The sequence below is a fragment of the Heloderma suspectum genome, chromosome 4 (genome assembly GCF_057233095.1).
Source record: "Heloderma suspectum isolate Gila_16-S chromosome 4, 16-S_ref, whole genome shotgun sequence".
NCBI lineage: Eukaryota > Metazoa > Chordata > Lepidosauria > Squamata > Helodermatidae > Heloderma > Heloderma suspectum.
Window position 1 is genome coordinate 269,807,513 of NC_139461.1, and position 288,358 is coordinate 270,095,870.

At 44.8% G+C, this 288,358-nt stretch overlaps 4 protein-coding genes across 13 annotated transcripts in view; 2 read left to right on the plus strand and 2 right to left on the minus strand.

Annotated features, from left to right (window-relative positions):
* The window catches only part of LOC146348701 (peroxisomal membrane protein 4-like), a 16,591-nt gene extending 1,758 nt beyond the window's left edge, over positions 1-14,833 (minus strand). For 2 of the 4 annotated variants that reach the window (XR_014790698.1, XR_014790699.1), the window contains exons 1-5: positions 14,667-14,833; positions 9,511-9,573; positions 6,930-7,128; positions 5,308-5,498; positions 635-774 (exon numbers count right to left, since the gene is read on the minus strand). Coding sequence is in view for 2 of the 4 variants with exons in the window: in XM_084853834.1 (XP_084709960.1) it covers positions 635-774; positions 5,297-5,498; positions 6,930-7,128; positions 9,511-9,573; positions 14,667-14,779 (717 nt within the window). In the remaining 2 variants the exon portion in view is untranslated. Of the gene's footprint in view, positions 1-411; positions 5,499-6,929; positions 7,129-9,510; positions 9,574-14,666 lie in introns of those variants that run through there. The other 2 variants (XM_084853834.1, XM_084853835.1) reach the window with 2 other exon arrangements.
* Positions 14,834-26,359: 11,526 nt separating this feature from the next.
* Positions 26,360-34,460, minus strand: LOC146348702 (peroxisomal membrane protein 4-like). Its single transcript, XM_084853848.1, has 4 exons — positions 34,295-34,460; positions 32,022-32,084; positions 31,352-31,550; positions 26,360-29,040 (listed from the first exon to the last, which is right to left on the minus strand). The coding sequence occupies exons 1-4, from the start codon at positions 34,435-34,437 to the stop codon at positions 28,777-28,779; spliced, it is 669 nt and encodes a 222-aa protein (XP_084709974.1). The 5' UTR covers positions 34,438-34,460; the 3' UTR covers positions 26,360-28,776.
* A 7,575-nt stretch (positions 34,461-42,035) lies between these two features.
* Positions 42,036-90,515, plus strand: ZNF341 (zinc finger protein 341). 4 transcript variants are annotated; one of them, XM_084853849.1, is made up of 17 exons: positions 42,120-42,207; positions 56,780-56,979; positions 57,660-57,850; positions 61,759-61,869; positions 62,968-63,155; positions 64,613-64,762; positions 67,326-67,556; positions 70,018-70,213; positions 71,856-71,940; positions 77,512-77,702; positions 80,513-80,706; positions 81,701-81,909; positions 83,059-83,155; positions 83,705-83,837; positions 84,897-85,008; positions 86,592-86,662; positions 87,590-90,515. In XM_084853849.1, the coding sequence occupies exons 4-17, from the start codon at positions 61,761-61,763 to the stop codon at positions 88,111-88,113; spliced, it is 2,490 nt and encodes an 829-aa protein (XP_084709975.1). In that variant the 5' UTR covers positions 42,120-42,207; positions 56,780-56,979; positions 57,660-57,850; positions 61,759-61,760; the 3' UTR covers positions 88,114-90,515. The 4 variants fall into 4 exon arrangements, with proteins under 4 accessions (XP_084709976.1, XP_084709977.1, XP_084709975.1 ...); XM_084853850.1 differs by lacking the exons at positions 56,780-56,979; positions 57,660-57,850 and having other exon boundaries at positions 42,036-42,207; XM_084853851.1 differs by lacking the exons at positions 56,780-56,979; positions 57,660-57,850; positions 70,018-70,213; positions 71,856-71,940; positions 77,512-77,702 and having other exon boundaries at positions 42,091-42,207; positions 67,331-67,556.
* A 22,522-nt stretch (positions 90,516-113,037) lies between these two features.
* On the plus strand, positions 113,038-156,862 carry CHMP4B (charged multivesicular body protein 4B). 4 transcript variants are annotated; one of them, XM_084853857.1, is made up of 6 exons: positions 113,038-113,310; positions 113,374-113,505; positions 145,258-145,435; positions 148,728-148,842; positions 149,204-149,330; positions 155,652-156,540. In XM_084853857.1, exons 2-6 carry the CDS (start codon positions 113,442-113,444, stop codon positions 155,717-155,719), a joined length of 552 nt encoding a protein of 183 aa, XP_084709983.1. In that variant the 5' UTR covers positions 113,038-113,310; positions 113,374-113,441; the 3' UTR covers positions 155,720-156,540. The 4 variants fall into 4 exon arrangements, with proteins under 4 accessions (XP_084709983.1, XP_084709982.1, XP_084709980.1 ...); XM_084853856.1 differs by having other exon boundaries at positions 113,038-113,505; XM_084853854.1 differs by lacking the exons at positions 113,038-113,310; positions 113,374-113,505 and adding an exon at positions 119,079-120,363.
* Positions 156,863-288,358: the final 131,496 nt, after the last annotated feature.

Here is a 288,358-nt window from a genome sequence, read left to right on the forward strand (position 1 = left end):
AAACAAAGTCCTTAAAGTGCCCCATGGAACTAAGGTAGCCAACAGTACCAAACAGCAAGATACCTGGATTGTGTGGTGTAACTAGTACTCATGACTCTCTATTTTATATGGTAAGATAAGATACCAAATGACAGCAGCATTAAGGGTGCAATCCTATGCATGTTTAGACAGAAAAAAGTCATACAACTCCTATGCTGGCTGGGGAATGCTGGGAGTTGTAGGACCTTTTTCTGTCCAAACATGGATAGGGTTGTACCCTAAATTACTTGTTGATTATTTATCTTTCCAATGCTGACAGAAACATATATGTAATTAAGCATCAGTTTAATTAACAGTATCAATAATTTACAGCAGAGGTAGGCAACTTGATCAGTGCAGAAGGCCACAATGGCAAACACATACACTGGACAGTTGTAGCTAATATGCATATTTAATTGCTCAGCATAATTTGCATATCATTTTAATGAAGATGGCAGATGCCAAATCACAGTTGACAGACATATTACAGTTGTACAAGATCCTTATTCTGCTGTTATTCTTTTAGTGTGAAAAGCATAAGTCAACTTCATAAAATATTGATTTCCAAACTAAGACATCTAGAAAAATAACAAATTTAGGCTTCTTTTTAAATCACCTTTTGTGCCCAATCCTTTAGTGCTTTCCACATTTGCAAACCTATCCTTACAGTTGTAAGAGGCAGAAACATATATTCAAAATGAAAGCTGGTATTCTCAGGACTCTTACAAGAATCTACAAGCTGCATGTTGTCCATCCCTATAAAATAAGTTAAAATGAAGAAAAAAAGCTCGCACATTATACAGAAAGAGCACCTTAAAGCACATATTGTACATTTAATTTGTTTCTGCTACTCCAGTATCAAACAAATGGTGTACTCTAGCTGTTTTGGCAGCTAGGCCTTACTAACCAGCAATTTAAATTTTCTACTACATTGTGTTACAAGCACATGCAACATCCTATTAAACAATCTGACCAGAGTCATTAACTACTATTTTAACTGTATGTTCTAATATATCCAGTATTGCCACAAAAATCAGCCTGTTACAGATATCAATTCTATTTATCTTCTGGAAAATTCCACCTCTCCACTCTCAAATTCTCAACAGTCTCTTTTGTGTCAAAAAACATACATTTCCCAATAACAGGGTTCAAACTTTAAGCTAACTATCAAGATGAGCTTAATTTTATAAATTCAGCAAGCCAAATCTAATGCTATTACTTGCCCATTTTTGACTGTAGGACCCATGAGAATTACTGGCCATGTGAATAGCATAACTGTCCCAAGAATAACTGGTATGATCTCTAAGAGCCTTAGGGATAGGTGTCTTTTGATCTTATACCCGCTATAAAAGAAAAAGAGTACACATAGAACAGCATAGGGCCATTTCACTATAAGGAAGGCAAAGAATTACTGTGTGGCACCATGAATAGCTCCCACACCTAAGGAAGATGGCCTGTGCCTGTGTTTCCATTTATAATTCAGGCAATTAAAGCAACTGGTATTTCTAGCTGCAAAAGTGGAAAAGTGCAGTTAAGTCTCCAGCACGTCGTTGAAAAGAAAACCCTGTATTCATGTTGTTGAAATAGCCAGTTTTTCATAGCATATCATTTCATTTAAAAGCCTCAGCTCACATTCTTAGGGTAACTTCACACATGACATATTGCCTACGTGACTGCAGGGGAATAGCACACATAGATTTATTCATAAAGATTGCATATGTCAGGAAGGTGTGCTTGGCAGTATGTTCCCAGTACATATACAGCATAAGTATACATTTTCCCCCTAACATCTGTGTAGGGACAGTAACGTGTAAAGTGCCCCTTTAATGTTTGCCAATCTGAAAGATTTAGGAAACAGCAATAAGGCATAAGGAAAATGTTTGCCCACATTAATGTGCATATATTATAAGAAAGGCACTTATATGCTCTTGGCATCATTCTATTTAATTAGTTAATCTTACATATAATACTACAGTTGTCTACCAATTAAGAGTTTCAAATATATGTTAGGAAGCTTAGTCTAAAAAGCCTTCACAGAAAAAATAAAATGTTCTGATTGCAGGAGAAAAAGGACCTTACTATGATCCAGCTTGTAATTAGACGTTGTAGAATATCTGAATTAAGAATAAATACAAGTCCATAAAGATTTGAGGCTTTGAACTTCTTGCAATTTAAGTTCAATATAATTATATTTTCCTAAGCATGTGAATGGGTGGAACTATTTGCTTATTTAATTTCTCTTTCCCCCTGCTCCCTACCTTGAAATAAATATTTTAAGTAGTCTGCATGGCATTTCTAGATGCTCCTTGCACTGTTTCACCACTGTGCGGAAACAATGTTATTCAAACACAACAGTGTCATGGCAAATCAGATAGGGATAGATAGTTCCCCATCACTGGGAACAAAGGACAAAACACGAAAGAGCTGAGCCCTCAATAAGAAGTCACCGTTGAGTTTTGCAAGTACAGTTCATATACATGTCTGTTTTGATCTTCAGAGTGGAGTTGGTTGGGTCTTACTTAATTTTGATGTGATGGGCTGCTTGGGAGGTGGATTGCCAAACGGTCTCCTTATTTCTATTTCTTATTAGCATGAAAACCAAACAGAACACTTAGCTTGCCAAACAATATGATCTGGAAGAGTGCGGAATGTAACCTACGTCTCCAAGAGTCTTCAGACAGGCCCATTACTTCTAGTTCACTTCCCCAGTACACACTGGCATTGTTCAGTCACATTAGTGGCAGAAGGGATTTGACCTTGCCTATCAGGCTATAGGAACAGTGGTGGATGTTAAATGCTGTTGAAAATTATTCCAGCTACCTCCCTGGGAAATTGACTGACTTTGTAGCATAGCATTCTACCCTTACACAGCAGGAAAGCAATCTTTAAAAAACACAGTTAATTGCCACAGACAGATATGTAAAGTGTGCTGCTGTGGTGGGATCAGAGTTTGATTTGTTTTGTGCTCTGTGAATTGCAGACAGTTAAGAGTCTCAGACAGTTTGCTAGAAAAGGTTGGTATTACTGGGAATAGGCACTTGGGGATAGCAGGACAGCACATATATGGAAATTAAGAAAATATATTGCAGGCCCCGTTCAGACTATGCTAAAATTTCTAGCTGGCAACAACTACTGTCTATTGTTTAGGGAGTGCATAGAAGATTGTGCCATTGTATGGAATTAATCATGAAATGCCCAAGATGACAGCTACTACCTAAAATATCAATGTTCTGAATGTATGGTATGATGTGACAGTGAGTTTGGAGGTAGGAATGGTGGTTTGCAGAAGATTTTACATGGGGTTGTTAAGATGCAGAAGAACAGAAGACGGCAGTCCACAGATAATCTGATCAGGTCAGATGCTCAAAAATACAAGATAATACATGGGTACCAGCAAGCAAACTGAAAAGGGAATATGACAAAAGAATAACAAATGCAGGTAAATGTTATGGCCCTATAGGTTAAAAACTTCATTGGCTCCCAGGGATAAATAATAAACCAGCACAAGCAGGTTAACAAGTAATGATAAATAAAAACATCAGTGACAACACCACAACCAGTAAACCAAACTAAACTAAATCAAAACAGTGTTTTATAATCCATCGCATTTTTCATACTCTTTAGTCAGCATTTCCCCATTACTCCTGTATATTCCACTAACAATCCATGGCTAAGCAACACACATGGAAGGACATTTGTTTCTCTCAAATAAAAAGGGCTGGTTCAAATTCCTATATGATGCACTTTCTCCACAGTAGACCTATTGAACTCAAGATGATTATTCTTGATTAATAAAATTAGGATTGCAGTCAGACAGCTTAATTCATAAAGCAGACCTCTTCAGTTCTGTTGTGTGTATGTCCACAAATGAGGTCACATACTAGCATACTACTAATGATGCAGAGAGGTAAAGTAACAAGGAGAGAAACTGGCATTTTGGGGAGCTAAGGGCTTCCCATGCAAAGGAACTTTTGCAAGATCCTCCCTTCCCTTTTCTAGCCCTTTTTCCTGCTTTTAAAAAAATAATCCAGTGCTTTTCTTCCTACCCTGTACAAGAATAGTGCAGCAAGACCTGCTGTACTTAGTCCAGATGATTGGGCTGCACTTTCCTGAAATTATTTGGTTTGCAGTCATCTCCTATCTTGCTCTACATTTAAAAATTTATGATAAGGCACTGTGCTAACCATTCCCCTTGGCGCTTTTGCTTCTAAAACAGCAAAATTAATCGACTGCATTTTAATTAAAGATCTACCTATCTTTTTATTTGTATTATCAGACTTTGCCAACTGCAGCAACAGTTGCGGTTATATATGGTTCAATCTTTAGTTCAAGGTGGCAGAGGCTGGGCCAAATAAAACTATTCAGGTATTTAAATACCCCCCCCCCCCCAATAAGAGACATCAAAACAAGAGCAAATTATCTATTTGCCACCATTCCTATATTTCATCCTTCCAGTCTCCCTTTGTCTCATGAACCTGGGGGAAGAGACCTCAATTTAATCCTTGCGTTATACTCAATAAACTTAGGTATTTCTATAAGATGGCGATTACAGTATTAAAAAGGACCTATCACAGTGCTGAATGCATATCATGTCCTTAGTAAACTGTCACTCAGTTACCTTTTAAGAATATCAACATATTATTTCTAAATGCTTCTTCACTGATTTTATGTTGTTAATATAGGAAAGGGCAATAGATAAAAAAAGTAGTAAAGTTTCCCAGTTCCATATTGCACACAAAAATCCTAAACTTGAGCCTTGTGTAGAATTTTCTACCATGGAGAAAATTAACCTATTTCTTCTATTGCTAATCAAGGAAGTAGTGAAAGACTTCTCGCATATAGGGAGGCAGAGAGTTACTTACGCCATCTGGTATTTCAACATTATATTCACTGTAATTTTTCAAGTTTTTTTAGACCAGTGCATTTATAGCTTCTTTTCCCACCCCCAAAGCAATTCCACAGCTGTTAGTGTAGAAAAGGAAATGAGGTCTCTTGCAGAGAAGAGGGACACTTTACAAAACATTTTGCTTGCAAGATGGCCCCTTTTCAAGCTCTAACCAACAGAAAGCAGCAGCTCTACAAAGTACATTGTGGCCAGACACAAGTAGAGATTCACACCCAATGTTAACAATAGCAACTTTTCAGTAACATGTGTTCAGATAAAAACATTTAAGCTGTGCTGCTGGAATGTGCTACCATCTAAATATTTTCCAAGACTATTTGGTAGGAGGTCTTTTGTTATATACAAGGAAGTCAGAAACATCATGCCAGACATTACTGTCATCATACAGGTAGGTCATAGATGATTGCAGTGATGGTTGTAGAGTGTGCCGGTGATATTCAAAGAGCCAGAGAACAATCCCCCAAACCAGAGCAGCAAAGAGTGGGAAAGGATCTTGTTTTGGCTCTGGGATGTAACCCTTCTCCACTGCCAGTCGAGACAAGCCAAACAGGGTACGAGACAACAGGTACATGTTTATCTGTATGGAAGGGAAATCTGAATGAGTATCTGGCAAGTCCATAAAGTGTGATTATTTGAAAGAACCCTCAGCTTAGGAGATCACCATGTTGGTTATTACTCTTAACAGAGTTGAACAGCTTAGATCTGTTACAAAATAGAGTGGTTTGAAAAATTAGCTTTGTGTGCTCAGTTGCAAGTTGACTGTTTTCACAGCAGATGAACCTGCATGCCAAGTGCACCTCCCAAAATGAAGCCAAGTTATCCCTGGATTTCCCTAGTTTAACCTCTTCCTTCTGTGGAGAAAAGTCATTGTGAACAGGTGCACTTCCTGTCATAATATTCTAATTCTGTCAAATATCACTACCTGCAACCTTTCAAAACTCTTGTCCAGGAACAAGCAGTATGCTGAAGTAGATTAGTCATCGGTCTACCCATTAGAGCAGGAGTTCCCAAACTTTTTGAGCATGTGGGCACCTTTGGGAGTTTGAGAAATTGCTGCGGGCACCACCACAAAATGCCGAAGCAGTGGATCGCCACTTTGTGGCATCTACCTGTTGCATCTATGGATCTTAGGTTGCATCTTATTCAGCAAAAAACTTTTTCTCGTGTCTATTGGACACTGCAATGTCTCTTTAATAAGGGATTGTCTACTTTGTGGTGGTGCAACATAGCTAATGCGTCTTTTAAACATATCTTTTGGCAACGTCCAGTAGTTGCTTCTTTTTGCTTATTACACAGATAAATTTTAGTGCTGGAACAGTCTTTAATATTCACTGATGTACACACTCGTTTAAATTATATACCTGCTTCATGGAAATTAACAAATGGCCAGCGTAAATGGATTCTCCACACCTTTTGGACAGCTAAAAGACTGATGTTATAACACTGGAAGGATAAACACTCACCTCCTATAATGCAATGTACTGAGGATCTTGCAACGCTTTAAATATTTGAACGGAAGGCATATAGACACCACCTTCAAATGGATACTTATTTGGATATTTGGTCCACTTTTGCTGAAGCCTGTGTATAATTGCTAGTAAGTTGTATGCATTCATATGTATTCATTGCTATTGATATATACAAATCCATGTACGTATATTAAAAAATGGAAAAAATAAAAAAAATATTTTTTGCGGTTGCATTAGAGCAATACTTTTTGTTAAATGCCTGATCAAAACAGACAGTTCAAGAATGCATAGGGTGGTAGCAAGACAGAATTACTAACGTGCTCATTGCCATTCTCTCTAGAGTACCTCAGCGAGTGGAAGTAACACTGTGGTATGGCTAATTTTATGGTCCCTAAGAGTTTTAGCTGGAAGCGCATACACAGAAATTAAAAAACAGATGAGTACTACAGAGCAACATGGATCACTAACATCACTTGATTTTCATTTTGCATTTGATGGGCAGAAACATAAATCCAACAGAACACAATACAGCTGCTTACCTGGCTGTTAATATTATTGTTTTCCCCAAACACTAACCATCCCCCAATACATGCTGCAAGGAAAGACTGAACTGGAATCTTCTTTCCCTGCATTCGTGACTGTAGAGCCATCAGACCCTTGTATGTGAATACAAAGTATGCCAGGTTTCTGGAATGGGTGTAGGTGGCTCGAGCAATTGCTTTCAATTTCTCCTTTAAGCTGAAAAGAAATGAAAAACTGTTACTCTATATAATACTTCCCCCACCCCCCAAATGTGTTACTTCAGTCAAATACTAAGTCATTGCCTTTGATCTGTTTCAAGAAGTAACAGTGATAGTTTATTCCAAGTTCAAAAAGCAATAGAAAGCGAAAGTTAGACAATCAAATTGACTGATAATTAAGTTAATGTGGGTATGAATATGTTCTCTCATGAATCTACAGACTTGAGACACAATCCTATGGGGATAGTTGGCCGCCTCTGAACTCGGAGGCGACCAACTATCCAATGCCGGGCAGGTGGACTGTAGAGGGGATCTTCTCCTCTGCACTCCGCCTGCCCTGCATTTACAGCTAGACTGCCGATTTCAGCTGTCTATCCGGACGGGGTGGGGGAGAAGCTGGACAGCACATAGGAAGCGTCATAATGGCGCTTCCACCGTCCCTTCGTCACCCCTGAGAACGCTCCCTTTTCCCCCGCGCTGCTCTTCCGAGTGCAGAGCTGGGGATGAACCATGCCTCCTATGAGGCAGCAGAGGAGGGGGGCGAGGAGGCGGTTTTCTGGGAAACGACCTTGGAGTGCTGGCTCTGAGGTCAGTTCCTGAAAACCGAAAAATCCTATGGCTGTCTAGCCACTGCCTAGCAACCATAGGATTGGGTTCTTAGTCTTAACCTTAGATAGATGTCCACAGTTTTGAACTTTAGATGCCTGCTTAAGACCTATCTCTTTAGGCAGGCTTTCCTGGAAGTGTGACCCAGCCAATATAGGCTATATTGTTTATTGTTTAGCACTGATAATTGAATTGTATTGTTATTATTTATTTATTTTATTTAGTACATTTCTAATCTGCCTAATAACTAATGTTCTCTGGGCAGACTGCAATCTTGTAGTATTGTTATTATGTTAATCATTTTGATAGTTTTATTGGAAAGCAGCATACAAATTTAAGAAATTCTTGTAGTTAATACAATAAAGAGTCTTGTGGCACTTTAAAGACTAACAAATTTATAGCATAACCCAGGGGTGGGGAGCCTCAGGCCCAGAGGCCAAAGCCAGTGCTCCAAGGTTCCCCAGATGGCTATGCCCTTCCCCTGGACCACCACATTTCCCACAACCACTACTCATTTGGTGGTTTCCTGGCTTTTCTGCAGTTTTTCCCCGATGCAAAAAGGTTGAAATGGCTCTCTTAAGGCTTAGGTACTGGCACTAAGTACTTTAAGTATGCTGGTATTTCTTGTCCTCCCCTGCCTACCACTGGAATGAGGCCTCCAAGAGCTGCTTTGAAACTGAATTCAGCCCTTGGGCTGAAATAGGATCCCCATTCCTGGCATAAGCCTTCATGAACTAGAATCCATTCTTCAGATGCATGAAATATTATCCTTAAGTTAGCAGGTATATGTAAACATGGTTGACGCAAGGGGAGGATTATAAACTGCGAAGTTAGAGAGAAATGAAATGCAAAAAGTACAGACTGTAATAATTATGTTAGAGCTTAAATGTGTGTAAAATTATTACAGTGACCGTTCACAAAGCAGTGTTGATGATAACTCAAACATCCTGGCAGTGGTAAGCTACTTAACACATGTAGTAGGATAAAAATATATTATCTTGATTCAGGCCACAGGTGATAGCATCAAATTTCTTAATAAGTTGTAATTCAGTGGTTTCATGCTCACTGGTTTCTGAATACTGCAATTTCTCATATCAGAGAAAGTGATAGAAAGTGCCCTTTTGTACTATGTAGAATGAAGAAAGTGATTCTAGTGATGTCTAATAGCCCAGTCCTGTGCATGTTTACTCAACAAAACACACACACACCCCGCCCCTTGAAGTAATGGAACTATGCTGCAATTCTATATACACTTATCTAGGAGTGTCCCATTGAATTCAATGAGACTATTTACTTTTGAGTAGATATGCATAGGATTGCACTGCTATTTCCAGGTTAAGTCGGAATAGGACTTCCCAAACCCCACTGGATGCAGTGGGGCTTACTCAGACATATGTTTACATCTAAGTAATCGTACATAGGATTATGCTGCTAGGCTGCCTAGTACCCATGTACTAGGAAGTAAGTCCCAGTGAACTTAGTGAAGTTTTCTATGAGTAAATATCCATACTATAGCAGTAAAAATGTCCTTGGTAGCTTTGTTTAATTAAAAATAAAAATAGAGATCTACTCAGTTAGTCTATCCAAAAGACACACACGCAGAGAAAGAGAGAAAGAGAGAGAGAGAAGCATGTGGAAAACATGTCTGAACAGATTCAATATGCCCAGAAGGCATTAATTTTTAACATTTGCAAGGGATGAATTTATGAAATTGCATATGCTCATAAATAAATAGTTACATAGATTTGATAAGGAGAGGGACTGATAAGTGTACCTTCCACTCCTAAAGAGAAATGTCATCACCAAAGCATGGGGGGCACGGATCTTCGCTCCATAACTGTTAAAAGGAAAGAAAGAGATTAATGAAATACACACATGTGCTTATACTTAAGAGGATAAAATCCAACATAAGTCCTACTTAGAGTATACCCATTGAAATGATTAGGTATACTCTAAGTAGGACTTGTCATAACTAACAAGTTCCACTCATTTCAATGGGTCTGCTCTAAGTAGGACTTTGGTTGATTTTTCCCAGAATGTTTCAATATTATTTTGTTCTTTGAATCCAGTTATTGGGTCACATATCTCAGCCATAAGGTAGCAGACTTTGGGGATGCAACTCTTAGATTGCAAAGCAATAGAGAGTATGATTTCTCAACTCTTAAATCATATGCATAGGCACAGAGGTTACACAACTCAGCTCTATATGCAACCTGCTGCATTGAGGGAATGTAAATGAACTTTGGCACAATAAACTAAAAATGACTGTGTAACACTGTGTACAAATTTGAAAAAGCTCAGCTTTACAATCTCCCTCAATATTCTTATTGCTTTGTACCTTTAGCTCACTGTGCAGCCAAAAATGTTCTACACACTTAAAAATATATAAAGTGCCCGACATCTGACTAGCACTTTGCAGATAAGAAAAAAGGCTCCCTGCCCCAAAGGGATTCATAATATAAGACAAGGGAAGTATCAAAACTTTAAAGCACAAATACATATATCTACATTTCACTTACAATAATGAGAGCTACTGAAAGACTAGAAGTAATACACCCATATCCTTCAGAATAGAGTGGGCTATGAAAAAACCAGATGGAAAATACAGGTTTTGAGCACAGACTTAAGGACAGAAATGGAAGTACACTGCAGACATGGTCCAGTGGAAATTTTAAAGGGCATGGATTATAAAACAGGTTGAAATGAGGGAAGCAGAAACAAGACTAAGATAAGCTTTAGATATGAGGGAAAGAGGTCAAATGCAAAATGAAACAAAATCAAAGGAGCCAAGCAGTGGTTGAACACAACAGCATAATCACATATTGTTAGCAGCAGAGGGGATCACGATGGGGCAAAAAGGCTAGCAAAAAAACCTGCAGTAGCTGAGGTAAGAAACAATAATAATAGAGGAAATAGTAAGAAATGGATGGATGGATTTTAAAGATACCATATAAAAAGGCAAAAGGATTCAGCAGCAAATCAAGTTCGAGGAATTAAAAATGAAATCCAGGTTGTTAGCCTGAACATTAAAGGGTATTAGCTACAGCCAGATTGTAGAAATGGCTTTGGATGAGTATGTGCTAGTCAAATGCTTTTGTAGGATTCAGCTTAGCCCCCCCCCCCCCCAATACCACTGCTTCTTTATTAGGGCATCTTTGAAAACAACCATAAATACGGTGTTTGGTTCCAGGCTTATACATATTTTGAATACATCCACTGAAATCAATGGCACTTAAGTTATTATTTATTTTATTTATTACCGTTATTTATATCCCACCTTTCAAGATATAAATCCTTCCAAGACTGCTCCAAGTAACATCAAAATACTTCACACACACACACACACACACAATATCCACATGTAACAAGTCATCAGGACTTCCCACAGGGCAGTTGGTGGCAGAGGGGCCAATCTCGCTAGAGCAGGATCTGAGGTGGTCTTTGCCTGCCTGCCTCTCTCTCTTGGAATTCTTCCCACAGGGCAGTTGGTAGTAGATCGTGTTAGAGCACATGGAATCAGTGAACTAAAATGGACAGGCATGGGCGAATTTAATTCAGGTGACCATCATATCTACTACTGTGGGCAAGAATCCTTTAGAAGAAATGGAGTAGCACTCATAGTCAACAAAAGGGTGGGAAAAGCAGTACTGGGGTACAATCTCAAAAACGATAGAATGATCTCAGTACGAATCCAAGGCAAACCATTCAACAACACAGTAATTCAAGTCTATGCCCCAACCACTGATGCCGAAGAAGCTGAGGTTGATCAGTTCTATGAAGACCTACAACACCTTCTAGAACTAACACCCAAAAAAGATGTCCTCTTCATCATAGGGGATTGGAATGCTAAAGTAGGAAGTCAAGAAATCACCGGGATAACAGGCAAGCATGGCCTTGGTGTACAAAATGAAGCAGGACAAAAGCTAATAGAGTTTTGCCAAGAGAACATGCTGATCATAGCAAACACTCTTTTCCAACAGCACAAGAGGCGACTCTACACATGGACATCACCAGATGGTCAATATCGAAATCCGATTGATTATGTCCTTTGCAGCCAAAGATGAAGAAGCTCTATACAGTCAGTCAAAACAAGACCTGGAGCTGACTGTGGCTCAGATCATGAGCTTCTTCTTGCAAAATTTCGGCTTAAATTGAAGAACGTAGGGAAAACCACTAAACCATTCAGGTATGACCTAAATCATATCCCTTATGAATATACAGTGGAGGTGAGGAATAGATTTCAGGGATTAGACCTGATAGACAGAGTGCCTGAGGAACTATGGACGGGGGTCTGTAACATTGTTCAGGAGGCAGCAACTCAATCCATCCCAAAGAAAAAGAAATGCAAGAAAGCCAAGTGGCTGTCTGATGAGGCTTGACAAGTAGCTGAGGAAAGAAGGGAAGCAAAAAGCAAGGGAGAAAGGGGAAGATATATCCAACTGAATGCAGAGTTCCAGAGAATAGCAAGGAGAGACAAGAAGGCCTTCTTAAATGAACAATGCAAAGAAATCGAGGAAAACAATAGAATGGGAAAGACTAGAGATCTCTTCAAGAAAATTGGAGATATCAAGGGAATGTTTTGTGCAAAGATGGGCATGATAAAGGACAAAGAAGGCAGGGACCTAACAGAAGCAGATGAGATTAAGAAGAGGTGGAAAGAATACACAGAAGAACTATACAGGAAAGATCTGAATGTCCCTGATAGCCATGATAGTGCGGTCACTGAACTTGAGCCGGACATCCTCGAGAGTGAAGTCAAGTGGGCCTTAGGAAGCATTAGTAACAACAAAGCTAGCGGAGATGACAGTATTCCAGCTGAGCTATTTAAAATCCTAAAAGATGATGCTGTTAAAGTGCTGCACTCAATATGCCAACAAATTTGGAACACTCAACAGCGGCCGCAAGACTGGAAAAGATCAGTTTACATTCCAATTCCAAAGAAAGGCAACGCCAAAGAGTGTTCAAACTACCGCACAATTGCGCTCATTTCACATGCCAGCAGGGTGATGCTCAAAATCCTACAAGCTAGGCTTCAGCAGTATGCGAACCGAGAACTACCGGAAGTCCAAGCTGGGTTTCGAAGAGGCAGAGGAACTAGAGATCAAATCGCCAACGCTCGCTGGATCATGGAGAAAGCAAGAGAATTCCAGAAAAACGTCTATTTCTGCTTCATTGACTACGCTAAAGCCTTTGATTGTGTGGATCACAACAAACTGTGGCAAATTCTTAAAGTGATGGGAATACCAGACCACCTTACCTGTCTCCTGAGAAACCTGTACCAGGGTCAAGAAGCAACAGTAACAACCAGACATGGAACAACCGATTGGTTCAAACTTGGGAAAGGAGTACGACAAGGCTGCATATTGTCACCCTGCTTATTTAACTTATATGCAGAGTACATCATGAGAAACGCTGGGTTGGATGAATCACAGGTCGGAATTAAGATTGCCGGGAGAATTATCAACAACCTCCGCTATGCAGACGATACCACCCTAATGGCAGAAAGTGAAGAGGATCTCAAGAGCCTCTTGTTGAGGGTGAAAGAGGAGAGTGCAAAAGCTGGTTTGAAACTCAACATTAAAAAAACGAAGATCATGGCATCTGGCCCCATCACTTCCTGGTGCATAGACGGGGAAGAAATGGAAGCTGTGACAGATTTTATTTTCTTGGGCTCCAAGATCACCGCAGACGGTGACTGTAGCCATGAAATTAAAAGACGCTTGCTCCTTGGGAGGAAAGCTATGGCAAACCTAGACAGCATAGTAAGAAGCAGAGACATCACCTTGCCGACAAAGGTCCGTCTAATCAAAGCTATGGTTTTCCCAGTAGTAATGTATGGCTGTGAGAGCTGGACTATAAGGAAGGCTGAGCGCCGAAGAATTGATGCTTTCGAACTGTGGTGCTGGAGAAGACTCTTATGAGTCCCCTGGACTGCAAGGAGGTCAAATCAGTCAATCCTAAAGGAAATCAACCCTGAGTGCTCATTGGAAGGACAGATACTGAAGCTGAAGCTCAAATATTTTGGCCACCTAATGCGAAGAGAAACTCTCTGGAAAAGAACCTGATGCTCGGAAAGACTGAAGGCAAAAGGAGAAGGGGATGGCAGAGGATGAGATGGCTAGATAGCATCACCGATGCAATGAATATGAACTTGAGCAGGCTCCGGGAGAGAGCGCAGGACAGGAAGGCCTGGCGTGCTCTGGTCCATGGGGTCACGAAGAGTCGGACACGACTGAACGACTGAACAACAACAACAATTAATGGCTTAAGATTTCAATGTGGGTTTACATACAAACTGGTGTATTTAGTTTGTGCTCACCCCATATCTAGCATTCAAGTCATAGGGTAGCACAATATTTTACATCACACCAAAATATAACATGTTATGACTAACTGAAGCCCCATTAATTTTAATGGGCTAGGGTCTGTATCGAACCCATAAAACCTTAGAGAAATTGAAGCTGAATGTCCCACCCACAGCTCAAATAAGAGTTATCTGTAACTTGGAACAAAACGCTGGGGCGGGGAGAGACTTCCACTAGATTTTGAGCCACGTCATTGCAAATTCAAAGGGAACTGGCCCTGTACCAGAACAAGCCGATCCTTCACAGCCCGGCAGGAGGAATGGCTCCTACAATTCTCTCCCCTCCCCAATGAAATCGTTTTCCTTCGCACTGATGGAGAAGACACCTGCCAGCATCCCCAGGAAAATCCTGAGCCCCCAGGAATCTTTGGGCAACAAACTTATGGAGCCTCGCCTAGGGCCTCCAGCCCTAGGGCTGATTCATCCCCCAGAGCTGTGGGTTAGAGGGATGCCCGCCCAACCTCATGATTTGACAAGGGAGCCCTTCGGCGTCGCTCCCGCGCTGCTTGGGATGGGGTGGGCTGCAGAGAGGCGGTCCTGCTGCAACCCGCTCCGCCCTGGCTTACACTGCTCCGTTGCGGAAGCCCTTGACGACGGCCAGCGCCGCATGGTATCTGCGCTGCTGCAGCAAGGAATTGACGGTATACAGCAAGGTCCTGAACATCGCCTCCGCACCCATGGTGGCCGCAAAATCGCACTCTCCGAGCTCAGCAGTTTCTCACCCTCGGGAGACGGTTTACCAAGAGCACAGAATGCATGGGAATAGAGTTCGGAGAAACAGCGTCCGTGCGGAAAGCCAACTCATGAACTGTGGTTCCGCTGTTGTTTGGCGAGAACGCAACAACAAGGAGAATCGTAGAAGCATAGAATAGAATCATAGAATAGTAGGGTTGGAAGGAGGCTACAAGGCCATCGAGTCCAACCCCCTGCTCAATGCAGGAATATGCAGGCCACAGAGATAGAAAATAATTTATGGTCATATAGCTCTTCCACCACCACCACCTGTTCCTATTTTATTCTGAATGTTTATTTTACACGGTTCGAGCGTGAAAAGTTTCTGCACGCACGCACACGGAACACGACGCGTCTACATTCAATTGAGCGCCAGTGTTGGGTTTGGATGGCTTTCGAGGGGCGATAAATGTGGTAATCTAACTGGATTTTCCTTTCTGTATTTTCTGTACGTTTTCTCTTGCCGTACTGTTGGTTTTCAACAGGACTGTGTAATGACGTAAGATGATTCATGGACGTTGCTGAAATGACTTCACTTGAAATATCTGTAGTGGTTGCTTCTTTTACGGTCTGCACCTGATCACATGTGTGTATTTCCGTGTGTAGTACTGCAGGGATGGCCTGTATCTGTATTTCAGAAATTATGAGCAAGAATAAGACCGTGATAATTGCTGGAACGACATTCACGTCTCATACGTGAACGGTGGTCGTTTCCCACCACATACTGCAACATGAGATGGTAACACTAAACTACATTGCATTGTCAGAAGCCACTCTCACAATTATCGCCCTGTAATGTGGGGAAGGTACACTAATCTACACTGCAAAGTTATCATAAACTACTCTCAGTCTAAGAGCTCCGCCATCCTTTCAATATGGGAATAACTATGGACTATGTTTTCATATTTTCGTTTGCAGCCCCGTTTTTTTATTTGTTTGTGCACACACAATAAGACCTGAGTTTGAAAGATCACATCTTCGTGTCTTCTGCATTTTTATTTTATTGTTGTAAAGAGGGGAATATGCTGCTGCCCAATCAGAACTACAACGTCCTGGATTTTTCTATTATCTCCTATGAGCACCTGACGCTTTCCACCTTCTAACGAGAAAAAAACATGGCGTCAAAACTACCTAGGAAGTCTTGTCTGCAGCCAAAGTAGATTGTCCCTCAGTATAATACTTTTTGTACTTGTGATGCATGGTCCTATACTTCTGACGCCACCTAGGTGGCTGCACCTGTTCATCTACCTTCCTCTATTATAAGAAAATGTATTTGCCACTCTACCCTTAAAGACAGTAATTAAGTTAATTATGTTTTCTGGAAAAGAAATGGCAATGCTGCCAATCAGATATGATTCTGGCAAAGAACTAATAGAGAGCAATTTGATGTTCCTTTGCAAAAGATTTTCAAGGAAAAGGTCTGGAAAAATTGGCACTGGAAAGTGTTTTTCTCTTACTTCCCAGCCAGGTTTAGAGTGCCCCCCAGTGGATTAACTGCTATTATTTTACCAAATTACCAGAATTTGCAGAATGTCTGAGTGCTTCCAGATAGGCTTTTATTCTGCAATCACACTTTCTCATTCACAGAATTTTACAGGGGTCCAAGTCTTCAATTTGTAGTCCTCCTGTGTTTCCCCACCAATTCTTCCATCTTTTTTCTTAGCAGAAAAAAAATCCGTTAAGGGGAGGAAAAGAAACTGAATAAGCTGCACAATGCCTTTTGATGGTAGTACAAGGCGCCCCAAGTTTGGAAGTGCCTGAAAAAAATTGCAGGGCTGGCTCAAGACATTTTGCTGCCTGAGGCAAAGGACAAGATGGTGTCACCACCCATTCCGGATACAAAAGCCAATCGGACTGAAATAGAATCTCACTGGTGACAAGATAGCATTTTCTTCTACACCTAAGGGCAGCAGGCTACCTTAGGGAACACAGGGCAGTCCATGTAGCACACACAGCTCTGTCCTCCAGCACCTCACTGCCACCCTCCACCCCTCACGGTTGGCCACCTGAGGTGGCTGTCTCACTGTGTCTAAGGTAGAACCCGCCCTGGATAACCAAGGAAGAATCCAAGCCTATACTTCTTGGAACCAAGGCAAAAAATGGAGCATGCTTTTTTCAGGTTGGTCCCAAGGTTTTACCAACTTTATGTGGACAATTATGCCTAGGTGCCTAGTGTGTGTGTGTGTGTGTGTGTGTGTGTTTCAAACTATGGAGCTGTAATAGTTGTGATATTAAATTCCATGGAATCTATATGTTACCTGAAATCCAGGATGTCCCTGATGTTTCATAGAGTTGTATAATACTGAAACATGAGATTATCCTACATTAACAAATATACATGTTTTCAGGGCAGCTGACTATGAGGTGTGACAGTGAGAGCTTATTAAGGAGTGAGCCACTTCTGTAGTGTTTGGAGAGGTACCCTGCCAATCATTTTTGGAAATGTTATCTTCATGCATCCATTATCCTATAATCCAGTGAACAGTGGAGGCTGGTGGCTCTGATTTCAGTGGGGCGGCAAATGCACTCTGGATTTCAGCCAGAATTCTAATGGTGCTATCCAAGGTGCTGCACCAATTTGGGGGATAGGGTTCAGCACCTTGGATAGCTCCTTTAGAGTTCTGGCTGGTTCTGACTAAAACCCAGAATGGAATCACAACTCCACCAAAATTGGAGCCACCAACCTCCACTGTCAGTGACTCATTTTCAAATTTAAATGCCATAATTTGCATTTTTAATACAATATCCAATCCCTAAATAATAAGAATTTCAAATATTAAAACTCAATTCACACTAACAATGTTATCTGATACAAAATTGTGGAGAGTGTTAGGAGCCACAGAAATGCAAGTTATACATAAAATCCAATATTAGGTACACTTTCACTACAAACCAGCAACTGGCACATACAGTGAGAAAAGAGGCACATGTGACTTATTCATTTGAAGGAAGTCCGGCTGAAATCAATCAAACTTACTTTGGCCTAAGTATAATTCAGACCGGGTGCAGTTCTGTTAAGTGATACAGATGGAGGGTGTCAGTTACATTTTATATGGAAATTCATCCATATCTCATTTTTATTCTTGGTCCATCAACCAATTTTATCTTTTGCTATTGCAAAGGTTTGTCTTCACTTGTTTCTGAATAGGCACAACCTGGTTACTAAAAGGACTCTGTTCATGATCACCACTATACAAATATAGCAGTACTTGGAGGACTTATTCTGAATCTCCAGTTGTAGACATCAGAGGGACAACCAGTGAGAGAATGGGGAGCTAGGATGAAGCATGCAGAATGGAAGAGTACCTAGGTAGTGCAATCATTTGTGAAGTACTAACTCACCAGACGCTAAGGAGGAACCAGTCACAGCAGCTACCTGTTGCAGCTGCCCCCACATATTTCTCCACAGCCATTAAAGCCATGCAGAGGCAGGGATGTTCACCATCTCTGTGTCATGCAGATCACAAGGAAGAACTACAGCAGTGATCAGTGCACACAGCTGTCCTTGGGGGGCACCTCTTTGTTTCTGCAAAGGTGCCCTGCCTTCCAGAGTGCATGATAAACTCTGTAATATCTAATAATATTATAGATGTAATATCTATAAATGTAATAGATGTAATATCTATAATATTATAGATAATAGATGTAATATCTATAATATTATAGATATTACATCTATAATAGATGTAATATAACCCTGCATGGAGATGCAGCAAAATGGAGGGGGGGAGCTGCTCCTGTTGTTTCCTCACCTGCCGCACACCTTTCTGAGGCACAGAACATCTGCAGCAACAAAAAGGTTGGCTATCCTGTCCTCCATGTTGCTTTCAGATCATTTTCTGTCATGGATGCTGTTCAATAAAAGCTTTGTCTGTTTCACCTATATCTGTGTCATCACTGAGGTTAGCAGGAATGGACCTTCCCTTGCAATGGGGTCACTACCTTATTTAATTAGGCCTGAGAATATGCTTCCCAAACTACCTCTGGTGTGGTGATAAACTAGTTGGGCAGCTTGAAAAGAGGGATGGATAACAAGGTGGGAAAATAACCAGCAGAAACTTGCAGCCAACCAAATGACCATGGGGGAGATGTGAACAAACAGGATAAAGGGGGCTGGTCAAAATGAAAGGAACATATTTATTCTGAGTAGCTATAGCAGTACACTATCTAAGATGTGTGGATGTTTCTTTTCACAAGGTCAAACAAAACTGGAGAACACCCAGGACACCGAATGGAATAAAGAATGACCTACAAAATAACCTACCAAAGGAGTGCCCTATTTCTTGTTTCTAATATTTCACAGATGTTCATCTATCCATAATTTAAGGGCCCTGGACGTCTTGCCACCAGAGAGTTCATTACAGGGGCATTGGGTGGCATAAATTGCACTGCTTTGTAGAAAGAAAGAAAAAAACACTCTGCAAAAGATACTAGGTTTGGGGCTTTGCAAACACTTTCTAGAACTGAGGATAGCATCTTATTAAAAAAAGAGAACTTGAATGGATTCTAAGGTTGAAAACACTGACCTCTGGAGGCCTTAATGAAGAATTGGAGTTTCAGTCTCTTTTGTAAAATCCTATAATTTTGAGATACTCCTTGAAAATAAAAATTTGCTGCGTGTAGAAGTGGGAGACATAAGAAGAGCCCTGCTGGATCAGACCAAGGTCCATCTAGTCCAGCATTCTGTTCACACAGTGGCCGACCAGCTGTCGACCGGAAACCCGCAAGCAGGGCATGAGCGCAACAGCACCCTCCCACCCACGTTCCCCAGCAACTGGTGTACATAGGCTCACTGCCTTGGGTACCGGAGGTAGCACATAGCCATCAAAACTAGCAGCCGTTGATAGCCTTTTCCTCCAGTTATTTGTCCAACCCCCTTTTAAAGCCATCCAAATTGATCACTACATGCTATGGTAGCGAATTCCATAGTTTAACGATGCAGTGTGTGAAGAAGTCCTTCCTTTTAACTGTCCTGAACCTCCCACCAATCAACTTCATAGGATGACCTCAGGTTCTAGTATTTTGAGGGGGGGGGGAAATGTCTCCCTAACCACATTCTCCACCCCATGGATAATTTTGTAGACCTATGATATACAGGGCAACACCTCCCCCAGTACACCCTTCCCTGTCCTTCCTATAGAGTTTATATCCTGAAATTACTGTATCCCACCGGTTCTCTCCGCTCTACCAGGTTTCTGTAATGCCCACTATATCCAGGTTTCCTTTAAAATCAAGCACTCAATCTCTCCCATTTTGACTCAGAGGCTTCTAGCATTTGCATAAAAACACCTATACATGGCATTCCTCCCCAGATGCCTCTGGCATGTGCATCTTTTGCTAGGGGACGTTCATCCCTTTGATTGGTTATTATTCTCTACCATTTACTCCTGGCTTATTTCCTCCTCTTCTACATTTGGGCAATCAAAAACATTTGCATTTTCGTCCCTTTGGGATGATTTACCCAGAACTGGATACTTCCCAGCTCCTGCCAGCTTTCCCCCGGGGTTTAGTTTAAAAGCTGCTCTGCCACCCTTTTTACATTTAGCACCAGCAGTCTGGTTCCATTTTGGTTCAAGTGGAATCTGTCTCTCTTGTACAGGCCCAGCTTGTCCCAATCCATTCCCCAGTGCCTAACAAATCTGAACCCCTCCTCCCTGCACCACCATCTCATCCACACATTGAGACTCCTCAGCTTCGCCTGTCTAGCTGGCCCTGTGGGTGGAACAGGTAGCATTTCAGAGAAAGCCACCTTGATGGCCCTGGATTTCAAACTCCTACCTAGCAACTTAAATTTGGCTTCCAGTACCTCACAACTACATTTCCCCACATCGTTGGCACCAACATGGACCACAACCACTGACTCCACCCCAGCACTATCTACTATGCTGTGATATCCACAACCTTCGCACCAGGCAGGCAAGTCACCATGCAGTCTACATGCCCATCACAAACCTAGCTGTCTATGTGTCTAATGATCGAATCTCCCACTACCACAAGCCCCCCTCCCCTTAGAGGCATATCCTTGGCACAAGAGGATATTTTTTGTCTTAGGGTCCCTCCTAAGGGATCATTTCCCTCTTTCTCGGAATGATGCCCTCCTTACCCGAGAGCCACATTCTCCATGACAGTAGAGGAGCTATCACCCTGGGAGTGCGACATAGCTAATAGGTCCCTGAAGGTCTCATCCACCAACCTCTCTGCCTCTCTCAGCTTCTCCAAGTCAGCAGCCTTGTCCTCAGGGGAATGAACTTGTTCCCTGAGAGCCAGGAGCTCATTACACCAAGCACACACCCACGACTTCCATACAGCAGGTAGATAGTCATACAAGTGGCAATGGATAGCACCCACCGCCCTGCTGGCTTTCTACCTTCATAACTTGTTCGTTTGGTTTTGGCTGTGCTTTCCCTGGAAAACTTAGTTGTTTACTACAAGAAGGTGGAGAAATTATTTATAGTTATTTATTTACAGTTACTTACTGTGAATATGGAATAGGGATGAAAGAGTTAACTGCCCTGGCTTCCATCTAAGGAGGGCCTTAGATGTTGAGTGTAGTCTACGGGTAGGTTCATGTCGGGAGAGGTGCTCCGTCAGGTATTGTGGTCCCAAGCCATGTAAGGCTTTATAGGTTAAAACCAGCACCTTGAATCGGGCTCGGGCCTGTATGTGGCAGCCAGTGCAAGCAGGCCAGAGTCAGTCTTATATGTTCGGACCTTGTAGTCCCTGTTATCAATCTGGCCGCTGCATTTTGCACGAGCTGCAGTTTCTGAACTGTCTTCAAAGGCAGCCCCACATAGAGTGCATTGCAGTAATCTAACTTGGAGATTACCAGAGTATAGACAACTGAAGCCAGGTTATCCCTGTCCAGATAGGTGTGTAGCTGGGCCACCAACCGAAGTTGACAGAAGGCACTCCGTGCCACTGAGGCCACCTGAGCCTCAAGTGACAAAGATGGCTCAAGGAGAACCCCCAAGCTATGAACTTGCTCCTTCAGAGGGAGTGCAATCCCACCCAGAACACGTTGAGCACCCTCCATCCGCTCAGAAGAACCACCCACCAACAGCATCTCATTGAGTTGACTGCAATGAGTTTCAGTTTATTAGCCCTCATCTAGTCCATTGTCGCAGCCAGGCACCAATTTAGCACATCCACGGCCTCAACTGTAGAAGATGAAAAGGACAAATAGAGCTGCATGTCATCAGCATACTGATGACAACACACCCCAAAACTCTGGATGACCACACTCAACCGTTTTATGTAGATGTTAAATAGCATGGGGGCAGAACCCCATACTGGAGAATCCATGGGGCTGAGCAATATTTCCCCTTCTGGAGCTGACCATCCAAGTAGGAGCGAAACCACTGCAATACAGTGCCTCCCACTTCCAGACAATCGTCCCAGAAGGATACCATGGTCGATGCTATCAAAAGCAGCAGAGAGATCAAGGAGAATCAACAAGGTCACACTCCCCCGTCTCTCTCCCAACATAGGTCATCATACAGGGTGACCAAGGCTGTTTCCATGCCAAAACCCCGACTAAAATGGATCAAGATAATTGCTCTCATCCAAGTGTCTGGAGCTGGCTGGCAACCACCTGCTCATGAACCTTGCCCAGGAAAGGAACATTTGCCACTGGCCTAAAATTACTAAGATTTTCCAGGTCCAGGGAGGTTTTTTTTAGGAGTGGTCTCACTACTGCCTCTTTGAAGTGGCCCGGGACCCCTTCCTCTCACAAGGAGGCATTAATCACCTCCCTGGCCCAGCCAGCTGTTCCTTCCCTTACAGTTTTTATCAGCCAAGAGGGGCAAGGATCCAGTATGGAAGTGGTCGCACAAACCTGTCCAAACACCTTGTCAATGTCCTCGAGCTGCACCAACTGAAACTCATCCAGGAGAAAAGGACAAGGCTACGCTCTGGATACCTCACCAGATTCACCTGCTATAACACTGGAGTCTAAGCCCCAGCGGATGCAAGAGATCTTATCCTGGAAGTGCCTAGCAAATGCATTACAGGGGGCCTCAGAGGGATCTACAGTGGCCTTAGGGACAGCATGTAATAGCCCCCAGATGACTCTGAAAAGCTCCACTCGGCAGCAGATAGAAGATTCAGTAGAGGCAGCAAGACGATGTTTTTTTTGCCTCCCTCACTGCCCCGGAATATGCTTTACCATAGGCACATACCAGCATTCGATTGCATCCACTAGGAGTTCTTCTCCATCTGTACTCAAGCCATCTCCTATTTTGTTTCACCGCTCACAGCTCTGGGGAATACCAGAGCAGTTTGAGCTCTACCCAGGAGAGGTGCTCAGGAGCAATCATGACCACCACCCAGGGCAGTTCTGCATTCCACAGATCAACCAAGGTTTCAACAGGAGAACCTGCTATATCAGCTGGAAACTGCCCCAAAGTCCTCTGGAAACCATCCAGATCCATTAGCCTCTGGGGGTGGGCCATCTTAATAGGTCCCCCACCCTTGCAGAGGGGAAAACCTGCTGTAAGTCTAAACCTCAGCAGGTAATGATCTGACCATGACAAGGGGACTGATGCAAAGTCCTCCACCTGCAGACCACCATCTCCATGTCCAGTTGAGAAAACCAAGACTAGAATATGCCCTGCTGCATGCGTCAGGCCAATTACATGTTAGGACAGTCCCTCTGGGATTTAGCTGTGCCCTTGTTTTGGCTTCAGCTGCTATTTATCAATTTAAAATTGTTACCTGAGGTACTTTAATAGATAATTAAGTAGTTTCATTTACCTTTCCCTCGCACAGTTGCTTAACTCCCTTGTTTACTGACACTTGGTCACTGGGGCTGGCTCCCTCGCAAGCGTGCCTCCGTAGACAGACAGACCTTGAGGCTAGTCAGTAACCACACTGATACGGCTGAAATATTTCAGGATGCATGTATATAAACTAATGTATATCAGACATGTCACCAATTGCATGATTCATCTTGGAGTCTATATTTTTCAAAGATCTCTGCAGGCACTTTTAGAAATACAGAGCAAGTCATCACAGGCATCACTGCAGTGTGTTGATCATTATTACTATGCTTTTAAAATGAATGTTTTATTCTAAAAGATTTAGAATATTTTATATTCTAAATATATAGTATATTTAGTATATTATATATTATATAGTATATTTAGGTGTTAGAGATGCTGGAGAAATCTGCGGCAGACTCCAATGAGGCTGGATTCCCAAGAATCCGACTTGCGGAGTCTACAGCGGACCATCCCCTCCCCCCATCTGCGTATCCTCCAGATTTCACGCAGGGTGGCTCTCTGGCTTCAAAGAAGTCAAGATACATGAATGGTAGCTGCCATTAGCCTATCGTGGGAAAATTACACCCATAATTTGCATATTTTATGCCATTTGCGACCACAATTTACATAGACGTTAGCACTTTATGGCCTCAATTTATGTAGAAGTAAGAGCTTTATGAAAAAAAAAATTGAGGCCATAAAGTGCTAACGTCTATGTAAATTGTGGTCGCAAATGGCATAAAATATGGAAATTATGCATATTTTATGCCATAAAATAGGCTAATGGCAGCTGCCATTCATGTATCTTGACTTCTTTAAAGCCAGAGAGCCACCAGAAGTTAGCACTTTATGGCCTCAATTTATGTAGAAGTAAGAGCTTTATGAGGGCCGCGGTGGCTTAAGGGCCGCGGTGGCTTAGTGGTTAAGATGCTGAACTGCAGACCGGAAGGTCGGCGGCAGGACAGCAGTTCGAGACCCGAGTGCCGCGTGACGGAGTGAGCTCCCGTCTTCAGTCCCAGCTCCTGCCAACCTAGCAGTTCGAAAGCAAGAAATTGCAAGTAGATAAATAGGTACCGCCTTGGCGGGAAAGGTAACAGCGTTCCGTGCACCTCGGTGTTCAGTCATGCTGGCCACATGACCACGGAAGCGTCTTCGGACAGTGCTGGCTCTTCGGCTTAGAAACGGGGATGAGCACCGCACCCTAGAGTCGGACACGACTGGTTGGGGACACCTTTACCTTTTAAGAGCTTTATGGCTGCAAATGGCATAAAATGCAGAAATTACGGTCGTAATTTTCCCACGATAGGCTAATGATAGTCGCCATTAGTGTATCTTGCCATTTTTAAAGCTGGAAAGATGCCCTGCCAAATCCACCAAGGCTCCGGGGAAATCCGGTAAGTTCCAAGCAGCCTGGATTTCTCCACGGTGGATCCCCCCCCTTGCCCCCGCTGGACTGGATGTTGGGGGTTTCGCCCATCTCTGGGTGTTGTCTTTTTCTTCCATCTTTGATCAAGCCCCTGAAGAAGGTCCATATATATTACTCAGAGCTGAAATGCATAGGGCTACTCCATGGAATAAAACTACGTATTTTTTCACCTCCTTGGGATTTTGCCTCTTTATTCCATTGTCTCGGTTCACAGCCTTTTCTCTCAGAAGTCCATGGCCAAGGCTTGGATCTGGGGCTTCTTGTCTGCTAAGTCGCTTGGCTCCATTTGCCTGTTGGTACCAGGTTATAAGGCTGAGATCATCCCACGCATGGGACTAAAGTTAGGAGAGATGGATGTGGCCCCTGAGAGACTATAAAGGCACCATCAAGCATTTTCCTTCTCTTCCATCTGGTCCTGTAGCTGTGTGGTTACAGCACTGCTCTGTGGAGTACCCTTTCTGATCTAAAATTAATGCTGTCAGCCACACCCACAGAATGGAGGTTTTTCCTCATGGCGGCTGCATTTCCATCTCCCTGAGGAGGGAAACAGCTTTCCCTCTTCTGATTCCCATTGAATGTTATTCAATGTTATTTGAATGTCAAATAACATTGAATGTTCAATGTTATTTCCCAATCGGCCACCAGACAATTCATTGTGTTGCCTCCTCTAGCTTGCTGTTGTCGTTTCCATTCTTCCTTGGCCAAAGCTGCATCCAGATGAGGCTTTTGCTCTGCAATCACCCTGCCTCATTCATGGAATTTTACAGGGGGTCAAGACATCACTGTCTTCCGCTTTTAACGCCCCTGTGTTTTCCCACCACTTCCATATTTTTTTTCTTACTGCAAAAATCCCATTAAGGAGAAAAAGACAGAATGCCTTCTGAGTGGTAGTGCTAGGAGCTCTCTGTCTGGACACACCCCAAATGGCTCCCTTACTTCTTCTTTTCAAAGCTTGTTCCCTTGTCACAGGGCTTTTCTACATGAGGCTGTTAATCCACTACATCTACTTTCAATTTCATCACAGAACTGAGATCCAAGCAGTACATAAGGAGCATTTCTTTTCCTGCTTTTCCACTACATAACCTCTAGTTGGCACTGTGGTATAGCAAAAAAAGTGCAAATACACAAGTTGAAATCCCGCTTTCTTTCACCATCAGAAATAGTACCCCATTTTCCCTGCTTTTAAAAAACTTGCTAAAAGTGCTGTTTACAAACAGAAGTGAAATTGGAGGGTCAGAATTTCATCTAAAGAACCCATAAACAACCCTAAGTAGGGAATGATGAGCACACAACAAATACCTCATGTAGAAACACTCATAGACACAGTACAGACACATTGCGTACAGTATTATTTGTATTGTTTGTGTGGGACTCTTCTCCTGGGGGGTGGAGGGGGGCGGAGAATGGGACTGTTACCCATGGGTTCTACATCTGAATTCCTCCACAGTATTACACTATTTAGCTGACTGTCATGAATAATTAGAATGGCAGTCCTTCTTTCTCTATGTGTCCCTGGCAGTTTCCCTGGCAAAGGATTGTTCTGTTGCTGTCTGTGTTTAGGGTGTCAGGTGACTTAAATATCTATCTCAGGGAAACACTGAAGTTTAAAAGATGCTTGCTCCTTGGGAGGAAAGCTATGGCAAACCTAGTCAGCATAATAAGAAGCAGAGACATCACCTTGTTGACAAAGGTCCGTATAATCAAAGCTATGGTTTTCCCAGTAGTAATGTATGGCTGTGAGAGCTGGACTATAAGGAAGGCTGAGCACCGAAAAATTGATGCTTTCGAACTGTGGTGCTGGAGAAGACTCTTACGAGTCCCCTGGACTGCAAGGAGGTCAAATCAGTCCATCCTAAAGGAAATCAACCCTGACCGCTCATTGGAAGGACAGATACTGAAGCTCAAATATTTTGGCCACCTAATGCGAAGAGAAAAGTCACTGGAAAAGACCCTGATGCTGGGAAAGATTGAAGGCAAAAGGAGAAGGGGACGGCAGAGGATGAGATGGCTAGATAGCATCACTGATGCAATTAATATGAACTTGAGCACGCTCTAGGAGAGAGTGGAGGACAGGAAGGCCTGGCATGCTATGGTCCATGGGGTCACGAAGAGTCAGACACGACTTAACGACTGAACAACAACAACAACAACAAATGTCTGAGCTATGGCATGAGTGTAAGGATTGGGCCCAGCACTCCTGCAGAAGCATCTCAAGAGGGTGTGGGAACAGACTCAGAGTCTGATGAGGAAGAGGTTGAAACGGTGGGGGAGTTACCAAGGTTTCAGGAGATAGAGCAGGGAGACAGTGGAAGAGAAGAATCTTTCCAGATGCCAATTAATCAATTGATTCAAAGCCAAACAGAAACTTCTCCATACGTGGAAATACAAGATCTTACAGGGAGGGAAGAGTTGAGATTGATGGACACCAGACATCAGTCAAGAGGGAGGAGCAACTTCGGGAAGTTAGGCATTCTACAAGGTTGGCCCATGAACAGGTCCCTAGAGGAAGAACTTCCCTGAGGGCAGGACTAGAAAAGCCACTCAAGTTTCCTACTGCTGGCTGGTGCCAGTTGCAGTTTTCCTAGCAATAGTGCATCCATCAAGGGGATCTTCAGGTAGTCTTTGTAGTATTGTAAAAGCTATTTAATGATCTTAGCTCTAAATTGCTAGAGTCCTAGAAAGTTTGCAACCTGAAATGCTATTGAACTAGCTGATTCACATGATAAAAGCTATGTACTAAGAAATTGACTTTTTTATTTGACTACAAATACACCTGGCAGTTTGGTACTCAACAATTATCCATGTTGGTGCTGCGGGCTTTTCCTGGCAGGATCTTTGTGCATTCTGTGTAGGAAAGGGTGTGGAATGGATTACGTAGTATCATCATGGGGGCTGGGCTTGATGGTCCTTCCAACCCTACTATACTATTCTATGATCATGATATTAGTACTGCTGTTACGATGTATTGATTGTAAATAGCTGATGGGGAAATAGGAAGGGAGAGAAGGTAAGCCACAGGATACAATGAAGAAATTATCCAGAAAGGCTTGCAAGTACCTTATTAGCAGGCAAGGATCCTAAATTTGCATGTACATGTTCCGTGTATGTACATGTTTTTTGCATGTACATACAAACTGTATGTATATACTAAATTTGCATGTACATTACCTATCACAGAGAAAATTAACCCATTCCTTTCTAAAGCAAATAGAGCAGGTGGTGAAGAAATGATCACAAAGCACTGAGAGTGTTTTATCTATGCTATGTGGTATTTCTGCATTATGTAAAACATATTGTCATTTTCTTTTATGTTAACATTTTAGATCAGTGCACTGATAGCTTGTTTTCCCACCCCAGAGCAATTCCACAGCTCTTACTATAGAAAAGGGAAAGGGGGCACCTTACAAAAGAACAGAACAGAACCCTACAAACTGTTTTGCTTGGAGTGTGGCCCTCTGCCCTAACCACCTGAAATCAGCAGCATACACGGAACATTCTGGCAGGCACAAGCAGAGATTCACATCTAATGTTTATTACAGTAACATTATAGTAAAGTGTGTTCAGATTAAAAAAAAACATTTAGGGCAAAATCCTATGCATGTTCAGGCAGAAAAACGTCCTACAATTCCCAGCATTCTCCAGTCCATGCTGGCCAGGGAATGTTGGGAGTTATAGCATTTTTCTCTCTCTAAACATGCATAGGATTGTGCCTTTAAGCTCTGTTGCTGGAATGTGCCGTTATCCACATATCTTTTGAGACTATTTACTCACAGGTGTTTTGTTATATATAAGGAAATCAGAAACATCATGCCAGACATTGCTGTCATCATACAGGTAGGTCATGGATGATTGCAATGATGGTTGTAGAGTGTGCCTGTGATATTCAAAGAGCCAGAGAGTAATCCCAGAAGTCAGAGCAGCAAGGAGTGGGAAAGGGTCTTGTTTTGGCTCTGGGATGTAACCTTTCTCCACTGCCAGTCGGGACAAGGCAAACAGGGCACGAGACAACAGGTACATGTTTATCTGTAGAAGAGAAATGAGTATTAGACAAGGAAGCATGGTTATTTCAAACAATCCCCAGTTTACGAAATCACTAAGCTGGTTATTATGTCCAGCTTCCCCTGTATGTACCTGCTCAGACCCTTAGGTCATCTTTGGAGGCCCTCCTCCGGGGTGTGCGTGTGTGTTTCCACCAGTGATTTACACCGAGCTGGCTGTGTGTTGTGGTCCTTATGGATACATGACGTCGTGGCCATCCAGCAGCCACCTCTGAGCTGCTGTCGTCTTTTCTTTTCTTTTTGGTGACACATTTCCTTTTGGAGGGGGGAGTGATCCCTAAATAAGGCTGTGCATGCATCTTCCATCCTTAAGTAAGCCTCTGCAGAAACCCCTACACTGAGGAATAATGGCAACAGGATGGACTAAACTGGCCCTGATTCCTAGTTGGAATATGAGGCCTAAATTGCAGAATGGAGCAGCTGAGCATGAGAGCTCAGATTCTGAGCTTGGGGGTGTGTCCATGAGCTACCTGCTCTGAGCCGGCTGCGTGTTGAGGTCATTAGGGATACATGACATTGTGGCCATCCAGCAGCCACCCCGGAGCTTATCAGGGAAAAGCTGGATTTCCTGAGACCGCTTAAAGTCTGATTATTTTCCTTAAGTCATGTTATCCTCGGTATAGTTGCTGTGTGCCCCAACTCCCGCATTGACCTTGGGTATGCTAGCCCTGCTCAGGGGTATACCTTTCACTGTGACCCCAGTCAAGGGGTGTTTCCTGTGTGTTTCCCATCCCTGCACAAACCAGTTAGGGTCTCCTCAGAAGGAACTCCCATTGTGCTGAATGAGGCTTGCCCTCTGAATGCCTACATCAGAACTTACAGAGATCCCCCTCAATTGACATGGTACAGTTTAAAGCCCAATTCCCCAAGTGCGGTAAAGTGCTCTCTCGAGGCTCCGATTCTTTGTTGTTTGGTTTATTGCCTTAGGAAGTAACTACTTGGACCCATCGTTATAGAGATCCTGCAGGTTACAATGGGGCCTGGTTTCCCATCTTTGTGTTCGCCCCCCTTTCCCAGCACAAGCATATGTGTGTCTACTCAGAAGTAACTCCCATTGTGCTCCATGAGGCTTGATCCTGAAATGCAGGTGCATCTGGACTTTCAGAGGAAAGGAGAAAGGGCAGGGGAGAGAGGGGGCGAAGACTCTCTTATTGGTTGAGCAGCCCCTGCCAGGGAAATGATGTTCACTCCAACCCCCACCAGGAAGTACGTTCTGTGAAGTGATTTTTACTGGTGCAGAGAACCTGCTCGTGGAGCCCTGCATGGACCAAACCGCAACAAAGCTGATTCCTTTTTAAAAAATCCAGTACTCCTCTATTCACTTCTCCTTCCATTGTCGCGGAAACATGGCCCAGGTGTACCCACTGAAGGAGGGCCTTCTCCGTAGCAGTGCCCCATTTATAGTATCCCCTCCCTAAGGTGGCCCACCTGGCCCCTACACTGTTATCTTTTTGGCTCCAGGCAAAGACCTCAAGAGGGTTCCACCCTTAAAGGCAGTCTATAAATAACTAGAGAGAGACAGACAGACCTTTCTATTCTCCCACTTTAGAGACTGAGTTTTTAGATTTTATGGCTGGTTTATATATCCTATACTATTTGTTATGTTGTACTGTATTGTATTTTATTATCTGAATGATTCTTATTCTATTTTATTATTTGAACCTTTCGTATTGCATTTTATTCTTCTAACTACTTGCAATCTGTCCAGAAAACATTTAAAATGAAATAAATAAGACAGTAAGCAAGCAGAAACTAGTGTTTTACTGAAACTTTCCTGGCCCCAACCGTCATGGAAACATCATCCATTGCAAAAGTAGGTGGGAGAATTTTGGCAACTTTTGCAGAGAGTCCATGGGGACAGCCATCCTTTTTTCCCCATACAATGACCCCATACATTCCTTCCCAGAGGCATTTGAGGCTCCAAAGGGAAGCACATGGCAGCACATTCCTTTTAAATGCAGCTTTTAAAATGGTGGGGGACACAACAGAATGAAGTCCATCCTGTCACCTCATATAATAAATAGTAAGTATTAAAACACACACACACCCCAAACATTCCTCCCTTGATATTGGGGAAAGATTTCATCAACACCCCTCAGGCAAATGTTTGGATCAGCACTAGCGTTGGGGTGCAGTTAGTTTTATTGTTCTCATGAGTTTTTGCTGGAAGTGCATATACAGATAGAGCAACATGGGCACTCGCATCACTTGATTTTAATTTTACATCAAATAAGCAACAACATAAAATCAGGCAACACGCAAACAGAACCACTTACCTGGCTGCAGATACTGTCATTTTCCCTAAGCCATAAGTAGCCTGCAGCAAAGCCTGCGAGAAAAGAGTGAAGTGGAGTCTCCTTTCCCTGCAATTGCTTCTGTAGGGTCCTCAGACTCTTGTATGTAAACACAAAGCATGCCAGCTTTCTGGCATGAATGTGGGTGGCCCAAAGAATTGCTCTTAATTTCTTCCTGAAACTGAAGAGATGAAGAAATCAATTAAACAGCAACAGCAGCAACAGGGAATTACTCACCTAACACAAAAGGCACAGGTTTTCTTTGTGATCTACTCAGTGCTTGAATGATGCAGGGGTGGGGGGAGATAGGGCCCCCTCAATGAAATCCAGAAGCACCAACTTCTGGCTCCTCCCAATTTTAGTCAAATAATGTCTCCCCACCCCTAACCCCCGTAGCCTTCTAAAAACAGTAGCTAAAGATGCTGTCACATCCTTTGGGATGCCAAAAAAGGATTTTTCCCCCAACACTCCTCCCATAATTTGAGCACTGGATCCAGTAAAACTATGAGAGAGAGAGAGAGAGAGAGAGAGAGAGAGAGCGCTTCAACAGGTGCAATAGATTTTTTTTAACCACAAGAGCTGGTCTATGAAATCTCATGCCCTTATAACAACATAATTTGATACATAGCTTGAAAGGTGCTGACAAATGTACCTTCCGCGTCCGAAGAGAAATGCCATCACCAAGGCATGGGGGGCACGGATTTTTGCTGCATAACTATGAAAAAGAAGGAAACAAACAAGACTTCCACACATGTCTATACAGAATTTTCCAACATTATTTTGATCTTTGAATCCAGTTATTGGAGAACTTGTCTCATTAGCCATAAGGGAGCCAAGTGTTGTGGGTACAGTTCTTGGACTGCAAAGCAACATGGAGAGTATAATCACTTATCTCCAGCATAACATACACTGACAGAGCATACAAGCTCTACAGCCTGGGGGGCGGGGGCAGGGAAATGCTCTCACCATTCTGCATGGAAGAAATGACATTGATCAATGGGTGCTTCCAGACAGAGGTAGTAAGTGCTACCAGTGAGAAAGCGTTGTGCAGCTATTCCATCTTCCTCCCTCCTTAATGAATTTTCTCAGTAAGAAAAGAAAAGAAGCAGCAGCAGCAGCAGCAGAAGCAGTGGGCTGTGACTAGAAGATGCAGTTGTCTGAACCCCCTGTAAAATTCTGTGAATGAGGCAGGGTGATGGTGCAATAAATGCTTCATTTGGAAGCACCCAATGTCTTTGATTTGCAACTCTCCAGTGTTTCCCCACTGCTTCTTCTGTCTTTTTTCTTACTGTTAAAACATCTGTTCAGGAGGGAAAGATGGAACAGCTACACAGTGCCTTTTGATTAGTAGTGCAAAGAGCCGTTGGTAGCACTATGTGGTATTTCACAATGTTAATATTTTTAAAAACAATATAGCTGAAAAAGTGGTTTAACTCTACTTAAAAGATTGTGTGTGTGTGTGTGTGTGTGTGTGTTTTAAAGGGTGATACAATGATGCTCACTGCAAAGGGCATAGTGAATGTTTGCTGAGCTGTGATAGGTTCAGTCATCTGATGTGACCACCAATGTCAAAAACATGCCTTTTTAAAAAGACAAAATATTCATGCTAACGGCATGGAATACAGTGGGATGTACACACCAAAAATGCACAATATCCCCCAACAATGTGGAAAATCAGTTGCAATTCCACTTGTAGCTCAGATCAGAAGAGCAATGATTTATTAGCAGTATGAGGTATCTGTCTGGAAACACCCAGTGTGCATGTGTGTAGCTTCAGTTCTGCTTCTCATAGTACTTCTAAATACAGATGAATACTTCCAGAAAAGAACACACAAACATTGTGCTGGTATATAAGGATCGACTAATCCCATTGCTTTATTGATAACGCTCATCCATATGTTGACACTTCTGAACTGGAATTCAAAGATCTTATATACAGCCTATGTATGCTTACTCAGAACTAAGTCCCACTGTGTTCAGTGAGGCTTACTCACTATTAAGCATCTTTAGAACTTCAGCCTTAGCAACAGATCTAGCTCCCAACTGGATCCTGAGGCTTAGATTAACTCGAATGCTTCCTAGTTTACCCTCTGCATATCAGTAGATCAACCTTTTTTAAAATTGCCTTGCAGCTTTAGGAACACAGGAAGCTGCCTTACCATCCGTCCATCTAGTGCAGTAGTGTCTCCTTCAGTCTTTCCCAACTTGGTGCCCTCCAGATGTTTTGCACTACAACTCCCAGCATTCCTCACCATTGGTTATGTTGGCAGGGGCTGATGGGAGTTGAAGTCCAACACTTCTGGAGGGCACCAGGTTTGGAGAAGGCTGCATTGACTGGTAGCAGCTCTCCAGCGTTCCAGACAGGGTTCTCTGCCCACCCATCCTCGAGATCCCAGGGAACCGAACCCTAACAACACTTCCACTAGCAAGCTACTGCAAAATCAAAGTTAGCCACACCGAGCCAGAACAAGCCCATCCTTCACAGCGCAACAAGGGATGACTGCTGTCATTATTTTTAGCAGATGGAGAAGACACCCGACAGCAGACCGGAAACCCTGGAAAAATCTGGCGACCCCAACCTGGTGGTAAAGTTCTGGTGCCTAGGACTGATACCCCCCCCCCCCCGCCCTGCTCTGCACTCCCACAGCTTCTAGTTCAGTTTTCCCCACCTGGCGCCCTCCAGATGTGTTGGACTACAACTCCCACCACCCCTGGAATGATGGGAGCCGTAGTCCGACACATCTGGAGGGCAGGCTGTTCTTGCTGGAGGCGCACCCCCCCCCCAGTCCACCTAGTCCCGGACGAAGACTTCTCCCCTGGTTTGGCAAGGGAGCCCTTCAGCGTCGCTCCTGGGCTGCTTGGGGCGGGCGGGCGGGCTGCTCAGAGAGGCGGTCCCGCGGCGGCCCTCCCCGTCCCCCGGCTCACACCGCTCCGTTGCGGAAGCCCTTCACGGCGGCAAGCGCCGCGCGGTATCTGCGCTGCCGCAACAAGGCGTTCACGGTGTCGAGCCCGGCCTGGAGCATCGCCTCAGCACCCATCGCGGCCGCGCACAGCCGACGCTTTCCCATCCACGCATCGTCTCGACGTGCCCGACCCCTAATAAGCAGCCCAGGCAACACGGGGCGGGGCACCACGCTCCTTCCCACGTCCCCGGCCTCTCCTCCGCGCAGGGCGTCGCGGGAGAGCGAGTTCACTTCCCAGCCCCTCGGGCGCTCTCGCCCTGTTTCGACGTGCAACCAGAGGGGGCTGGTGGCTCGTATATCAGCGCGCGCGCGCGCTCGAGAGAGTGAGCAAATGCGCTCTGCGTTTCAGTCAGAACTCTAACAGAGCTATCCGAGGTGCTGAACCCATTTTGGAGACAGGGTTCAGCACTTTGGGTAGCGCCTTTAGAGTTCTGACTTGTTCTGACTGAAACCCAGGGCGGATTCCTCCCCCTCGCCCCGAAATAGGAGCTACCAGCGTCCACCGAGTCCAAGCGCCCTGCTGCCCATACAATCTCTTCCCAGCCCCCAGCTGTTTGAAGAGCAGAGGGAGCAGGGAGCCCCGAAAAGCGGCGCTCCGGCATGCGAGGTGCTTCTTGGAACTTGGGGCCACGGGGGCGTCTGCGGGGCTACGAGCCACGGAGAGCCTTATCTTCCATAGATTTGTCGTCTTTCTTCCATTGAACTCAAGTTAGTTTACATTGGGGTCCCAGGCAGTCTCCCATCCAAGGATGGTCGGCCCCAGAGATGCTTAATTACAGCAAGATTACTGTATCGTCTGTCCTCATGTATCCTGAGTATAGCCTGGGAGCTCAGCACTTAATGACTGGCAGCAGAGTGTGCCAACTTGTTCAATTGGAAGGCAAGTGCTTGAGATGAGGTAATACTTATCTCTGTGTGGTGTTATACCTCTGATGGCCAGATTCACACATACCAATACTCAGATGATATGCTGTAGCCATCATCTGCACGGTATACATTCACAAGCATTTAGCCTGTGGGCCAAATACTAGATATTTCTTTGAAATAATACTAAGTTACCTGCTACCCATACACTGCATAAAATTACATGAAATGTGGATATGCTCATATGTGTTCTAACTACGGCATATTGAAATGAATGTCCTCAAGCTATGGCGTATTGCAGAGGTAAAAGAATACCCTACAATTGTCTAAGCAACAAGCTCTATTTGTCCTTTTCATCTTCTTCAGGTGAGGCTATAGATGTGCTAAATCAGTGCCTGGCTGCAACAATGGACTGGATGAGGGCTAATAAACTGAAACTCAATGTAGACAAGACTGAGATGCTGTTGGTGGGTGGTTCTTCTGACTGGATGGAGGGTGCTCAACCTGTTCTGGATGGGGTTGCACTCCCCCTGAAGGAGCAGGTTCGTAGCTTGGGGGTTTGCTTTAAGCCATCTTTGTCACTTGAGGCTCAGGTGGCCTCAGTGGCATGGAGTGCCTTCTACCAACTTCGGTTGGTGGCCCAGCTACACCCCTATCTGGACAGGGATATCCTGGCATCAGTTGTCTATGCTCTGGTAATCTCCAAATTAGATTACTGCAATGCACTCTACGTGGGGCTGCCTTTGAAGACAGTTCAGAAACTGCAGCTCGTGCAAAATGCAGCAGCCAGATTGATAACGGGGACCAGAAGGTCCAAACATATAAGATTGACTCTGGCCCACTTGCACTGGCTGCCTGTATGTTTCCGAGCCCAATTCAAGGTGCTGGTTTTAACCTATAAAGCCTTACATGGCTTGGGACCACAATACCTGATGGAGCACCTCTCCCAACATGAACCTACCCGTATACTACGCTCAACATCTAAGGCCCTCCTCTGGCTGCCTACACCAAGGGAAGCTCGGAAGACAGCGACAGGGGAGAGGACCTTTTCAGTGGTGGCCCCCAAATTGTGGAATCATCTCCCTGACGAGGCCCACCTGGCGCCAACATTGTTATCTTTTCAGCGCCAGGTTAAGACCTTTCTCTTCTCCCAGGCATTCGGCAGCATATGATAAGTTTTAATTGATCCTAGAATGTCTTGTGGTTATGGCTGTTTGTTTTTGAGATTGTTTGTTTGAAGTTGTTTTAGATATATGTTTCTTTTGTGTATATTGTCTGTTCATGTGTTTTTTACGTAAATGGTTTTTAATCTCTGTATATTGTATTTTTAATGTTTTTAATCTTTGTAAACTGCCCAGAAAGCTCCAGCTATTGGGCGGTATAGAAATGTAATTAATAATAATAATAATAATAATAAGTATGGTCATTATTACAATTAGTTATTTGTAAGCTAATTCATCAGCTTTCCAATGCAGTTTTAAAATTTTAAATTGGAAACTTTGTTCACATGTTACAGCTTAAATGAGAAAAGATAGAAAAAGATGGCTTTGGGCAACTTGATGACACCATAAAAAGCTTAAGCAACCAGTCACCCCATCTGACTGGTTGCTTAATCTGGACCATCACATGAAAATACAATCCAGAGACATACACCTTTCAAAAAATCATAATGAAATTTGCCTATCTTACATGATACCGATTTTTGGTATGGCCCATGGACTAATTTATGGGTGTTAATTTCTTTGATTCATTTGATGAAAGGTGTTAGTGGCTTCATTTCTACCAGTCACACAACACACCCAGCCATCTTGTGCAAGTTTGCCTGGAAGTAATAAGGCCAATACCATGTGCAATGGGGTTTACTCCCACAGATGTGCACAAAAAATGGAGGCCTAAGGGCACAATCCTATGCATGTTTAGACAGAAAAAGTCCTACAGCACCCAACATTTCCCAGCCAGCAAAATACTGAGAATTCTAGGACATTTTTCTGTCTGAATATGCATAGGGTTGCGCCTATACAGTGCAATCTACTCAGAAGTAAGCCCCATCATTTCCAGTGGGGCTTACTCCCAGGTGAGTGTGTATAACAACCTTCCTCAAACCTGGTGCCCTCCAGATGTTTTTGTCCTACAACCTTTAGGATTCCTGTCCATGCTGGCTGTGGCTGATGGGAGTTGAAGCCCAAAAACATCTGGAGGCCACCAAGTTGGGGAAGGCTGGTGTATAACCTTAACAGCCTAAAAAAAGGCAAAGGCCAGGCTGGTAAAAAAGTGGCAACGCGACTTAATACCATTCATAAGGTAATGCAAGGAAGGTGAGCTGGTCCCTTACCATCTGTCAGGCCCTCACACTGCTGTTTTGCCTGCTGGGTGCTGGCTTATCATTCCTACTATTGGGAGAAGCTGGCATAGACAGTAACAGAAGGGAACCTCCTGCAAGCTGATGGAGAAAGCAAGCCAGCTGTACTGGACTCTGAGGAAGGCCTTTATCTGCTGGGCCAGAAGTGGGGCAGCAACGTTCCTGTGGCAACAATCCTGAAGGGGATAACGCCTAGGGGGATCACCCCTTTGAGGGGATGCAAGAGCAAGAACCACCCACCCCCAACGTCTTGGCCAATGTTGTATAGGTAGAAGGAATGACTGCAGAATCAGCAGGTCTCAAACACAACTGTTCTTTAATTCAGCACACACAGAAGTGACAACTTAGCAGAAGCTTCACCCACTGTTGCTTCTTCCAGCTCTACAGGAGCTGCCAAAGTTCAAAACAATAACTAAGCCACAGTAACACACACACACACACACACACACACACACACCAATGGTGGAGATGGTCAAGGCAAGTTTTTGCACGCTGCCCCATAAGTAACTCTGCAGGACTGACGCATGTTGTTGCACAAGGAGTAACATGTTGAGCAAAGAGAAACCTGGCAAGTTCCTCGACGTTGTGCTGGCAGATTTAGAACAGCAGACTCGCTCAAGGTGACTGTTCTTGCAAAACCTGCACTCAGCATCCTTGAATCTGCACAGAGAGCACTGATGTGGTCCTCCACAGCCTGAGCAGGAATAGGTAAGCCAGGGCCTAGCTGCAAATTTTATGGAGGGCGCATTTCTTGTGTTCTGTTGACCTTGCTGCCCAGAATTCTCAGCCTGCTTGCTCCGGATGGCATTTACATCCGCTGCACCTCTCTTGAGTTCTGTGACATATAGTGATGCAATCTCATGGGCTATTGCCCTTTCTTAAGCCATTGCAAATGTTAAGTTTGGCTCGAACAGGAGCCTAATGGATTTAGATGGTTTCCAGAGGGCTCTAATGGTTTTTCCAACTGATATGGCTGGTGCTCCTATCAAAACCCTGGTTGATGTGTGGGACGCAGAAATGACCTGGGCAGTTGACATGATTGCTCCTAAGTGCCCTCTCTGTAGTAGAACTTGTACGGCTCTGTGCTATATCCCAGAGCTGAAAGCAATGAAACAAAATAGAAAACGGCTTGGGTGCAGATCCAGAAAAACTCCTAGTGGATGCAACTGAACACTAGCGAGTGCCTATGGTCAACTATATTCAGGGCAGTGAGAGCAGGAAAGAAACAACATCTAGCTGCCTCTATTGAATCCTCTATCTGCCACCCCAGCGGAGCTTTTCAGGGTCATCTGGGGCCTATTACATGCTGGTCCTAAGGATGCTATCATCTATCTGAGGCTCGCTGTAAAACATCCGTTAGGCACTTCCAGGATAAAATATCTTTCATCTGCCGGGACTTATACTCCGGTGATACAACAGATGAGTCAGAGGAGGTATCCAGAGCACAGCCTGGTCCAATTTTCTTGGATGAGTTTCAGTTGGTACAACTCAAGGATGTTGGCAAGCTGCTTGGACAGGTTCATGAAACCACTTCCATCCTGGATCCTTGCCCCTCTTGGCTTATAAAAACCAGCAGGGATGGAACAGCCAGCTCGGCCAGGTAGATGATTAATGTCTACATGTGAGAGGGAGTGGTCCCGCGCCATCTGAAAGAGGTGGTGGTGAGACCACTCCAGAAGAAATCCTCTCTGGACCCAGAAGATCTTAACAACTTTAGGCCGATGGCAAATGTTCCTTTCCTGGGCAAGGTCCTTGACTGGGTGGTGACCAACCAGCTCCAGACATTCTTGGATGAGACTGATTATCTGGATATATTTCACTCAGGATTTAGGCTGGGTTTTCGCACAGAAACAGCTTTGGTTGCTGTATACGGTGACCACCATTAGGAGAGAGATAGGGGAATGCAACCCTGTTGATACTCCTGGATCTCTTGGTGGCTTTCGATACCATCAACCATTGTATCCTTCTGGGGTAACTGTCTGAGCTGGGAGTGGGAGGTACTGCATTACAGGGGTTCTGTTCCTACTTGGATGGTTGGCTCCAGAAGGTGGTGCTTGGGGAATATTGCTCGGCCCTGTAGATTCTCCAGCATGGGGTTCCTCAGAGATCAGTTTTGTCCCCTGTGCTATTCAACATCTACATGAAACCACTGAGTGGAGTAATCTGGAGTTTTGGAGTATGTTGCCATCAGTATGCTGATGGCACACAGCTCTACTTCTCCTTTTCATTTTAATCAGGTGAGGCTGTGGATGTGTCAAAGCAGTGCCCGGCTGTGACAATGGACTGGATGAGGGCTAATAAACTGAAGCTCAGTCCAGACAAGACTGAGATGCTGTTAGTGTGTGGTTCTTCTGACTGGATGGGGTTGCATTCTCCTTGAAGGAGCAGGTTTGTAGCTTGGAGGTTTTCCTGGAGCCATCTCTGTCACTTGAGGCTCAGGTGGCCTTAACAGCACGGAGTGCCTTCTACCAGCTTTGTCTGGTGGCCCAGCTATGCTCCTGTCTGGACAGGGATAACCTGGTTTCAGTAATCTAGGCTCTGGTAACCTCCAAATTAGATTACTGCAATGCACTCAATGGCTGCCCTTGAAGACTGTTCAGAAGCTGCAGACTGTGCAAAATGCAGCAGCCAGATTAATAACTGGGACCAAAAGGTCTGAGTATATAACACCAATTCTGGCCTGCTTGCACTGGCTGCCTATATGTTTCTGAGCCCAATTCAGGGTGCTGGTTTTAACCTATAAAGCCTTTCACAGCTCAGGGCCACAATACCTGATGAAGCGCCTCTCCCGACCTGAACCTACCTGTGCACTATGATCAACATCTGAGGCTTTCCTCTCACTTCCACCTCCAAGGGAGGCTCGGAAAGTGGCAACAAGGGAGAGGGTCTTCTCAGTGGTGGCTCCCCCATTGTGGAACGATCTCCTCACTGAGGCTCGCCTGGCGCCCACACTGCCATCTCTTTGGCGCCAGGTTAAGACTGCCCTCTACTCGCAGGCATTTAAAAGCATATGACGGGGGCATTTGTGTCACCTGTCTTTAACAGATCTAGTATTTTATCTAGGCTGACCATATTTCCTTGAGACAAAAACGGGATATTGGGATGACAAAAACGGGATGGGATTATGTAATATTCCGTATTCATGAAAAAGTATGAAAAACACTCATAAACATACATATATAAAATACTTATAAAATATCACATGAGTATTAAACAAATCTGTATGGCATACCACACTGAACACTCTAATGCAGGACTGCAGTGGCCAGACTGCAAAAAATCATAAACATACACAAAAAAGAAAAAAAGAAAGAAATGAACACCCCGACTGCTATCACAAGCCAGTATACGCTAATGTCCCACCCGAGGGTTCTGCTGTAATAAAAAAATAGCTAACAGCCTGTTGAATCGAAATATGAGTCTGAAAAGTCCGAATCAAACTGAATGTAGGGCAGAAAGGATCTCTATGGGCGGAATGATGGTAGAAATAACAGTAAGACTCACCCTCCTGGCTCCCAGACACTGAATGGGGCTTAGCGAAGCCTCTCAAATTCCCCGCCACTGCAGACAAGCCAGGGGGCAGCATCTGATCGTCGCTAGCTCAAGAAGCCTGGCCCAGACTGGATAAATTAAATGGAACGTCCTCTTCCGTCACACTAGTAGTTTTACTGCACACATTGATTAGCACAGAGCCTTATGACGAACAAGTTGTTTTTTGTTTTTTACAAACAATTAAAAACAGGGCAAAATTGACATTTACATTAAAACGACGGGACGGTTGGAAATATGAAAAAAAACCGGTACTGTCCCGTTTAAAACGGTACGTATGGTCAGCCTAAATTTTTATCGCACTTGACATTAGCTGTTTAAATTGTTTTAAATTTTGTACAACCAAATGCTGCGCTGTATTTTATTCTCTTGCCTCAGTGGTTTGCGATCTGGTGGACTGTTGTGAACCGCCCGGAGCGCTTCAGCGCCTGGGCAGTTAAGGAATGAGATAAAGCCAGCGTGGTGTAGTGGCGAGAGTGTTGGACTAGGAGCTGGGAGATCCGGGTTCTAGTCCCCACTCGACCATGGAAGCTCACTGGGTGACTTTGGGCCAGTCACAGACTCTCAGCCCAACCCAGCTCACAGGGTTGTTGTTGTGAGGATAAAATGGAGAGGATGATGATAATGTAAGCTGCCTTGGGTTCCTTGCAAGAGGAATGAAGGCGGGGTATAAATGCAATAAAGAAAGAAAGAAAGAAAGACAATCCCTCATGTCCTTTCCACGGCTGAGCGAGAGGATTAAAAGCGTAAAAAGACATAAAACGAGCGCGAGGCGCCCGAGCGCTTTCTGTGGCGCCCCCCGTCGCCCACCTGCCGCAATACCCACCCAGGCGGCTTCTTCACCTGGCCGCGGAGCTCCACTTCCAACTCCCGCCCCCCGCCCCGCGCGCGCCAATAGGCGCCGCCGGCAGGCCCGCCCCCTTCCCGCTTTCCCACAGAGCGGCTCTTCCCTCAGCCAGCCTCCCCTCCCCACTTCGCCGCCTCGCGCTCCCCCTGGCGGCCGAGCGAGCCTGTCTTTCCTTCCCACAATGCCCGTTTAGGCCGCGGCTGCCACGGCTGCCTCCGCTCCAAGATGGCGCAGGCGATATTCGAGGCGCTGGAAGGTATCTCTACTAGCTATCTCTCGGGGCGGGGTGGCGGGGGCGAAGGCCCCGCGTCGCCGTGGGCAGCGCTGAAGCGCCGCTAGCCCAGGCGTGGCTGTTCCACGCCGGGTGCCTCCCCTCCCGCTGCTGTGGACGGGACAGGGGCTGCGGGGCCGCCCCAGGCGGCCGAGGGAGGGTCGACGGAACAGCCGCCGAGGCTGCGTCTGTCTCGCGCCTCGTTGAGCGGCTGCGGCAGCCGCGTCACTTTTCCTCCCGGCAGGAGGGCGGGAGGAGAGGGGCGACCCCGGTCCTGCTGGGAAGCCTTTCCCGGACCGCGAAGGGGCTCGCCCGTCGTCTGTCAGCGGGGCTCGGCCGTTGCTGCCTCCTCCTCTTGGCCTTCTAGGGGCTCTAAGCAAGATTCCCCCCGCAAAGGGGAGTCTTTCCCCCGAGGATAACCCAGTTTCTTCCTTTCTGTGTTTGTGTGTAGTGCAGATTTGGGGTACGATCGCCACCTTCCCCAGAGAAAATCGGAACTGGTTGGTGTTTCTTGGCGTTGCATTAAAGGCTGTGATTTTAAAAGTGCCAATCGGTTGCTGATGGGTTTTTGAGTTTTTAAGAAAAAGGTTACCCGAGTCGTGGCAATGCATGTCCTGGGAAAGTTACCCAGGTGCAAATCAGGCTTCATTTCTCCCCCCCCCCCCCCCGTGGTGCTTAAATCCTTGTATTTCCTGTATCTGCAACTCAAATATCCTCATGTTGGCTAAAATGTGTAAGAAAAGAAGATCCCTGCCGGACTAGACCAACAGCCCCATCTAGTCCAGCATTTTGGTTTTCCACGGTGGCCAACCAGATTCTTGCATACTTTATACATACGAATAGCGCAAGGGGGCTAAAAGCCATTTTTGTCTTTCAAAAAACGCTCTAAGGCAGCAATCCTGTGCATGCTTAGCTGGAAGCAAACCTTGCTGAGTAGGACCTACTTCTGAGTAAACGCTCATAGACTTTGATAGCACATGCTTTATATGATCTTAAATAGCCTGTAGTGCCACAAAAGCAAGGCTCAGATATCAAGTTGGTGGTGCTTAATTTCTCAACCTATGTACGAGATCACCAGCTTTTCTGAAAGGTGTATCTTGCACTGAAGGCTCTTTGGGACTATTTGTAATGTGAAAGAATGAAACACATATTCATATACGTATTCTGTTTTTACATCGCATCTGCCTAGACAATAGTAACCACTTGCTAAATTAAGGTTGGATATTGATCATCCCAGGAAAATGCCTCTAAAGTGTTCTCTGTACCTGATACAGACAATTGATTATGTTGGTATAGTAGAATAAAGAAATAGTACAGCTTCTTGTTGCAAAATTTCGGCTTAAATTGAAGAACGTAGGGAAAACCACTAAACCATTCAGGTATGACCTAAATCATATCCCTTATGAATATACAGTGGAGGTGACGAATAGATTTCAGGGATTAGACCTGATAGACAGAGTGCCTGAGGAACTGTGGACGGAGGTCCGTAACATTGTTCAGGAGGCAGCAACTCAATCCATCCCAAAGAAAAAGAAATGCAAGAAAGCAAAGTGGCTGTCTGATGAGGCTTGACAAGTAGCTGAGGAAAGAAGGGAAGCGAAAAGCAAGGGAGAAAGGGGAAGATATACCCAACTGAATGCAGAGTTCCAGAGAATAGCAAGGAGAGACAAGAAGGCCTTCTTAAATGAACAATGCAAAGAAATCGAGGAAGACAACAGAATGGGAAAGACTAGAGATCTCTTCAAGAAAATTGGAGATATCAAGGGAACGTTTTGTGCAAAGACGGGCATGATAAAGGACAAAGAAGGCAGGGACCTAACAGTAGCAGATGAGATTAAGAAGAGGTGGCAAGAATACACAGAAGAACTATACAGGAAAGATCTGAATGTCCCTGATAGCCATGATAGTGCGGTCACTGAACTTGAGCCGGACACCCTAGAGAGTGAAGTCAAGTGGGCCTTAGGAAGCATTAGTAACAACAAAGCTAGCGGAGATGACAGTCTTCCAGCTGAGTGATTTAAAATCCTAAAAGATGATGCTGTTAAAGTGCTGCACTCAATATGCCAACAAATTTGGAACACTCAACAGTGGCCGCAAGACTGGAAAAGGTCAGTTTACATTCCAATTCCAAAGAAGGGCAACGCCAAAGAGTGTTCAAACTACCGCACAATTGCGCTCATTTCACATGCCAGCAAGGTGATGCTCAAAATCCTACAAGCTAGGCTTCAGCAGTATGCGAACCGAGAACTACCAGAAGTCCAAGCTGGGTTTCGAAGAGGCAGAGGAACTAGTGATCAAATCGCCAACGCTCGCTGGATCATGGAGAAAGCAAGAGAATTCCAGAAAAACATCTATTTCTGCTTCATTGACTACGCTAAAGCCTTTGATTGTGTGGATCACAACAAACTGTGGCAAATTCTGAAAGTGATGGGAGTACCAGACCACCTTACCTGTCTCCTGAGAAACCTGTACGAGGGTCAAGAAGCAACAGTGAGAACCAGACATGGAACAACCGAGTGGTTCCAAATTGGGAAAGGAGTACGATAGGGCTGCATATTGTCACCCTGCTTATTTAACTTATATGCAGAGTACATCATGAGAAACGCCAGGTTCGATGAATCACAGGTGGGAATTAAGATTGCCGGGGGAATTATCAACAACCTCCGATGCAGACGATACCACCCTAATGGCAGGAAGCGAAGAGGATCTAAAGAGCCTCTTGTTGAGGGTGAAAGAGGAGAGTGCAAAAGCTGGTTTGAAACTCAACATTAAAAAAACGAAGATCATGGCTTCTGGCCCCATCACGTCCTGGCATTTGGAAGGGGAAGAAATGGAAGCAGTGACAGATTTTACGTTCTTGGGCTCCAAGATCACCGCAGACGGTGACTGTAGCCATGAAATTAAAAGACGCTTGCTCCTTGGGAGGAAAGCTATGGCAGACCTAGACAGCATAGTAAGAAGCAGAGACATCACCTTGCCGACAAAGGTCCGTCTAATCAAAGCTATGGTTTTCCCAGTAGTAACGTATGGCTGTGAGAGCTGGACTATAAGGAAGGCTGAGCGCCGAAGAATTGATGCTTTCGAACTGTGGTGCTGGAGAAGACTCTTACGAGTGCCCTGGACTGCAAGGAGGTCAAATCAGTCAGTCCTAAAGGAAATCAACCCTGAGTGCTCATTGGAAGGACAGATACTGAAGCTGAAGCTCAAATATTTTGGCCACCTAATGCGAAGAGAAAACTCTCTGGAAAAGACCCTGATGCTGGGAAAGACTGAAGGCAAAAGGAGAAGGGGATGGCAGAGGATGAGATGGCTAGATAGCATCACCGATGCAATGAATATGAACTTGAGCACGCTCCGGGAGAGAGCGCAGGACAGGAAGGCCTGGCGTGCTATGGTCCATGGGGTCACGAAGAGTCGGACACGACTGAACAACAACAACAAACAGAAATTACAAAGTACATCTTTATTTTGTGTAAGGCTATTTGGTGCAAGATATTCTACATGACTGTTTTGATTACACAAAACTCTTCATCAGGCAGAATTGAAAGTATGACTGAGACTGAGGAAGGTTTGTCTCCCTTTCTGGTTTCTCACCTTTTGTTTTGAGCATTACAGATTGTCATAAGTGATAATGTTCAGCAGTACTGATGTTCTAGAACCAGAGAAAATCTTTCTGCCAAAGACTCAGTGTAAGGCTTTTTGCTTTGTGCCGGGGGGTGGGGGGGTATAACTGATTAATGTATATGGAATCTGACTTTTCCCCATATCGGAATGACTGGCAATCCCCCCTCACCCAGGTGTGTGGATTAGTCTACTTACCTGGCCATCTGTATTGTTTTATTGAGCCATTTCTTGACATTTTGTTCCCTTTCTGCTTGTGACATATTAATCTGAATGGTGGGGTTTGTATGTTGTAGAAGTGGGTTAATATTTGCAGAATTCAGTCTTAAGGCATGGAGTTGGATATCAAAACCCTCCCAGTTGCATGTTTCTATTATTTAGCTGAAATTATTAAAAACCTTTGCATTAGTGTTATTATTGTTCAATGAGGAGCTTTGTGTTACTCAAATTTGCATGTATTTATAGTTATGTTAGGTAATCCATATTTTCATAAATCAGTTATATACACTCTAATACTTACTGCATTTTCATTCTGCCACAGTGTTTTGTGTAACTCAGATGTGTACATACTCTTCATGCTAACAGAGTTCGATGATCAGAACCTTAGGGAGTTTTTAATGAAAAAAGAGCCCTCATATCTAGGAAGTCACACCGGAGAAAGAGCCTTCTTACCTAGGAAGTAAAAAAATAGAAACTATTTCTTAAGGAAACTACTAGAAAAGAAGAAGGGAGGAGGGAGAGGATTCTGGAACTGGTAGCTCTTTTGTCTCATGGATTTACCCTGACGTCCAAGCTGCTATATTCAGATGAGAATAAAAGGAAAGCAAATCTGTTGGCTAATTTAGAATTATGAGTTATATTCCAAATAACGGACAAAAGGGTGCTTCCAAAGACAGGGCTCCTAGCACTACCAATCAAAAGGCATTGTGTGGCTATTCTGTCTTTTCCTCCTTAACAGATTTTTTTCAGGTAAGAAAAACAAACAGAAGAAGCAGTAGGAAAACATGGGAGTTACAAATGGAAGACCAACGATGTCTGGACCCCTGTAAAATTTTTGTGAATGAGACAGGGTGCTCATCTGGAAGGCCCCAAGGTGCAGTTAATTTTTTCCCATCAGAAATGACTGGCTAGTTCAGACTATAATCAAATGATTTTGCCAAGAAGCAAGAGATAAGAGATCCAACCAATGGCCAAAACAGTATTGGTCTGTACCTGTATTCTTTTATCAGTAAACTTTGTCTCAGTAAAAATGAAGATAAGAACACAATGATTTCCTTGCTGGACAAGCCCAAAGTCTGTTGGGTTCAGCATTCTGCTTCCAGTTGTAGCTTCCCAGATGTTTGGGAGCTCAAACAGAGCATGAATCATAGAATCATAGAATAGTAGGGTTGGAAGGGGCCTACAAGGCCATCAAGTCCAACCCCCTAAAAATGATAGCTGCTCCCACTGCCCACATTCTAACCTCGGCATCTGGTGTGCAAGCATTGTGTCTCTGGACATGGAGTTTCCATTTCTTTATCATGGGCAGCATTTGTGGAGAATAGGCCTATCAAAGGTTTTGTCTAACCTTTTTGTAGATGTAGCGACCTACATTACTATAACTTGTGGTTCCATAGCTTAATTACACATTGTGTGCAGAACTGCATCCTTTCGTCAGCCCTGAGCCTAGTGCCAATCAACTTCATTGGGTGTCTGTCCATGAGTTCTAGGCATATGCAAGAGGGAGAAAATAAATTATCTGTTCTCTGCAATTATTTATTTATTACATTTCTGTACTGCCCAATAGCAGAAGCTCTCTTACTCACTTCATGTTTCCTTTTAGCTATCTTTTTTTCCTAAATTAAAAAATGTCACATTCTTTAGCCTTTTATTGTAGGAAGGTGTTTGAAGCTTTTAAACCAGGGCTGCAGAACCTCAGGTCCAGAGATTAAATCTGGACCTCCAGGGTTCTCCAGATGGCAATGTCTCCTTCCCCTTTCCCCTAACCACTGATTGTTTGGTGGTTTCTCAGCTTTTTTGCAGTTTCCCCCCATTCTAAAAGGCTGAAATACATCTCCTAAAGCTTAGTCGCTAGCAGTAAGTGCTTTAAGCTAACATTTGCTGGTATCTTTGGCCCCTTTGCACCCAGCCAGCACTGGAATGTGCCCCCCAATAGCTTTTCGGAACTGGAATCCAGCCCTTGTACTGAGAAAGGTTCAACACCTGTGGTTTACTCATTTGAGGCTGCAATCCTAGGCACACTTACTTGGGAGCAATTCTCATTGAACTCAGTGGGATTTACTTCCAAGTTGACATGCATAGGATTGTGTTGCAAGTGGCTTTTCTATACCTTTTCAGCTTTGTGATATCTTTTTTGAGATTTTTTGTTTATTTATTTCATTTCTATACTGCCCAATGGCCGAAGCTGTCTGGGCGGTGCACAAAAATTAAAACCACAAAGCGCAGCATAAAACAATATGAAATATGAAAGCTTAAAACCATCATATAACAGTACAACCAGAATAAAACTTCAGAGCAATGCAGAGATTTAAAATACAGATTTAAATCATCAAAGCTAAAGGACTAGGAAGCTTAAATGCTAAAATACCTGGGAGAATAAAAAGGTCCTCACCTGGCATGGAAGGAGTACAACCTAGGTGCTAGGCAAACCTCTCTAGGGAGCTCATTCCACACGGGGAGGCCAGAATGGTTACAGCAGCTATGGTGTTTTTTGTGTTGTTCTGCACTGCTAGGAGAGACAAAAAATAGATTTACCTAAAATAATGTAAAGTTATTTCTGTTGCTGCTCTGCAGATCCATGTAAAAAATATCTGGGAAGAGACACAGCAAGTAGAACGTTATGCGCGCCATAGAACTGCTTCTGAAAAACAGAGTTCTCCCCCTCGTAATGTATTAGGTACACTAAACCATCTGGCAAGGCATCATTACATATGAGTTTCCCTGCCCCTGTTGGCAGGAATCAATGATGCAAAGTGGGAGTGGGAAAACATGCTGTGTATGGTGATGCTGAGTTACATGTTGAATGGTCCTAAGCATTACAGTGAGGAGAAGGAAACCTGCAGCGGGGATGTCATTTTCAACAGTTTCTCCATAGCGAGCAGAATGTTTACTCTGCTCTTATTCTTCTTTTGCCCTTGCACTGGTCAAATAGGATTGTCAGAGTGCTGGAGAATGTAGAATAAGTACGTACAAATTTCAAGTTAAAAAACAGCTCTGAAGTTAAATATTGATTTGGGTCTCAAATCCTTTTGGTCAGTGGGCACATCTGGAATTTTCAGAGAGCATTGTGGGTGCTCTCATAAAATGGCTGCCCTGGGGTTTTGCCCATTAATAAAATGGCTGCTACGGTGGAGATGGCTGGTCACAAAAAAGAAAAAAAATTCCCAGAAGCCAGACAGCTTACACTAAAAAAAGGTAACTTTTACAAGAATACAAGAGAGAGGCGGGGTCTGAGCTCCAAAACACAAAACCACTCTTTTGAACTGTGGTAAGAGAAAGGCCCTTCGGTTCGGTTCACTGGCTAGCTGATGGTCCAATAAATCATAAATCAACTAGACACGGGTAAACTTCTGGATCAGACACGTGTTTATTACGAGGCTCGCAGGCACTCTGTCAGCAAAGGGGCAGAGAGCCCTGAGTGTTCCGTGGGGCAGACTTTTATACAGGGAAATACGTCACATATAGGGAAAAACTTTAGCCATGCTCTATTAGACACATTACTTGGAGGCTTACACACACCCTCTGTTATCTGGAGAGGAGCTGAATGTTTTTTTCCTGGACAGAAGTGGACACTTGCCAGCTACTGACACTCAGTTACTGCACGAAGTACAATGTTATCAACCCGCAGCCTGGGGAGGAATCCATCCTCCCTTACAATTCTCAGAGAAACTGCTGATAGGCTGTAATTTGCTTCTTACGGACTACGGTGCCAACAGCATGAAATAACTCAGGTTAACACTTTAAGCTGAAGCATCTGTTGAACACCTTAATCAGGTGCCAGCGGCACTCTTATAACTGCGTTGCTATTCTGGAGTACACACAACACATTAGGGGTGAGGTTAAAGGATTCTTTCCACAATCCGCCCTTTAATCCAAATAGTACGCTTTTCTTGGATCATGAATAGAATTCTTTAAGTTTAAAGCGATGGGTTGGATAGCTGGACATTTTAATAGGCATAGCTGCATACTGGCCTGTAGGAAGTTGACAGCGCTTACATAAAGGAGGAACAAGGTTTTTTATAGCATTGCACAAAGCAAGAGATGGCAATCACTAACACAAGTATAATAATGATTGCAATAACCAGGGTACCCAAGCAGTATTGGGTAGCCAGTCTCCAAAGGTATCTCCACCTATGTGTGAAATATCCTTAGAGATCTTTTTTATACTACTGAGGTGGTGGAAGATGTCAGGATGGTTATTTGTTATTTGTGTACAACACTCATTTCCAGCTAAAGCACATACACTTCCTTGTGAGGCTAAGAGGTGGTCTAGAACTAGCCTGTTTTTCAAGGCTACTAGACGTACCTCGGCTAGTTCACTGGAGAGAGATTTGGTAATTGCAACACTCATTAATAAACTAAGTGGGGGTTTCAGATAGAGCACAGATGTCAGCATAATTCTTTGTAACTCCATATGTAGGTATGAGGCCACGACTAAACCCAGCCCAACTGTGTTTATTGCGTTGGCGGCCCTGGGGCGGGGCTGTGGCAATTCTCATACCTGGCACAACAAGCCCTGGGGCACATTGCTATGGAGCACTCAAAGATGGGAGTGCAAGTGTTGCTGTGTGCCTGCATAGCCACCAAACGCCTGCTGGCAACCTCAAAGTGGAAATGGCGTCGTTATGTATAAAGGATAAAAGAGGTTATAGGAAACAGTTGCGCGACTGCTAACCACATCTGCCACATCTTCTGTAGAAAATTCGGTTTCTACAGTCTAGTTTGTCCCATCAAATGGAAATGATATGTTGCAACTGTGGTGTTGTATGTTGAGATCTCTTCAAGAAAATCGGAGCTATCAAGGGAACGTTTTGTGCAAAGACGGGCATGATAAAGGACAAAGAAGGCAGGGACCTAACAGAAGCAGATGAGATTAAGAAGAGGTGGCAAGAATACACAGAAGAACTATACAGGAAAGATCTGAATGTCCCTGATAGCCATGATAGTGCGGTCACTGAACTTGAGCCAGACACCCTAGAGAGTGAAGTCAAGTGGGCCGTAGGAAGCATTACTAACAACAAAGCTAGCGGAGATGACAGTATTCTAGCTGAGCGATTTAAAATCCTAAAAGATGATGCTGTTAAAGTGCTGCACTCAATATGCCAACAAATTTGGAACGCTCAACAGTGGCTGCAAGACTGGAAAAGGTCAGTTTACATTCCAATTCCAAAGAAGGGCAACGCCAAGGAGTGATCCAACTACCGCACAATTGCGCACATTTCACATGCCAGCAAGGTGATGCTCAAAATCCTACAAGCTAGGCTTCAGCAGTATGCGAACCGAGAACTACCGGAAGTCCAAGCTGGGTTCCGAAGAGGCAGAGGAACTAGAGATCAAATCGCCAACTTTCGCTGGATCATGGAGAAAGCAAGAGAATTCCAGAGAAACGTCTATTTCTGCTTCATTGACTACGCTAAAGCCTTTGATTGTGTGGATCACAACAAACTGTGGCAAATTCTGAAAGAGATGGGAGTACCAGACCACCTTACCTGTCTCCTGAGAAACCTGTAGGAGGGTCAAGAAGCAACAGTAAGAACCAGACATGAAACAACGGATTGGTTCAAAATTGGGAAAGGAGTACGACAAGGCTGCATATTGTCGCCCTGCTTATTTAACTTATATGCAGAGTACATCATGAGAAACGCTGGGTTGGATGAATCAGAGGTCAGAATTAAGATTGCTGGGAGAATTATCAACAACCTCAGATACGCAGATGATACCACCCTAATGGCAGAAAGCGAAGACGATCTAAAGAGCCTCTTGTTGAGGGTGAAAGAGGAGAGTGCAAAAGCTGGTTTGAAACTCAACATTAAAAAAACTAAGATCATGGCATCTGTCCCCATCACTTCCTGGCATTTGGAAGGGGAAGAAATGGAAGCAGTGACAGTTTTTATTTTCTTGGGCTGCAAGATCACCCGCAGACGGTGACTGTAGCCATGAAATTAAAAGACGCTTGCTCCTTGGGAGGGAAGCTATGGCAAACCTAGACAGCATAGTAAGAAGCAGAGCCATCACCTTGCCGACAAAGGTCCGTCTAATCAAAGCTATGGTTTTCCCAGTAGTAATGTATGGCTGTGAGAGCTGGACTATGAGGAAGGCTGAGCGCCGAAGAATTGATGCTTTCGAACTGTGGTGCTGGAGAAGACCCCTAGACTGCAAGGAGGTCAAATCAGTCAATCCTAAAGGAAATCAACCCTGAGTGCTCATTGGAAGGACAGATACTGAAGCTGAAGCTCAAATATTTTGGCCACCTAACGCGAAGAGAAAACTCTCTGGTAAAGACCCTGATGCTGGGAAAGACTGAAGGCAAAAGGAGAAGGGGACGGCAGAGGATGAGATGGCTAGATAGCATCACTGATGCAATGAATATGGACTTGAGCACGCTCCGGGAGAGAGCACAGGACAGGACGGCCTGGCGTGCTATGGTCCATGGGGTCACGAAGAGTCGGACACGACTGAACGACTGAACAACAACAACAACCAAGGTAACACAAAAGGTGGCAATGACTTCACCCCTTAAGGGCAGTCTGGTCTGACCATTCATATCAGGAGATGTCAAGTTTAACTGTCGTGTTTGTGCCAACTGTAAGATGGTCATTGGGACACCAATTAGAGGGACTCCACCATGGCTGTGAGTCAGGGTGTGAGCACAGACATAGCAAGGGTGGTTGAAGTTGGCAGCTATAACTCTTAATAAAAGAATGTATGTGTTTGAACCCCAGCTCCTAGGAATTGGCTCGGGTGTGGTGGTGTCTGCCAGTTTTTGAACAATATTTTGGGATGCCTTTATGTACAGGTGGGGAAGTAGTCTCGGGGGGAGCCCTTTTCTTATTCAGTTCTGTTATGGTTTCTTGCACCCAGGAGTACATTGGGTTGGTGCAAATAGCCCTACTCATCTTTGTAATTAATAACACGGCCTTCTTTTCTCTACAGAAAATATACTCATAACTTTGCAGTATGCAAAAGGAACAGGTTTGGCTACAAGAGAAGAGCATTGTACCTTACAGTCAGTAACTACACGTGGTTAATCTCTGACTAAATTGGTTGGGGTACAGTAAAGAAACATGGTTGGACAAGCGCTGTAATTTCAACTTGAGTCCGTCTAGATGTGTTGCCATCTGCTTCAAGTCCCGCTGTTTCTTGGTCAGGGGAAGTGCTGCTTGATGCTGTGATGTCAGCTTCTTCTGGCCCTGACTTGGCAGAGCTGTCTGTCACAGCTCCTCTGGCCTCAGGAAGGTGGAGGTCTTGGCTACCTCCTCGTCGTCTGCTTCTTGTCCTGGTCTGAAGAATGTGGAGAGTTTGGCTACCTCGTTGTCATCTAGTGGAATGGCACGCTTGCATCAGGTATGATGGATCCAGGCTTCCTTTTGGTAGCACTTGGTATGGCCCTTTTCACAAGGGCTGAAGTGGAACTTTTTAATGCTTTCACATCTGAAGGCAGTCCCTGAAAGGGTAGGGCGTACCTGTGGAGAGAGTTAGTCTGTTTCTGGTGCTGTAAGACAAAAAAAAAAAAAATCAGTTCTGCTTCCCCATGTACTAAATTAGTAGTTGTGGAGTGTTTGACTGAGTAGACTGGGAAAAGTCTTGGTGTGAGTGCATACTTACACTGGGAAGTGTGTATTTAGGCAGGTATTCATTCTAGCTTTTCGCTGGATGAGTGGTGAGCAGTACCTGGCGAGGGCCCTTCTACCTGGGCTCTAGGCAATTCTTTCTTTGATGTCTTTTCACATAGACCCAATCTCTATCTTCTAGGCTGTAACATTGCTCATGATTGGGTGCAATGGATGTGCTTCTTCTAACTGAATGAAAGTTTTTAACGTATTTCATTAATTTCTTACAATAGTTGGTGGTCAGTGAATGTGTGTAGGGAGAGTCCTCATATTCGGGAGGTGAGGACAAAAATTTCATTGGCCTGCCAGTAATAATTTCATATGGAGACAAGTGGTGTTTTCTGTTTGAGGTGGCCCTCAGACACCAGGGCTATACATTCTGCTATTTGAGCTGAAGCAACTGTGGGTAGCGGGCTGCTTTCAATGAGCTCAAAGGGTGTCACTATGTTGTACTCAGCAACAAAACTACCACTTTGGTCATGCATACAGGACTCATCAACAAAGAGTTCTCAATCAGGGTTTTAAAATGGAATGTCAGATTAGTCAGGATGGGGCAAGGTTTCCAGCTGAATAGCTTGCGAGTGTGGGTGAGGAATTCTTTCCTCAGACGAGAGTCAGTACAGATATCAACAGTTTTTGACTTTAGAGCGATGAGCTCAGGAGAGGCTAGCTGATTCAAAACACTCTTAAGGAGTTGTGACAGCATAGTCAGAAATATGTCTGCACATGCTCAGAGCTTAAACTATGCAGCAACAGCATAAACAGAAGGAGCAATTCAGTATATTCTTTTTGTATCAATGGAACAAAGCACATATTCTTAAGCGACCCACTAATTTGAATCTTCCAGTTTTGGGGTACATCCTGACCCATAAACGATTTGTGGTTATCAGTTCTACACACAAAGCAACTCCTCTCACTCCCTGTGCAACTCTCACTTGACCTTCATTAGTTCACTATGCTTTGCAACATTTCTATTTACACTCTGGTTTTCTACAAGCCTCTCACCTTTCCCCAACCTGGTGCCCTCTACACTTTCTGTCTACTTGCTTCTCACCGGTGACTTTTAGCAAAAATTTACACTTACTTTGACTACATAAAAATCCCATTTTCAGCACATATACAATCTCTTCACAAACATTCCGTTTTACTTGCATTATTTTGTTCAAAAACATCTTCCTTTCTGGTAAACACACAGGTGGAGCCTAAGCTACAATTTTTCCTTTCCCATATTGTGTGGTATATGCCAACTTGCAACATCTTTTTGCAATAGCACACAGTTCAGCACACGCTCTTGGTGAAGCCTGTGCTTGGGCTTGTTTCTTCTTTTAAGCTTGACAAGACTGAAACAACAAGAGATTGTCTTCATCTCTAAAATTCTAACGGACCTTATTTTTCCTCTATTAAGTTAATTTGTTTTATTTGTTTTACATGAGATAAATAGGGGTGGCTGTCTCTTAAGGAGATCCGCATTTTTCCATTTTCCCAAGGGCTTCTGGGAGGGAGGAACATTTTGGCTCCACTCCTTCAGTAAGAGCCATCAAATGAGTGGATGGCAGCGAAACCCACGAGTTATTAGGAACACATTTAAATTTAGATCAAAATTTTCTTAACAAATCTCTTCTTAATAAATTTACAGGACTATGATCCATTAGTATAAAAGCATGGTCTGTTTTAAAGGGGCCCTACAGACACCATGACTTCTTTACTAAGGAGTTGGTAAATTTGGGATCCCAGCAATTTCATCACCCACTCTCTACGTCCCGAGAGGGGAAGTTCTTTGGTATTTAGCATAAAAACAACTGGCAGCAGTATCAACTAGACAAGAGTACTCATTTTCTCCAGCCTTGATTTTCAAGAACGAGGCATTCAATTTCACTTTCCAACTGTTAGGTGTCGGGAAGGGTTTTTTGGCTTTTATGTGGAAATCTCCCTGGAACTGTCATTGCCTACTCTCTTCTCTTTCTGCACTTGCTAACCCTCCAAACAATAATTACAGATGTCGCAGGCATTTTGAGTCGGCTGCCGGGGCCCCTGTGGCTGGCCTCCTTGGCTTCTTCCTCACCCACGTCCTCTCCCTCGCGTCTTGTAAAATCTACCTTCAGAAATTGCTGTGGCCAGCATTTTCACACTATTTACTGACGACTCCTCTCTTTCTCTCTCTCTGACTCCTTCTCTCTGTTCTTCTCTCTCTCATCTCTACCATTAATAAATAACATGCGTTTGCGAAACTCAAAACCTCTGACACAGACTTGCCTTGCCACCCGGGAACATTTTTTTCTCTGCTCAACTTCTCAGTCCATACCACCGTACATGCGAACAGACTGGGAGAATCTGGAGAAAAACTCTCCTAGTGTATAATTTTGCCTTTTCATCAGTAGCCAAAAGGGCTTCTAACAATTGAACTATATCTACCACAGACAGACGGTGGGTGCAAAAATGGTTCTAACTCTGGTTATAACCTTACTAGGATCTTTGCGAAGGCTGGGGGTATTTGGATAATACACTCAGGATTCTATAGAGCAAGTCTCACTGTGTTAGAAAACTGACAGAAAGTACATACACTGCTGACTTCCGGTCAGAGCCATGTCGCCCTGGCAAGCGTCCTGCAGAGGCTCCGCAGGTCGCCTCCTCAAACACCTTTTAAAAGGTTGAAAAACCTTTTCATCTTCCCCTGGAATTAAAAGGGGAAGCTAGAGTACTGCTGTCAGGAGCGGCCTGGAGGCCTCTTTTAGTAGACTCCAATAGCCAACTCAAGACACAGACGAAAGGATTCTTTTCAAAGCTTTAATTCTTTTACAACTTAATGACTCTTTCAGATGCTAATCACCAGCGACTAAAGCAAGGAACAGCAGAGTAGCCTAAACTTAGAATAGGCAGTTGATCCCCGTTTGAAGGAGAATCACTTGAAGACCCAGAACTTATGGGCTAGGGAGAGATCCTCCCTCTTTCCCTTGGGTCCATGGGAGGCGGCCGTTGCTTGTGCGCCAAACGGGCGCTACGCCTCCTTTCCATGCCCTCCATCGCTCGTCGCTCCCTGTGTCTGTGTCGAGCGTCTAGCAAGCCCCCCTCCCACACTTTCTCACTGCTAGGTTCACTCTCTATCTCAGGAATGCTGACAGAAGGAATCTCTGCCAGCCGCTGTGCCTGTGAGGGATGAGCTGGCTCCTCTCCCACGGATTGCTGATCCTCCTCAGAATCAGAACTGCTCTGGGGCTCTATGGGCTCAGTTTCCACCCTGACATCCATCTGGATAAGATCTTTGAAGAACAACTACTTTTGCGGAGCACCAGAAGAGCTGGACTCTAAGGTCAGTTTTCCGGAGCGTCATCTGCTCAAAGCTGTTTTGAAACTCCTATGTAATTAGAAGACTTCAGGGCTGACGAGCTCCAATTTTAGTTAGTATTTATGAATTAAAAATACCAACAATATCTGAGGACCTGCAAAATCTGTTGAAGTGACTGTTTGTAATTATACTTACTTGGTTTATTTACGGAAGAGGAGGATGGCAGCATCAAGGGGAAGGAAAAAAGCCGCGGGACCACTGCCAACTCCCCCAGCCCCTTCCTTGGCAAAGGTTTCTAGAGATGCTGGAGATGTAGAGGAGCTGCTGGCTCTGATAAAAAACTTTGTCTTCTCAATTAGCAGAACAGGTTAAGAGGCTGGATACAATTCAAGATTCTATTACTAACCTTCAAGGGGCTGTGGATCTAATTAATAGTTCTTTGCAAAAGATGGAATTGAAGGTTAATACTCTCCAAGACCAGGTGTCTGCGCAAGAGATGGCTATGCATGCCTCTCATAATATCCTGTCTGCGAGAATTTCCCAACTGGAGGCATATACTCGTAGAGCAAACCTACATATCCTTGGTATCGAAGATCTGCCTGCTGATATAAGTCTGTTTAAATTCTTGGATACATTTCTGCATGAGCTATTTGCTCTGCCATCTGATTATTTACTTGATATTGAGCATGCATACTGTGTTTCAGGTCCAGTTCGTGGCATCAAAGGGACTGCCTATACTGTTATAGTTTAATTTGCAAGAGTTTCTACAAAAAATCATATTTTGCGCTTTGCAAGAGAAGTGGCAGAACCTTTTTGGGGGCCAACACGAGACAAAGTTATGTTATTTCTGTATTACACTAAAGAAATTGCTGACAAAAGAAGGCAATTTACCAAGGTGAGAAATCAGGCAAGACAAATGAATCTGCAATACCATATCAAATACCCTGCTATATTTTGCATTCTTTTTGAAGACCAGATGAAAAAGTTTTTAAATCATGAAATGGTGGAGGCTTGGATAGCTGGTGTTCAAAGTAAAGCACAGGAGACATCTTCCCCAGCCTCATGAGCTGGGAACTTTTCATCTATTATTGTTTTTCGGATTTATTTGGGTTATAAGGTCCGGGCAGTATGCCAATCCAGAGGACTGTTTACATATATGCCCCCCCCCTTTCTCTCTCTTTTTCTTACTTCCTCTTTTTTTATATTAGACATGATATATTGTATAATGAAATTCCTGTTTATGTGTGTATAGATATGTATACATTCATATATAGATTTAGAAATGACACTATCTAAAATATAGATAGTATAAAATATATTAGTGATTTGTTATTTCTTATCCTTTTTAATTTCCTTCCTTTTTATTATTATTACTATCATTATTATGAGACTTTAATTAGTAATATTTTTGGCTGGCTAAATTGTTAAGCTTTACTATTATTTGTTAACTGAAGGGCAATATATGGTTATTGGAAGTGAACTGTAGGCTTGCTCCCTTGCTATAAGACTGATGATATGATACTGAAATGTAAGGTTGATTATCTATGCTGTACTGAATTGTAATATTGGCAATGTTATAGGTATAAGTTTTAAGTAGAATGATATTTGAAGTTTGTGTGTAATGGAGTTTAAATTTAATCCTTTTAAGTAACTTCTTAATATTTTTTCTTTTTCTTTCTTGCTTTCTTCTTCCTTTTCCTTCTATTTTTTTTTCTTTTTCGTTATTGCTGTGGCCTCCTAAGAATACTGTATTGTTGGAAACTGTAGATAATGACTAGGTTGTTGGTACTGTTTATTTCATTTATAAAGATAAAAAATAGAATAAGTATTTTAAAAAAGAAAGAAAGTACATACACTGCTGGCCCCCCTTCACCAAGGCCTTTCTCTTTTGGGAGCAAAATATGTTTTCTTACAGTACAGAAAGAAGCATCCCTTATCAGTTAGAAGGTATACAGTGTGAAGAGCGATTATGGTGCATTGTTTTAGCATCTGTTAGTAGCAAAAAGCGTGGCTTTCACTGTATGTGAATATAGCTATGAGAACAAACTCTAAAATCATGAAAATTGCCAACAAAAAACACCTTTAGCAATGAATAAGCTGGTTCTGGCGGGCTCGTCAGGAGCTCCATCTCTACCTGGGACAGCAGGGGTCAAAATTGGTATAGTGGAACTGCAAAAGGGGATGCAAACCAGATGGGGCAGGGGCGGATAAATAACTAGGCGGAGCCGTTATTGGGGGGCTAAGGCTCCCTGGGGCAAAAACCTTTTCTCTTTGGCTCCGATTACAAGCCTCGTTTGCCCACAGATACCAATAATCCATTTGTCCTGAATATTTGTCCTCTAGAAGTTAGAACCAGTCTGAGTTCTCTTAAAATAGATTGATTAAAGGATCCTTTATTTGGCCAAGTGTGAGATGTTACGGCCATTCTTCCACACAGAGATGACATAAGCGCTTTTTAGACAAGCCAGCAATACCAGACAGAGTATTCCATATTTCCAGCATTACATACAGAGGTAAACCTGAAGGATCACTGCATTGATTTCCCACATCAACAGGTTAACAACTTCTAATACACGTATTTCCCAATACGGATAACAATTAGAGTTATTAACAGGAATACTCACTGTGCACAACCAGAACCAGACAAGGATCCGCTTACCCTATAAAAAGGACTTGGCCTTATCGAAGTCTCTTTGTCCCCAAACTCCTCCAAGTAACCCAAAGGTGAACTCACCTAGTGCTGGCTGGGTGTTGGTGAGGCTGGAGGGGACAGAAGGAGCGACGAGCTGTGCCAGTCCTGCCGTGGTCGCCAAATTGTGGTAAGAGGGGCAAAAGGCCCCTCGGTTTGGTTCGCTGGCTAGCTGATGGTCCAATAAATCATAAATAAACTAGACATGGGTAAGCTTCTGGATCAGACACGTGTTTATTACGAGGCTCGCAGGCACTCTGTCAGCAAAGGGGCAGAGAGCCCTGAGTGTTCCGTGGGGCTGACTTTTATACAGGGAAATACGTCACATATAGGGAAAAACTTTAGCCATGCTCTATTAGACACATTACTTGGAGGCTTACACACACCCTCTGTTATCTGGAGAGGAGCTGAATGTTTTTTTCCTGGACAGGAGTGGACACTTGCCAGCTACTGACACTCAGTTACTGCACGAAGTACAATGTTATCAACCCGCAGCCTGGGGAGGAATCCATCCTCCCTTACAATTCTCAGAGAAACTGCTGATAGGCTGTAATTTGCTTCTTACGGACTACGGTGCCAACAGCATGAAATAACTCAGGTTAACACTTTAAGCTGAAGCATCTGTTGAACACCTTAATCAGGTGCCAGCGGCACTCTTATAACTGCGTTGCTATTCTGGAGTACACACAACACATTAGGGGTGAGGTTAAAGGATTCTTTCCACAATCCGCCCTTTAATCCAAATAGTACGCTTTTCTTGGATCATGAATAGAATTCTTTAAGTTTAAAGCGATGGGTTGGATAGCTGGACATTTTAATAGGCATAGCTGCATACTGGCCTGTAGGAAGTTGACAGCGCTTACATAAAGGAGGAACAAGGTTTTTTATAGCATTGCACAAAGCAAGAGATGGCAATCACTAACACAAGTATAATAATGATTGCAATAACCAGGGTACCCAAGCAGTATTGGGTAGCCAGTCTCCAAAGGTATCTCCACCTATGTGTGAAATATCCTTAGAGATCTTTTTTATACTACTGAGGTGGTGGAAGATGTCAGGATGGTTATTTGTTATTCGTGTACAACACTCATTTCCAGCTAAAGCACATACACTTCCTTGTGAGGCTAAGAGGTGGTCTAGAACTAGCCTGTTTTTCAAGGCTACTAGACGTACCTCGGCTAGTTCACTGGAGAGAGATTTGGTAATTGCAACACTCATTAATAAACTAAGTGGGGGTTTCAGATAGAGCACAGATGTCAGCATAATTCTTTGTAACTCCATATGTAGGTATGAGGCCACGACTAAACCCAGCCCAACTGTGTTTATTGCGTTGGCGGCCCTGGGGTGGGGCTGTGGCAATTCTCATACCTGGCACAACAAGCCCTGGGGCGCATTGCTATGGAGCACTAAAAGATGGGAGCGCAAGTGTTGCTGTGTGCCTGCATAGCCACCAAACGCCTGCTGGCAACCTCAAAGTGGAAATGGCGTCGTTATGTATAAAGGATAAAAGAGGTTATAGGAAACAGTTGCGCGACTGCTAACCACATCTGCCACATCTTCTGTAGAAAATTCGGTTTCTACAGTCTAGTTTGTCCCATCAATCGGTGCCCAAGTCTTGGTTAAGACAGATGTTTTGCTGTCCCACTGAAAATATTTTTGGGAATTATCCAGCAGGTTATGAGGGGGGCAGATGGTTTGGCAAGCTGAGCCAGCAGTCAGCTTATTTGATTAGGTTGCTGCGCGTGCGTCCTTGAAAAAATCCTCCTGCTCCCACTTCTTGGAGCTTAGTGGGAAAAACTGAGCAATCTTGATGATTTATTAGTATCATTAATGTGATCGATTTTGAAATGTGTGGGATGTGGACATAATGTGGTGCATGTGATGCAATAGGGTGGTTCATTTTGCAATGGGTAAGAAATTAAAAGGGGAAAAGGTTACATTGTAACCTGATTACGACATTGGGTTTTGCATGTTTGATATGTGTAATACAGCATTTTTCATATGTTTAATACAGCCAAACCATTTGAATTTAGTTATCCATTTTCTTGTTCTTGAAACTGTTTGTGGATGTTTCAGAATATAGCTTCACTAACCATCATTTCTGCCCCCTTCAGGAATGGATAATCAGACAGTGCTGGCTGTTCAGTCCTTGTTAGATGGCCAAGGAGGAGTAACGGATCCCTCAACCCAAACCGTCAACACAGCCACCACCATCCAGTCCATGGGTGGGTCCCTTGTTTGCATGTTAGACGAGACTGAAAGGGAAAAGAGGCAAGAGTTGGGGCTCCCAGTATACCAGTTGCCTTGCCGCTTTATTTGCCCCTGTGTTATTCAGAAAGAGTTTGTTAGAACCCTATGTTAAAGCTTGGGCAATGCGCGCCTCTCAAAGGAATCAAAGCTCATTTTGCTTCCCTAACCCATGTCTTCAAACATCAGTTCCATGATTCCAGGAACCACGTACATCAGCTTCCTCCAACCTGGTGTCCTTCAGATGTCTTAGACAACAACCCACTTCATCCTTAACCACTGTAGCTATTCGGATTGGCCATGCTGGCTGGAGACAAATTTCAAGTATCATGAAAGAACCTCAAAGTATGGGGATGCCTGGCTGCTGTCATGCCAAAGGCAGCTTGGACTCCCCAGTTTCTTTCACCACCCCTGCCACTCAATTGGACCACAACTCTTTGGGCCAGGGGAGCCACAAAAGTTGCTGGGTAATTTCAGACCAGGGCAGGAACAACAGCCAGCTGTAGCACCTCATCGCTATGAGTCAACATTCAGCCTATCCACCCTTTCTTCTCCCTTGGCCTAAGTCTGTAGCAAAGCAAACAGCTTGGCATGTGGGGGGAAATAACCCTTGGGCTGTCCAAGGTACACAGTCAAGTCCCAGGTTCCAAATTAAGAATCAGAGAATAAAAAATAGGTGTAGAGAGGAAAAGAACAGGCAGGTGTTTTACTGTGTGTATACAAAGTGTAAAGGGAAATGCATTTCTCCAAATGTGTAGTGGACATGGCAGCCCTGCTCTCTGGGACATGTCCATTGTATGTTTCCGAGAGCCTGAAAGTGTGCATCTCTTCTTCACAGGTATAGTCAGAAAAATCTGATTGCCGTGGAAAGTGTGAACTTTGCTTTAGATAGAAACTGCTGTTAGAAAGCTAAGCATTGGGTGTTACCATTAAGAAAAATCCCACAGCTTGACAATTCACTTGCCTTTGGCTACGAGCCCCTGTTTATTTTCCCTCGCTGATACACTACTTTTCCTTGAATGCAAATGAAAAGGACTCTGGTTCTGGATTAACAGCTTTTTCTTTTCTGATTGCAGATGATGAAGATGTGTTTCTTTGTGGGAAGTGTAAGAAGCAGTTCAACTCTCTGCCGGCATTCATGACCCACAAGCGGGAGCAGTGTCAAGGCAATACCCCCTCGTTGGCCACAGTCTCGCTGGCTACGAACAGTGTATATACCCCGTCCATTACATCCGTGCAGCAGGCTCAGACCACCAATCGCCAGGTGGAGATGCTGAACGCTTAGAGATCTCTGTGCCATAAACAGTGGATTGCGTGAGATAACCCTAAACCAGCTATCGCAGTTTAGAATGACGGGTTTTGAAAAACTCCAAAGGTCTTTCTACATTTGATTAACAGGAGCATTTGCCACAGTATTTGTAGAGTATCTAACACAGAATGCAGGATTTAATAATATATAGTGGCTCTTTCTTTTTCAACTACCTTTAAATAATAGCATCTCCTCCATGTCAGAGTACACTTAATATATATATGTAATATTGTTATTGTATTGCATTAGTTTATTCTCATGATGCTAATGAGGAACTTAGCTCATTTCAATGTTATTGCTGAACGTACAAGGTTATCGCCATGCTCAGGTTAGATACGAATTACAACATCATATATAGTTTCTGCTAATAGTGGAAATATAATTCTACCGGATATGACTGTCTGGGAAATGCACTAGGAGTTCTGGGAAGCAGCATACATCTTGCAGCTCAATGGCCGCATTCACACACACGGGCGTGCCAGAATCTTGGAGGATATTGGCTTAACATGCCCAAGTAGCATGCTGCCACACACCGCTTGTTTGCACCCACTTGGCTCCTCTCACTCGCATGACCAGAAGTCGGAAGCTTACTGTGTTGTCCAGGACCTTGGCTTGTTGCTCTCTTTACTAGCAAGGCTCCTGGGTTTGGGCAGCACATTAAGCTTCCAAGTCCTGTACTAGTGGGAGGAGCCAGGCAGGCCCAACCAGGCTATTCAGACAACACTCAGTGGTTGAGTGTAGGTTGTTGTTGAACCATGGCTTATTTGTTGAACCGTGGGTTAGCGTGTTGTCTGAACATCTGCAGGGTGGCTTGAGTGTGGGTTAGCATGTTGTCTGAATGGCCCCTACGTATACTAGCACACAGCTCATTCACAACAAAGAGTCTTGTGGCACCTAGAAGACTAACGAATTTATTCTGGCATAAACTTTTGTGGACTATAGCCAACTTCATCAGATGCATGGAATATTATGGAGAGTTTCAGGTTTATATACAGTACGTATGGGGGGGAGGATGACTTGTAAACAATAAAGCCAGTGAGGTCTATCTGACCTCATTGTTTACAATCCCCCCCCCCCCCCCGATGTACTAGAGGAGCTGGCTGGAGGACTGAGGGGGGAGGTGGGGGAGAACAAGCCACTGCAAGCCTGATCATCTGTCAGGTTTACGTGGGTGGTTTAGCAACAACCAACCCACTGTGTCTCATTCACAGGGTGGCTTAGTGTGATGTGCTAACCCACCCATTTTAGCATTCTGCAGGTCCTTGCCATGCCCTGTCTGGCAGAGAGTGATTTCACTGAATAATGGACATTTTGTTTTAGCCTGTTTTAAAATGGTCCATAAGAATGAATTTTTTATTTATGTGCTGAGATCGAATGTAAGGTGTCTATTTTTTACCCCTTCTTCCTAACAGATCTCTACATATATTACTGTCCCACCCTCTCCTCTAATCCAGACGCTTGTACAAGGGAATATCTTAGTAAGTGATGAGGTCTTGATGTCAGCTATGTCTGCTTTTACAACTCTAGATCAACCAATGTCCACAGTGCAACCATCTGTGCAGGTAAGCAGAGTGTTTTACCTGTCCTTTAAGATGCATAGAAGCGCTGGCAAATTACATGTAGGAGGGTAATAGGGAGTATTATAGGAATCTAAGGCACAAAGTGCCAAAAGCCTGTCAGAGCATCTCTGCACCTCTGAATGAAATAACCATGTGATATTATTGGTATACATTTCATCATTTTACAACATATCTGGTTTCACAATCTGCCAGTAAGATCTATGTATCGTTGTCTACTAGATTAGTACCCAATGTACTAAGTTAGTGTTGTGTACTAAATTGCTGTTTAAGAAAGAAGGAAATGTTATCGCTCTTACACATCAAACATGTTAGGCATGACTTATTTTGAAGTAAGCCTTGTTGATGAATATAGAAGGTTGGGTCTAAGCTACAATACTTGTTCAAACACATTTGCCAATACCTAATGATACAGATGGTCCACAGCCCACACCCACTCCCCACTGGCAGTCACATCGCAAGACATTGCATCTTGATCTGAGCACGGGCGAAGCTGCTGCTGCTTTAGCTTCAGGGTGATGCAATTTGTTCAGCTGACCCAAGGTTCAGGTGTCCAGTGACCAGGATGAGTAGAAAGCTTACACCCCCACATGACAAGAACTGTAGGCACAAGTACAGGTATAAAGACATGTCCCTAAAGCAAAACAAAGACAAGTGGACCTGCAACAACACATTCCAGTGTGGGGTGCTTCTTGTCTTCCAAGATACTCCATTCCTTTTCCCCTCCCCTCCCCCCCCAGTTTTTCTTTTTCTTTTCATCTCAGCACCATTCTACGGGTACTGAGCATGCTCAGTCATCATTGGGTTGTTTTGGGCTCCCCCCGCTTAACATTTCTCCTAAAGTTTTTTGTTGTACTTGTACAAATCTTGGGATCTCCCCCACAAAAGCCTGCTGATACCTTCCTCTTATGTATGGTGCTGTTTTCAGGGCCAGTGTCAAGGGTAGGCATGGTTGGGTACCTGCTGAGGGCCACACGCCATTAAGGGCCCACTGACAAGAGCCCCCTGGATTTGTTCCTCCTCTTCCCCATTGCAACCTGGTTATTCCCCTGCCTCTTGCTCTGGCCCAGACAACTGTGGTGGTAAGAAGGAGGAGCAGTAGATGGGACTGCCTGCTTGCTCACTGGTTCTCTGCCTGTCAGGCAAGCAAATGGCAGCCAAGATGAGAGAGGGGATGAGGAGCAATAGCAGCTGGTGACAATGGCAGTGAGAAGGTGGACTGACTGAGGGAGGGTGCCCATGGAGGGTGTCTTGCCCAAAGGCCCTCCAAAACCTGGAGCTGGCACTGGCTATTTTGGCTACATAAGGAACCCAACTCCAAGAAGGAGCTTGCTATTAGTATTATAAGTAAAGTGGGAGCCCACAACAAACTGTTGCATGGATTAATTATTGAGTTTAGTACCCCACACAACCCGACATTTCTGTGTTACTCACTTCTGTTCCCCTCGTATCATTCCTCTTCTTTCCTTCCTGAGGTGTTTCCCATTCACACTTCTTCTTCTCTCCCCTGCTTCTGTGCTCTATCAGGTGTCCTGCTATTTCTTCCTCTCTCCACCTCTGTTCCCACCGTGTCTTCACTGATTTCCACCTATCGTTTCCCTTCATGCCTCTTTCTCCTGTCCTCTCATGTTCTCATTTCAGTCTCCATCATCCCTCCTCTTGTCTTCTCCTGCCTCATGTTTCCTTCTCTCAGCTGCATCTTCCTCTCCTTGCTAGTTAGCTTGTTCACTCTCTCCCACCTCCAGGTTCATTTCTGCTTTGGTTGTCTCTCCTTTGGGGGTTGGACTCGATGGTCTTATAGGCCCCTTCTAACCCTACTATTCTGTCATTCTGTGATTCTCTGCCTCCTTCTCTAAGTGGTCTGTGCTTCAGCCCCCTCTATCTTGCATCTCTTCATTCATCGTTTTCCTCCCCCACCCCATTCTTCCTCTTGCTGCTTCCTTCACCCAGAATACCCAGCCAGCAGGCTGCATGGCTTCACCAAACCTCCTGCATGAGTCTTGGTTCCAATGGAGTTTTATGGCAATAAACCTGGGTGGGTCTGGTGTGCGCTGCACACAGGCATAGTTGTGGGGGAAGCCTTTTGGGGAGGGTGTTTTCCTTCTTTGTGTTTTTTTTAACCAGATTTTTGGTACTGCTGCAAAAACTCCCTCTTGTGCATAGGCGATGCCCTTTGGGGCACAAAAGCATTGGCACTCCTCCTGTGCATTTGGGAAATAGAGGGAATGATGTGTGTTGGGTGCCACAGCCCATTTTATCAGATGCATCTTTAAGGTACCACAAGACTCTTTGCTGTTTTTTGCTGTAACATGGCTAGCTCTCTAGAATATATGAAGAAGGCAACCCAAAGTTATTAAAGTTATGTCATAAGCTTCATCATAAGGTTATTTCATTATATGCCAACAGCATTTGGTGTAGAAGTAAGCTTTGATGTTGTCGATGACTTTATCTACAAATGTGATCTTGGTTTATGAATCTTGGTCTGAACCCAAACCTTTCTGATGCTTTCTTTCCAAAGTGTTGCTAATTTCTCATTCTGTCTTTTTAGAGCAGCTTGAATATGCATGCTGGAGTGGGATACCTCTCTCAGCCACCACCACCTCCTCCTCCTCCACCACCTCAGCCTCCTCCTCCTCCCCCTCAAACTCTTGGAGCACCTGGACAGGCCAATGCAGGCAGCAGCAGTGTGGTGGAAGTGTACAGCGCACCTGCACCCATGGCTGGGAATGGCACAGTAGAGATACAGAATCTGGGAATGCAGCCCTATCCACCCATGGAGGTAATAATTGGTTTAGGGCTGCATAGTGCAGTGTGGCTCCAGTGTTGCTTGCTGCCTTCTGTCTGATTTTTTTAAAAAAAATTAGATTTAGTAGCTGCCTGTCTGGCCAGCTACCTGGCCACTCTAGGCAGCGTACAATACAAATAGCAGCACAAAATACAACAAATCAACTGAACAAAACAACATTACTCTAAAAAAAACCCCTAACCCTCTGCAAATGCCCACCTGAACAGCCAGGTTTTCAAAGCCCGGCGGAAGCTCATCAAAGAGGGGGCATGGCAAAGGTCACTAGGGAGGGAATTCCACAGAGTGGGGGCCACCACAGAAAAGGCCCTCTCCCTAGTCCTCACCAGCCTAGTTGTCCTGGCTGATGGGACAGAGAGAAGTCCTACCGAAGCCGATCTCATTGAGCAGCATCCCTGGTGTTGTTGGAGCTGCTCCTTAAGAGATTGGGCCGGAACCGTATAGAGTTTTAAAGGTCAATACCAACACCTTGAATTGGGTCTGGAAAACAATTGGTAACCAGTGCAATTCCTTCGGCACTGGAGTGATGTGGTCTCACTGATGGCTCCCTTTAATCAGGCAGGCTGCCATGTTCATGCACCACCTGCAACTTCCGAACCGTCTTCAAGGGTAACCCCACATAGAGTGCATTACAGTAGTCTAAGCGAGAGATGACCAGGGCATAAACTACTGATGGGAACAGATGGTTAGGGATGTAGGGGCACAGCCGCTGTATCAGATGGAGTTGGTACAGCACTGCCTGGCTCATGGCTGACACTTGAGCCCCCATGGACAGCTGGGAATCTAAAATGACCTCCAGGCTGCAGACCTGGTCCTTCAGGGGCAGCCGCACCCCATTCAACACGAGGTCAATATCCCCCAACCTCCCCTTGTCTCCCACCAGAAGTACTTTGGTTTTGTCAGGGTTCAGTTTCAGCTTATTCCTTCCCATCCAGCCACTCACCGACTCCAGACACTTGGACAGGGTTTCTACAGCCAACCTTGGCGAGGATTTAAATGAGAGGTAGAGTTGCGTGTCATCTGCATACGATGAGTGTGTGGTCTCTCTAGTTCCAAACAAGAGAGCAAGAAAGCTTCTTCTGATTTACTCAGCTTCAAAACACTACTTATCAAAGAAATTAGAGGCATTGCAAGATGTGTAAGGTTGGCTTTTAATGAAACTAAATGTCAGCCATTAAGCATATGGACATCAATGTTTAAACTTGTTTTTATTATATGTAATTGCAATGTGCATTTCATTATGGTGACTGCATTCAGCTGTAATGCGAAACCATTGTTCAGCATTACAAGGATGAGCCTTGCCTCACCTCTCCTGAGCTTGTGTGCTGCCCCTGCCCCTCTTCTCCTTCGTTGTGGCTGTGAGGGGATCAGAAGCTTCCACTTCCATTTTAGATAAACTGCAGTTTAGGGTGTTATACAAATCCTAATTGTGGTTGATCTTAACTATGGTTAGTGAAAACAAGCCAACTTCACGAACTGTGGTCTGAAGCTGGCTGGTTTCTACTTACCATAGTTAAGATTAACCACAGTTTGTTCCAGTTCGAAGACATGTCAAACTGCAGTTAATCAAAACCATGAACAAAAGGCTCCGAATTCGTCCTCATGACCACTGTGGTTTAGAGTTATGTATGAACCAGCTAAATGCATTGTTCTCTTCATCCTTTAAAGAAGCAGGCCTTTGAGCTGTTCGTTGCTTCTCATCCCTTATGGGTACAGAGAACAGAAGCCAAGACAAGCCCCAAGTGTAAAAGCCCTTCTAGATATTAGTGTTACATGCTCACATAGTACATTCTGGCTGGAGCCAGCGAGCATACTACCACATCATTAAAAAAAAATTGAACTGGTAATCTGATTTTTTTTAGGATTTCTGGTTCAGGCTCAAACTTGATGAGTGTTGGAGATCTGTGGCTGGATCTCCTGTTTTTTTTACATTTATTTTAAAATGATTTCGTTGGTGCAGGATTTCATCAGGACTGCAAGGGAAGTCCTGATCAAGAACTTAAGTAAGTTTTCCTTAGTAGGGCAAATAGCAACGGGATGTTCATGTGACTCAGCATGTCTCTCCTCCATGGTTCCTTTTGAAAGAAATGCAAAGAAATGGAAGATTGTATTGTGGATTTTGAGTGGCTTGTTTAGTTTATCCCTCGGGTTCATCAGAGACTTCACATAATGGCTCAGGTTCAGTTTTGGATTCAGGTTCAGTTTTAATTATATGTATCTGTAATGTGCATTTAATTAAACCACCTTTCGTGCTTTATCTTCAGAGCAGCAGGCTTTGACTTGCTTGCTACTTCTCACATCTTTGATTGGATAGATACCAAGACAACCTACTTCTTCCTCCTCAGTTTATGCCTTTCTGAATTGTTGATGTTTGTGTTCTGAATCGTTGATGTTGGTACATCTTCAGGCATGTTTTCACCAATGATTTCTGTTTTAGGTGCCCAGCCAATGTGTAGAAAACCCAGTGTACCCCTCCCCTCCAGTATACAGTCCAGGCAAGCAAGGGTATAAATCCAAAAGCCCAAACACTGCTCCTCCCTTGAATAACACATGCGGAGGAAATGTGACCAATTATGATTCAACATCGCCTTCCAAGAACCGTCATTCTAAAACAGACAGCAGCCTGCTGGAAGGTAAGGCTTTTGCTACCAGCCCTTGCTGTGGTCTTATCTCCAGGTGGGCAGCAGAAGGCCTCTGCGAAGTATCTGAATGACCTACAGCAGGGGTGGGCAACACGCGCCCCCAGTCTTTTTTGCAGCCTCTACCCCCCCCCCCCGTTGCCGCTACCACATTGCTGCTGAATTTCGGCAGCCTGACAGCAAAAAGGCCAGATTTTAACTTTAAAACAAGGCACACAGAGGGTTCCTTATTGGGAACATATGTATTTCCCCATGGGGTGGGGCTTGGGATATGCAGAGTAATATTTTAGATGATATAGAGAGGTGCAGGAAACAACAAACACCAGGCCCGTGTGCGTCTTGTCCCCCTTGCACTCTGTAATGTCCAAACCCCCTTCTGGGACTGAGGTTGGCGATCTTGTGACTTAAAAATACTTGCATGGTCTGAATGGACTGGTAGCAAAGGTGAAGAACTTCAGTGTGTTTTATGTTGAGATATCTTTAGGAGTTCTTCACAGATTACAGAATTCCTATTCAAAAGGCCTTTCCACACAGGAATTAGCATGCAGCCTGCATGTGGGTTGTCAGTTATGACTATTCCATATGTGGAGTAAAGGGGTGGGCTTTGTTCATGGTGGACAGCCGCTGCCTGGAGAGTCACAGCCAAACCTTAAAGAAGTTGTTTCAAGGTCTGTTGTTGTCGCTTCACATTAGAGAGAATTGGGATACTAGATCTTCTGAGCAGCATTTTCAGGAAACTGTTGTCTTGGTTGTCCTCCGCTAAGGCTTGGTGCTTATGTTATTGTGGTGGAACAGGAGCTGCAGCAGTTCTCCTTCTTCCTGTGCTGCTGGGTGATGTGAAAAGCCCAGGCTACGGAGGAGGAGCCCATGCTGCAGTTCCTTCCCATGCCAGCGTTAGCCCAGTTTCCGGAGGATGGGAGGAGCTGTGGCGTGGGCTTTTCCTGCATGGTCCCGAGCTTCTCAGATTGCCCTGGTAGTGCAGGAAGGAGGGGTGCTGCACTGCAGCAAGAACTCCCACAAAACCAGGGTAATGTGAGTACTGGGCCTAAATCGCTTATTCTGTCCACTAAGGATCCTGATGGTGGGCTGATTTGCCATCCATAACCATTTTGTTGCTTCCATAAAGCCTTGCACCCAAGATCCATGCTTCAGTTCCATCCCATATTGTTCTATGTCCGTCATATCAAGGGTGTGGAATCTCAGGCATGCGGGCCATATCCGGCCCACCCGGGGTCGCAATCCAGCCCTCCAGGGTTCCCTAGATGGCCCCACTCCCTTTCCCCTGACTGCCGATGGTTTTGTGGTTTCCTGGCTTTTGCACTGTCTCTCTCCTTCCCCCATTCTAGAAAGCTGAAATACCTCTGCTAAGGCTTCGTAAGACCTCTCAGCTAAAACATGCTGGTATTTTGGCCCTGCCCCTTTTGCCTTTGGCCCTGCCCACTGCTGAAATGTGGCCCCCCAAGAGTGTCTCTGAAACTGAATTTGGCCCTTGGGCTGAAAATGGTTCAACACCCTGCTGCTTCATACATTGTTCCCAAATATAGCTCCAGCCCAACAGAGAGCGAGGGAGTAGGAACCAGTGACCATGGCCTCCTTGACATGAGTGGCTCTTTGTTTCCTTTGGCTTATATTTCAGGGAAACCGAAGTCACCGAAACTGAAATGTACATACTGCGATAAGGCCTTCACCAAGAACTTTGACCTGCAGCAACATATCAGGAGGTAATGGCGAGCTTCCAAATTGAGCACAGGGGCAGTGGTTAATTGGACAGGGAAAGGGCTGGACTGGATATACTCTGAGCAGCAATTGGATGTGCATTGGAGCCACTTGCTGGGCAAGACTTAGAAAATGAGAGCCATCTCTCTGCTAGGTCAGTGTTTAACATGGGCCTCAGGATGGCATGTGTGTATGAAACCTCAACTAGCTGTGTTGGCTACTTTCACAGTGGAGCCACAGGTCTTGCAGGGCCTCACTAGGCATATTGTCAGCCTGGCAGACGGACCCTTTCAACAGCTCTCTTGACTGTCATTAGTGACCTTACTGGCATTAATAGTTTTCAGGTTGCCATGTTCAACTCCTATTTTTGCATCCCAACACCTAGAAACAGTCTGTTGGGCCACATCTTCAAGCTTATGGTTCATACTTCCCAGTCATATTCCTGGTTTGCTTGTCTCTACGCTTGTACTGTGCCCTGTGCCCTGTGTCCCAATTCCACTTCCTTCTTCCATATAGGCTTCTTATGTCTGGGAGTTCCATTGCATCTTTACATGTTTTTTTAAACCTCTTTTTATTTTAGAAATTGAACTGGTTAAGGAGGGACTTCCAGCAGCAGCCAGGAATGTTATCTATGCTTGGAGAACACGCGCTTTACTTACTAGTATTAGAAAAGGATGTCAGGAATTGCTCTAGGAAACATCAGGTGTGGTTGCATTTGACATCAGCTTCATAGGCTTTGGTGGCCATTTGCAAGTGGGTAGGCTATGTACGATATGGACTTAGGGGCTTACCTGGACAATTAAGGAGAAGCATGTGTTAACTACAACTCAGACTTAGTGGGATGGTAGCAGTAGAAGTTATTTATTTATTTAAATAAAATGATTGATTGTATTTATGCCCCGCCTTTTTTCCTCTTGCAAGGAACCCAAGGCGGCTTACATTATCCTCCTCCTCTCCATTTTATCCTCACAACAACCCTGTGAGGTGGGTTGGGCTGAGAGTGTGCAACTGGCCCAAAGTCACCCAGTGAGCTTCCATGGCCGAGTGCGGACTAGAACCCAGATCTCCCAGCTCCCAGTCCAACACTCTTGCCACTACACCACGATGGGGCAGCACCCTTGCCAAAACGAGTGTGTATGCCTCAAAATGGCAAGCACGCTCCCTGTCAATTTCCCATCCAGGCACAGGTGACACAGAGATCTGCTTGGCTTTAACGATATAGCAGCATAATTTCTCCTCTGGCGGTTGTCTGTGGCATGCATTTGATCTTAAAAACAATTGCAGACCGTGCGCTTCAGCACTGGAGCATACAGTCTGTAAAGGAAGGAAGACAGACAGACGATCGTGTAGGGAGAAGAAGCCTTTGTGGCTTATCCCTCTGCCCACACGCGTGCTGCACGTGTGACCACCATCTGCATAGTTCCCCGTGTCGTCCGAACCCAGCATACAGTGCGGCAGGGGTGGCTTCATGCAACTTGCAGTAGGGATTGTAGGGTGGGTACGAGGCCACCCCCACTGTGCCGCACATCGGGTTTGGATGACACACCAACCTGCTGCATCATGGGAAATTGCGCAAATGGTGGTCGTGCACGTGGCACGCCTGGGAGGAAAAGCCACAACGGCTTCATCTCCCCACTACGCAATCATCCAAACACCCGAAAAGAGAAAAGGAGAGAGTTTCCCAAATGCTGGGATAATGAACAAGGAGAGTCTTGCTTGTGTTCAAAAGTTTTTTGAGGGTACATGAATGTTTCCTGTGCTTTTAGTGTTACAGTAAGGAAAGCCCTATACAACTGGATGTTTTTAAAAGGCCACGACCTGGTATATAAATGCTCAGAATGGCACTGATATGGGGGAGAGCCGGGGAAGGATCTTGTCACCAGTAATTTCTTCCTTTCTTTAAATCATTTGAATACTGCCCATCCATCATCCAAAAGATTCCAGGTGGTGAACAGCAAATATAATAACTATTTGAATATAAACCGCTAAAACTGTACAATAAAACAACAACAGTAACAATAATAAGACGGACAGGTCATGGCAGAGAGTTCTGACAAAATGTGGTCCACTGGAGAAGGAAATGGCAACCCACTCCAGGATTCTTGCCAAGAAAACCCCATGGAACGTATCACAAGGCTAAAAGATATGATACCGGAAGATGAGCCCCTCGGGTCGGAAGGTGTCCAATATACTACTGGGGAAGAGCAGAGGGTATTTCCAAGTAGCGCCAGAAAGAGTGAAGCGGCTGGGCCAAAGCCAAAAGGACACTCAGCTGTGGATGTGTCCGGTGGTGAAAAGAAAATCCGATGCTGTAAAGAACAATATTGTTTAGGAACCTGGAATGTCAGATCAATGAATCAAGGTAAGCTGGAGGTGGTCAAACATGAGATGGCAAGATTGAACATCGACATCTTGGGAATCAGCGAACTAAAATGGACAGGCATGGGCGAATTTAATTTAGGTGACCATCATATCTACTATTGTGGGCAAGAATCCCTTAGAAGAAATGGAGTAGCACTCATAGTCAACAAAAGGGTGGGAAAAGCAGTACTGGGGTACAATCTTAAAAATGATAGAATGATCTCAGTACGAATCCAAGGCAAACCATTCAACATCACGGTAATTCAAGTCTATGCCCCAGCCACTGATGCCGAAGACGCTAAGGTTGATCGGTTCTATGAAGACCTACAACACCTTCTAGAACTAACACCAAAAAAAGATGTCCTCTTCATCATAGGGGATTGGAATGCTAAAGTAGGAAGTCAAGAAATCACCGCGATAACAGGCAGGCATGGCCTTGGTGTACAAAATGAAGCAGGACAAAAGCTAATAGAGTTTTGCCAAGAGAACATGCTGATCATAGCAAACACTCTTTTCCAACAGCACAAGAGACGACTCTACACATGGACATCACCAGATGGTCAATATCGAAATCAGATTGATTATGTCCTTTGCAGCCAAAGATGGAGAAGCTCTATACAGTCAGTCAAAACAAGACCTGGAGCTGATTGTGGCTCAGATCATGAGCTTCTTGTTGCAAAATTTCGGCTTAAATTGAAGAACGTAGGGAAAACCACTAAACCATTCAGGTATGACCTAAATCATATCCCTGATGAATATACAGTGGAGAGGTGAAGAATAGATTTCAGGGATTAGACCTGATAGACAGAGTGCCTGAGGAACTATGGACAGAGGTCCGTAACATTGTTCAGGAGGCAGCAACTAAATCCATCCTAACGAAAAAGAAATGCAAGAAAGCCAAGTGGCTGTCTGATGAGGCTTTACAAGTAGCTGAGGAAAGAAGGGAAGTGAAAAGCAAGGGAGAAAGGGGAAGATATATCCAACTGAATGCGGAGTTCCAGAGAATAGCAAGGAGAGACAAGAAGGCCTTCTTACATGAACAATGCAAAAAAATCGAGGAAAACAACAGAATGGGAAAGACTAGAGATCTCTTCAAGAAGATCGGAGATCTCAAGGGAACGTTTTGTGCAAAGACGGGCATGATAAAGGAGAAAGAAGGCAGGGACCTAACAGAAGCAGATGAGATTAAGAAGAGGTGGCAAGAATACACAGAAGAACTATACAGGAAAGATCTGAATGTCCCTGATAGCCATGATAGTGCGCTCACTGAACTTGAGCCGGACATCCTCGAGAGTGAAGTCAAGTGGGCCTTAGGAAGCATTAGTAACAACAAAGCTAGCGGAGATGACAGTCTTCCAGCTGAGCTATTTAAAATCCTAAAAGATGATGCTGTTAAAGTGCTGCATTCAATATGTCAACAAATTTGGAACACTCAACAATGGCCGCAAGACTGGAAAAGGTCAGTTTACATTCCAATTCCAAAGAAGGGCAACGCCAAAGAGTGCTCAAACTACTGCACAATTGCTCTCATTTCACATGCCAGCAAGGTGATGCTCAAAATCCTACAAGCTAGGCTTCAGCTTTATGCGAACTGGGGATGGGTATGCCTCAACCCATCTGGTCAATTGGTTTACTATTACTAGCAGGTAAAGAGCCTCTTGTTGAGGGTGAAAGAGGAGAGTGCAAAAGCTGGTTTGAAACTCAACATTAAAAAAACGAAGATCATGGCATCTGGCCCCATCACTTCCTGGCATATAGAAGGGGAAGAAATGGAAGCAGTGACAGATTTTACTTTCTTGGGCTCCAAGATCACCGCAGACGGTGACTGTAGCCATGAAATTAAAAGACGCTTGCTCCTTGGGAGGAAAGCTATGGCAAACCTAGACAGCATAGTAAGAAGCAGAGACATCACCTTGCCGACAAAGGTCCGTCTAATCAAAGCTATGGTTTTCCTAGTAGTAATGTATGGCTGTGAGAGCTGGACTATAAGGAAGGCTGAGCGCCGAAGAATTGATGCTTTCAAACTGTGGTGCTGGAGAAGACTCTTATGAGTCCCCTGGACTGCAAGGAGGTCCAATCAGTCCATCCTAAAGGAAATCAACCCTGAGTGCTCATTGGAAGGACAGATACTGAAGCTGAAGCTGAAATATTTTGGCCACCTAATGCGAAGAGAAAACTCTCTGGAAAAGACCCTGATGCTGGGAAAGACTGAAGGCAAAAGGAGAAGGGGACGGCAGAGGATGAGATGGCTAGATAGCATCACCGATGCAATGAATATGAACTTGAGCACGCTCCAGGAGAGAGCGCAGGACAGGAGGGCCTGGCGTGCTGTGGTCCATGGGGTCACGAAGAGTCGGACACGACTGAACGACTGAACAACAACAACAAAGCGGCTAAAACCATACAGCAGACTAAGACATTTCCCAGGCATTTTCATCTGTGGAAATAACATTTTCTTAACATAGCACCAAAAAGATTGTTATGTGGGTGCCAGGATACCATTAAGTGCTTGTAATACTTGCAGAGAACCATATTCCAAGATGGCACACAAAACAGTAATGGAACTGCTGGGCAGGGATTGCATCTTCCAAGCAATTGCAGTTTGCAGTTTGGATGCTCTATCAGTGTGGATTCCCTGTCACAAAAGTACTCTTTCAGGTAGAAGACATTGGGATCCCCATGCAATGGTTCAGGATGCCTCTGTGTTCCCGTTCCATCTGAGGAATGACAAGTGGGCATGAGAGAGAAAGAGGAAGGGTCTTCTTAGTTGTGGAACAGCTTGAGCTTGAACCATTTTAGCAGGTGGCGAAGACTGTTTTATTCCAGCAATAAAGCAATTCTGGTTTGGCCTCTTAGATGTTTTAATTGCTGCTTTTTACTGTTTTATTGTTGGTTTGTATTTCTGATTGTATAGATCTGTAGTTGCTTTTATTGTGACCCGCCTTGAGTACATGTCAATATAAAAAGGCTGGGTACAAATAATTAAAAAATAATAATAAAATGAATAAATGCGTGTCCTTGCTAGTTTGGAAGATATTGTACAGTTCCTGGATGCTGTTTTGTTCCTGGTGGGCCAATACCTCCTAAAACAGACTGGAGCCCACAACATTTAATACTGCGGTTGGGTACACTCATGATAACCAGCAGCAAGGCTATTCCGCTGTTGAGAGGTTCTGCTTTCTGCGCTCTGATATATTGTCCTCTTTTTCCTTCAGTCACACAGGGGAGAAGCCATTCCAGTGCATCGTATGTGGTCGTGCCTTTGCACAAAAGTCCAACGTGAAGAAGCACATGCAGACGCATAAGGTGTGGCCACCAGGAATTGGGTGTACCATCTCTCGGAGCTCTGTCACTGTGCAAGTCATGGCCCTGAACCCCAACCAGCAGGAGGATGAGGAAAACGCAGGTGCATTACTTACTGGTGGGATAGCCAGTTGACTGATGACCTGCTCCCTAAACCTCTGAATAATTGTGCTTCCACATGTTTCTACCTGACTTTTGTTTTCACAGTCCCCAGGACTAGCAGGCTTTCGAGTGATAATTTCTGTGTGCTGCCAATTTCAAAATGTATTAGCACATGAATAGATAGGTCAGATATGTAGGCAACATGATGCTATTCAGTCACAACCCTCTGTACCAGCCTTCCCCAACCTGGTGCCCTCCAGACAGTTTGGACTACGACTCCCAGAATTCCTGACCATTGATCATGCTGGCTGGGGCTGCTGGGAGTTGAAGTCCCAAACATCTGGAGGGCACCAGGTTGGAGAAGGCTGCCCTATACTGTATTCTCCATCCATTGTTGTGGATGGGGTTGGCCATATTCCCATTTTGAAAGCTTTGCACAGTAGTCGAATCTGATGCTAGGAAGCCAGTACAGAATTCTTTGTCTGTGGGTTAGATCTCAGTTTGGATGTGTACTGTTAGTGTCTATCCCCAGCCATGGAACAGGTGATGGGATTCTACGATTGTGTACCACCTGGTTTCCTTCTTATATGTACTTGCCTTACATTCAGTCTGTATGTAGAACAAAGCCTGTGTATCTAGTGACCTGGATGTGTGATATAGCTGGTTTCCGAAATATCTCTGCTACTGCCCATAGTAGATCTTAAGGAAACATGAATGATCCATGCACACCGCACATGTACATCATGGTCTACACACCAGTTTTGCGCTGTGCCATATGCCTGGTGAGAATACGACTGTTGCCTGGCCAAGCTCTTTTTCCTGAGTTGTACATACCAACCACTCATCAGCTAATGAGTAGAGGGGGAAAGGCACATCCATCCCACCATTTCAGGAAGGAAGGAAATGTGCATGAAAATGAAGAATGAACTCAGCAAGCACCATCAGCAAATTACAGTGGGCCTCATTTGGCTGGTTGATGGGGTCAGACCTCTTTCAGCCCAAGGGCCAAATCCAGGGCTGCTTCACACAGAGTTTTTATCCTGCTGTTGAGATTGGTTAGTCACGGAAGTTTGCAGACCCTTTAGATGACACTGTTAACCTCCAGGGCGTCTCCTGCACTAAATGACCTTTATTCCATGTTGGAGATAATGAGCTATCAAATTACCCCGCTTGAGTTCTCTCCGTGAAAAAGGAAAAGTCGCAACAAGAGGAGCTAGACTAATGAAACATATGGCAGACTCAGTTAAGGAGGAAAAGGAGCAGGAAAGGAAGCACGTGTAAAGGGAGTCTGTCATGATCCTGCATTTGAAAGGGAAGCAGAAAGCCCCATTTTAAATGTGGGATTTTAGGCTGGTGTAGAGATGCTCTTTGTCTGGGAGACACTCTCGGGGGTGGGGTGGGGGGGTTGCATTCCAGTGGTGAGGACAAAATACCAGCCTATTGTAGCTTAAAGCTCTCACTGCAACTAGCTAAGCCTTAGGAGAGGCATTTTAGCCCTTCAGAATGAAAACAAAATTGCTCAAAAGCCACCAATCGGTGGTCGGGGGAAAGGAGGCGGGGCCAAGGGAAGGGGGCGAGGCCATTTGGGGACCCCTGGATGGCCGGATTGGGATTCCAAGCAGGCTGGACTTGGCCTGCAGGCCTGAGGTTCAACACCCCTGGCCTAAGGTCACCATTAGTCCTTTCACTGACAAAGGGCAGTTCTTGGCCTAGATCTCAGTGTGGTGGTAAATCTGTGTCTGGCCTGTACCTCTTCAGATTGCAGGTGAGAGCTCACATGATAGAAATGCTCCTTCATGAGAAAACGTTCTTATATATAGAAAACTATAATTTCAATGTGAAGGCTAGGCAAGAACCTTTCCTCCTGACACGCAGTTTTCTGCATGGAGGGAATTTGTTTATTGGAAGGGCATCAGTCATATGATCCCTCACCTACAGTCTGCAGTGGTACAGCCCAGACACAGGTTTACTATGTCACCAAGAACTAGGTCTACGATCAAGGAGTTCCTCTTTTTTTAAAACTCCAAAGCTACTGAAAACATGATCATCCAAATGAAATGAAATGCAAAGGAAAAGAAAAACAAAGGAAATCTAATTTCCATAGTTTTGCATTCTGGATGTCAGGGTGGACACTGAGCCCATAGAATCCTAGAGTAGTTCTGATTCTGAGGAAGAGTAGTCGCTCCTGGGAGAGGAGCGCGCTCCTTTTTCCCAGGGCCAACAGCTGATGGAGATTCCTCCCACCAGCATTCCTAGCTTAGATAGCAGTTCTGGGAGTGACAGAGCGCGGGAAGCAGACTTGATGGACGCGCGACGCTGACGCAGAGAGTGGCGCCAAATGGAGGGCGCAGAAAGGAGGCGTAGTGCTCTGTTGGCGCGCAAACAACAGCTGCGCCCAGAGGATCCAAGGGAAAAGGGGAGGGACTCTCCCTAGTCCTTAAGTTCAGTGGTCTGCCAGTAATTCCCTTTCAAACGGGGACCAACTGTTCCAACTTAGGGCATAGGTACTCTGCTGCTCATATCTAGTTGCTACCGGTAGAGTTGTTAAGTTGTAAAAGAGGAATAAAGCTTTGAAAAGAATCCCTTTGTCTGTGTCTGGACTTGGCTACTGGATTAGACTGAGAGAGGCCTCCAAGAAGCCCTTGACAGTGGAAGGGAGAACCAGGAGGCTGTGATTTGAGATGGGTGCTAGGATCTTGCATAAAAATGCAAGGCCGGCCTTGACTGGTAATCTGTTCTGAAAGCCCCCACTCCCTGGGAATACTCCAGACTGAAGTTCTGATGTTTTTATGTCCTGACCTTTTCCTCCAGGCTTAAACCCGGCTCCTAGAAGCAGTCCCCCGCAGCCTCAGGCAATGCTTCCTGCAGAAGAGCATGAAGCCGGCAAGCTCGAAGCCAAGCAAGTGGTCTTGATAGACAGTTCTTATCAGTGCCAGTTCTGCCCAAACAAATTCAGCACGTATTTCCAGCTGAAATCACACATGACGCAGCACAAACATGAGCAGGTGGGTGTCAAGTCCATGGATTGTTTTCCCTGGCCTGCTTAGCTTTTTTGTACTCCCTCTGACACGCAGAAATAGAAATACTGGAGGCATAAATCCAAATTTGCATAATCTATGCAGATCACAGAACTCGGCTTTTCTTGGTGCAGAACATAAGCTAATTTGGTGTAGGATTTTGATTTCTTTAGCACAGGTTAGTACACCTAACGCTCCTTATTGACTCAGGCCAATGATCAGTCTACCCTAGTAAAATCTTCATAGAATCATAGAATAGTAGGGTTGGAAGGGGCCTACAAGACCATCAAGTCCAACCCCCTGCTCAATGCAGGAATCCAGGTCAGAGCATCCCTGACAGATGGCTGTCCAGCCTCGTCTTGAATGCCTCCAGTGTGGGAGAGCCCACACTACCTCCCTAGGTCATTGGTTCCATTGTCATATTGCTCTAACAGACAGGACATTTTTGCTGATGTTCAGACGGAATGTGGCTTCCTGTAACTTGAGCCCATTATTCCGTGTCCTGCATTCTGGGATGACAAAGAAGAGATCCTGGCCTTCCTCTCTGTGACAACCTTTCAAGTACTTGAAGAGCACTATCATATCTCTTCTCAAGGCTAAACATGCCTTGAGAATGTTTAAACTGGTGTCCACCAGTTTAGCCTTGAGAAGAACATATGTTTCCTGGCTGGCTGGAAAGAGGCAAATTTAGAGCAGTAACCCATGCAGAGACTTAACAGATTCTGTGTTCTCTCTGCATCAGGAATGATTGAATGATCTATTGCCCACCACCAGTGGAGGCAGACTGAAGGGAGGGAAGGAAGACCAGAGCGATTAATCAGGCGACCTCCTCTGTGGGTGGGTACTTTAAACTCACAGGAGCTTTTCGTTACTTTTATTAATTTATTTCTCACAGTATGCTAGGGCTTGTTTGGTTTTTTGGTGATCCACAGTTTTGGGATTATTTGTCTAAACCCTCTCCTCCTATCCCCTTTATGTGCAGGTTTACAAGTGTGTTGTGAAAAGTTGTGCGCAGACATTCCAGAAAATGGACTCCTTCTTAGAGCACATCAAGAACCACCAAGAGGAGTTGAGCTACCGTTGCCACCTCTGCAGCAAGGACTTCCCCTCCCTCTATGAACTGGGTGTCCACCAGTATTCCCACAGCTTGCTCCCTCAACACAGTCCCAAGAAGGACATGGCCATTTACAAGTACAGTAGCAGCAGGACCTGTGGTTTTCCAGTCCATTTTTAGAGGGCGAGAGTGAAAGCTTCTTTGACTTCAAGTTTAATTTTGTTGTTATCATCAGGGCAAACATTTAAAATGTGTTTGGGATAGCAGTCATTGTTGTTGGGTCCCGTCCCCCCCTCCTTAGAAACTACTTTTGATTGAATGGTTAAGTAGTTAGATCTTGCTGGTTCAGTTCAGAGGTAACAAGCCAGATCAAACTGTGGTTTGGGGTCCTGGTTTTAGAGAAAACCGTTGTCTGCTGAGATTCAGATGAAATAGCAGAACTATGTTTTGCTGCAAACGCTTCTAATCTCCTGTTGCCTGAAGCTCACTGCTGCTCATTCCTGTATCAACAAACCATAGTTTATCACTGTGTCTGAATTAAGCCACTGTCACTGATTGCAGATTGGAGAACATTTTGAAGATAAAATTGGGTCTTCAGGTCTTGAAGATTCTGGGCTAATTATAAAGCACAATAAAGCTTTGATCATTTGTTTTCAGGGTCTGTGGTATTAATGGCACACTTGGGCTAATAGGGCACCGGATTTTCCCACAGCTTCCTTCCCTATACTCTGCACAACCCACTCCGTACGCCTCCATTCTTTTAAAGAGAAATGTACTTCAGGTGGATTATTTATTTTTTACATTTTTAAGCCCACCTTTCCTCCAGGTTTCTCAGAGCAATGTACCTGGTCTTCCCCACTTTCTCTTATCCTCACCACAATTCTGTGAGGTAGTTAGGGAGAGAGTTAGTTACTAGCCCAAAGTGACCCAGTGAGCTTCATGGCTGAGCAGAGATTTGAACCTAGATCTCCTATGACCAAGCCCAACATGCAAGCCTAGCCTTCCCCAACCTGGTGCTCTCCAGATGTGTTGGACTGCAACTCCCATCATTCCTAGCCAGCATTGCTGGGAATGATGGGAGTTGCCATCCATTCCATCTGGAATGTACCAGGCTGGAGAAGCCCACTTTAGCCACTACTCACAGTGGCTCTCAGGGTTATAAAGTGTCTAGTTTTCTTCTTCAACAATATTCCTCATGTTTAATGCATAAGAAAATAGCCTCCTAGCCACCGGCAGGCTTCAGTCGAGCTAACTCCGTATGTTCTTTCTTCTCCCTCCTGCTTCAGGTGTGTCAAGTGTGTAAATAAATATTCCACACCAGAAGCCCTGGAGCATCACTTACAGACAGCAACACACAACTTCCCCTGCCCTCACTGTCAGAAGGTGGGTAGATGGCCTTGATGAAGTTGACTGAGTATTTCGGGGCGTGGGTGGGGTTTTTTTCCACCCATCGCTCCTAGTCCATCTTATATATTTATTCAGGCTTCTTTTGTACCCTGTCCCTCTGAGAGACGTTAGGTTGAGAAAACAGAGACTTGCCCAAGGCCAGCTACTACAGTTGCATATTGGATACATGCTAATGTCTAACTGACCGGTGCGATCTGCACTGCAGAGGGGTGCAATTGTAGTGTCAGTATCTGCATTGCCACAGGAGCTTAGCCTGCACCACATCGTCCCTGGTTAACAAGGTACATTCTGTCCTGTGACTCTTCCTCCCATGTTGGACCTGCAGGAACTGACCATGCAATTATAACTAATGAGCTCCTCCAAGATCTGTTAAGTCCTCCTCCTCTCCGGATGGGAGTTGCATTACACAGTTTTGTTATGGTGAGCTACCTTTTGAAAAAATGTATACCCTTTGCCCAGGGAGAAGAGCTACTGCCCTTCCATGGGGCCTCGCTCTCTTAGCCATGTGCTGTCTGTTTTTTGTAGGTGTTCCCCTGTGAGAGGTACTTGCGGCGACACCTCCCTACACATGGGGGTGGAGGCAAATTCAAATGCCAGATCTGCAAGAAATTCTTCCGCCGAGAGCACTACCTCAAACTGCATGCTCATATTCACTCAGGTAAATAGTGGCACAAACTCCTTTCCAACCAGTTGAGCCCGTTGACATTCTTCAAGATCTACCGTTACCATCCTTAGTGGTGGTCAGTAGCCCACATTGCCTAGATTTCACCTACCTGTTGGCGTAACATCAGCCAGCTTGGTGACCTTGTTAATATCAGTTTGGAGGTCAGGTTGAAGCCAATCCTCCTGAATACATAGGTTAAACATGTTGGCCCCCACAAGAAAAGTCAGCTGAAGACATAGAAAACAGACAACTACAGGGGATTTGGGAGTAGGGGGCTGAAGAAGAAGCATGTTCTAGATATCCTCTTCCTCTTGGGATTCTCCTTCGGGCGTTCTCTCTCAGACATTTTCCAGATGTTTTTCTTTCACCTCCATTTATAAAACGTTGTATCCTCTGAGTCTTTGTTGGAAACTGTGTATGCTCTTACTATAGAGAACTTTTTAAAAATGAAATGGATCCTTTCAACTTCTGATCAGGTATATTTAATAGAATAATCCACATCTTGAAGAAATAAATAGTAAAATATCCTATTGGTTACAATGATTTTGGATTACATCCTCAGTTAGTAGTCTATAGTAGTTGAAAGCGAAGTTGTTGTTATTAGTATTCTTAATACAAGCTTGCTCAAATAAGGAGTTGTGTAGCCAAATAAGAGTCCCAAATAGCAGAATCTTAACACAGTTGTAGTCAGCCATATGATGGGAAGCAGGCACACAGCTAGAAACATTTTGGTTTTTATTACTGTAGCTGATCACCTGGATAAACAGATAGGACAGTTTTAAACAGAAACATGGCTTCTTGATTACACTGGAAGCAAGAAAAAATATATGTGTTAAAAACAGCTCAAGTTGCACACTCAGTTCTCAGGAGTATACACACCCAGGCATAGGACACTGAAGGATTGTGGCCAAGAGAGAGAGATCCAGGGAAACACAGTTTGGTTCCGATGCATCAGCTCAGGCAAAGGAAATGAGTTGTTAGAATATTTTTAAGCGTTTAAGCCAAGCTCAGCCTATAACTCCCTTGCTAAGTTCAAGTCTCTTCCTTGTGCAGGTGAAAAGCCTTTTAAATGCTCAGTGTGTGATTCAGCCTTCAACAGGAAAGATAAACTCAAACGGCACATGTTGATCCACGAGCCTTTCAAGAAATATAAGTGCCCCTTCTCGTAAGTACAAGGTAGCCAACAGCAGCCAGGAATGGCACTGGCTTTGCAGACAACATTGGGTTAATCTTAAGCTTTGGGAAGTAAGATTCCTCTCAGACTAGCCTCTGGGGTCTCCGATGTGGTGTCTGTGAGCATCACTGTGCCCACGGATACTTTTCTTTGTGCCTGCCAGGCTCCCTGCCCTGCCCAATTTGGGGCTTGTTCGTTTTTTAAGATGAACAATTAATTAATTAATAATGACTACTGCTATAACTAGGAGGCTGCCATGCTACAAAGCAAGCACTGGCATCCAGTGCCATAAAAATGGTAACTGCAGCCCAGAGCTTCATTTTCAAATGTGCTCAACTGCTCAGAAAAAAAGAAAAAGGTCCATGGGAGGTGGTAGGGGGTGTTCTGCAGAGCTAAGGGGGGTAGCAGGAAGCTTCCCGGGGGGCTAGAAGTGGTGATGGGGAGTCAAGAGGTATGCTTTGCCTGGTCTCTCTCTCTCTCTGTATGTGTATTAGTTTGTTTGTTTTGGTGTGGGATGTATTTTGCCGTGGTGGTGGTGGTGGTGGTGATGTGTGTGTGTGCGTGTGTGTGTGTGTGTTCCTCTGAAGGTGGAACTCTGACCCAAAGTTGGAGAGAAACGTCTTAGGATACTAGAACAAATATTTTATTTGGAAGAAGCCTATTTTTATACAAATAAAATCTTTGTTCTAGCATCCTGAGACATTTCTCTCCATCTTTGGGTTTGCTTGTCTGAGCATCACCAGTTTGCCTTCTGTGAAAATGAGTATTCTGTGATGCTTTGTGGGGGCAAATATGTGGTTTGGGGCTGAGACCTCACCTCTGCCTTGTTGTGAGTCTCTTGGCTGAGTTACTTGAGCCTCATCAGTTTGCCTCCTGTGAAATGGGTATTAGAGCAGAAAACAGTGGGTTCAGAAGAGTGGTTTCGTGTTTTGGAGCTCAGACCCTCCCCTGCTGCATGTGCTCCTGAGCCTCTTAAGCTAGTCTGCTGCTTTCTGGTGTAGTGGAGAATGCTGTCCTGTCATCAGACTTGAAGTAAGATTCAATTCCAGTCTGGTCAGCTTTTGTATATGTAATGAGTAAAGGCACCATCTTTTATTTTGCCTCAGGCAGCAAAATGTCTTGACTCTGGCCTTGTCTGACTTTGTGCTATAAACTGGCATGGTTGGGACAGTCTAGCTTGGAAGTGGATACTTAGACCTTATGATATTTTGGTCCCTTCCAACTTTTTAATAAAGGATTAAATTGCAGCTGGGCTTTTTGGCACAATATCTGTATCTCTTTTTCAATAGGCCAATTTTCAAAAAGCTCTGCAGAAGGAGAAAACAGCACAGAGAATCTTTCAATTGGCAGGCAAATACCATCCACATTGCTGAACAGGCTTTTTCTTCTTCTTTAGATGCTACTGCAAGGAGGCCAGAAGGTCCTGGTAACCACTATACCATTTAAATCACAAGAGCCACCTAGCGAATACCTTTGTGCCGCTGAAATAGGGCATTACACCTGAGGCTCCTGTGTGCACCGTTCTGCATCTGATTAATTCTTCATTTTGATTTTTGTTGTTGTTGCTGTTGCAGGAATCATACAGGCTGCAATAAGGAGTTCAACAGGCCAGACAAATTGAAAGCTCACATTCTCTCCCATTCCGGTAAATGACCTTGTGGTTTTGGCTTTGTCCTGTGCTGGTTGTTCTACTTCTCTTCAGTCACCTAATTATTGAACTACGAGGAAAACTTTTGGTTTTTGTTTCTCAACTGCAGTGAAGAGCAGAAGCAGTATAGCTTGAGCCCTGAAGATTTATGATCTCCCTGTTGAGCTGTGATTAAGATGAATCTAATTCAGTCCATCACTGAGACTGAATAAGCTACTGTGCATTGAATTGTGCTCCTAAAATCTATCAACAGAAGCTAGGGACAGTAAAGCCTGCAATAAATCATGCCTGCTCTGTTTTCTTGCATCACTTTTGTCCAGATTCAGAGTGGTGGGGCTTTCATAGCTCCCATGCAAAACCATTACACACTGACCTGGTTCACATGATCACTGCAACTCACCATGGCATATTACCTGCAGTGGGTTACGGCACCCATGGGCATCAAGCTGGCAATCCAAGCCTCCCCCCCCCTCCCCCGCTGTGGCTTCTTGTTATGTGTGAACCCAATGAGGGTGCATGGTTGAGGTGGTTGACAAGCCACTCAGAATCCATGGGTTGTTTTAGGGTTTCAGGTGGCTTGTCAACCACTTCATCAGCCCACCCTTGCCAGGTTCACACATAAAAAGAAGCTATGGCCCATCCCGATTATTCAAAATGGCGACTGCCAGCACAACAAAAAGCCCCACAGGATAATTCACCCATGGTGGCTTCTTGTTACTTGCGAACTGGGCCACAGTCTTCTGGACTGGGAAGGCTGAGTGGGCTGGTATGTACTGTTGATGTAGTGAAATGGCTCAGTATGTGAGCAGTCAAGTCTCGGGTTCAAATGTCACGAGCCATGAAGTCACTATATGGCTCTAGGCAAGATCCTAGTCCATGAGCCCTATGCAACTATGCTTCTTTGTTGTGTCCTTCCTTGTTTAGGGATGAAGATCCACAAGTGCCAATACTGTAACAAGGCCTTCAGCCGGCGAGCTCACATGGTGGAACATCAGCGCTCTCACACTGGCAACTACAAGTACCGCTGCCCTACCTGCAGTAAAGGCTTTACACGCCAAAAGTACATGAAGGACCACAAGTGTCGGTTGAGCACACCCAAGGATAAAGAGCTACCAGTCAGAAAATCCCAGAAGAAGTGGGGGACTCGTGGGCGGAAAGTGGGACTTCCTCTTTCGGCTCAGTTGGCCTTGACAGAACTGAAAGACAGTACAGTTAGAGAGAACTCTCAAAAGGGGGGGCCTAATAAAGAACAGTTTCCAGAGTCTGACACAGTCCTGTCCATTGTGGTTGGCAGGTCAGCAGCAGTGTCGGCCGGAGATTCAGACCATGGCCACGCTAGCCAACGCAGCGGCATCCCATCTAACCTTACTTTGGCCGAGTTGCAGCCTGGTTCTGAGAGCCCGTGCGCCATGCTGGCCGTCCCTGTTTACATTCAGTCTACCGACTAACTGTGACTTGTGCCCACTTTTATGGAGACAACGTGCTGCAGGGGATCAGAAATAATGGGAAGTGTGTGTGTGTGTGTGTGTGTCTAAACATTTGTAATGATGTAGAGAACAACATTCTTAAAGGAAGGTGTTGGTAAGAGAGAGAGAATCTGAAGAGGCTCTTAAGATTCAGCAAACAATTAAAAGTATGGTTATACGAGTTTCACAGAAAGATGCTTAGTGGTTAACAAGGTTCATGGTGTGTCCTGAACCCAGTGAGAATCCAGATCATTGCTATAATTTGCCTTTTTTTCTAAAGTTGGGATTTTTTAAATTGTTAGCGCTCATCCCATTTGAGGTTCTGTTCTAAAATTTGCCCTGTATCTGGGTAGTCAGCTTTTCCACCTCTAAGCAAACAATCCTTCCTACTGGAGCTGAATTCATTATGTGATCCTTTGGGAAGATCATTCATAAATCTTCTCATAGACACATCCTGTAACTCTTTCTGATGTGTATAGAAAAGGGAAATTGTGTACAAATACAATGGATCAGTATTAAGTTCAGCTTTCCCCTATAAACTTACCTGGATTTTCAGGTGGTGAGCAGCAGCCTTAAGTGAAAACTAACATATCTGAATACATGATTTGGAAATGGAAGTGTACCAGAAGTGTGTATGCTTCAGGTGCCTTTATAGTGAAGAGAAGCAGAAGACAATATCAAGAACGGAGGGTGAATGCTAAATATCACATAACCAACACTGTCTAAGGAAAAACTGGGGAAGAGGGGATAAAGGAGAAAAAAATAGCAAATGTATCAATGAACAGTTTTATCAACATCCACACTAGAAGTGAATCTCTAATTGTGTATTTTCACAATGCTGCAACACCACATCATACATTTAATTGAAGATGGGAGTTCTGTAAGGTACTTCACAAATGGATTCAAGTTAACAACCTACTTGACACTGTGTGGAACCCCTGTGGGTTGATCTGATGCTGCTTGAAACCATTATTTGATAAAGGGGAGCTGCCATTTGACTGGTGCTGGGCAGTAGCCTTCTAGAACAGCAGGGCAATTTGTAGGCCAAAACATCTGGAAGGCCACAACTCCCATCATCTCTCACCATTGACTATGCTGGCTAGGGCTGATGGGAGTTGTAGGCCCAAACTTCTGGAGGGCCTCAAGTTGCCCAAACCTGTTCAAGAACAAGTTACTACTATGCATTTATTAAGGACCAAAGATGCACTAAAAGATCTGGATGATATTAATTTACACACGTGATGATTATGTTGTCTGTCAGTGGGCCACTTGTACTGCCGATGTTAGGTTTTACGTTACATTTTCAAAATGTGCCAGAGTTGTCTGTCAGGCTACCCAAATCCAGCTACTCTTGAGTGTTTGTGATCAAAAACTTCAGGAAAGCTGATGTATTCTGCGACACTGAAGCTTCATGAATCCCTGAGTCTGAGTCTCCTGGCATTTCAAGTATAATGTTTTACCGAAGGTCTCTTTTGCTGCTGCTGCTGCTATTATTTATTTCATTTATCCTGGCTATCCTCCAAAGCACTCAGAATGGTATCTTAGTCACCCAACGACCCTGTGACATAGGTGAAAGAAAATGACTTGCCCAAGAGCACTTGCTGTGCAATCCTATACATGTCAACTCAGAAAATAGCCCCATTGAGTTCAGTGGGAATAACTCCCAGGTAAGTGTGTATTGGACTGCAGCCTCCAAGAGTTTCACCCTGCATCAAAGCCCCAAACTCAAGTCACTGCACAATATTGGCTCTGATGTTCAAGTCTCAAAATACCTAGGAGGTTGCCTCCTATGAACCAAGGAAGAATTCTGCATTTTGATTATCTGAAAGCAGTTTCTTATTCCTGATTGTCTCTGAAAGCTGTTGATTGCGCATTACACAGAGGAGATAATGAGAAGGCCCCATTACTGGACATTTCCATGGATAATTGGGTTTTACATTCTGTTTCATACATCCTATTGCTGTTTGAACAATGACTACAGATATGGGATAGAGAAGTGACATAACTTAAGATGCCTGCAAGTTTTCATGTATACAGACATGCATCTGTTTCAGTCACTGACAGCTGTAATGTGTCTTTATAGATGGAATAAGCGAGAAGGTGAAAACAAAGGGATTCTTTATAAAAAGAATGTATAAAGAAACAAAGGATTAGTTTTAGAGACTTCCTTGGCTATTACATTTTGATCCCACACACACAAAAAATTAAGACACTAGCTGCAACTGTTCAGACATTTTCTGTCATTGTTTCATAGGTTTTTCATAGGAGGAGAAAAAAGCCAAGGTTGTTCTCCAAACATAAGTTAATGAAGGCAGTCAGTGTCATTGCAAGCAATGCCACTATCAAGAATACATATATGTGACTATGGTTATGATTAAAGCACCAAAAAAGAAAGGAAAGAGACTTACAGGTTTAGCCCAACAAGTTTTGAACTTAATTCTTCCTTGGGGCACAGCCAGTTTCAAACCTGGTCTCATCACATTGTTGTAAAACAATGCTGAAAATGTTAGCCTAGCCAATAAAACCTTGTGCTATGCATAAATAAGTAGTGTGGATTGAGGTTTAGGTTGTGATGGCAACAATGAGGGCCCACTCTTCAGTCCCCTGCCAAACCCAGACCTGTCCCTGCTGCTGTTCCTCTTCGCCGTTGTTGCCTGTTCACCTGTCCTCTCAGAGTACGCAAGCAGTAACAATGGAGAGGTAGCCGCCTTGCCTTGCCTTGCCTTGCCTTGCCTTGCCTTCTTCCTCCGGGTAGTGATGCCAACTGAGCCAGGAGGGATAGACTGTTGTCACAGTGGCAAGGAGGAGGCCCACTGAGGGCGTTGTGACATGGGATAAATAAGCCAGGCAAATGGGATGTCGGCAAGGGCAGAGTCATGGCAACAGTTGCTAGTGGAAATGGAAGGTTGTGAGGACAGCAGTTAAAAGAAGAGGGGTGGGGGGGGGAGGAAGACTGAGGTTTTGGGCGGAGGAGGTTTTAAACAACTTCTGAGCAGGGAACTGAGACAAGGAGAAAACCTGATCATCGCGGGACAGAATGGCTGTGAGGGGCAGGTAGGCGCAGGAGGCCTGCTACACGAAAGACATTTGAGAAGTAATCGGTTGGAATAGGAAAAGCAAAGACCCTGCCTGTGCACGCAGCAATGGGAATTGGGAAACCACAAGAAGGGACAAAGGGGTGATTTAATTGTAAAGTAATGTATTGTTATTTATTGTTCCTTATTTAAAATCTGAAGAAACTTTGTTGATATGCCCAGATGTTTGTATGAATCTTTTAATTCCTCACTCTGATCTTTATTTAAATGAACCCATGGCCCCAGCTGCCACACCATCTTGCCCAAGGGTCCCCAAAAGCAGAAAGTGGCACTGGCCATAGGGATGATGATTCAGCCCACATTGTCACCACAGATGGGAACCAGCTTCTAAATCTATCCAGCATCTCAGTACTTAACATCCATTGTGAGTTGGACACAAAATTCATAGATTCCACACACACCAGCCCTGAATAACAGAAATGTGTTTAAGCAGCTAATGATGCATATAGCAGCGGGCAATGTGTGGGCCACATGCAGTTCTTGGCTGCTGTGTGTACAGCATGGATGAGCCCCATTCTTCCCTGCAGCCCAGCTGAGCCCCAGGAAAGTCGGATTTGGTCCCCAGACTGGAGGTTCTGCACCCTATTTTAAAATTTTGTGCAACTCAGTAATTTAATGGGAAGAGCAATCCTATAGTCCCTAGAGAGTATCTCAGGGGCTCTAGGATTCTTTGGATTCCCTCTCCCAAAGCTGTAGATGCTCCTACGACTTTGGTGGCAGTGAATGAACTACACTAATTTTACATAAATCCCCCCCCCCCCGCTTTTTAACTTGCTTATGTAATCTTTCCAGATTTTTGGTTTCACTTTCCTATCATATCTGGAATAACTTGCTTGCTGTTCTGCTTTTATTGTGTTAGTGTCCTTTTTGCTTTTGTTGTCATCTTTTGGGTTCAGTTCCAATTCCTCTTTCTTCTTTTGTGAATTTGACTCCTGATCTGCTTCTGTTTTTGACAACTCTGTAGCTTCCTGGTTGCTTTGGGTTGCTGCATCTTCGTCATGTGTGCTTTGTTTCATCCATATGCTTTTTATTTCTCCATGCTTACTATATATGGTCTAGGTGTTTCTGCTTTGCCTGTTACTGTTACAGGTATCCAGTGTCCTTCATTTTGTTGCATCATCACACGTTGGTCCTCTTGTAATGGGTTAAGGTGTCTCTTATTTCTATCACAGTAATTCTTTTGTGTGATTTTCTCTTGGCTTGCTTTGTTTCTGATGTCCTCAGTTCTTTGTGCTCTGGTATTTAGTTGACTTGGTCTTGAAGGTAGTTGTGACCTGAGTCTTCTACTCATCAGTAGTTGTGCTGGTAATGTTTCTCCTACAACAGGAATATTCCTGTAGTTAAGCAAGCTCAAATATATGTCTTGGTTTCTCTGTTGTGTCTTTTAAAGCATATTTTTCATGACTTGCTCATATTTTTCAGCTAGTACATTTGCTTGTGGAAAATATGGGCTGGTTCATGTATGTTTGAATCCCAGTTCTTTAGCAAACGTTGCAAATTCAGCTGAGCTGTATTGAGGACTATTATCTGAAACTATTTCTTCACATATGCCATGCCTTGCCATTATGGACTTCATGTGGTTTATGACTGTGGCTGCTGTTGTGTCTTCTAGCTGTACAATTTCTAGATATCTGTTATAATAGTCAACCATGAGTAGATAATTCTTCCGTTCAAGTGTGAACAAATCTGTTCCTAATTTTTGCCATGGTCTTTCTGGAAGCTCATTGGTTATCATTGGTTCTCCTGGGTAAAGTGTCCCATGTGTATTTCTGCAGCATTGTTGGTCTTAGTTTTTGTGGAATTATTAATCTTTCTCCGTTGAACACTAATCCTTATTCAGTGGTGAGGTCTTGAGTGCCCACTATTCTGTTACTTCCTTTGGAACCTCTATTCTGGTTTTTGGCCATCCTCTGTTTATTATATTTACGAGTTTCTGCATATTTTCATTTCACCACGACTGACAGAACTGCTGGGAGCTTAATTGCGGAAAATGAGCTTTGTGCGCATTTCTAGTCTGTGTGACTGGGAAGGAGGCACTGGAGGAAAGAATTACATAGGTATGTCGGTCTGCTCCTGGCATATTTCTTGGGCTGTTCTTTTGGTTCTCTCACAGCCCAGTGGTCACCCCGGCCAAGCCGAAACACAAACACACAAAATGCCACCACAACCAAGAGAAGAAGACCACACTGCCCTTTTATTTATTTATTTAGGTATTTCATTTATATTCCGCCCAATAGCTGAAAATGGCTGGGCTGCTGTTCACAAAAACTAAAACCTCAGCTCGTTCTCAGCTTTAGCCTTCGTGACGCCATCCCTGCAATTCTCTGCTACCTGCCTGTACTCTTCCTTCATTGCTTGGCCTTCCTTCCACTTCCTATATGTGTCCTTTTTTGTTTTCAGGTCATCTCTAAGCTTTTTGTGAAGTCACATTGGCTTCTGCTAGAAGGAGGCTTGCTGAAATTAAAAGCTGATCTCTGGTAGAAATGATGTTAATGATGCAGAGAGAGAGATGGCCCTGCTAAGGGGAGGAGGTCTCCTGGCCTGTAATAACTCTATGGGCTCATTTTGTCCCTTTTCAAACTCGGGGTGCAGTTGGCCTCGATCCAGGTTGCCTGGAGCAGCAGCAGCATCAAGAGCTGATTCATCTGGGTTCACCCGGCACAGCCTCCTCCACCATGTCCATGCTCTTCTCAATCACTCGGAGAGTCGGTGTGGTGTAGGGCTAGAGTGTTGGACTAGGAGTCAGGAGACCCGGGTTCTAGAATTTCCAGTCCCCACACGGCCATGGAAGCTTACTGGGTGACTTTTGGCCAGTCACAGACTCTCAGCCCAACCGACCTCACAGGGTTGAATGTGGGAAGACCCACTCACTCAGAAATCAGCAATACTGTTCATCTGGTAACTGAGGGCAACAAGCAAAATCACCTCTCTCTTGTTTTAGGAATGCCTTTCCATGATAAAGGGTGGGCCGGGGCAGGTGACTGAGTACCTCATTCATTCTCTTTAGCTGACTACCTGGGGATATAACTGAATGTCTTGAGAATGTTAAACTGTACGCCTTCTGACACAGGTTTCATGGGACTGGTGTACGGCGTAAGTCACTGCAGTCATCCCAGTGCAATAAGAGCCAAGTTGGAAATGGTATTAGTATAACTGTGCTCCTTGGTTTGTCCTGGGCTCTCTTCCCATGCCTGCAATCTTTCCTGTCTCCACTGGGATGTCATCACAGAGCCAGCCATACAAGGGAAACTGGTGTTCAAGTAGCAAGGCCCCCCCCCCCACATGCACACTCTCCAGTGTGTAGTGTATTCTTCATGCAAATGTGGAGGAGTTGCCCTTTGTAAAAATACAGCTAGTTGGAAGCACTGCCTCTCAGAGCATGTTGAGAGAGAAAATGCCATAGGTCCCCTGTACTCTTCCATCTTTCAGTAATGCATGGTATGTTTGTGAGATGCCATGGTACCCAAATACCCATTCCAGCAGCAATCTGACTATTTGTTATTGGCGAGGAGAATACTTTTCAGAACATATAGGTAGGACGGTTGGAGTAATTCTTGCTGTGCAGAAAAGGCACATTTCTTTTCTTCTCTTATCAATATTGGGATGTGTTGTTGGTTAAATTCCTCACACAGATACTTCGATATGTACAGCTCCAGTTAAATCATAACGAGAAATGAGAAAAAAAGAGCTTTTAAAAAATGCACTGCACATTCAGTGGGCCACAAGAAATTCCAGCCCTGCCTGGCAATTCTTCCTACTCATGAAGGTCTTCCAGCTGTTTCCTATGAGACATCGGGACCCTTGTTTTTGGGGGGTGGGGTTCTGATGGCTTCCACTCTGCGACAGACACACAGAAATGCGAGAAGCAGAAATATGCAAAATGAGGTCTGTGTGCATTTCACTATGACTGACAGAACTGCCGGAAGCTTAATTGCGGAAAATGAGGTTTGTGCGCATTTCCAGTCTGCATGACTAGGAAGGAGGCACAGGCTCCTGCTGCAAAGCCTAGCCTAGCACATGCCTGCTGCAGCTGGAAAGGGAACTTCCCATTTCTCCATATATATATACAGGATAGGTAGGTAGGTAGGTAGGTAGGTAGATAGATAGATAGATAGATAGATAGATGGATGATAGATAGATAGATAGATAGATAGATAGACAGACAGAACAGCCCAGTGGTCACCCCGGCCAAGCCGAAACACAAACAAAATGCCACCACAACCAAGAGACCAAGACCACACTGCTCTTTTTTATTATTTATTTATGTTTTTATTTATTTAGGTCTTTCATGTCTATTCCGCCCAATAGCCGAAGCTCTCTGGGCCACCGTTCACAAACATTACAACCAAAAAGCACACAGTAAAACAATTTATTTCCCTGTTGAAAAGCACTGCCCAAAGATATGCGTGCATATATTGATTTATGAATGAAGGAACTATCTTTTTCTTTCTGTATTTTCTGCTTGTGAACATATCCTCTCAAATGTTGGAGTAAAATTCTAAGTTCTAGGAGAGATTTGCCCCATAATAGCACACATCTTCTTGCTGGTGGCTATCAACTTGCAAGTGTTAAGGAATAGTACTTTGTAATTGTTATGCAGAAATTGAAGACAATGGCCCATTTCAATCTGAATGAAACAGCCATCATTCAGGTAGAAAGGGGCTTGCTTGCTCCCCTCTTTTTCTATTCCCCTCTTTTGACGTCTCCCCACCCCCACAACACCTGGATGCTGGATCTCTCTGTGACTGTGGCATTTCTCAATTCATTGAATGCGCAAAAATGGAAGCGACCTGTCAGCTGCGCTATTAATATTTTTCACCCAGAAAATGCGCATATATGGAATCAAGTAAATGCGCAAAATCAGAAGGACCCTGGCAACTGCGCTTTTTTTCGCACAGAAAATGCCCATATGTCCAGATGCGCACATCGGGGGGCAAATACACACACAAAGGGATACCTGCTGGAGTGGCTTGGCGAGAGCCAGGGAAAGCATGTGAACAGGATCGCCATAGTGCCCAAGACTTCGGGGGATTGCTTGACTGCAGCCAAGCAGGGTCGGGCAAGAGGGAGGGTTCATGAACTCCAGTTCAGGAGACAGAACTGCAGATGATCGTTGAACACGAAGCTGGAAACCAACATTTGCGACATCCCTACTTGTATGTGATGTCATCCAATGTAGGAAGTTGATAATGTTTTCTCATGATCACTCGGTTGAGGTCTCTAGGATCCAAGCATATTCTAAGCTGTTGTGTTTTTTCTTTTCTGTTGCTACCATTGAGCTTTCCCATGGTGTAGGAACTTTCACTTTCCTGATCACTCCTATTTGTTCCATTTACTTCAGCTGTTTTTCTATTCTGCTCCTAAGTGCTATTGGCACTTTCCTGGGAGTATGAATGACTGGGGTGGAGTCAGGCTTTATCTTTATCTGGCATGTTCCTGGTAAGCATAGGAGGAGGGCTAATGTTGTCCCTATCTTCAAAAAGGGTAAAAAGGAGGAACCTGGGAACTACAGACCAGTCAGTCTGACATCAGTCCCTGGGAAAATTCTGGAGCAGATGATAAACAAATCAGTCTGTAACCAATTTGAAAACAATGCAGTGATTACTCAAAGCCAACATGGATTTATTTTTTATTTATTTATTTCATTTCTATACCGCCCAATAGCCGAAGCTCTCTGGGTGGTTCACAAAAATTAAAACCAAACAACACACAATAAAACAATTTAAAATATACAGAACATTAAAACCACAATACAACCACAATAAAACCTAGCAGCAGTGCAGGAGTTTAAAATACAGATTTAAAACAGCAAAGATAAAAATTTAAAAAGCTAAAATGCTAAAATGCCTGGGAAAATAAAAAGGTCTTCACCTGGCGCCGAAAGGAATACAATGTAGGCGCCAGGCGAACCTCACTAGGGAGCTCGTTCCAGAGCCGGGGTGCAACAGCAGAAAAAGCCCTCCTCCTAGTAGCCACCCGCCTCACTTCCTTTGGCAGGGGCTCACGGAGAAGGGCCGCTGATGATGATCTTAAGGTCCGGGCAGGCACATATGAGAGGAGGCGATCCTTCAGGTAACCTGGCCCCAAGCCGTTAAGGGCTTTGAATGTTAACACCAGCACTTTGAATCGGGCCCGGAAATGGACTGGCAGCCAGTGCAGCTGGAAAAGTACTGGCGTAATATGAGCTCACAGGCCAGTCCCTGTTAACAATCTTGCTGCCCTATTTTGGACCAGCTGAAGTTTCCGGACCATTTTCAAAGGCAGCCCCACGTATAACGCATTGCAGTAATCCAGACGAGAAGTTATCAGAGCATGGATAACTGTAGCAAGGCTATCTCTGTCCAGATAAGGGCGTAGTTGGTATACCAGCCTAAGCTGATAAAAAGTGCTCCGTGCCACTGAGTTCACCTGTGCCTCAAGTGACAGTTCTGGATCCAAGAGCACCCCCAAACTACGAACCTGATCCTTTAGGGGGAGTGCAAGCCCCTCCAGAACAGGTTGAATATCACCTAGCCGGGCAGACGAACCACCCACTAACAGTACCTCCATCTTGTCTGGATTGAGTTTCAGTTTATTAGCCCTCATCCAGTCCATTACCGTGCCCAGGCACTGATTCAGAACAGTCACTGCCTCACCTGGTTTTGATGTAAAAGAGAGGTAGAGCTGGGTGTCATCTGCATATTGATGGCACCTCAGCCCACACCTCTGGATAACCTCCCCCAGCGGTTTCATGTAGATGTTAAACAGCATGGGGGATAAAATAGAGCCCTGTGGAACCCCATGGCACAGTTGCCATGGCACAGAGCAGTAATCCCCCAGCACCACCTTCTGGAATCGGCCATCCAAGTAGGAGCGGAACCACTGTAGTGCACTGCCTCCTACTCCCAACCCAGACAACCTCTCCAGGAGGATACCATGGTCGATGGTATCGAAAGCCGCTGAGAGGTCCAGGAGAATCAACAGGGTCGCACTCCCCCTGTCCCTCTCCCGGCAGAGGTCATCCCACATGGCGACCAAGGCAGTTTCCGTTCCAAAACCAGGCCTGAAGCCCGATTGAAATGGATCTAGATAATCCGTTTCATTCAACAGTGCCTGGAGCTGTCCTACAACCACCCGCTCAAGCACCTTGCCCAGGAAGGGGATGTTGGCCACTGGCCTATAATTGTTAACATCCTCTGGGTCCAGGTTAGGCTTTTTCAGGAGTGGTCTAATTACTGCCTCTTTTAAAGCGGCAGGCACCACTCCCTCTCTCAAGGAGGAATTTACAACCTCCTGGACCCAGCTGGACAACCCCTCCTTGTTTGATTTAATAAGCCATGAAGGGCAAGGGTCAAGCAAACAAGTGGTCGATCGGACTTGGCCAAGCACCTTGTCCGCATCCTCAGGCCTCAGTAACTGAAACTCATCCAATAAAACTGGACCAGATGGTGCTCTGAACGCCTCTACCAATGGAACTGCATTAATGGTGGTGTCCAATCCATGACGAATCTGAGCGACTTTATCCTCAAAGTGCCGTGCAAACTCGTCACAGCGTGCTACCGAGGGTTCCACCGTCTCTCTCCCTGGCCCAGAATGTAACAGGCCGCGAACCACTCGGAAAAGCTTCGCTGGATGACACTGAGAAGATGCAATGCTGGTGGAAAAGAACTGCCTCTTTGCCACCCTCACCGCCACAGAGTAGGCTCGATAGTGGGCTCTTACCTCAGCACGAGTTTTCCTCCACCTGCGTTCTAGCCATCTCCCCTCTTGCTTCATTGCCCTCAGCTCAGGTGTATACCAAGGAGCTGGCCGGGCTCTGCTCAGAGGGAGAGGGCGCTTGGGCGCGATCGTGTCAACCGCCCGAGTCATCTCTGCATTCCACAGAGCGACCTGGGCTTCGACAGGAGCACCAGCCATACCAGCAGGAAAATCCCCCAGAGCCCTCTGGAATCCATTAATCTCTGGGGGCGGACCATTTTAATAGGTCCCCCACCCTTGCAGAGGGGAAAGGCCGCCAATAGTCTAAACCTCAGCAGGAAGTGATCTGACCATGACAAAGGGACAGATGTTAATTCCTCCATTTTCAGATCACCATCCTCCTGCCCAGTCGAGAAAACCAGATCAAGCGTGTGTCCTTTTGTATGCGTTGGGCCGATGACATGTTGGGACAGCCCCATGGTTGTCATGGCGGCCATGAAGTCCTGAGCCGTCCCGGATACAGCGGCCTCGGCATGGAAGTTGAGATCCCCCAGGACCATCATCCTAGGGGTCCTCAACACAAGTCCGAGACCACCTCTGTCAGCTCAGGCAGGGAGTCTGATGGGCAGCGGGGTGGGCGGTACACCAACAGAATCCCCAATCTGTCCCGGGTACCCAACACAAGGTACAAACACTCAAGATCTGCGCTCGAATGAGCAGGAAGCCTGGAGAGGGAGATTGAATTCCTATAGAACACGGCAACCCCCCCTCCCCGACCCTCAAGTCGGTGTTGGTGCTGCACTGAGTACCCAGGAGGGCACACCTGGGAGAGAGTGACCCCTCCCAGTTCCCCCACCCAGGTCTCAGTAATACATGCCAGGTCAGCCCCCTCATCCACAATCAAATCATGGATGAGGGAGATTTTATTTTGGGCCGACCTGGCATTCAGCAGCAGCACCACCAGACCCAAGGGCAGACTGGTAAGGCTGCCAGGAACCATCAGGTTGGGGGAAGAACCAGAAGAGGGGGCAGCTGTAAGGTGTCTAGCCCCTCTTCTCCTCAGCTGGCCTGTTAATCCCCCAACACCATACCTCCCCCTGCCCGTGACCACAGTTATGGTGGCACCTCCCCCACCCCCTGAATTGCCCAATAGTCCTCCCAGGCACATATTAAAATGTTAGGATATAAAATGCACAACAGTTTAAAAGAATATAAAAGATAAAAGAGATAAAAGAGAACAGCAGCTAAGAAGGAGCAGATAAAGTCCACGTTTGCCCCTTTCCCCTTGTCTTTAAAGCTGCTGCCCTCTGCTGCTGCTATTCGCTGCTGGTATTGTGGCTGCTGGTGTCTCTGGAGAGGCAGGTGGGTAGGTCTTCAGATCCTATGCGACTCCAAGTGTGACGCTAAGTGCGCACTTAGCATCGCACTTGGCACGACGCCGAGGCACTGCCTTTGGCAGCCCCGCCTTAAGTGCCTGTGGGCGGGGGCAGAAGCAGGCTCAGGCTCAGGATCCACCTGGTGCAGCTGCTGGCTGGTCCTCCTTCCCCAGGCTCCTTCCCGAGCAGCCTCTGGCAGCTCCGCCTTAAGTGCCTGTGGGCGGGGGCAGAAGCAGGCTCAGGATCAGGATCCACCTGGTGCAGCTGCTGGCTGGTCCTCCTTCCCCAGGCTCCTTGTCAAGAACAAATCCTGCCAGACGAATCTGATCCCATTTTTTGATCAGGTCACCTCCCTTGTGGACTGTGGGAATGCTGTGGACATCATATACCTTGACTTCAGCAAAGCTTTCAACAGAGTGCCCCATGATCTCCTGATGAGCAAACTAGCTCAACGTGGGCTAGATGAAACGACGATCAGGTGGATCCCCAGCTGGCTACAGAATCGGACTCAAAGAGTGCTTATCAATGGGATCTTCTCAAACTGGGGAGAGGTAATGAGTGGGGTACCGCAGGGCTCAGTCCTGGGCCCAGCGTTCTTCAACAGTTTTCTAAATGATTTGGAGTGTTACAAAAATTGTGTTCTTTTCCCTGGTAGACTTTCCAATTTGTTTACCAAGAACGAGAGGAGGCAGAGATCTGGTCCAACACAATTTTATTCTGCAGAATAAGGCAACCCTTGGGGCTAACGCTCCAACAAAGGTCACAATCAAGTGATGTGATCCAAAAGTTTATATAGGCAAGACCTTTGGGGGCTGTCTGATGCTTGCGCTGTACTAATCTCTTTGTCTAGCTGAGAGGGAAACAGAAGACAGGAAGCGCCTTTTACATATCTAGGCATGCACAGAGAGGTAGCCTTGTACTCTAACGTAAATACATTCTTGGCATTCCTGAGTCTCTGATAAGGCACTGTGTCTTTGTTTGACAATTTTACACAAAGGTAGAATAGACATAGCCTAGCTTATAAAATTATGGGATAACAGACATATTACAATTGAAATTTCTATAACACTCCCCCCTCAAAAGGCTTTTCTTAAATCCCATACTTCTTCTTGGTCCAGCAGTGGACTATACACTTAAAGGCGCAAACCATCATCAATAGTATCATAACAAACAGAACTGCACCAATTACAAGTTGTTTTAACCATGCAAAATCAGGGAGCCAGGAAGTCAACCAAGGATCACTTGCTCTTGAATAATTCTGTTCAATCATATCTTGTAGTTTGGTGATTTCATCTTTTATGGTTTTGTTTAAATGATGGAACTTTACTCTACACCCTTGCTTTATTAGGGTGCAGAAGCCACTTTGGCATGCTAAGAGATAATTTAAAACAAACCGATATTGGGCTACTAGCTGGCTGAGATCTTCAGTTTCAGATTGCATGGCCCTTACTATTATGGCTGACGCACTGATGGTCTTTTCTAAATGGCAAGTGAAGCCTAGGATGCTTTTTCTATTTTCTTGTGCAATAATTCTTGGGTATGAACCTAGGGTAAGCAATGCTGTAACTAGCCCACCCCCTACCCTGTTTGGTTCTGAATCTGACAATTGTTTTTCAATAATTACAGTGTCATCACAGTTCTTACTCATTTGTTTTACAAGTTGCCCCATCCCTCTAGTGGTTTGCTACTCCAACGTAGGGATGGACGAAAGTCCCTTACCTGGTCCCGCAGCTTGCTTTGCGGTGGGGGGGAGGCGCTCTGTCCCTCCCTGCAGAAATTCTGGCCAGGGGAGAGGCGCCCCATCCCTCTGGCCGAAATTCTGGCTGGGGGGGAGGCGCCCCGTCCCTCTGGCTGCGAAACCCGTCTCCTGCTGGGATGCAAATGGCGGCGGCCGTAGCCGCCGCCATTTGCATCCCTGCAGTCAGCCGTGATAGGCTATGTAAATGTTTACGTAGCCTATCATGGCTGACTTTGGGGAAAAAAAAAGCGCGTATGCAAATGGCGCCCATGGGCGCCACCATTTGCATTCCTTATTTGGGCACGTGTAGTCTACGTAAACATTTATGTAGACTACGGCGAAAATAAGGGCAATGCTATTTGCGTTGCCCTTATTTTCGCCGTAGTCTACGTAAATGTTTACATAGACTACACGTGCCCAAATAAGGAATGCAAATGGTGGCGCCCATGGGCGCCGCCATTTGCATACGCGCTTTTTTTTTTCTCCCCAAAGTCAGCCATGATAGGCTATGTAAACATTTACGTAGCCTATCACGGTGTTTTTTGAAAATCTAGCCGTGATAGGCTACGTAAATCTTTACGTAGCCTATCACGGTTTTTTTTTTTTACTTGGAAATGGTGGCGGCGGCAGCTGGTCGGAAGACCGGCCGCCGCCGGGAGCCGCCAGGAGCCGCCGCCGCCAGGGACATTCGACAAAGGTAAGTCCCATCCCGGGGGGTGGCGGACCATTTCTCCACCAATTTTGGGGGGGCGAATGCGTTGGCATTCAGCCTCCCGGAGATTCGTGGAGAAATTCTCCAACATCCCTACTCCAACGGTGGCCTTCAGGTGGGTCAGCTTCTGGTGTGACCCTCTCTGGTGCAGGTGATGCTTTTATGCGGGTGTGATGGATCCACTTCTTTCCTCCAGCGACTTTTATAGCCGTGTGAGTGGTGAGTAGAACCTGAAATGGACCCTTCCACTTCTCAGTAAGTGGTTAATCTTTCTAGGACCGGATCAGCACCTAATTACCAGGAATGAAATTATGCAGTGGAGACTCTAAAGACAAGGATTGGTATGGTGCTGCGAACCTGTGAAGACAAGACAAAACAGGCTGCAAAGCAGTAACAGATTCTTGGATCTCTAAAGCCCTTACTTTTAAGTTTATATTTAAGCTATCAGCCATAGGTAACATCTGAGGTGGGCGCCCATATAACATTTTAAAGGGTGTCAATTTAATACTTCCCCTGGGGGGTGCACCGTATTTGAGTCAAGGCGATTGACAAGGCCTGTGGTCATTTTAACTTAGTCTCTGAACAAATTTTAGTAAGCATTGACTTTAGAGTGCAATTCATCCTTTCAACTTGACTTGAAGATTGAGGTTTCTAAGAGGGTGTAGCTTCCAGTTCATTTGTAATGCCTCGGCCACTGCTTAAGTCACTTGTTTAACAAAATGGGGCCTCTGATTGGATTTAATCTCTTCAGGTAACAGGAACTTAGGGACTACTTCTTTTAACAAGATCTTGGCTACTGTCTGTGCGAGTTGGGTATGCCTCAACCCATCTGGTCAATTGGTTTACTATTACTAGCAGGTAAAGAGCCTCTTGTTGAGGGTGAAAGAGGAGAGTGCAAAAGCTGGTTTGAAACTCAACATTAAAAAAACAAAGATCATGGCATCTGGCCCCATCACTTCCTGGCATATAGAAGGGGAAGAAATGGAAGCTGTGACAGATTTTATTTTCTTGGGCTCCAAGATCACTGCAGATGGTGACTGTAGCCATGAAATTAAAAGACGCTTGCTCCTTGGGAGGAAAGCTATGGCAAACCTAGACAGCATAGTAAGAAGCAGAGACATCACCTTGCCGACAAAGGTCCATCTAATCAAAGCTATGGTTTTCCCTGTAGCAACGTATGGCTGTGAGAGCTGGACTATAAGGAAGGCTGAGCGCCAAAGAATCGATGCTTTCGAACTGTGGTGCTGGAGAAGACTCTTACAAGTCCCCTGGACTGCAAGGAGGTCAGATCAGTCCATCCTAAAGGAAATCAACCCTGAGTGCTCATTGGAAGGACAGATACTGAAGCTGAAGCTCAAATATTTTGGCCACCTAATGCGAAGAGAAAACTCTCTGGAAAAGACCCTGATGCTGGGAAAGACTGAAGGCAAAAGCAGAAGGGGATGGCAGAGGATGAGATGGCTAGATAGCATCACGGATGCAATGAATATGAACTTGAGCACGCTCCGGGAGAGAGCGCAGGACAGGAAGGCCTGGCGTGCTATGGTCCATGGGGTCATGAAGAGTCGGACACGACTGAACGACTGAACAACAACAACAACAACAACTGATAGCCATGAATTTGGGGCAAGTCTGAAAAGTCAATTTGAAGTCTCTGAAAAGGACAGTAAGCCCATGGGCAACTTTTCATTTGAGCTGGGGGCTTAAACATCTTTGGATTGTTTTTGAGGCACAAAGGGCAATTAGCCAGTACTTTTTGGATTTTAACATATAATTTTGGGGCTACACTGTGTCTCACGAGTAGATCTTCTATCGCAGTTCTTTTTAAATGTGTAGCCTGGTGCAAGTCTCTCACTATAAAGCTCAAAAGATATGAACACTGCCTCCTGGGACTATCCACTATTCATTTTTAGTTTGCTTTGCTTTATGTTCAAGAGCTCTCTTATTCTCAGCTGGAGAGTAGATTTGAACCAAGTCTGTACTTAAATATGGGATTAAGGCTCTTTTATAATGCACCTCCTCACCTCCCATTTGTGCGGCTTCTTTTGCAGCCTTATCTGCCAAAGCATTGCCTCTTTTTTCTTTTGGATTGGCACTTTTTCCATGCGCTTTTTCGAGAATAACTACTGCACATCCTGTGTATCTTTTTTTCTTCTATCACACAGCTGGAGCCATTTACAAACACCTCAAGGTCTGGCTTTGGTAACAAGGAATCAGTGAGGTCAGGCCTGGTCAGAGTCACATGACTCAAAATCTCTAAACAGTCATGACAATTTAGATCTGGCTTAGGGAGCAAGGTGGCAGGATTCAAAAGATTGCTTTTCTTATATGTGAGGCCTGGGCTTGAAAGCAGGGAGATCTCATAGCGTGACTGGCGTGACGGATTCAAAAACTTATCTCTACTGCTTCCCAGGATCTGAGGTACGCCATGAGGAGTATGCACCTCTATATCTGCTCCCATTGCAATTTTCTGGGCTTCTTCCACTAAAAGCGCAGTTGCTGCCATGGCCCTCAAGCAAGCAGGCCATCCCTTTGCGGTTGGATCCAGAGTCTTGGAGTAGTATCCTACAGGTCTCCAGGAAGGACCTGTCTTTTGGGTTAAAACCCCCGATGCCACTCCTTTATTTTCATGTACATAAAGCCGGTATGGTTTTTTGGGATCGGGTAAGGCCAGAGCGTGTGGTGACACCAAGGCTTGCTTCAGCTCAAGAAAAGCCTTTTCCATTTCATTTGTCCATTTCCAGTGGATGATATTTTCCTTTGTCAAAGCTTCATACACGGGCTTTGCCTTCCCTCCATAATTAGGTATCCACATTCTACAAAACCTGGTGAGCCCAAGGAAGGCTCGCAACTCTCGAGGGTCTTTAGGCCTTGGTGTCTTCTGTATGACATCTAACTGAGCAGTGCTCAGGTTTCTGGTTCCCTTCTGAACCTGGTAGCCCAAGAAGGTGACATGGGTCTGGCAAATCTGAGCCTTTTCTTTTGACACTTTATACCTTTCAAGTTCGATTTTTGCAGGAGGGAGATAGTAGCTTCAGCACATGAGTAAGGTTGATCTGCACAGACTTAACAAACTTTGCCCTTGCAGGTGCCTTCCCTGCTCATACATTTTCAGGGGCCCTTTTTGCCACATCGGCTTCCTGGTAGGGATCTGCTGTACGTCGCATGTTCTTATCCACATAAGCTTGCAAACACATTTGATAGTTAGATCCTTGTTGCTTTGGCAATCTAACAACCATCTTGTCATCTCGAAAGAAAATTTCTGCTTGTAACTTTGTCAACAAGTCCCGTCCAAGAAATGCAACTGGGCACCTTTCAGACACAACAAATTCATGCTCCAAATGACAACTTCCAACCTTCGTGAGAAGGGGAAAGGTATAAGGGACCTTAGTGGGTTGGCCTTCAATCCCTTCAATTATTATAGTTCTATCTTTATTAATTTGTGGCTTTGGTGCTTTTGGCAGCATGGAATAAGTTGCTCCTGTGTCAATAAGTCCCATTATTTCTCTTCTTTCCACCCTTATTGTAACCAGAGGGTCTTTCAGAGCCAGACAGCTCTTCAGGGTGGAGGTCTCGGACCCTGGTCTCCGTCAATCTGATCCTTTTCCTTCTATGGCCACCATTGCCCCCCTCTTTTTCCTCTTTTGCTTTGGGCAGTCTTTTTGCCAACGTTCCCTCTCTATGTTCTCTAGTTCTCTATGTTCCCTGAATATTCCCTAGTAAACACATTTATCTCTCCCCAAACGCGGCTTTCTCTGAGTCCCAAAATCTTTCTTTAAACCTTTATCTGCCTAATCAGGGACTTGCCCTGTGACTGCCATTGCAATCAAAGCTGCATTCTGTCTGACCTTCTTATCTGCTTCCTTCTTCTCTACTTTCTCACGATTCACAAACACCTTATAAGCAATCTCCATCAACTGAGGCAAAGGCATCGCCGCTGCCCCATCAGTCTTCTGCAACTTTTTCTTAATGTCTGTCGCTGCTTGAGCAATAAACATCATGTTAACCATCCTTAAATTCTCTTGAGCGTCAGGGTTAATATCACTATATTGACGGAATGCATCAAACAACCTCTGAAGATATGCACTAGGGTCTCCAGTCAGTCCCTGCTGGACTTTATATAATTTGCTTCTTTTTCCCCCTGCCTTTTCTGCTTCACACCATTGAAATCTAACAGCATGACTGAAAAACATTTTTTTTTTAATTGTAGGGCATGGTGGAGCAGATCTAGCAATCATACTGTTCCTCCGGCTGCATAGTCAGGGCCCATCAACATCAAGGGAAGGGCATTTTTATATATGCAAAAAGTTTTAAGCCACCATTTTTGCATCGGCAACTCCACACTTCATGAATTTTGACAGAATGTCAGGCTTGCCTCTGAGCATATAGAGTGTCTAGACAGTTCAGATTTTGAGAAAGAGCTGGAACACGTGGGGCAGGAACTTTCTCAGGCTTTAGAAGCACAGCTGGGCTTAGAGGTGCCACGGGAAAAGGGGGGGGAATTTCCCTCTCTCACATCTTAAGAGAATTTACTGCCCCCGTTTTTTTCTAAACGGAAACTAACTTTCGTAGTTTCTCTTTGAACTTTTTGAAGGCTGTTTCCTTTGTAGTCTGTGAATCTCTAGCAATTTGTATCTGTATGCTTCATTAGGGTAAACGAAATCAAAGCCTTGGAAATACAGCTTTTTATCTGAGTGTTGAAGTTACAAATCAAACTGTGCACTGAGCGGATCACAAACAAACACACGATCTACAACAACGGGAGTTTAAGGCTATGACAAGCCTCACAGTACTGTTCATGGCAAGTCTCTAACAGTCTAAAGTTCCAGTCCGTGTGCAGAATGCCTCTCAAAAGTCTAAACAATAATGGATCCAAACAAAGAAGGCTTTGGGCAATAAAAACGGGATGTTTTTAGCAAAGGCTCTCTGTCTCTTCATTAGTTCAAAAGGGGAAGGTGTAACCTTACACCTCTTCTAGATTCTTCGACAGATAAGAACAGAGCAGGACTGCTCAGCTTTCCAGCTGTGATGCTTTAACTTGGGCAATTCTTTTCAAATCTTACTGTTTCTATTAGGTCCTCACAGACATCTTCTAGCGGAGCCGGGCAACCCCCTCTTAGCTCTGCTCTCAGTAGACTGGCAGAGATAAGCTCACACAGACCCAGACATTGCTCTGTCTTTGTTTTTGTTTTGTTTTTTAATTTTGCCACAGTCTTTAAGACTTCAAACAAATCTCTTCAGAGTTTATAACTTTTTTAGCTGTTCTTGCTTCCTCTAACAAACTTGAATACAGTGGAGGATTTTTCAACCTAGAAGGAGCAAGATGTGGGAATGTAACAGATGGGTTCTCCGTGGGGGGGGGCTTCCCTCCCTCCTCCCCCCAGCAACCTCTCCTCCCAACCTAACAGGCCGAATAGGGCAGGGGAAACCCAGGGAGCCTTGGGCAGGATCTCTTAATCTCCAAGCTCCTTCTGTGGGGCTTGAGTGAGGGAGAACAGGGACTTTGGGCTTCATCTCGGAGCATACCATCATGACTTTACAATACTGACCTTAACATTTTCTTATCCAGTCAGGATTTTTTAATATCCACATTTGCCAAGCATCAATATAAGGGAGCTGATCCCCATGGTTATCAACAATCACTTTATTATATACCTTGGATACAACATTTTTTCCCAGCTTCCCTCAGTTGGCCAGCCAACACCAAATGTCACCCACTCCCCATTACAAAACTTTATGAGCTTGTCTTTTGTCATCTTGACACCATAATCTAACTTAAACAACTTAAAATTCTTAAGCATGCATCCCAGTGGGTCTTGGCTATGTTCTCTTATGGAAAGTTTCGATCCCATCCTGTCGGCCCTTTATATATTTTTTTTCTTATTCAATTGCTGCTACTTGAGCAAGGCCCAATTGGACAAGATTGAGAGATTTACACTCCCCAGATGGCCCAGACAGTGCGATCTGACTTACCTCGTAGCTCAGCCTCCAAATAACCCCAGAGTCAGACAGCGTTTTGTCCTGTCTTCCAAAGACCGCCGCTCGCCTCGTTTCTTCAGGAATCCTTTGCTAGCCAGGTTGCCAGGCAACAGCCACCCCAAACCTCACGGTGAACCAAACAAGGTCCAGGGCGCCCTCCGCTTGGGTTGATTCAGCGTTTGCCCAGCTCCCAGGTCACACAGGGAGTCCCAGAGAAGTCGCCAGAAATTGTTGCAAAAATGGTGTTCTTTTCCCTGGTAGACTTTCCAATTTGTTTACCAAGAACGAGAGGAGGCAGAGATCTGGTCCAACACAATTTTATTCTGCAGAATAAGGCGACCCTTGGGGCTAACGCTCCAACAAAGGTCACAATCAAGTGATGTGATCCAAAAGTTTATATAGGCAAGACCTTTGGGGGCTGTCTGACGCTTGCACTGTACTAATCTCTTTGTCTAGCTGAGAGGGAAACAGAAGACAGGCAGCGCCTTTTACATATCTAGGCATGCACAGAGAGGTAGCCTTGTACTCTAACGTAAATACATTCTTGGCATTCCTGAGTCTCTGATAAGGCACTGTGTCTTTGTTTGGCATGACAATTTTACACAAAGGTAGAATAGACATAGCCTAGCTTATAAAATTATGGGATAACAGACATATTACAACTGAAATTTCTATAACAGGCGGAGGTGGTACAGGGAATGCTGATCAAATTTGCAGATGACACCAAATTGGGCGGGATAGCGAATAATCTGGAAGACAGAAACAAAATTCAAAGTGATCTTGACAGGCTGGAGTGCTGGGCTGAGTACAACAGAATGAAATTTAATAGGGATAAATGCCAAGTTCTGCACCTAGGAAAAAGAAACCAAATGCACAGTCACAAGATGGGCTCAACAACACTACAAGAGAGAATGATCTTGGAATTCTTGTTGATCACAAGTTGAATATGAGCCAACAATGTGATGTGGCTGCAAAAAAAGGCAAATGCTATTTGGGGCTGCATTAATAGAAGCATAGCTTCCAAAACCTGGGAAGTACTACTCAGTACTGGTTAGGCCTCATCTGGAGTACTGTGTCCAGTTCTGGGCACTGTACTTGAAGAAGGATGCAAACAAGCTGGAGAGGGTTCAGAGGAGGGCAACAAATATGATCAGGTGCCTGGAAACAAAGCCATATGAAGAGAGACTGAAAGAACTGGGCATGAGAAGAGAAGACTGAGGGGAAATATGATAGCGCTCTTCAAGTACTTGAAACATTGTCACAGAGAGTGTTACAAAAATTGTGTTCTATCCCTGGTAGACTCATCCAATTTGTTTACCAAGAACAAGAGGGGGCATAGATTTGGTCCAACACAATTTTATTCTGCAGAATAAGGCAATCTTTGGGGCTAGTGCACCAACAAAGACGGCAATCCAATACTGTGATTCAGAAATTTATATACACAAGTCTTTGGGGGCTGTCTTACGCTTGCGCTCTATTAATCTCTTTGTCTAGCTGAGAAGGAGACAGGAAACAGGCAACGCCTTTCACATACTCAGGCATGCGCAGAGAGAGGTAGCAGAGAGATAGTCATGTACTCTTGCATACTACATTCTTGATGTTCCTGAGTCTCTGCTAAGGCACTATATCTTTGCCAGCATGGCAGTTTCATACAGAGGTAGAACACACACAAAAAATCTAGCTACATAGAACAGCTTAAGCTAAGCTACACATATTAAAGCTGAACTTTCTATAGCAAGAGGAAGGCCAGGATCTCTTCTCGATCATCCCAGAATGCAGGACATGGAATAATGGGCTCAAGTTAGAGGAAGCCAGATTCCGGCTGAACATCAGGACAAACTTCCTGACTGTTAGAGCAATACGACAATGGAACCAATGACCTAGGGAGGTAGTGCGCTCTCCCACACTGGTGGCATTCAAGATGAGGCTGGACAGCCATCTGTCAGAGATGCTTTGACTTAGATTCCTGCAATGAGCAGGGGGTTGGACTCGATGGCCTTATAGGCCCCTTCCAACCCTACTATTCTATGATTCTAGTCCTGTAAATACATCTCCCAAAGAGTCTATTATTTTTTGCTTGTTTAGATGTTCCTGTTCTGGTGTGATCAGCTTTACAATTTTGATTAATGCCAATTCCTGGAAAGCTGCCAATCCTAACACTGGTTGTGCAGGAGTGTCAGTTATGTAGAAATAAAGCTTGTGCACGTTGCCTTGGTGTTCACACTCTAGTGTGTATTTCCCTATCACTTTCAATGGCTGTCTCCCATATCCAGTCAGTACAGGAATTCCAGCTTTCCCTCTTTGGCATACGTTATAAAAAAAAAATTGTGATGGTATGCATTTTACTTGTGCCCCAGTGTCCATCTTGAACAGCAAATTCTTTCTCAAGCTGCCCACTTTTATATATATATATAAGCTTTCATCTGCTTCTTTATCCTTGGCAGAAACTGTTGCTAGGAAAAGCTGCTCTTTGCATTTAGGTGTCATTGCATTGTCCTCCCTTTCTTCTATCAGATTTACCTTCCTTTGCTTTGGATCTTTTGTTTTACAAGCTTTTGCAAAATGATTTTTCGTTTGCAATAATTGCATGTTTTGCCCCATGCAGAACATGCTGTTGTTCCATGGTGGCTTTCCCCACACCTCTGACATTTTCCTATCTTGCTTTTTTGTGCATTGTTTCTATACAGGGTTTTGCATTTTGCAATGTTACTTGTTTGCTGAATCCTTTTTGCAAACTGTGTGTACTTCCCCTGGTTTGTTTTGCAAGATTTGCATCTGTGCTCTTGCCATTTCATGAGCTCTTGCAATTTTTACTGCAATTTCTAAAGAAGCTGTCTTCCTGTTACAACTTCTCCTGTATTTTTTTTGAGTTTGATCCCATCAGGATTCTGTCTTTAATCATATCTTCTGCATCATGAAATGCACAGTCTCTTGCTGTTAGGTGTAACCCATTCCGCCACGGTTTCAGCCTGCCCTTGATGCCTTCCATAGAACAGTTTTCTCTGCACAGACACGTTTTTGTGTGGAGTACAATATGCATCCCCCGTAGTAACCTATGGCTGCGAGAGCTGGACCATAAGGAAGGCTGAGCGAAGGAAGATAGATGCTTTTGGACTGTGGTGCTGGAGGAAAATTCTGAGAGTGCCTTGGACTGCAAGAAGATCAAACCAGTCCATACTCCAGGAAATAAAGCCGGACTGCTCACTGGAGGGTGCAGCGAGCAGGGTGTCAAAAATACTGCTATGTTCAGATTCAAAGGGAAGGAGGATGGGGGGGGGGAGGTTGGCGTGTTAAACCGACTCCCAGACTGTCCACAGTTGGAGCTGTGGGGTCCAGCTGCAAAGCAATTGGCGGTCCTGAGTGGCCCAATCGCATGGCCAGAGGTTGAAGAGGACTGCACACCAGTGGGCCTGGAAACTGTGTTAGAATCTCTGCAGCTGGAGTGGTCAGCTAAAGAGAAGCAGCGTGCGCCAGGGCCTCTAGCATGGTTATTGCTGACAGCTTTAGGCGCTGTCGGGCAGGAGTCAGAATGGAGAGAGAAAACAGCAGAAAAGCTCAAGGCCAAGCTGAGAAAAGAGCAATATTTAAGGCTGTTAATTAGAGAAATGTTGCAGGACAGCCTGGCCTCTGACAAGGTGTGGGAGCATGAGGCTGAAGAGTTAGCTGTTAGCCTGGTATGCCGGGGCGGGGGGGGGGGGAGAGAATTGCCCACGGCTTCTAAGGGGTGCAACATCATCACCTCTCCTGATTGGGATGAAATCCCTAAGAAGTGGAAACTGAAAATGAAGACCCAGAGGTGAAGACACGGAACGGAGTAAAGGTGAAGAATCAGCCCCCTGAGCATGGGCTAGACCCCTCTTAGAGTGGAAAGTGCGCCAGAGGACGGTCCCAAGGCAGAATGAAGTGGAGAGACCATGCTGAAGATCTCTGTCAAGGTAACAGTCTCTGGCTTTGAACTGTGTTAGAATTGCATAGAGCCTGTAGCTACTGACCATCAGCTATATAATTTCTGAAGAGTGTAACCATTAAGTTTTTGCCGTGGGATTCCCTGTGTTGCACAAAATGCTAGTTTCGCCCCCTGGAGGCTACTCCAATTTGCCCCAAAGAGGAGAGTCAACTTCAGGCTGGGTCCAACTCGATTTTATTGTTTGCAAACAGTTCGACAAAGGAGCTCACGCTCAAAGCAGAGTCGACCCTGGGCAACCTCCGCGCTACAGTTTTATCACTTAGCTTGCATTCCTCAGCCAGCATGTTACTTTTGATTGGTTGCCAGCGGTTTGCTTAGCAACCTTATCTTAGGGTTACTGTCTGCTCATTCCAGGCATGCGCAGCTCTTACAGTACTATGTGCTGCTTAAGACACATACAATGGCTTTTAGGTTACATTTTTACTACAATTCCCCCCTCAAAAGGCTTTTCTCAAATTTATACTCTCTTTGGTCCCGCGGTGGACTATGCACTTAAAGGCGCAAACTATTATCGCTGTGGCATTGATGGTTTTCTCTAAACAGCAAGTGAGGCCTAGGACGCCTTTGTTCTAGCTACTAGAATGTTGACAACAAAAACACTTTTTTTTTGAACTTTTGGAACTTAGTTTTGTTCCGTTCATCAGGAACCCTTGAAATGAGAGCACCCTCTTTCTGTAGAGCTACTTGAGTCCTTTCAGGGGTTCATTATTCCAACGGTGACCTTCAGGTGGATCAGCTTCCGGTGTGACCCTCTCTGGTGCAGGTGATGCCTTTATTCAGTGTGATGAATCCACTTCTTATCTTTGGCGACTTTCATAGCAATGGGAGTGGTAAGTAGGATCTGAAACAGACCCTTCTGCTTCTTGGTAGGTGGTTCATCTTTCTAGGACTGGATTAGCACCTAATCGCTGGGATTGAGATTATGCACTGGAGCATCTAAAGGCCAGGATTGGTGCGGTGTCGCAAACCTGTGAAAACAAAACAGACTGCAAAGCAGTAACATAACCTTGAATCTTAAAACTTTTACTTTTAAATTCACATTTAAGCTATCAGCCATAGGTAATATCCAAGGTGGGAACTTATGGAACGTTTAAAAGGTGTCAGTTTAATACTTCCCTTGGGGGCGCACCATACTCGAGTCAAGGTGATTGGCAAGGCCTGTGGCCTTTCAACTTAATCTTTAAACAAATTTTAATGAGCATTGTCTTTAAGGTGCAGTTCATCTTCTCAACTTGACTTGTAGATTGAGGTTTCCAAGGGGGGTGTAGCTTCTAGTTAGTTTGTTATGCCTGGGCCACTACTTGCGTCACTTGTCCAACAAAATGGGGCCCCTGATTTGATTCACTCTCTTTAGGTAACAAGAGCTTAGGGATTACTTTTTAACAGGATCTTGGCTACTGTCTGAGCGGTGCAGTCAATTGCTTTTATCATTACTAGCAGGTACCGATAGCCATGAGTCTGGGGCAACTCTGAAAAGTCAATTTGAAATCTCTGAAAAGGATAGTAAGCGCATGGGCGACTTCTCATTTGAGCTGGGGGCTCAAACATCTTTGAATCATTTTTGAGGCACAAAGGGCAGTCAGCCACTGTTCTCAGGTCTTGGTCTAACCTGAAGGAGGTGCTATCTGCCTCGGGCGCACTCAAAATTGGGGTGTTAAAGGGGGATTGTCCCTTTATTAACTAACCATAATTTTTGAACTTCTCAATGAGCGGCTTCAAGCCTGCACAGGTGGCTTTTTCAGAGGATACTGCCTTACGCACACAGGGCTCTCCCTTTTTAAAGAAGATTTTAATTTGTGTTATGCATTTGGTCGGGCAGGGGTTCTGTCTGCCCACACACATGGATTAACATTCTCTAAAATCTCAGTCCCTTTGGCCTCTGACACAATCTTGATTGCTTGAAGGGCCATTCGATAATTTGAGCCCTGCATTGCTGGCAGCTGTACTACAATCTGATTATCACTGAAGAAGATTTTAGCTTGCAGTTTTGTTAACAAGTCCCGCCCCAAGAGGGCAACCAGGTATGCAGATGAAACTACAAAGGCATGTTCCAGTATGTTATTTCCAGTCTTCGTGAGGAGGGGCTTACACATGGGCAATTTAGTTTGGTTTTTTTCCCTTTAATTCCTTTTATAGTTACATGCTTTCCACTTTCTCTTGCTGGGGGGCTTCACAGGGATCATAGAAAATGTGGCTCCAGTATCTACCAGGGCTTTACAGTCCTCGCCACCAACCCTTACTTTTACCTTGGGATTCTCCCGAGCGTTTGTTCGTAGGGTGGTGGCCCTTCAGCTAGACTCCCTCCCCACTGGAGGACCCTGCCAGCATTTGGCAGCCTTCAGGGTGAGTCTCTTTTCTCTTTCAGCTCTGGACAATCTTTCTTCCAATGTCTCTTCTCTCGGCAATACGCACATTTATTGAGCCCCGGTTGGCCCTTTCCTTTTCTGCCCCCCCCCCCCCGGTCGCTTCTGTGCTCTCAAGCTGCTGTTTATATCTCCGCCCATGGTGGCTGCCAGCATTGCCTTTTCCTTTTTCCAGGAATGGCACTTTTTTATGTGCTCTCATGTGCACCATAGCTCTAAAAACTTCATGATCTGGGGTCTGATAAGGCTAAAGCAGGCGGTGATATTAAGGCTTGCTTCAATTTAAGAAAAGCCTTTTTTATTTTAATTGTCCACTTCTAGTGGGTAATATTTTTGTTAAAGCTTCATATGGGGGCTTCACCCCTTTTTATGGCTACTATAGCCTCCCTCTTGTAACAGGCACACTTATCTTTTGGCTTGCCTGTTCTGCAAATCATGTTTCAAATTCTCTGTGCCATGCACCAGTTTTAACTCTTTGTTTTCTCTGCAAGTTAGGCTGTTTGCCATTGCTTCGACAGAGACTCGCTTGCTTAGATCTTCAACGACACACATTTGGGATAAGCTTTCTTTCTTTTTTAAGCCTTTTTGTCTGCTACTTTCTTCTGCCTTCTTTTATACCTTTTTCATATCATTAAAATCTAACACCATGACTGGAAAACATTTGTTTTGTATAGTAGGGCATGGTGGAGCAGATCTAACCATTATACTGCTCCTCTGACTGCATGGTCAGGGCCCATCAAAATCAAGGGAAGGGCGTTCTCATATGTGGAAAGAGTTCCAAGCCACCATTTTTGCATCGGCAACTCCACACTGCATGAGTTTTGGCAGAGTGTCAGGTTTGCCTCTGAGCAAATGGAATGTCAGAACAGTTCAGATTTTGAGAAAGAGCTGGAACACATGGGGCAGGAACTTTCTTAGGCTTCAGAAACACAGCTGGGCTTAGAAGTATCACGGGAGAGTGGGGGACTCTCTCTCACCTCTTAAGTTAAGAGAATTTGCTGCCCCCCTTTTTAAAGGGAAACTAACTTTCGTAGTTTCTCTTTGAACTTTTTGAAGGCTGTTTCCTTTGTAGTCTATGAATCTCTAGCAATTTGTATCTGTATGCTTCATTAGGGTAAATGAAATCAAAGCCTTGGAAATCATAGAATCATAGAATAGTAGGGTTGGAAGGGGCTTACAAGGCCATCGAGTCCAACCCCCTGCTCACTGCAGGAATCTAAATCAGAGCATCCCTGACAGATGGCTGTCTAGCCTCGTCTTGAATGCCTCCAGGGTGGGAGAGCCCACCACCTCCCCAGGTAATTGGTTCCATTGTCGTATTGCTCTAACAGTTAGGACGTTTCTCCTGATGTTCAGCTGGAATCCAGCTTCCTGTCACTTGAGCCCATTATTCCGTGTCCTGTACTCTGGGATGATTGAGAAGAGATCCTGGCCTTCCTCTCTGGGACAACCTTTTAAGTACTTGAAGAGTGCTATCAGATCTCCTCTCAGTCTTCTCTTCTCAAGGCTAAATATACCCAGTTCTTTCAGTCAAATGCAGCTTTTTATCTGAGTGTTGAAATCACAAATCAAACTGTACACTGAGCTGATCACAAACAAACACACAATCTACAACAACGGGAGTTTAAGGCTATGACAAGCCTCACAGTACTTTTTATGGCAAGTCTTTAACTGTCCAAAGTTCCAGTCCATGTGCAGAGTGCCTCTAACAAAGAAGGCTTTGGGCCATAAAGAAGGGACGTTTTTAACAAAAGCTCTGTGTCTCTTCATCAGTTCGAATGGGAAACGTGTAACCTTACACCTCTTCTAGATTCCTCCACAGATAAGAACAGAGCAGTGCTGCTCAGCTTTCCAGCTGTGATGCTTTTCTTGTTTTTTTTTTGCAAATCTCACTCTTTTGTCAGGTCCTCACAGACACCTTCCAGCCTCTCTGCTTGCTAAGGCTAAACCAGCCACGGTGAAGGGGGGTTAGGCAAGTCCCCCTTGGCTCTGCTCTGAGCAGGCTGACAGAGATAAGCTTACACAGACCCTGATATTTTAAGAACTTGCTCTGTCTTTATTTCTTGATTTTGCCACAGTCTTTAAGTCGTCAAACAAATCTCTTTCTTCAGGAGTTGCAACTTTTTAAACTGCTTTTGCTTCTTCTAACAAACTTGGATACGGTGGCAGACAAACTGTCTCTGGAGGGCCCCCTCCCTCCCCCAACAACCTCTCCTCCCAACCTAACAGACCGAATCAGACCGGGGGGAGCTCAGGGCACCTTGGGCAGGGTCTCCCAGTCTTCAAGCTCCTTCTGTGGGGCTTGAATCAGGGAGAACAGGGGCTTTGGGCTTCACCTCGGAGCATACCATCATGACTTTACAATATTGAACCTTATATTCAACCTATTCTCGCCTTCAACGGATTTTGGTTGGCACTCATCCAAATGCTGATAACCTCACTTTCCCTGAGGCAAATTTATCTCTTACTACTTGATTCAGACACCACCCGGGGTCTCTTGCCCCTGTGGTCCTTTGCCAGTAACACATTTACACATTTACACTTCTGTAACTAAGGGGGATTCTTTCCGCACCAATTCAACCAACCATCAATATAGGCGAATTGATCCCATTGCCCATTATTCACCACATTTTTATATACAGCATTTACAAGATTTACACCAAAGGATCCTATGTCTGGCCAACTAATTCCAAATGCTGGCCATTCCAATTGACAGAGTGTAACCAGCTTGCCTTTCGACATCTTAGTACACGGAGTCTGACAAACCTCAGATGCTTGACTTTGCTAAAGTTCTTTAGCATGCATCCCAAGGGAGTGGCAGAGCTTTCTAAACGGGAGCTACCCGCCCCCATTGTGCCTACCTCTATTTGAAACCATACACGGAGCCTGACAAACCTCCGACACTTACACGGAGTCTGACAAACCTCAGACGCTCCGAAGGCAACTCAAACAGAAAGACAGAAGGGAAATCAAGTACCTACTCTGCCCAACACCCTAGTGCCGTCTCTTCAGACCCATTCAGCCTGGTTGACTCAATCAATGGAGTCCACGCCTTTAACCTCCTGGGTGTCCCGACCCCCGTTCTCTGGTGCCGTGGCAGACCTCAAAGGCGGTCCGGCGCACCCCACAGGCACCTTTGCCGGTTCTGTCGTTTGACCCCAGGGTGGTCCAAGGGACTCCTGGCTGCTCGCCAGTTTGTTGCACAAAATGCTAGTTTCGCCCCCTGGAGGCTACTCCAATTTGCCCCAAAGAGGAGAGTCAACTTCAGGCTGGGTCCAACTCGATTTTATTGTTTGCAAACAGTTCGACAAAGGAGCTCACGCTCAAAGCAGAGTCGACCCTGGGCAACCTCCGCGCTACAGTTTTATCACTTAGCTTGCATTCCTTAGCCAGCGTGTTACTTTTGATTGGTTGCCAGCGGTTTGCTTAGCAACCTTATCTTAGGGTTACTGTCTGCTCATTCCAGGCATGCGCAGCTCTTACAGTACTATGCGCTGCTTAAGACACATACAATGGCTTTTAGGTTACATTTTTACTACACCTGCAATGAAGAAAACTCACTGATTTAAGTGTCCAGTGTTAGACTGCCTGAGCGTGTGCGCTGAAGAGATCGAGAAAATGCTACTGCCACGCTCTTGCAAGCTGCAATAAACTGTGTAAGCTGGGAGACCCAACCTGATTTAGAAGAAAAGAAGATATTAGAGTAGCTGTCTCCAAAGACACAGAGACCTGTGTAACTAACTAGCTGGCTGACGCTGTAAGTGATGTTACAACTGGAAACTAAGACTGTTTTCCTGTTTGAGACCCTAGCAGAAAAAGCTGACCTGAGTCATTTGTCGCCCCTGACAAGGCAGAGATTTGACTGCCGTTTACCTCATCGTGTCCCGTTTCGAACTTGGAATTTACAAATACAAACTGTGAAGCTTTACCTTGAAGCCCCACAAATCACCCTGCCACCACCTCCCCAAAGAAGATTGATGGCTGCGTAAGGAATGCAAGTATAAGGCGACACCCCCCCCCATCACCCTGCAGGGTCCTGAGTTTTCAGCACTTCGCTTCTGTGTGCCAAGTTGAGGAAGAAGAAGAGAGAGGGGTGTCATGTTATGAATCCCTGGCTAGCCTGTCTAGTGACTGATAGCCCCAAGAGGTTCCCCCGCACACACAAGCCTGTTTCCTTAGTCCTTGTTTGAAAAGCATTAAAAGTATAATTGTTGTTCTGTTATAGTTAAGAGCTGTGCAGTTCAAAACTGCCCTGTAACTTTAAGTGTACTTCTGCAGAAGGGTGGGGGAGCATAGCCGAGCTCTCCTTTCCTCCCTGCAAAAGAGATAGTTTTGCTGTTTTTAATGTGTTTGAAATAGCTTAGATTTAGATTGCCAAGTAGACCCATTGAAAGCTCAGAAGAACTGGCAATGTTTTTGCAAGTTCCCTAGTTTAGACAGTTGCTTCCCCTCACCAGGCTCTGAGCAACCAAGCCGAGAAAGAGTGGGGGGAGGGGAATAGATTTTTAGAGTAAAGAAGTGTTATGAGAGCGAAAATAATGTCAAAGCCCAACTTCAGTAATGCAGTGAGGCCTTGTACGTTATAGCCATGATTTGATTAGAAGCAGCCTAGAAGGGTTTAGGCCTATTCAGCTTTTAGAATGTCAGAGTCTGCGTGAGGTTATCTCTGTCAGTGTTCTCAGAGCGGAGCCGGCGGAGTCACCCAACTCCCTAGCCGCCGCTGGTCTAGCCTTGGCGGGGAGGGAGGCTGGAAGATGTCTGTGAGAACCTAACAGAGGCAGAGTGAGATTTAGAGAAAGGTTGCCCAGGTTGAAGCGTCACAACTAGAGGGCTGAGAGGTGCTGCTCTGTTTAGTCAGAAGCCTTGCTGAAAGGCTAAAGGCCCTTGTCTGTTGAGGGATCTCGAAGGGGTGTAGGGTCACACCTTCCCCCTTTTGAGCTGATGCAGAGGCAGAGAGCCTTTGCTGGAAACATCTCGTCTTCATTGACCCAAACCTTTGCTGTTTGGATCCATTATCGTCTGGGCTTTTTCGAGGAGTTCAAGCACATGGACTAGAACTTTGAATTGTTAAAGACTTGCCATGGAAAGTACTATGAGGCTTTTCATGGACTTGAACTCTCGTTGCTATGGATTGTGTGTTTGTGCTTGTAGTCAGCTCAGTGTACGGCAGGCTGAGTTTGATCCATGACTTTTGGACTAACCTCTGCAAGAACTTATACAGCATGGAGTTGCCGATGCAAAAATGGTGGCCTAGAACTCTTTGCGTGTGTGGGTATGCCCTTCCCTTGATCTTGATCGGCCCTGACCAAGAAGCCTGGAGGAGCGGTATGATTACTAGATCTGCTCCATCATGCCTCACCATGCAAGAAATGTTTTCCAGTCATTGTGTTAAATTTCAGTGAAAGGTTGTTGTGTGTATTTTAGGATTTGTTCAATATTATGTAATATTTGTAAACGTCTTTACTGTCAGTTGCAACTCCAAAAGACACTGAATGTGGTTCCCAATAGTTTGATGTTAGTGCCACCTGAGACAGAGCCTTCAGAGATAACACACAGAAAAAAAAGAGAAAGATGGAGACAGGGACAAAGACAGGGAGAGGGACAAGGAAAGTGTGAAGAGAAGGAGAAAGTGGCAGACAGAGAAAGAGAGGGAGAAAATGAACAAGTAAAAGGAAAAGCAGAGGACAAAGAGAAAGAAAAAGGGGGGTGCTAGACCCCCCGAAAAAGCATGGCCATGGTTGCCCCCAGGGTGAATTGGAAGCAGCTGATTATGCCTGGAGCTTATTACCTGGGGGTGGAGTAGCCACAATAATGTAAGAGTTTTCTAGAAGGTGAAAAAGAGCCTATCCCAAATGTGCATCATTGAGACTAGTGTAAGGCAGAAAGATTTAAGTAAGTGAGTTTCTTTTGAGACAATGGCAAACAGCCTAACTTGCAGAGAAGACAAGTGAAGGGTTAAGGCTAGTGCATGGAACAGAGAGTTTTATGTAGAAAGTTTGAAACAGGATCTGCAAGACAGGTAGGTCAGAGAGAGAGAGATTTCTCTTCCCAAACAGAGGGAGGAAGTAATAGCCCTCCTCTGGGCTGTATCACAGCGTCAGAGCTCTGTATGTGCAAAGTGAGAAAATACAGCACCTAAGAGGGGAGTCCCTCTTCGATCCTATTTTAGACTGGTTTCAAGGGATCAGGGGGTGGTGGAAGCGAGTTGTTGCAATAATTCTGACTGTTATTGGCTGCTTTATAGCTTTGTGTGTTTGCACATATGGCTGTTGTATTTGAAAGTATACGTTTAAGTAGATGTCAACCCCCTAGTGATCAAGTGGCAAGGCAGACTGTTATTGGCCTTTGATCATCTAGGGGTGGAACGTATTGGCCCCAGGAGCATAGCCAAGCCATTTGTAGTGTTAGAGGGGCCTAGAGATCCATAATGTGTGCTTAAGTTCATTATTGGTGCAATGCCCATGCTAGTAAGCCTCTGAGCATGTGCAGATGAGTCAAAAGGCTGATAACAGCCTTCTCAGCGCATCCCTCGCTAATGAGTGGAAAGCCTCATCAGGCCGTGCCTGAGAAGTGAAGCTGTGTGTTTATGCTGAGCTGCAGGGGGCTGTGCTTGAGAACCAAATGCTTCTAGCAGCTAGCCTGTGCTGGGAACAAACGCCAGGGGCGCTTGCTAGTGTTGTGCTGCCTCATTGCCGACATGTATGGTATAAAACCCATTGGACTCAATGGCTCGTGGCTCAGAGAAGCTGTCTGATCCAACCATTGGGTACGCCTGTGGGCTGTACGTTACCCGATAAAGTCTCCTTGTGGGTAAACCTTTGGATCTGATTTATCACTATCTTGGCACTTCTAGCCTAAAAGTTCAACGCCCACTGCAGGGGCAATACAAGGCTACAATTAAATGTGCTCCAGATGGAGTGTGGGTAGAATTGCCTAGTGCATCTGCCCCTGCAGCCATAGCAGCTTTGATAGAGGAACCAGCAGCCCCTGAAGTGGCTGGTCACCCATCATTGGCTGCTGTGCCTCCTCATTTGTGGGTAACCCATACAAATGAAGTGGGTTTGCTAAAGAATGCTCAACCTGTGCAGTATCAGAAAAACAAACCCTGGCCCAGAGTTGAGCAGTATCCATTGTTGCGAGATGCCGTACTGCTTGGTACTAGCGTGCATATTCTCAGAGTGGGCAGAAGCCTTTCCCAATCGAAGGGCAGATGCCACCACAGTAGAGAAAATCCTGTTAAACACAATTATCCCGAGAATTTGAGAATATGCAAAGCACTCCTTAGCAGGTTTACTAGAAATAAATCCAACAGTTCCATGCAAATGTATTTAGCACTGAAGCCTGGTGTGTTTGGGTGATGTTCACTGGGTGCCATGTGGCAATGTGAGAAAGAAACAAGTTTGCTAAATATACCCTTCTGGCTTTCTCTGCGAATATTGACTGTCCAATTATGTGGCCAGTACAGCCTGTTGCTACACTGCAATCATTCTTCTTTTGGCAGTGTGATGTGTGAAAGGCCAGGTTATTTCTGTATGTAATAGAGCATTCCCTTTTATATTCGTTCTTTTTCAGTCATTTCTGATCATAGGGTAGCCACTCCTATGTCTGAGAGAAATACTAAACGCAGCTATCACTTGTGGTTGTCCCCAGCATCTGGTTATCCAAGATATCCAGAGACACATTTCTCCATGAATTTATCCTCATTATAGCCCTATGAGCTATTGACCATTGCCACATCTTGTGGCAATGAATCCCCATAAGTTTGCACTGTGTGAAGAAATACTTCCTTCATTTCTCCTAAATTGACTGCAAATCAGTTTTGAACGCCCTTCTATTTAGTGTAAAAGAGAGAGGGTTTTTTCTCTCACTCTGTCTACTTGTACATTCTATTACCCTCTGTCATATTCCATCTTAACTGTGTTTTCCCCTAAAGTCCCAACTATACTTTCTTTGTAGAGAAGATGTGCCAATACTCCTGATTCCTTTAGGGTGCAATCCTGTGCATGTTTAGAGAGAGAGCATAGTCCTTCAGCTCCCAGCATTTCCCGGCCAGCATGGCTGGCTGGGGAATGCTGGGAGTTGTAGAGCTTTTTTTCTGTCTAAACATGCATAGGATTGCGTCTATAGTTGCCTTCTTCTATAACAAGGATGGGGAAGCTCAGCCCTGGGGGCCAAAGCTGGCCCTCCTGGGGTCATCTGTCCCTCTGGGGTTCCCTAGATGGTTATGCCCCTTTCCCTAAGCCACCAATCGTTTGGTGGTTTACTGACCTTTGTGCAGTTTTTCCCGTTCTAAAGGGTTGAAATGCCTCTCCTAAGGCTTAGTTACTGACAGTAATACCTTTAAACTACGATATGCTGGTGTTTGTTTTGCATTTGTCTCGATGCTTTTTGCGTTTGGCGCCTTCCCCTTCTGCCCCATCTACGACTGGAATGTGACCAAGACCTTCTCCAAATTTGAATTTGCCTCTCAGGCTGGAAGAGCACCCCTGTTCTATAACATCTACAGCTTGATGATGAATGTTTTGAAATGGCGTAACTATGTAGCTGCACCATAAGATACTGAGCATGTCTACACCAGCCTAAAATCTCACATTTAAAATGGGCTTTCTGCTTCCATTTTAAATGGAGGATCACGACAGACTCCCTGTACATGTGCTTCCCCCCCCTTTCCCCTCTAATCTGAGTCTTCAATATGTTTCAGTATACAGCTGCTAGATGGCACTGTGGTATACCTCCTCTTATTGCGGCTTTCCTCTTTTCACGAGGGAACTCAAGTGGAACTGAAGCACTGTAATTTGATAGCTCATTATCTCTGATCTTTAAAAAAAATGGAATAAAAGTCATTTAGTGCCAGAGACACCCTGGAGGTTGACGACGTCATCTAAAGGATGTACAAACTTCCATGAGTAACCAATCTCAATAGCAGGGTAAAAGCTCCGTGTAGAGAAGCCCTTTATTATAATGGTATTTTGGTACTTAGTGTTTAATGTTCAGTTCCCTTCCTAATCATCCCGAGCCTTGCATTTTACTTTTTGCTGTTACTGAGATGAAAGGAGCCATTTCCATCTTGGCCTTCAGTGATTCCCTTTTTACAGATCGGGAGGCCAAGTCCATCTTGCCCTGGGTAAGGGAAGCCCTGCCCACTGGGATAGAAACATTCCACACTGCTGGGCCTGTGGTTGGCAGCACATTTCTAGGTGGAAAGAATGTATCTCCCAGTCTGAATGCTGGCTGGACTTGGAACACATGTCAGATAACAGCAGCACTATCCAATGGAGCACTACAAGGTCTGCAGTGAGGACTCAGAACATCCCCATCTTATCTGTGCCTCCTCCGTTGCTGCCATTGAGAATGATGATTCAGGTCATGATAGCTTTCAGGTCATTATGGCTATATAGAGGAAAAGGCAATGCATCATCTAATACCCATTGCTTGGAGGCCACAACGGGGGAAGGGCTGTTGCCTTCATGCCCTGCTTGTGGGCTTCCTGGAGGCTTCCAGTTGGCCACTGTGGGTGTGGGAAACAGGAGGCTGGATTAGGTAGACTTGTTATCTGATCCAGGAGGGCTCATTTATATTTAATGGGAACCAATAATATCTTGGCCTGGAGGAGGAGTGGAGATTGCCCTGGATCTGTCTACCTGTTTGGGACTTCAACAGCTATCCTGACTCTACTGAGCCTTCCAGCTAGCCACCAGAATTACCTCTTAAAAGAGCAAGACCCTGTGGACTGCATATCTCCAGGCACTGGTCATTTGGGAAGCACTGGAAGTAATCTTTATGTCATCCATCTGCTGTGACTGTCTGGTGCTGTCAGTAACGGGGCTACATCCAACATTGCACAAGCTGATCCCCCCCAGCCCCCGCTCAATGGGCAATGGAGCTTCCCCTTGTGCAATGGGGTTTCCCCTTTTCTTCCTCCCCCTGCACCTGCCAAAACTGCTCTATAGGGTCCCCCCGTCCTCTAGAGTAACATTGGGGGGCTGTAGGTCAGAAGGAGAATCTGTTTTTCCAGTGGTGTCTGTTCTGCTGGCAGATAGACACCACTAGATACAACACAGGGATGGCTGGTGTGATTCCTTATAAAAGATCTGACATTCCTGTGAAACTGGCAAGATGTCACCCTTGTTAGAAAAAAGGAGACTCCATAACCGTTGGCGTCTCAAGTTACGTAAGAGCCTGAGTGGCGGGAAAATATAGGTGGAGCAAAAAGGGAATCATACTGACGCGCTCATGACTAACAGCTTGGTAAGCTGATAGTGACTGTTTATTGGATATTGACTTAGTGAGCCGATGTACTAACTGTTTCATTGGTTACTGGTAAGAACAATAGAAGCGATATGATATAAAGGGCTTTTGCACACGTGTCTCGGGGTCCAGACTGCTCTGCACCCGTTTTGCAAAATGTTCAATAAAATAGTGTTGGATCCACTGCTGCCTGCCTGGCATCCTTTTCTTCTAAACCGAAAGCAAGGACTTTTTATCTAACAATTTGGTGCCGTGACTCGGATCCTGCTTCGGGGCGCGTCCCCTTCGCGCTGAGCCGAGGGGCCGTGGAGGAGAAGTGGCCACAGGCGGTTGTTTTACACTGCCTTCTCCTCACGACAGTGGCGGCAGAGGCGCCTGGGGACCAACGCCAGAGGAAGAGGGAGACGTGATCACTCCTTTTAGGCACCGGCAGTGGATCAATAAGCAGCTGGACGCAGCTGCGGGCGGTACAGAAGAGGCTTTTGGGGTAAGTGAAACAGCTTACATTAGGAGATAAACGCGGGACGGTGGTGTGTTTGTGATTGTGTGAGACGCCTACGGGTGAAGCGAGTGGGGAGCCCCCATCTGCATTTCCTTACCCCGGAGACGGGCTAGGTCAGAGGAGGGCGAAGCGCAAGAATTGCTGATTGAAATTCCCACCGTCATGGGCGGGTCCCAATCTAAGTCTGCGAAGAAGTCCCATACGCCCTTGGAGTGTTGTTTGCGCAATTGGTCACATTTTAAGCAGGATTATGGAACTAAGATGACAAAGGATCGTCTTGTCTTTTTTTGCACCCGGGAATGGCCAATATTAGAACCCAAATGGCCACCTGAGGGGTCTTTTGACCCAACCTTGGTATCTGATGTGCGAACAATAGTAGCACAGAGGGGAAGTTGGGACCAGTTCCCTTATATTGATTCGTGGGCAACTTGTGTGCCCCTTGGCGGCAGGCCCGCTCCGTGGGTTGTTAAATGCATGTCCCTTGCCCTTCCCATGGTGGTCAAAAGGAAACCACCAAAAGAAGGACCACCCAGGGTCGTGGCCATGGCACCGGAGGACCTACTGCTTCCTCCTCCCTATGGGACAGCCGTCGCAGGGCGCTCGTTGCAACCACCACCCTCTCCTGAGGGGCCCGCCCAGCGGTTAGATGCCCCCAAGAAGGACCCCTCTCACGAAATAGTACCAGAGGACCCCACTCCTCTAGTTGAACGCCAGGACACTCTTCAAGATCGTCTATATTCCCTAGAGGAAAGATTGGAGGTCCTACAGAGAGAAGCAAAAGGGGGACCTAACTACAACCTGCGAAAGGACCGCCAACCACCGGTGAAGTTCACCTTCCCCATCAGAGAAGTCCCCGACCCTACCGCCCAACATCCTCAAGGGACGATGTTTGTTTATGTCCCATTCACAACATCTGATTTGTATAAATGGAAACAATTTAACCCCTCCTTTGAAGAGGATCCCGGGCCACTCCTGTCTCTGATGGAGAATGTGAGGCTTACTCACAACCCCACATGGGACGATACACAAATGCTATTGAACACCTGTTTTCTCATCCAAAAGACAACCATCCTTGCGGGGGCACGAGCCAAGTATAGGGAGGAAAATCCCCAGGCAACTGAGGAGGAGACGGCGGAGGTTCTGCCCACAGGGCGACCCAATTGGGGGGTGGCCACAGTGGCACATAGACGCTTACATGCTGACTATTTTCGACTCATTTTAGCAGGCATGAAGCAAGCTGCGAGAAGGGCCCCCAATTTGCAAAATGTCCTGACTCTAAAGCAAGACAAAAACAAACCTCCTGCCGTGTTCCTCCAAAGGCTGAGGGAAGCCTTCGCTAAATATACTGACATTGACTTGAATGATCCAAATAATTTAAGGATCCTCACGAGTCAGTTCGTGGGAAATAACTGCCAGGACATCAGAAAGAAGTTGCAAAAAGTTGAAGGAGGGTTGGCAGCTGACCTAGGAGTTTTAGTTGAAGTAGCTCAAAAGGTTTATGAGAGGCGAGAAGAAGAAGAAGGAAAAGAAAAAGACAAGAGGCAGGCCAAGCTCCTTGCTGCGGTTCTTAAACCTGACAAAGAGGGAGCTAGAAAGGGGAGGAAAGGGGGAAGGAAAGGATCTCCCCTGGGGAAAGATCAATGTGCCTTTTGTAAGAAAATGGGGCACTGGAAGCGTGACTGTGAGGCTTTGAAGCAGAAAGAGAGAGGGGAAAATATGGGAGGAGCGCAGAGAGTTCTGTATGAACAGGAAAGAGATTAGGACAGACCGGGGCCCGGCCCCCTCTTAGCCATCTCTGAGGCAAGACGGGACCCCATGGTCAAAATAAAGGTTGGGGGCCGCTCCTACAAAGCCCTTGTGGATACAGGGGCCGCCCTGTCTGTCCTCCCCCTCAGTGAGCCCCCAACGGGAGGTGGAGGGTTCACCACCATAATGGGGGTCGAGGGAAGGGCAACCCAAGTGCCCCTCTCTCGTCCCCTGTTCACCAAGGTTGGGAAAACACACCTAGAACATGCATTTGTCTGTACCCCCTCCTGTCCGGTGGCATTGCTAGGAAGGGACTTATTGACTAAACTCCAAATTGAGATTGCTTTTACTCCTGACGGAAGGATGGAGATACGGCTCCCTAAACAGCAGAGTAGTAACTACCAAATGGCCCTTTTGAAGGTTGCAGAAGAATCCACCCCAGAGGCCACCGAGGACTGGAGCCTAATAGAAAACAGAGTGAACCCTCTAGCTTGGGCCGGGATTGGAGGGGCCTCTCGTGCCAAGTCGGCAGCACCATACAAAATTCCCCTAAAGGAGGGAGCAAGGCCTGTTCATGTGAAACAGTATCCCCTTTCCCGCCAAGGAAAGGAGGGCCTACAACCAGTAATAACAAAGCTCCGAGAAGAAGGCTGGCTCATTGAGATAATGTCCCCCTATAACACGCCCATCATCGCTGTGCCAAAAAGGGGAGGGGGGAGCAAGGGCTACCGCTTAGTGCAAGACCTCTGGCTCATTAATCAGCAGATCGAGGCCCCCCATCCTGTGGTCTCCAACCCACACACCCTCCTTGTAGGAATTCCGGAAGAGCACGCCTGGTTCACTGTCATAGACCTAAAAGACGCCTTTTTCAGCATCCCCCTCCACCCTGATTCAAGGCCTTTGTTCGCCTTTGAATGGGAAAGCCCAGAGGGGGGTCAAAAGTTCAATTAGCATGGACAGTCATCCCTCAGGGGCTCAATCTCTCACCGGTCGTCTTTGGCCAGCAGCTCCAAAAGGATCTCGAACCCTGGGTCCAGCAGCACTCAGAGGTGCATCTCCTCCAGTACTGTGACAACCTCCTGATTTCAGCCAAGGCCAAGAATGCATGCCTGAGTGGGACGGTTTCCCTCCTCAACTATCTAGCGGGGGGGGGGGTATAAAGTGTCAAAAGAAAAAGTACAGTTGGCCCAACCAACTGTAAAATTCCTAGGCTACCACATAACTAAAGGGACTCGGAGCCTAGGGCAAGAAAGAGTTGAAGTCATCCGTGACACTCCTGTCATTAAGTCCCCCCGCGAATTGAGGGCCTACCTGGGGTTGACCGGATTCTGCCGACTATGGATAGCAAACTATGGGGAGACAGCGCGGCCGCTGTATGAGGCGCTGCAGAAAGATAGACTGGATAAATGGAAATGGACTAAGGAAATGAATAAGTCTTTTCTCAGTCTTAAAGCTGCTCTTGTGTCACCACCTGCTCTAGCCATACCAAATCCCAGCCGGCCATTTAGACTTTATGTGCATGAAAATAAGGGCATAGCTTCGGGAGTGCTTTGCCAGTGAAAAGGGCCCTCTTGGAGACCAGTGGGATATTATTCCAAGGTCCTAGATGTCGTAGCACGAGGATGGCCAAGTTGCCTGAGGGCAGTAGCGGCAACAGCTCTGATCTGTACCGAAGCCGAGAAAATGACGATGGGAGGACCCATTGAAGTTTGGGTGCCGCATGGAGTGCCACAAATTTTGGGATCAGGAGGAGGAAGCAAATTTCTCAACCCAGCCCGGCATTCCCGATATGAAATAGGTTTACTAACAAACGAAAACCTCACTTTTAAGGCTTGCTCTAGCTTTAATATCGCCACACTACTGCCAACATTATTGGGCACAAACAGATCAGGACTCCCAGATCATGACTGCCTTGAAGTATTAGACCTAGACACCAAAGGCCGACCGGACCTTGAGGATGAACCAATAGAGGGAGCCAGAGATCTGTTTGTAGATGGATCTAGCTATATGCTGGATGGAAGGCACTACACAGGAGCGGCTGTTGTTACTCTAGAGGAGAGTGTGCGCGAGGAAAGGCTGCCTCCTCATTTCTCCGCCCAATCCGCTGAACTGGTAGCTCTGACAAGAGCCCTGCAAGCCAGCAAGGGAAAGCGAGTAAATATTTATACCGATAGCAAAAATGCCTTCACCGTTGTGCATGCTCATGGGCAACTGTGGAAAGAGAGGGGATTCCTTACAGCAAACGGATCTCCAGTGGCTAATGGCAGCCTAATAGTGGATCTTTTGGATGCCCTCCAGCTACCCTCACAAGTAGCTGTTGTCCACATCCGAGCCCATGGGAAAGAAAAAGAGGAAAAATGGAGACAGGGAAACCAGAAGGCAGATGACGCCGCAAAAAGAGCAGCCAGAGAGGGAATCCAAGGAACATTCCTCATTCTACCCAAAAGAAAAGAGCGCCCCACATACTCCCCTGCTGAGTTACGGATGGCACAAGAACACGGAATAAGTCCCTGCGACGACGGATGGATCCAGATGACAGATGGAAGACTGCTTCTTCCACAGACCCTGCAGAGGGTTGTTCTAGAGCAAGTTCACCATTCTCTTGGACACCCTGGAGCATTAGCCATGATCGACTATTGCAAGAGGCTGTTTGTCTCCCCTGGCTTAACTGTATGCGCCCACCGACTAGCCGCAACCTGTGAAGTCTGCCAGAAAACCAACCCTCCCAGGGCACCCCCTCCTCCAAAAGGAGGGCGACCATGGGCCTACTATCCTTTCCAGAGGGTGCAGATTGATTTTGCTGAGATGCCACCATGTAGGGGTTACAGGTATTTGCTTGTAATAGTATGTCAAATGACGGGGTGGGTAGAGGCGTTTCCATGTAGGAACTGCCAAGCTAAAACTGTCGTTGCTAAACTGTTACAGGAGGTGGTGCCCCGGTTCTCCCTGCCCGAAGTTATAGAGTCCGATCAGGGCTCACATTTCACCTCAGTTATTACACGGGGGCTGGCGCAAGCTCTGGGAGTAGAGTGGCATTTACATTGCCTCTGGAGGCCCCAGGCAAGTGGACAGGTTGAAAGAATCAATTGGAGCCTCAAGGAGACTTTAACCAAACTCCAACGAGGGGTGAAGCTCACTTGGGTTGAGGCTCTGCCAATAGCTTTAACGAAGCTTCAAAGGATGCCAAGAAAGGACATAAAATTGTCCCCCTTCGAACTGATGTTTGGGTTCCCGCCTCGGGTACACTGCGGAAGGAGGGAGGAAGTCAAGTGGGAGGTGGGTGATCAGATGCTAAGGGATCAGTTGACTTCTCTACAGTCTGTTCTTTCACAGCTACGAGCTTATTCCGTTCCGTTTCAGAGACTGCCGTTAGATGCACCTGTCCATCTCTTCCAGATGGGAGACGAGGTGTTGCTGAAAAAGTGGAATAAAGAAGCTTTAAAGGAAGGGTGGGAGGGGCCTTATTTGGTGGGGCCAACCAGCCACTCATGTGTAAAGCTTGTGGGTTCTAGTAAATGGACACATTGCAGCCGGATAAAGCCATTTAAGTGACCCTCGCTTCCTTCTGTCACCTGGAAAGAACAGGAGGACACGGGCAACGGTCCTTTGCTCCCTGGCACCCCTCCGGAAGCTGCCAGGGACACAGGCGAAGAAGCCATCCAGGAGCCACAATCGCCTGTAATATACAAGTCACAACATCTGGGAAAAGCTCGGGTTCGAATTACAAAAAACTTGTAATATGAAGCAAGTATTGTGGGTGGTGTTGGTAATGTTAGTTAAAGAAATATTAACTTGGATGGTGATACCTCAAGGACTTGGGCTTGACAGCTTTAAGATAAAACCCCAAAATGTCACACCAACACCCCTCAAACCACTTCTGGTACAGATCCCCGAGAAAGAGAGGCGTCCCTGGAGAACCAGGTTAGGAATCCCAATAACAGAGGAAACTGATAAATGTGTGGTTAGAGTGGATAAAGTATACAGCCAAGTCTTTAAATAAGTCTGACTGTTTTGTTTGTGCCACAGGGAGATCTGTAGCAAAGGTGCTGCCCTTTCCACTGGGATGGGACACTCCTTCCCTCCTCACCTGCGTGATCCGTTTGTTCCAACACCCTGATGCATGGGGAGAGGAGGAATGCCAAACCCTCAATAAATTATACCCCCCACTCAAATTAAAGGATCGTGTCAGACCTTCCACAGTCTTCCTGCAAAGAAGAAACCATACCGGATGCATACACCGAAACCTTGCAGACACAGAGGGGCGTATAGGGAACCTGACGAGTAAAGTAAGATGTGTTAATTCCACCCGCTTTAGGAATAATTCCCTTTCAATCCCACGAGCTGATCTCTGGTGGTATTGTGGTGGTCTAGAGTTGTATGAGGTATTGCCCTCCACTTGGTCTGGAGCTTGTGGGTTAGTTCAGTTGGCAGTCCCCTTTTCAATTGCATACCATCCAGCAGAGAAGACTGGCCAACCCCGGCAGAAACTATCAGTAACCCCTTTTGATGATCAAATATATATTGACTCCATAGGAGTACTAAGGGGAGTGCCAGACGAGTTCAAAGGAAGAAATCAAATTTCTGCAGGATTTGAATCTACCCTGTTTTGGTGGGTGACTATTAACAAAAATGTAGATTGGATCAATTACGTTTATTATAATCAACAGAGGTTTATAAACTATTCTTGAGATGCTGTAAAAGGATTGGCTGAGCAGCTAGATGCCACCAGCCAAATGGCTTGGGAAAATCGGCGTGTTCTTGATATGTTAGCAGAAAAAGGAGGGGTTTGTGTCATGCTAGGTGGACGGTGTTGCACCTTCATCCCTAACAACACTGCCCCAGATGGCACGGTAACAAGGGCTTTGCAGGGCCTCACCGCCTTGTCTGAAGAATTAGCCGAGAATTCAGGGATTAACAACCCCGTGACTGCCTGGTTAGAGAGATGGTTTGGAAAATGGAAACACCTAACAGCCTCAATCCTTATTTCGCTTGTAGTGATGATAGGGGTTTTAGTGTTATTTGGTTGTTGCATTATCCCCTGCGCTAGAGGCTTATCCCAGCGGTTAATTGAAACCGCTCTGTCAAAACAGATGCTCTTGCTTTATTGTGCTGATAAAGAAACTCCGTCTTAAATGCTTTAAGACATGAATAAAGACTTAAAGGAGGGAATTGTTAGAAAAAAGGAGACTCCATAACCGTTGGCGTCTCGTTACGCAAGAGCCCGAGTGGCGGGAAAATATAGGCGGAGCAAAAAGGCAATCATACTGACGCGCTCATGACTAACAGCTTGGTAAGCTGATAGTGACTGTTTATTGGATATTGACTTAGTGAGCCGATGTACTAACTGTTTCATTGGTTACTGGTAAGAACAATAGAAGCGATATGATATAAACGGCTTTTGCACACGTGTCTCGGGGTCCAGACTGCTCTGCACCTGTTTTGCAAAACGTTCAATAAAATAGTGTTGGATCCACTGCTGCCTGTCTGGCATCCTTTTCTTCTAAACCGAAAGCAAGGACTTTTTATCTAACACCCTCCAGAGATAAAAATAACAGAGTCCGCTTCATCAGATGCTGTGGTTATCAGTCCAGAGATGACAGTCTCTGGACTGGAGGCACTCAAATGAAAGCAAAGGAGTTCTAGACAGAATGCACACTAAATGAAGCACTAAGGCGAAGACATGAATAATTTCCAAGTATCCATTTACATCATACATTTTTTATTTCCTTTATTTATTGTAAGCAGCTTTCAGTTTCCAAGGAAGGAGGGGTGTACATCTTCTAAACCCCCCCTCCCCTCACATGCTGCAGCAAAATCTGGAACTTGTGAAGAATAAGGCTGTTTAGGATTGCAGTCTAAATCCTGTTGAACACTTAATAGAAAGCAAGTCCTATTCAGCTCAGTAGGATTTCCATGTAAATATGCTTTGGACCGCATCGTTAATTTGCAACATGCTTTAAGAAATATTTTGAATGCCTACTTGCAAGTAAGCCCCATTGAACACAGTGGGACTTCTGAGTACAGATATATAGGTTCCCACCATTTCATTATTTGCCCTCATTGTAACTAGGCGAGACAAGTTAGTTTTAGAGAATGCTGGGAGATGTAGGTCTTTTTTCTGTCTAAACATGCGTAGGATTGAGCCCTTAGTTTTGAATATTAGCGCCTGCTCTTTTCTGTCTTATCATTACAACAAATAATCAAAGACGGAGTGTGGAAGGGAGACACTGTAAGCCATTTCCTGGAAAAGCGAAAAATAAATATTTCAATTTTTTTTATTTGTTTAATAAAAAGTTCAGCCTATGGATATCTTCAAATCTTTTGCAAGGAGCAACCACGGGTATTTCTACACCAGCAAAAAAAATCCTGCATTTAAAACGGGGCTTTCCGCTTCCGTTTTAAAAGCAGGATCACCACTGACTCCCTTTCCCCCCTCCTTCTCCCCGTATCTGAGTCTTCCATGATCTTTCCTTGATCTCCCTCCTCTTCTTGCCGCCTTTACTCTTTCGACGGAGGAAACTGAAGCGGAACACAAGTGGGGTAATTTGATAGCTCATTATCTGAGTTCTGTTTAAAAACGGAACAATGGGCATTTAGTGCGGGAGGGTCACGACATCATCTAAAGAGCCCGCAAACTTCCGTGAAGGAGCCACCTCAATCGCAGGATAAAAGCCTGGCGTGAAGGAGCCCCGCCATCTCCAACTATTCAGCTGAACAGGAGATTGGCGCTGTGTGCTCGCTCGCGCATGCTCGTAATGTCTCGCTCGGCGAGCAACTCCCATTGACAAGGAGAGCAGCGCGCGAAACTGAAACTACAACTCCCGGTCACACTTGCGGGTCATTTACGCTTGGCGCCGCGTGGCTGGGGGGCGGGATTACCGCTGTTGCCGCGGCACCCGGAATGACGTGTTGAGATTGAGGGAGGTTCTGCGCCGGGCCGTGAGTCAGTCCGGGCAGCCGAGGCTGACGTGCGGCCGGGGGCTTCTCGGTACGTTCGTGCCAGGGAGTGGCCGCGGTTGGGACTCGGGCCCACGCAGCCGGGGGCGGGCGGTTGGGCCGCCTGAGGGGCGCGGGGAGGCGGCCGTTCGCCGCCCGGTTTCGCCTCAGTGCTTCGGGAGCCGCCGCCGCCGCCAGCGTTTTCGGGGGCCGCCGCCCCGCGCCGCTTCTTCGCAGCCTCTCCCGATTTCGCCCCGGCTGGGTCTGTAGGATTCTCCCCCGTCGCTTTCCTCGCGTGAGGCCCGGCCATGTCGGGGCTGCTGGGCAAGCTGTTTGGGACGGGCGGGAAGGGCGGCGGGAAGGGGCCTTCTCCCCAAGAGGCCATCCAGCGGCTGCGCGACACCGAGGAGATGCTGAGCAAGAAGCAGGAGTTCCTGGAGAAGAAGATCGAGCAGGAGCTGTCGGCGGCCCGCAAGCACGGCACCAAGAATAAGCGCGGTGAGCGAGCGGGGCGGGCGGGAGAGCCGCCTCCCTTCCTCGGGTGACACTTCGTTGAGTCCGCTGTGGAGAGAGGGGTGTGGGGGCTGTGACAGGAGGCAGCGCTCGGACCCTTCTGAGGAGGAGGGTGGAGGTCAGGTCTAAGCAAACCTAAGTCGTAATAATTAGGGAGAGCTGTTACTCGGAGAACTTACAGCGTAATCCCGTGTTTGTGCACTCGGAAGCAAGCCCCGGTGAATCCGGTAGGGCTTATTCCCAAGACAATATGCACAGGATGGCAGTACTGATGGCTTTCTTTTCTTTTTGCCTAAAAAGGCTTCCGAGATGTTGTGTAAACAAGAAAGACCACAAATAACTGAAACACACCAAGACAGCGGCCAGTAATACGGGGCAGAAGGGAGGTGTAAAATACTAACACTTCAATCTAAAATGCTTGAGAGAAAAGCGAAGTTTTCATGCTCTGCCTGAAATCTGTTATTGTCGTGGCCTCCTAGGTTAAGCGGTTGCAAGTGTGCAGTTTCGTACTTAAAACGCCCTGCTTGGAGGTACTTTTTTTCCGTCTCCATGGGTCTTATGAGGGGTTGTTTGAAGGCTTTTCACTACACTGCCCCAAACAGAAGAGACACCACAGACATTTGGGGGCTTTTGTGTGAATTTCGCTGGGGAGTTGAAGATTTACTGGCATAGTGAAATAAATAGTATTTGGGGTGTTGTGTGGTGACATTTTTGGAATATATTTTATAGAAGGAAAGTACGGAATGTTCTGTAATCTTACCAAGTGCCCATATCGTTTATGAAGGTCCCCCTTCAACCATTGACTGCAGCTGTATCTTGAACCTTTTTACTGGCCTATACACATTTAGATGGAAGTTAGCAGCTTCTATATTTCTGCTATTTAGACCTGTGTTTTAATTTGTGATGCTAGTAATTTGCTTTACATTCATCCAGATCTTTCTCCACACCATCCCAATAACTTCTGTTGTAGGATTGAGGTCAGGTTTTAGGGTAGTTTGGGTGGGATACTAAGGGGAGCCCCTAAAGAGAGCATGTTTTTGTGTGTGTCCACTCAGTTTTGAGTGGTTTCCTTCAAGCTGTATGTATTCAAAGAGAGGCTACACCATATACAGAATGACCAGGAAATTTTTTTTGCCTAGACTAGCTCAGACATTGTACTTCCTTACTGAGGCTAAGTTCCAGGTTGATCTCTTGTCAGATAAGGGTTGGTGTGCCTCAGTTCTTAGTTGAGACTGAGACATACTGAGGAGGTATTAAACAAGAGGCTGTTTCTCTTGATCTCATTTTAAAAAGTTTCAGATTATATTCCATTTATGTTGACTGGGACTGTTTGTTAACTGTCACTGTCTCAGTCCTGTCCTGGTGGTGATTTTTCTGTGCCGGCTCATGGTATTTGTAAGAGACAGGGTCTCTTTACAGTGATACTAAAACGTTTTATATTCATCCTATAATACAATTCCATCTATATGGTTTGTTTACTTTTTGAAGCTTTTCTTTACATTGCTTATATTGTTTACATTGTCAACTTTTACAGCCATGACTTGAGGAAAATGCCCAATAGTGAAAGCCATAGGCTTATTTGATTCATCAGCAGAGTAGTTAAAGTAGCCTAGGCCACAATCCTATGGCCACTAGACAGCAGCTAGATGACCGTAGGATTGTTTGGTTTTCGGGAACCTACCTCAGAGCCCGCACTCTAAGGTTGGTTCCTGGAAAAAACCGTCCCCCGCCACCTCAGAGGTGGGCTCCGCACTTGGAAGAGCTTTGCAGAGCGGGGCAAACAGGGGCGTTCCCGGGGGTGGGGAGTGCGGAAGTGCCAGTATTGGCCATCTAGCTGCGAATGCAGAGTGGCCAGAGCACGGAGAAGAAGATCCCCTCTGTGCTCTGACTGCCCTGCATTGGATAGGTGGTTGCCTCCAAGTTTGGAGGCGGTTGCCTATCCCAATAGGATTGCTCCTTTAGGTGCAATCCGATCCATGTTTTGACAGAAAATAGTCCTACCCAGCATTCCCCAGTCAGCATGTTAATCTGGCTAATGCTTCCTTGTTCTGGACTGGTGGGAAACGGTGTTGCATGCTCAAAACAATTACATTTTATTCTGTAATGTGATTTATTAGCCACTACACCACACCAGCTGATAAGAGACTGAGCTACAAATTAGGAAGTCCTCTGAATCTCACTGCACAGCCATGATATACCCATTAGGTAGCCTTAGACAAGCCATACTTGCTTAATTTCAGTACCCATCTGCAATATGGGGATGATAATTTATCATACAGGGTTCTTTTAAGGATTGCACAAGATCATTTCTGAAAAGTACTATACAAATGCTAAGTATTACCATTTTTATTATTTTTGCCATCTCATGATTTCATGAATGAGTTGTTGATTTCTTGCCTTTCTCTTTTCTTTGTGGAGGATAAATTCTAAGGAAACATATGATTCACACATTTTGGCTGGCTTGATAGCCAACTAGAGGACTCTCCCCATGGGGCCAAGCACTTGTCCCTAACTTCATGCTGTCCCTCTGGAACTCAGCACGTGGTAAGAGACAGTCCTGAACTCCAACTCTTCCCATGGCTGTGCTGCACTTCCTAAGGTGATTCAAGCACTTTTGTAGTGCAGCACAAAGAGGGCAAATCCAGACCTTTCAGGGGGCGGGGAATTGTCTTACAATTGTGTGGCACCTGTGAGGCCCCTCAAATACCTCCAAAGCAACTTCTGGGATGATCCCCCATTCCTTCTCCAGCTCCAAGATCAGAGAGGTTGGGGACTGTGCTTGTTGCATTGCACTTCTGAAGCACTCAAAGAATAGTGCAACTATTAGGATTCTATTCTGTTCCCTGTCCAGCTTCAAGGTCAGGAGGAAGGTGGGGTAGAGGCTGGGTGTGACTCTCTCTGTGACAACTGGAACTGTGGACCCCTGATAACCAAATACGGGTGCCTGTTGGCAGACCTCAATAGTAGCACACCCCCTGTAGTAGCCATTGGGTTGAATGCAATTAAAAACTTGTAATGAATGAATTGGTAGCTTTACACTTGAGTTGTCCTAAACTCTTGTTCAGATATGATTGTATATTTAATAACTTCATCAGTTGGTTATGATCTTGTGTTAGGGGCGTGCTTCACATTCAGAGAGATTTTGGGGATACCCAAATTGAAGCGGGGTTCATCCAAAGTAGATGGAATCTGAACACTCATGAAGTTTTGGTATTCAGAGGAACACAGAGAGAGAGTCTTCCAAAATTTATTCTTTTCTCCTCAAGCTCTCTATATAAGGAGAACACCAAGTTAGGGAAAGGAGGTGGTATAGTTTTGCGACTGCCAGCTCTTGTGTCTAATCACAGTGAATGGTTTTACCAGGACTTTCCAATACCAATGCTGGGGAAGGGATTTTGAAGTAACATATCTCAGGACTACTCCAGTTTTTAGTGCTCTTTACTAGTTGTCTCTCCCAAGAGAAGGAATATTAAAAGAGGTTTGGTGGAGTCTGTGGAATTTGGGAGAGTGTAGCTTTGGGTGCTTCCTTGGAATATGCTGGATGTTCAAGTTCTTCTGCTTCTGTTGCATGCTCCACATCCAGCATCCACCCTGTCTTATTACACTTTTTGTGACTTTGGTACCAACTGAGCAGAAAACAAAAGGTCTTCAACTGCTTTTCATTTATCATAAACCCCTAGCCTTGATACACTCCTCTTTCACAAAAACCACTGCACCAATTATTTAGATTTTTGTAGGTTTCTTAATTAAGGCTACCTCTATGTTGTATGTTACTTTCATAACCACTGCCCACAAAAAACCTAGGGGGAGAAGCACATCTTTTTGGAAAGCTCTGAAGTGTAAAGGCTGTTCTTGCACAAAGTTCTCTATACTTTTTTATCTGAAATTTGGCAGGCTTGATCCCCTCAGAAGGGGCAACTATCCCTGTAAATTTCATCCAATTCTGGTAAGAAAGAAAAACATTATTGGCAGTTTTCTTTTAAAAATAATAGTCACAAATTAAAAGCATGTAGCACAACCTCCCCTGCACCTATTTGTCTGAAATTTGGCGGGCATAGTCCCCCCATGCCTAAATTCAGACCGGTTTTGACAGAAAAAGTTATAGCCATTTGTTGATCTCCAATGATAGTCAAATGGGAGGCCTGAAGATGTGGATTTCAAAATTGAGATTTGGCCCAGAGTCGAAGCAGGAAGCCTCTGAATCAGGCGGCTTTCCAAATGGCTGAATCAGGGTCTGAACCAAATCCTGTGGTTGGTGTACACTCCTGTTTTGTGTTGTAGGCATGGCTTTGTTCCTGAAAAGCATAACATGGACATATTCAGTAATACTGCTTATTATTTGACTGTGGTCAGATATTGACATGGTTCACACGTCACAACAACCTATGGTGTGTTGGTTGTTGTGAATAAAGCAGGAGCGAGCCAGCATGCTGATTCCCATCACTTGTTCATTCTTGTTACAGGCAGGTGGAACTAAACAGCCCAGGGATGCCTTGTCCCTGGATTGTTGTCTGTGACATGTGAAGAGGGTATTGTGGGTTGTTGGAGGAGTGACAACCCAGAGTTGGAACCCATGGTTAACCAGATCTTTTTTTGACCAGTCAAATGCCCAGTCAAATTCCCTAACCCTAACCCCCAATAATACAATAAAATACAGCATTACTAAAGTGCAAGTATAAAACAACAATTAAATGCAGCAATCATTGCAAAAAACATTAGAGAGGAGCAGAAGTAAACAAAATTCTGTTTTAATAAAACCATTTTTGATTTCTGTCTAAAAGTTAGAGAATTATAGAGTTGGAAGGGTCCATTTAGGCCATCTAGTCCAATCCTGTGCTCAGTGCAGGAATCCAGTTTGCAGCATCACTGACAGATTGCTGTCCAGTCTCTGCTTGAATATCTCCAGTGATGAAGAGCCCACCACCTCCCTAGGCAGCTGGTTCCATTTTCTGACTTTTCTGACTGTTAGGAAGTTTTCCCTGGTGTTCAACCAGAATCTGCCTTCCTGTGAATTATTTCATGTCCCATAGTCTTGAATGATAGAGACTTGGCCCTCTTCTGTGTAACAGCCCTTTAGGTTCTTGAAAAGTGTGCGCTATGGTCCATGGGGTCATGAAGAGTCGGACATGACTTAATGACTGAACAAAATCCCCCCTCAGTCTTCTTTTCTCAAGGCTAAACATACCCAGTTGTTTCAATCTTTTCTCATAGGACTTTGTTTCTAGTACCCTGTCGTCTTTGTTTCCCTTGTCTGAACTCATTCCAATTTATCTGAATCCTTCTTAAAGTGCAGTGTCCAGAACTGGACACAGCATTCGAGGTAAAGTTTGACTAGCACAGAGTACAGTGGAACTATTCCTTCTCATGATTTTGGAACTATACCTCTGTTGATGCAACCTAAAATTGCATTCGCCTGTTTTGCAGCCGCATCACACTGCTGACTCATATTCACTTTGTGATCGACTACAACACCAATATCCTTTACATCACATATTGCCAAGCTAGGTATCTGCCATCTTACACCTGTGTGTTTGATTTCTTTTTCCTAAATGAAGGCTTTGCACTTGTCTGTTAAGTTACATTCTGTTATTTTTCTGCCCAGTCTTCTAACCTATCAAGATCATTTTGAATTTTGTTTCCGTCTTCTATGGTATTAGCCAACCTGCTCAATTTTATGTCATCTGCAGATCTGATAAGCATTCCCCCATCTCTTCCTCCAAGTCATTAATAAAAATGTTGAAGCGTCAACAGAGATCACCAGAATTCCTGATGATAGTATATTTGTCTTGTCTGGCCCTCATGGTAGTGTGGGCCAGCATGGCCTTCAGAATACATTTAGCAAATGTTGTTATGACTGGGGGCTGCGGGGGGACTCTCTCCACTTGTGGTGTTTTCTTGTTGTAGCCTGTTATTGGGAAAGCTAGTAAGAGCAGCATTTTATCTTCTCTTAGGGGTCTTAGAAATGATTCTGTAGAACAACACATCTGGAATATGGTTATTTCACAGGGCAAGTAATGCTGTGCTATAGTTGTTGACAAATTTTATATGTTTTATTTACCTTTTGAACAGGTCAAATAGATTTTATGTTCATGGAGGATTTAAAGCACAATCCCATGCGTATTAACTCAGAAGTAAGTTCCATGGGGCTTACGCCCAGGAAAGTGTGCATAAAATGGGGGCCTTAATTTTGGTTTGCCTAAATGTCATTCCATGCAAAGTACTAAAACAAGTTACTTTGTACATCATTTCAAAAAAATAATAATAAGTAAATCAATTTAAATTACACTTTAATTTACAAGAAATTGGATCTATCACTTGAGAAAATATGGAATAGTAATTCTGTACCTGTAGTGCTACAGGTACAGAATTACTTGACACTTAATTCTGTCCAAAAACTTCGATCAAAATATTCTCCTCAATTTGGATAAATCTACAATACTTAATGGCTTCTTTTAGTACAGGAGTGAGCAACCTTTGGCCCTCCTGATCTTTTGGGTTACAACTCCCATCAGCCCTAGCCAGCATAGCCAATGGTGAGGGATGATGGGAGTTGTAGGCCAAAAAATCTGGAGGGCCACAAGTTTCCCACCCCTGCTTTAGTAGCTGACTACTTAAGGTGAAATCACACATGCTTTTACAAGTTAATTGGGAATCTACCCTCAGTGTTGGGGGTGCTCATTATTCATAGGTTATGCATTTCCTACTTTAAATGGTACTGCATCACTTCTAGCTGGTGGAGGAGAAGACACTCACCACTTATTTCTGATGCTGGAGTGTGCAACCTTGGAACTAGACTGAAGGCCAATCTAGACATGAAGTGAGAAATCTGACATCAGCATCTCCTGTGTCAGGGATAGGGAACGTGTGGCCCTCAGGCCAAGTCCAGCCTGCCAGGCTGTCCATCTGGTGCATGCTCCCCAAAGCCCTGCCCCATCTAAGAAGAGAGAAGTGGGAGCAGCTGTGCTGCAGCCTCAAGGAGTGCTCTTTAAGGCTGCAGCTCAGTACTCCTTGCTCTTCCCTTGCTTCTCTGATCAGGGAAGGGAGAATGAATCTGGCTGCACGCTGACTAGGAGGTGTTCCTCCAAGTGCCAGCTGTGTGTGCAGTTCCTTTGCCCATCTTTCACTGTGGACAGTGAGATGGATGAGGCCGAGTCCATGCAGAGAGTAGGAGTTGGGTAAAGGAGCCATGCCATTGCTCTTAATAGTGAGCAAAGAGACACTTCTGTCAGAGTTTAAATTATGAAAAGCCATTCCCAAATGTGTACGCTTGTATGAAAAAGATTTAGATGAAGGATTAAACATGCACTTTAGACAAAATGTATCTTGTCACAGGTGGTGCAAAAAACCTAGTTTGGATCCAGACTTCCTTCCTCGTGATTGTCATCTCCTGAAGGGGGAACAACTTTTTCCAACTTCTTCTTCCCCCTGCAGTTAATTGCACATTCCAAAAATCTGCTCTGAAGCACTGGGGGACCCTCGAACAGTTTGGGAAGTGATGTTGGGACCTGCTGGGGTAGAGGGGAATTGGTAAAAGTCACCTCCCCCTTCCACCAGTGGGATTACTCCACTGGATCAAAAGCTTCCATGGATTGAAGGAACCCTTCTGTTTGTGGATGGTGACATTTGGATCCAACCCACATTAAGGTTGAAAGGTGACTCTAAAGTCACCTTCCTCCATGTTCATCAGTTAATTAAAAAGCATGATACAAGCAGATTTAGAACTGTATTCCTGTCTTTCATGTATGCACCAACAGCAGGAAAGAACCTCTCAGGCACTTACATGGTACATTTGAAATCTATCTATATCCCATCAAAATGAATGGAGTTGCACTAAAGTTGTCAATATCCCTATCTTCATTGCAGTATACTGTTTTTAAGATGGGTTTCCAGTTTCATCTTATTTCACAGTGATTTCCACAAGAATCTGCATACAATTTTTAAAGCTAACGTTCGTGCTTATGATGCAAGTCAGTGATTCATGTTTATTGGATGCTAAAATGAATTTCTTGCTGCAAAGGAGAATTATGGTTCCTTAATTTGCAAGTTTTTCTTAAGAGACATAATAGATAAGGAGCCTCTCTGGTATAACATACAGTGTAAATAATAGAGCATAACTTCATATTAAATATGGTTCATATTTTGAGGCTTTTGTTTTCCCTGCTAACTGAAATGTTCAGATTCATCATCTTGTGGAAAAGAGGCTGAACCTGATGATTTATCTTGTTAGAAATTATCCTTTACCTTTAAATGGAATCTGTCTATCTGATAGTTAATGCTGTAGAAGCATTCTGGTAATAAATGTCAGGAATTATTAGCTCAGTTATAATTTGTAGTACAAAAAGAATTGGGTTATATCTACTTTGGAAATGAGTGTTGTAAAAATTTTGTTGCATGAAAACTCCAGTGTAACGTATCATATGGACCACAGTTGAACATTATAGATATTTCCAATAATTATCAGATGCAGCTATAGTAAAAAATATATGTACTACCACTTGACACTTAAATGCCCAGCAACAAGGCTCTTGACAAGCTGTATGTGAACAACTCTGTTTTAGTGTTGGGCTGCAGCATGTGTTATTTCACTTGTGATGTAACTGAAAATAGTGAAAATTTCATGTGATTAAGCACCTGTTATTTAGGGCTTAGTGTAAAGCAACACGCTCAATTGTTTTTTGTAGAAGATTGCCACAGAATTCTTTGAAAAGCTGTTTTTCTTTGAAAGATAATGTAACTCTTCCTGGCAGAAACAATGCAGTGGTTCTACCATAACACCTGATCCACAGTTTGAACGATTTACAGTGGATAAGAGCTTACATTCCAGCAGTCATGGAGGGCAGTCAGATGAAGGAGCCTTCTAAACATTGGGGTTTACTCCTTGAAATATTTCAGAGATCATTGATAGAGCTATATCACTGCTAAGTATAATTTCTGTTTACATTTTCAAACTATAAGGTTCATGTAGTTAGGAACTTGGAGCTGCCAATGGAAAACTGCTACATCTTAGCCAACATAATGCAGTTTCCATTGCTGTAGAAATTTAGCCCTTAAAAGTAAAAAAATGGCATCTGATTGCAGATGGTTTGAAGCTAATACTTGGACGGCGTGGAATGGTCACATGGATAGTTTTTATTTATTTATTTATTTATTATTGCATTTATATCCCGCCTTTATTCCTCTTGCAAGGAACCCAAGGCGGCTTACATTATCCTCCTCCTCTCCATTTTATCCTCACAACAACAACCCTGTGAGGTAGGTTGGGCTGAGAGTCTGTGACTGGCCCAAAGTCACCCAGTGAGCTTCCATGGCCGAGTGGGGACTAGAACCCGGATCTCCCAGCTCCCAGTCCAACACTCTTGCCACTACACTGATTGGTTCTTAACCAATCAGGGTTAAAGCTTATTCAGAGGGAGGGCAGTGCTTCCTGAATAGGTAAATGTGCTTCTCTCCTTTCATAGCAGCAACTGAAAAATTGCAGGCAGGGTGGGGGAACCTTTCAATTATGACAAAAATGTTTGTGAAATTCCCCCCCCCACACACACACACTTTGGTTCAGTGTTAATTGGCATCAAGCAAAGGGGGAACCTCATTGCTTTGCTCCCCCTCACCCCTCATGGTGGCTTCTTGTGGGAAGACGTTCCCCTGGGGACCATTTTCCAGCAGCTATTCATGCCTGCCCTACACAAATGTCCTGCTCACCCAGAGCGGTCTGACATGGGCCTCCCTCCTGGCACAGTTTCTCAGATGGTTGCTGTTCAATGTTTGTACCATTTTTTACATAGCGAGGAGGAAAAAAACATCAAATTGTATAGATTTCTTTGGTGGTAGGGAGAGTTCATTTTACTTGACATTCTTGTATACTTTGAATAGTCTCAGTCTCTCTCTCTCTCTCATATATATATATCAACTGCTAGTTTGCCAGGCCTTCATGGAGAAAGGTGGAATGAAAGTTTTTGTTAGTGAGCCTGTCAGTATTCAGCTGCACAAATGCCTATGCTAACGTTGCGGAGTATCTAGGCTGAGTAGCTTGTCTGTTGATTTTACAGCCTGTAGGTGGATACAGAATAGACAAGAGACTGGACTACGATATAATTAATTTGCTTAGGAAAGAACACCTATTCGTAACAAATGTTAATTAAACTTGGAATGAGAAAAGCAGGAGGCATAATTGGTAGCATAAATTTAAAGTGGTTTTGTGTTGTGAACAGCATTCTACTAGATACAGTGTTAGATGTACATCATATATCAACCTGTTTTGTTTTGTGTTTGTCCAGCTGCACTTCAAGCCCTAAAACGAAAGAAGAGGTATGAGAAACAGCTTGCACAAATAGATGGCACGTTATCCACGATTGAATTCCAGAGGGAAGCCTTGGAAAATGCCAACACCAACACTGAAGTGCTCAAGAATATGGGCTTTGCTGCTAAAGCCATGAAAGCTGCTCATGACAACATGTAAGATGTTCTTCCTCACTGGTTGACTTGAATGGAACAGCTTTTTTTGTTGAGTGCAACCTATGAGAGAAGGATTTTGCACAGCGTGGAAATAGATGATTTTTAAAAATCCACATCTTTATTTTTTAAAAACACTTTAAATAAAATACTAAATGTCTAACTTAAAAAACATAGTTACAATTAAATCTTATAATAAACATGCCAAACCTGCACTTACAGTCTCATAAAAATGAAGTTATGACTCAAACATGGGCATTAATTTCAGTTGTTCATCTCATGAAAATAGTTCAGTCCAGTCTAACTAACAACTCTTGCTTCTTGAAAGTTCTGGGCTTTCAGTTTCTCTGACTAAAGTCATATGTGCAAAAACACAGGCTAGAAAAGATTCTTTTGTTCTGTGCTTATGTGGTGGTGGAGTTAGGCCAAGCAAGGCAGAGGAGTTAGTTAAGACAGAAAGACAATACAGCAGGGTGGATAAAAATTGATGGTTATTCCCCCCCCCCCCAAATTGATTTAAAAAATACATTTAATTTTTTCAGCCCAGTAACTATCAAATCTTGCTTTGACCTATCAGTCATGGGCAATTCATTTTTGTTTGCTACTTTATTTTTTGTGAGGGCAAGACTGGGCTGAGACAGAGTGAAGCAGAAAGGAGAAGCACTGGAAATAAAAAAGAGAATACATCTTGTACTCTCATACTAAGGCTGCAATCCTGTACCTTACCTGCGGGTAAGCCTCATTGAATTCAGTGGAACTTATTTCTGAGGAAACATGTATATGTTGACTTTAAACTGCCATGGGTGCTGGTCATCAGAAAGATCCTATATGGGACTATTTTAAAGACATTCCCTCTATAGGTAAAAATGAAAGCATGCAAAATATATACAGTGAGACAGACAGATGCAGAGCCTGTTTGTAAGAATGAAACAGTGTAAATAATACTCTTGTTTAGTTGGAAATTAACTTCTCCTAGTGGTCAGATTTGCATAATTGTTCAGGAAATATATGAAAAAGTTTCAATGGGAAACTTGATTTCAACCAGTGATTTAACTTGACCTTTTTTTCTTACTGATTTGAATCAATCCATCCTGATCTTGCAGAACAGCATCACAATGTCCTGTTTTAAATACTGTCTTATTTATAAGGCACACTCTGAAGTCTAGTTGTGCCTTCTCTGTTGGTGCAGTTCTGAAGAGGGTATTTCCTCACACAGCAAAGGCTACATATTCCGCATTGAAAGCACTACATGTGGAAAGTAAGAGATGGATTTTGGAAGAATAGAAATGAGCTTCTGAACACTTATAATCTTACTAGTTTAAATTGGTCTGGAATATTACTATTGGTGACTAAATTCTTATTTTGAAGGCTGCCCTGTCAATCAAATGACGTGAGTGGTGGGTTTAGTCTTTCTAGTGTTTAGTGTTGTGGCTTTACAGCACATTTTGCCTTCTAAGAAAGGTTCTACACTGTAATGTTGCAAATCTTTTAAATGTTGCACCAACACATACATATTTGTATGTAGTTCTGTTCTTTAGCACACATGCTCTATAATAGTGAAGTCCTTGCTGCTAGCTACTGGCCACCTAGAGAATTGTGTCCCTTGAGATTGCAGAGATTGTCCATCCCTGGTTGAGGAGGAGAAAGGAATTTTTATGGATGCGGTAGTCTCTCTTCTTCTCTGCCCTCTTCTCCTTCTTACAGTCAAATAGAGAAACTGGAAAAAAGAAGGGAAAATGGAATACTGCTTAATTTATTTATTACATTTCTATACCGCCCCAAAGCTGAAGCTTTTCTTCTTCATGAAACTTCCTCTCTAAATAAAGATTGGAAGATGAGAGTTCCTGGGTGACTTCCTCTGCACCTAGGCCTTTCTGTGTTTTAAATTACCCTTTTTCAGAGCCCAAAGAGAGATATGTTTGTAATATATGGTCTTTGGCTAAAAATTTATTAAATGTTTTGAATTAATTTTAATGTTTTTTTTTAAAAACCAACAACTTAATTTAAAAGGAAATCTGATTTGTGTTTCTGAACATATTCATTTAAAAATCTCTTAAAATTGAGACATGACCATCTATCAAAGACTGAATTAAAGGCTGTTTTTGCCAACTCCTGAGGTTAAATCTTATGAATGACACAAGTATTTTATATTTATTATTTTGGGCTTTCTACTGGACCCAGGGACTAGGTGATGTGTTCCTCTGTCTCACCAGGATCATCCACTGAAACTATATGGGTGATCATGTGCTCCTGTTTTATGTCCTCCAACTATGTGAGCTCTAGATTGTGTTCAATTCTGACATTATGAATATATAACTGTACCAACTAAACAGTATGGAGAAATGCTACTTTGCCCAGTAACTACCTTCCCTTCCTTCTGGAAAGATTTGGGTACTTACTAGCCCATGTATGCATATTTACTCAGAAGTAAATTCTACTTTGTACATTGGGACTTTTTCCACATAAGTGTGCATAAGATTGCAGTATAAGCCTTGTGGTGATTATGTGTAATATCCTTGCATGTGTACATGCCATCTTTAAACAGACATAAACTACGGGAAAGCATGTGGGTTTCATGGCCCAAGGCTTCTAGATTACATTATCCAATTGGGCAATAGCCAATGGGGCACTTTGCCCCCACCAATTCCATTCTGCAAATGAGACCCATTGCTTGTGCAACAAAGATTTAGTGACTCTGGGAGCAACTGCAAATAAGCAGAAACTCTTGTTTCTGGGATGGGGCAAGTCAGCGGAGCTCACATGAGGGAGCTCCGCCGACTTGTCCTGATCCAGAAATGAGTGTTTCACTCATTTTGGGGCTTCCTGTAGGAAGCGTTACTCTCAGTTGCTCAAGCGGTGGGTCCCACTTGTGCAACAGGATCGGTGGGCCGGGCCGCTTGCACAACAGCCCCATTGAATACTGCCCAAAGGCTCCATTTACTTGCAAGCAAACATGATTTAATTGTTAGAGTAACCACTTAATATACATTCTTGTTCATGAAATACTCATTTTGAAAGGGGAAATTTGATTTAAATCATTTTTTCTTTGTGGTTTAAATCAGGGGTCGGCAGAAGGTAGAGCTCCAAATGTTTTGGACTTCAACTCCCAAGGTTCTTGACCACTGGCCATGCCGGCACGGGTTTCTGGGAGTTGAAGTCCAAATCCATTCTGGTCATTAAATATAGAAACTACCTTGATATTTCCTAAAAAGTATAGGGGTTTCTAGTGATCTTCAAGACTATTGCTATTATGAACAGGTGGATGGCTGAAATGCATCACATTTTTCTCTTACAGGGATATTGACAAAGTAGATGAACTAATGCAAGACATTGCAGAACAGCAGGAATTAGCGGATGAAATTTCAACAGCTATCTCCAAGCCCGTAGGAATTGGTGAAGAGTTCGATGAAGTAAGAGAGAGCACCTGAAAATAATTACTGCTAAGGTTGTACATATACTATTGGCCATATAGTGATTTGGAAAGTCAGTGGCCATTTCTGATTTAAAAATACTGAATGTGATGGAGCAGTTACAAACTTAGGGGTTTTTCAGCTTGAAGATCTAAAGAATGTTGTGTCTGGTACTCTGGCCTGGCATTAGGAACAACAGAGAGATTTGGATATGTAAACATTCTGAGACTCCTAGAACACCCAGTTGTGTTCAGTGGTTTATTAAAGTTTCTTAGGGCAATATTTTTGTTGTAATATTAGCAAGAATTATTGCTTGTGTTAGCAACTGTAATTCAAATTTTTCTCTCTCCTTCAATAATAGGATGAACTGATGGCTGAGCTAGAAGAATTAGAACAGGAAGAATTGGACAAAAACTTGCTGGAGATCAGTGGTCCTGAGACAGTTCCACTACCCAATGTGCCCTCAATATCTATACCTTCAAAGCCAGGTAAGTGTCTGATATTCCTGAAGAGAGTAATGTCTTATGAAAGGTGCATTTGTTAAACAAGCATCTTAATATGCATCCTTAGAATTTTACCTCTCAGCTAATTTGTGCATAATTTATATGAAATTGTTCCATGAATCATAAGCTCCAAGTAGTGCATACATTTAGAGATTGCGTACTCTTGTGATTTCCTTTTTCCCCGATTGCAACTTTGTAGAATCAATGTGTATCTTTTCTTTAATAATCTAGCTATGGTATGCAATTAAGGTACGGTTGTAATAGGTCGAGAGGTGCTTACAAATTATGACTGTCCTTTTGGCAAAAGCAACCCTAGTAGGCATATGCCTTGAAACAGAATAAAACCTTGTCATAGACTGTTGTTTCAGGCATCTGACATGTCATGCTCTAAAGCAGGGGTAGGCAACATGATGCCTGTGGATACCAGTGTGCCCTTGGACACATTTTTTGTTGCCTGCCAAGGTGCCCTACCCCATTCACTAATTGTTTTAAATTAACATATTTTCTTACTTAACTTAATTACAGGCTTAAAGAAAGGTAAAGCCCCAGGCTTAAATGGTATACCTGCTGACCTTTTGAAAGATCAAATAACTTGGTGGGCCCCATTGCTTGCATCCTTGTTTAGAACTTTTGATGTCCCAGGAGTATTCCCAAAGGAGTGGGTTATGGCAATTGTCATCTCAATCCATAAGGGTGGTTCTAGATCTGACCTGAGAAATTATAGACCACTTAGTCTCCTGGATGTGATGGTCAAGCTCTATAGTAAATACCTTTTACAGAAATTAGAGCCCTGGTTAGAAGAGTCTGGAATCCTGGCTGAGGAACAAGTGGGCTTTCGGAGGGAATGCTGTACTATAGATCATTGTTTTCTCCTACACCATCTGATTGGGAAATATACTTCTCCACCATACGAAGTGCTATTTGCAACATTTGTGGATTGGAAAGACATATTTGATTCAATCTCAAGAGTGTGACTATGACAGAAACTCAGAGATCTTCAGATTGACCCCCGATTGGGAATGAGAATCCAGCGACTATATTCAAATTCCATCACGCGAGTCAGACTGGACACCAGCAAACATTATCCAAAGTTATCCCAGTCATCTCCAATTATCTCCAATAGGGGGGTAAGACAGAGATGCCTGCTGGCCTCAACATTATTTAATATATATCTGAATGACATGGTAAATGCCCAGTCTGATCCACAGTTCTTTCCACCATCTCTGGGGCACCGTCCAGTTTCTGTATTATTATATGCAGATGATGCTGTCATCCTGTCTTACACCTCGGTAGGGATGAGACAATTGCTGATGGCTGTTTCCAAGTTTTGCCAATAAGAAATGTTGACTGTGAACTATAAGAAAACAAAGGTTATGGAATTCGGTAGATCTAGAAAGATCCATCGATGGTCGCTGGATGGCCAAAACCTAGAGTCAGCAACTAAATATAAATAGCTTGGAATCATTTTTTCAAAAGCTGGCAAATGGGATAAACATATAAAAGGGATGGCAGAGAAAGCTAAGATTACAAGCGGGGCAGTCCTAAGGTTTTCAGCTGGGAGGGGAGGGCACTTAATTTACCCACTTTTGGAACTTTATTGTTGTAAACTATTGCCACAAATGCTTTATGGGGCTGTGCTATGGGCAAATTTAAACCTGGCTGATCTAGAATCACTTCAACATGGGTTTTTAACAAGAGCTCTAAATGTAGCAAGAAGCACTTCAAGGGTCATAATAAGAACTGAAAAGGGGGTCTTACCCATCTCAGGCCTGGTAATGAATGCAGCGGCTCGTCTCTGGCTCAGATTGATTTTCCAGCTAACCTCACCATTGCTTCAGTCTGCTTTTGAAGAGATGAACCATGTGGCTGGGTCATGGTCAGATAAAATGAGAGTATGTGACCCAGATTGGTTTCTCATATGGATTCCGTTTATCAAAGGGGTATGATATGGCCAAATCACTCATAAAGCAGATTGTTATTGTTGTTGTTCAGTCGTGTCCGACTCTTCGTGACCCCATGGAACATAGCACACCAGGCCTTCCTGTCCTCCGCTCTCTCCCAGAGTGTGCTCAAGTCCATATTCATTGCATTGGTGATGCTATCTAGCCATCTCATCCTCTGCCGTCCCCTTCTCCTTTTGCCTTCAATCTTTCCCAGCATCAGGGTCTTTTCCAGGGAGTTTTCTCTTCACATTAGGTGGCCAAAATATTTGAGCTTCAGCTTCAGTATGTGTCCTTCCAATGAGCACTCAGGGTTGATTTCCTTTAGGATGGACTGATTTGACCTCCTTGCAGTCCAGGGGTCTTCTTCAGCACCACAGTTCGAAAGCATTGATTCTTCGGTGCTCAGCCTTCCTTAGAGTCCAGCTCTCACAGCCATACGTTGCTACTGGGAAAACCATAGCTTTGATGATACGAACCTTTGTCGGCAAGGTGATGTCTCTGCTTCTTACTATGCTGTCTAGGTTGGCCATAGCTTTCCTCCCAAGGAGCAAGCGTCTTTTAATTTCATGGCTACAGTCACCGTCTGCGGTGATCTTGGAGCCCAAGAAAAGAAAATTTGTCACTGCTTCCATTTCTTCCCCTTCTATATGCCAGGAAGTGATGGGGCCAGATGCCATGATGTTAGTTTTTTTTAATGTTGAGTTTCAGACCAGCTTTTGCACTCTCCACTTTCACTCTCAACAAGAGGCTCTTTAGATCCTCTTCGCTTTCTGCCATTAGGGTGGTATTGTCTGCATATCTGAGGTTGTTGATCATTCTCCTGGCAATCTTAATTCCGACCTGTGATTCATCCAACCCGGCGTTTCTCATGATGTACTCTGCATATAAATTAAATAAGCAGGGCGACAATATACAGCCTTGTCGTACTCCTTTCCCAATTTTGAACCAATCGGTTGTTCCATGTCCGGTACATGTCCTGTTATCTCCGCTAGCTTTGTTGTTAGTAAAGCTTCCTAAGGCCCACTTGACTTCACTCTCTAGGATGTCCGGCTCAAGTTCAGTGAGCGCACTATCATGGCTATCAGGGACATTCAGATCTTTCCTGTATAGTTCTTCTGTGTATTCTTGCCACCTCTTCTTAATCTCATCTGCTTCTGTTAGGTCCCTGCCTTCTTTGTCCTTTATCATGCCCGTCTTTGCCCAGAACGTTCCCTTGAGATCTCCGATTTTCTTCAAGAGATCTCTAGTCTTTCCCATTCTATTGTTTTCCTCGATTTCTTTGTGTTGTTCATTTAAGAAGGCCTTCTTGTCTCTCCTTGCTATTCTCTGGAACTCTGCATTCAGTTGGGTATATCTTCCCCTTTCCCCCTTGCTTTTCGCTTCCCTTCTTTCCTCAGCTACTTGTAAAGCCTCATCAGACAGCCACTTTGCTTTCTTGCATTTCTTTTTCGTTAGGATGGATTTAGTTGCCGCCTCCTGAACAATGTTACGGACCTCCGTCCAAAGTTCTTCAGGCACTCTGTCTATCAGGTCTAATCCCTTAAATCTATTCGTCACCTCCACTGTATATTCATAAGGGATATGATTTAGGTCATACCTGAATGGTTTAGTGGTTTTCCCTACATTCTTCAATTTAAGCCGAAATTTTGCAATAAGAAGCTCATGATCTGAGCCACAGTCAGCTCCAGGTCTTGTTTTTACTGACTGTATAGAGCTTCTCCATCTTTGGCTGCAAAGGACATAATCAATCTGATTTCGATATTGACACTCTGGTGATGTCCATGTGTAGAGTCGCCTCTTGTGCTGTTGGAAAAGAGTGTTTGCTATGATCAGCGTGTTCTCTTGGCAAAACTCTATTAGCCTTTGTCCTGCTTCATTTTGTACACCAAGGCCATGCTTGCCTGTTATCCCGGTGATTTCTTGACTTTCTACTTTAGCATTCCAATCCCCTATGATGAAGAGGACATCTTTTTTTGGTGTTAGTTCTAGAAAGTGTTGTAGGTCTTCATAGAACCGATCGACCTCAGCGTCTTCGGCATCAGTGATTTGGGGCATAGACTTGAATTACTGTGATGTTGAATGGTTTGTCTTGGATTCGTACTGAGATCATTCTGTCGTTTTTGGGATTGTACCCCAGTACTGCTTTTCCCACCCTTTTATTGACTATGAGTGCTGCTCCATTTCTTCTAAGGGATTCTTGCCCACAGTAGTACATATAATGGTCACCTGAATTAAATTTGCCCCTGCCTGTCCATTTTAGTTCGCTGATTCCCAAGATGTCGATGTTCAATCTTGCCATCTCATGTTTGACCACCTCCAGCTTACCTTGATTCATTGATCTGACATTCCAGGTTCCTAAACAGTATTGTTCTTTACAGCATCGGACTTTCTTTTCACCACCAGACACATCCACAGCTGAATGTCCTTTTGGCTTTGGCCCAGCCGCTTCACTCTTTCTGGCGCTACTTGGAAATTCCCTCTGCTCTTCCCCAGTAGTATATTGGACACCTTCCGACCTGAGGGGCTCATCTTCTGGCGTCATCTCTTTTAGCCTTGTGATACGTTCCATGGGGTTTTCTTGGCAAGAATACTGGAGTGGGTTGCCATTTCCTTCTCCAGTGGACCACATTTTGTCAGAACTCTCTGCCATGACCTCTCCATCTTGGGTGGCCCCGCATGGCATAGCTTTATGGCTTCACTGAGTTACACAAGCCCCTTTGCCACAACAAGGCAGTGATCCATGAAGGGGCATAAAACAGATACATAGTGGCAAATGGACACAGCCAAGGTGGCTACTTGTAGGTCAAATGAATTATATGCTGCGTTGCCAGCTATGTTCAACCAGGTGGCACAATATCTGGCACACCCAAGTCCCTATTCATTACGGGTTCTTATGACAAAATGCCGACTGAACAGTATTTCCTTGAAGGAAGTAGAGGGAAGATTTCATAATGTACCTAGGCCATGTCGGCTATGTCCGTTCGGTTGCAAGACAATAGAAGATCGAATTCACTTTCTGCTGGAGTGTGCTAAATACGATAACTTGAGATTCAAATATATTTTTCCACTCCTAAAGAAAAAGAGGGTGGAAACATCAAGGGATAATGTGCTTATGTTATTAAATGGATTGGATTATTATGTTGCTTTTAGAATGGCAAAATATATTAATTCTGCTCTGAAAGTGAGACAAGGGGCTTTGAATTCAAACCCCCAAATTTTGCTTAGTTCAAGGTAAGACAAGCCAAAAAAGTTTGGTCATAAGTTTTAAATATTAAATTTTAAGGGTTGTTGAATTTCTGGAGGTAACCAATAGCTGTATTTTATTTAAATATGTTTTAGCTGTATGGCCTAGTTCATTGTTTTTCAAATGACTGGTTGTCAAGACAATAAAATCGAATTGATTGATTGACTGTTTTCTTAGCAGCAGTTGGGACTCCTGTGGAACAGGGGTTCTGTTGGCGCAGAAAACTATGCAACCAAAGGAATCATTTAGTGTGTTGGGGCTCAAAGCCTGCCGCTGCCTTGTACTCTGTCTTTTGGGCAAGTTACTTGTCCTTTGCTATGCCTCCCATGGCAGTCATTTTGTGGTAGTGCCCAGGGCAGTTTCTCAAATTGTCAAATGTACCCACGACCCAAATAAGTTGCCTACCCATGCTCTAAAGCTGTGGTTGTCAAAATAAGGGAAGAGGACCTTGAACCTATGACAAGCTTTCTGATCTCCTTTTCCAACCAATCATAAGCTGCCAGGTTGGAAGGAATGCTTCTTTTGTTTGTCCGTCTTCAGCATTGAGAGTAACTGCCCTTTAGAGACGAAGGGATTTGGCAGAATTCTTCCACCCATACTGCATTTGGGAATTACTGTATTTGGCATGAGAATAAATTTAAATGTTAAGTGTCTCCATGTGGAGCTTGTTAAAAGCCTTTCCGTATAGTGTTGCTGCATTGCATATCTCTAGCAGCATTTAGAAGCTACCTGTGGCTGGGACATGACACAGCAAGGAGCTTTGAAATATTATGTCCCCCATGTGGAGCACCCCCATGGAGAAGGCTAACATTTAGATTAGCTTTAAGCTTCAGTCTGGTGGTGTATGATTTACGGAAGCTTATTATAGCAAAGTTAGTGAAACCTAGCATTTACCCCTCTTGGTTTCTCTGTCTTTCTTCAAAATGTATAACTTCATATTACGGTCCTGCTTAATTTAAGGTATTTTGGTAAACGTTGCAAAGTTTCATTGCTCCAGCTCAGCAGGCTGTCTCATGAATTTTATAACTTTTAAAGGATTGAATGTGTGCATTGTATGTGATTGAGCAATCAAAGGTCCAAAGCCAGTACTTAATTATGTGCTGTTGTGTCTTTCCTTAGCTAAGAAGAAAGAAGAAGAAGAGGATGATGACATGAAAGAGCTAGAAGCCTGGGCTGAAAACATGTAACACACTAGCTGTCAGCTGGAGAAACAATTGAGACTCTGGTCACCTGTTGCTACAGGTGCATGTTGGGTTGGGAGACATCATTAAGTGCAGTGTCTTTATTTCTTTAAGCCCAAAACTGTGGGAATTGCATTCTACATAGCATGGTCTGAGCAAGGGAAACAAAGTTTCCAAGGAAAGTTGCCTGTAGTTTAGGATGTTGAATTACTTTAAATAATAAACCTTATTGGCAAAATTCCAACATTCAGATTCTGGACTTTGCTAATGCCACTGCTGGATCTTCATCTTTCAGAATTCTGGCCATGTTGATTCTGACTGACTCGGGATGGAAACCTGTAACTTAAGTTGATTGAAAAGTTTTTAGGAGTCTTGTAAAGCATTTCAGAAGGAAAAGTCATAAGCCATTCTTGGCTTATTATGCTTAGGTGTACAAATACATTTGGCTTTTAGTTGTGTATTTATATCCATTGGCGGCGCTGATACTCTACTTATCACTACACTGAACTTGGTCACTGTTCCCATTTTGATTGGTGAAGTGGACTGGGAATGATAAAGCAATTTTATGATGGATGTAGATGAAATTTACACTCCAATTCTAGCTGTACATTTTTCTACATAGCACTTGGATGTTAATTGCTGTTTGTGATAACCAATACCCCATTCAGACATGAACATCCATTTATTTTAAATAAGGATCTTTGGTTTGCACTGTATTAAATACTTTGATTGATTTTCATACCTGCTTGATGTGTTCACTGTGCCTTACATATAATGAAACTTCAAGAAGCTTGTTGGGATTTACTTGCAGTTTGTACATTGATCTCACTGTTTGTTTGTTTGTTTATTTATTTATTGCATTTATATCCTGCCTTTTTTCCTCTTGCAAGGAACCCAAGGCAGCTTACGTTCTCCTCCTCCTCTCCATTTTATCCTCACAACAACAACCCTGTGAGGTAGGTTGGGCTGAGAGTCTGTGACTGGCCCAAAGTCACCCAGTGAGCTTCCATGGCCAAGTAGGGACTAGAATCTGGATCTCCTGACTCCCAGTCCAGCACTCTCACCACTACACCTTGCTGCAATTCTCTTTGGTACTTCAGTCGCCCTTTGATAAAGGAATGTAGATATCCAGCTATTGTCACAGAACCCACTTTGGTTGTTGTCATGTTTGAATTCTTGGGATAGGATGGACTTGGAGTACAAATGCAGATACTTTCCCCCCAATTAACAGAACTAGACTAGTCCTTAGACCTGCCTATTTCTGAAAGTTTACATCTACGGATGCGTTTGAACCCATGTGCCACATGAGCTTTCATACCAAAGCCAAGAGCGCTAGTTAATAGCGGTAGTGGGAAGAGCCTTCACTCTCCATTCTGTGTATGTATAAGCATATGTTTTACAGTCTTCCAGTCTTTACAGGAAACTCTGCTCTAAATGCTCATATAAAAGGCAAAAACAGCAAATCAATCTCTACCTAAAATATGCTAAATCCCATTGTTAACCATCTTGGCATCGGTGGCAGGCAGATGTAATCCGAATACTGGCCAAAGCTCCTATCATGCTAGTTTCTTTGCTCCGTAATAGGGGAGAACCCTCAGCTGAAGACTGATTTATTTATTTCATTTTTATACCATCCAATAGCCAAAGCTCTCTGGGCAGTTCATAGAATTAAAATCACAAAAATAGAACAGAAAATACAATAGATTAAAACTACAGAATAAAAATACAACCAGAGTAAAAACTAGTAGCAATGCAGATATTAAAAACGCAATAGCAGATTTAAGACAGCAGAGCTAAAAAACTGGAATGCTAAAATGCTAAAAATAGTGCTGGAAAGAGTAGAAAGTAAGACATCAGGTGAACCTTTCTAGGGAGTTTATTCCACAACTGGGGTGTCACAGCAGAAAATATCTTTTTCCAGGTAGCCACCTCCTTTCCTTTTTTGGCAGGGCCTCCTGGAGAAGGACCATTGAAGATGATCTTAGGGTCTGGGCAAGTACATATGGGAGGAGGCGATCTTTCAGATAACCTTGCCCTAAGCCATTTAGAGCTTTGAATGTTTATATCAGCATTTTGAATCAGGCCTGGAATGGGACTGGCAACCTGTACAGCTGGGAAAGTACTGGCATAATGCGGTCTTGTTGGCCAGTCCCCATTAACAATCTTGCTGCCCCATTTTGGACCAGCAGAAGTTTCCAGACCATTTTCAAAGGCCGTCCCACATATAATGCATTGCATTAATCCAGACGAGAGGTTATCAGAGGATAGATAACTGTACCTGGGCAAAATCTGTCCAGATAAAGGTGTAGTTGGTATATCAGCCTAAGCTGATAAAAAATACTCTGTGTCACTGAGTTCACCTGTGCCTCAAGTGACAGTTCTGGGTCCAAGAGCACCCCCAGACTACAAACCTGATCCTTTAGGGGAACTTGCCTGAGTTGTAATTGAGGATTAGATTCTGGTGCGTACTACAGTTTAATTTAAAAATCATAATCAACAAGGTGCAATTATGAAAGAATCAAACACCAGAACAGAACATTGGGGTGTAACACTATGGGATGTTACTCCTAAAGTAGATGTCTGCACACCAACCCTCGTGGAATTTCATTTCAATGTGTCCCTTATTTCCAAGTACTGATCTCTAGTTGTTTCCTCTATATAATGATTTGTTCTGCTTTTTATGATTGACACAAAATAGCTAATACTTTGGAAGACAGAAACAAAATTCAAAGTGATCTTGGTAGAATGGAGCGCTGGGCAGAAACGAATGTAATTTAATAGGGATAAATACTAAATTCGGCACCTAGGAAAAAGGAACCAAATGTGCAGTTACAAGATGGGGGATACGTGGCTCAACTACAAGCGAGAAGGATCTTGGAATTGTTGTCGATCACGAGCTGAATATGAGCCAACAATGTGATGTGGCTGCAAAAAAGGCAAATGTTCTTTTGGGCTGTATTAATAGAAGCATAGCTTCCAAATCTGGGGAAGTACTAGTTCCCCTCTACTCAGCACTGGTTAGGCCTCATCTGGAGTACTGTGTCTGGTTCTGGGCACCGCAGTTGAAGAAAGATGCAGACAAGCTGGAGAGGGTTCAGAGGAGGACAGCAAAGATGATCAGGGGACTGGAAACAAAGCCCTATGAAGAGAGACTGAAAGAACTGGGCATGTTTCGCCTTGAGAAGACTGAGGGGAGATATGCTAGCGCTCTTCAAGTACTTGAAAGGTTGCCACAGAGAGGATGGCCAAGATCTCTTCTCGATCATCCCAGAGTGCAGGACACGGAATAAAGGGCTCAAGTTACAGGAAGCCAGATTCCAGCTGAACTTCAGGAAAAACTTCCTGACTGTTAGAGCAATGGAACCAATTACCTAGGGAGGTAGTGGGCTCTCTCACGCTGGAGGCATTCAAGATGAGGCTGGACAGCCATCTGTCAGGGATGCTTTGACCTGGATTCCTGCACTGAGCAGGGGGCTGGACTCGATGGCCTTGTAGGCCCCTTCCAGCCCTACTATTCTATGGTTCTATGATTGTGAGTCCATTCTCTTCTTAATTTTTGGGTCTGTGGGCACATTTGGAATTTGACTGCATTATGGCCATTCTTAGGAAATGTCTGCTTGGGGTGAGGGGGGGTGGGCTTGTCCAATCACAAAATGGCTGCCATGGTGTGTGTGGCCAGTAAAACACTCATGGCAGGCACAATGCGAGGTGTCTGTGGGCACATTGGCTACCACGGGTGCCATGTTGGAAACCCCAGTAGTACATCTATGCAGTTACATTGATATCCTCATGCACTCCACACACCCCTCCCCCCACATGTGCTGTGTACAAAAAAAAAAAGCCATTGAGATTTGTACTTGCGGTTCTAAAGCAGCTGTAATTTTATATAGCTGTCTTGAGCAGATACCAGCACAGTTGCCTCCTGCTGAAATTGCCTAATTTTTCCTTCTTTGAAGGTGGCTGTGGTATGCCATGTTAGCCCTTTCTAGTTGCTGATCCCTTTGTTCCCTTTGCAGAATTGTATTTACAGTAATCCTCGCTCTGTCATTAAAGCTGATCAGCCTATTGAGATCCTTAAATGCAGAGTCTTTAGAGAATTAGCCAGAGTGTCTGAATGAGTTTCTTCTCAACCAGAGAGCTGTAATAATTCTAATCAATATAATGAATAGGTTAAACCCTTTATTCTGCTTCATGGAGTAACTCCCAGAATGGCATCTGTATGTGGCTTTTATAGCTTCTCTCCCAGTCCCCAACCAACAAATTTCCTCCCTGTTAAGCTACTGTATTCAGCTGGAAAACTTTCTTTTAAATTACACATATGACAAAATTAATTACAAAAATTAAGATGAAAAGTACAATAAAAAAATGGGAGGGTGCCTAACCACTCACTTATTTTGCAAACCATGTGTGTTGCCTTAGACTAGACATTAGGAGTGGAAACATTATTCCTCATTTCAGTATACAAGAATAAACAAAACTTTAGACTGTATAGCTGCATTGTTTTTATCTGAAAACCATTGCAAACAGAATTGGCACACTAGAAGAACATTAAACTATCCTGTCCCTGCCCTCCCTTTAGGTACATAAGTAAGATAATCTTATATCCCAAGCTATGCATTACTAAAATATACATCTTTATCATGTAGATGACTTTGCAGTTCTTAAGTTTAGAGCAAACCTGTATATTTACATAAATGAGAAAAGGAGCCTAATTTTGGAGTAATTGACTCATTGGGTGAGTTCACAGGTCATGCTAAGCCCTCCTGAGAATAAGGCACTGTGGGTAGTCTATTATTCCTAAATTACGATCACCCGCTTGGCGGCTTGCTGTGGCTTGTTTCTTCAGTCCTGCCAGCTCCTGTTGGCACATATCCCAGGGGTCTATGTGGCAGAAACCCTCATTCCCTACATCAGCACCCTTTCTGCAGTTGGTCTATTGGGGTTGCCAGCTCATGAGGGAAACTCCTCCCGCCCCCTCATCAGATCACCAAAGGGATATAAGTTTGAGTCCTTATAAGCACAGAAATGGATTTGTAAACTTTTAAAAATATATATTTTAGGGGTCTTGTGAAAGTGCACAGGACCATAAGACCACCTGTCTGCTATCTAGCCCAACCATATCCTCCTCTTGTCAGTGCCCTTGTGAATTTCATCTTCCACTTTTGTGCTTCCTGAAGAAACTCATTCCCCTGCCCCACATCAGATTGCAAAACGGAAATAATTTTCTGAGCTTTTATGAACGCTGGACCATGCTCAAAATATTTTTTTTCAGGGTGCACAGGACTACCAGTCCACTGTTTAGCCAAGCATAGTGATATCCCCCCTCTTGTCAATGTCCTTCTCAATTTCATCCTCCTCTTTGGTGTTTCCCATGCTGCTGAACACCTTAAAAAAAAAAGGCTGCTTCATGTTTTACTGAAGTATTAACATCCGCCCCTAAAGCTCCTTCTCTCCTGCAGCCACCAGCCACTTTCGGCTCTGCCCCCTCCCCCTTTGTGCTTGTTGTTTCCCTCTACTGGTCTCCATTGCTAGCTGTCAGATGGACATGAGAGTTACAGAACACTGAGCGGGATTGCTAAATATACACAAATTTCAAGGCAGAGTGGGGACCAACCCACAGTGGCTTATCCTCAGCATGGCTTATCATGGCGTGTGAACTGGCCCATGGGTTCTCAGGGTGGCTTGTTTGCAAAAAAACAACCCACAACAGAAAAACCACCACAGGTTCATATGTCATGCTAAGCTGTCCTGCAACCACGCATGAAAACAACCCGCTGTGGCTTAGTGTGATGTGCGAACCAGGCCATTAGCTTTTGTATGCCTTTGTCCGAACATTTGTATGTCCATTGTGAAATTGTAGGGGCCTGGGCACTTTCCCCATTTTGAGCTACCCATACTTTTGCTGCTATTAAGAAATGCATCATAAATCCCACACCTTTTCAATCATCACAGTGAACCAATTTTTAATAAATTCATGAGCTTGTCCGTTTTTTCTAATGCAAACTTGTCATGTTTATGTGTCTATATTACAAATTCTAAGAAGTTTGTCACTTCAGGTGCAAATGGTTTCTTCCAGGGATACTGTGACAAACTGGAATGTCTGCACCTCCATCCTGCAGGGCACCTTTTGTCTATATTCCTTAGAGCTAGGCTGCCACTACGCTGGCATTAATAACTTACTGAATATTAATACTCAATAACTCATAATCACATATTGAATATTAATATTTAACGATATGTGGGAAGCCAGGCTTATGGCTGGAGAAGGATGGCCCCCTTTTTTATAGCTCCCTTTTAAACTCCTTCCCAACCTGGCTAGCGTATTTGTGAAGCAGTCCAACACATGGGGAAGAAACTCCAGGCTAGGCAAGAGGATCAAATCAATTTTAGTTTCCAATTCAATATCTTTATTAAAGGACCAAGCAGAGAGAAAGTGAGAAATAGTGAGTTGCTTTTAAATTAAATTGAAATATCGAACTAGCTTGCTGAACTTCCGCGGAATCTAAGAATGACTCAGCAGAACAGTTTTAAAGTGGTGGTTGTGTGGGAGGAGGGCAGAGGGCCACCTGGACTCTGAGCCTCGCTTGGACTTGTCTTCACTCTTTGTCAACCAGTTGGACACAAAGAAAATCTTAAAAGATCCAAAGTAGTTCCATGGGGCTGGGCAGTTCCCAAAGAGGGGAATTCAAACTAACAATCAATAGCCTGGGAGGATGTGGTCATGCTTCCTCCAGGTGATCTCTACAGTTCCTCCTTAACACAACCTGAGTCATGGGAGAGGGAAGGTCAGCCTGCAGATGTAAATTTGCAGGTCTATCACAGCCTTGGCAGGCTGCATGTTCTTTGTTCAAAGATCTTTCCAAAAAGACTTGGAGAAGGGGGTGGGGGGAGGTTTGGTTCATCATAGATACGCTATATTTTTAGTCGCTTTCTATGAAAATAGACTAAATTCCTTATGTGGCACTTTTACCGTCTTTAAATATTCCCCAAGAAGACAACAGTTGGATCATATAATATAGCAAGTCATTATTGTTGGTATGCCTAAACTCTTACATACATTAAAAATAAAGTTAACGATGACCACTGCACAAAGATATACAGTCTAGATGAATGTCGCATAAGGAGCAGGAAGGGACAGGAGCAGTTTGTTAATTCTTACCCTTTTCTCAATATTTTATAATTGGGCACTTGCCACTAAATCTCTGTCCTCCAAGTCGGCTGTCTTGGTTTACAATCAGTCTCATTGTCAGTCAAGCAGTGTTCTTGGTGTAATGCTCTCCTCACTCTGGAATTTGGTTGGTGTACAGAAACAATCCTAGAATTATGGTACTGTGTATTTAAGCCATTTATTTTTCTGCCTTTCAATGTGAGTCATGTTCTTCTAGTGCTTGATTTATCTTGCTTGTCCAGGCTCAGGGGTGTGAATAGCCTTTGGAGTAGTATCTAACTTTCCTCTGTTGATGGTTCTGAGTAATGCTTCAGCCAAGGTTTCACATGGGCTGTACGATGGGAAGATCTGTGATGCATGTGTGTATTTGCTTGGCTCTTCTCTCCCTTGATCATATCTTAAGCCTGGAGGAACAACTTTCCAAATGGGACTGGTTATAGCACAAGGAAAGCTGGTGGGAGGATTGCATAAAGGAGGAAAATACATTTAGAATACATATTTTTTTGCAGGATCCATGTGCAGTGGAAGAGTGGATCATCTGAAAATCTCACTTTTACTATTGGCCAGATGCCAGATGAAGCACAGGACTTAAAAACTCGCATTTGAAGATGTATTATAATTTTTCATGGCATTGTGTTTTCTGCACCAGAGCCAATGAGTCATGGCATCTAGGTGTGTAACTGGGTAGCAGACATTTATTGTGTCAGATTTAGCCAAAGGAGTCCCAGGTTCAAATTCTTGTTGAGTGGTCTTAGGTTAGAAAGAGCAGGGTGAATGATTACAATAAGGGCATCTTGGATTGAGCATTGGACTGAAGGGAGGAGACCTCAGTTCCATTCCTTGCTCAGCCATCAGGGTGGTCCTCCACTGGGTTGAAGTTGCTCTTCCCCTGCACGATCTCAAAAGGTGGTTGTGAAAATAAAGTGGGAGGATTCCCATGCACACTGCCCTGAGTTCCTTTGAGCAGTGGAGGCTGGTGGCTCCGATGTCAGTGGGGCAGTGCATCCATTCCGGGTTTCAGTCAAAACCAGTCAGGAGCTAAGATGCACCCAGAGTGGATTTACCACCCCATTGATATCAGAGCCACCAGCCTGCACTGCCTTTGAGGATACAAATGGTTGAGTATTTCAAGAGATTTCTCAGATTCATATAGATTGCATAAATGAAATACTGTATTTGAACACCGGGTGGCAAACTTGCACCTTTCTAAGCAAACATCCTCCTCAGAAAAAGAGTCATTTTGGGGACACTTTAACTTTTAATTTTAATGTTTTGATTTGTAATATTCCTGAAGTTCCTCAATACAGGCAGTTTAAGTTAGATGGATTGATAAGGATGCCCAATAAAGGTTATTTTGCTAAGGTATATTAGTCTCATTTAAGTGGAGAATAGTTCTGTTTATCAAGGAGTATAAGGCATATGTACAGTCAGGGCCAGAAATATTGGAACAAGGCTAACTGTTTTGGCAGTTGGCCTCTGTACACCACCACATTGAAGTTGAAAGGAAACACACCCAGATGAGAGCGAAGTCAGGACTTTCAGCTGTAATTCAAAGGGTTTGACAAAAGTGGGGCACTAACCATTCAGGAAGGACAGCCAGTGGCATACACACACACCCATCCTTGGTGGCTCATAAGTAATGGAACAAATGGCTGACAAGCAGCTGCATGGCCAGGTGTGGCCTGTTTCGTGGGTATCCCATGACCAATCAAGCAGATAAAAGGCCTGGAGGCGGTTCTGAGTGTGACATTGGCATTTGGTAGCTGTTCACTGGAGCTCCCAACATGAGGGCCAAAGAGGTGTCCATGCGAGTGAAGGAGGCCATCATTAGGCTGAGGAAACAAAATTAACCCATCAGAGAGATAGCAGAAACAGTGGGAGTGGCCAATACAATAGTTTGGAACATCCTGAAAAGGAAGGAATTAACTGGCAAGCTCAGCAACAGCAAAAGGCCTGGAAGACCACGGAAGACAACTAAAGTGGATGACCGCAGAATTCTGCTCATGGTGAAGAGAAACCCTTTCACAACATCTAGCTAGGTCAAGAACGCTCTTGCAGAGGTAGGCATGTCCTTGTCAACATCTACAGTCAAGAGACGGCTTTATAAATGTAAATACAGGGGCTTCACAACAAGGTGCAAACCACTGGTAATGCTCAAGAACCGAAAGGCCAGATGAGCCTTTGCCAGCAAACACCTAAAAAAGCCTGCCCAGTTCTGGAATAATGTTCTTTGGACTGATGAAACCAAGATTAACTTGTACCAGAATGATGGGAAGAGAAAAGTATGGAGAAGGAAAGGAACAGCTCATGATCCAAAGCATACCACATTATCTGTCAAACATGGTGGAGGCAGTGTTATGGCATGGGCATGTATGGCTGCCAATGGAACCAGGTCACTGGTGTTTATTGATGACCTGAGTGCTGATCAAAGCAGCAGGATGAATTCTGAAGTGTATAGGGCTATACTTTCTGCTCAGATTCGGCCGAATGCCGCCAAACTGATAGGACGCCGCTTCATATTGCAGATGGATAATGACCCAAAACATACAGCAAAAACTACCCAAGAGTTTCTCAAGGCAAAGAAGTGGGATGTTCTTCAATGGCCAAGTCAGTCACCTGATCTCAATCCAATGGAGCATGCTTTTCACTTACTGAAGACAAGACTGAAGGCAGAAAGACCCACAAACAAGCAGCAGCTGAAGGCAGCTGCAGTAAAGGCCTGGCAAAGCATCTTGAGGGAGGAAACTCAGCATTTGGTCATGTCCATGGTTTCCATACTTCAGGCAGTCATTGACTGCAAAGGATTTTCATCCAGATATTAAAGGCGATCCTTAAGTTTGAAATGATGTTGGTTTGTTCCATTACTTATGAGCCACCGACAATGGGTGTGTGTGTATGCCACTGGCTGTAAAAGGCAACAAGTCAATGCCGGCTCCAGGTTTTTGAGGGCCCTTGGGCAAGACAGCTCCAATGGCCCCCCTCCCTCAGTGCCTTCTCCTTCAGTACCTTCTCACCACCGTTGTCAGCAGCTGCTGTTGCTCCTCATCCTCTTTCTCATCATTGCTATCACTTGCTTGCTTTTGACAGGCAGAAAGCCAGTGAGCAAGTTCCACTCTCTGGAACTCTCTCCCTAGGGAACTCCGCCATGCCCCCTCTTTAATGATCTTCTGCTGCACATTAAAAATGTGGTTGTTCAGGCAGGCATTTGGGGTGGGTTAGGGTATTTTAGAAAAAGTTTTTATTGTAGAATTTTATTGTTTCAAACTGTTTTATTATATGCTTTGTACATCACCCAGAGTGGCTGGGTGACCAGCCAGATGGGCGATTAATAAATTTAATAGATAGATAGATAGATAGATAGATAGATAGATAGATAGATAGATCGATCGATCCCAATGGGGTCATCCCATGAAGCTGAATGGTGGGAGATTCAGGACAGAGAAAAGGAAGTACAGAGAATTGTTGCCACAAGCTATACTGGTGACGGCCACTAACTTAGATGGCTTTAAAGAGGAATTAGACAAATTTATGGAGGACAAGGCTATTACTGGCTGTTATTCATTATGGCTATATCCTGCATCCAGGATCAGAGGCAACATGTCTTTGAATACCAGCTGTTATGGAACAACAGGGAGAGGGAGCTATCTGACTGGCTTGTGGGCTTCCCAGAGGCATCTGGTTAGCTCTCTTGAAAACAGGATGCTAGTCTAGATAGGCCTTTGGTTCTTAAGCAGAAATACAGCTTTCCCAGTGCAACCCTTAAGGGATTTGTAATCCATTCAGAGAACATTTGTTATTGGGTGGTAAAAATACAATAAAAATAAATAAATATTTTTGCTACCTCAGTTATTCTAGAGCTTCCTCCTCTCTCTGATGGTGACTTCATCAATTATCACAAGGGCCTTATTCACACTCCGCACCCACATCTGTGCTATTTATGTATTTGCAAAAATATTTGTACCCAGCCTTTCAGTTTCAATTAGAAATGTTTAAGGCAGCTTTTATCAAAGATTTAAAAATGCATCCTAAAAAATACAGACGGAGCAGATACTGAGCTGCCTGCTACTGCATTTCCTCTATCATTTGACTGAAGAATGCGGATATGATTTTAAGTATGAGGCTCAAAATTTTCGTGAGCAAACTCTTCTTATGTTTGTTTGTTTATTACAGTTCTATACTGCCCCATAGCTGAAGCTCTCTGGGCGGTTTACAGAAATTATAGGCGAGGATTGCATGCCACCGCCTCAAAGAATTGAGGATAGACTGCTACATTCAGAAGTGTCGTGTAACACATGTCTTCAACTTTAGATGTGTACATTTTTTAGATGTGTAAAACAATGTGTACATTTTTAATGGCAATGCATCAGTAGTTTCAGAAATGCATAGGAAGCGGCTTTATACCAAGCTAGACCACAGGTTCATCTAGCTCAGTATTGTCTGTACTTACTGGCTGCAGCTTTCCACAGTTTCTGATGGATTTTTCTGAGTCCTGCCTGGAATTGCTAGCGATTGAACCTGGGACCTTCTCCATGTAAAGCATGTGCTCTATCACTGAGCTATGGCCCTTCTTCCAAGCTAGCCTGTAGCACTGCTAGGGCCAGACCATGGGATGTAAGGAAAGGAAAGGAAAGGAAAGGAAAGGAAAGGAAAGGAAAGGAAAGGAAAGGAAAGGAAAGGAAAGGAAAGGTTTCTCCTGTGCAAGCACCGGGTCATTACTGACCGCTAGAGGGACACCGCTTGTGCTGGTGTTTCCATGGCAGACTGTAGAGAGGTGGTTTGCCATTGCCTTCCCCAGTCGTGACTACCTTTCCCCCAGCAAGCTGGGTCCTCATTTTACTGACATCGGAAGGATGGAGGGCCGAGTTGACCTGAGCCGGCTACCCGAGACCCAGCTTCCGCTGGGATCGAACTCAGGTCGTGGGGAGAGTTTCGGTTGCAATACTGCCGCCTACCACTCTGCGCCACACGAGGCTCTTATGGGGTGTAAGACTGGGGCCCAGTGGTCTGGGGAGGAAGGGGCCCAGACAATCCTGCAGATAGTCAGCAATGGTGATGGGGCAAGCCATGGTGTACAGTAAATGAAAGTGCTGTGCCAGCCAGTTGAGGCTGCAGCCACGTACCATTTTAAATCAACATCTTTCCCAAAGCGTGAGTGTGTCAGTGAGTGACTGGAAGCAGGTCTCCAGGGTTTCGGATAGGAGTCTTTCCTAAGCTTACCTGGAGGTGCCAGGAATTTAACTTGGGATCTTCTGCATACAAACATATCCTATATGACCCTTCGGCAAAGTCATGTACATCGTCTCTTAATTACTTGAAACTGTGTGTGTGACCTGACTCCACTGAAAGGCATTGTTTAGGGGATTTGAGGAGATACGCCCTATAAGCGATATATTCACAAAATTCTGTATTGGTAATATGTGATCTGTGTCATTCACACATGCAAGTTATCACTTGATGCTCTGGTCATTAAGTCATAAAGATGCATGGGTGAGCCACCTCTCATTTTGGGCCCTGTTTCTAACAGGCTCCTGTTATTATTCCCCTAACTTGGGGATTGGGAACATGTGGCCCTCCAGATGTTGTTGGACTGCAACTCCCCTCACCCCTCACCACTGGCTGTGATGGCTAGGGCTGATGGGAGTTGTAGTCCATCAACATCAGGAGAGCCACACGTTCCCCATTCCTGCCATAACTCCTGCTTCTGCACTGGATTCCTTGGTCATCACCTCTCAAAATTCTCCACCCTCTTTGTCAGCAGAGAAACTGGGGGGACAATTTCACCAAATCTCTCCAGTGGGAAGAGAAATTGTCCAAACAATTGTCCTCTGAAAAATTTTGGCTCAGCTCTAGTTGTCATTCTTTAGGGTTCAGCACTTGCCCCAGGATCTTCCAAGTGTTAAATTTCTGAGGGGTGATTGTGGATACATCTTGCCTCTAATGCAGGTGCAGAGAGGCGATTGTACAATGAAAGACAGGACACGCATACACACTCCTCAGCTACCTCCAAAGTAAGGGAAGCACAAGAACCCTGAACACAACCCATGAGAATTTCTCCAAAATTTCTTCTCCTTTGAATTTCTTTTCGAAAGCAAGTTCTTTTCTATCAAATTGAACGAGAATGGCTAAAAATAATGCGGGATAAATTTTTGGCCCAGCATTAGTAGTAATACCAAGCCCATGTGCGGTAGCAGTAAGCCACCGATAGATGTCACTCTTCTCCTAGCCATGTGTCGATGTTCACACTTCACACGTTAGCCCTAGGATTACGTCTGTGCTCGCTGCAGTATATTCCCAGCAGTACAGACTAGTGTTGTGTTATTGCAAGCGTCAGGTAATTATATGAACGTTGATGTGAAAGCAAGGCTTCTGTCAGCAGAAAGCTCATCCCCCACGATATTGTAGCCTTTGGGGTATGTTTCCCTTTATATCAGTAAATAAAGTGCTGTTGAAAAGCAATTAACTTAGACTTTAATGGCACACAATTCTCAGTGACTGCTGTGGAATTTGGTCCCCATAAGCATTTTGACAGACAAGAGGTGCAGAAGGGACTTCGGGCTAATTCACACAACTACTGTGTGTGATTTTTTTTTTTTTTAAATCAGCCTGGTTTGTTCAGAGCATGTGACAGCAAATGGAGGTAACCTGGCAAGTTTATCATGTACACAAATAAGGATTTGTCATGCTGCCGTGCAACTCCTATGTGTCAGATTGGACGCCGTACTCATTCAGAAAACCCATTTGCTCTCACGGTGTATTGCAGCCTTCCCCAATCTGGTGCCTTCCAGTTGTTTGGGATGACACCTCCCAGAATTCCTGGCAAATAGCCATGCTGGCTGGGGCTGATGGGAGCTGAAGTCCAAAACATCCGGAGGGCACCAGATTATGGAAGGCTGGTGTATTGCATGCAGTGCAGCTGGTGTGGGAGCAGGGCACTTGGAGGAGATTTGGGGACAGAGGAGGGAAGGGATCTCGCCCTCCTCCTACTCTTTGTGGCATGAAGACTTTTCCCCCCTCTCTCAAAATACTAGAACCTGGGGCCATCCTATGAAGTTGATTGGTAGGAGATTCAGGACAGATAAAAGGAAGGGCTTCTTCACACAGCACAGTGTTAAACTATGAAAGTCGCTGCCACAGGATGTAGTGATGGCCACCAATTCGGATGGCTTTAAAAGGAGGTTGGACAAATTCCTGGAGGTGAAGGCTATCAATGGCTACTAGTCTTGATGGCTATGTGCTACCTCCAGTACCAGAGGCAGTGAGCCTATGTACACCAGGTGCTGGGGAACAAGGGGGGGTACGGGTGCTGTTGGACTCATGCCCTGCTTGCGGGTTCCTGGTCGACAGCTGGTTGGCCACTGTGTGAACAGAATGCTGGACTAGATGATCCAGCAGGGCTCTTCTTATGTTCTTAAGAAGCTTAGGGGGCCATGTTGAATGCCTGACAGGGCAGAAACTTCAGTCTGTTAGGTGGACAAATCTGGCAATGGGGAACAGAAAGGAGAGACTCAGAGGGCAATGGGAGAAGTCAAATGAACCTCAATCCTGACTCTACCTGCTCCTCCCCTTTCTGTTAGGTTCTCCTATCTCTGCTGTTCATTGCCAGATTTGGATGTCAGCGGCACCTGTCATCCCTTTCTTTTACAATGGTTATAGACGATAAACCAGGGATCTTGAACCTCTTTCAGCTTGAGGGCCAAATTCCATTTTGGTGAAGCTCTTGGGGGCCACATTCCAGGGGTGGGCGGGGCCAAAGGGATGGGGCCAGAAATGCCAGCATATTTTAGCTTGAAGCTCCTACTGCCAGTAACTAAGCCTTTGGGGCTCCGGTTCAACCTTTTAGAATGGAGGAAAACTGCACAGGAGCCGGGAAATCACCAAATCACCAGTGGTGGGCAGAAAGGGGTTGAGGCCAGGGTAAGGGGGAACACCACAGGGCTGGATTTGCCCTGGGCCTGAGATTCTGTACCCTTCATATAAAGTCAAAAAAGAAACCGCTGCACCGACTGAATTCCCAACGCATTTCGACACTTGGCCTTTATCAATGGAAAGACGCTTGGAGATTCTTTTGGAGGATTTCCTCACCCTTGTTTCTTCCAAAGAAGACTGAAAAATATTCTACCTTTCAAGGCATATGTAGGGTATCAGGTCTATCAGAAGAAGCTGCTTCTTTGCAAGAAGCGAGGGAGAGGGAATCCTCCAGGAGAATCGCCAAGAGTTTTTCCCTTGATAAAGACCAAGTGTTGAAAAGCGTTGGGGATTCAGTCGGTGCAGCGGTTTCTTTTATGACTTTGGTTTCCAGCCTTACAGCTGTTTTTTTTTTTTTTTCTGGTCCCTCTTGGCACTGTTGCACCCTTCATATAAACCCTGAGTAGGGACCATGTCAGTCCCTGTGTGCTCACAGTGCCAGAAATGCTGAGCAGCAGTGACGACAGCAGCTTCTTTTGCAACTGTTCCAGGGCTTCATCCAAACTTGTGATTTTTAGTGCTACCTCACCACATTTTGTTGTTGTGGCTATAAGCTACATGTGGAATTCCACCTGACTGGATGGTGGTGTACATCCTGCTGTGTTCTATCTACACTTGTGGGTGTGACATAGCTGCATGGGCAGACAAGGGTTAATGTACCTATAAAGCATGTCATTTTAGCAGCGTGTCAATTTTTAAAAAATCAGTTCTAAAACTTATGCTAACGCACCTTTTCATTTAAGTGCTATAGCACACACACGTAGACACACGTGTGTGTGTGTGTGTGTGTGTGTGTGAAAGCATTTTAGCACAAATTAAAAGATCAATTCAAAAAAAACCCTTCTGCTAAAATGGCGCTGACTATGGGCTGAAGTGTAGAGGCTTGGCATTAGGCTCAAATGTCACAGCGCTTGTCAAAACCATCCCTGTTAAAAAAGTAAAAGTTGTGCTAAGGTGATCGTGCCTGCAGAGATCACATGACTGCTTCATTCCTTCCACGAAAGCCAGATTTTCTGAGGTCTCAAAAGATACGGAAGGAACCTGGGGAAAACACAAGAGAACAAAATTTGAGTATGATGTCATGTAGGTGCCCTTTAAAAAGTGAATAAAGAAGAGCAGCATCTTCAGAGTAACCACCTAATCTGTGAGCTCAGGCATCCTTCTGGTGTTATCTGGATGGAATCCTATTAGTGGTACCTGTTTAGAAAGGGGCTACATTTTGGGGGGGGGGCGGGAGGATGAGCCTATTCACCGTGGAGAGCTCCTGGCAATATTTGCAACTGTAAAATATTTTCAATGTCTCTTCTAAAACACATTAAATTTTCATAAATTAGAAGCTAATGTTTTAAACATGTCTCATTACAGGAGAGAAATTCACCAGTCATCTCTGTTAATTAAAACCATTTTTCCCCTTCTCTCAAATTCAGAAAACGAGAGAACCTTAAAGCAACAGCAGGAAGGGCAAAGAGGGGTGCTAACCTGCCCCACTAGGAAAGCTTTTCGACCACTAGCAATTATTACTACAGAGTTATAGTTTCTGGTGCTGGGACTTTGCAGGCTGGCTTATTCAGTTTATCCAGCTGGCCTTTTTGCTTGATTTGGGGGCAGCAGCAAGAGCAGGGGGGCAGTGGAGGCTGGTGGCTCCGATGTCAGTGGGGCAGTGAATCCGCTCTGGGTTTCAGTCAGAACCATGCAGAATTCTAAAAGAGCTATCCAAGGGGCAGAGGGTATGGGGGAGTTGGTATGGGGGAGCTGAGATTTGTTTTGTCCTTGAGCTCCCACTTTATCTAAGCTCAACTTCAATGGAAAGTTCTAAAAATGTGCATATATTTAAGGGACGTAACTAATGCAAATGACTGAGCACAGTGCTTTTGCTGTGGGAGAGGCAGTAACTCTAGTGATAGTTTTACTTATTTATTTTTAAAACATTTACCCTGACTTGTAATTATTTTTTTCAGGGCAGTTTACAAAATTCAACAAAAAGATAACCCATCCAGTAAAAAACATCAGTAAACAATGCCGTAAAACAGCAGCACCCAACTTACTAATTAAAAGCGTGGGCAAATACAGATGTCTTGGTTTGGCATATATAACTCAGCAGACCTGGTGCTGGAGAAGGACCTGATGATTTCCAGTGGGCAGGTTCACGTGGGATGGAGGAGGTGTCCTTTAGAGACCCGGGTCCCATTCTGAGTGTCCAGGTCTAAACACATTCTCAAACTTCTTACTTGATCCTTTAGGGCAGGGGTGCAGAACTTGAGGTTTGGGGTTCCATTCCTGCCTGTGGTTAGGGATGCTGGAGAAATTCAAGATGGACTAAAATGAGCTTGGATTCCTAAGAATCCGACCTGTGTAATCCGCTGCAGAGCGACTCCCTCAGGCTGCACAGAGTCTGTGGACTTTTGGATGATTTTTTTTTCCTTTTGCAAAATTTACGCATATAAATTCACAGGAAAATAGTTTCTCCTGAGGAAACGTTGAATGCAGCGGGGGACAATACGCTAAACGTTACATGCTAAGGTAAATTATGTAAAAACCTATGTAAATACATAATTATTTGCATATTTTTCAGCATGATGAAAAAGAATATTCACATCCGTCTGAATGACAACAGAACAAAAGGCACCTGAAAATCCGCGAAACACAGATGGAGCGGATTTTACACAGTTCATACATCCCTACCTGTGTCCCAATCTGGCCCTACAGATTCTCCAGATGCCATGCCCCCTTCCCTTTCCCTCGACCAGCAATAGTTTGGTGGTTTCCTGGCTTTTGTGGAGTTGTCCCCCCGCCCCTCAAAAAAGGTTGAGATGCCTCTCCTAAGGGTGAGTTACTGGCAGTAGGAGCTTTAAGCTGGTCCTGGTATTTTTAAGCTGGTCCTGGTATTTTTGCACCTGCCCTTTTTGCCTTTGGCCCTGCCCATCACTGGAGTACATGCCCCCCCCCCCCGAGCTTCTCTGAAATGGAATTTGGCCCTTGGGCTGAAAAAGCTTCGACACTCCTGCTTTAGCAGGAGTGCAACCTCATCCAGAACAGGTTAAACTCCATAAGAACATAAGAGCCCTGCTGGATCAGACCAAGGGCCCATCTAGTCCAGCATTCTGTTCACACAGTGGCCAACCAGCTGTTGACTGGGAACCCACAAGCAGGGCATGAGTGCAAATGCACCCTCCTACCCATGTTCCCCAGCAACTGGTGTACATGGGCTACCTGCCTCTGCTACTGGAAGTAGCACATAGCCATCAGGACTAGTAGCCGTTGGTAGCCTTTTCCATCTCCTTGGTCCGATGAACCACCTCCTAACAGCACCTCCATCTTGTCTGAACTTCAGACAAGTTTGAACTTCAGGTTATTAGCTATCATCCAGCCGTTTACTGACATCAGAACCTGTTTAGCCCCAGCATTGCCTTAGTTCCATTGGATGAAAAAGAGAAATAGAGCTGGGGGATCACTAGCATGCTGATGCCACCTCTCCTCATATCCCTGGATCACCTCACTCAGTGGTTTCATGGAGATGTTAAAGGGTATCGGGGGACAGAATCAATCCCTGTGGAAATTCATAGCACAAACGTGGTGGAGTTGAGCAGCACCTTTTGGAGTACCAAACCACTGAAGGAAAGGGGTGAGGCCTGCAGAAGAAGCTTGGTGGGCCAGAAACATGGTCGTAGTCTGCCTGCAGGCTGGAGGTTCCCAATGCCTGATCTAAAACTAAAGAATGTACTGCCTTTTCTTCAAAACCATTGTTTTTCATTTATTACATTTCTGCAGTAGCTGAAGCTCTCACAACAATTAAAACCGCAAAATGCAACATAAAATACAATATATAAATGTAAAAGGTTATAACTACAGTATAAAAGTAAAGCCAAAATAAAACCTAGCAGCAATGCAGAGTTTTAAAAGACAATAACAGATTTAAAACAACAGAACTAAAACATGGAGGGCGCAATCCTATCGGGATAGGTGGCCGCCTCCAAACTTGGAGGGGACCACCTATCCAATGCAGGGCAGGATCAGCGCAGAGGGGATCTCCCCCCCGCCCACGCTTCAGCCGCCCTGTATGTGCAGCTAGTCAGCCGATTTCAGTTGTCTAGCTACAGGAAGTTGGAGCGGGGTGGTGGTGGATGCCGATGATGCATAGGAAGTGTCAGAAAAGCATGTCCGCCCTCCCCAACTCGCCCCACCCCCAAGAACGCCCCATTTTCAGCGCTCCACAATCCTCTTATGAGTGTGGGGCTGATCCGCACTGCCTATGAGGCAGCATGGGAGGGGGTGGAGGTCAGTTCTCAGCCAACCTATCCTATGGCCATCTGGCCGCTGACTAGCAGCCATAGTGTTGTGCCCTAACATGCCTGGGTGAATAAGAAGGTCTTCAACTGGCACCAGAAAGAGTACCATGTAGGCACCAGGTAAGCCTCTCTGGGAAACTCATTCCACAGCCGGGGTGCCGTAGCAGAAAAGGCCCTCTTCTTGGTAGCCACTCGTAGAATCATAGAATAGTAGGGTTGGAAGGGGCCTACAAGACCATCAAGTCCAACCCCCTGCTCAGTGCAGGAATCCAAGTCAGAGCATCCCTGACAGATGGCTGTCCAGCCTCATCTTGAATGCCTCCAGAGTGGGAGAGCCCACCACCTCCCTAGGTAAGTGGTTCCATTGCCATATTGCTCTGTCAGGAAGTTTCTCCTGATGTTCAGCCGAAATCTGGCTTCCTGTAATTTGAGCCTATTATTCCATGTCCTGCACTCTGGGATGACTGAGAAGAGATCCTGGCCTTCCTCTCTGTGACAACCTTTCAAGTACTTGAAGAGTGCTATCATATCTCCCCTCAGTCTTCTCTTCTCAGGGCTAAACATGCCCAGTTCTTTCAGTCTCTGTTTCCAGTCCCCTGGTCATCTTTGTTGCCCTCCTTTGAACCCTCTCCAGCTTGTCTGCATCCTTCTTCAAGTGTGGTGCCCAGAACTGGACACAATACTCCAGATGAGGCCTAACCAGTGCTGAGTAGGAGGGAACTAGGACTTCCCGGGATTTGGAAGCAATGCTTCTATTAATGCAGCCCAAAAGAGCATTTGCTTTTTTTGTAGCCACATCACATTGTTGGCTCAAATTCAGCTTGTGATAGACAACAATTCCAAGATCCTTCTTGCTTGTAGTATTGTTGAGCCAAGTATCGCCCATCTTGTGCATTTGGTTTCTTTTTCCTAGGTGCAGAACTTGGCATTTATCCCCATTAAATGTCATTTTGTTGTTTTCTGCCCAGTGCTCCAGTTTATCAAGATCACTTTGAATTTTGTTTCTGTCTTCCAGGGTTTTTGCTATCCTGCCCAATTTTGTGTCATGTGCACATTTGAACAGCATTCCCTGCACCTCCTCCTCCAAGTCATTAATAAAAATGTTGAAGAGCAGTGCTCACAGGATTGAGCCCTGCGGTACCCTGCTCCTTACCTCTCCCCAGTTGGAGAAGATTATTTATTTTTATTTATTATTAAATTTATTAATCGCCCATCTGGCTGGTCACCCAGCCACTCTGGGCGATGTACAACATACAATAAAACAGTTTTAAACAATAAAATTCTACAATAAAAATATTTTCTAAAATACCCTAACCCACCCCAAATGCCTGCCTGAACAACCACATTTTTAATGCACGACGGAAGCTCATTAAAGAGGGGGCATGATGGAGTTCCCTAGGGAGGGAGTTCCACAGAGTGGGGGCCACAACAGAAAAGGCCCTCTCCCTCGTCCCCACCAGTCTAGCTGTCCTGGCTGATGGGACAGAGAGAAGGCCACCCGAGGCTGATCTTGTTAATTAATTAATTAATTAATTTCATTTCTATACCGCCCAATAGCCGAAGCTCTCTGGGCGGTTCACAAAACCGTTGTTAAGCGGCCTGTCTGGTGCTGCTGGAGGCGCTCCTTAAGATAGGCTGGGCCGGAACCATATAGGGTTTTAAAGGTCAAAACCAACACCTTGAATTTGGCCCGAAAAACAACTGGTAACCAGTGCAACTCCTTCAGCACTGGAGTGATGTGATCTCGCTGGCGGCTGCCTTTAATCAGGCGAGTCACCGCGTTCTGTACCAGCTGCAGTTTCCAACCCGTCTTCAAGGGTAACCCCACGTAGAGCGCATTACAGTAGTCTAAACGAGAGGAGACCAGGGCATGTACTACCGATGGGAGCAGATGGTCGGGAAGGAAGGGGCGCAGCCGCTGTATCAGACGGAGTTGATACAGCGCTGTCCGGCTCACTGCTGACACCTGAGCCTCCATGGACAGCTGGGAGTCCAAAATGACCCCCAGGCTGCGGACCTGGTTTTTCAAGGGTAGCTGTACCCCATTCAACACAAGGTCAACATCCCCTAGCCTCCTCTTGTCTCCCACCAAAAGTACCTCGGTCTTGTCAGGGTTCAGCTTCAGCTTATTCCTCCCCATCCAGCCACTCACCGTCTCCAGACATTTGGACAGGGATTCTACGGCCAACCTTGGTGAAGATTTGAATGAGAGGTAGAGCTGCGTGTCATCCGCATATTGATGACACCGCACCCCAAACCTCCTGATGATAGCCCCCAGCGGCTTCACATAGATGTTAAATAGCATCGGGGAGAGGATGGAACCCTGTGGCACCCCACAAGTAAGTGGCCATGGGTCCGAAACCTCCTCTCCCAGTGCTACCCTCTGGTACCTGCCAGAGAGGAAAGACCGGAACCATCGCAATATGGTGTCTCCAATGCCCAAGCCCTCCAGGCGGTCCAGGAGGATACCGTGGTCAACGGTATCGAAAGCCGCTGAGAGGTCGAGGAGAACAAGGAAGGAGCATTCACCCCTATCCAGAGCCCTCCTCATATCATCCACCAAGGCGACCAAGGCCGTTTCTGTCCCATGCCCAAGCCTGAAGCCCGACTGAAATGGGTCTAGATAATCAGTTTCTTCAAAGTGTGCCTTCAACTGCACCGCCACCACCCGCTCAATCACATTGCCCCAAAATGGCAGATTTGAGACTGGGCGAAAGTTGTTCAGAACTTGAGGATCCAAGGAGGGCTTCTTTAAGAGCGGTCTTATCACTGCCTCCTTGAGGGCTGATGGCATCACTCCCTCCTCAAGGGAGGCGTTCACCACTGCCCTGATCCCCTCACCCAGTCTCTCTCTGCAGCCCATAATGAGCCAAGATGGGCAAGGATCAAGTAAGCAGGTGGTTGGTCGTACATATGAAAGCACCTTGTCCACTTCATCAGGAGGAAGAAGCTGGAACCGATCCCACAAAACCAGTTTGCCACAGGCCGCCTCTTGCTCGCTAACTGTATCCACCGCGTGCAGAGTATCACACCTAATCTGATCAATTTTATCTGCAAAGATCCCATTGATAAGCCTTCTTTGAGTCTGATTCTGTAGCCAACTATGGATCCACTGGATTGTTGTTTCATCTAGCCCACTTTGAGCTAGTTTGCTGATCAGGATATCATGGGGCACTTTGTCGAAAGCTTTGCTGAAGTCAAGGTATATTATGTCCACAGCATTCCCACAGTCCACAAGGGAGGTTACTTGATCAAAAAATGAGATCAGATTCGTCTGGCAGGATTTGTTCTTCACAAATCCATGTTGGCTTTGAGCAATCACTGCATTGTTTTCAAGGTGCTTACAGATGGATTACTTTATAATCTGCTCCAGAATTTTCCCAGGGACTGATGTCAGACTGACTGGTCTGTAGTTCCCAGGTTCCTCCTTTTTATCCTTTTTTTGAAGATAGGGACAACATTAGCCCTCCTCCAGTCATCTGGCACTTCCCCCGTCCTCCATGATTGCTCAAAGAGAATAGACAGCGGTTCTGAGAGTTCTTCTGCCAGTTCCTTTATTACTCTAGGGTGCAGTTCATCTGGCCCTGGAGATTTGAACTCATTCAAAGTAATTAGGTGTTCCTTGATCATATGCCTCTCGATCTCAAGCTGCAATCCTGCCCCTTCAGCCTGTACTTCACCTTTGCCAGGGGGGTCATAGACCCTCTTTTGGGAGAAGATAGAGCCAAAGTAGGAATTGAGCACTTCTGCCTTTTCTTTGTCGTCTGTTATCATTTTGCCATCCTTGTTTAATAGCTGAACCACCATTTCTTTCCTCTGCCTTTTACTATGCATGTAGCTGAAGAAAGCCTTTTTGTTGCTTTTAGCATCCCTCGCTAACCTCAGCTCGTTCTCAGCTTTAGCCTTCCTGACGCCATCCCTGCAATTCTGTGCTACCTGTCTGTACTCTTCCTTTGTTGCTTGGCCTTCTCTCCACTTCCTATATGTGTCCTTTTTTGTTTTCAGGTCATCTCTAAGCTTTTTGTGAAGCCACATTGGCTCCTTCTGTTGTCTTTCTCCTTTTCTTCTTGTTGGAATTGTTTGTGCCTTGAGAATTTCCTTTTTTAAAAGCTCTCACCCATCTTGGACTCCTTTTCTCATTAGAGTCGCTTGCCATGGGACCTTACTTATCATTGTTCTGAGTTTATTAAAATTGGCTTTCCTAAAATCCAGGGTACGTGTTTGGCTACACTCGGTTTTTGCTTCCTTTAGAACCAAGAACTCAAGTACAACATGGTCGCTTTCCCCCAGAGTTCCCATAACTGCTACTCATCTCACTTCTTTTGGCAGGAGCTCCTGGAGAAGGAGCATTGAAGATGATCTTAGGGTCCTTGCAGGTACATATGGCAGGTTTATGTAACCTGGCCCCAAACCACTTGGGGCTTTGAATGTTAATACCAGCACTTGGAATCAGGCCTAGGCATGGAGTGGCAGCCAGTGCAGATGGAATAGTACTGGCATAATATGACCACATTATTTTAGTCGGATGCCATTTTTTCCAGATCTACTTGTTCAAAATTAATTTCTTTAATCGAATGATAGACATTATCCCCCCCTCCCCAGCCCGGCCCCGGCCAACAGTCCTGCTGTTTGCTCAGGTTAAGCTTTCCTATCCCAGCCTTCTATCTTTTTGGTACCAGGTGAAGATCTTTTTCTTTTCCCAGGCATTTTAGTCTTTCAGTTTCTGTTGTTTTAAAGCTGTTACTGTATTTCAAATCTTTGCATTGCTGCTAGGTTTTAGTTTGGTTTTTATTTTTATTTTATACTGTACTTTTCAACTTTGATGTGGTATTTTATCATGTTGTATTTTATGGTTTTAATTGTTGTGAACTGCCCAGATAATTTTGGCTATTGGGCAGTATAGAAATGTAATAAATAAATAAATAAATAAAATAAACTGATCTCGTCTGATCTCGGAAGCTAAGCAGGGTCAGCCCTGGTTAGTACTTGGATGGGAGACCGCCTGGGAATCAGGCTTCCTGCATTGAGCAGGGGGTTGGACTTGATGGTCTTGCAGGCCCCTTCCAATCCTATGATTCTATGAAAAAAGGGTCATCAATGACTGCAGGAATTTCTTGGTTCTATAGCAACTCTGGAGGATGACAGTTTTTTACATTGGGATTGGATCCAAAAGTGCCCTTTTGGAAATGGAAGGAGACCTTCTGTTTGTGTAAGGGGCTGCGATCCACAGGAGGCTTTCATGCATAGGCATGTGTATGTGTAGAATATGATTTTTGCTGATTTCCCCTGTAGTTCTCGAGACCACCTCCCACACTCTTCTGGAGGGTTCCCCCACCCTGCAGATCAGAATTTTGCAGGATGCAGGGGACTGTAAGGGGAAGGGGGAGCCAAGATCCTGAAACTCGGCTAGCAGAATTCTAGATCTAAGCCATGTGTATTCTAAGTTTTCATTCAGAGTGTTTGGGACAATTCCTGTGGCTGATAGTAAGAAACATTACAGTATGTATTGTCTTGAGGTTTATCGCAAAGGTTAGGCAAGGGTGTTTATTTTTTTTCATTTTCATTATTAAATGTGAGAGATATTGCAACATCTGTTGCAATAGCTGTTTCAGAGCTTTTTTGTTCACCAGAATTATGTCTAGTTTGTTGTGATCTGTTATAATAGGATTATCCCAATACACAATGTAGTCATTATTCTCAAGAACAAATGTATGTCTGCATTTATAGTAAGGGTCATTTCTGAACTTATTGGTTGGTACTGTGTACCTGGTTGGTGGTGAATTGGTGTTGTAACCTCACTGTATCTGGCAGGTTACTCTGTATGGAATAAGATGGGGCAAGGTTTTATTTTTCCTACTTTATTTTTACATTCTCTACCAGTGACTGTACTTGTAGTCTGTGTTATATATTTTTGATAGCTTATTAGTAACACACAGGTCTGCATAAAACTAGGGTTGTGCAGCAACATTCGGTTTGGATCCCAATTTGGCTATTTGGCAAGCAGCATAATTTTGCAATTCAGAAAACAGCCCTATTTGGCTTGGACTGATTCAGAGGCTGTCTGCTTCGACTCGGGTCCAATACTCAATTCTAAAATCCAAATTTTGATTGACAAGGAGCCTTTCTACACAAGGCATTTATTGTGCGCTCATGATTTCTCACTCACAGTAATTTGCAGGTCTTTTACATGATGTCATCCTCCTCCAGGCCCTCTCCTGTGCTTTGCAACCATTATCGCAGTTTTTTTCCTAATGAGGAAAGTCTGGTATATCTTGAATGGCACCATAAACCCTCTGTGTGTTTGTACAATTCCACTATACCACAACACCACCTTGTGGCTGTGTAATGGAACATATAGAAAAGCAGAGAAAGAAAAACCCCAGAAAACACACACACACACACCTGTAAATCAGCCAAGCTTAATCCCACAATGAATCCAGAAACAGAAGCCTTGGTAATGTGGCAGGTTAAAAGCTTCATGTAGAAAAGCCCTATACTGGAAATCAATGAATTACTCTAACTTTTTTTCTCTTTGTCATAATTGAATGACATTTACAGGTGTAGTAGGCCCTTATAAGGGGATTATGGCTGTCAAATTTCAGACAGGTACATCTTTTTTTTGTGCTATGCACCTTAATTTTATTTTTCCCCAGAAAGGGAACTGTCAATAACTTTTTTTAATTTCTGAGCAGAATCAAATGAAGTTTCTAGGAATAGTTTCTCCTTCTGAGGGAATGAAGCCTGCCAAGTTTCAGATAAATAGGAACAGGGAGTGTTGTGTAAGAGCAGGCTGTACAGTTTGGGGGTTTCCAAAACAGGATGTACTTATCCCACTGTGTGTGTGTGTGTGTGTGTGTGTGGCAATTACTATGAAAATTATATGTGCCATAGAGGTGTTCCTGAAAAATTTCAGAAAGATAGATGCATGGTCTAGGGCAGGGGCACAGAATCTCTTTCAATTTGAGGACTAAGTTCCATGCTGTAGGAGAGGCATTTCAACCTTTCAGAATGGGGAAAAACAGAAGAAAGGGGCATGAAACCACTCAACCATCACTGGTTGGGGGAAAGGGAGTGGGGTCAGGGGAACAGGGTGTGGCCTTCTGGGAAACCCCAGAAGGCTGTATTTCTCTCCCCCACCCCACAGAGGGCTGAATTTGGCCCCTGGGCCTGAAGTTCTGCACCCCTGGTCTAAGGAGTTATGATGAACGAAAAACTGTTCAAGACTTCTTTTTTTGCTCAATTGGCACCAAAGTCACAGAAAGTGGAATAGGACTGGGGTGGGGTTGGATGTGGGGCATACAGTGGCAGAGGCAGAACATGCAGCACATTCCAAGTGAGCACCCAATACTGCACCCTCCCAGGTCAACCTCTTTTAATGATCCCGTTCCTGGCAGTCCTGTTACTTCAACTTCCCTCCCCCAAAATCACTAGGATTGGAGAGCCCTGGTAAAACCATTCACTTGATTAGAAGCTAGAGCTGCCGTTCATAAAACTACATAAAACTACTTCATAAAACCCCTCCTCCTCTCCGTTCATAAAACTACTCCTCTCCACATTCTGCTGTTTTCCTTATATGGAGAGCTTGGGCAGAAATGTATTAATGTATTAATTATGAACGTATTAATTTTTTTTTGGGGGGGGACTCTGTCTGTGTCTATGTTGTTGTTGTTCAGTTGTTAAGTCATGTCTGACTCTTTGTGACCCCATGGACCATAGCACGCCAGGCCTTCCTGTCCTCCGCTCTCTCCCGAAGTGTGCTCAGGTTGATGTTCATTGCATCGGTGATGCTATCTAGCCATCTCATCCTCTGCCATCCCCTTCTCCTTTTGCCTTCAGTCTTTCCCAGCATCAGGGTCTTTTCCAGGGTGTTTTCTCTTCACATTAGGTGGCCAAAATATTGGAGCTTCAGCTTCAGTATCTGTCCTTCCAATGAGCACTCAGGGTTGATTTCCTTTAGGATAGCTGATTTGACCTCCTTGCAGTCCAGGGGACTTGTAAGAGTCTTCTCCAGCACCACAGTTCAAAAGCATCAATTCTTTGGCACTCAGCCTTCGTTATAGTCCAGCTCTCACAGCCATACATTACTACTGGGAAAACCATAGCTTTGATTAGACGGACCTTTGTCGGCAAGGTGATGTCTCTGCTTCTTACTATGCTGTCTAGGTTTGCCATAGCTTTCCTCCCAAGGAGCAAGCGTCTTTTAATTTCATGGCTACAGTCACTGTCTGCGGTGATCTTCGAGCCCAAGAAAATAAAATCTGTCACTGCTTCCATTTCTTCCCCTTCTATATGCAAGGAAGTGGTGGGGCCAGATGCCATGATCTTAGTTTTTTTAATGTTGAGTTTCAAACCAGCTTTTGCATTCTCCTCTTTCAACCTCAACAAGAGGCTCTTGAGATCCTCTTCACTTTCTGCCATTAGGGTGGTATCGTCTGTGTATCTGAGGTTGTTGATAATTCTCCCGGCAATCTTAATTCCGACCTGTGATTCATCCAACCCGGCGTTTCTCATGATGTACTCTGCATATAAGTTAAATAAGCAGGGCGACAATATGCAGCCTTCTCATACTCCTTTCCCAATTTTGAACCAATCAGTTGTTCCATGTCTGGTTCTTACTGTTGCTTCTTGACCCTCGTACAGGTTTCTCAGGAGACAGGTAAGGTGGTCTGGTACTCTCATCTCTTTCAGAATTTGCCACAGTTTGTTGTGACCCACACAATCAAAGGCTTTAGCATAGTCAATGAAGCAGAAATAGACACTTTTCTGGAATTCTCTTGCATTCTCCATGATCCAACAAATGTTGGCGATTTGATCTCTAGTTCCTCTGCCTCTTTGGAACCCAGCTTGTACTTCCAGTAGTTCTCGGTTCACATACTGCTGGAGCCTAGCTTGTAGGATTTTGAGCATAACTGGCATGTGAAATGAGTGCAATTGTACGGTAGTTTGAACACTCTTTGGCATTGCCCTTCTTTGGAATTGGAATGTAAACTGACCTTTTCCAGTCTTGTGGCCACTGTTAAGTGTTCCAAATTTGTTGGCATATTGAGTGCAGCACTTTAACAGCATCATCTTTTAGGATTTTAAATAGCTCAGCTGGAAGACTGTCATCTCCGCTAGCTTTGTTGTTAGTAATGCTTCCTAAGGCCCACTTGACTTCACTCTCTAGGATGTCTGGCTCAAGTTCAGTGACCGCACTATGATGGCTATCGGGGACATTAGGATCTTTCCTGTATAGTTCTTCTGTGTTTTCTTTCCACCTCTTCTTAATCTCATCTGCTTCTGTTAGGTCCCTGCCTTCTTTGTCCTTTATCATGCCCGTCTTTGCCCAAAACGTTCCCTTGAGGTCTCCGATTTTCTTGAAAAGATCGCTAGTCTTTCCCATTCTATTGTTTTCCTCGAGTTCTTTGCTTTGTTCATTTAAGAAGGCCTTCTTGTCTCTCCTTGCTATTCTCTGGAACTCGGCATTCAGTTGAATTCAGTCTGTGTCTATATGTCCCTCCAAATCTTCAGGAGTGTTCAGATTCAGATTTGGGCTAGTTCACTGATATTGTCCAAGATATCGCAACAGGGGTCATTCTGTGTGCTACGAGGTATAAATGCGCAAGAGGGATATAGCGTCACTATGATGGGATCGTATCGATGCGACACGAGATGTAGAGCTGGCCTGCTTCGGAGGAGCTCCGCTTTGATTTGGACATGGGCTCCTTCACACAGCACCTTTATCCTGCGATTGAGATTGCTTTTATCCTTTGATTGAGATTGCTCCTTCACGGAAGTTTGTGGGGTCTTTACACGATGCAGTAACCCTGCCGTGACCCTCCTGCACTAAATGCCCTTTGTTCCGTTTTTAAATAGATTGCAGATAATAAGTTATCAAAGCACCCCGTTCCGCTTCAGTTTCCTCTGTGAAAAGAGTAAAAGCGGCAAGAAGAGGAGCGAGATCAATGAAATATAATGGAAGACTGAGATATGGGGAGAAGAGGGACGTGGAAAGGAAGCACATGTAAAAGGAGTCAGTTGTGATCTTGCATTTAAAATGGAAGCAGAAAGCCCCATTTTAAATGTAGGATTTTAGGCTGGTGTAGAGATGCCCATTGTTTCTGATATTAGCCACAATGTCCATATTCCCTCTGTTAAGGTTTTTTGGTATTAGTGGATCAGGTTTCAGAGTTTCATGTTTCAGTTCCTTCTTTTATTGATATTGAGCATGTCTGGAATAATTGATCACTGAGGTTTTTCACTGGGGTGAGGTTTTGATCAACGTTGACCACTGCTTGAAGAACCAGGTGACCAGAAGCAGTTTTAATAGTTGAATCTGTAGGGTTCCCTTTTGTGTTCTAAGCCACTATCTTCTCAGGATGTATAATGTTTCTACTGGAGGAGTTGGCAATGCTTTCTGAATTTTGTCATGAGTGTTCCCCTCTGTGCACACCAACCCTGCAAGGCAGGTGAAGATACCCTAGGGCCACCTTCCCCAACCTGGTGCCCAGCAGATGTTTTGGACTACAACTCCAATAAGCCTTAGCCAGCATGGCCAATGGTCAGAGAGGATGGGAGTTGTAGTCCAAAACATCCAGAGGGCACCAGGTTGGGGAAGGCTGCTTTAAGGTGTTTCCAAAGTAAACAGCCAACCTCCAGGATATGAATTAGAAAGGTTTTATTTATAAAAATGAGGATGGTAAGGGGTGTGAGAGAAATAGGGCTCCTTCTCACAGATGCCATTTCCTTGCTGGTGTGCTAGAAAGTTGTTTAGCATCTCAGCTTTGCCCCTGTGGATACAGGTGTAGCGCAGGACATACATGTTGGCTTGGTCTTGGAGCAAAGGAGCTTTTGGTTTAGGGATGTTTTTTAAAAGGACAGCTAAAGTCTGAGGAGCTGGTCAGGATAGAAGACAATTCAAATCTTCACCAGACCTCCTAATTATACCCACTGAGTAAGTCAGAGCTCGGACACCCCAGGTGTTAATTGCATTGTTTATTTCCTTAGCTGTAAGCTCATTTTTTCAGTATTTTAAGAAATCTCTGTCTATAGAGATGCTGGTATATATAATTTTACACTGCTGGTATGACTGATCCTAAGGAGCCTTTAGATGGAATGGCTATCAGATACAAGTAGCAGATTAGTGTTCACCAGGTGTTCCTATGGCATAGCACTCCCATTGTTTAACTTTTAATTATGTGGAGAGTTCTACATTTTAAAAACTAGCCAAATGACATTTTTATATCACGGCTGAAAACTGTTGTGGTTGTTACGAGCCTGCCAAGTCTGAGTGGAAACTGAGCAAATTATTTATATCATCCATTTCTGAAAGGTGTGCCATTCTCTTGGGCTTTCTTCACACAGAGTTTTTATCCTGAGATTGAGATTGCTCCTTCACGGAAGTTTGCGGACTCCTTACATGACCCTGCCGTGATCTTCCAGGGTGTCTCCTGCACTAAATGCCCTTTGTTCCATTTTTAAATAGATCGCAGATAATGAGCTATCAAGTTACCCCGTTGGGTTCCACTTGAGTTCTCTCCGTGAAAAGAGGAAAAGTGTCAAGAAGAGGAGCGAGATCAATGAAAGAGAATGGAAGGCTCAGATATGGGGAGAAGGAGGGGGAAAGGTGAAAGGAAGTGGGTGAAAAAGGGAGTCATTGTGATCCTGCATTTAAAGCGGAAGCAGAAAGCCCTGTTTTAAATGCAGATTTTAGGCTGGTGTAGAGATGCCCTTTGAGTGACCAGCTGCGGTTTATTAAATTTGGCCTTATCAGAACTTGTCTCTTTTAAAATGTTTTAACTGTTTTAACATGGTGTTTTATTCATTTATCTTTGCTGTTCACCGCTCTGAAATCTTTTGACATGGAGCGGTATATAAATATTATAACTAACTAACTAACTAACTAACTAACTAACTAACTAACTAAATAGTCTTTCTTTCCTTTGTCTTTTTGGAGTTGGTACCCAGTGCTAGATCTGTTTAAAAGAACTGAGATTGGCACAAGAGCTAGGCAAAACCATGCTAGCCCTCCTAAGGAATGCCTCTTCTGATGATCTCTGATCAATGTTCATATTGTCCAGTTATATATTAGAGTTCCATTGCGCCACTGAAGTTTCTAGCAGTGCTATAAGGGTTGGGTTTACTTTGTACTCTTTATGTATGTGAAGCAGCCAGGAGCGTAGTTGCTCTTAGAAAGTTCTCTTTCTGCTAGCCAGGAACAGCGACATGGAGCTATGCATGATATTAAAGCCCTTCCTCTGGCAATCAGTAATCTTATTCAATCTCTCTTTTGGCTCCAGAGATTTCACCAGGCAATGCATATTATCCACATGCTTTTAAGCCAGTCTTTGCGACTATAAGAGGTAGAATCTTGCTTTTTCTAAAATAAAAAAGAAGAAATTCTCAGAGTGCTTAATTCTGTACTGTAGACTACCCTGTGCATTTGCATGGTATCCAAGAATTAATCTATACTGCCTTAATTGAGCACTGATTGTTAAAGTGGTTGCTTTAGAAATGGAAGACTCAGGGCATCTCTATACCAGCCTAAAATCCTGCATTTAAAATGGGGCTTTCTGCTTCCAGTTTAAATGCAGGATCACAGTTGACTCCCTTTACAAGTGCTTCCTTTCCCCCCTCCTTCTCCCCGTGTCTGAGTCTTCCATTATCTTTCATTGATCTCACTTCTCTTCTTGCCGCTTTTCTTTTCACGGAGGAAACTGAAGCGGAACACAACGGGGTTATTTGATAGCTCATTATCTGCGACCTATTGAAAAACGGAATAAAGGGCATTTAGTGCAGGAGATGCCTTGAATGATCACGGCATCATGTAAAGACCTTGCAGACTTCTGTGAAGGAGCAATCTCAATCGCAGGATAAAAGCGCAGTGTGAAGGAGCCCTCATTCAAGTTGGCATCATCTAGATCATGGTGCTCCGCAGGCACACACCCTAGACAAGTACTGCCCTATCATTTGAAGAAGGGACACCAGCATTAGTACTGCTATTTAATTCCTTCTCCTCCTCTTCCTTCTCCTTCTGCTGTTTGTAAAGTGCTGTGCGGGACATAGAAGTAACATATGCTCCCTCCCTTGAATTTCACTTTCTTGTCAGATTTCCTGTTCCAGGTGCCACCTTTTCACTGAGTTAAATCTAACGGTGTTCAGCTCAAGTCCTGAGTGTGTTTTAGTAGTGCCATGGTTATGAAACGTCGCCCGTGAGAGACTTGACTGTTCACCCCTTTCCTGTATTTTAGCCAGCATATAGATTCGGGGGGAGAGGCAGCAGTGGTGGATACTCCCAGGTTTCTAACTTATGATTTAATCTCCCCCGCCTCTGATTTAAGAGTTGTAACTGTCATGTTGTTTTTATTGATTCTATTTTATAGTATATGCTTTGATCTTTTTTTTTTTTTAAGTATTCAAGAACATAAGAAGAGCCATGCCGGATCAGACCAAGGGTCCATCTAGTCCAGCATTCTGTTCACACAGTGACCAATCAGCTGCCCACGGGAAACTCACAAGCAGGACTAGGGATGGCGGAGAATTTCTCCCCGAATCTTCGGGGGGCCGAGCGCCAACACATTCGGCCCCCCAAAATCGGCAGTGAAATTCTCCGCCCCCCCGCCCCCCCCCGGGATGGGACTTACCTTTGCCGAATGTCCCTCCCGGCGGTGGGTCCCGGCGGCGGTTTGTCGGCCTTTCGTCGGGGGCGGGGGCGGCAGCCGGTCTTCCAACCGGCTGCCGCTGCCGCCATCACAAAGTCTAAAAAAACCACAAAACCCCGTGATAGGCTACGTAACAATTAACGTAGCCTATCACGGCTGAATTTGGAAATCTAGCCATGATAGGCTACGTTAATCGTTACGTAGCCTATCATGGTTGTTTGTTTGTTTGTTTGTTTTTTTACACTTTGTTTTGTGGCCGGGGAGACGGGGCGCTTCTCCCCAGCCTGAATTTCGGCCGGGTGAGGCGGGAAGCCTCCCCCCCCCGGTCTGAATTTCGGCCGGGCGAGGCGGGACGCCTCCCCCCCCTCGCCTGAACTTTTGGGGGAGAAGCGAAGCACCTCCCCCCCACCGCGAAGCACCCCTGCGAAAAGGTAAGTGACTTTCGTACATCCCTAAGCAGGACATGAGTGCAACAGCACCCTCCCGCCCATGTTCCCCAGCAACTGGTATTCATAGGCATACTGCCTCTGATACTTGAGGTAGCATCAGGACTAGTAGCCATTGACAGCCTTCTCCTCCAGGAATTTGTCCAATGAATTTGTTATGATACATTACCTTGAGCACAATTCTGTAAAAGGGCAGCCTCCTTTGCTTTTGGCAGCCTCCACCATTGGAATACCGCCTCTGAAAGCTTCTCCGCAATGGAATTTGGCTCCCAGGCTGTGTGAAGGTCTGAGGCCTACAGAGACAAAGGGAAAAAAGGTTAGGCTTAAGAGGACTGGATTTTTCTGTTGGGAGGGGGTATCCCAGAGAGGAGTAGTTTCATTTCCCCAATTACGTTTCCGTTTCACTTCCCCAGTTAAGTTTCATTTCTCCAGATTTGAAGTAGTATTTTCGTTTTTGGGGGAGGAGGGTATAAAAAAGGAGTCAGAAAGGCCAGAGCAGTGAGCGCAGAGTCTGAAGATTAGAGCAGGAAGGAAGAGCTTAGAGGAGTCTAAGGACAGCAAGGGTAAAGCAACTTGCATTTTGCAACTTTTGTTTTCTTTTTAGCCCTTTTGTATCACTCAGCTCTATTGCATAAATACCTTTGGTTGTGATTTGCTGGCTTTAAATTACCAGTAAACTGTCGTGCTTAAACCCTGTGTCTAGAGTGACAGTCACCGCATGCCTACAGCCCATGTTACTGGGAAGGGGAAAGTAAAAGAAGGAAGGTGGGACTCTTAAGGAGGCAAGAGGTCCTTCAGGAGTTGCTCAGGGGGTCCAGGTCATAAGGTGAACCCTGACAGGCTGAAAGAGGTTCAACACCCTTGTTTTATACATGTCTAACCACACTTGGAATAATGACTACAGTTCTGGTCACCGCACCTTGAAAAGGATAGCAAGCTGGAAAATGTGAAGAAAAAAGGCAAGCAAAATGATCAGGGGCTAGAGCAACTCTCCTTATAAGGAAGCATGACAACTTTTTTGGGGGGGGTTTAGCGTAAAAAAAAAAAGTGAGTAAGGGGACATGAGATGCAGGAGCAGTTTCCTGACTTATTCTTAGAGCATGTATGCAATTGCACTATTAGCTTGTTAACATTTGTAAAACTTTTTGAGATACTCAAGGGTGAGGGGGAGGGCATTATTTAGCACTAATACAGATGGACCAACTGCTATACTTAAGAGAGACATTTATACTGATTTGGTGTATCTTAGCTTTTATTTCCCCTTCATGGATCACTGCCTTGTTGTGGCGAAGGGGCTTGTGTAACTCAGTGAAGCTATAAGCTATGCCGTGCAGGGCCACCCAAGACGGACAGGTCATGGCAGAGAGTTCTGACAAAATGTGGTCCACCGGAGAAGGAAATGGCAACCCACTCCAGTATTCCTGCCAAGAAAACCCCATGGAACGTAACACAAGGCTAAAAGAGATGACACCGGAAGATGAGCCCCTCAGGTCGGAAGGTGTCCAATATACTACTGGGGAAGAGCAGAGGGTATTTCCAAGTAGCGCCAGAAAGAGTGAAGCGGCTGGGCCAAAGCCGAAAGGACACTCAGCTGTGGATGTGTCTGGTGGTGAAAAGAAAATCCGATGCTGTAAAGAACAATATTGTTTAGGAACCTGGAATGTCAGATCAATGAATCAAGGTAAGTTGGAGGTGGTCAAACATGAGATGGCAACGACATCTTGGGAATCAGCGAACTAAAATGGACAGGCAGGGGCGAATTTAATTCAGGTGACCATCATATCTACTATTGTGGGCAAGAATCCCTTAGAAGAAATGGAGTAGCACTCATAGTCAACAAAAGGGTGGGAAAAGCAGTACTGGGGTACAATCTTAAAAATGATAGAATGATCTCAGTACGAATCCAAGGCAAACCATTCAACATCACAGTAATTCAAGTCTATGCCCCAACCACTGATGCCGAAGACGCTGAGGTTGATCGGTTCTATGAAGACCTACAACATCTTCTAGAACTAACACCAAAAAAAGATGTCCTCTTCATCATAGGGGATTGGAATGCTAAAGTAGGAAGTCAAGAAATCACCGGGATAACAGGCAAGCATGGCCTTGGTGTACAAAATGAAGCAGGACAAAGGTTAATAGAGTTTTGCCAAGAGAACATGCTGATCATAGCAAACACTCTTTTCCAACAGCACAAGAGACGACTCTACACATGGACATCACCAGATGGTCAATATCGAAATCAGATTGATTATGTCCTTTGCAGCCAAAGATGGAGAAGCTCTATACAGTCAGTCAAAACAAGACCTGGAGCTGATTATGGCTCAGATCATGAGCTTCTTGTTGCAAAATTCCGGCTTAAATTGAAGAACGTAGGGAAAACCACTAAACCATTCAGGTATGACCTAAATCATATCCCTTATGTATATACAGTGGAGGTGAAGAATAGATTTCAGGGATTAGACCTGATAGAGTGCCTGAGGAACTATGGACGGAGGTCCGTAACATTGTTCAGGAGGCAGCAACGAAATCCATCCCAAAGAAAAAGAAATGCAAGAAAGCCAAGTGGCTGTCTGATGAGGCTTGACAAGTAGCTGAGGAAAGAAGGGAAGCGAAAAGCAAGGGAGAAAGGGGAAGATATATCCAACTGAATGCAGAGTTCCAGAGAATAGCAAGGAGAGACAAGAAGGCCTTCTTAAATGAACAATGCAAAGAATTTGAGGAAAACAACAGAATGGGAAAGACTAGAGATCTCTTCAAGAAAATTGGAGATCTCAAGGGAACGTTTTGTGCAAAGACGGGCATGATAAAGGACAAAGAAGGCAGGGACCTAACAGAAGCAGATGAGATTAAGAAGAGGTGGCAAGAATACACAGAAGAACTATACAGGAAAGATCTGAATGTCCCTGATAGCCATGATAGTGCGGTCACTGAACTTGAGCCGGACATCCTAGAAAGTGAAGTCAAGTGGGCCTTAGGAAGCATGACTAACAACAAAGCTAGTGGAGATGACAGTCTTCCAGCTGAGCTATTTAAAATCCTAAAAGATGATGCTGTTAAAGTGCTGCATTCAATATGCCAACAAATTTGGAACACTCAACAATGGCCGCAAGACTGGAAAAGGTCAGTTTACATTCCAATTCCAAAGAAGGGCAACGCCAAAGAGTGTTCAAACTACCGCACAATTGCGCTCATTTCACATGCCAGCAAGGTTATGCTCAAAATCCTACAAGCAAGGCTTCAGCAGTATGCGAACCGAGAACTACCGGAAGTACAAGCTGGGTTTTGAAGAGACAGAAGAACTAGAGATCAAATCGTCAACATTCGCTGCATCATGGAGAAAGCAAGAGAATTCCAGAGAAACGTCTATTTCTGCTTCATTGACTATGCTAAAGCCTTTGATTGTGTGGATCACAACAAACTGTGGCAAATTCTTAAAGTGATGGGAGCACCAGACCACCTTACCTGTCTCCTGAGAAACCTGTACGAGGGTCAAGAAGCAACAGTAAGAACCGGACATGGAACAACCGATTGGTTCAAAATTGGGAAAGGAGTACGACAAGGCTGCATATTGTCACCCTGCTTATTTAACTTATATGCAGAGTACATCATGAGAAATGCCGGGTTGGATGAATCAGGGGTTGGAATTAAGATTGCTGGGGGAATTATCAACAACCTCCGATATGCAGACGATACCACCCTAATGGCAGAAAGCGAAGAGGATCTCAAGAGCCTCTTGTTGAGGGTGTAAGAGGAGAGTGCAAAAGCTGTTTTAATGTTTGAAACTCAACATTAAAAAAACTAAGATCATGGCATCTGGCCCCATCACTTCCTGACATATAGAAGGGGAAGAAATGGAAGCAGTGACAGATTTTACTTTCTTGGGCTCCAAGATCACCGCAGACAGTGACTGTAGCCATGAAATTAAAAGACGCTTGCTCCTTGGGAGGAAAGCTATGGCAAACCTAGACAGCATAGTAAGAAGCAGAGACATCAGCTTGCCGACAAAGGTCCATCTAATCAAAGCTATGGTTTTCCCAGTAGTAATGTATGGCTGTGAGAGCTGGACTATAAGGAAGGCTGAGTGCCGAAGAATTGATGCTTTCGAACTGTGGTGCTGGAGAAGACTCTTACGAGTCCCCTGGACTGCAAGGAGGTCAAATCAGTCCATCCTCAAGGAAATCAACCCTGATCGCTCATTGGAAGGACAGATCCTGAAGCTGAAGCTCCAATATTTTGGCCACCTAATGCGAAGAGAAAACTCTCTGGAAAAGACCCTGATGCTGGGAAAGACTGAAGGCAAAAGGAGAAGGGGATGGCAGAGGATGAGATGGCTAGATAGCATCACCGATGCAATGAATATGAACTTGAGCACACTCCGGGAGAGAGCGCAGGAGAGGAAGGCCTGGCGTGCTATGGTCCATGGGGTCACGAAGAGTCGGACACGACTGAACGACTGAACAACAACAACAACAACAACAAGCTTTTATTCCTTGCAACCAAACACAGGGAAGAGGTAGGCCGAAGCTTGAGATTTACAAATGCCATCAACAAATGTTTGTGTGAATAGGGGGTTTGCTTGACTTGGGGGGGCGGAAGGCTATTATAGGTAACTGACTGACTGTTACAATTCAGTGGCTCTGTTATTGTCTCAGGGACTTTACAGCTCATCTGGGTAATGACTGGAGCTGTGCGTGTAATAAAATGTCTGTTGCAATGAATTCTCCAAGGAGGATGAAAATTACCCTCTTCTTACGGTCATTTGATTCACTAATTATCCAATGGAAAAGTTTGGATTGTGTATCGGCTGCCCAAATTATTGTACTGTCTGCTGAAGAATACCATGAAGGAGAGACATGGCTAAGTGCCCCTGAAGAAAGCACAAGTTATCATGCAAACAAGAACATCACAGTAAATTTAATCTAGACATAAATGAAGGATTAATGTTATGTCTGATGCATCCCTCTATGGGAAGCATTGCAGGCATCGAAGATGGAAGGAATATGAAAGATAGGAAGCCATGGAACAGAAAGGAACTGAGGTGTGTCCAGTTTTGGACACCACACTTTAAGAAGGAGATTAACTGGAATGAGTTCAGAGAAGGGCAACAAAGATGAACAGTGAACTAGAAACTAATTCCTACAAGGACAAATCAAAGGAACTGGGTATGTTTAACATTGAGAAGAGAAGACTGAGGGTGGATATGATGGCACTTTCAGGTACCTGAAGGGTTGTCACACAGAAGAGGGCCACAACCTGTTCTCTATCATCTAAGACAGTAGGATATGAAATAATGGGCTTAAGGGCACAATCTTATCAATTGTGACCCAGAGATCTGAAGCCCCCAAACTCAGAGGCTTCTGATCATCCAATGTAGAGTGGGAGGAGCAGTGGAGGCAATCCTCACCTTCTCATCCTCTCGCCCTGCATATTTAGCTAGATGGGCGAGGGTGCTTTGGAGGGTGAGGGAAGGAGGCTGGAAGAGGCTCAAGATAACTCATATCCTGGCCTCTCTGGTCTCCTTCCCTCCCCGCCCACTGGAATGCCCCCTTTCCCCCCTCTCCGAAATGGATTTTCCAACCTCAGAGGGCAGCTGGCGTGGTTCTTTCTGTGTCAGCTGCGAGGGGGTAGTGGAGGGGGGTTGAATTTCCAATTCCCACCTCTGAGGTCGGAGTGCTGTCTCTGACCTTGGGAGGTGGTATCCTATGGCCACTCAGACAATGTCTAGGGGCCATAAGATTGTGCCCTTAGTTACAGGAAGGCAGATTTTGGTTGAACATCAGGAAGAGCTTCCTAAAGGTCAGAGCAGTCAGACAATGGAACCAGCTGACTAGGAAGATGGTGGGCTCGCTGTTGCTGGAGGTATTCTAAAATAGACTGGAGAGCCACCTGCCAGGGAGACATTTGTTGGTGATGTTACAGGTGCTAGCCAATAGGTGCCTACCACAGCAAACATTTCCCCAACACTGAAAACTCACAGAACCATTTTTTTTTCAGAGTTGATTTCCAGGCAGAAAAATTGTATGCATGCTTAAGAAAAGAAAAGGTGCTTTCAAACCACCTTCACATTTAAAATCTTACCTCTGTCCAAACTTTTACAGAATTTAATTGAAATATGATCTGCATCTAGATTTCTGGTTTGTACCAAATTAAGCCATCCATTCTGAAAAATCCAGGACTTAAGGTGCAATCTTTTGCATGTTTAGACAGAAAAAGTCCTACAATTCCCAGCATGCCCCAGCCAGCCATGGGAATTATACATGTGTACTCAGGTGTAAGCCCCATTGCAGTCTTAATGACTATTGGCTATTAATTTTTGTGGTATAATAAACTTGGAGCTTCCCAATGTTAGTGGGGAGATGTCCAAGAGGAAAAAGGAAACTTTCTGCCTTCTGACTGTGCTTTACAGTGCTGATTTGCTTACTTCAAGAGCATAGGAAACTTCTCCCTGCTCCCCGCCCCTGTTCTGTGAAGGGAGTGTGAGACTCCGCAGTCCGAGCTCACAATGCCTCTCTTACTCCACCCCAAGAAGAGAAGCCCGAGGAATTTGTTCCTGAATCATGCAGCAAGCTTCCTGCCAAGGAGTTATTGACAACCAAGACATCACTGTAGGGATTAGCTGATAAGGAAAAATACTTTGAAATGGAACTGATGTGATGAAAAATGCAACTTCTATTGCTGCTAGGGTTTGCGGGGGGGGGGGCATTAAAATTCTATGCCATGAAAGAAGCTGATGTTGAATCCAAGTCTCACTGTAGAAGACCCCCCACCAGAAATAAGAGCAGGGCTGTATGGAATGCATGAGGTTAATTAGTAAGATCACTGAAAGAAGATTGAAATACATCTTGTTTTTCCAACTTTGTGCACATACACCGGGGAGGACTCATAACTCAGGGCTGAGCACATACTTTGCATGCAGAAGGTTCCAGGTTCAATTTTTTGGCATCTCCAGTTAAAAGAATCACAGGTGGCAGAGCTGGCAAAGATCTCTGCTTGGGACCTTGGAGGGCTGCAACCACAGCATAGACAACAGTGGGCTAAACTGACCAGTGGTTTCTACTCCCTATGACTACAGAGTAGATATGGCAGCACTCTGCTGCCTTTTTCACAGTACCCTGGCATTTGGCATTGACCCACAGGCAGAAGCGTTCCTGTTTGCCAGCCATCTGTCCAAACTCAGCTTTCCCATAGCCACTGACAGTAGCTGCTTAATGCTTCTGACTGAACAGAGCGGGATGCCAGAGATGTCCTGGAGCTGTAGAAGATGATTGGATTTTCTCTTCCCCCCACTCCTCCCCCTCAACACTGAGGAAGTGGACATTGTCGAAATGTGACATGTGCCCTGCCCATGTGGGACGATTGAAGCGCCGCAGGAGCTGAACTGAGCCAGGGCTGGATCCTGACCAGGCAAATCAGTCTGCTAGAGCAGGTGAGAGAAGGAGACGAAGAAGTCCGGAACTCTCATTATGCTGCTTATGACAAAGTCAGATGCCTGGCCAGAGAACGGCTTGATTTAAGGTGCAATCCTATGCATGTTTCGACAGAAAAAAGGTTTACAGGTCCCAGCATGCCTCAGCCATGGCTGGCTGGGGCATGCTGGGACTTTTTTTCTGTCTAACCATGCATGGGATTGTACATTAAACCTCTTTCCAGGAACTAAGCAGGGCTCCTATCAAAGCCGACAATCCTTTCACCTGGACTTTGACCTGCAAGAACAGTATTATTATTTATATTTATTTATTAAACGTATATCCTGTCTTTCCTTCAAGGACCCCAAGGTGACTTACATGGTCCTCCTCCTCTCCATTTTATCCTCGCAACAACCCTGTGAGGTAGGTTAGGCTGAGACCGGCCCAAAGTCATGCAGTGAGCTTCATGGCTGAGTAGGGACTTGAACTCAAGTCTCCCCAGCAAGTTGGAGCACACTTGACCTCTGTGCATTCATGATCAAGTCTGAAAGAGCCCCCCTGTGTACATCTGTATGCGCAGACACATCCTCCATCTGGACATAAGAATTCTACTCCAGCCACATGGACTTCTTTTGCAGCAACAATGTAGTTGCAGCAACATATTAAGGCTGCAATCCCCTATGCACACTAACCTGAGAATACGCTCCCTTTAATGAAGTGGGGACTTCTGTATAAAGAGACACAAGATTGCTCTGTAAGGGCCAAACAAGACGTTCCTTTCATAGCTTGGTTAGCTACCATGTATGTGTTGTTGTTGTTGGTTTGTTGTTGCTTTAACATCTAATAGATGCAAAGGGATGGAGAGATTTTTATCAGGACCACAGCCACAGCCCCTGTCAAGGTTCTCTTTTTGCCCTGCTGAGAACTCCAAGAGCCAAATCAGCACTCAGACCAGAGGCTGCGTTTCCAAGGCTTTAATTCCATTTACTCTAATGAGGCATACAGATGCAAATTGCTAGAGACTACAAAAGAAAGAGCCCTCAGGGAGTTCAAAGGGAGACTACAAAAGTTGATCTCCGTTTGGGAAAAAAAAGGCGTCAAGCTCTCTTCACTTAAGGGGTGGGAGGGGAAGATCTCCCCCTCTCCCGTGACATGTCCGGGCGCAGCTGTTGACACTGAGCCAATTGGGCAGAGCACTGAAGTTCAGCCCGTGCGACTTCCTGCTTGTGCCTGCACCTGCATCTTGCGTCTAATCATTCAGGTTGTTCTTCTGTCGCCTCCCCCTGTCCACTCTCACCCTCAGGGATGTGTGAAGGGGGGGGATCTCCATGCAGTTGTGCCTCTGAAGCTTGGGAAGGTCCCTCCCTCACATGTAGCAGCCCTTCCTCAGAATCTGAACTACTCTGACACTCTGTAGGCTCAGGGGCATCCCTGACAGCCCCAATGAAAATCGCCGTTACGCTGCAATTAGTATTAAGGGGGAAAAACCACCCATAGGCGCCAGTGAGAGCTTTTTTCCTAATGCTAACTGCAGGGTGTGTGGGTGTGTGTGTGTGGGGGGGAGGGGGACTTGTATTGTGATTGTGGCTGGGGAGGGAAGGGTTAATATTCCCCTCCCCATGTACTGTCTTCCTGATAAGAATTGATCCCTCCTCCCTGGTGCCTGCCATTACATTTAAAAAACAAACCCAAGCCAGGTTGCTGACCACTGTATTAAAGTCATGTTTGGTTTTGTCCTAAGTGTTCCAGTGACCAGAGTGCTTAGATTGGAGGAGCAGGGATGTACTGGAGCGAGGGATCTCGGGGATGCAGCACCAGCACTTTTTTATGAACAGGGATGCTGATGTCATCTGCCAGCCCCCTCAGAATTCCCCGTTCCCTCTGACCTTAGCTGCAGTCCTCACAGTAGCTGGTGGGAAATGACCAGCAACACTGTATTGTTCCTTGTTGTAATGTGAAGTATTTGGGGGTGGCTTGGTGTTGAATGGGCAGTGAGGACCCATGAGCTTTGCAAAAGGCCTGTTCCTGGCAGAGATGAAAACTGCTAGAAGTGGTTTGTCAATCAGGATCAACACAGAAGCTGGAATTTTTGGTCTCTCCTTGGGGGTGTGGCTATGGGGACTGATGAGCACCTGCATTTCAGAAGTTAACACTACATCACTGCAGATGAGTGTGAGAAAAGTTAGGGCCCGTTGGTGTGGAGGACTGACATAAGTCAGACTGGCTTGACTTTTCAGGGGAACCCTTGCATGGCGGGCCGGAGGGAACTATGGGAAGTAAGTAGCAGAGTACAAGATACTGATTTCCTCCTTGAGATGCTAAAAATATACCATCCACAATGTGAGAATTGCAAGCGCCTGTGTAACTCGCTCTGAGCCCTTCTGTAAGGCAGCTTATAAATCTAAGCTCCCTCTGGTTTTATATGTAATATGCCTCTACCTTCTCTTGTCACACTTAATGGGCTTTAATTTTGCCTTTAATCTTAGCATCAACTTTATTATGTGTGTTAACCTGATTGTACCTCACCACTTGCCATAACTTTATTTCCCTGCCTGCGTACAAAAGAAAGAAAAATGCATTTGATTAGAACCTGGGCAAAAGTTGCTCCTGATTCAAGTGTACAGATTGCACATCTGCCCTTATGTCGCTCTGAATTTAATGCAATTCACACTGGAGGTGACGCAGCTTTGCAGGCGAGCAGGGGTGAGGCTGCGTCCCCTCCTACGGCACTAACAAACAATGCTGTTGGCTCCCACATCCTGCCTCTCATCAGCATGAGCACTTCTGCCGTCTCCCTCTTGTGCACACACCGCCCAAGCAAATGAAAGCATTGGCTTGCAGAGCAGAGCGTTCCCATTCATCACTGCCTGCTAAGATGATGCTATTGTCTCCAGTGACTATAGGGGGGCACAAACCCAATTAGGATGCTCATAGACACACAAATGCAAACAGAACGTGTTGCCTTCTGGTCTATTTGGTTTTAAAGTGCAATCCCAATATTTTTCTTCGGAATGCGAATGCCTCCATTACAATAGCGCTTGGGATTTCTATTTCACTTTTTCCAAGGGCGTCGCGTGAAGCCGTTCACAATACATTAACTCAATAATCCTTACAACAACCGTGAAAGGTAGGCAACCATATAGCATTACCCCAATCTCATGGTAGCCCTCTGATCACCTTTTACTCTATTAGTTCAACAGGGACAGCAGTATTACTCTGGCTGGCCACATCCCCCAACTGCATATGGCTGCTGCTCCCACCCCCAATCTTCACAGGTTGGGCTGAAGGTGAGAACAAGCCCTGTGCATCTACAGTGTGCACCAGAGCTGTGCACAAATGGTCTCTCAAAATTCTCCACCCTATATGTGGGCAGAGAATGAACAATTTCACTGAATTTTTCAGTGGAGAAATTCTCCAACAGTTTCTGGCAGGTATGGCTCACCATTGGCAGGGCTTGCAGCCCAGCTTCTTTCTTTTTTCCTAAGGGTCTTTGTTTTTGCTCAAGTGGCAACAGCAACCTGCCCCCCCATTTTGCTTCCTCCACAATGCACATGTGTGGCGGGCAGTGGTGGAGCTAGTGCTGTGCCTAGATCTGTCCTCCATAAATGATGGTTCCATGTTTCTATCACATTCTCAGGGCATTCTATAATTTATTTCCAATTACTTTTTGTGGTGTTTTTGAGCATACCTAATCACTGTAAGGTTGCTGGTGGTGCTGTGGGTACTTTCCCCACCACTTTTTATTGCACATTTATCCACTGCTCTGCAGCCTCCCAGGCTGCCTGCACGTCATGATCTGAAAAGCCTTATGGGAGGAATTACACCATGATGTCTTCCCCTGGCCTTTCACTGAAGTGTGGGAAGCCAAGGAGGCTTTATGTTGCCAGAGAGAGTCAAAACAAGACCTGGAGCTGACTGTGGCTCAGATCATGAGCTTCTTATTGCAAAATTTCGGAGTGTTCCAACTACCGTACAATTGCGCTCACTTCACATGCCAGCAAGGTGATGCTCAAAATCCTACAAGCTAGGCTTCAGCAGTATGTGAACCGAGAACTACCGGAAGTCCAAGCTGGGTTTCGAAGAGGCAGGGGAACTAGAGATCAAATCGCCAACATTTGCTGGATCATGGAGAAAGCAAGAGAATTTCAGAAAAACGTCTATTTCTGCTTCATTGACTATGCTAAAGCCTTTGATTATGTGGATCACGACAAACTGTGGCAAATTCTGAAAGAGATGAGAGTACCAGACCACCTTACCTGTCTCCTGAGAAACCTGTACGAGGGTCAAGAAGCAACAGTAAGAACCGGACATGGAACAACCGATTGGTTCAAAATTGGGAAAGGAGTACAACAAGGCTGTATATTGTTGCCCTGCTTATTTAACTTATATGCAGAGTACATCATGAGAAACGCCGGGTTGGATGAATCAGAGGTCGGAATTAAGATTGCTGGGAGAATTATCAACAACCTCAGATATGCAGATGATACCACCCTAATGGCAGAAAGTGAAGAGGATCAAAATGCCTCTTGTTGAAGGTGAAAGTGGAGAGTGCAAAAGCTGGTTTGAAACGCAACATTAAAAAAACTAAGATCATGGCATCTGGCCCCATCACTTCCTGGCATATAGAAGGGGAAGAAATGGAAGCAGTGACAGATTTTATTTTCTTGGGCTCCAAGATTACTGCCGACAGTGACTGTAGCCATGAAATTAAAAGACGCTTGCTCCTTGGGAGGAAAGCTATGGCAAACCTAGACAGCATAGTAAGAAGCAAAGACATCACCTTGCTGACAAAGGTTCATATAATCAAAGCTATGGTTTTCCCAGTAGTAATGTATGGCTGTGAGAGCTGGACTATAAGGAAGGCTGAGCGCCGAAGAATTGATGCTTTTGAACTATGGTGCTGGAGAAGACTCTTACAAGTCCCCTGGACTGCAAGGAGGTCAAATCAGTCCATCCTAAAGGAAATCAACCCTGAGTGCTCATTGGAAGGACAGATACTGAAGCTCAAATATTTTTGCCACCTAATGCGAAGAGAAAACTCTCTGGAAAAGACCCTGACACAGGGAAAGATTGAGGGCAAAAGGAGAAGGGGATGGCAGAGGAAGAGATGGCTAGATAGCATCACCGGTGCAATGAATATAAACTTGAGCATGCTCTGGGAGAGAGCAGAGGACAGGAAGGCCTGGCGTGCTATGGTCCATGGGGTCAACAAGAGTCGGACACGACTTAACGACTGAACAACAACAAGGCCCCTCTAACACTACAGGTGATTTGATTATGCTCCTGGGGCCAATACAGTTGTGTTGTCCGAACCTGGGAGAGGGATTTTCATGGGTTGCTGGGATCAGCTACAGAGCCACTTGACAAGCACAGCAGAAAAGCCCATGCTGCTCTTTGCGATCACACCAGTGCCACCTCCAGCCTCCCTCGCCAGTGACTGCCCCTCCACTGATGCCCAAATGGCACTTTGGAGGGACCGTTGCTTGTTCACCACCTTAAAAAAAGTATTTTGGTGTTTCGGGAATATGCAAATGTGTTCGTAAATTCATTTTCTATTTTATTTTCCCCCCATTTTTTTGCAAGTGCTCAGGAGCACAAAACAGACAAGACAAGGCTGCATATAGGCTAATTTGCAAACAGCTGCGAAAGACCAGGGGAGAAATCATAGTACGTTAAGGGAGGGACCCAGTAGTGCAATTCAAAAGCATGGAAAATGGGGGGGGGGGAAGGTGAATGGAGTAAGTGCACCAAAAGGTGAATGGAGTAAGTGCACCAAAAGCGGGGGACAACAATATCTCCCCCTTGGCAATGTAATCCTATTGCTTTTAAAAGTTGAACTGACACTTCTCAGCGTCCTCCACCTTTTCAGCACTTCCTCTAGTCTCCAGCTAGTTCAGAAATGGGAGTTATTCACTCCCCCCCCAAAACACACATATTTTTTGCAGCCTATAGATTGGGACCACATCCTGCAGGGAAGTTAGGTTTAACCCTTCTTTCCCCATCCACAATCCTAATGAAAATGTTCCCCTTGCATGGCTATCAGGCTTAGAAAAAAAGTTCCTATTGCTCTAAAAGGGACTTTTTTCTAAGCCTCAGAGTGGCATGGTGGGAAGATTTTTGTTGGAATCACAGCTGGGGAGGGAAGGGTTAAACCTCCTTGGCCTACATGCTGTGGTCCCAATGAAAATCACCTCTGCATTTATTAAATTAAAAAAAAAACCCTGATGTATTTCCTAATGACCACCAATCATTATGTCTGTGTTGAGTTCTTCCCAGCAATTATACTATGATCTGGAGCAGAGTTGTCCATGTTCTTGTAACTCTTTACTTACAAGAGATACAATCATCTCCCTCTTTGAAAGAAAAGAAATTCCTGTATAGAAGGCTTTATTGTTAGACCACTGCAAGCTGGGTATCAATTTGCTTTACTTTCAGCTAAGAACCTGGCACACAGCCAGCATCGATACTGGAGGATACAGCTATTTAATCGGAACAATTCTCCTGATGGACTGACACTGGCTGCTTTCAGTGTCCTTGTTTTTCCTTGCACTGTTCTTTCTTTAACAAGCTGAACACAACACCTCTTTTGTCTCTATTAACAGAAGAAGAACACGAATAAATCTGTAGCATGCTGAGAAAGTGCTGCACTTAGGAAGCAGTGATATACATTTGCAATTAAACTGCTCTGGATTATTCCCTGGAAAATAGGAAACAAGGCCGTGTGAGGTCTCTCAGGATTTGTGCAGAGTAGACACATTTTGATAAACCAGTCTAGTCAATGAACAGGGAAGCCATGAAATGATACAACAGACGGAGCTTCTGCAAAGGATCGGATAAATTTAGGAAGGTCTGTATCTTCTTGATAAGTCCTGCACACTACAGTCTTTGGCCGAATTTGCATGCAATGATAACCCAAGGTTTGTTTAAAACATAGGTTGTTGTGAGTGAGTGTGCTGGTGTGCACTGCTTGATAATGTTCCACCCCTGGTTGTTTAGTACCCACCTGGACCTCTGGCCTTTCTCTCCCCTGACAAGCCAGAGGAACCCTTGGTTTATTTTAGAGTTGTTTCTCTGGCTTGTTGGAGGAGAGACATGCTAGAGGTCTGGGTTCAGGCACAATGCTAAACAACCCAGGGACAGTGAGTTTAAACAAACCCTGGGTTGTCATTGCATGTGAACCAGGTCTATTAGTCCTTCTGGCCAAACTAGACATGAGAGGGGCAACCGTTTTTGTTTATTTACATTCCTGTCATGTTCACATATAAACTGGATTGGTCTGAGTACGGAGGTGAAGTGAACTAAACCTTTTTATCACTCCACGCCATGCTGCTTTAGGGCACAATCCTCCAAGTCTGATGCTTGTAAGACCCCAAACTCAGAGGCTTCGAGCATCTTATGCAGGGCAAGAGGAGGAGGTGATCTTTGCCTCCCTGTCCTCCTGCCCTGATTTTTGCTAGATGGGATTTTTTAGCCCATCTAGTGAAGACATTTTGGAGGGGGAGGGAAGGAGGCTGGCAAAGGCTCAGGATAGCTCATATCCTGGGCTCCCCAGTCCCCTCCCCTCCCTGCCCACCAAAACACTCCCTTTCCCCCCTCTCCGAGGTTGTGCTCCCTGCAAGGGGGTGGGGGCAGGGAGTTGGAGCTCGGATTCCCAGGTTTGAGGTCGGAGTGCTGTCTCCGACCTTGAAGCTGGCAGTCTGAAATATCCTATGGCCCCTCAGATGCTGTCTATGGGCCACAGAATTGCTCCCTCGTCACTTGTCTCTCAGCCTGGCTCTGATACGGTGCTTGACTTTGGTTGGATGGTCTTGCACACAACAATTTTGTTAACATATCCTCCGGGGGGGAGGGGGGAATTCAAAAAATGTGTTAGTGCCTTTTAGATCTTGCACTGCTGCTGGTTTTTAATTTGATTATATTCAGTTGTTTTAAACTTGCTTAGGTTTTGTATATCGTGTTTTATTATGTATGTATGTATTTCCACATTTGTATACTGCTCCGTATCTAGAACAGATTTTGGAGCGGTGAACACAAGAGATAAAACAGTAAAAGCGTAAAAAGATTAAAACACCAGATTAAAATTATGCTATTTTTTAAAACAAAATGTTTTTTTAAAATGTGTTTATATATTGTATGGTTTTGTGAACAGCCCAGGGAGCACTGGCTATTGGGCAGTATAAAAGTGTAATAAATAAATAAATAAATAAATGAACTGGCATGGTCTACAGTGGTCACTTGATATCTTATCCTGGAAATGGAAGCCCTATCAATAAAACATCATTGACATGTATCATTGCAGTCTAAGTACCCCTTGGTGAAGGAAGTTCAACGTTCTTCTTAGATAATTTTGCCCCACTGATCCTGTGGTGCATTACCCAGCCAAAACTCAACACATTTAAGTCTTGTTGATTGCAGTAAAAGAGTATACACATGCTTTACTCTCTCACTGAAATTAACAGAGCTTAAAACTGCTAAACTTTAGCTAAAAAGTGCTCATTGTCAGAAAAGGGTTCCCTGCTCTAACCTCAATCAGTGCTGAGTTAGTGTTTAATTTTTAAGTATTTACTTTTATGTTTTTAAAAATACATAAAAACACTGAGTTAATTTAAGTCAATGGTATTGGAAACAATATATATGGCCCAATTCAATGAAAATAGGACTTGTTAGTCATGGCCGACTCATTCCATTGATTTTGGTGGAATCTAATCATGATTTTTAGCTTGATCTTCATCATTAAATTTCTACAAGGCCAGGCTTTCCTTATGATAGAAGAGTGCTATTATATGAAATGTCCATGACATATGGGTCTGGATGCTGACAAAAAAATGACTTCATCTCCTGACACACAGGGTCACGTCACCTAAGCTCAAATCCTTCTTTCACTGGGCTATCTAATCTGAATATGTGTTAAAGATGGCTGAGTTCTGTAACTATTGCTTATCTCATGCTTCTTTGTCACTGATCAGCATACAATAAGGTAAGAGGGGGCAAACAACACAACAGTTACTGAACATTGCCTCATCCTGTGGAATATTCATATAGTTACCAGCCACATGTCCTCAAAAATCTATTTTCAGAAGTCCGCAATGAAGAATGATAAAGTGTTGGACCCAGGATCTGCCTTCCATGTCAGGAAGGGCTCTGCTTGAGGAAATCCCTCTGCCCAATTTTTGGGATCTCCTCTCCCCACTGCACCACAGCTCACCCCATTCAGCAGGGACTCCTGATTCCCTGTGGAACATTTTCATGGGGGTGGAGAGTCTGCCGTAGGAAGGAGGGAGTGGGGAGGCTCACTTCTGCCAATGCAGCTGATCCAGCGTCAATCTGGATCCAACCCCAAATGTCTTCTACACAAAAATTCTGAGGCAATGGGGGATATTTTCCTTTCCCCTAGTTTTTCTTTATCAAACTTTATTTTACATAGATAACCATACCAGCTCAAATATCCCGGTAGATGGGTTCTGCCTATTTTTCTTAACTTTTCAACTGAGAATAGTCTATCACCCTTCATAATCTCCAGCAGAGTTATCGATTTCTACTGAGAATTTCCTTCCTGGCTTTCTTTTTAATATTTAAACTAATGGGACAAGCAGAAGCATGTGCACACATATACCCCCCTACCTCCTTCGGATTTGGACCTAGCTCTGGAAAAAAATCCTGCCATGATGTAACTTATTTTTAAATTAGGAACCAACACTTGCTGCTAAGCGAGGAGTCAGAACAACCAATGTGTGCTCAACAGCTTAAAATGTCGCCTTCCTTTACAAGTCCAAAATCTGCTTAATAAATAACGGGAAGCTCTGCCAAGAGAACTAAATCTATTTGCCATTTTCATTATCTGAGCTAAGGTAATGTCATCCCTCACCTGATGTTTCAAAGCTCAAATGGATTCAGTGCTTAAAGTCAAGTTAATGCAGCCACTTGTTTTCTTTCTAGTGTTCTTTCTTGGCATCTAGATACATGTTATCTTGGGAAATGCATGGTTCTGAATAAGGAAGTATGAGAAATTCATTTCAATTCATTTCTGATCAGGATTTCCCCAGGCTGCACCTTCCGGATCCAACTCAGACGCAATCTGCAGTCAAGCTCTGTATGTTTCTGAGGAAGTGGAAGTGCTCCATGATATCCTGATAAGCAAACTAGCTCAAAGTGGGCTAGATGAAACAACGATCCGGTGGATCCACAGTTGGGCATGTTTAGCCTTGAGAAGAGAAGACTGAGGGGAGATATGATAGTGCTCTACAAGTACTTGAAAGGTTGTCAGAGAGAGGAAGGCCAGGATCTCTCCTTGATCATCCCAGACTGCAGGACACAGAATAATGGGCTCAAGTTACAGGAAGCCAGATTCCGGCTGAACATCAGGAAAAACGTCCTGAGCGTTAGAGCAATATGACAATGGAACCAATTACCCAGGGAGGTGTGGGGCTCTCCCACACTGGAGGCATTCAAGACGAGGCTGGACAGCCATCCGTCAGGGATGCTCTGACTTGGATTCCTGAACTGAGCAGGGGGTTGGACTCGATGGCCTTGTAGGCCCCTTCCAGCCCTACTATTCTATGATTCTATGCACCTCCTCATCCAAGTCATTAATAAAAATGTTGAAGAGCACTGGGCCCAGGATCCCATTGATAAGCACTCTTTGAATGTAGTACCCCAATCCCCAGCTCAGACAACCTATCCAGAAGGAGACCATGATCAGCAATATCAGAAGCTGCTGAGAGGTCCAAGAGAATCAACAGGCTCACACTCCCCTTGCCCCTCTCTTAACAGAGGTAATCCCACAGGGTGACCAAGGCAGTTTCTGTTCCAAACCTAGGCCTGATGCCCATCGAAATGGATCTAGAAAATGAGTCTCATTCAAGAGCGACTGGAATTGACTGGCAACCATCCGCTCAAACACCTTCCCCAGCAAAGGGAAGTTAGTAACTGGCCTATAGTTTTTCACATCTTCAGGGTCCAGATTAGGTTTCTTCAGGAGTGGTCTAATTACTGCTTCTTTTTAAGAATATCTGATGAACATTTTACATCAAAATTTATAGAGGAGAATTTTGGGAAGCAGATACATTTCAATGCTAGGGCTTTGTATTCCAGTGAAAATGCCCAATGTCTCCAATTCAAAAAGGGATCAGGTAGCAGGACATGGGAAAGACCCCTGCCAGGGACCCTGGTGAACTGCTGCCAATCATAATAGACAATACTGGGCTAGATGAGTCTGGGTCTGAGTCTGTCCAAGGCAGCTTCATATGTTTAAAATGAACTGTGTAGGACTGTAATGCATTTTGATGCCATACTGATGGTACAGCAACCTAGTATATTTCATTATCTCCCTGTACAGCCTTCCAAACACACTGAACAGCAAGAGTGACAAAACAGAGACCTGTAGAGCACCTGAAGAGATGGCCCTTAGGGTGAATGAGTAATTGCTATTTATCAATTAGTAGATTTGCACCTCAGTGGAGTTAACATCACTGGGTGTTTTTTTATTTGTCATTTTTTTCCTTTCCTTTTTTACATTGTTAATATGCAAAGAAAGATGCCTTGGGGATAATGTTCATTTTATCTAATCAGTGTGTTTGCTTACAAACAGAGGATTTAAATATGGACATGTTTTTCTCAAGGAGCATTTTAACTTGTGCCATTTTCTTTGGCAGGAATGGGGAAAGATTTCACTTGTTTGCTTATTTGTTTTAGCTGTTGTTCATATCTTCTTAATTAAAATGAACTTTGATATGCTAACTAGATGCAATTTTCATTTAAAATTTGCTAATTATTTACAAAAATGTTTGCGATAATTTTCATAATCTTGCACCAAAGAGATAATAGCCATCTGCCAGGTGCAAATCCATTGTGTGATAAGGAGCTAATCAGGGCTGTTAGCCTACAGGAAGACTTTGGCAGGGAAGAAATTGTCTACCAGCTAATTATTCTCATAGGAGGTTTGTTGGCTTATAACTGACATAGATTGCATAGAACAATTTGACATCCTATTCCACATGACAACTTGTTGCAAGACTGAATAAAAGAGTTCTAATGTACCTACTTCCTATTTCAATTGTGTCACTTCCTGTTTCTTAGTTTGTTCTGTCTCACTTGTTAATGAGAAGCTTTAGGCCACTGTACCAAGATGATGGACAGGTTAATATCTTCTTGATAAGTTCTACACACTACAGTCTTTGGCCCGATTTGCATGCGGTGACAACCCAAGGTTTGTTTAAAACATAGGTTGTTGTGAGTGAGTGAGTGAGTGAGTGAGTGTGCTGGTATGCACTGTTCGATAGCGTTCCGTCCCTGGTTGTTTAGCACCCACCAGGACCTCTGGCTTTTCTCTCCCCTGACAAGCCAGAGAACAACTGATATGAACAATCATATTTTCTAAATATTATTTGCTTGTTCATATGATAATCATGCCACTGATGACGGGAAAATGTACACAGGAAGTAACCCAGGTACTCATATGTTGAATGAGTATGTTCTCAGGGACCTGAGAAAAAGTAAACATGAGAGTTATCTTCATTATTCAAGTGCATGTCTGTCTGTCTGTCTGTGTGGGTGCGTAGGTGATCTGTGTGCCTGTATGTGGTCAATTTGGGGGGGGGGTGTCTTTTGTTACTGTTCCTTAGAGTTACATGCTGACTGCTAGTTATAGAAGAGGTGGCTGAAGATGGGGTTAAAAAATGAATAACAAACTTGTGGAATGTTGCAAATATGATGCTAGATAGGTAGATTAAATTTCATATATTGACTTATTTATATTTAAACAGAGATGCCACCTTTCCACCAGGAATAGCACTCAAGGCAGCCCAGGACAACAACAAAACTATAACATATAAAGCAATAATACAATTAAGCTGTCATAACACTAAGACCATCAAGTCAAGCAAAATTAGGAAAGACTACATTTAAAACCACTAGCAGCAACACAGAGATAAAATGGCAAGCTGAAAGATCATAAGAGGCTTGGCAGAAGAGACGTGTTTCTCACAAATCACCTAAAAATAACAGATTGGGCCTGCAAATCTTGCTTGGGAGGCAGTTCGACAATGCTGGAGCCGCTGCTGAAGACACTGTGTAGTTGAGGAAACCTTATTTCTGACAGAGAAGGCATCTGCATTAATAGCTTTCCTAGAAGTTCATAATTCACAGGGAGTTTCATTGTCATTGATTACATTTCTATACTGCCCAATAGGCGAAGCTCGCTGTGTGGTTTACAAAGATTAAAACCATTAAGAATACATTATACACAGTGTATATATGTATATATGTGTGTGTATATATATATATATTACATACAAACATATAAAAAGACAGCACACACACAGACATATCTAAACAATTTTGAATAGTCAACATTAAGAAAAATCCAGGACCCGATTAAAAATCAATCAGGATCCCTAGGTTTTCTTAGACACAGAGACGGTTGTTTAGGGCTTCATGGGCCAGAGCCAGTGCTGAGTACTTTGAGCAAAATTATGCATAGAATCATAGAATCATATTTGGAAGGGGCCTACAAGGCCATCGAGTCCAACCCCCTGCTCAATGCAGGAATCCAAGTCAGGTGTGGAGAATATGGATAAAGAGACGTTTTTCTCCCTCTCTCAAAACCCAGAACCCAGGGTCATCCTATGAAGCTAATTGGTGGGAGATTCAGGACAGATAAAAGGAAGTTTTTCTTCACACAGCACATAGTTAAACTATGGAACTCACTACTGCAGGTTGTAGTGATGGCCACCAATCTGGATGGCTTTAAAAGGGGGTTGGACAAATTCCTGGAGGAAAAGGCTATCAATGGCTACTAGTCTTTATTTTATTTTATTTATTTCATTTCTATACCACCCAATAGCCAAAGCTCTCTGGGCGGTTCACAAAAATTAAAACCACAAAGCACAGCATAATAATATAAAATATGAAAGCTTAAAACCACAATATAACAGTACAACCAGAATAAAACCTAGCAGCGATGCAGAGATTTAAAATACAGATTTAAAACAGCAGAGCTAAAAGTCTAGAGTGCTAAAATGCTGGGAGAATAAAAAAGTCTTCACCTGGTGCCGGAAGGAGTACAACGTAGGTGCCAGGTGAACTTCTATAGGGAGCTCATTCCACAGCTAGGGTGCCACAGCAGAAAGGCCCTCTTCCTGGTAGCCACCTGCCTATCTTCCTTTGGCAGGAGCTAACAGAGGAGGGCTGCTGAGGTTGATCTTAAGGTCTGGGCAGGCACATATGGGAGGAGGCGATCCTTCAGATAACCTGGCCCCAAGCCACTTAGGGCTTATTAATAGCAGCACTTTGAATCGGGCCCGGAAATGGACTAGCAACCAATGCAGCTGGAAAAGTATTGGCATAATGTGATCTCGTTGGCCAGTCCCTGTTAATAATCTTGCTTCCCTATTTTGGACTAGCTGAAGTTTCCAGACCATTTTCAAAGGCAGCTCCATGTATAATGCATTGCAGTAATCCAGACAAGAGGTATCAGAGCATGGATAACTGTAGCAAGACTATCTTTATCCAGATAAGGGCGTAGTTGGTATACCAGCCTAAGCTTTGTGCTACCTCCAGTACCAGAGGCAGTGAGCCTATGTATACCAGTTGCTGGGGAACATGGGTGGGAGGGTGCTGTTGCACTCATGCCCTGCTTGTGGGTTCCTGGTTGACAGCTGGTTGGCCACTGTGTGAACAGAATGCTTGACTAGATGGATCCTTGGTCTGATCCAGCATGGCTCTTCTTATGTTCTTATGAACACAGACCAGAGTCAAACTAGTAATCAATGTGACTCAACAAATATTGGAGTTATATGTATCCTGTGACCTACTTCAGCTGAAAGCAGGGCTACTGCATTTGGGACCAATTGAAGTTGCCGAACTGTCTTGAAGGGCATTCCCATATATTGCACATTGCATCAATGAAGTTACCAGAGCATGAACAACTGTGGCCAAATCCTTTGTCTCATGGACTTGTGTCTACAACAGTCTTCTGAATGACTAAAAGCAATGACAGTTCCAGAATCACCCCCAAGTCATGTGAAGGTTCTCTTTATGGGGGAATGTGTCCCCTATCAAGAACAGGCATTTTCCCTGGGGCTGTCCTCATGGGGGATTAGCTGCGAATTGGGAGCATTTCAAGGTTGTTCATGGCAGATGATGTTGTGGCCAATCTGCAGCCACCTTGGAGATTTCCAGTGGGCCGAAAACCCAGATTTTCTGAGACTACTTTTTCTCCTCTTTATTTCTTTAATTCGGGTTCTCTGCACTTCTGGTGCTTTGTGCCACTATTTTCCACATTTACTTTGGCATGATAGCCCTGCCCAGGTGTGTGTCTTTCACATGGCCATGACCTCACTGAGCTTTCCAGCCTTCAGAATCACCCAGCTCTCCCATTTCACCAGTAATTAGCCTCCATGATGATGCACATCTCTGATGTTTGCATTACATCACTTCTCCATTCTTGTGTTAAATCGCATCTCCAATATTGTGTAAAGTCCCTTCTTTGATGTTATGTAAAATTGCTTCTCCAATCTGGAGAGGTCTCAGGAGCCTGTCATTGCAAGCAGGGAGAAAGTGCCTGGAGAAGGAGAGAGGGGGTGGTGGTGGCAGCAACAACTCTGCTACAGTTTGCTGGAATGGGGTGAAATGGGGTGGGGGGATGCTCTCAGGGGGAGACTTCAGATGCTGCACTCAAGAATTGGGCTTTGGGCTTCTTCAGGCAAAGTGTGCACATTGGGAAAAAAAGGAATGGTAGCAATAACTCCACGACAGTTTGCTGGAATGGAGCAAAGGGGGGGGGATGTTCTGACAGGGAGCCTTCAGATGCTGCACTTGAGAATCAGGGATTTTGGCTTCTTCATGCAAAAGGTGGGGAGGGGGGAGCCTGGACAAGGGTGGGAAACAAACCTCTCTCATCGGTTGAACAGCCCCTTTCAGGTTGATGACATTACATTGTACTCCTCCATCAAACCCAGAAGTATGTCCCTTTGAAGCACTATGTGTTCCCTGAAAATCAGATTTTAAAGGCATGGTACACTCGGCTTTTCTTGCATTGTGTGTCCCTGACAGACTAAAGCCAATTCCATGAAAATCTGAATAATACTCCAATGTGCTTCTCATTCCATTGTCGTGAAGATCCCCCGCACCCCCCGTGATGATGGGAACATGTGTGCCCACCCGCCCTGTGAGACAGGACAGGTTGAGAGATCCTGTTGCTTACTCATGAACAGAGCTGCCAACATCCATGGATTTTTATCTTACATCTGAACATGTGGCAATTCAGACTTGTGCTGCCTCTGAGGAGAAGAGGCAACCTTAAGCCAACGAAACAGTATAAATACAAGCAGCACGCTGTGGGTGAGATTGATTCTGTGAGTTAGCCAGGTTATTCAGTCAATTCCAGGCTTCTAATTCAAGCATTTATTAAAGGATTCTGGATAAGGGAGTAGGAAAATAAGAAGCACATAAAAGAAATTCAAACAAGCAGATGATAATTCCTTACACTCATATAACTTACATAAGCATAGAGGCTTTTGTACCTGCACGATGCACAGGAGTTGTCCTTGAGGGGAGTGAGCAGAGATTCCTTCAGGCAGATGGAGACAGAGGAAAATACAGCTGATGCTATCCCATTTTAAAATGTGTTCCAAGAGGAGCTATGATTGACAGGGGGAAAACAAGTATCCAGTCAAAGATGGTGTCAGGAGCGCCCTAGCTGCCTCTTGCAGTCCCCACCAATAGCCAACTCAGGACACAGATGACGAGGATTCTTTCCGAGACATTATTCCTTTATTCCTTTATGACTCTTTCACATAGTAATCACTAGTGACTAAGCAAGGAACAGCACTGGGGAAAGATAGCAGAGTAGCTTAAGCTCCAGGTAAGGCAGTTGATCCCCGTTTGAAGGAGAACCACGGGAAGACCCTGAACTTATGGGCTAGGGAGAGATCCTCTTTCCCTTCGGTCCTCGGGATGCGACCGTTGTTTGCACGCCAAATGAGCGGAGTGCCTCCTTTTGGCGCCCTCCATCTGTCGTCGCTCCTTGCATCTGCCCTGAGCATCCAGCAAGCCCTCCTCCAGCGGTCTGTCACTGCCAGGGTCACTATCTATCCAAGGAATGCTGGCAGGAGTAATCTCTGCCAGCTACTGTGCTTGTGAGAGATGAGCGAGCTCCTCTCCCACAGATTGCTGTTCCTTCTCAGAATTAGAACTGCTCTGGGGCTCTATGGGCTCAGTTTCCACCCTGACATCATCCCCGCTCCCATGAGGCCCCCCCTCGTGCTCCTCCCCTGGGGCCCCAGGTTTGTGGGGGTACAGCTGGTGGAAGTGCCTCAGCAGCAACAGAGCATGCACATTTTCCGTGGGTTCCCAGGATCGCTCATCTGGCCCGTACCCCTTCTAGTTCACCAGATATTGCAGGCAGCCGTGAGAAAGGCAGGAGTCCAGAATCTCCGCGACCTCAAACTCTTCCTCCCCCTCCACCAGCACTGGCGGGGGGGGGGGAGCCGGCTGAGCGATGAGGGTCGCCAGAAACCAGGGGGAACAGCAAGGTAGGGATGGCAGAGAATTCCGCCATGGATTTCGGTGAGGCCGAATGCCAGTGCATTTGGCCCCCCCGAACTCTGTGGCAGAACGGCTTGCCACGCCCCCCGCGGATCCCCCCCGGTATGAGACTTACCTGGGGTGGATCTTCCGGGCGGCGGCAGCTCCGGCGGTGGCTGCAGCGGAGGCAGCTGTGGCGGCTGGTCTTCCGTCTGGCTGCCGCCGCCGCCATTTGCAGTCTTGCGTAAAAACAAACAAACAAATGACGTGATAGGCTACGTAAAGATTTACATAGCCTATCATGGCTGGGTTAAAAAAAAAAAAAACATGACGTGATAGGCTACGTAAAGATTTACGTAGCCTATCATGGCTGGGTTGAAAAAACAAAAAAAACACGCGCATACACAAATGGCGGATTTGTGTAAATAGATGGCCTATTTACGTAGGCTAAAACGGTGAATCAAAAAGGGACACAAATAGCGCCCGCTACGCTATTTGCGTTCCCCTTTATTTTCGCTGTCATATTCTATGTAAATATTTACATAGATTAAGACGGCCAAAAATAAGGAATGCAAATGGCGGTGGCCGTAGCCACCGCCATGTGCATACGCGGTTCCCCCCCCCCGAGCCCTCCGCGGCCAGAAATCTGGCTGCGGACGGCTCTGGCCTGGCTGGGCCTGGCCAGCTGCTCCGCGGAGCTGCCGCGGAGCACAGCCGGCTGTGGAGGATTCCAGGGGGGAGGAACGGATCGCCTCCCCCCCCGTCGAGGATTCCGGGGGGAGGGACGGAACGCCTCCCCCCCACCATCAACATAATCCGCGGAAAGGTAAGTGACTTTCGTACATCCCTACAGCAAGGATGATGAAAACCAGGATGGATCTTCATGGAGGGGGGGAGAGCCAGGCGAAAAGCAACAGGGTTAATCTGGGCTGTAATCTGGAAAGGCCCCATGCGACGAGGCGCGAGCTTCCTTGCGGGCGAGTGAGAGGGGAGGTATTGGGTGGACAACCAAACCCAGTCCCCCAGTTGCAGAGACGGACCCGGCTGGCGCCGCAGGTCTGCAGAGGCCTTGTAGGCTGTCTTGGCTTGCTCGAGAGAGTCCCGTAAGAGGTGGTGTACCGCTCGCAACTCCTCTAAAAACTCATGGGCCGCTGGCACCGAAGAGGGAGCTAGGATGGATGGGAAAGCCTTGGGGTGGTAACCAAAATTGGCAAAAAATGGAATTTGGCGGGTGGAAGCATGGCAGGCATTGTTATAAGCAAATTCTGCAAGAGGCAGCAAGGAAAACCAGTCATCTTGCTGGTAATTGACATAACAGTGCAAATATTGCTCCAGAGTCGCATTGGTGTGCTCGGTCTGACCATCCGTCTGTGGATGGTGGGAGGAGGAAAGACGGAGCATCACATGTAGAAGTCCAAGTAGCTCCCTCCAGAAATGGGCAGTGAATTGGGCCCCCCTATCTGAAATGAGGCCCTTGGGCCATCCGTGGAGCTGGAAAACATGCGCCAAAAAAAGCTCCGCCGTCTCCCTGGCTATAGGCAACCCAGAGCAGGGGATGAAATGGGCCATCTTAGAAAACAAATCCACCACCACCAGAATAGTGATCTTACTGTGTGAGCGAGGCAAGCCAGTGATGAAGTCAAGGGAGAGCAGTTTCCAAGGTGCTGAGGGGGTTGGCAGGGGGTGAAGCAAGCCTGTGGACTTGCCTGAGGGAGCCTTCGCCCACTGGCAGGTTGGGCAGGAGGCGACATAGGTCTTGACGTCCCGACACACACGAGGCCACCAAAAATCCCGCAACACTCTGTGCAGGGTCTTGGCGAAGCCAAAATGCCCAGCGGTGGTGGAGTCGTGGCACTGATGGAGGACCTTCTCGCGGAGGGGTCTAGAAGGCACATAGACCCGGCCAGAATGGTAAAGCAGGCCACCTTGCAAAGAGAAGGGTGTAGAGTGGGGGAGGCCAGAGGCTAGCCCCAATTCCTCCACTTTTGTGCGGACAAAAGCATCCTGAGCCTGTTCAGAGTGAATAAGCTCCTCCCAAGAGCGAGGCACCACAGCTGCCACCAGGCTCTGGGGGGGAAGAATCAGAGGGGGGGGATTTCCCTCACCCCCTGGCTGGAGGTCCGGCTTACGAGAAAGAGCATCTGCTTGTAGGTTGTCGGAGGCCTTCACATGGCAAATCTTAAGGTGGAACCAGGGAAAAAAAAGCGACCACCTAATCTGCTGCTGGTTTAAGGCACGGGTTGTCTGAAGATGTTCCAGGTTGCGATGGTCGTTCTAACTTCGACTGGGTGCTGTGCCCCCTCCAGAAGATGACGCCAGGTCTCCAAAGTGGACTTGATGGCCAACAGTTCCTTCTCCCAGATGGTATAATTCCTCTCAGACATGTTCAGCTTCCTGGAGTGGTAGGCGCAGGGTTGCAACCTGCCGCCTGCCCGATCTGGCTGAAAAAGCACTGCCCCCACCACAAAGTCAGAGGCATCAGTTTGCACTACAAAAGACTTCCTCGGGTCGGGATGTAACAGGATTGGCTTAGAACTAAAAAGCTTCTTAAGTTCCTCGAAAGCCTGTTGGGGAGATGCCGTCCAATGAAAAGGAGATTTCTTGCCCTTAAGGAGATCCGTGAGAGGAGATGTCAGCCGAGCAAAGCTGGGCAGGAACTTTCTGTAAAAATGAGCAAACCCCAGAAAACGTTGCAAGTCCTTCTTGGTGGATGGAGCCTGCCAGGAGAGGACAGCCTGGACCTTTGCAGGATCCATCCTGATACCGTCAGGCAAAATAATGTAGCCAAGGGAGTCCAAAGAGGTTAGGTCAGATGCACATTTCTCACGGATCCTTCATGGACGCGGCAGTGCAAGCTCTTGCACAAGAGAACCAGGATGTTCATGATCAAGTGGCTCAACTGACGACTGCCGTACAGGCTCTGCAAGCTGCGGCTCAACCCTCACCACCCCCGATTCCCCCCCGCCGCAAGTGCCCAGTCCATGGCACCCTCCAGAAGTAGTAGGAGCAGAGAAAAAAAAAAAGAGGAACGGGGACCAAGCTGTCAGGAGCGCCTTAGCTGCCTCTTGCAGTCCCCTCCAATAGCCAACTCAGGACACAGACGATGAGGATTCTTTCCAAGGCTTTATTCCTTTATGACTCTTACAGATACAAATCACTAGTGACTAAGCAAGGAACTGCACTGGGGATAGATAGCAGAGTAGCTTAAGCTCCAGGTAAGGCAGTTGGTCCCTGTTTGAAGGAGAACCGCGGGAAGACTCTGAACTTATGGGCTATGGAGAGATCCTCCCTCTTACCCGTGGGTCCTCGGGACATGACTGTTGTTTTAGCACTAAACGACCAGAGCACCTCCTTTCGGCGCCCTCCATCTGTTGTCGCTCCCTGCATCTGCTTGGCTTGGGGCCAGGTTATCTGAAGGATCGCCTCCTCCCACATGTGCCTGCCTGGACCTTAAGAACATCCTCAGCAGCCCTTCTCCGTGAGCCCCTGCCAAAGGAAGTGAGGCGGGTGGTTACTAGGAGGAGAGCTTTTTCTGCTGTGGCACCCTGGCTGTGGAATGAGCTCCCTAGTGAGGTTCGCCTGGCACCTACATTGTATTCCTTTCGGCGCCAGGTGAAGACCTTTTTATTTTCCCAGGCATGTTAGCATTTTAGCTTTCTAGGCTTTTCTCACATTCCGCAAATGTAGATCACAACCTCCCCTCATCCCTGTTTCTGTTTTGTGTGGATTAAATTTCAGTTTGTTCACTCTCATCCGGTCCACTGCTGATTTCAGGCAGTTATTGGCCGGGTACCCTGCCATACCTGCTGATGAGGGAAAGGAAAAATATAACTGATTGTCACGCACATACTCCAGACTCTTGAATGTCCTCACCTAGCACTTTCCCCCAACAGTTCAAAAAGCACGGAAGACAAAATGGGACCCTGCCAAATCCCATAGGGCAATTCCCATGGGGAAGGGCAAAAGTCTCTTAATCATCTACTCCCAATCCAGCCAAGTGGTCTAGAAGGATGACACAATCAAATTGTATCAAAACCTGCGGAGAGATTCAGGAGAATTCACAGGGCCCCATGTCTCCTGTCTCTTTACTAGTATAGATTATTCACCAGGGTGACCAAGAGAAGTTCCTTCCCAAATCCTGAGGAAGGGTCGTCACAGAATTATGTGCCTCAGTGCAGGTTGTAGAACAAGGACATAGTCTACATCACACTGAGTGGCAACATTTCCATTGGATTTAGCAGAGCTGGACCATGAAACAGTCCAGTGCTTTTCAAATAGGGGAGTGTGCTACTGCAGCTGTCTTGCTGCCATCCTGGATTTTTCAGGACTTCATCCTGTACCGTGGACTGACAGTGATTCATTGGCTCAGTCCGTATACAGTTGAGCCTTGGGAAGTAGCCCTCTCTCCCTTTCATTTCACCCCCCAGGTAAGTTCAAACATGCAGGCACATCACTTAAGGTTGCAACATCGTCAGATTATGACTTGCATGGGCCATTGTAGATCAAAGCACCACAGACAAAACTCTTGTACCTCCTAAAATCATCTCAAAAGCACAATATTTTTCAGTGGAGGCCAATCACACATGCACCATCGAATGATGTGCATGTCTGCGGATCTAACCCCCTTCTCCTGAAGCACCTTTTTTTTTTAAAGAAGGACTTACAAGGCTCAGGTGGACATACTAGTGCATAAGTACATAGTTAGTCCCTGATTATTCACATGCTTTTCTGTCTACTTGTCTGAAACATCTTTTTTCTTTCATCTTATATAGTATGTACTCAGCGACTGGAAATCTCTTCTCACATCGAGGCAATGTCTAGCACAGACTATCTGTAGCCTGCTTATTGTAGATTATCTGTGGCATGCCCTCACCCCTTTAGGTAGATTCTAAGCTGAGTTAGTTAATCATGATATATAGCTTATTGAAATCAAGACAGTTTCCTAGTCTTTCGTAGTGCATGTCTCACCAAGAGCTCTATATTAACCCAACCTCCTGTACATTAACTCAACACTGTACCACATTTAGCGATGAGTGAATTTTGTTTCAGATTGATTTTGATAGGAATGTTCCAAAATTCACAAAGTTCCTCATATTTGGGACAAAAGGAACTTGAGATTTAAAAAAACTGAATGCAGGAGAAACTGAAACTGACAGATTTGTCCATCCAGACCCAGGGCTTTGAATGCTTAGTTCTTAGAGGTCTAGGTGTGAAGGCCTGCATATTCAACCATGTTAGTGCTGGATTAAGGTTGCCAGCTCTTTTTTGTTTTGTCTTGTTACAGGTTTTTCATCTTTAACAGCTATATGGCAGGCAGGTACATCATGCTGCTCTCCATGCTGGGAGTAGCTGTACCTATTGAATTTGTCTCATGCAGATGGCTGACAATTAGTTCAGTTCATTTTTGATCAGAATTTACCACAATTTACAGAGTTCTTCCTATTTGGGACAGAACAAAATTAAGATTTAAAAATAAAAATGAAAACAGGAGAAACTAAAATTTACAGATTCATCCAACCCTAAAAAAGGTACAGTTGCATTATAAAAATCACAATTCATTTTTTACAGCAAAGGCACCACTATTTCTAGCTGGCTTAGAACGTTACTAGAAAGTGGAGCGAAGGTGGGAGAGAAGCCCAAATGAGCTACATGTCTTGTTTTAGGTCTTCTCCTGTAACATGGGTGTGACCAATCAAAAGACACTGTGTAGTGATTCCATCTTTTCCTCCTCCTCCTCCTCTCTCTCTCTCTCTCTCTCTCTCTCTCTAACAAGTGGAAGACAACGTCACCTGGACTCCTGTAAAATTCCATGAATGTGGCAGGGTGATTAACTGCATGCTAAAAGCCTCCCCTGGAAGCATCCAGTATCTCCTCCATGATTAGATGAATGAGCTATTTCTGCACATGGACTTCATGTATCACCAGGGGAGATATGCAAGTGTCTGCTTTTGCACATTAAGAACATAAATAAAATGATATTCTTGGCACACAAGAATGGGACAACATGGATTTGTCAAAAACAAGTCCTGCCAGATGAATCTGATCTCATTTTTTGATCAAGTAACCTCCCTTGTGGACCGTGGGAATGCTGTAGACATCATATACCTTGACTTCAGCAAAGCTTTCGACAAAGTGCCCCATGATATCCTGATGAGCAAACTAGCTCAAAGTGGGCTAGATGAAACAACGATCCGGTGGATCCACAGTTGGCTACAGAATCGGACTCAAAGAGTGCTTATCAATGGGACCTTCTTAAACTGGGGAGAGGTAACGAGTGGGGTACCGCAGGGCTCAGTCCTGGGCCCAGTGCTCTTCAACATTTTTATTAATGACTTGGAGGAGGAGGTGCAGGGAATGCTGATCAAATTTGCAGATGACACAAAATTGGGTGGGATAGCTAATACTTTGGAAGACAGAAACAAAATTCAAAGTGATCTTGATAGACTGGAGCGCTGGGCAGAAAACAACAGAATGACATTTAATAGGGATAAATGCCAAGTTCTGCACCTAGGAAAAAGAAACCAAATGCGTAGTTACAAGATGAGGGATACGTGGCTCAACAACACTACAAGCGAGAAGGATCTTGGAATTGTTGTCAATCACAAGCTGAATATGAACCAACAATGTGATGTAGCTGCAAAAAAGGCAAATGCCATTTTGGGCTGCATTAATAGAAGCATAGCTTCCAAATCCCAGGAAGTACTAATTCCTCTCTACTCAGCACTGGTTAGGCCTCATCTGGAGTACTGTGTCCAGTTCTGGGCACCACACTTTAAGAAGGATGCAGACAAACTGGAGAGGGTTCAGAGGAGGGCAACAAAGATGTTCAGGGGACTGGAAACAAAGCCCTATGAAGAGAGACTGAAAGAACTGGGCATGTTTAGCCCTGAGAAGAGAAGACTGAGGGGAGATATGATAGTGCTCTACAAGTACTTGAAAGGTTGTCACAGAGAGGAAGGCCAGGATCCAGAGTGCAGTACACGGAATAACGGGCTCCAGTTACAGGAAGCCAGATTCCGGCTGAACATCAGGAAAAACTTCCTGACTGTTAGAGCAATATGACAATGGAACCAATTCCCTAGGGAGGTGGTGGGCTCTCCCACACTGGAGGCATTCAAGACGAGGCTGGACAGCCATCTGTCAGGGATGCTCTGACTTGGATTCCTGCACTGAGCAGGGGGTTGGACTCGATGGCCTTGTAGGCCCCTTCCGACCCTGCTATTTTATGATTCTATGAAGGATCCATATTCAATAGATATTTCTGATCAATTCATCTTTCATATCCTGTAAAGAGCTACTCAGAGCATTATTCCCTGACCTGGTCCCTTCTACATGTTTTGGACTACGATTACCAGCATTCCTGTAATTCCTGGCTAGGGCTGATAGGAGTTGAAATCCAAAATATCTGGAGGACATCAGTTTAGGGAAGGAAGACTTAGAGAATGAAGTCATTCCACAGATGACCCTCAGGAGTCACCACAAAAGACAACTCCAGAGGGACATATTGCATCCATAATGCCAAAAGTAGATCACTGCCTAAGCTTATGGAATGTAATGGAGGACCTCAGACCACGGAGTTGGAGCTTATAATAAAACATTCTGCCAGCCTGAGAATCCCAGAAGAACTATGAATAGTAACAGTCACATTAAGGCAAATGGTAGTGAAGAATCCCCTCAAAAACCTGATGGACAGGCGTCTCCTTCATGTAGAGCAGAGAAGCTGAGGCCCACGAGAATACATAGCATTTACAAGGATGCACCATGAAAGGAGCAGCAGGTGTGAGAATCTTGGCATTATGGAAGAAATTCCCTATCTACAGAGATATGAGAGTAATAAATATTGCCTCAGGACACCCACTGAAGCAGCTGTGACAGACACCTCTGAAATGTCACCAATAAACAAGATGTCTGACATTTCCAAGGAATGACATTTGAGTAAAATGTAATAAGAAAAGTGTTGTGTGCGTGTATGTGTGCGCGTGTTTTTAAAGAGGCTTAAAAGAAAGATAATGACAGGAACCTCTAAACATCCCAAGGCTAAGGTTTTCTACAGTAATCAGTGATAACGGGCTCAAGCTGAGATATCTTCTGCAGGGCTCTTTTTGCAAACAGATGGCCATTCAGTATTTTTGGAGCATAAAAACCAGGTTTGATATATCTTGTATGTAGCTCTCTGGCAAGATCGTGCATGGCTGAACACTCATTCAAGATTGGGCATTTGGAATGGACACAGAGCAGAAGAGCGGCTGTCACTCATGGTAAGTTTAGAGCTGTGCATCCATAAGATATGTCTTTCCTGTGGTTACTAGAATATCAAACACATCATCTGGATCAGGGTGGACAGGAGGTAGATCTCTAGATGTTTTGGGCTTCAACTCCCAGCATTCCTGGCCATTGGCTATTCTGGCAGGACATTCTGGGAGTTGAAGTCTAAAACATTTGGAGATCTACCTTCTGCCCACCTGGATCATGTAGAAGAATGGAAAGATCTTGTCAATCTTGTCATGATGATAGGGACGATGATGAAAAAAATTTCTTAGAGTCCAGATTATGTCAAGTAGAAAATGATGTGTGTATGGCGGTGTTAGTAGTACTGTTTTCAGAGATCATGTTTACTGTGTAGCAAAATGGTGTTAAAGGACTCCCTGTTTTTCTTTTCTTTTTGACTGCTTCGTTAAATTTCTAGGGCACCTTTCATTCACGCCAGTCCTCAAGGCAGCTTATGGAAGGGAGGAAGGAAGGAAGATGGAAAGATGAAGAAAGAAAGAAAGAAAGAAAGAATAGAATAATTCAAAGTTCCAGTGATACCATACCGTATGTGTACTAACTCTTCAATACTATAGCGATAATATAGTACTTTGTTACCTAGGATGTTATAGCTTATACATGAATTCCTGGAAAACTGTGGGAAGAATGGATTATACAGTTCTTCCTTTTCTACAGAGAAAAGATAATATGTTGAATGCATTTTGGAAGCTTTTTGCAGTACTGTATGATTTCTTGAGGGCCTAGAAATATGGTCTGGTTTGAAAAAGAGCTTTTTGTGTATATATGTCACAGGAGTGTACTATAATTTTAAACTTCTTATGCATTTCATTTAAAAAAGGTATTTTAATGTGTGCATACAATGATATAATGAAGTGTCAAAATGATGATAGTGCTGCATGTAAAGTTTCTATAAAAACGTGGTAATGTCATGTATACACACTAGGTTTTTTTTCTGCTCAAGAAAATTGTATTTGTTAACACCCCATATCTTTTAGGAAAGAGTTTTGATAAAAAGGCTGAACAATATTAAACAGATACCTCTTTCTTTCTTTCTTTCTTTCTTTCTTTCTTTCTTTCTTTCTTTCTGGTTGGCAAGACTAACATTTCCCAGATATTTTAAAAAAAGGATGGCAAAATAAATTAGGCTCCTTGATTTAAATCGTCACTTTAGAATTGCTAGGCTTGGCCAAATTATGGATTTGGAGCTAGTTCAAGCGTGGCTGTGGAAGAGTTTGATACAGACTTAGTGGGTAGATGGTGTCTAGTCTGTTCTAGATGGGGTTACACTCTCCCTAAGGGACCAGGTCCACAGTCTGGAGATGCTTATTGATCACTGTCAGTATTGGTTCAAGTGACCTCAGTGGCTCGAAGCACCTTTTGTCAGCTTCAGCTTATACAGCAACAACAATCTTACCTGGATGGAGAAAGCTTGGCCACAATTACCCATATTCTGCAATGTGGGCTGCCATTAAAAACAGTCATCAACTGCAGTTGGTCCAGAATAAGGCCAATAGATCAGTAACTGGGACTGAGCGGTTTGAGCATATTACACCTGTGTTTTGTCAGCTCCGCTGGCTCCCATTTCTTTTTGAGGACCAATTTAAAGTGCTGGTTTTAACTTTTAAAACTGGCTTGGGCCCAGGTTACCTGAAATACCACCTCCTCCTATTTATATCTACCCAAACCTTAAGATATTCTTCAGACGCCCTTCTCCACATGGTCCCACTGAATGAAGTGAGGTGGGTAACTACCAGGGAGGGGCCTTTATGGTAGTGGCACCCCAGAGAGGTTCACCTGGTACTATCCCTGTGGACTTTTTGGTGGCAGGTGTCACCCTTTTCTTAATCCAGGCCTTTGATATAATTCATGAACTCTCTGTTTTAGTATCTGTGTTCTCATTTTTGGAGTTACTGCAAGTTTTGTTTCTTCCAGTATGTTATGTTGCTTTTGATTTTATGGGTTTATATTCAAAATGTTTTTATGTTTGCTTATTATAAGCCACCCAGACAACTTTATGTTATGGGGTGGCATACAAATGCTGTAAACAAACAAGTAAGCAAGAATAAACAAATGGCTTTCTCTCAGCCCTACATTAGGATGATGTCTAACATCCTGGTACTATCAACAGATGAAGCTGCCTTTGGATTGGGTAAGACCGTTGGTCTATCTAGGCCTGTATCATCTTCTCTGACTGACAGCAGCTCCCCAAGGTTGAAGGCTGAGATCTTTTCTAACCCTGCTACCTGAAATCCTTTAACTGGAGATGTCAAGCACTGAACCCAAGACCTTCTGCATGCAACACATATGCTCTACCATTAAACTATGGCCCTTGCTTTCAGTGGCAGTGAGTCACTGAAGTAAGACTTTTTCAGGTACTACATCAGAGGCATTTCTAGGGGGTAGTGACATGGCCATCATAACCATGCCCTCACTCATATTATAGCATGGAACTATTGGGAATATTACAATCTTGTCTGCAAGTTACTGGAAGGGGGCAGTGTTGAAGTTAGTTAATTCATGGGAATTTTGACCACAGCTAGCCCTAGGATCTCTATAGCTTACAATGTGGTTTCCTGTGATTTCTTCCTTTTGCTCCTCCCCTTCCTCCCCCTCTGGCTTCCACCATTGCTGGGAGCATGTGTGTTTGCTCTCTTGCTCCTGCCCATGTAACAGAACATAAAATGGACTGAACAAACTCTTCTGAACCTCTGTGCTGTACCGGCATTGTCTATGCAAGAATATTTGTGAGTAAACTGTTTTCTTCATTGGAGAAGGGTGTTCTCTCCTTTATTGTTCTAAGATAGCCTGTGTGCATGTGGGCCTGGTAAACACTCATTCTGTTTTGCCTTGTTTTTTTCCTTTGCTAATTGCCTTTCTAACAGGAGGCATAATTACATCAGGAACTCCTAGTATGGTCATTGTGTCAGGCCAGAGACAAGAACTAACAAGTGGGAAATTGCTGGGTAGCCAAAAGGCTCAAATCCACAGCCATGTCCAAGTAAACAGCTGGTGGTGGCCATGGAAGGCATCATAGCAACAAGCTGCTCTTGTAGCACTGTCTAGGGGCAGGTTTTAGACATGTGTTTTCCACAGTGATATCTAGGTTTTCTGGTAGTTGATGTGTCCCCCCTCCCCTCTGCTGACTGAACAGCATGTTTTTTGGATTCTTCCAATAGCATCCTTGAAGGTAGAAAGAATCGCCTGCCTTGCTGAACATTTAACAGGCTGCCTGGAGCGGCTACTTCAAAGCATGTCTTTTCAATGTTGGCTTTGGCAACTGTTCTCACTCAGGCCTCCTGCTGGTTTAGGATCATGATTGCGTTGCCTCAGTCAAACTCGTAAAGCTTGAACAAGCTCCATCAATTTCACTGGCTCTGCCTTTAACTGGCTTGTGAATAAAATGGCAGCACCTTATCCTGCTCCTTGAGACATTAACAATTATTGTCTCTCACATTCTTTTTTAAAATGCCCTGGCTGGAGTTTATAGCTTACAAGGTTCTGACATGGAAAGCAGCTAAGGTATTTTCCCCATTTTCACAATTGAGAGAGAGAAAGAGAACAAAATCTTTCACTGGGAATTGGTAGAGCTTTGAATTTTCTGGTCTCTGTGTGTTTGGAGCAGGGGGTGGGGGTGAAGAGAGGAAGGTATGGACAATACTTCTTATTTTGCAGAATTGTTATCAGGAGGATCACCATATTTCTTTCAAGACAGGTCTTCCGGTCCTTTCGAAGCTCGGAAGAGAGGCAGCGTTGCACAGTTGCAACTTTCCCCATTACTGCAACCTAGTAATAGAAGTTGTGCTGCCTCTGAACCTGAAAGTTCCATATACCCATTATGACTAGTATCCTCTGAGTCATATCCTCATGAAATTTGTCTAATCCCCCTTTAAAGCCATCTAAGGTCACATTTCCCTTTGGCCCCCTCTTTCCTTATGCACTCACACACACAAATAGAGAGGGTTCAGTCTCAGGCCTTTAATTCATTATCAGCAGGTTCATTACAGGTGTAAATCCTCGAAGACTCTCAGGCTACAAAGGAATGCCTCCAGGGGATTCAAATGTGAACATCGATGTTGCCTGCAGTCTGAAGTGAGGCTTGCTGGCTAGACTAACTTAGGGAGGGATGTCCTGCCTTTCCAGCGATGCTTCTCTACGTCGCCTCTCACGCATTGCTAACCGGGTCGACCGTCTGAGCTCCGCCCCTGACGTTTCCCTCTTAGCTCTGTGTCGCAGTCTAGCATCTCTTAGGTCACAGCCCCCACTCTCCTCCTCCTTCTGGCTTCTCACACAGGGGGGCAAGGCAGGGGGGCTTCACGCTCGGCCATCTGGTAGTTAATAACCTGAGAAGCATGCCTACCCATATCTGAACTGGCTTGGGAAAATGCATCCCCTGTTCTGGCTGTTCCTTTTCTGAATCTGAGCTGCTATCTCCCTGCGCTCAGAATCAATCCTGACAAGTAATGGCCCTCACCTAGGGAGGCAGGAATTTGTCTGGTTTTGGCCTGTGTTACTTTTGCATGTTTTTACCCATAGTTCCCTTCATTCCATGTCCACATTAATCTCCAATTTTAAAAACAACACATAATCTGAAAATAATATTAAAATCGATATTTGAATATTTAGTTAAATGTGCTTTTTCTCTCCAAGGAAGGGAAAGGTTCCTCCTGTGCAAGCACCGAGTCATTACTGACTCCTAGAGGGATGCTGCTTGCGCTGGCGTTTTCATGGCAGACTATAGTGGGGTGGTTTGCCATTGCCTTCCCCAGTCGTGACTACCTTTCCCCCAGCAAGCTGGGTCCTCATTTTACCGACCTCAGAAGGATGGAAGGCTGAGTCGACCTGAGCCGGCTACCTAGGACCCGGCTTCCGCTGGGATCAAACTCAGGTTGTGGGGAGAGTTTCGGCTGCAATACTGCCGCCTACCACTCTGCACCACACGAGGCTCTTTTCTCTCCAAAGACATATTTAAATACCATTTTGTCTCAAAATCTGCATTTAAAGTCTATTTTGATACATTTGCATAGCTGAGAACTACTTCACGACATTTGGAGAAGTGTGAAATGTGTTGGACAGCTCAGTTTCAATCCAAGAGGTGCAGATGAGGACATTTTGTAAACCAGGGATGAGCAAAGGGTAGATCTGGATCTACTTGTAGATTTCTGGGTGTTTTGCAGTAGACGAGCAAGGATTTCTGACTTCCAATTATTTAATAACAGCAACAGCAGCAAAACCCCCCAAAGGACTTCCCTCCCGCTCTAAATTATACTGTTGAAGTGAAGAAAGACTGGGGTAACCTAGAGTGATTTTTTTAATGGAAAGACCAGTTCTGACTCCAGGTTTTGACGGGGTTTTGGGCAAGACATCCTCCATGGGCCCCTCCCCCCCCCACACACTGAGTTTTCCTTCTCGCTGCTATTGTGACCAGCTGCTACCACTTCTTTTCCTCTTTCTCATCAGTGCCACTGCTTGTGACTGGGCTGTGAGGCTCCATGGGACAGGAGCTCAAATGAATTTGCTTTCTAAAATTCTGCTTTGAGAATGTTAACATTTAAACATTCTCCAAATATATGTTATTGTTATTTAATTTCAAAGTCAGAGATGTGCAATGGCATGTTGACATGCAATGGCATTTCATATTTGACAGTATTGATGCCTTAGAAGAGGCATTTTGACCTTCTAGAATGGGGGGGAAACTGCACAAAAGCTGGGAAGCCACCAACTGATCAGTGGCTGGGGAAAGGGTGAAGCCATCTGGTGGTTCTTGGAGGGCCAGATTGGGACCTGCAGAGGGCTGGATTTGGTCCCCAGGGTCTGCACCCCTACTTTTAAGCCTCTTTTTGGCAGGAAACTGCTGGGTTTTTTGTTTTGTTTTTGCTGCTGTTGCCAAATTTTGGTGGGGTTGCGTGGCCTTCACCAGAGGCCGTGTGTGTTTGTGTGTGCTCTGTGTTGCCCATCCTTGCCCTAGAGATGGAAAATAGTGAAGGGAAAGAAGAGGTCTCAGCAAAAGAGCAGAGGGAATGCAGCCAGGGCTGGAGTAAACCATGGAACATAACTGGGCAACTGCCCAGTGCCTTCCATTCCCTTGGTTTGAGGGGTCTCCAGCCGTGCTGGCGCTTCCTTGCCACTAATTCGATCAGAGAGCTCCTAATGAGGTTACCTAAAGCAATACCTCCGCTTCCTGTCAGTCGAAGAAATAATCACAAATGAGTTCCATCAACTCAAATGCACTTGGAATGAAGCTGCAGACTGCTGGAAATGTGCTAATAGCTTGGGGAGCCAGAGGTGTAGATAGCTGGTAAAATTGCCTTAATGGCTGCCGAACAGGCATTGTCATGCACTTGCACTGCGAAGGATGCGAATGGCCCTCCTATCCCAACTCCTTCCTGCCCTGATCAGTTTGAGGTAGGCTTAACGTATGTTCAGTTGTGGGACCTTTTTTCAGGGCAAGTGATCATCAGCAGATGAAGCAGAATAAAGAATGGCTCTGAGCATTTTTTTTAAAAAATCATATCCTACTGTTCTTTAAAGAAACACCTATAACCTCCAAGTGGCTATCAGAACATAGTTAAAAACAATATCAACACATAATCAGGAACAATGTCAAAATGGCAGCAGTAAACATAGCTTCTAAGCAGCAAAAAAAATGAGCTGAAACCAGCTAACAGTCACAAGAACAACAGCCAAACCTACACAAAACAAGCAGCTACCCAGTATCCACCACTAAAAGCCTCCCAGAACAGTGTGTGTGCGCGTGGCGTGCGCATATGTAACTCCTTCACTACTGAGGGGAGCTTCACATGTTATTCTTTTTTTTAGGTGAACACTTAAAAATGTAACTCATGAATGAGGTAAACATATGTTTGGAAACATGCATGTTGTACAGATACGCTTCTCTGAGAGCCAGGATTGGTTGCGGCACCCCACTAAGTGAACACCTGATGTCAAATCCACGTTTGCTGTCACATAGTGTGTGGAAAAAACAAAAGGAGATACAGGCACCAATAAAGGAGGGTGGAGAGATGAAATCTCAGACGCATACAGAATGGGATTTATTCACCCCAGTATGTTCCAAAGCACACTTCTTCAGGGGCCCTTCATTGCCTGAATCAGAGTGGGAGGCAGGTGAACAAGCAGGTTGCAATGGTGAACAGGAGGAGCAACTCCAGGAGGATCTTATCAGTGGGCCTCCGCTGGGATGTGGGCCCCTGGGAGGTACCCGTCCATGCCTACCTTTGAAGCCAGCCCTTGGCACTATACGTTAGAACATCAAACATTCATATAAAAGGTGCTTGGTGGCATAAAGGGACTGAGCATTTCTACCTGGCCTATCACAGGTGGGGGGGCAGGAGGGCCATTTGGGCTGGGCCTCACATTAGCAGGCAGCCTCAAATTTAGACTTGACATTATCTCCAAAACAGGTTATACATAACAGACGCAGAGATAAACTGACAGGATTGACAGAAGACGTTCATCATGCAACTTTAAACTTGTCCCCCATTACCAGGCCACGCTGCCTGTCGTGCAGTATGAATTAATATTTTTTAAAATAAATCCTGTAATTATCTTGTGAATAGCACAATTGTATTGTAGGACATTGCCATCTGTGGTGAAAAATTTAAAACAGAATTAAGTTATAGATTACGAGTGACACATACAGTCAGGGCCAGAAATATTGGAACAAGGATAACTGTTTTGGTAGTTGGCCTCTGTATACCATCACAGTGAAGTTGAAAGGAAACACACCCAGATGGGAGTGAAGTCAGGACTTTCAGCTGTAATTCAAGGGGTTTGACAAAAGTGGGGGACTTACCATTCAGGAAGGACAGCCAATGGCATACACCCCCCCCCCCATCGTTGGTGGCTCGTAAGTAATGGAACAAATGGCTGACAAGCAGCTGCATGGCCAGGTGTGGCCTGTTTCCTGGGTACCCCATGACCAATCAAGCAGATGAAAGGCCTGGAGGTGGTTCTGAATGTTACATTGGCATTTGGTAGCTGTTCACTGGAACCCCCAACATGAGGTCCAAAGAGGTGTCCATGCGAGTGAAGGAGGCCATCATTAGGCTTAGGAAACAAAATTAACCCATCAGAGAGATCGCAAAAACAGTGGGAGTGGCTAATACAACAGTTTGGAACATCCTGAAAAAGAAGGATATAACTGGCAAGCTCAGCAACAGCAGAAGGCCTGGAAGACCACAGAAGACAACTAAAGTGGATGACCGCAGAATTCTGCTCATGGTAAAGAGGAACCTGTTCACAACATCTAGCCAGGTCAAGAACGCTCTTGAGGAGGTAGGCATGTCATTGTCAACATCTACAGTCAAGAGACGGCTTTATGAATGTAAATACAGAGGCTTCACAACAAGGTGCAAACCACTGGTAATGCTCAAGAACCGAAAGGCCAGATTAGCCTTTGCCAGTAAACACCTAAAAAAGCCTGCCCAGTTCTGGAATAAGATTCTTTGGACTAATGAAACCAAGATTAACTTGTACCAGAATGATGGGAAGAGAAAAGTATGGAGAAGTAAAGGAACAGCTCCTGATCCAAAGCATACCACATCATCTGTCAAACATGGTGGAGGCAGTGTTATGGCATGGGCATGTATGGCTGCCAATGGAACCGGGTCACTGGTGTTTATTGATGACCTGAGTGCTGATAAAAGCAGCAGGATGAATTCTTCAGTGTATAGGCCTATACTTTCTGCTCATATTCGGCCGAATGCTGCCAAACTGATAGGACACCGCTTCATATTGCAGATGGATAATGACCCAAAACATACAGCAAAAGCTACCCAAGAGTTTCTCCAGGCAAAGAAGTGGGATGTTCTTCAATGGCCAAGTCAGTCACCTGATCTCCACCCAATAGAGCATGCTTTTCCCTTACTGAAGACAAGACTGAAGGCAGAAAGACCCATAAACAAACAGCAGCTGAAGGCAGCTGCAGTAAAGGCCTGGCAAAGCATCTCGAGGGAGGAAACTCAGCATTTGGTCATGTCCATGGGTTCCAGACTTCAGGCAGTCATTGACTGCAAAGGATTTTCATCCAGGTATTAGAGGCAATCCTTAAGTTTGAAATGATGTTGGTTTGTTCCATTACTTATAAGCCACCAAGGATGGGTGTGTGTGTATGCCACTGGCTGTCCTTCCTGAATGGTTAGTGCCCCACTTTGAATTACAGCTGAAAGTCCTGACTTCGCTCCCATCTGGGTGTGTTTCCTTTCAACTTCAATGTGGTGGTGTACAGAGGCCAACTGCCAAAACAGTTATCCTTGTTCCAATATTTCTGGCCCTGACTGTAGCTATCATTCAAACCACAATTGGTATAATGCTGTCTGTTTTATTAAAAATTTTAAAGTGACATTATTTTGCTACAAAAATTCTGATGTTTCGCATCTGTCAAAAATACTTCATTATACTTTTTGTGTGCAGAGAAATAAAATATTGTCAAAATTTATTTTTTTGGTCAACTCTAATATCTATTTGTTAGAGTGATTTGGTTTTATGATGTTTTTGAATTTATTTTTCATACCATATTTCATGCCTGGATGTCATGCTTTTTGTTTCTGAGCGGGGACTGGCTCTGGTCAATGCATAGGTGATCACAGCAATGGAAACTTTCTAGGCATAATTGAACTGCTACGCAAATATGACCCACTTCTATTTGAACATGTTAAAAAGTTTTGAGAGTCACAAGAGAATCAAAAGCACATACAAGTACATGATCTCTCTATGTGCATACAGAATGAATTCATTGAACTTTGTGGCTCATTCGTACAAAAATCTAGTCTTGATGAGATCCGAAATGCCAAATATTTTTCAATAATTGTTGAAGCTATGCCAGATGGTTCTAACAAGGAACAAACCACAATTGTAATTGATATATAAAGATTGTTGACAGCAGCTCAACATTTTCAATTGAAGAAAGGTTTTTGTGTTTCGATAATTTCACTAAAAAAAAACTGGAAGGGAAATTGCTGCTCAAGTTTTAACGATTCTAGAGGCATTTGTGTTAGATTTTCAACTCTACGTTGGTCAAGCCTACGACAATGGATCTAACATGGCTAGCAAGTATAACAGCATACAATCAATTTTCCTTGAGCTTAGCTTAAAGTGCATTTTCTTCGGCTGTGGAAACCACACATTAAATATGTAAACATTTAAAATATACCACAAGTTTTGTAACCCTGTTTTGGCATTTCTTCATTTTTTAATATACCGGGAGCATCAAAAAATGGAAGTGGCCTGGGCCTCTCTTGAACTCTGAGAAGGCCTGCTTGCTGCCACTACAAGGAACCTGATAAATCCTGCTGCCTGATGAACCAAACCTCTCCCTTAGTATCTTTCCAGAAATATTTTTGAACGAAGAACATGGCCAGCCTATATACCCAAATTTACATCTCAGTATATTCCAGGCTTATTCCCTGCTTCTCTTTCCCCTCACCCATTATTCAGGCTAGATCTACACTACTACTTTATAGTGGTATTGAAGTGCACTGAGAACTATTGGGGCACATTACACATTCAATATACCGCTATTGTAGTGTTATCTCCTGCTTTTTATTCCACATTATCCAAAATACCACAACAAATGTCATTGTGTGTCCTACGAGGTATAAATGCACAAGAGGGATATAGCGTAACCATGATGGGATCGTAATGATGTGACACAAGGTGTAGACCTGGCTTCAGCTTAGGTAAAAGAAGTGCTGTAGGAATCACCTGGAGGATGCAAGACCACGTCCTCAGGCTACTGATTGGGTGTTTTCAATTTCCCTCCCTGGGAACTGCCCAGTCCCATATAAATACTTTGGCTCTTCCTGATTTTCTTTGTCTTTTCATGTGGTTGGCAAAGAGTCAAGGCAAAACTCTTCTTTATTCTGGAGGCCCAGGGGGACACCCCCGCATCAGCTGCTTTGGTGAGTTATTCTTAGGATCTTGATAAGTTAAGGTTTAGTGAGCTAGTCTGACATTCCATTTTTTTAAAGCTACAGACTATTTCTCAACTTCTCTCTGCTTTAATAAATATAACTTTAATAAACATTGCTTCTTTAATAAATATAGGGTTGGAAACAGGAGCTGATTTGATTTTCTTGTCTATCCTGGCTAGACTACCCAGTAAACACACTACCCAGGTTGTCTGAGGAGTTTGTTGAAAGTTGTTTAAGGAACTCTGAAAAAAGAGCCTTTCCTTCTGCATATACATAAAAGCCTGTCTTCTCCTATGGGCAGGATAAGGGATATTATGGGGCTCTGTTCCCCTCAAGGACCCGCTGTGACCTTTTTGCATCACACTCTGAGGAGAAAATTGCTTGTCCCCATAGTGAACTTGACCCTATTGTTAATGCAGTTCCAGCTGAGGTGTCTCATCTGCCCGATTTTGTGGGATTAGTTTCAGTTGCTGACACCTGATGACGTGGACAAGGTGCTTGCAGAAATGTGACTGACTACGTGCTTTCTCGATCCTTGCCCCTCCTGTCTAATAAAAGTTAGCCAAGGGGGTATGACTGGGTGGATCCAGGGTGTGGTGAATGCTTCTCTATGGGAAGGGGTGGTTCTTGCTGTCCTTGCATAGTGTGGCTACTCCAGAAGAAGCCCACTGTAGACCCAGTGGCATTAGACAACTACCACCTAGTTGCAAATACTTCTTTCTTAGGGAAGGTACTTGAGAGTGTAGTGGCGGAGCACTCTCAGAGGATACTGGTTCTCTAGACCCATTCCAGCCTGGGTTTTGATCTGGGTATGGGACTGAATGAGCCTTGGTCACCTTGATGGATGACCCTTATCAAGGGAGGGACAGGGGGAGTGCAACCCTGTTAATTCTGCTCAACCTCTCATCAGCTTTTGATACCATCAACCTCCTGGATCGACTCTGTGGGATGGGTATCAGAGGCACTGTGCTACAGTGTTTCTGGTCCTACCTACGGGGCCGTTTTCAGAGAGTAACATTGGGTGACTATTCCTTGCCCCCTTGGCAATTGACCTATGGGGTTCCGCAGGGTACCATCTTGTCCCCAGTGTTGTTTAACACTTATATGAAGCTGCTGGGACCGGTCATTAGGGGATATGGAGCCAAGTGCCATCAGAATGCTGATGACACACAACTCTATTTCCCTGTGACATCTGAATCAGGAGAGGCTGTGCAAGTCCTGAATCAGTGCCTAGATCCAGTAATGGGCTGGATGAGGGCCAATAAACTGAAGCTGAATCCTGGCAAGACGGAAGCCCTTTGGGTGAGTGGTTCCTGGGTCCAGGAACCTGTTCTGGACTGGGTTGCACTCCCCCTGAAAGAACAGGTTCATAGTCTGGGGGTACTTCTAGATCCATCACTGTCACTGGAGGTCCAAGTGACCATGGTGGCTCGGAATGCCTTTTATCAGATTCACCTGGTTTGCCAGCTAAGGTCTCTCTGGGACAGGGATAGCTTGGCCACAGTGGTCTAGGTGCTAGTAACTTCAAGACTGGATTACTGCAATGATCTTTATGTGGGGCTGCCCTTAAGGCTGCTCTGGAAGCTGGAGTTAGTGCAGAACACAGCAGTTCAGCTGTTATCAGGAGCTGCCCCTTTTCAGCATGCAACTCCGTTGCTGAGGGAACCGCACTGGCTGCCTATTCATTACTGGGCCAAGTTTAAAGCTTTCGGTACTAGTGTACAAAGCCCTAAGCAACTTGGACCAGGGTACCTGAGAGAGCGCCTTCGTACCAACTTGCTCGATCACTGAGGTCATCGGAGGGCATGCTCCTGGTGGTTCCACATGGACCTATGGACTGACTGGAGTGTACCTGGAGAAGATCCTTCAGGGTGGTGGCTCCCTTCCTATGGAACTCCCTGCCTCTGGATTGTTTTCGGCACCTCCTGAAAACAGCCCTTTTCCAGGAAGCCTTCCTTGGCTAGCCAGCCTCGGTTTTATTGGCACTCTGTTTTTTAAATAATAATTTTACTATCATGATTCATTCTTTTTATCCTCTGTTCATTTTATCATTTGGTATTCACCACTCTGGAATCTGTTTAGATGTGAAGCAGTATAAAAATGCTGTAAATAAATAAATAAATAAAATTAAAAAGACACAGGAGTGATGGTGCTGCTACCTCGGAGGCATAGATACAAAAGGGTGTATTGCAGCCTGTCCTGCCTTGTAGGTTTGTCACATGTGAAGACAGCGCTGGAAGGCTGTTTGGTGGAGAGAGTAATATGGGGCTGGAAGAAGGAGTGGCAATCTTTATTTCCCCAGTGGAGAGATGAGAGAAAGACAGAGAGAAGATCCAGGTGAGAGCTAGGAGAAAGACAAGTTAAAGGTGTGGCAACCCACCAATATGTATGCCGTGCAAGGCCACCCAAGACGGACAGGTCATGGCAGAGAGTTCTGACAAAATGTGGTCCACTGGAGAAGGAAATGGCAACCCACTCCAGTATTCTTGCCAAGAAAACCCCATGGAACGTATCACAAGGCTAAAAGAGATGACGCCGGAAGATGAGCCCCTCAGGTCGGAAGGTGTCCAGTATACTACTGGGGAAGAGCAGAGGGTATTTCCAAGTAATGCCAGAAAGAGTGAAGCGGCTGGGCCAAAGCCGAAAGGACACTCAGCTGTGGATGTGTCTGGTGGTGAAAAGAAAATCCGATGCTGTAAAGAACAATATTGTTTAGGAACCTGGAATGTTAGATCAATGAATCAAGGTAAGTTGGACGTGGTCAAACATGAGATGGCAAGATTGAACATCGACATCTTGGGAATCAGCGAGCTAAAATGGACAGGCATGGGCGAATTTAATTCAGGTGACCATCATATCTACTATTGTGGCCAAGAATCCCTTAGAAGAAATGGAGTAGCACTCATAGTCAACAAAAGGGTGGGAAAAGCAGTACTGGGGTACAATCTCAAAAATGATAGAATGATCTCAGTACGAATCCAAGGCAAACCATTCAACATCACAGTAATTCAAGTCTATGCCCCAACCACTGATGCTGAAGAAGCTGAGGTTGATCGGTTCTATGAAGACCTCCAACACCTTCTAGAACTAACACCAAAAAAAGATGTCCTCTTCATCATAGGGGACTGGAATGCTAAAGCAGGAAGTCAAGAAATCACTGGGATAACAGGCACGCATGGCCTTGGTGTACAAAATGAAGCAGGACAAAAGCTAATAGAGTTTTGCCAAGAGAACACGCTGATCATAGCAAACACTCTTTTCCAACAGCACAAGAGACGACTCTACACATGGACATCACCAGATGGTCAATATCGAAATCAGATTGATTACGTCCTTTGCAGCCAAAGATGGAGAAGCTCCATACAGTCAGTAAAAACAAGACCTGGAGCTGACTGTGGCTCAGATCATGAGCTGCTTCTTGCAAAATTTCGGCTGAAATTGAAGAACGTAGGGAAAACCACTAAACCATTCAGGTATGACCTAAATCATATCCCTTATGAATATACAGTGGAGGTGAGGAATAGATTTCAGGGATTAGACCTGATAGACAGAGTGCCTGAAGAACTTTGGACGGAGGTCCGTAACATTGTTCAGGAGGCAGCAACTAAATCCATCCTAACGAAAAAGAAATGCAAGAAAGCCAAGTGGCTGTCTGATGAGGCTTTACAAGTAGCTGAGGAAAGAAGGGAAGCGAAAAGCAAGGGGGAAAGGGGAAGATATATCCAACTGAATGCAGAGTTCCAGAGAATAGCAAGGAGAGACAAGAAGGCCTTCTTAAATGAACAATGCAAGGAAATCGAGGAAAACAACAGAATGGGAAAGACTAGAGATCTCTTCAAGAAAATTGGAGACCTCAAGGGAACGTTTTGTGCAAAGACGGGCATGATAAAGGACAAAGAAGGCAGGGACCTAACAGAAGCAGATGAGATTAAGAAGAGGTGGAAAGAATACACAGAAGAACTATACAGGAAAGATCTTAATGTCCTTGATAGCCATGATAGTAATGTCCTTGATAGCCATAATAGTGCGGTCACTGAACTTGAGCCGGACATCCTCGAGAGTGAAGTCAAGTGGGCCTTAGGAAGCATTAGTAACAACAAAGCTAGTGGAGATGACAGTATTCCAGCTGAGCTATTTAAGATCCTAAAAGATGATGCTGTTAAAGTGCTGCACTCAATATGCCAACAAATTTGGAACACTCAACAATGGCCACAAGACTGGAAAAGGTCAGTTTACATTCCAATTCCAAAGAAGGGCAACGCCAAAGAGTGTTCAAACTACCGCACAATTGCGCTCATTTCACATGCCAGCAAGGTGATGCTCAAAATCCTACAAGCTAGGCTTCAGCAGTATGCGAACCGAGAACTACCGGAAGTACAAGCTGGGTTTCGAAGAGGCAGAGGAACTAGAGATCAAATCGCCAACATTCGCTGCATCATGGGGAAAGCAAGAGAATTCCAGAAAAATGTCTATTTTTGCTTCATTGACTATGCTAAAGCCTTTGATTGTGTGGATCACAACAAACTGTGGCAAATTCTTAAAGTGATGGGAGTACCAGACCACCTTACCTGTCTCCTGAGAAACCTGTACGAGGGTCAAGAAGCAACAGTAAGAACCGGACATGGAACAACCGATTGGTTCAAAATTGGGAAAGGAGTACGACAAGGCTGCATATTGTCACCCTGCTTATTTAACTTATATGCAGAGTACATCATGAGAAATGCCGGGTTGGATGAATCAGAGGTCGGAATTAAGATTGCTGGGAGAATTATCAACAACCTCCGATATGCAGACGATACCACCCTAATGGCAGAAAGTGAAGAGGATCTAAAGAGCCTCTTGTTGAGGGTGAAAGAGGAGAGTGCAAAAGCTGGTTTGAAACTCAACATTAAAAAAACGAAGATCATGGCATCTGGCCCTATCACTTCCTGGTATATAGAAGGGGAAGAAATGGAATCAGTGACAGATTTTACTTTCTTGGGCTCCAAGATCACCGCAGACAGTGACTGTAGCCATGAAATTAAAAGACGCTTGCTCCTTGGGAGGAAAGCTATGGCAAACCTAGACAGCGTAGTAAGAAGCAGAGACATCACCTTGCCAACAAAGGTCCGTCTAATCAAAGCTATGGTTTTCCCAGTAGTAATGTATGGCTGTGAGAGCTGGACTATAAGGAAGGCTGAGCGCCGAAGAATTGATGCTTTCGAACTGTGGTGCTGGAGAAGACTCTTACGAGTGCCCTGGACTGCAAGGAGGTCAAATCAGTCCATCCTAAAGGAAATCAACCCTGAGTGCTCATTGGAAGGACAGATACTGAAGCTGAAGCTGAAATATTTTGGCCACCTAATGCGAAGAGAAAACTCTCTGGAAAAGACCCTGATGCTGGGAAAGACTGAAGGCAAAAGGAGAAGGGGACGGCAGAGGATGAGATGGCTAGATAGCATCACCGATGCAATGAATATGAACCTGAGCACACTCCGGGAGAGTGCGCAGGACAGGAAGGCCTGGCGTGCTATGGTCCATGGGGTCACGAAGAGTCGGACACGACTGAACGACTGAACAACAACAACAATGATAAAGAACCCCATGTTGCCTTTGGGGAATGGAGATCTATCTGGCTTCATATGTCATGTATTCTTCTTTCTGGCTTAGGCTTTATTTTCTCTCTGTTTCATTTTAAGCCCTTGGGTTCAGTCAGTTTATTTGCATTATTTTATACACAGTTGTATGGACTGATTTTTTAAAATTATGTACTTATTAGTATGGTAGCAATTACAATTAGTAATTGTAATTACTATCCCCTTCATTGATCACTGTCTTGTTGTGGCAAAGGGGCTTGCGTAACTCAGTGAAGCCATAAGGTATGCTGTGCAGGGCCACCCAAGATGGACAGGTCATGGCAGAGAGTTCTGACAAAATGTGGTCCACTGGAGAAGGAAATGGCAACCCACTCCAGTATTCTTGCCAAGAAAACCCCATGGAACGTATCACAGTGCTAAAAGATATGATGCCGGAAGATGAGCCCCTCAGGTTGGAAGGTGTCCAATATACTACTGGGGAAGAGCAGAGGGTATTTCCAAGTAGCTCCAGAAAGAGTGAAGCGGCTGGGCCAAAGCCGAAAGGACACTCAGCTGTGGATGTGTCTGGTGGTGAAAAGAAAATCCGATGCTTTAAAGAACAATATTGTTTAGGAATCTGGCATGTAAGATCAATGAATCAAGGCAAGCTGGAGGTGGTCAAACATGAGATGGCAAGATTGAACATCAACATCTTGGGAATCAGCGAACTAAAATGGACAAGCATGGGCGAATTTAATTCAGGTGACCATCATATCTACTATTGTGGGCAAGAATCCCTTAGAAGAAATGGAGTAGCACTCATAGTCAACAAAAGGGTGGGAAAAGCAGTACTGGGGTACAATCTCAAAAACGATAGAATGATCTCAGTACGAATCCAAGGCAAACCATTCAACATCACAGTAATTCAAATCTGTGCCCCAACCACTGAGGCCGAAGAAGCTGAGGCTGATCGGTTCTATGAAGACCTACAACACCTTCTAGAACTAACACCAAAAAAAGATGTCATTTTCATCATAGGGTATTGGAATGCTAAAGCAGGAAGTCAAGAAATCACGGGATAACAGGCAAGTATGGCCTTGGCGTACAAAATGAAGCAGGACAAAGGCTAATAGAGTTTTGCCAAGAGAACACGCTGATCATAGCAAACACTCTTTTTCAACAGCACAAGAGACGACTCTACACATGGACATCACCAGATGGTCAATATCGAAATCCGATTGATTATGTCCTTTGCAGCCAAAGATGGAGAAGCTCTATACAGTCAGTCAAAACAAGACCTGGAGCTGACTGTGGCTCAGATAATGAACTTCTTATTGCAAAATTTCGGCTTAAATTGAAGAATGTAAGGAAAACCACTAAACCATTCAGGTATGACCTAAATCATATCCCTTATGAATATACAGTGGAGGTGAGGAATAGATTTAAGGGTTTAGACCTGATAGATAGAGTGCCTGAGGAACTATGGACGGAGGTCCGTAACATTGTTCAGGAAGCAGCAACAAAATCCATCCCAAAGAAAAAGAAATGCAAGAAAGCAAAGTGTCTGTCTGATGAGGCTTTACAAGTAGCTGAGGAAAGTAGGGAAGTTAAAAGCAAGGGAGAAAGGGGAAGATATATCCAACTGAATGCAGATTTCCAGAGAATAGCAAGGAGACAAGAAGGCGGCCTTCTTAAAGGACCAATGCAAAGAACTCGAGGAAGACAATAGAATGGGAAAGACTAGAGATATTTTCAAGAATATCGGAGATATCAAGGGAACATTTTGGGCAAAGACGGACATGATAAAGGACAAAGAAGGCAGGGACCTCACAGAAGCAGATGAGATTAAGAAGAGGTGGAAAGAATACACAAAAGAACTATACAGGAAAGATCCTAATGTCCCTGATAGCCATGATAGTGCGGTCACTGAACTTGAGCCGGATATCCTCAAGAGTGAAGTCAAGTGGGCCTTAGGAAGCATTATTAATAACAAAGCTAGTGGAGATGACAGTATTCCAGGTGAGCTATTTAAAATCCTAAAAGATGATGCTGTTAAAGTGCTGCACTCAATATGCCAACGAATTTGGAACACTCAACAGTGGCCACAAGACTGGAAAAGGTCAGTTTACATTCCAATTCCAAAGAAGGGCAATGCCAAAGAGTGTTCCAACTACCGTACAATTGCGCTCATTTCACATGCCAGCAAGGTGATGCTCAAAATCCTACAAGCTAGGCTTCAGCAGTATGTGAACCAAGAACTACCGGAAGTCCAAGTACTTGGACTTCGGTACTTGGGTTCCGAAGAGGCAGAGGAACTAGAGGTCAAATCGCCAACATTCGCTGCATCATGGAGAAAGCAAGAGAATTCCAGAAAAGCGTCTATTTCTGCTTCATTAACTATGCTAAAGCCTTTGTTTGGATCACAACAAACTGTGGCAAATTCTGAAAGAGATGAGAGTACCAGACCACCTTACCTGTCTCCTGAGAAACCTGTACGAGGGTCAAGAAGCAACAGTAAGAACCAGACATGGAACAACCGATTGGTTCCAAATTGGGAAAGGAGTACGACAAGGCTGCATATTGTCGCCCTGCTTATTTAACTTATATGCAGAGTACATCATGAGAAACGCTGGGTTGGATGAATCACAGGTCGGAATTAAGATTGCCGGGAGAATTATCAACAACCTCAAATACACAGACAATACCACCCTAATGGCAGAAAGCGAAGAGGATCTAAAGAGCCTCTTGTTGAGGGTGAAAGAGGAGAGTGCAAAAGCTGGTTTGAAACTCAACATTAAAAAAACGAAGATCATGGCATCTGGCCCCATCACTTCCTTGCATATAGAAGGGGAAGAAATGGAAGCAGTGACAGATTTTATTTTCTTGGGCTCCAAGATCACCGCAGACAGTGACTGTAGCCATGAAATTAAAAGACGCTTGCTCCTTGGGAGGAAAGCTATGGCAAACCTAGGCAGCATAGTAAGAAGCAGAGACATCACCTTGCCAACAAAGGTCCATATAATCAGAGCTATGGTTTTCCCAGTAGTAATGTATGGCTGTGAGAGCTGAACTATAAGGAAGGCTGAGCGCCCAAGAATTGATGCTTTCGAACTGTGGTGCTGGAGAAGACTCTTACGAGTCCCCTGGACTGCAAGGAGGTCACATCAGTCCATCCTAAAGGAAATCAACCTTGACTGCTCATTGGAAGGACAGATACTGAAGCTGAAGCTCAAATATTTTGGCCACCTAATGCGAAGAGAAAAGTCACTGGAAAAGACCCTGATGCTGGGAAAGATTGAAGGCAAAAGGAGAAGGGGATGGCAGAGGATAAGATGGCTAGATAGCATCACCGATGCAATGAATATGGACTTGAGCACACTCCGGGAGAGAGCGCAGGACAGAAGGCCTGGCGTGCTATGGTCCATGGGGTCACGAAGAGTCGGACACAACTTAATGACTGAACAACAACAATAACAATTAGTAGTAATTGTTCCTATTGCGCTTTTGAATTATTCTATTTATTGATATCATTTGATATGCTATGAGCTGCTTTGGGCACAGCCTTGTGGAAATGCTGCATACAAAGAAAGAGATGATGAAATAAATGGATGATGATACTATTAAAACAATTATTCATGATAGCAGGTGAAACAAATCTTTAATGTCAATGATAAAGGAGGACAACAAGTATCTTTAACATTCTTTGTAACATTTGTATGCATGCTAAATATAACTATCCTCAAAACAAAAGCTAAAAAAGAAGTTTAAAAGCTATCTAATACCAATAGAACAAGGTACAGACCTTCAAATGTACCATTGTACTTTAGCATACTGGGGAAGAGCAGAGGGTATTTCCAAGTAGCGCCAGAAAGAGTGAAGCGGCTGGGCCAAACCCGAAAGGACACTCAGCTGTGGATGTGTCTGGCGGTGAAAAGAAAATCCGATGCTGTAAAGAACAATATTGTTTAGGAGCCTGGAATGTCAGATCAATGAATCAAGGTAAGCTGGAGGTGGTCAAACATGAGATGGCAAGATTGAACATCGACATCTTGGGAATCAGCGAACTCAAATGGACAGGCATGGGCGAATTTAATTCAGGTGACCATCATATCTACTATTGTGGGCAAGAATCCCTTAGAAGAAATGGAGTAGCATTCATAGTCAACAAAAGGGTGGGAAAAGCAGTACTGGGGTACAATCTTAAAAATGATAGAATGATCTCAGTACGAATCCAAGGCAAACCATTCAACATCACAGTAATTCAAGTCTATGCCCCAACCACTGAGGCCGAAGAAGCTGAGGTTGATCGGTTCTATGAAGACCTACAACACCTTCTAGAACTAACACCAAAAAAAGATGTCCTCTTCATCATAGGGGATTGGAATGCTAAAGTAGGAAGTCAAGAAATCACCGGGATAACAGGCAGGCATGGCCTTGGTGTACAAAATGAAGCAGGGCAAACGCTAATAGAGTTTTGCCAAGAGAACACGCTGATCTTAGCAAACACTCTTTTCCAACAGCACAAGAGGCGACTCTACACATGGACGTCACCAGATGGTCAATATCGAAATCAGATTGATTATGTCCTTTGCAGCCAAAGATGGAGAAGCTCCATACAGTCAGTAAAAACAAGACCTGGAGCTGACTGTGGCTCAGATCATGAGCTTGTTGTTGCAAAATTTCGGCTTAAATTGAAGAACGTAGGGAAAGCCACTAAACCTTTCAGGTATGACCTAAATCATATCCCTGATGAATATACAGTGGAGGTGAGGAATAGATTTCAGGGATTAGACCTGATAGACAGAGTGCCTGAGGAACTATGGACGGAGGTCCGTAACATTGTTCAGGAGGCAGCAACGAAATCCGTCCCAAAGAAAAAGAAATGCAAGAAAGCCAAGTGGCTGTCTGATGAGGCTTTACAAGTAGCTCACGAAAGAAGGGAAGCGAAAAGCAAAGGAGAAAGGGGAAGATATACCCAACTGAATGCAGAGTTCCAGAGAATAGCAAGGAGAGACAAGAAGGCCTTCTTAAATGAACAATGCAAAGAAATCGAGGAAAACAACAGAATGGGAAAGACTAGAGATCTCTTCAAGAAAATTGGAGATCTCAAGGGAACGTTTTGTGCAAAGACGGGCATGATAAAGGACAAAGAAGGCAGGGACCTAACAGAAGCAGAGGAGATTAAGAAGAGGTGGCAAGAATACACAGAAGAACTATACAGGAAAGATCTGAATGTCCCTGATAGCCATGATAGTGCGGTCACTGAACTTGAGCCGGACATCCTAGAGAGTGAAGTCAAGTGGGCCATAGGAAGCATTAGTAACAATAAAGCTAGCGGAGATGACAGTATTCCAGCCGAGCTATTTAAAATCCTAAAAGATGATGCTGTTAATGTGCTGCATTCAATATGCCAACAAATCTGGAACACTCAACAGTGGCCACAAGACTGGAAAAGGTCAGTTTACATTCCAATTCCAAAGAAGGGCAACGCCAAAGAGTGTTCAAACTACCGCACCATTGCGCTCATTTCACATGCCAGCAAGGTGATGCTCAAAATCCTACAAGCTAGGCTTCAGCAGTATGCGAACCGAGAACTACCGGAAGTACAAGCTGGGTTTCGAAGAGGCAGAGGAACTAGAGATCAAATCGCCAACATTCGCTGCATCATGGAGAAAGCAAGAGAATTCCAGAAAAACGTCTATTTCTGCTTCATTGACTACGCTAAAGCCTTTGATTGTGTGGATCACAACAAACTGTGGCAAATTCTTAAAGTGATGGGAGTACCAGACCACCTTACCTGTCTCCTGAGAAACCTGTACGAGGGTCAAGAAGCAACAGTAAGAACCAGACATGGAACAACCGATTGGTTCAAAATTGGGAAAGGAGTACGACAAGGCTGCATATTGTCACCCTGCTTATTTAACTTATATGCAGAGTACATCATGAGAAATGCCGGGTTGGATGAATCAGAGGTCGGAATTAAGATTGCCGGGAGAATTATCAACAACCTCCGATATGCAGACGATACCACCCTAATGGCAGAAAGCGAAGAGGATCTCAAGAGCCTCTTGTTGAGGGTGAAAGAGGAGAGTGCAAAAGCTGGTTTGAAACTCAACATTAAAAAAACTAAGATCATGTCATCTGGCCCTATCACTTCCTGGCATATAGAAGGGGAAGAAATGGAAGCAGTGACAGATTTTACTTTCTTGGGCTCCAAGATCACCGCAGACGGTGACTGTAGCCATGAAATTAAAAGACGCTTGCTCCTTGGGAGGAAAGCTATGGCAAACCTAGACAGCATAGTAAGAAGCAGAGACATCACCTTGCCGACAAAGGTCCGTCTAATCAAAGCTATGGTTTTCCCAGTAGTAATGTATGGCTGTGAGAGCTGGACTATAAGGAAGGCTGAGCGCCGAAGAATTGATGCTTTCGAACTGTGGTGCTGGAGAAGACTCTTACGAGTCCCCTGGACTGCAAGGAGGTCAAATCAGTCCATCCTAAAGGAAATCAGCCCTGAGTGCTCATTGGAAGGACAGATACTGAAGCTGAAGCTGAAATATTTTGGCCACCTAATGCGAAGAGAAAACTCCCTGGAAAAGACCCTGATGCTGGGAAAGACTGAAGGCAAAAGGAGAAGGGGACGGCAGAGGATGAGATGGCTAGATAGCATCACGGATGCAATGAATATGAACTTGAGCACGCTCCGGGAGAGAGCGCAGGACAGGAAGGCCTGGCGTGCTATGGTCCATGGGGTCACGAAGAGTCGGACACGACTGAACGACTGAACAACAACAACAACAACAGACCTTCAAATGTACCATTGTACTTTAGCATACTCTGTAACCAGATCTAGTTGCATTCAAAGATCTTGCTGCAATGAGCCTTATATAGTCTGCTTTCATTACTAAAATCTTAATATTTTTCTTTATTATTTACATAGCCCCACCTATGTGCATGATACCTTACAAAGATCAGGTATGACAGATCCCTACCCCAAGTGGCTTATAATCTAAAATAAATATAAAGACACAACAAAGGAAGGGGAAAAGAGGAAACGGTGGCACAGGTAGGCTGGGGAAGAATATGTTATTATTTCAATTTCACATACTTTGGCTTAATTACAATAAGTTATAGGGTAATGTGTATTAGGTTTCAGTGAAGGCAAGCAAGTTGAAGGGCCATGAATGGAAAACAACACGGGCTGTTAGTTAATGCGTATTAGCACTAATGCAAATTAGTGCTAATGCGAATTAGCTCTAATATGAATTAGCGCAAGTAGAACAAAATTTTGGTAAAAAGAATCTGATTCCGTCAGTGAGCGGACGACAGAGCAAGGGACACCTGACAATCCACAAAACACAGATGGAATGGATTTAACAATATCCATACATCCCTAGCTGTGACTACTAACTGGATGGCAGTCACAGAGGGAACAGGAGGAGGGAATGCAGGTAGCTGGTGCGGGTGGGGGAAGAGACAATGAAAGAAACGAGATTTAGAAAGAAAGCGTAGGTAGATGCCGTCATGTTTGAAATAGGCATCTCAGATAGTATCAGGAGTCTAAGTATTCAGGACACACACAGGCTGAAAAACACTAAATGATCAAATGTACCTGTAAAGGCTAACCAAAACACATATCTGTAGCAAAATGGGTAAGGCAAAATCAATTGAAAGCAATGGGAGAAAATCCAGATCTTCATTCAAACTAGTGGGTGCTAAAGCTTTGTAAAGTAAGCATCCAAGGCATTTGCCTTTCCAATAGCACTCTAACATGTGCTAAATGTTAGATGCTAAAATCTAACATAAGGTTTATATCTTTTTTATAACCCAGAGTGAAAAATCATGAACACTGTGGTTGCATTCCCTCAGATGACCCACACGAGGAGCACCGGATCTTGAGTTGTGGATGTTACTTAAAATATTCTTCTATAGGTTTTGTTCAGGTCTGCCGCCATATAATGTGTGGAACAGACCTGAGTAAACACAGCTAGTCTCTACTCATCTGGAATTGGGGGACCAGGCTTCTAGATAAAAAGGTATGGGTTCTGGCATCTTAGGTGATCAAACTCTATCTCCTCTCTCGCCACTTATTGTAATAACCATGGGACCCTGAAACATTAATTTGTTCTTGAATTGTGGGAGGAGGTAGAGTTAGCTAGAGGAGGAACAGCCTGTGTTTCCCTCTCTGGACGCTCTAGAGATTCAAGAACAAAGAACGAAGTCTTGGCTGTTCTTGCCAGGAATAGGGCAAGAGAAACAACAAGATAGAAGAAATCTTGTTGTTTCTTTACTGCATGTGTTTGTTATTGCATAATTTGTGAAAATCTCATTAGTTTCACGAATTATTAGTTTTATTTTGTTTTGTTTCATTATTCTCATTCATTTTCATTGATTCCCCACTCCCTGTAACTATTATTGTTGCTGCAGCTCTGGCAGTAGAGCAGGGGTTTCAGCAGGGGTTCCCAATGGCCATCGTTTTCTTTACCCAGAATGCCCTGGATGTTGCATTATTCTGGAGAAAAAATGGCAGCCCCATGGTCGACCACTATTTTCCCCCAGAATGCCTAAAGACAATGCAATATCTGGGGCATTCTGGGTGAATAAAATGGCGGTTTCCAGGAATAGCCATAGAAATGAGCTCTTCTGCTACAGCATCTGGCAGAGAGGTAAGCTACGTCACAACTGAATGGCAGGAATGGGAGTCACATTCACTTCTCTTGGCATTCATTTTTAAAACAAATGAAACTGCAACTGAATGGGGCACATTCTCTTTCATTCTTTTTTTTTCATTTGTTCCAAAATGAATGAATGAAAAACCAGGAATTACTCTAACAGGATGTGAAAAGCATTTAGCCCTCTTCCTCTGCTTTCTGTATGCACATTCAGGTGTCCGTTCATTCTGGCATCTTAGAGCAGTTTATGTTTTAGAACAGCAGTGCTAACATTCAGACTTCAGGTTAGCAGCCAAGCCCAAACTTAATATGCTGCTAAGAGGCAAGGAATAAATTTAGGTTCGTTATATTGAATTTTCTGCTCATCCCATCTGCTCTCTAAATATTTGAGACCCGACAGCCTGGAATCTTAATGACAGGATAAGACTTCAGGGGGGAAATTATCATAAGATAAGATCTAAATTAAGCCTGTAGTGTTTCATTACAGTAAAGAAAAAGAAAACCTGAGTCCCTGGCTGACTGACTGGCACACACAGACACAGGTTGAACTAGATGCAGCATTCGTTCCATATCTCTTTGGGCCGAGCAACATGATCAGATCTCCATACTTCAAAAAAAACTTTTCTTGTGAATTTTTACAAACCAAACCAAACTGAAAACATTACAAAACCTAAAAAAAAGAACAAAATACAAATACAGATACAACAACATGTTCGAAAACCCTCAGTTTCTAATATTACAACATTCGAGAAAAACTGTGTCTGTAATGGGAGACAAACTTCCCTAAAGGGCAGCTTGCCCATCACTTCCAATCTTGCCTTGCAATGCGCAGTCCCAGGGAAGTGTTGGGTATGTCAGGCCTGCACACTTAAGTCCTGTGGGGCAACAGTGAGGCCTGATAGGCCTGGCAAACATCCCATACTAAGTGTGTCCTAGGACATGCCAAAGTCCATTCCATGGAGACACGCAGGGCTCCACAGTAGACAAGGACATGTAGACGTTTGAGGGAGGAAAGTTTGAATACCAGAAATCTAAGGATCATAATCAGCATGGCAATTTCAAAATGTTACCTGCTGGGGAGTCTCAAGGACACATACCCTGTCAGGTTTGACCTCACAAATGATGCAAAGACTCAGTTTCCGTGTAGCACTTTGGTTCAGCAACCATATGTATAAGTTTGGAAAGATATAGAAAAAATGAAGGGTGCATTCAGATGTACATTATTTGAGCAGTGCGCCCACTGTGGAAGCACACACACACTGCACAGAAAAAAATGGATCTTCATGATCCCAGCCAATCAGGGATCATGCAGTAAATGTGATGATGTCATGGCATCACATCAGAAATCAGATCAGGCTATATGACGGTATCGCTGAGAGCTTACAAAGCCATTGCATTGCCCACCAGTGCTCTGAAGCAAAAGCTTTCACATCACTAGATGTGACAGAACGTGTATGGGAAGGTGCATCAGACTACACATCCTGATGACAATAATGAAAGTAAATTATGTGTAACTGAATTGGGATGAGAAGTTGTTTGGCCAGTCTTGGTAACAGAGATATTCCCCTTTTCCTCCAGGCACCTGCCCCCTTGCTTTTGCACCCTTTTGCAAAGGGCCACAAAGTACTGCTAAAAAGGTGGGTTGCTTTTGGGAAGGGTGCAATGGTTGCAACCCCGACCCCCTTTGGTTCAGCACTAAAATAGAGTTATTCAGTCCTCCCGGCTGTCCTAGTATATGTTGAAGAGGAGAATGAAACATTAGCATAATTAAAGCAAAACAATCCAGAACCATCATAAAATACCAGAACCAATTTATTATGGCCTAAACTTTCCTAGGCAAGATCCTGCTTCATCAGATGAATCTGACAAAACAGACTGTCATCTGCAACCACTCATGCCATAATGGATTCTTAGTCTCCACAACAACCTTCTCCAACCTGGTGCCCTCCAGATGTTTTGGACTACAACTCCCAACATCCCTTATCATTGCCCATGCTAGCTAGGGATGATGGGAATTGAAGTCCAAAACATATGAATGGCACCAAAATGTGGAAGGCTGCTCTACAGGCAGCCTCCTGCTGGTGTTCTGAAACTGGTTAATGGCCACAGTGGTAAGATTTAGAGCTTCACCACATGAGGCTAAAATCCCACATCCTTACTGGGGCTTCTGATGCTGGATTCTTTGTGGGATCAAGATCGGCTCCTTTACACAAGCGGAATGCTTTGAATCAGGGAATTCCTTTCTCAGCAAGTTCCATATGTTTTATTTTACAGCCACTAGATGGTGCTGTGGTTATAGCAGAACTGCACAATTACAGTTACACACAGCCCATATATTGGATTAACATTCCTTATCAGGTTATCTCCGATCTTTTAAAAAGTGGGATAAAGGTCAGAAAGCATGGGATATGCCTTGGAGGCTGGTGATGTTGTATAAAGGACCAACAGACTTCCATGAGGGACCAGTCACGAGTGTGCAATAAAACCCTCATGTAGAAATACTCTTAGAGCTTTGCTGAGTTAGCCGCCCAAAGAAATTAACAAATCCTAGAACTGTGATGACTAGAAGGTAGCCCATTGGGCTTCACCGGGGTGCAGGAAATGGTTTTAGGGAACAATATAACAAGAAGAAGTTGTGAGGAAGGTGAGTTCTTGTTCAGTAGCTGATCTCATAGGTTTTATTCTCCGTATGGGATTTACTGTAGTGCAATGCCTTTGTAAAGTAAGAGGAGGATGTGATTTCTACACCCACCCACCCACCCACCCACCCCAGTCCACATTGTTAACTCTCATATTTTCCCTGAGGGCTTTTTCAGCTTTAAAGTGGATTGTTTCCTTTGTTGTTTATCTTGTGCGCAGATATGAAAACACTTCTAATATAATTTAATCTCTTAAAAGTTCTATGATACTGCTTGTTGAAATGCTGGATATTTACAGCTAATCCTCCTGTTCTCCTTTCATCTCATTACTGTGCTCAGTACTCTACCTTTTAAACAACTTCTTCCCACCTGCTTTTGAAGCATGGATTCAGCACAAGAAATCAAACAAGCCATGGATAATCAGGCTTCTTGCCCATGCAAAGCACCCTGCAGGAATCGGTCTGGGTTCGGATGACATGACAACCCAACATGGCTTGTCGCCCATGATGGGTTATCATGTTGTGCAAACCCAGTCAGTGCATTTAGCCACAGAAGAAGAAAGGAACAGCCAGGCTTGTGTGTGCACCAGCCTGTCCCACCCAGTCCCACTCCAGCCACTGCCAGCACTAATGGAAGTCAGTAGGAGAGGAATCCAGCAGCATGGCATGGTAAGTGACTTGCTCTCTGTGTGGGAAGGGAGAGGGAATGGATCCTGATTCCTAGTAAGGAATTGCCCCTGGTGGGGAAACTCTGGACCTTCAGATGTGGTTGGACTACAGGTCCTATCATTCCTGTCCATTAGTCATGCTGGCTGAGGTTGAATGGGAGTTGGAGTCCGGCAACATCTGGAGGGCCATAGGTTTCCCACCCCTGCCTCACAAGAAAACTTTTTTGGTGGAAGTGTGACATGTGCCTCTAATTTTAATGCAGCAAAAAAAATGTTTGTTTGTTTATTTGTTTATTTATTGTATTTCTATACCGCCCCATAGCTGAAGCTCTCTGGGTGGTTTACAGAAGTTAAAACATTAAATACAATATAAAAAGTTTAAAAGCCATTTACAAAAAAGCACATAAAAGCACACAGGCAATATACACAAACAACATATAATTAAAAACAACATTGAACTACAGGTCATAACTGAAGACACATCCAGGACCAATTAAAACTCATCATCAAATGCCTGGGAAAAGAGAGAGGTCTTAACCTGGCGCCTAAATGATAATAATGTTGGCACCAGGGTGACCTCATCAGGGAGTTTGTTCCACAGATAGGGGACCACCACTGAGAAGGCCCTCTCCCTCGTTCCTACCTTGGAGGAGGCACTTGGAGGAGGGCCTTAGATGATGAATGTTGTGTACAGGTAGGTTCGTTTCAGGAGAATGTGCCTCAGCTGTCAAATTTTTAGAGAACATTGCATTTTAACCCATCTCTTTAAAGCTTCACAATCCAGAGGCAGTCCTAGTAGTTCTGACTCCCAGGAGGTATAAAAAAGAAGAAGCAAACTAATGCACAGGAAGAAATGAAAGCAAGCTCACTGAGCATAAAAAAATCTGGTGGGTAGCACACACATTTCTTGTCTTTGTTTTGTTTCTGAATTCTCACCTTTCTAATAACACTTCCTTAGAGTTTGTAAACGTGCAGGACAGGCTTTTAACATTTTTGTATCAAGTCTATAGGCGCAGTGCAAATAATGAATGAAGCTGCTGATGAACACTATGCATATCGAAACTTGTCTCTGTCTCAAAGGAAGTTCAATTCAAATGAAAATAATCTCAGAAAAATTAGATAATTTATGCATAACTTGAATGTGAGGGCTAAGGGCCAAAGTAGACAAGATGCTGGAAGATCTGGGAGTAGGAGGAGGTACTGGGTTGGGGAATTGGTACCTGTATGCTTTCCCCTGTGGGGCAATAGCAACTTTGAGCAGGGAAAATCAGGAAAACGATGCAGGAGAAACAATACAAATTAATTTCCCTCTCCCTGCAGTGATGTGGCCCTGATCTGATTTGGGTCCTTCTGCAGCCACTTTGAACTTAAAACCTAAGAAAAAGAAGAAAAGCCTATGGGAGATGTATGTTTATTTTATTTAACATGATTTATGTTGCCTTTCTCCAGCAAAGGAGATCATTACCTTGTTGTGGTGCTGGAGCTTAAGCACCTCAATGACGTCATGAGCTAAACCGTGAAGGGACACCCAAGACGGGAAGGTCATGGCAGAGAGGTCAGACTAAATACGATCCCTGGGGAAGGAAACGGCAACCCACCCCAGTATTCTTGCCATGAAAACTAAATGGATCAGTACAACCAGAGATATGTTGGAAGGAAACAGTGATAGGGGGAGATATGCCCAATTAAATGCAAAATTCCAGAGGTTATCCAGAAGAGATAAGGAATCATTTTTAAACAAGCAATGCGCGGAAGCGGAAGAAGATAATAGAATAGGAAGGACAAGAGACCTCTTCCAGAAAATTAGAAACATTGGAGGTTAATTCCAGGCAAAAATGGGTATGATCAAAAACAAAGATGGCAAGGACCTAACAGAAGCAGAAGAGATCAAGAAAAGGTGGCAAGAATATACGGAAGATCTGTATAGGAAGGATAAGAATATCGGGGATAGATTTGACCGTGTGGTCAGTGAGTCGGAAGCGACTGACCGAATAAACAACAAAAATGTTGCCTTTAAGGGTAGAACCCTCTCAAGATGGTGAGATCTGATCATGGATTTAGTTTACTCTAAATGTAAGGGCTAAATACAGAAGTAGATTTTCTAATGCTGGTATATACAGGTTACTGTTAATTTATTGAGAATAGATTGAGGATTTCACATTTGTTGTTTATTCGTTCAGTCGCTTCCGACTCTACGTGACTTCATGGACCAGCCTACGCCAGAGCTTCCTGTCAGCTGTTGCCACCCCCAGCTCCCCCAAGGTTGAGTCCGTCACCTCCAGAATATCATCCATCCATCTTGCCCTTGGTTGGCCCCTCTTCCTTTTGCCTTCCTCTTTCCCTAGCATCAGCATCTTCTCCAGGGTATCCTGTCTTCCCATTATGTGGCCAAAGTACTTCAGTTTTGCCTTTAATATCCTTCCCTCAAGTGAGCAGTCTGGCTTTATTTCCTGGAGTATGGAGTGGTTTGATCTTCTTGCAGTCCAAGGCACTCTCAGAATTTTCCTCCAGCACCACCGGTGGCTTAGTGGTTAAGATGCTGAACTGCAGACTGGAAGGTCGGCAGGACAGCAGTTCGAGACCCGACTGCTGCGTGATGGAGTGAGCTCCCGTCTTCAGTCCCAGCTTCTGCCAACCTAGCAGTTCGAAAGCAAGAAATTGCAAGTAGATAAATAGGTACTGCCTCGGCGGGAAAGGTAACAGCCTTCCGTGCACCTCGGTGTTCAGTCATGCCGACCACATGACCACGGAAGCGTCTTCGGACAGCGCTGGCTTTTCGGCTTAGAAACGGGGATGAGCACCGCACCCTAGAGTCAGACACGACTGGTTGGGGACACCTTTACCTTTACCTTTACCACAGTTCAAAAGCATCTATCTTCCTTCGCTCAGCCTTCCTTACGGTCCAGCTCTCGCAGCCATAGGTTACTACAGGGAATACCATTGCTTTAACTATGCGGACCTTTGCTGTCAGTGTGATGTCGCTGCTCTTAACTATTTTATCAAGATTTGTCATCGCTCTCCTCCCAAGAAGTAAACGTCTTCTGATTTCTTGGCTGCAGTCAGCATCTGCAGTAATCTTTGTGCCTAGTAGAAAGACAAAGCCTGTCACTGCCTCCACATTTTCTCCCTCTATTTGCCAGTTATCAATCAAGCTGGTTGCCATAATCTTGGTTTTTTTGAGGTTTAACTGCAACCCAGCTCCCCAGGATTTTACTTAGGATTTTACATAGGGAGCATTTAAAAGAATTCTGGAGCGGCTGTTCCCTTCAAATTGCTTGATTGGTTATGTAATTCTTCTATGAGTTTTTTTAAATTTAAGTTGAATGTTTCCTGAGAGAGACATGAGATCTGGTATGTGATGCATTATTTGAAATGAGAGAGTTCTACAGCGCAAGTTATAATGTCTACTCAGAAGTAAGTCTTATTGAATTCAGCAGGGCTTTCTCCCAGGTAATTGGTAATAGGATTGCAGTCCTAGTGATTAACTTTTGTTTGGAATGGTAAGAATTAAACACAGAAGCCATTGATTTACTTCTTTAGCTGAGCATTGTATTTGATGCACCTGCTCAGTATTGAGTGAGAGAATTGGAATGAATAGCTGGGAGAATTGCAAAAACATGACAAAAGTACCTTGCAAGCCCACTAGCAGAGAAGTGCCCTCAGGACGGGACAAGGACGAAGGCCATTGGCCTTCGCCCCTGGGGTCTCCAAGGGGCGGGTCTAGCCGGCCACTATTTAGGCCGCGCTGCCCCGCAGCCTCCTCATTCCGGCTATTCCAGCTGGAATTTTCGCGCCCTTTTTTAAGCAGCAGCACATCACGTCCTCCCTCGTCCTCGATCTTGGTGGCGGCGGCGGCAGCGCAGCGGCGGCAACACCAGGGACAAGGCGGCAGCTCGGCGGCGGCAACTCCGGGGACGAGGAGGCGGCGGCGCGGCGGCAACCCCAGGGACGAGGCGGCAGCTCGATGGTGCGGCGGTGGCAACCCAAGGGACGAGGCGGCTGCTTGGCGGCAGCGGCGGCGGCATTCCCGGGACAAGGCAGCTATTGAGCTGCATGGTTTGTTCCCCTTCCCCGGCACAAGCGAGAGGCTTTTCACCCTTCTCTCCCCCTTTCTTTGGTGCTCCTGGTTTCCGCGGCGTTTCTCCCCCCCCCAGCTGATTTCAGGAGGGGAAAGTCTCCCGTTTTCGCCCCTTTCTCGCTCCATAACACCTTACAGTTGCGTGTGTTTGTGGGCTTGGGGGGGTCTTCGTTGGCTTTCCAGCGCTTTCGGGAAGCTGTTTTTAAGGTAGGGGTGCACGAAAGCCACTTACCTGGTCTCGCAGCTTGCTTCGCGGTGGGGGGGAGGCGCTTCGCTGCTCCCCCCAAAGTTCAGGCCGGGGGGGGAGGCTTCCCGCCTCGCCCGGCCGAAATTCAGGCCGGGGGGGAGGCTTCCCGCCTCGCCCGGCTGAAATTCAGGCCGGGGAGGAGTCTCCTTGCCTCGCCCGGCCGCGAAATAAAAAGTTAAAAGAAAAAGAAAAACGCCCCCGTGATAGGCTACGTGACGATTAACGTAGCCTATCACGGTTAGATCTGCAAAGTCAGCCATGATAGGCTACGTTAATCGTCACGTAGCCTATCATGGGTGTCTTTAAAAAAAAAAGAAAAAAAAGCACGTACGCAAATGGCGGCCCCCATAGGGAGCCGCCATTCGCGTTCCTTATTTGGTCGCTGTAGTCTACGTAAATCTTTACGTAGACTACGGCGAAAATAAGGGCAATGCAAATAGCGTTGCCCTTATTTTTGCCGTAGTCTACGTAATCTTTACATAGACTACAGTGACCAAATAAGGAACGCAAATGGCGGCTCCCTATGGGGGCCGCCATTAGCCATACGCGCTTTTTTTTTTTTTTTTAAGTCACCCGTGATAGGCTACGTGACGATTTACGTAGCCTATCACGGCTGACTTTGCAAATCTAGCCATGATAGGCTACGTTAATCGTCACGTAGCCTATCACGGGGGCGTTTTTTTTTTTCGTTTTATTGGGTTGAAAGACCGGCTGCCGCCTCTGCCCCTGTCGAAGACCTGCTGAACCGCCGCTGGGACCCGCCGCTGGGAGGGACATTCGGGAAAGGTAAGTCCCATCCCGGGGGGGGGGGGCGGGGGGTGGGGGGTGCAGAGAATTTCTCCCCGAAACTACTTTGGGAGGCCGAATACGTTGGCACTCGGCCCCCTGAAGTTTCGGGGAGAAATTCTCCCCCACCCCTATTTTAAGGTGAGGGAAGGGAAAGGGTTTTGGTGCCTGGGCTTACCTCCTCCTTTTCACCTCCGTGGGCCATTTATCTGTGGCTGCCTTGAGATTTTCCCGGGCTTTCTTTAGCACTCTGCTGCCCCCTAGTGGCCTGTTTTGCCTTCAACCCCCCCCTTTGCTTCATAAAGGTGGAAAGGGGGAGGGAGGAGAAAATAAATTATAAAAATAAATAAATAATTAAATAATTAAAAAAGCGAGGGAGCAGTTGTTTAAGGGGGGCTCAAGTAAGGCTCAAGACTTCGCCTGGAAAGTATAGGGTGCAATTTAATATAAAGAATAAAAGTAACGAAAGACAAAGCAAACAAATAAATTAATTTACACGCAATTAATAGTATAATATTATTACCAATAAATAAATAAATAAGAATTATAGAAAGAGAAATTGGAAACATACCAAATATATCCATAGGTAAGCGCATTTCATTCAGGGTTCCATTTAAAGCCAGTTGGCAGATCTCCCAACACACAGTCATGCCACCCAAAAAGGGTTTGGGGGGGAAAAAAGGCAAGGGCAAAGCCGCTCGCCCCCCAGCTAAACCCCCCTGCCCCCCAGCTAAGCGCCACTTCCGTAGGGCCGACTCTTCCTCATCTGACGATGAGGATCAAGACATGGCCCTCATTCTGGCCAGACTGGAGGCTGCTGAACGGGACTTAGGGATCCCTGCATTAATCACCCCTGCCAGGAGGGCTCCCCAGACTTCAAGGGTTACTAGAGGGCAAGCTCACAAGGATCTATTAATATCTATTTCAGAGAGGCTGGCAGCAATTGAGGCTTCCAAGGAGGTCGTCACCGTCACTGGGCAAACAGCATCTGCACCAGCCCCAGCGCTTGCATGCTCATCTTCGGAGCAGCCCCCTCCGGTGCAAGGGTCGCTGGCACCCGTCTCTCTGGCTCTTGCAGTTTTAGACCGCAGCCAGATCCCTGACATGGCAAACAACCTTGGTTCAGGTGAGGTTTCAGTCCCTGGGGGGTCCGTGCCAACGACTGGCTGTAACCATTTCCCGCCATACGGGTGGTTCCCCTTTTCTGTGGGGATGAGTTGGCCTTTTCACTCCCCAGTAGGGGGCATCCCAGGGTTCCCTCACCCTGGTGGACCACCCCACCGCTTCAGCTCAGGTTACACACTCCCGGCACTAAGCCATGCCACACCGGGTGGGGTTGCCATTACGATGGGCATCCCTGCATCTGCCCAATCCCAGGGGGCCCCCGTCCCTGCTCCATACCTCTCAGGTGGGGTTTATGGGGGGGGAGCACCCGCGGCCCCTCTGGCTGCTGAGCCTTCCTCGGCCGGTGACAGAATGGCTCCTCAGCACGCCCCATCCGCCATGGCTGCCTGCGCAGCTGTGTGGCAAGGCCCCATAGGCGGGAGCTCCGAGGAGCTTGGGGTGGGCAGCAATGACCCTTATGCCCAGGTAGAGAATAGGGCAATCCCGACCGGGGGTACATCCACTCCCCTGGGATATCACCTTTTGCCAGCAACAGAAGAGAAAATACTCCGGGGAGAATTTGTTGACATCTTCTCCCTGTTATTCCGTGAGTCTGAAACAAAGGAAGGGGAGAAATCTGGCGATAGGGATCAGGAGAGGGTCAGGCGTAAGAAGGTGTCATGCACTTGGGCAAATTGGCTGCCCGGTTTTTTAATATATATGGGTGTCATTCAGCAAAAGCAGCCAGAGCGTGGTTGGGTCCTCACTAAGTATTTGGATATTATATATAGGGCCTACACCGAATACAAGGGCGGAGCCTGGCTGGCCTATGACGAATCCTTCCATATGCAGGCGGCATTTGACCCCACGTTGCGCTGGGACACCAAAGATCAGGATCTTTGGCTGCAGTTTATGACCCCTGCCAGGCCGGGTTTTGGCGAGCGATCTGATAGTGGGCACATATTAACTAAGCCGACACCCGCCTCAGCCCCTAAGGCTGGGGTGGGACAGCTGGTTCAACACCGCACTCTCTGTTGGGAGTTTGGCTCCAAGGGCGTCTGCTTCAAAAACCCATGCAGATTTCGCCACGCGTACTCCATTTGCGGGGGACAACACGCCTTCATTGGCTGCCCAAAGGCCAAAGGTCAGCGGGGCCCAAATCGTGAATGTCAGCGTGGTAGGAAGTCTGGGGGCGGCACACAACCTCCGCCAAAAGGGACCCAGTCCAATTAAGTTGCAGCCCCTATGGCGCCTTTTGAAGCGCTACCCGCTTCGGAAGGACGCCCGCTACTTGGAAGAGGGATTTTCCCTGGGTTTTAGGATTCCATTTCAGGGCCAACGCCAGGCCCAAATTTGCCGGAATCAGAAATCTATTGCAGGTTTCGAACACCTAGTCTTGGATAAGATCAATAAGGATGTGGTCGCGGGGCGGGTCATTGGTCCATTCGATTCCCCTCCTTTCCCCAACCTCAGGGTCTCCCCTTTGGGCATTGTGCCTAAAAAGGCCGCAGGTGAATACCGGCTGATCCACAACTTGTCCTTCCCCAGGGGGGAGTCTGTGAATGACGCCATTCCTGAGCACCTGTGCTCTGTTCACTACACGCTGTTTGATGCAGCAGTATCTATGGTGAAGGTACCGGGCCCTGGGGCCCTCATGGGAAAATGCGACATTAAATCCGCATTCCACCTCTTGCCAATTTCCCCCGATGATTTCGACCTTTTAGGATTCAGTTTTTCTGGTCAGTTCTACGTCGACAGGGCCCTACCCATGGGATGTTCCGTGTCCTGTGCTATGTTTGAGAAGTTCAGTTCCTTTTTGAAATGGGCTCTGATTGATAAAACCGGGTCCCATAGCATCGTGCACTACCTCGACGATTTCCTATTTATGGGTCCATCTGGCACCCCCCAGTGCGCACGGCTAATGCAGGAATTTTCCGCCCTCACAAATGAGCTGGGTGTACCTTTGGCGGGGGAAAAAACCGAGGGCCCTTCCCCCACTATTAAATTTTTGGGCATAGAACTGGACTCTGTGAATCAGTTGTGTAGGCTCCCGGAGGACAAATTACAGGCCTTAAAGGATAGGATACAGCACATGCTTCATTCTAAGAAAGTCACGCTGTTGGCATTGCAGGAAGTTGTTGGGCATCTTAATTTCGCCTGTCAGGTAGTTGCCCCTGGCAGGGCCTTCCTTAGACGCCTTTGTAATGCCATGCGGGGCCTGCGCTTGCCACACCATCGCATTCGGGTATCATCAGCCATGAAAGATGATCTTTTTGTGTGGCTGCATTTCCTTAACGCATTCAATGGCGTTTCCTTCTGGAGGAAGGAGTTGCTATTGGAAGCAGAACTTCAGATACATTCAGATTCATCTGGGGCCCTAGGCTTTGGGGTTGTGTTTCGCGATCGATGGTGCCACGCACGTTGGCCGGCTGAGTGGTTAGCCCTAGGCGTCGGAAGAGACCTTACTTTCTTAGAGCTCTTTCCGATATACGTTGCCACGCACCTGTGGGCAGCCCAGCTTGCTAATTCTGTCGTGCATTTTTGGTGCGACAACCAAGCCACTGTCCAGGTCATTAATTCTTTGTCATCGTGCAACAGTAGGGTCATGTCCTTGCTTCGGGCTTTCACTCTGCAGTGCATGCGTTTTAATATTTTATTCCGTGCACGACACATTCCTGGCATGGATAATGCCTTGGCTGATGCATTGTCACGAAACCAGGTGCAATGTTTCTGAGAACTGGCCCCCTGGGCGCGGGCTATTCCGGACACCATGCCAGCCGCTCTGTGGGAAGTTGGCTGGAAGAGGCGGAACAGGCCATCCTGCAATCCTTAGCCCCCAGCACGAGAGCGGCCTACGCCAGGTCAGGTAGGGAGTTCTTTTCATTCGGGTGGCTGCACATCTTCCACAGTGCTGGCCAATACCGGTTGATCACCTTCTGCAGTTTTGCGTGCATGCCCACAGGCGGGGCCTAGCGGCCCGGACCATCGGGGGTAGGCTTGCTGCACTTGCCTTCTGGTCTAAAATGAAGGGTGTAGCAGATAACACCATGGACTTCCGGGTCTTGCGGATGCTTCAGGGCTGGTCCAGGGGGTCCCCAGTGCCTCCTGACCCTAGACGCCCTTTGTCACCAGACATATTGCTGGGCTTGCGGGATTTGTGGCCTTCCTTGTGCAAATCCCCTCAAGAAACCTTGTTATTTAATGCTGCAGCTCTTACAGCATTCTTTGGGGCATTCCGGATATCGGAGTTGGTGGTGTCCGCTAAGGGCGACCTCTCTGGACGAGCCTTGCAGTTTAATGACTTACAGTTTTCTCAGCAGGGAGCCCTTATTCAGCTTAGGAGGTCCAAGACTGACCAGGGGGGAAGGGGTGTCAGCGTGTCCCTGTTTCCAGCCCCCGTGCCGGACCTCTGCCTGGTCACAGCATTGAGGGACTTTCTGAAGGTTCGGGGAAACCTGCCCGGCCCCCTTTTTTGCCATACAGACTCTTCTCCTTTAACCAAATATCAATTTTGGGCAGTCACACAGCGAGCATTAAAGGCGCTGGGTTTGGGTGCTCTTCGTTTTGGCACACATTCCTTCCGGATTGGGGCCACCTCCACTGCTGCCTCTCTGGGGTTCACACCAGATAAGGTGCAGTCGGTCGGTAGGTGGCGCTCCAAGGCGTATCTGACATACGTAAGGCCACTGTCGGGCCCTTAGCTTGGGTGGACATTTCCATTCATTACTTTTCTTGTTCTTCTAGATCACCGGAGTGCAAGTGATCCAATGAAGGTGCTCATCTGCGGGCACAGTATGGTTTTTTGGGCCGGTCGGAGGGCCTCCTCCAGCTGTGGATCCCAGCAAGGGCTCAGCTGCTATGCCACCATTCAGTGGTTGGGCAGACGCGGGATGCGTTGGGAGCGCCTCCTGCCCACATTATTCCAGCAAGGGCTGGTGAAGGTTCCCCCACAGATTCTAGTGTTGCACTTAGGGGGGATCAATTTAGGCCTGCTGAAAGGCAAGGCCCTGATTCTTCAAGCTTGGGAGGACTTGCGGGTGATTCGGCGTGGCTGGCCGGGAATCACCATTATCTGGTCCAACGTGTTGCCTAGAGTGGTCTGGAGGGATGGCTTGGATCCTCGTGCCATGGTAAGGCCCATAAAAAGGTCAACAGAGAGGTTGGGAACTTCCTGATCAAACAGGGTGACCGGACCATCATCCACCCCGACATTTCTCCTGCTCGGGGGATACTCTACAGGGCAGACGGCGTTCATCTCACTGAACTAGGCAATGATGTCTTTTTGGCTGATCTGTGAAGGGGCATTTGGGAGTGTTTACTGTACAGGTGGGGCACAGTGAATAAGCAGAGGCTTGTCGCCCTCCTGTGGCGGCTCCGGGCGGGCTCTCCACTGGGGGAGTGGCCAGGTGAGCATTCGTAGGCACCGTTTCAGGTGACTGGTAAGGCCCGAGGCTTCTGGCTCAGGGTTTTGTGGTCCCAGTTGGGAGATACGGCTTACCTTTGAGGCCAACCCTCCTCACCCACTCGGGTTCTGTGGCTCGAACGGGGGTGACAGGGGAAGGTCTCCCAGCCCAGAACTGGGTATGTCCGATTGGTGGGCGAGGGCAGACGCCTCGCCACAGACAACGAATGCCTCATTCCACACCTGTCATGTTGGTCTTGTTGTGGTGTGCCCACCGGTGCTTTCTTCGCAGATTGTTACCTATCAATAAATGTGGCCCTGTTTATCCCAAATTGATTGGTGTCATCTCGTCATTTCTCCCCTGTCCACTCGCAAAAGAAAACTCTTTTCTGGTATACTTTGAATGCGTGCAGGGGCAAGCAGGATTACACATGTTGTCCCAGCTCCTGACCTCCATAAGTCCATAAATCAAAATAGATCTACTGTTAGCACTATGAACAATCCGCTCCCCCTTCTACATATTCAAAGATGATCTGAGAAGGGCTAAACTTTTAAAATAATGTAAGAGTATTTTGGTGGGTCTCTAAGGCTACTAACGAACCAATTGAGAAGAAGGTGTCTTTATCCATTGCCAGAAATGCAAGGATAGGCTTGTTGAATAGGGAGCCTTCCTACATTGCTAAAGAAGTTACTTTCTAAGTAGACCTGTTGGGTTAACACAAGAAGAGTTCGTTTATTATACATGGTGTGTGTTTTTCTTTAAAGTACTGTGGAAATACATCTGAGTATTTTGTCTACAACAACATAGTTTTCTTTGCAGATTATTGAAGCATCCTTTTGTGAAAGACGTGGCATGGAGTCAATTAAATGTTAAGCTTTTAAAATTTGTTTTCAAAAAGCAAAGTGATTTTTGTTTAATTAATTATAAGAGATTTTAATCTCATTTCAAGGGAGGAAATAAGTCTTAATAATATATTAACTAGGAATTGGTTGTGTTTTTTGATATAATGATCTTGGGTAGCCTTATTTAGTTGGTGCTTCATTAAAAAGGTGATGGTTATAATTATATGTTCCAAGCAAAATACACTAGTATCTGAATACTGGAAAAGTATTTATTTCCCCCAGTCCTAAGTGGTGGATTTTGGAACAGGTGACAAAAGCAGGAGTTTAAAGACGCAAAATCATGTGTGTTGTTGTTATTTATCATATTTGGTACATGAACACTTTTCTTGTGAAGCTAACGCAATGGTTAGCTCATTCTTCATATGTCATGCTGAGCAATCCTATACAGGTTTGCCTAGAAATACATCACATTGTGTTCAATGGGACATACATGAGGGAAGCCGTTATAATATATATTGCTATACGGAAGATCTGTATAGGAAGGATAATAATATTGGGGATAGATTTGATGGTGTGGTCGGTGAGTTAGAGCCAGACATCCTGAAGAGTGAGGTTGAATGGGCCTTAAGAAGCATTGCTAATAACAAAGCAGCAGGAGACGACGGTATCCCAGCTGAACTGTTTAAAATCATGCAAGATGATGCTGTCAAGGTGATGCATGCCATATGCCAGCAAATTTAGAAAATGCAAGAATGGCCACCAGATTGGAAAAAATCCACTTATATCCCCATACCAAAAAAGGGAAGCAGCAAAGAATGTTCAAACTATCGAACAGGTGGCACTTATTTCACATGCCAGTAAGGTTATGCTCAAGATCTTGCAAAGTAGACTCCAGCAATTCATGGAACGAGAATTGCCAGATGTACAAGCTGGGTTTAGAAAAGGCAGAGGAACTAGAGACCAAATTGTCAATATCCGCTGGATAATGGAGAATGCCAGGGAGTTTCAGAAAAACATCTCCTTCTGTTTTATTGACTATTCTAAAGCCTTTGACTGCGTGGATCATAACAAATTGTGGCATGTTCTTGGTGGTATGGGGATACCAAGTCATCTTGTCTGCCTCCTGAGGAATCTGTATAACAACCAAGTAGCAACGGTAAGAACAGACCATGGAACAACGGACTGGTTTAAGATTGGGAAAGGAGTACGGCAGGGTTGTATACTCTCACCCTACCTATTCAACCTGTACGCAGAACACATCATGTGACGTGCTGGGCTTGATGAAGCCAAGGCTGGAGTTAAAATCGCTGGAAGAAACATTAACAATCTCAGATATGTAGATGATACCACTTTGATGGCTGAAAGCGAGGAGGAGCTGAGGAACCTCATGATGAAGGTGAAAGAAGAAAGTGCAAAAGCTGGGTTGCAGTTAAACCTCAAAAAAACCAAGATTATGGCAACCAGCTTGATTGATAACTGGCAAACCGAAGAGAGCTTCGGCTATTGGGTGGTATAGAAATGAAATGAAATAAATAGATTAGATAGATAGATAGATAGATAGATAGATAGATAGATAGATAGATAGATAGATAAAATGTGGAGGCAGTGACAGACTTTGTCTTTCTAGGAGCAAAGATTACTGCAGATGCTGACTGCAGCCAAGAAATCAGAAGACGTTTACTTCTTGGGAGGAGAGCGATGACCAATCTTGATAAAATAGTTAAGAGCAGAGACATCACACTGACAGCAAAGGTCCGCATAGTTAAAGCAATGGTATTCCCCATAGTAACCTATGGCTGCGAGAGCTGGACCATAAGGAAGGCTGAGCGAAGGAAGATAGATGCTTTTGAACTGTGGTGCTGGAGGAAAATTCTGAGTGTGCCTTGGACTGCAAGAAGATCAAACCAGTCCATACTCCAGGAAATAAAGCCAGACTGCTCACTTGAGGGAAGGATATTAAAGGCAAAACTGAAGTACTTTGGCCACATAATGGGAAGACAGGATACCCTGGAGAAGATGCTGATGCTAGGGAAAGTGGAAGGCAAAAGGAAGAGGGGCCGACCAAGGGCAAGATGGATGGATGATATTTTGGAGGTGATGGACTCAACCTTGGGGGAGCTAGGGGTGGCAACAGCTGACAGGAAGCTCTGGCGTAGGCTGGTCCATGAAGTCACGTAGAGTCGGAAGCGACTGAACGAATAAACAACAACAAATATTCTAAACAGTTTATAAATAAGCTTTAATTTGGTTTCTTTGAAGTTCATTTATCCAATTATCCCTGAAGAAAAGTGTGGTTAAAAATGTGTACTTTGGACTTTTTTTGAATACATTTATTTTTTGCTTGTACCTATGGCTTATTTTTTTCCTGCGTTTTGGTAGTGTGTGGCCCTAAGATCATAAGAATGTAAGAAGAGTCATACTGGATCAGACCAAGGATCCATACACTCCAGCGTTCTGTTCATGCAGTGGCCAGCCAGCTGCCCATGGGAAACCCACAAGGGGGACATGAGCGCAACACCACCTTCCTGTCCATGTTCCCCAACAACTGGTGCATGTAGGCATTTGTTGTTGTTGTTCTGTCGTTAAGTCGTGTCTGACTCTTCGTGACCCCATGGACCATAGCACGCCAGGCCTTCCTGTCCTCTGCTCTCTCCCAGAGTATGCTCAAGTTCATGCATGTAGGCATACTGCTTCTAATACTGAACGTGGCATATAACCATCAGGACTGGTAACCATTGATAGCCTTGTCCTCCAGGAATTTGTCGAACGCCCTTTTAAAGCCATCCAAATTGGTGACCATCACAACATCTTGTGTTAGCGAATTTCATAGTTTTACTATGTGCTGTGTGTAGCAGTGTAGTGGTGGCAGGTCACGCTGGGGCTTCACTCCGGCACTTCTTTTGAAGCCAGCCGCCAGCTGGGTTGCAGCCTGCTAGGGAAGGAAGAGGGAGCAGAGGGTGCAGCAGCTGCCTCTTGGCTGCCTCTCGTCTACTACGCAGAGCTGGTCAGACAAAGGGAATGAGCAAGAGAGGGAGCCTGAGGGAGCTCTGCAGCTTCCTCTCGCTCCCCCCGCCCACAATTCTCCTCCTCAGCTCTTGGCTTCTCCGCTTGTCCCTGCTCTGTGCCTATGTGCCCAGCCACCCGTTCAGGGCTGCTGCTGCTGGCCACGGCAGCAGCGGGGGTGGGGTGGGGGGCTGCTACCATTATTTACTTATGGGGCAGGGCAGGTGGCTGGTTTGTGCCAGTTTTTAGGATTTATCACACAATCCTATGCATGTTTACTAAGAAGTCAGTCCCACTATGGTCAATTGCCAGTTGGGCTTTCTCCCAGGTAAGTGCGGGCAGCACTGCAGCCTTAGCTGCTTTCCCAAGATCTCTGTAAATTTAATTCAAAATAAAGACCCATTAGATTGCACTGTTAATTCTTGAACATTAATTTCTACACTAAGCGGAACTGAAAAATGCAACCTGCTCTGTCAGCTACACTTTTTGGTACAAGGTTGGCATGTATCTGAGCAAACAAACCCTGGTGGAGGGAAGGGAAACAGAAAAAAATCAGTTGTGGGGGGAGAGGAGAAAGAAGGTAGCTGTGTGTGTGGTTCAATCCAGCTATGTGGACTTTTCTGTTGCAGGATGGGAGAGAGATAATGAAGGAGCTTAGGAAAGGCTAATGAGGAAAGTTGGGGTGCTAAGGGAGTGTGCAAGGGGGCTGCTTAAATGAGAACGGATCTGTCCATGAGGGCTGAGTTGAGAGGGTGAAGCTTCCAGAGAGTATCATATTTTGAAAACCTAAAATGTTTGTGTTTGAGTGAGTGAGTGAGTGAAAAAGATTAACACCCCTGCATTTTTTTCCTCAGACGTCCAATAGAAATACCACTGCCTTTCTTCCAGCTGCACTGTTTGTGGATCCCAGTTGAAGGCTGTATATCTTACAAGGTTGTATAATCTTAGAAGGCGCGTGGCTGTGACTGTCATGAAGGGACCCCGCACTTCTGAATTTGCCACTACACTACTGGCTGTGTGAGGAAGCACTTCTTTTTATCTGTCCTGAATCTCCCACCACCCAGCTTCATGGGATGACCCCATTGGGTTCTAGTATTATGAGCAAGGGAGAAAAAAAGTCTCCCTATCCACTTTCCCCACACTGTGCATAATTTTGTACACATGTATCATTACTCCCCTTACTCCCCTTTTCTCCAAGCTAAACAATCCTAGCTGTTGTAACCTCCTCTCATAGGGGAGTTGCTCCAGCCCCTTGATCATTTTAGTCACCCTTTTCTGCACCTCTTCTCTTTTTTCACACCACTCCCCTGGTTCACCAATGACTCTAAAGGCTACAGTGTAAATCGATCCCATGGCTAATTTCATGCTCAGCTCCACCATGCTTTGTGCTACATTACCTTTGTAATTTATTGATGCATGTTTGCATACCCCCCCCACCCGTATTTAATCAGCTCGCTGAAAGGAACCCGATTGAGATGGGTTACAAAGTTTCTTTGAACAGCTCGCACTCGCGGTGAAGAAATGAGGCATTATATACGTGGCAAGCATTCCACGGCACAATAAAAACCATCTCTGGTGATATAATGGTGTGCAGCAGCACATACTAATTAAGACAGATTTAATTATCCAGGCCGCAACTCATGCGTCACGAATTAGAAGTACAAACAGTATCAGTACCAGTATGAGAGAGAAGAAATGGAAGAAAAGCCTCACAGAACATGGCGGAGAGATTGTTACTGCATGTCCTTGTTCACACAAGTATGTGAACTCAGATCTATATACACGTAGTTGAGTGGCACAGAAAAACTGGGGTCATTTACAGACATGCGGCACACAGTAGAATCTAGATTTTAGCCCATTATTGTCTCTCTTGACAGCAACTGTTGGGGAAATCGTTAGGACTGGCATCAGCAAGTGGCATTTTCACACAGCTGCCAGTGCTCAAATGCCCCAGTGGAGCATCCCCTCCCATATCTGTCCACTTGCTCCTCTGGCTGTGGGCTTCCCTAGTGGCAGTGTCCATTTAAAATTTTCCACATTGCTTTGGAGCATCCAGCATCACTCTGGGGCATTGTGGGGCATCAAAATGGTCGTGGCTTCCCAGATTTAGCTGCTGCCATCAGGTAAACCCATGACCAGGGGAGCCTCATGGATCAGGAGCATGAAATCTTGTCTTCAGAGGATTCTGACCCCTTGTCCTTAGACAAAGAGCCTCCGGAGTTAATGGTTCAGGGAGGGGACTTGGTTACGGAAAGGTGTCATGAGGCTTCCACCACCCTGGGTCACAGTTCTCCAGAAAGACCTCAAGGCCCAGCTTTCCAGCATCGAGAGGAGGTTGCATTATCATCCTCAGACTCTGAGGACTTGGGCCATGAGGAAACTGGCATGCCACAGCCACTCTCATGTTGTTGCAGCCTGAGATTGCTAAAACAGGCCAGACCCTTTTAAGAGACAAATGTTTCAGTCAGTATGGAGGTGGGGCCAACCAGCCTAAATTCAGCTACACTCTTATTTAAATCTCAGTCTTGCTCTGTTCCCTCTTGGAGCAACATACTGACAATCCTGTCTGGCTTCCAGTACCACTCAGAATCTCTTCCCATTTTGCTCACATGAGAAAGCTGACCTAACCTGAACACTGCTCAAGACTGATACATAGCAGATCTTTGAAACCCAAGCTACAGTGCAGGGGCTTGGCAGAACCCATGGCCTGAAATGGTACAGGGAGTGGTACAGGGATAGCTAGGGAAGCCAGAAGGCAACTGTGGGGTGTGTGTGTGAGTTGGTGAGGGACGCACTGATATAGGATGAGATACACTGGAGGGCACTTTGCCTGGGCGCCCTTTAAGCTGGCCCTAGCTCTGGTCAGTATTCACTAAGAAGCAAAAATGTCATGGTGCATGTGAAGCAATCCTAACTAGATAGGCAGCTGCCTCTGAACTCAGAGGTGACCACCTATCCAAAGCAAGGCAGGAGAGGCACGGGGGGATTGTTCCCTCCAAGCCAATCCTACCTTGCTCTTTTTCACTAGACAGCTGTTTTAGGCTGTCTAGCGGGGGGGGGGGACGACTGGGAGAGGAAGCTACCGTACAACACATTGGATGTGTCGTACGCGCAGCTCCGCTCTCCCCACCCTAGAATGCCCCCTCAGCTCCACCCCTTTTCAGTCGCTCCATGGTCCTCTTATGAGCGTGGAGGCTGGGCTTCTCCACACTGCCTCTGAGGCAGCGTGGATAAGGGGCGCAGTCATTTTTCCAGGGACCAACCTTGGAGCACGGGCTCTGAGGTCAGTTCCTGGAAATGAGCATATCCTATGGCCGTCTAGATAGTGTCTAGTGGCCATAGGATTGCTCCCTAAACTGCTTGCATATTATCAACTCTAGGGGAAAAACTTTGAGTGGGTAATGGTAGTACATATGTAGTCAGGATTTTGCTAAGTTACGCTCTGACAGAACTGCAAATCCCAGAGTATTTTGGAGGGAATTTGTCATGTTTAACTGGTTTTATTTCTAACTGTATGCATGCCCTTAAAAGACATGTCATGCTACCAAGCTATTATTACATTTTCTTAACTTATGTAGCTGCTTCTACATAAGGTACATTAGGTGCAGTAATTGTATCTCAAAGGGCTTCAAAGCAAATATCCAGAGTGTTTGCATTTAAGATTGTCTTCCTTGGAGGGGGTTGCTGGATTGGAATAGGAAATCCCTAGTCATTCCCTATATGCATAGATTCTCTCTGAAATTGCTAAAAGGAGATGCTTTAAGAAGGCAATTAAAGCAGAAAGTACCCTGCAGCTACAATTGAAAGGTTCCAATTGCTGTGATTATTGGTGCCTTCTGTAATTTGTGTGGATGTACAAGGGACCAGCTTGGGCTGATGTTTCCATGTTGGGTTGAGGAATCAGCCTGCATTTGCACATAAATAAATCATAAAGAACAAAGAAGTGGCATGAATGTTGGTCTGATAGGGAGTTATCTTCAGGTGGCCCTGGGAATATGGATATGTTTCTAGAAGAAGATTGGGTGATACTACCAAGCTGGCTTTTGTTCTATGCAGTGGCATTGTGGTACATTTTGAAGTGCAGGCGCTCATCAGGACAGTCCCCATAGCCACACCCCCAAGGAGGGTCCAAATATCCAGGCAGCTCTGCTAACCCCTAGCAATAAACCAATTCTAGCAGTTTTCACCTCCACCAGGAGCAGGTCATTTATAAAGTGCTTGGGTCTCAATTGCCCATTCAAGACCAGGCCACTCCAAAAGACTTCGCATTACAACAAGGAATAATATATTGTTGCTGGAAAAATTCTCTCTCCCCGCCCCAGCTACTGTGAGGATTGTAGCAAAGCTCAGAGGGAACAGGGAAGTCCAAGGTGGTGCAGTAGTGGCAGCAGATGATGTCAGCCTCCTTGCTAATCAAAAAGTGCCAGTGCTGCATCCCTGTGAGGCCTGGTTCATAGAATCATGGAATCACAGAATAGTAGGGTTGGAAGGGGCCCACAAGACCATTGAGTCCAACCCCTGCTCAATGCAGGAATCTAAGTCAGAACATCCCTGACGGGTGGCTGTCCAGCCTCGTCTTGAATGTTTTCAGTGTGGGACAGCCCAACCCCTCCCCAGTGGTTCCACTACACCACTGGTTCTATGATAGATACTGCTTACCATGCATTACAGTCCTGGCCTTTTTAAAGAAGTGGGGAAAGTTCTTAGTGCCAGGTAGGGCCAGATCCAGGTTTGAGAAGGCTCCATGCAAAGGGCTTTCTAGTGGGCCCTCTCTGATCAGCCCACTGCAGTTTTATACTATTGATAAAGTGCACCTTGGGTTTAACACAGGCCACGTTAAAAATTCTCATAGTTTTTATGAACCTCGATGAATGAAATTGGATAATGCTGACCTCTCCATAAAAGCTTTACTTAAATCTCATTGGAACTGGCAGTAAATCAGGCTTTATAAAATCGGCTCCAAAAAGGAAGTCCCCAGTAAAACCTTAATGCCTCAATTGTAATGAAGATTATTGCTACAGCAGAATTACTCCTCCCCTCAAACCCATTCATCAAAGCCCATAGCCACATAAGAGAACAGGTCTCACTTCATGTAGTAGTAAGTGTTATATACATTTATTGTGTGACTATAGGTCATAGCAACATAAAATAATTAGAAGTATTACGTATCACAGATTACATGAAATCCTTCTGCAGACATATCACTAGGTATATTGTATCCAGTGGAAAATGAAAGTTAAATGTAATTAACATATACATCACTGTGATAACCAATAGTGTGGGTCTTTAAAATAAATGCTCACAAACATAAAAGCTGCTGCCTTATAAAGTATTGAACTCTGATCAGAATGTATTAAGAGAAGTATTCTGATATGCTGACTGATACCTTACCTTTCAAAAGTGGAGTTCAATGTTTACTGTAATATCATGTCTGTCTGTAATATTTGGTTCCCTCCTGGTTTGCTTTTAAGCTTTAAGGTGCAACCCTATGCATGTCTAGACAGAAAAAAGTCCTACAACTCCCAGCTGTTCCCCAGCCAGCTGGCTGGGGGATGCTTGGAGTTGCAGGATTTTTTTCTGTTTAAACATGCATAGGATTGCACCCTTAGTGACTTTTTAAAATTTCAATTTGCTTTTTTATTGAAATGATGAGTTGGATTTTTAAACCATCATTTCCCTCTGTTTTAAATTGTATTTCGGTTTGTACTAATCTGACTGGAAATTCCTTGATGCTGCTGTAGTAAAATGTTTTTAGAGATTGGCTTTAAAAGTTCTTCTTATATTACACATGCATAAACTGCCTTGATTTTTTTTTCAAAGGTGGAATATAAGTTCTTACATAAATACATACTGTGAGCTTTGTTTGCAATAAAACAATAGAAGAGTGAGTCACACTCTGAGGGCTTCATCACACAGACCTTTTATCCTGCGATTGAGATTGCTCCTTCACGGAAGTTTGCGGGCTCTTTACATGATGCCATGATCCTGCTGTGACCCTCGTGCACTAAACACCCTTTGTTTTGTTTTTAATTAGATCGCAGATAATGAGCTATCAAATTACACCATTGTGTTCCACTTCAGTTTCCTCCATGAAAAGAGTTAAAGCGGCAAGAAGAGGAGTGAGATCAATGAAAGATAATGGAAGACTCAGATACGGGGAGAAGGAGGGGGGAGTAAGTGTGTGAAAAGGGAGTCAGTGATGATCCTGCATTTAAAACGGACGCAGAAAGCCCTGTTTTCAATGCAGGATTTTAGGCTGGCATAGAAATGCCCTCAGTCTCCCAGTTTCTACTATACGCTTACGATTAGCATAAGGGACTTCCTTTCACCTGCACTCTAAAACAGGAGTTGGTAACTGCTGGAGCCTAGCCAATGTTCTGTTAAGGGAACTTATCTCGTAATGTTAAATAGGACGTCTCTCCCGGCATGAAGTGACCTGCATGCTACACTCTGCATCTAAGGCCCTCTTCTGGGATCCTCCTCAGAGAGGGGCTCAGAGGGCAGCAACAAGGGAGAGGGCCTTCTCAGTGGTGGCTCCCCATTTATGGAATAATCTCCCCAAAGAGGCCCGCCTGGTGCCATCATTGTCATTTTTTCGGCACCAGGTTAAAACTGCCCTCTTCCCTGAGGCATGTGGCAGGGTATAATGAGTCTCTTGATTGTCTCCCACTGAAAGTTTTTGTTTTAGATATATGTTGTTGTTGTTGTGTTATTTGTTCTATGTTATTATGTGAATGGTTTTATATTTTATATAATGTATTTTAATGTGGTTTTTTTGTGAACTGCTCAGAGAGCTTCGACTATGGGGCAGTATAGAAATGTAATAAATGAATGAAATGAATGAAATAGGGCTCACAACCATGTGAATATTTCAGTTTGGCATACCAGAGCGTTGGTGGGCAGCAGTGGAGGCTGGTGGCTCTGATGTCAGTGGGGTGTTGAATCTGCTCCGGATTTCAGTCACAACCAGCCAGAACACTAAAGGAGCTCTCCAAGGTGCTTTGCCCACCTACAAGTACAAGGTGCCCAGTGCTGGAATGTGGCGTCTCAAAAGCATCTCTGAAATGACATTTGGCCCTCAGGCTGAAAAAGGTGCAACAGCCCCGGCCTAAATATTTATTTATGTATTTATGTATTTATCTGATTTGATTTCCATCCCACCTTTTTACTAAGAAAAATGGCACTTGAGGCACTAAATATATCTTGAACCCTTAACTTCAGTGTAGCTCTTGCAGCCTCTATGGGGTGATCCCTACCACAGGACATAGAAAAGTCAAATTGATGGACTAACTTAGTGGTTCTTAAGCTTTAATTTGCTACCACCCACCAAGCATACAACACAGTATTCTTCCTTCCACAAGCAAAAAATGTAGACCTATAATCTGCTACTAGCCACTACCACCATTGCCTGAAAAGGCAGCCTCATTTCTGATATCGGTATATTTCTGATATAAGCATATGATACTCAGATCTCAGGCATGCCTTCCATGATCCCCTTGTGCCTGATGACCATCAGGCAACTCCTTAATGTTAGGATTGCTATTAGTAGACCAGGGGTCCACAAATATTTTGGGTCCGTGGGCACACTGGGATTTTGAGGGAATGTCTTGGATCCTCTCACAAAATGGCTGTCATAGTGGGGGAGGGGTTTACCCATTTATAAAATGGCTGCTGTGGTGAGCATGGCCAGTCACAAAACACTCATTTTTCAGAAGGCAAACTGGTGAGGGTAAAAGAAAAGTAACTTGCCCCTGAACCGAAGTACAAGGCAGAGGTGGGGTCTGAGCCACTCTTTTGAACCCAAGTAAAGATGGTGCTGGAAAGCAGCACTTTGCTTTGCACCATGCCAGCCTCCCAATAATTTATTTTACTTACTAAAAATCTTAAGAAATAGAATCAAAGTCAGGAGGGACAGGGACCCTATCAGGCACCAAGAGCGGTGTCTATGGGCACATTCGTTCAATGGGGAGCCCCGTAGTAGGCCCTTATAAATGGATGGAGTAGTAGTATTATTTTGTCCCAGGTGGGGAGGGAGTATTCCTGTCTGATTCCTCTTTCCTTTGTCTCTGTTTTTTGTGGGTATGAGGGAGAAATCTGGGATTGTATTCTCAGGGCAGGGTGAACACAATACAACAACTCTCCTCTGCTGTGTGTGTGTCTGTGTGTGTGGCCTGATCCAGATGGGGACCCTGGAATCAGTGATGGTGGTGGTAGGGGAACTTTAACTCTTTGCCCCTCTGCTGTGGTCCTGATCTAGATTTGCCCGCTGTTTGCACTGGAAGGAAAACTTCTATTAGGGCAATTGGGATTTTTCCTTCCAAAGCAAATAGCAGGTGTGGGCCCTCAATCTGGATCAGGACCACAGCAGAAAAGCAAAGGGTTAACCCCCCCCTCTCCATGCAGGGTCCCAACCCAAATTGTCTCCACAACTGCTGTTTATTTGTTAAAGGCCAGTCATGCAGTTGTTAATTGCATGAATGGTGTATTGCCTAGAGTTATGTCTTCATTCATCTTTAGCCTTGTTGTGCTTGTCTTTAACACACACACACACACACACACACCCATGTGTGTGTGACAGAGAGAGAGCGAGAAAGTGAGAGCGAGTGCTACATCAGGACCATGATGTGGAGGAGAGGAAGTTAAGCCTTTCTCCATCTGTGGTCCCAATCAGAATCCACACCATGTTTGCTCAAATCCCCCTGCCCCCATTTTTGAGGCCTACTTTTGCACACTTGCATCTGGAGCTCTGTGGAAAAAGTGGTGGTGGGGGGGAAGGATTAAGTATCCTCTTCCCTCTTTCCAATCTTCTGCTCCAAATTGCCCCTTTCTGATGTTGCTTTGCCCTAATAGAACATGAACCAACTACTGAGGTGTCATTACACGTACACCTGGAATTGTTAGATCCCATGCAAGTTCAGAACAACAACAACAGACACCCTTCTTTTACTCTTGCTTTCTAGATTTTTCATCCGGCATCTCTAAAATTTCAGGGTTTTCTTTTAAAACGAAACAAAATCCAGAAGCCAAAAATCCTCTTTAATCATGTGGGTCATGGTGTGTGGAATGTTATGAGAATGGCACTATGGGGTTATATCCAATGTTAGTCCTACTTAAGAGTAGATGGATTGAAATGAATGGGACTTAGGTTAGTAATGACTAACTTAAATCCCATTTAGTTCAATGGGTCTACTATAAGCAGGACCAACGTTGGATATAACCCATTGAGTCTTATCTAAGGAAATTCCTAACCAAGTGATCCAGTTAGAAATGTTCTTTCTTTATTCAATTGATATCCTACCTTTCTGCCAAAAATGCTGCTCATTAATGCTTCAGGGAGAAGCCTCTGACCACAAATGAGCCATCTACTGAATGGACTTCAATTGCTCTAGCTAATACTTGTTCTTGAAATGCTCACTGACAGAGAATCCATTTATAATTTTTGTGGTTTCCAGTTGCCAAAAGGTACGTTGTATAGAATGGTAGAAAGCCAGATTAATGAACAAGACATTACAAATTAAAACAATAAAAGCTTCACGTTAAGTAGGGTGGTTGTCAAATGGAATTCCTGAGGGATATAAATATCCTGTCCCCATTAATCCCCCAATAAATTCATTATGATGCTTGTAATTACAGTGGAAATACTATTATAAATAAATGGGTGATTGCTACTTAAGGAAGTGCAGAATTAATAACATTTGGATATTACTCAACTAATTAGCTACAGTTTTAAAAGAGGCTGTGATTCAACTGCTGCATTTACAATTAACTTTACCCTCATCATCTCTTCTTCCCTGACCTTCCCATTAGGAAGTATAACAGGAGAAGAAGTTCTTTGCCCAAAATGCCTTTCAGCCAGCTCAATCCTCAACACTGGCAGCCAGCAGGAGATATAATAATTCTGGTGCTACTGGGCTTCCTTTGCCAGAATTTGCCAGAACCACTATGTCAGGGCCAGCTCCAGGTCTAAGTGATGCTGGGGGGACTGTGGAAAATTAAAATGGTAGTTAGACTGAGCAAGCCCGTGTGGTGGGCCGGAAGTATTTTTTATATAAAGTGCCCAAAGGCAGGTGTCAGCCACAGTGTTAGAACCCCAGCATATCTAAACATGTGTAGGCTTCTATATGCGTGATGTGAGTAATTCTGCTGTCTCTAATACTTTTGGCACCTGGTGGTGCATCTCTCTGTGTGTAAAATATCCAGAGGCTGTGTTAGGGACTATATACCATGGAGTCTGAGCCTAGGAATTTGTTTTCAGTACCAGAACTGATCTGCGCTCACAGTACTTTCACACAAATGTCCACTCCTAGTTTACCCCAAGCTCTCTTCATTTCAGCAGCCCAGTTTAGGTGGGGAAAGACATATTGTTCTTGCTTCTGTTAAATGCTTGGAAGTCAAAAACCCTCGCTGATCCACTGCAAATCACCAATAACCTTCCATCCAACCTTGCCATAGTTATCTTCTCTGTAGGGAAAAAAATGTGATGGAAGCTGGAGATAAAAAAAAAGAAGAAAAAAAAGTGGTTGCTGAAAGTAAAAATTGTTTTCCCACATCCACAGTTGGGGAAAGCAAAGATATAAGAACAAGGCATTCTATAGTAGGGATGTCAGAGAAATTTGCAACAGATTACAATGAATTTGGATTTCGATGAATCCAACCTGTGGATTCTGCAGCGAACCAGCTTTTTCCGAGTCCGTGGACTTGCAGACTCTTTTTTACTTTGGTGGTGATGGTGGTGGTGGTGGTGGATTTGAGCAAATTTGCACTTGCACTAATGTGCATTAGCGCTTATTTCCACTTGTGATTTTTGTGTGACATCACCACCTGTGATCTTAGGATGCTTATGCAAAGCGGTTGCAGAGATCCTGATGTGGTTTATGCTGGCTCAAGAATGCACAGCAAAGGAGGCCACCTCTTCAGTCTCTTCCCCCCTCCCCGCTCCCCTAGGGACAAGAAATGGTTCTCTTTATTGATTTCTTTATTATATGTCTTTTATATCTCCAGATAGACCAAGAAGATTTCTTCTTCCTTTCGCTTCTTTATAGTTCAGAGTCAGATTATGGGATGTGTCCATCTCCCAGTTTGTCATCAGGCACATTGACTTCACAGCTACATCTGTCTCAATTTGAACCTTTGTCGTTCCCAGTCTTTGCTTTTCGCTTGCACTCACCAATTCTGCTTTCAGCAGTTCTGCCTTTGGTTAGCTAAAATCATACTGTTCTGTAGCTTTTTGTAGAGGTAATTAGAGTAGAACTCTGTCCTTGCTTTGTCCCCTGCTGGTCTACCACTCACACTGCTTAATTATAGGATTCAGCCCCAGGATTGATAATGGCACCTTTTCACTCCACCTCATCGAGTTCTACAAAATAAATCTTGCACGGCATGAGTGTGGACTCCTGACTAAGTATTTGCAAGCACTCCAACATGCACCAAGATTTTATGGAGAGGCTTCATTAAACGAGATGTTTACTTTGGGGTTTATGTGATCCCAGAATCATGGTGGCTGGCTCTCTATAAAGATTACAGAGAGAGTAACAAGAATTTAATACGCTAATAAGTTTTAAAGAAGGCTGTGGTCAAACCAGAGTGCATTGGATGGCAGTCCAGCATTCAAAAATGGGAAGCTGGTGGAGAATGTTCAGAGCTTAACAACTAGGGCTTTCTTTTTAACCTAACAGGTGCACCACAGCATTGGTAAGCCATCCTACACCACTGTAAATGGGAAACTGATTGCATGAGCCTTTTCTCACAAAGCAGTGGTTCCTACCAATGGTGAGAGAAGCTCACACACAATGGAGCTGCTTATGGAATAACATCTCTATGAGTGAGCCACGTGTATTGATCAGTGTGGGAATGTCTGAATGGCAGGCGATGCACTGGTTTAAACCTAACTGTCCTTAACTTGATTTTTCATCACTTAGAATCATAGAATAGTAAGGTTGGAAGGGGCCTCCAAGACCATCGAGTCCAACCCCCTGCTCAGTGCAGGAAGCCTGATTCCCAGGTGGTCTCCCATCCAAGTACTAACCAGGGCTGACCCTGCTTAGCTTCCGAGATCAGACGAGATCAGGTGCATCCAGCCCTTTGATGACTCAAAATGTGAAACCTTCTCCGATGTGAACCATGTGTAGAATGAACACACATGGGAGTGGCGTCAGCAGTGGCTCCACCAGGGCCAGACCATGGGGAACAGGTGTGGGGCCCCGTGGCCTAGGTGGGTCACCAAATGACCCCCTGACAAGTGGTGGTGGTGCTGGTGCTGGAAGCTCTGGTTCCTCCTCACCAGAGCGGCAAAAACACACTCCAGCTCCCTCATTGGTTGCATGCCCACAAAGGCAGCATCTGATTGGTTCAGCTTGTTGCTATTCAAAGACAATGAAGAAAAACCCAATTCTTTTAAAATGGCATGCTGTGGGGCTACATCCTCAACCAATCAGCTGCCACAGCACTTCTTTTTAGGAGGAAGAGGAGGAGGAGCCAAGCTAAGTTGAACTGAGCCCCCCTGCCTCAGGTTAAAAAAAAAGTCTGGCAGGGAGAGGCTGGCCAGGAACAAACCCCCTGGGAAAGCACTTTGTCCACTCACCCCAAACCTGGCAGTACCTGTGTGCATCGGGGTGACAGGTTCCACCTCTCAACCTATTATGTCTCTGTGTTAGAATGTCTGAACAGAGCCTCTGCACATACAGCTGTATGCATAGGGGTTTTGTTCAGTTGTTCTAAAGAATGCACTTAGGTTAGGGCAGGCGTAGGCAACTTTTGGGGGCTGTGGGCGTATTTGGCAGTTTGAGAAACTGTCTTGGGCACCACCACAAAATGGCTGCCAAGGACAAGTAGCCTGCCCAAAAGATTGAATCCAAGGTAGAGGTGGGGTCTGAGCCCTGACACACTAAACAACTCCTTTGATCCCACAGTCTTCAGCACCAACAGGAACCTATTTCACAACAAGCCCAGCGGTTGGTAAGAAAATGTGTTATTTTATTTTTTTTAAGTGGAAGGGGGAGGGCTCCTTGGCAGGCACCAAGAAAGTTGTCCATGGGTGCACTGGTGCTCATGGGCACCACATTGCCTGCCCCTGGGTTAGGGAAAGATTCTGCCACTCCCCAGCCATGAGCATTCATTGTGCGCAAGATGAATGTCTTAACAAGGGCTTTGGTGACTGGCATGGTAGCTGAATGTATGAACGGATTTCATGGAAAAACACTGTGTTTTGAGGTGACATCAGATGATATGAATATTCCATCTGTGGTGTTAGATAGGGATGGGCAAACTCCCTGACATCTGGTGACCTTTGGGGGGGGGGTCTGCCGTGGGGAAATCAGGGCCACTTAGAGCCCCACAGATTTCCCCCAAGCCCTGGCGTGTCCACCATAGTTCACAAGGTGTCTCTCCAGCTGTCTAAAAGCTGTGACAGGCTAATGGCAGCTGCCATTAGTCTATTGGAGGAAAATTACACCTGTAAATTACATAGGTTATGGCATTTGTGGCCATAAAGCACTTCGTTCTATGTAAATTGTGGATTCCTGGGAATTTGGCCTCATTTGGGTCCGCAGTGGATTTCTCCAGCATCCCTAGCATTAGACCATTCATGCAGGCAAGTCACACTTGACCTTGCAGCCATAATTGCAAGAGCTGAATATGCATGTCAGTCAGCCCTGCCTTGCTTTACTTTAGCGTACTTTCAACTTCCATCGCTTATAGTGTATTTGACCCCTGGATATCTGCTCCAGCTCTCCTCCCAAACCTTTCCTTGGCATCCATACTCCTCTTGTTATACCGCATGACTTGGCTATCCAAGGCAATGTGTGCAGTTTTACACTCCTTCCGATTTTAAAAGCAAACAAAAGCATGCTGCAGACTTGGGTCATACACATCAAAAGAAAAAGAAAAAAACCTTTGTGAACAGGATGGGAAAGGGGCTGGGTAGGTTTTTTCTCCTTTTTTGCCAGGTAGCAGGCAAGGAATAATAATACATGTAATAATAATAATAATAATAATAATAATAATAATATTTATTTATTTATTTATTTATTTACAGCATTTCTATACTGCTCCATATCTAAAGAGATTCCGGAGTGGTGATAATGAGCACAAACACAGATAATCTTGGTCCCAATCCACCAGGATCTGCCAAATATAGGAGGCAATATCTAACATTGCCACTCTTCTTACTCACTTGACATAGTGCTAGAGGTCACTTAGGCTAGTGCTTCATCAATTGTGGAAGCGGAACAGCAGCACTTGATATTGCCCAAGGTGTCCTACACATTTTATAAACTTGAAATTAATTGCAACTAGAGATGCACCAATTGTGTAAAATCCATCTCATCTGTGTTTCACGGATTGTCAGGTGCCTTTTGTTCTATCATCACTCATCGATGGAATTGGATTTTTTTTTGTTTCCAAAATTGCACAAATTCTTATGAGCGAAAATGTGCAAATTCCCCCCAAATGTGCATTTTCATGCTTTAGCCTATGGGGAAAATGCACATTTTTGGCCTTTTTTAAACTTTGTGTATTTTTCTCTGATGAAACTTACACAAAATTCCCAAAGGTAAGAAAAACAGTCAGCAAATCTGCGGAATCTGCCCAACAGGGGAAAAGCCAGTCTGCTGCAGAATCCATGGCTTGAACTCATAAAAATCCGAACGCATTTGGTTCTGTTGCAGATTTCTCTGACATCCCTAATTGCAACCCAGAATTACAGACTGACAGTGTTGTATTGGCTTAGTTCATGACTGATGTCTCCACCCCCCAAATGAACTCATCCATCTCACCCAGTATTTATAGATTCTAAGTATCATCAAACCAGCCTGGAAAGTCCCTCTCCATCTCCCAAACGGGCTGGTTACGGACCAGTTTCATGCTAGGGGAATATCTGGTAAACTGATGTACTGAAGCTTCTGAATAAAAGACATGCTTTCCTCACAGTGCTGTGAGGATCCACCTTGGCTGTGCTCTGTCATGGTAGAATTAATGGAGGTAATGGGTGTTCTGCTGGCTCTTACAAACAAAACATGCGTATCTTTTTGCATCATTAGCTTAGAAAAAATGCTGTTTAGCTTAGAAAAGTGGTTTCGCTTAGAAAAAAGGTCATTATGCAGAGTCATGTTAGAGATGTACCAAATTATGCATGGTGTGGAGAAAGTGGATAGAGAGAAGGTGTTCTCCCTCTCCCACAATCATTCCACGGGGGTCATCCCATGAAGCTGAATGGTGGGAGATTCGGGACAGACAAAAGGAAGGACTTCTTCACACAGCGTATAGCTAAGCTAGAGAATTTACTACTACCACATGGAGTGATGGCCACCAACATAAATGGCTTTAAAAAGGGATTAGACAAATTCATGGAGGACAAGGCTATCAGTGGCTGCTAGTCCTGATGGTTGTATATTTCCTGTAGTATGAGAAGCAGTATGTCTCTGTATACCAGCTGCTGGAAATCACAAATAGAAGGGTTGCACTCATGTCTTACTTGTAGGCTTCCCAAAGGCATCTGATTGGCTACTGTAGGAACAGAATGCTGAACTATGTTGGACTTTGTCCTGATCCAGCATGACTCTTCTTATGTTCTCATCTCTGCTCAAGGAAGACCAATTTGCCTGAGTCACAGATTTCCATGGCATGCCCATTAACACTGACAGAGACTGACGTCCCTTTCCACATTCACTGCCACTGTGCACTTCCCAAGTGGAGTAATTTCTCAGCCTCCTCTCACTTTGCAGAGACAAATGCATCTTGATAGAGCCAGAGGGCTCCTTTCAGTGACTTGAAATTAATCTGTCTTTAAAATTCTGATTCCAATAAATTTTTAATTTAGTTAATTAAAATTGTTTTCTCACTAGATCTGAATAATGGGATTTGAATTATAGAAATAATGGATTGTGACTGGCTTTGTGGGGAGCGCCGTCATCACGTCAGTGGAGAGAAATAAATAAGTAAACACGTTAAATACTAATGAGACAGAAACCCACAGAACACACGGGGAATATGCTGCTCTATGAGGTTGGGAAGTTTTACAGCCTCCTTTTCCACAACTTCCACCACAGAGCAAATTTTCCAGAACATTCTTGTTTGGGATATACTCTGGAACCAGAGGCCAATATTTAGCATCTGGAGCTCAAGACTTCTGAGAACCTCTGACTTCTGGTGTGGGAAGAGTTGCAGTTACTCAGTAGAGAAGGAAATGCATTTTGTACCTGCAGCAATCCACAGGACTTTATTTATTTATTTGCTTTGCACCCTGCCTACCTGCCAAGAGAAATGGCACTCAAGACAGCTTACAATAAAAAAAATGGATGGGTGAAAAATGGATTCAAACAACAATAAAAACAAATGCATTATTTAAAACACTATTAGAAACACACTGCAATTCCTTGCTATTACTGCTGAGAAGAAATGAAAAAGGGAGGACAAATCAAGCTGAGCCAGAGAAAGCTGTGCCATAGTGTACCCCAGGGGTGTTGAACCTCAGGCCTGAGGGCCAAATCTGGCATACCTGGGGTTTGAACCCTGCCCTCCAGGATTCCTCAAGTGGTCACACCTCCTGCCTCCCAACTGAGAGCTTCGGCTATTGGGTGGTATAGAAATGAAATGAATAAATAAACAAACTGCCAAGTGTTTGTTGGTTTCCTAGCTTTTGTGCAGTTGGTTTCCCCATTCCAAAAGGTTGAAATGACTCTTCTTTATTTACTAGAAAGAAGAGTGTTAAGCTAAAATATGCTTTTTTTATGTGTTTTTTTGCATTTCGGCTCACCCCTTTTGCCTTTAGCCCACACGCATCACTGGAATGCAGTGCCCAAGAGCTTCTCCGAAACTGAATTCAGCCTTTGGGCTGAAAGCGGTTTAGAATCCCTGCTGTAGCCATTCAGAGGCTGACAGCAGCCCAATGGGATCAATAACTCATACCAGCGCAGGATGGACAGGAATGGCAGGTCCACAAATGTTGCATGCAGAAGGTCTCCAGCTTCTCAAGCCAAAAGGATCAGGAAGCAGACCTCTTTCTGAGGTCCTGGAGAGCTTCTGTTGGAGTAGACAGCACTGGGTTGGGTGGAGGACTAGTCCGGTTTGGAATAAGGCAACTTCCTATGTTCCTACCACCTTCCTGACCATCTGTCCTGATCTCTAGTGACATCCTTCACTGAGAGGAGGCAGTAGCCAGATAACATGGTGGGAGGAAGGCCGAGCAATGTGCCTGAGCCACATAGGGAGAGATCAGGACCATGGTCAGGAACAAGGGTGCTGGGTTCAGAACACAGGAATAAGAGTTTCAGGACCACGGGCAGCAATCCTGCAGCTGAGAGCAGGAGTAGCCCATTGGACAGAGGTCTAAAAAGAGGGGTGATCATCTGGAGTGAGTATACAAGGTAGCCTTAAAAAAAAAAAAGAAAAAAAAAAGACTATGACCCTAGCACAATTATTAGCCAAGATGGCCATCTGAAATGAGTAGTTTTCACTGAATAAGCATCTTAATGTAAAATAAGTAAATAAAAATTAGCAAAAATACATACTACTTCTTTTACAGCTTTTGTCCAATTAGAATCATAGAAGCATAGCATAGTAGGGTTGGAAGGGGCCTATAAAACCATTGACTCCAACCCCCTGCTCAATGCAGGAATCCAAGTCAAAGCATCCCTGACAGATGGCTGTCCAGCCTCGTCTTGAATGCCTCCAGTGTGGGAAAGCCCACTACCTCCCTAGGTCATTGGTTCCATTGTCGTATTGCTCTAACAGTCAGGAAGTTTTTCCTGATGTTCAGCCTGAATCTGGCTTCCTGTATCTTGAGCCCATTATTCCATGTCCTGCACTCTGGGATGATTGAGAAGAGATCCTGGCCTTCCCCTCTGTGACCACCTTTCAAGTACTTGAAGAGCGCTATTATATCTCCCCTCAGTCTTCTCTTCTCAAGGCTAAACATGCCCTGTTATTTCAGTCTCTCCTCATAGGGCTTTGGTTCTAGTCCCCTGATCATCTTTGTTGCCCTGCTCTAAACCATCTCCAGTTTGTATACATCGTTTTTAAAGTGTGGTGCCCAGAACTGGACACAGTACTCCAGATGAGGCCTAAGCAGTGCTGAGTAGAGGGGAACTAGTACTTCACATGATTTGGAAGCTATACTTCTATTAATGCAGCCCAAAATAGCATTTGTCTGTTTTGCAGCCACATCACATTGTTGGCTCATATTCAGCTTGTTGTTGTTCAGTCGTTAAGTCATGTCCGGCTCTTCGTGACCCCATGGACCATAGCACACCAGGCCTTCCTGTCCTCCACTCTCTCCCAGAGTGTGCTCAGGTTCATATTCATTGCATTGGTGATGCTATCTAGCCATCTCATCCTCTGCCATTCAGCTTGTGATCTACCATAATTCCAAGATCCTTCTCACTTGTACTATTGTTGAGCCAAGTGTCCCCCATCTTGTCACTGTGCATTTAGTTTCTTTTTCCTAGGTGCAGAACTTGGCATTTATCCCTATTAAATTTCATTCTGTTGTTTTCTGCCCAGCACTCCAGCCTATCAAGATCACTTTGAGTTTTGTTTCTGCCTTCCAGGGTATTGTCAGGAGCTCCCTAGTGGCCTCTTTAAGTATACTCCAATAGCCAAATCAAGACACAGATGAAAGGATTCTTTTCAAGGCTTTAATCCTTTTACAACTTAATAACTCTTTCAGATGCTAATCACAAGCGACTAAGCAATGAACAGCAGAGTAGCCTATGCTCCGAGTAGGCAGTTGATCCCCATTTGAAGGAGAATCACTTGAAGACCCTGAACTTATGGGCTAGGGAGAGATCCTCCCTCTTTCACAGGAGGTGGCTGTTGCTTGCGCACCAAACGGGCGCTATGCCTCCTTTCCATGCCCTCCATCGCTCGTTGCTCCCTGCATCTGCATCTGTGTTGAGCGTCTAGCAAGCCCCCCTCCCGCACTTTCTCACTGCTAGGTTCACTATCTATCTCAGGAATGCTGGCAGGAGGAATCTCTGCCAGCTGCTGTGCCTGTGAGGGATGAGCTGGCTCCTCTCCCACGGATTGCTGATCCTCCTCAGAATCAGAACTGCTCTGGGGTTCTATCAGCTCAATTTCCACCCTGACAGGTATTAGCTATCCCACCCAATTCTGTGTCATATGCAAATTTGATCAGTATTCTCTGTACCTCCTCCTCCAAGTTATTCATAAAAATGTTGAAGAGCACTGGGCCCAGGACTGAGTGCTGTGGTACCCCGCTCATTACTTATTCCCAGTTTGAGAAGATCCCATTGATCAGCACTGTTTCAGTCCAATTCTGTAGCCCACTGTGAATCCACCTGATAGTTGTTTCATCTAGCCCACTTTGAGCTAGTTTGCTCATCAGGATATCATGGGGCACTTTGTCGAAAGCTTTGCTGAAATTGAGGTATATTATGTCTACAACATTCCCATGGTCCACAAGGGAGGTTACTTGATCAAAAAATGAGATCAGATTCATCTAGCAGGATTTGTTCTTGACAAATCCATGTTGGCTTTGAGTAATCACTACATTGTTTTCAAGGTGTTTACAGATGGATTGCTTGATAATCTGCTCCAGAATTTTCCCAGGGATTGATGTCAGACTGACTGGTCTGTAATTCCCAGGTTCCTCCCCTTTGCCCTTTTTGAAGATAGGGACAACATTAGCCCTCCTCCAGTCATTTGCCACTTCACCCGTCTCCCATGATTTCTCAAAGATAATAGACAGTGGTTCTGAACGTTCTTCTGCCAGTTCCTTTATTACTCTAGATGCAGTTCATCTGGCCCTGGAGATTTGAACTCATTCAAAGTAATTAGGTGTTCCTTGACCATATCCCTGTCAATCTCAAGCTGCAATCCTGCCCCTTCAGCCTGTACTTCACCTTTGCCGGGGTGTGGGTGTGGGGGTGTCATAGACCCTCTTTTGGGAGAAGACTGAGCCAAAGTAGGAATTGAGCACTTCTGCCTTTTTTTTTTTGTCATCTGTTACCATTTTGCTTTCCTTATTTAATAGCTGAACCACCATTACTGTCTTCTGTCTTATGCACGTTGCTGAAGAAAGCTTTTTTGTTGCTTTTAGCATCCCTCGCTAACCTCAGCTTGTTCTCAGCTTTAGCCTCCTGATGCCATCCCTATAATTCTGTGCTACCTGCCTGTACTCTTCCTTTGTTGCTTGGCCTTTCTTCCACTTCCTATATGTGTCTTTCCTGGTTTTCAGGTCATCTCTAAGCTTTTTGTGAAGCCACATTGGCTTCTTCTGTTGTCTTCCACCTTTTTTCTTGTTGGAATTGTTTGTAATTGTGCCTTTATAATTTTCTTATTTAATAACTGCCACCCATCTTGGACTCCTTTTCTCATTAGAGTCACTTGCCATGGGACCTTACTGATCATTGTCCTGAGTTTATTAAAATTGGCTTTCCTAAAATCCAGGGTATGCGTTTGGCTACACTCAGCTTTTGCTTCCTTTAGAACCAAGAACTCAAGTATGACATGGTCGCTTTCCCCCAGAGTTCCCATAACTGCTACTTTATCCACTAAGTCATCTCTGTTGGTTAGGATCAAGTCAAGGATAGCCGATCCTCTAGTTCCTTCCTCTACTTTCTGTAGTTCTGCAGCAAACAGAAGTCAGGAATTTCCTGGAGGGGCCATGTTTTGCAGAATTTGTCTCCCAACAAATATTGGGGAAATTGAAGTCCCTCATGACTACTACATCATGCTTCCTTGAAACACTGGCAATTTGCTTTTCAAAAGTTTCATCCTCGTCTTCTCCTTTGTTGGGTGGCTAGTAGTAGACCTCAACCAACAGGTTCCTTTTATTCTTTGCTCCATTTATTTTAACCCAGATGCTCTCGATGGGGCTACCAAGCTCATCCTGCTGTATTTATGTGCAGAGATATGTATTTTTAACATATAGTGCAACTCCACCTCCCTTTCTGTTCCTTCTGTTCTTTTTGAACAAGTTATATCCTTCCATTGCTGTATTCCAGTCATGGGAGTCATCCCACCAAGTTTCAGTTACACCTATCAAGTCATAATTTCCCCCTCGTATTAAGAGTTCAAGTTCGTTCTGTTTGTTTCCTGTACTCTGGGCATTAGTACATAGATGCCATGTGCTTTATAGTCTGGCTTTCTTCCTACATGTTTTTGAAGACTATTATTGGGCGCTATTAGAGCTGTTCTCTCCATGTGGTGCATGAGCTTTCATCCATTGTTACCCCCAACTTTACATCTCCCTCCCCTGTAGGATTCAGTTTAAAGCCCTCCTGATGGATTTCTTCATGCTGTGGCCAAACACATTCTTCCCAGCCCTTGTGAGGTGGCCGAGAGGGCTCACATTGGCCCCTCCAAAATCCATACTGTATTGAAATAATTTTGGGAAGCATCACTGAAAAGACACAGAACACACTGCATTCTGCAAAATCTGTAAGTCAGGCATAAAAAACTCTTAGGTTTTAGATTTCTTTTATGGATAAGATTGTTCATAGAGGCCAAGGCATGGTCTGTCTTGAGCATATTATGCACCACAATTTTCCCCATTTCACTGTTATCTGATGCTAATCAATGGTTATTCATAACTCCATTGAGGTAACATTCCCAGTGTACAACAATATGGCCCTCCCCCCACCCACTGTCAGCCCAGTGCCTTCCATATACATGGCCCTTTAAATGGAGTAGTTGGTACCATCTTGAGGGATACAACCAGATACTATTTTTAAATAGTGTATGACCCTAGTAGAATTATTAGCCATGATGCCCACAAGCAAAGATTGGCTTTTACTGAAAACAACAACACCTTTATTGTGTAAAAAAAGAAAGAAAAAAAAGCACCTGAAATACATCATAATCAAATCTGAGCACAAAGTGTCAAAACAAATTGACAAATGCAACCTATTGTAGGTGAAATAAAAGCCAGAGACATGAAAATGGAAGACAACTTGATTCCATGACAAGTTGCCTTTGCTGTGACTGCCAGTGCTTTATGAAGTTTATGTTCTACCCTGGAGGATAAGACAGAAGCCTCCGCCCTCCTTTTCTGAGTGCTGTGACATTTTGGTGTCCCTTGGTGCAGACACTGGCTTCCTCTAGATGGTGGGTTTGGGGGCTCCAGGGGTTTGGTTAGTGGGAGCTCTGCACAGCTTTCTTGATTTTCAGAGGAGTCAGTACTCCATTCCCCAGAATCAACAGGCAAAGGTACATCCTCAAGTTTCATGGGGCTAAGCATGGAATCTGGTGTTTGTGGGTCTACTTGGGATGGGCCAGGGAGTAGATCTGTCTCTTCCTTGGAGCTACTGCTGCTCAGGGACTCTTGAGTCTAAGGCCATGAAACCATCTTTGCTTTCACTTTCAAACATAAGGAAAAACTGCAAGAATAAATGAAACCATCAGAGTAAAATATAAAAGCAATATAATTGAATTAGAAATAATAATTTGGATGAGTTTTATATATAAAAAAATTCCTTTCCCATCATAGAATTCCCTGGGACATGTCAGACTTTTGCCCTCTTTCCTCTGCAGGAAGACATTTTTCTTCCTTTTCATGCTCCTGGACAATAAAAATCATTTCAGAATCCCTGGTAAAGAGAGCCTTTTTTCAACAGCACAAGTGAGAGGGAAGGGGAAAATATGTGCCACATGGCAATCTCCTGTGAAAGCCCTTGCATTATCTGTGTGTGCCGACTCCTTGTTCCTCCCCAGAACTTTTGGCAATACCGTAAATGGTTCCAGAGCCTTACAAAGAAATGCATTAATCAAAGGAATGTCTTGGCTTCCATTAATTATTACCGCATGTGCTAGAGAACCCCTGTGTGTATAGTTTTTCTATTATTTATTAGCTGGTAGATTTGCACTTGTTTTAGAGCCCTTGGATGCCAGTAAACATCAAGCAAGTTAATGCAAGTCTTCACAACATGTTGCAACATAGCTTAGAATAATTAAACACCCATTGCAACTTATTAGTTATCAATAATTACTGAGGCATTCACACCATGAAATGGTGAGGCCATTGCAGTGGTACAGGCATCAACAAATTACCTGTCAACTTTT

What these genes read in the sequence shown, in the direction of transcription:
- LOC146348702 (XM_084853848.1), bottom strand. Translation starts at nt 34,437, where the DNA reads ATGGGAAAGCGTCGGCTGTGCGCGGCCGCGATGGGTGCTGAGGCGATG. An exon ending in GGCTTCCGCAACGGAGCGGT is followed by an intron (nt 32,085 to 34,294) that starts GTGAGCCGGGGG and finishes TCTTTTTCATAG; the next exon opens with TTATGCAGCAAAAATCCGTG. An exon ending in TTTCTCTTCGGACGCGGAAG is followed by an intron (nt 31,551 to 32,021) that starts GTACATTTGTCA and finishes TCATCTCTTCAG; the next exon opens with TTTCAGGAAGAAATTAAGAG.
- ZNF341 (XM_084853850.1), top strand. Translation starts at nt 42,177, where the DNA reads ATGGCGCAGGCGATATTCGAGGCGCTGGAAG. An exon ending in GGAGGATGAGGAAAACGCAG is followed by an intron (nt 77,703 to 80,512) that starts GTGCATTACTTA and finishes CTTTTCCTCCAG; the next exon opens with GCTTAAACCCGGCTCCTAGA. An exon ending in CGCAGCACAAACATGAGCAG is followed by an intron (nt 80,707 to 81,700) that starts GTGGGTGTCAAG and finishes CTTTATGTGCAG; the next exon opens with GTTTACAAGTGTGTTGTGAA.
- CHMP4B (XM_084853854.1), top strand. Translation starts at nt 120,165, where the DNA reads ATGGATTGTGTGTTTGTGCTTGTAGTCAGCTCAGTGTACGGCAGGCTG. An exon ending in TTGGTGAAGAGTTCGATGAA is followed by an intron (nt 148,843 to 149,203) that starts GTAAGAGAGAGC and finishes CTTCAATAATAG; the next exon opens with GATGAACTGATGGCTGAGCT. An exon ending in ATCTATACCTTCAAAGCCAG is followed by an intron (nt 149,331 to 155,651) that starts GTAAGTGTCTGA and finishes GTCTTTCCTTAG; the next exon opens with CTAAGAAGAAAGAAGAAGAA.